General features: G+C 41.7%; 22 protein-coding genes across 31 annotated transcripts; 11 read left to right on the forward strand and 11 right to left on the reverse strand.

Annotated features, from left to right (window-relative positions):
- Nucleotides 1-3754: 3754 nt before the first annotated feature.
- LOC146391208 (ubiquitin carboxyl-terminal hydrolase 47) lies at nt 3755-10820 on the reverse strand. Its single transcript, XM_084924038.1, has 11 exons — nt 10748-10820; nt 10076-10178; nt 9021-9133; nt 8852-8922; nt 8656-8781; nt 6394-6489; nt 6175-6303; nt 4936-5064; nt 4789-4826; nt 4098-4129; nt 3755-4011 (listed from the first exon to the last, which is right to left on the reverse strand). Exons 1-11 carry the CDS (start codon nt 10818-10820, stop codon nt 3755-3757), a joined length of 1167 nt encoding a protein of 388 aa, XP_084780164.1.
- A 2039-nt stretch (nt 10821-12859) lies between these two features.
- Nucleotides 12860-14422, forward strand: LOC146391209 (uncharacterized). Its single transcript, XM_084924044.1, has 4 exons — nt 12860-13016; nt 13114-13214; nt 13714-13866; nt 13952-14422. The coding sequence occupies exons 1-4, from the start codon at nt 12860-12862 to the stop codon at nt 14411-14413; spliced, it is 873 nt and encodes a 290-aa protein (XP_084780170.1). The 3' UTR covers nt 14414-14422.
- Nucleotides 14423-21155: 6733 nt separating this feature from the next.
- oxa1l (OXA1L mitochondrial inner membrane protein) lies at nt 21156-27332 on the forward strand. 3 transcript variants are annotated; one of them, XM_084924065.1, is made up of 11 exons: nt 21156-21282; nt 22458-22651; nt 23157-23252; nt 23344-23620; nt 23779-23922; nt 24019-24104; nt 24660-24824; nt 24925-25029; nt 25123-25285; nt 25415-25495; nt 27098-27332. In XM_084924065.1, exons 1-11 carry the CDS (start codon nt 21216-21218, stop codon nt 27217-27219), a joined length of 1500 nt encoding a protein of 499 aa, XP_084780191.1. In that variant the 5' UTR covers nt 21156-21215; the 3' UTR covers nt 27220-27332. The 3 variants fall into 3 exon arrangements, with proteins under 3 accessions (XP_084780191.1, XP_084780189.1, XP_084780190.1); XM_084924063.1 differs by having other exon boundaries at nt 22517-22651; XM_084924064.1 differs by having other exon boundaries at nt 22548-22651.
- A 43-nt stretch (nt 27333-27375) lies between these two features.
- On the reverse strand, nt 27376-38399 carry slc7a7 (solute carrier family 7 member 7). The gene is made up of 11 exons (XM_084924062.1): nt 35513-38399; nt 35036-35089; nt 33528-34152; nt 31026-31151; nt 30580-30724; nt 29324-29447; nt 29137-29240; nt 28946-29042; nt 28697-28846; nt 28052-28235; nt 27376-27946 (listed from the first exon to the last, which is right to left on the reverse strand). The coding sequence occupies exons 3-11, from the start codon at nt 34018-34020 to the stop codon at nt 27873-27875; spliced, it is 1497 nt and encodes a 498-aa protein (XP_084780188.1). The 5' UTR covers nt 34021-34152; nt 35036-35089; nt 35513-38399; the 3' UTR covers nt 27376-27872.
- A 97-nt stretch (nt 38400-38496) lies between these two features.
- Nucleotides 38497-45210, reverse strand: LOC146391212 (uncharacterized). Its single transcript, XM_084924060.1, has 3 exons — nt 44756-45210; nt 39793-43094; nt 38497-39701 (listed from the first exon to the last, which is right to left on the reverse strand). Exons 1-3 carry the CDS (start codon nt 44829-44831, stop codon nt 39489-39491), a joined length of 3591 nt encoding a protein of 1196 aa, XP_084780186.1. The 5' UTR covers nt 44832-45210; the 3' UTR covers nt 38497-39488.
- Nucleotides 45211-47379: 2169 nt separating this feature from the next.
- ccnb1ip1 (cyclin B1 interacting protein 1) lies at nt 47380-53092 on the forward strand. Its single transcript, XM_084924067.1, has 5 exons — nt 47380-47587; nt 48418-48716; nt 49146-49292; nt 49470-49656; nt 52715-53092. The coding sequence occupies exons 2-5, from the start codon at nt 48420-48422 to the stop codon at nt 52879-52881; spliced, it is 798 nt and encodes a 265-aa protein (XP_084780193.1). The 5' UTR covers nt 47380-47587; nt 48418-48419; the 3' UTR covers nt 52882-53092.
- A 243-nt stretch (nt 53093-53335) lies between these two features.
- ttc5 (tetratricopeptide repeat domain 5) lies at nt 53336-60393 on the reverse strand. The gene is made up of 9 exons (XM_084924066.1): nt 60148-60393; nt 58201-58333; nt 57903-58114; nt 56311-56461; nt 56127-56218; nt 55812-56015; nt 54930-55144; nt 54671-54815; nt 53336-54584 (listed from the first exon to the last, which is right to left on the reverse strand). The coding sequence occupies exons 1-9, from the start codon at nt 60208-60210 to the stop codon at nt 54465-54467; spliced, it is 1335 nt and encodes a 444-aa protein (XP_084780192.1). The 5' UTR covers nt 60211-60393; the 3' UTR covers nt 53336-54464.
- A 16-nt stretch (nt 60394-60409) lies between these two features.
- Nucleotides 60410-65937, forward strand: mettl3 (methyltransferase like 3). The gene is made up of 11 exons (XM_084924061.1): nt 60410-60856; nt 62045-62235; nt 62328-62792; nt 62905-63080; nt 63689-63902; nt 64017-64204; nt 64991-65029; nt 65112-65220; nt 65386-65451; nt 65534-65646; nt 65728-65937. Exons 1-11 carry the CDS (start codon nt 60754-60756, stop codon nt 65846-65848), a joined length of 1785 nt encoding a protein of 594 aa, XP_084780187.1. The 5' UTR covers nt 60410-60753; the 3' UTR covers nt 65849-65937.
- Nucleotides 65938-66670: 733 nt separating this feature from the next.
- LOC146391216 (uncharacterized protein C17orf114) lies at nt 66671-72944 on the reverse strand. Its single transcript, XM_084924068.1, has 3 exons — nt 72766-72944; nt 68035-68130; nt 66671-67947 (listed from the first exon to the last, which is right to left on the reverse strand). Exons 2-3 carry the CDS (start codon nt 68117-68119, stop codon nt 67775-67777), a joined length of 258 nt encoding a protein of 85 aa, XP_084780194.1. The 5' UTR covers nt 68120-68130; nt 72766-72944; the 3' UTR covers nt 66671-67774.
- A 9483-nt stretch (nt 72945-82427) lies between these two features.
- Nucleotides 82428-90640, reverse strand: tm4sf5 (transmembrane 4 L six family member 5). The gene is made up of 5 exons (XM_084924069.1): nt 90278-90640; nt 89161-89241; nt 87343-87485; nt 84889-85081; nt 82428-82909 (listed from the first exon to the last, which is right to left on the reverse strand). The coding sequence occupies exons 1-5, from the start codon at nt 90449-90451 to the stop codon at nt 82892-82894; spliced, it is 609 nt and encodes a 202-aa protein (XP_084780195.1). The 5' UTR covers nt 90452-90640; the 3' UTR covers nt 82428-82891.
- A 1862-nt stretch (nt 90641-92502) lies between these two features.
- LOC146391218 (cytidine deaminase) lies at nt 92503-95763 on the forward strand. Of its 2 annotated transcripts, none has more exons than XM_084924071.1 (5): nt 92503-92737; nt 92835-92951; nt 94106-94265; nt 94340-94397; nt 95382-95763. In XM_084924071.1, the coding sequence occupies exons 1-5, from the start codon at nt 92731-92733 to the stop codon at nt 95493-95495; spliced, it is 456 nt and encodes a 151-aa protein (XP_084780197.1). In that variant the 5' UTR covers nt 92503-92730; the 3' UTR covers nt 95496-95763. The 2 variants fall into 2 exon arrangements, with proteins under 2 accessions (XP_084780197.1, XP_084780198.1); XM_084924072.1 differs by having other exon boundaries at nt 92510-92737; nt 94154-94265; nt 95382-95666.
- On the forward strand, nt 95754-101303 carry fis1 (fission, mitochondrial 1). Its single transcript, XM_084924070.1, has 5 exons — nt 95754-95860; nt 96452-96584; nt 99182-99258; nt 100346-100451; nt 100538-101303. Exons 1-5 carry the CDS (start codon nt 95816-95818, stop codon nt 100639-100641), a joined length of 465 nt encoding a protein of 154 aa, XP_084780196.1. The 5' UTR covers nt 95754-95815; the 3' UTR covers nt 100642-101303.
- A 9762-nt stretch (nt 101304-111065) lies between these two features.
- Nucleotides 111066-114479, forward strand: cldn15a (claudin 15a). The gene is made up of 5 exons (XM_084918465.1): nt 111066-111399; nt 111646-111810; nt 112084-112165; nt 112243-112350; nt 113908-114479. Exons 1-5 carry the CDS (start codon nt 111183-111185, stop codon nt 113999-114001), a joined length of 666 nt encoding a protein of 221 aa, XP_084774591.1. The 5' UTR covers nt 111066-111182; the 3' UTR covers nt 114002-114479.
- Nucleotides 114480-116680: 2201 nt separating this feature from the next.
- On the forward strand, nt 116681-124133 carry dnajc3b (DnaJ (Hsp40) homolog, subfamily C, member 3b). Its single transcript, XM_084924078.1, has 12 exons — nt 116681-117163; nt 118416-118526; nt 118712-118836; nt 118943-119017; nt 119103-119246; nt 119419-119600; nt 119689-119808; nt 120872-120977; nt 121158-121278; nt 121517-121649; nt 121768-121916; nt 122582-124133. Exons 1-12 carry the CDS (start codon nt 117079-117081, stop codon nt 122725-122727), a joined length of 1497 nt encoding a protein of 498 aa, XP_084780204.1. The 5' UTR covers nt 116681-117078; the 3' UTR covers nt 122728-124133.
- A 61-nt stretch (nt 124134-124194) lies between these two features.
- On the reverse strand, nt 124195-127346 carry naa38 (N-alpha-acetyltransferase 38, NatC auxiliary subunit). The gene is made up of 3 exons (XM_084924079.1): nt 127232-127346; nt 125861-126035; nt 124195-124648 (listed from the first exon to the last, which is right to left on the reverse strand). Exons 1-3 carry the CDS (start codon nt 127268-127270, stop codon nt 124524-124526), a joined length of 339 nt encoding a protein of 112 aa, XP_084780205.1. The 5' UTR covers nt 127271-127346; the 3' UTR covers nt 124195-124523.
- Nucleotides 127347-132718: 5372 nt separating this feature from the next.
- On the forward strand, nt 132719-189068 carry chd3 (chromodomain helicase DNA binding protein 3). Of its 5 annotated transcripts, XM_084924076.1 has the most exons (41): nt 132719-132931; nt 133496-133682; nt 136209-136336; nt 136441-136629; nt 136727-136854; nt 138560-138798; nt 140259-140398; nt 140544-140673; nt 142651-142820; nt 144459-144728; nt 144841-145044; nt 146701-146924; nt 147004-147135; nt 147799-147898; nt 149140-149331; nt 149423-149623; nt 149712-149849; nt 150198-150319; nt 150997-151170; nt 152282-152423; nt 152630-152761; nt 152975-153092; nt 155650-155774; nt 155868-156099; nt 156450-156634; nt 157641-157818; nt 158078-158164; nt 158504-158589; nt 159017-159150; nt 160518-160662; nt 162931-163093; nt 163203-163372; nt 164818-165028; nt 165166-165282; nt 165373-165507; nt 166976-167084; nt 169260-169392; nt 172196-172391; nt 173213-173376; nt 173704-173830; nt 179012-185659. In XM_084924076.1, exons 2-41 carry the CDS (start codon nt 133520-133522, stop codon nt 179278-179280), a joined length of 6402 nt encoding a protein of 2133 aa, XP_084780202.1. In that variant the 5' UTR covers nt 132719-132931; nt 133496-133519; the 3' UTR covers nt 179281-185659. The 5 variants fall into 5 exon arrangements, with proteins under 5 accessions (XP_084780202.1, XP_084780203.1, XP_084780201.1 ...); XM_084924077.1 differs by lacking the exon at nt 132719-132931 and having other exon boundaries at nt 133148-133682; XM_084924075.1 differs by lacking the exons at nt 132719-132931; nt 179012-185659 and adding an exon at nt 186772-189068.
- Nucleotides 189069-194788: 5720 nt separating this feature from the next.
- On the reverse strand, nt 194789-207748 carry tnfsf12 (TNF superfamily member 12). The gene is made up of 6 exons (XM_084924080.1): nt 206676-207748; nt 205168-205249; nt 202937-202996; nt 202764-202787; nt 202543-202670; nt 194789-199008 (listed from the first exon to the last, which is right to left on the reverse strand). Exons 1-6 carry the CDS (start codon nt 206925-206927, stop codon nt 198733-198735), a joined length of 822 nt encoding a protein of 273 aa, XP_084780206.1. The 5' UTR covers nt 206928-207748; the 3' UTR covers nt 194789-198732.
- A 2324-nt stretch (nt 207749-210072) lies between these two features.
- On the reverse strand, nt 210073-220018 carry sat2a.1 (spermidine/spermine N1-acetyltransferase family member 2a, tandem duplicate 1). Its single transcript, XM_084924081.1, has 6 exons — nt 219627-220018; nt 219276-219327; nt 215907-215990; nt 214634-214735; nt 214502-214542; nt 210073-214329 (listed from the first exon to the last, which is right to left on the reverse strand). Exons 1-6 carry the CDS (start codon nt 219687-219689, stop codon nt 214162-214164), a joined length of 510 nt encoding a protein of 169 aa, XP_084780207.1. The 5' UTR covers nt 219690-220018; the 3' UTR covers nt 210073-214161.
- Nucleotides 220019-237141: 17123 nt separating this feature from the next.
- Nucleotides 237142-241741, forward strand: LOC146391226 (uncharacterized). Its single transcript, XM_084924084.1, has 3 exons — nt 237142-237386; nt 239002-239712; nt 239930-241741. Exons 1-3 carry the CDS (start codon nt 237371-237373, stop codon nt 240013-240015), a joined length of 813 nt encoding a protein of 270 aa, XP_084780210.1. The 5' UTR covers nt 237142-237370; the 3' UTR covers nt 240016-241741.
- LOC146391227 (uncharacterized) lies at nt 240649-245801 on the reverse strand. Of its 2 annotated transcripts, XM_084924082.1 has the most exons (8): nt 245557-245801; nt 245165-245236; nt 245015-245086; nt 243817-244010; nt 243491-243560; nt 243219-243384; nt 242756-242953; nt 240649-242583 (listed from the first exon to the last, which is right to left on the reverse strand). In XM_084924082.1, exons 1-8 carry the CDS (start codon nt 245569-245571, stop codon nt 242468-242470), a joined length of 903 nt encoding a protein of 300 aa, XP_084780208.1. In that variant the 5' UTR covers nt 245572-245801; the 3' UTR covers nt 240649-242467. The 2 variants fall into 2 exon arrangements, with proteins under 2 accessions (XP_084780208.1, XP_084780209.1); XM_084924083.1 differs by lacking the exon at nt 245165-245236.
- Nucleotides 245802-246336: 535 nt separating this feature from the next.
- Nucleotides 246337-257995, reverse strand: man2b2 (mannosidase, alpha, class 2B, member 2). Of its 2 annotated transcripts, none has more exons than XM_084924086.1 (19): nt 257769-257995; nt 257528-257674; nt 257287-257392; nt 256752-256924; nt 256545-256660; nt 256264-256441; nt 250368-250566; nt 250061-250251; nt 249739-249910; nt 249443-249579; nt 248599-248852; nt 248301-248492; nt 247913-248156; nt 247723-247833; nt 247443-247635; nt 247143-247289; nt 246942-247054; nt 246723-246840; nt 246337-246626 (listed from the first exon to the last, which is right to left on the reverse strand). In XM_084924086.1, the coding sequence occupies exons 1-19, from the start codon at nt 257901-257903 to the stop codon at nt 246526-246528; spliced, it is 3027 nt and encodes a 1008-aa protein (XP_084780212.1). In that variant the 5' UTR covers nt 257904-257995; the 3' UTR covers nt 246337-246525. The 2 variants fall into 2 exon arrangements, with proteins under 2 accessions (XP_084780212.1, XP_084780211.1); XM_084924085.1 differs by having other exon boundaries at nt 249443-249582.
- A 55-nt stretch (nt 257996-258050) lies between these two features.
- On the forward strand, nt 258051-260008 carry smim20 (small integral membrane protein 20). The gene is made up of 3 exons (XM_084924087.1): nt 258051-258241; nt 258776-258832; nt 259462-260008. Exons 1-3 carry the CDS (start codon nt 258133-258135, stop codon nt 259503-259505), a joined length of 210 nt encoding a protein of 69 aa, XP_084780213.1. The 5' UTR covers nt 258051-258132; the 3' UTR covers nt 259506-260008.
- The last annotated feature ends 20481 nt before the right edge of the window (nt 260009-280489 follow it).

A 280489-nucleotide genomic window follows, 5' to 3' on the forward strand; every position in this document is an offset into this window, starting at 1 on the left:
ATTTACTTCACTTTATACAAATATTCTATTGAATATGGGCTGCTGCTGACTTCCATCTTCTCCTCTGGAGCTCTGCTGTACTGCAATCAAACAATGAAGCACACTTTGACCAGAATAGGAAACTGATAAAGTACATAAGATAAAGTGTTTGATGCTGTTTAAGTATTGATAAGTATGGATACTAGTGTTAGTATCCACTGAGTGTGACAGTGTAAACAGTTTGTTGTGTTAAAATAAATCATGTGGTCTCTGTGTGAAAATGATAGTGAAACTAAATTAGAACTCAGGAACTTCCCTAAAATTCTTGAAGTGTGTTTTCATGTTTGTCTGACAGAGCCGTCAGCTGAACAACTATTTAGAGACAGCCCATCTCAGTGACTAATACACTCACCTTATCTGACTTTAACAGAACCCAAAGGAGCTCCTCAGCCTCACACACGATCCAGACAAACACAATGTGCAAGTACAGCGTGTCTGTTCGCTCACCCGCTGGTGAGTTGGGGATTATCAAATTAAATCACTCCAAAAAGCAGCAGAAGACCGTGAAAGACTTGAAGATGAAAGCAGCGCAACTGTTTCCCAAGAGAGGTAAGCCCAACAACTCAAAACATATCTGTGTTTAATCTGTGTCTCGTGTGATCATGTAGAAATCTGATAAAAAGTAAGACAAGCAAATGAGGCTCTGTTATAAGCCTACATTCAAATGTCCTCGTTTATTTTATTCATCTTTTAAATGACCTTAATGTGCTTAATTTTTATTGTTAAAAAATCTTTTGATTTAGTTTGGTTTACATTATGTTCAGTATCAGTTTCAGTTTGTTTTATTGTCATGTGAGGTATTTGTGTGGTGCAAGAATCAAGAAGCACAGTAATAAAACAGAACAACTTCAAACACACATTCAAGTGGACATCTCAGGTTGTGTTAATAGATGAGCACAGTCCCATGCACACATTTGTACGTGTTTACTGTTGTTGTATGTCAGTTAGCAGCACAAACTGTGAGAGCACACTTTTGTTCAGGTTTTGTTTTGTTTCCAGTTATTATTTTATTACAGTTGAATTAAATATTTTTCACACTTAGTTTAGTTTTAGTTGAGCAGTGGCCACAGTCATGTGCTGTCTGAGTGCAACTTAAAAATAACAATCATCAGTGGTGTTCAGGGACATGATATAATTATTTGTGACATGTTTAAATATTTAGTAAGGTTCCTCTCTCCTGTGTTGTGTGTGTAGGATATCTTATGGCTGAATTCCGGCTGATTGTCTCAGGAAAGCCGCTGGACGATGACTCTGCATCTCTGTCGGAGTATGGGATCAAACCCTCGTCTGTGGTGCAGATGGTGGCGAAGGTCCGCGGAGGCTGATCATCATTGATGCACTCAACTCCATCCAAAAGATTCACCTCAGGACTGAAATATGATACACCAAAGGACAAAATGCATCTTCTTTGCTGGGACTGAACTGTGTCATCTTTGGGTCTTCCTTTACATTTTAGAACTGTTATCAAACCTATTTAGAGTTCAGTACTAAATATCAGAGATTGTAAATGATGACTAATTAGTGTGTAAATAAGTGTTCCCAAGAAAGTTATATTGAAGTCATTTGTTTATTTTTCCAGCTATTTTTTTTTTTTAATCTTTTAGAGTAGTTTTCCTTGTTTCACAGTTCAAAACAATCTTACACTTGGCCTTAGATCAGCACTGTGCACGCCATTCTTTGTCTGAAACAATCTGTTATAGTTGGCTTCCAGTTGAACAGAGTTGCATCCTCTCCATTCACTTCAGTTAACTGTTTTTCTCAGCAATGTTGGATTCTGGGAATGCAAAGAGAAAACTGATTTACCTATGATGCAGGATAATGTTTGCAATGAAAAAACTCAGGAACAGCCACAAATACAAAATTATATTCTCTTGATACCATTTCATCCAACGTTGTTAAACTGGAGAAAGGCATGTGATTTTCCAGTTTAGTCAAATGATCCAAATCTATTGGGACTTTGTCCATCTATTATAAAATGAACATTACAATTAGTAAAGATATGTCTTTAGACATATATAGTAATTAACACAGGGTTAGAGAGCATATGTGAGATTTCTAGTAAACAGTGCATGTTTAGGATTTCTGATTTTAATGATTGTTGTCTATATCATGTATCACGTTGCATCTCAGCTGCTTTTAAAAGGGAGAGGGAAGGTGGGGGAGTAAAATCATATTAAAAACATGAATAGTTTCAGTTATTCGGTGGGAAAATGAAAAAGTTAAATGGGAAGCTATACTCAAATTGTTGTTCTGTTTGTTCCTTTTTACAACATTCACTAATCTACATGTTCACAGTGAATATGTGGATTAGTGTATGTTGTTAGTGTGGACTGAAAAGAAGCACTTAATGCAGCAGTGACTGTAGGTCAGGAGGACTTAGTGCACCACAGTGAGGCTGAAAACATGGTGTGGTGTGTTTCAGATCAGACGGTGATAAGGAATAACATTAAATGTGTACGATATAGATATTTTGTAGGTAGAATAATAGTACACATTCTACTATGGTAACACTTTAAAAAGCCGTTTTTGTATATTAGTCAGCAGCTATATAATTGCCTTACAAATTAAATCTGAGTAGTCCACATACACAACAAATTCCACACTGCAACATGGTATTAGAAAAGCTGACTGTCTCTAACTAGCAGCACCTTTCATTGCTCTAATTTACTCACCTGATATACAGAGTAAACATTTACAAAGTAAATATGAAGAAAAGCCACCTGGTGGCTAAAGGTGAAAATACAAGCCACCTTTCACGAAAATTTGATGTCAACTTTGAGAGAACATCTGACAGCAGCAGCTCTGGACCGCTTCAGTCTCTAAATGGTAAATGGCCTCTACCATGACACTCAGCTACATTTTGCTTTTGGACTGTTGGACGTTGGCTTGGATGGTGAGCTCTGAAAAATTAAGGCAGGGCACTGCAATTAATATTGCCTATAACAGGATTCAGAAACTGAAAGATAATGTGCAGAATATCAATTGAAAGGTTGTCAGTGAGGCCTGTTGGCTATGTCAACACACCACTCTTACAGCTGATGGTCTTTGTGGTTTCAACAGTAGGTAATAAACTTACTTTTACAGTTTCTATTATGCAATATTAAAGCCAGAAATATGTAAGTAATTCTAATATTTTTAAAAAGTATTGCTAAATATTAACAATGAGAGATTACATATCCATTCTAGTTACATTATTGGATCACTGCCTCCTTCTGGGTGAACTTTAAATTGTACGTCAAACAAATATCTGATATTGTTCTGTCACTATTACTCACTATGGAGTGGGACCCTTTATTTATTTGGAAAATTATTTTTTTTATAATTTTGGGGAAAACTTTAAGAATACAACAGTTTATATAATTATTTAATCATGTAATGAAATCTTGGCATTGCATGTCATGGCTGTTTTTGTGAGTCAGAATTGCAGTGACAATGTGAAAAATACAATTTTGATGCCTGAATTTCTTCCGTTGTGATTAAAATTCATCCACATCATCATCATCATCATCACCACAGCACCTTTTTTGAGCTCCACACTTCAAACAACTGATTTTACAATTATTTAAATGGCTTCTACAAAGTTGCATTCATAACATCGACCATAGTTATCTGTGAAATGCAATTATAACATTTTCATTGCTCCCTTGACAAAACTGGTTCTGTTACAAGCTGAAATTTTCAAAACCATAAACTCTGGTGACTTTCTTCCTCTCCATCAGTTTCTGCTTAGAGCTGTGAGTATCATTGCAAGTATTACAATTAAGGCCAAAAAACCAGTGATGACAGTTATCAAAAAAGTATTCCTCTTTATCTCTGAACTCTTGCCAGGTTGCAGGGCATCGTCGTGGATGTTCTCTTCTCCAGATTTCTTTATGTATTCATGCACTCTTCTTTTCTTTGGTTCATCCTTTTCCCCCACTCTTCTCCTGGTCCTCTGTTGTTCTTTCAATTCCTCTGGCTCTCTCTCCGAGGCTTCACAAAAGACACAGTAATTATTTGTCAGTGTTGAATGAACTTCTTAAACGATTTCTTGATGTTCAGTAGTTTTGTGATCTTACCTCTGTACATGACCAGATATGCAGTCCTGGAACTGTCGAACCATCATTTTGAAGTTCACACAGAGCAAGAAGGAAATTCAACAATGTTCAGTCATCCATCAGTCATACATGCTTATTAAAGACATTAAAGTGCCCCAACAAGTGGTAAAAATAACTGCCTGTCACGGCGGGGTACGTCGGTGTGTTTTGTAAACGGACCCAAATGCAGACACTGAAAGAGGAACAGTAGTCTTTAAACAAAGATGAGCCTTTATTAGGGCTGATGACGACAAGTGCAAACAACATGAACAGTGACGAGAACTAAACGAACGCCTAAACTGGAAAAAACTCAAACTTACTATGAAAACGGTGATAACTATGAATACTATGAATACAAAGACGAGACATGTAAGGTAAAAAGATGACCTAACAATGAACAAAGGAAGACAGAGGACTTAAATACACACAGGAGGTGATCAGGAGAAGTGGAAGTGCATAGGGAACCAGCTGAGACACGCAAGACTCTTTCAAAATAAACCAGGAAACGCTGAGAAAATAACAATAATCAAAGAATAAAACACACAAAACACTCGGTCGCAAAACCACTCGGGAAAAAAAATCTTTTTGTGAAAGTTTAGTAAATAAAGCTCACAAACAGCTCTAGATGTAAACTGTCTGCTGTGTCAGACTTGTTAAACAAAATTAAACTTACTTGTATGTCTTGGTTTTTGCAAACAGCTGTTCTTCAGCCTGCACACATCAACAAAAACAAGATTAACATTAAAATGAGCCCTGCAGTTGTAACACTTTCTGTAGGTTTTAAATATGACCCATATTTCAGTTCTATTTAATCAGTCACCTTTGTCACATTACAGTCATCACAGTCATACCAGGTGTGGTCCTCCCTGGACAGCACAGTGGCTGTGTAATGTCCACCTCTCAGACTGCCCATGTGATTCACTATCCCATACACTTTGTACTTTTTGCCCTACAACAGAGCACACAGTCAGACATAAGAACATATAAAATTACCACAAAAAGTAAGGAAATCTGTGTTTGACTGATTATTTCTTTGCCCTAACAATGCTTCTTGGTAATAAATCTCAGCTTTTGGTACCCCAGGTACCAGATTCTCAGCACCTGTGAGCATGGACTCTGCTGCAGTGGTCAGTTTGTGTCTGACAAACCTCCTGGTGGTCAGTGAGTGTCCCAAGAAGATGACACCAAGAGAAGACCATTTCCTCATACTGTCAGCTCATAGATGGTCTTCTAGAGATTTGCAGTCATATTTGGTGGAGGCAGTGTAATGGTGTGGGGGCGTCATCTTCCTCAGTGGAAAAACTTGCGGAGGCAATCTCAATGAAATATCGAGATGAGATTCTGACACCAGTAGTAATCCCACATCACCACAGTCTGGAGCTGAACTCTTTCCTCCAAGATGACATGCTCGCTCCCACAGAGTGGGGTTTATCAGAGACTGCCTCCAAAGTTTGGGAGTGGAGAGGATGGGATGGCCTTCCGCAGTCCTGACCTCAACCCCACTCAATCCCACACTTGTGGGATCAGCTTGGTCCTGCTTTTCCTGTCAGAATGACCAACATGACCACACTGGCTGACTTGTGACACTTGCAGTTTTAGAATGGGATACTAATCCCACAGTAGTGACCAAGCTGGTGTCCAGCATGAGGAGGAGGTCTCAGGCTGTTGTGGCTGTGTATGGTTCTTCCATATGCTACTAAGGCTTGCTTGTTAAATTAATAAAAACTTCAATTGCCAGTATTTCTTATTTCTTCAGCCTTCCTTCACCCAAACTAATAAACAACACCAAGCAAGAGTCATTAGCAGAGTAAACTGTTTGGCATTGACAGAGAAGATCTGGCAGGTTTTTCATGGGTGTAACTGCTGCTCAACCTACAAATGCATTTCCTTACAAATGTGGGAGCATTTAAAGGAGAAATAAACAGGCTTTCCAACAGATATAAGATTAATTGCCAGTTACAACAAAGAAACAATTGACCAAACACAAATTTCCTTAGTTTTGTTCTAAGTTTATAGAAACAAAAACATAAGAGCAGGTTTCAGAGTGAATTCTCCTTACGTTTGTTGTCATTTCAGATGGCACAGCGACACAGCAGTCGGACTTGAAATCTGACATGGTGTAGTAGTCAAAGTCAAATCTCTTCAGGAGTAGAATCAAGATGTGAGGAAACTTCACCATCTCACATTTCTAAAAACCACAAGAGAGATGATTACACACAGCAGAGTTTGACTAACAGACTCTGCTTTAAAATAAAAATAAAAAAACTAAGAAACTCACAGTGGTTGCTTCTGTTTTCTTCTCACATTCTCCACAGTACACCATGTTGTCTCCACTGTATGACTTGGTTTGGAAAATCTTTTCAAATCCTCCTTCCTGCACAAACACACATGTTGCAATTTTTTTTTAAAAAAAGAAGGGGGGGGCAGAAATCAAGCTCTTAAAGAAAGAGTTGGCTACAGAAACCAACTAGTAAAACACTTTTACATACACAACTGAAAAGCTTTCATGCACACTAGTAAAGCGTGCTCATTGTAACCCCCATACTCAGGCCTGAAATGGTCCTGGGAGTCTGAGGAGTCTAAGCAAGTCACGCTGCTGGAGTTAATGGTCCCACAGGAGGACTGAGTGGAGGAAGCCCAGGAAAGAAAGTGGACAAAATACTTTGTAGCCAATTTTTGGAGGCAAAGGTTGAAAGCACCCAGTGAACCCATGGAGGTGGCGTGTTGGGGGCTTTGCAAGTCAGTATATACACTGAGTAGTCCTAGTGCTCTTGGGGATCTGTAGACTGTGAAGGAGGAAAGCTGTCAAGTGAATGATTCCCAATAGCTCTGGTTGAAGAAAGGTGTTATGCAGTAGAGCATGCTACCTGGATGCAAGTCAGGGCCTGATCCCCATGGCTGGGTCACCGAGGAGGTGTCTGATATTAAGACCTGAAACACCATATGAGAGCATGAGGGTGGTAATGGATGTTTATATCTGTGTGTGCCTGTATGTCTGTGTCTATATGTCAGGTTGGGTATCAGACGCCACCTCTCTGGAGACATCTGAGGCCCTCCAAGGTATGGAGGCCTATCTCCCCCCACCACTTCCCCTGCCAGTGGCAGACGCCCTCAGACATCGGTGTGTTGGTGGTTCTTTGTGTCCGGGGATGGGCGCCCAGGTACACACCAGCTCACTCCTTGGTGGCTGCTTATCGGGGCCTGAAGCCTGGGGCTCGCTCGGGCCACTTCGGGGGTGGGGTGCCCTCGGCCTCTCGGCCTGGGGCTCGGTCGCTCTGGCGCAGCTGGCTGCCGGCGGAGCTCACGGGCACGTCACTGCAACCCCCCCCCGGCTTCTGCTCCGCGGCTGCTGAGTGACCCCTCATCTGGGACTCTCCTCAGCTCTTTCTGGGATAGTGGCGCAGCTGCCCCTCTGTTGGTCTTCCTTGGTCTCTTGTGTTCTGGGGGCCTCTGGATGTCTGGAGTCTTGATCTCCTCCATACCTGCTTCATGCCCTGGTGGGCGGGGCTCTGGCTCCCCACACCCTCTAGCAGATCATTACTTGAAGGAACCTTTTACAAAAACAAGCGCGTCCATGCTCACAGGTGTACACACGGGTGCTCACACACACAAACTACACCCTTTTTGGCTCCTACCTCAAAGCACACTGTGTGCTGTCGATCTTACGTTCTTAAGGGCGACCGTGGCTCAGGGGATTGGGAAGCGTATCTGTAACCGGAAGGTCGCCGATTCGATCCCCGGGCTCTCTGTCCTGGTGTTGGCCAGAGGGGCCGATGGCGCGATATGGCAGCCTCGCTTCTGTCAGTCTGCCTCAGGGCAGCTGTGGCTACAACCGTAGCTTGCCTCCACCAGTGTGTGAATGAATAGTGGCATTGTAAAGCGCTTTGGGTGCCTTGAAAAGCGCTATATAAAGCCAATCCATTATTATTACGTGCTGCACAATAATGTTTAGTATTTACTGTTATATTCCCATGTTGTTTATTGTATTGCTCTCCTTTTCTTCTGCTTGTTTTCTTTTTTCTTTCTCAACAGGTGATCCAGGTGATTGATATATGTATTTTTTTTGTCTGCTTATTTAGTTGGTTTTTGTTTTTTTGCCCTTTATCCCCGTCCCTCTTCTCCACTGTTTTTTTCCCCCTTTTCCTTTCTCCCTTTTCTTTTCCTCATTCAAGTCTGTCCCATATCTAGCAAGTGAAAATAAAAAATAAATAAAATAAACAATAAAAGGTGAATCAAATAGACCATTGCGGCAAGGCTGGGATGGTCAATTTGGTAAAGTAAATCCGTTGGGCATCTTTCCTCGCCTTTAGACAATAATTCTGATGGCAAAAGAACCAAACGGGACAGGCAAAAAAAGAAAAAAAAAAAAAAAGACCTGAAACACCTGATGAGCCCGGGAACATCACTGATGATGTATCCAGATTACACCACAGTGTATGTTAGAATAAACATCTTTTCTGTACCAATGACAGAATTATCTCTTCATTAACTCAAAAACAGCATGACCAGGGGTGCAGTCTGAGCCCTGGCTGCTGCTTACCATGCTGTATGTTTCATCAGGGTTGTCTCTCAGTGACAGTGGAAGAGTCCAGAAAGGATTTGTCTCTTCATTGATGACGTGGCATTTTGTGCATTTTGTTGTGTACGTCAGCTGACCCTCAAAAAGCTTTAACACAGAAATATCAGTTAGAAAACATTCTGGTTTCTCAATGTTATTTGGATGGTAAGATTCTCACCTCAGAGACACGGTGGCTGACCTTACATAAAATCAGATCTAGGCAGTCAGCAGCATCACACTGCTGAGAAACTGAAAATTACATGTAAATGTTATTCATCACAGCCACTATGTGACCTTTTCTTTGAGTTTACCTTTGATGTTTATGTTTTACCAACTGGTCATCTCACCATTATGGATCTCCAAAGTTTTTGTTATCTTTTCTGTTCCACATGTTCCTTTCTTCAGACGTTCAAAGATGTTTCTCAGCTCTTGGTCTATTTTCTGTGATTCTGGATCCAACCTTCAGGAAAACAGATATTTCTTACTTAATATTGACTTTTTATGGTCCATTCACCATGTTGTTATTATTTTATCTAATTTCAAATACAGGCTTGTGACCAAGAACAACGTTATTCAGTCATTTGATTTCTTTCCTTTCTGACAAAATAATTCTAAATGAAACACTTTGACTGATTTGACACCCTATTAATAACTCAAGGGGCTTCCTAAAGTTACATTTTTCTTTAAAGATATTAGGGGGCAAAATGCATATCCTAAAAAAAGAAAAAAAATCCTGCCTCTATTAAACCAAGAGTTGCATTCATGGGGACTGAAGACTACAAGTTTGAAGACAAAAGAAATCTAACTCTGTAAGACCTCTAGAGTCAACTCCTTATTTGTGACTGGGGTCAGAAGATAGGTTTATATTAGCTGATAGAAGCACAACACACCAGACTGTCATAAAGAACTATCAGAACAAAAGTTTTCTTTCAGTATAGCAGCTGGTTGAGAGTAATATGATTCCTAAAAATAATTCTCAAACCAAAGAATATTTATTCTGTGTGACATTTTCTAAATATGAAGAAAGCTTAACATGACCAAAAATCTTGTAATAACATATCTGAGCTTATAAAACTCAGGGCCTGATGAATCAAAATAATTCTCAGTGGCATAAACGCTTCAATTTTGTTCAGTTCAATTCGATTGTTGCTATGTGAGCAAGCACTTGGCGACAGTGGGAAATAAAATAATAAATAAAGGAGGATTGAGGATCACCTGATCCAGTCCTAACTACAAGCTATGACATAAAAGAAAGTTTTAAGCCTAATCTTAAAAGAAGAGATTGTGTCTGTCCCCTGAATCCAAACTGGAAGCTGGTTCCACAGAAGAGGGGTATATTTGTTTGTTTATTTGTTTCTAATTAGCATCAGATGTGAAATGTAAGCAATCTAAAATCTCCCACCTGTCATGAATCTCAGGTGTCATGAAGAAAACTTGCATTATGCTGTTGAGATAACATGTGGCTCCTTGATTTTTCAGGCCATGAAATTTCTTCTGCTGGATTACTTTGGGGAAAAAAGAAAGAAAAAATAGCATTTTTTTAATAAATGACTGTAGAAAAGATTACAAAAAATTTAAAGACCTCAGCCACAAAAATGATGCATATTTAAAGCATATATAAGGAATTAATTTGACAGTTTTTGACAGACCAATAGGTTTGTTGTATCTATTTATGAAAACTCTTATGTGACGTGAGATTGTGTGGGAAAATTCCAGTAGATCGGCAGTTTCTGAAATATTTCAAAGCATCAGCGATTCAAAGTCACTTAAACTATTTTTCTTCCTGGTTTTGATGTTCATCGTGGACGTCAGCAGGTCATCTTGACCATGTCTACATGCAGTGGATTGGTGCCATGTGACTGGCTATTAGATCCCTTATAGAATAGTTAAACAGGTGTGCCTAATAAAGTGGTCTCTGAATGTATACTGTAGCCTGGGCCTTATGGGGACATGGTTTAAAGATGTTTCTTTTCTGTGACAGTTACAGCTTTATAAATCCTGTGTATGCGGTGCTTTAGTTTTATTTAGTTATTTTTTGTACAGCAAGTGTTCAGTATAAAAGACTTTAACTCACCTGCATCCTCTCTTAGTTTTTTCGTCTCTTCTGTGTTCACTTCTTCCAGGTTCCGTTTCCTGGAGCTGATCATCTTGAATCTCTCCTTGAGGATAAATTGTTTTGCTTTTTTTTAAATCTGAGTTTATTTGTTAAAAATATCCAGCTCTTTGTTGCACCATCTCATATTCCACATTTTCACCCAGGAATAGTTTCGACTTTGAACCATCGGCTCACCTTCTTTTCTTGTTTTAAAAATAGATCCGCCGATGTCGCTGTTTGCTGCAAGTTCAGATTGAACTTTCTATTTAAGAACAGGTTCTATACAATGATTGTTTTATATTTTAATGAGAAGAAAGTCGAGATTCTATACTGCGCGCGCCATGGGATTGTTGCGCACGCAGGCACAGGGGAGCAGCCTACTCATTCGTGTCAGCTTGAAATCCGCCCAGAGGGCACATGATGCACTGGAGAGTCTCAATGCAAAAGTCCAAGTGGTCATAAAATATAGGCAGACACTGTTTGATACACCTTAGCGTAATTTTTAAAACTGGAAGAGACTTTTTATAACATTGTGATTTTGAATGCAGCTCGTCAGTGTTTACATTTCCAGCTTTCCATCAAATGGACTGAGTTCCTCCTCCTTTTTATGTTTAGATGAGACGAAATTTTTCGAGTTTACAACTGTTATTATTATTATTATTATTATTATTATTATTACAGAATGAGTATAGATTGCGTATCCCGTTTTTGTATTTTCATCATAACAACAACATACGGAGCTCTTTACGAGCTTCGTTGTCGCGGTCTCATGAGGAAATTTAATTCACTTGGACCCGATCTGACACCCATGAAAGGTTGTTTTTTTCCGACATGGGGAGGAGGGCAGAGTGGTGACCTTCGTGTGTCCACACACGCAAGTGAAAGAAGACATCCTTTGCATATGGGCAGACGCGAATGGATTAGTGTTATTTAGAGTGTTATTTAAAAAAAGAGAGAGAAAGAAAAGGAAAACAACAGGCTGAGGTAAATCTATGTGATTGGAGTGGAGCCTCTTTGACTGTTTGTTCACGAAAATTTGGTGATAAAATGTAACGTCAAACAACAAACACCCATGGATTTGTTTTCTCTGTTAAATTAAAATGATCCCTATTTGTTGTGTTGTAGAGAGAGTCTCTGACTGGATCACTACGCGTCATACCGCGACCACATGACCAAGAAAACAACGTCACGGGTTCGACCTGCGGGCAGCTGCGACTTCTGTTCTTCTTTGAAAAATAAGAAAAGGTCACCGTCCGGATCTCTATTTGGCAAGTCTTCATGTTTAAACTTTAGTCATCAGGTACACGTGAATGTTTTTGTTTGATGTGCTTTGTTCTAACAGATGATGGAAAGACGATTATTGCGGTTGTGTCTTGTGGTAGACAAGAATTTCCTTGCGAGTAGGATTTGACAATTTTGGGAATTCTGACATCGTTGGATTTTGGCAGTTCCTCTCTTACCTCCGTTTTCATGTTTTGCATTAAATAATGGGAGTGTTGGGTACTATTGGCCATTTAGTTGTTTCGTCTGAAACAAAGTTCAGGGTTTTCGCTTTTAAGATCCGTCTGCGCATCGGGATAACTTTCATTTGGGAGCTATTTCCAAAGCAAGTCAAGAGGTCGAAAGATGACGAAGATTATTCCGCGTCAAAGTGAGTAACATAGATTACTTTGATCTAATCGGAATTTGAGCAGCGATATATTGTCGAAACTCTTAGAATCCACGCGTCAGGCTTGACTTTTTCCACGCTCTCTTATGGCAGTATTATCAATAAACTCTAATGCTATAGACTCTAATGCGTGCGCACCAAGACACACATAGTTGTGCATGAGCTCCTTTTGTCTTTCCTGTGTAATGTCTACATGTACGCGTAATGTTAGACAAAGCACCCAGCATAAAGGAAAAGTGTAGTGAGAGAATAAAACATGGAATAAATACATGTTAATCATATGCATGTAGAATATCTGGTATAGTAACAGCCCCTGATGGAGTGAAGTCCAAAAATAAAAGTGGATGAAATGAGAGAAAAACTTTTTAGCGAGATCTCTGTTTGTTTTGTTGTAGATGATCTGAAGGCGGCGCTGAGTCAGGATGGGTTCAAAACTGTCTAAAAAGAAAAAGATTTCTCATCAGAGGAGCAGAACTCCCTCTCAAGACTCCAGAAGCAGTTTGACATATGAGGAGGAGAAGTGCTACAACCCATCCGACTCTACACTTACATTTGTGGATGGAGATGATGAGTTTGACTGTAAGTCTTCAGACTATGAATTCTACCTTTACTGGGCTACAGATAATGTTGAGTAGAGTGTATAACAGTAATAAGATTTTTCATGTGTCACTCATAGTCTTGTATGAGGACTTCAAGTCTCCGAGAGCGCTGATGTCTTGCGGCCATGCTGTCACTCCCATGTCTCTCGCCAACTGGTGTCTTAGCTTATTGAATCAGGTAGGATATTACATGTTCATCTACTCACAAACCCCAAATAAATTAACAGTGATTTTTGAACTGAGTGTATATTACTATGCACTCAGTTGCATAACTACTGAGTTGAAGTCACACAAAAAGGCACCAATTCAACATTTACAGACTATAAGGCAGAACTGACAACTCTCATGATGTCAAGAACGTTTGTATGTTGTTTTACCAGATAGAGCAGAAACGCACTGTATAAGTTTTATAGGAGTTTAAGTAATGGGTCATCAGTGCAGGAATTCATTAATGGGGTTTTTCTTAGTCTGGTAGTTCTCAAGCTTTCTTTCTGGATTGCTACTTCAGAATCCAAAAATAAATAAATAAAGCATTCACATTAGTCTTGTAGGAATGGAATCTAATAGGCATGAGACTGGACTGTGGCTCAGTTAATATACTATTGTGAGCAGTTGCTATTTGTTCCTCAAGTTTTCCTTTCACTGATTAATATATATTTTTGTATATTCTGTTTCAGGGCGAGAGCAGGTTTGTGTGCGGCCAAACTGAATGTCATGCTGAGTGGTCCTTTGAGGAGGTTTGTAAAATGGCTCTTCTAACCCTGGAAGAAATCGAGTACTTTGAAAAGAAAATGTTCAGCAACTCTAAGGATGTTTTTGATGTTAAATCAGTAAGTTTATTTACATAGTCTGCATTTCTGCGCCATATTTGTCCAAATGTTGAGCATTAAATAAATAATCGTTTTTTATTAACAGTGTCCTGGCTGCAAGTCTTCAGTGCTGAGAACTGACTTCAGTAATCTGTGTACTGAATGTACAGTGTGCACAGCTGATCTAAATCGGACCTTTACGTTCTGTTGGCAGTGTTTGAGGGAATGGAAAGGTCCGTCCCCACGTTCAAACCGATGTGAAAATCATGGCTGCATCAATAAGTCCTTAGAAATTCTGAGAAAATGTCCAGATATCACCTTTAAGGATGTGGAGGGCATCACTGGCTGTCCCTCTATCCGTGCCTGTCCCACATGTGGCTTCCTAGTGGAACATAACACAACTGGGTGTAAAAACATCTTCTGTACACGTTGTAAGGTGCAGTTCTGCTTTGTTTGCCTCAAAATGAAAGAGGAATGTTTGGAGACGAGTGAATATTACAAACCTTGTTCCAGTGGTGTAGCCCCTAGACAGACTTCTATACCAGTGTGTCAGTGGGATGATTACTAGATTGTTACAGAAATGTTGTTATTATGTGATTCACATAGAAAAACTATCAGCTCAGTAAGTTGGTAAAGCCTGATTTAAAATTTACCACTAAGCTACAGTTACCACAATCTAATGCAGTGACTTTCTGTGTCTCAAATACAGCAATAAGTCAGATTAAGACCAGTTATCATCAAGTTAATATATTAGCATTCTAAAATTAAGTGTTTTACTTCTATTATTTGAAAGAATTTCTTCATTTTCTAATACAGAATTCACTTTCTAATATTTAATGAAAAAAAATTCTACACCAGAAATCTGAAGAATGTAGCTGTGCACCAGACTTTTATAGACTTTTAAAATAACTTTTTGGATAATTTCTCACTTTTTAAATTTTCCTTGTACCCTAGGAATCCCCTTTTCTCCTCACCATGTCAAACAAGATTGTTAACTGCAGTAAACTTTAACAATAATAAATAAATCGTGCGTCTTTTTAAAAGAAAAAATTTGTCCTAAAACATGTGGATGAAAATTCATTTTATGCACATTTTGATTGCTCTTTGACAGCTGGTTTTCTACCAGTCTGCATCAGAGCAAAAATTCCTTTTGGCATTAAATTTATTGTTGGGATTTACTCAACCTAATGTAGTCTTTGTAAATAAGTTAAACATGCTGCATTATGTAACACATTGTCAAGCCAATGAGTTAATTTTATTTGCTATCAGAATGTAAAACAAAAGGACTAAGAAAAAGGGCTTTTTTTTTTCTTTTCTCTTTTTTTGACTAAATAATGTCAATGCACTTTATTGTAACAAGTCCCCCTTTTTTTTTTCTTCAATAAAAATATAATTTAAAAAAAAAAAAAAGAAAAGGGATTTACTCAAGAGGTGTCAGTTTTGTGACTAAAAGGTGTAGACGTAGGTGTTTTGCTGACCGTATTGTGTAAGTATTTGTGAGAGTATCCTTTTCATGCCACAAAATTTTGCACTTCCAACTGCTTTTGTTTAGGAAAATATACTGTTTCAGAGTGCAGAATTTGGCAAGATGAGAGTATTTAAATTAGGCATATAAATGTGGTTTTCTAAAGTTTGTTGTGGCACATAATGCACTGCAAATAAACGTTAATGGCCCTTACTACAGCAACTGAAAGCGGCTGCAGTAAGGGTCTGGCAGAGCATCTCAAGAGTGGATTTGGTGATGTCCATAGTTTCTAGACTTCAGCAAGTCATTGACAGCAAGCATTAAAAACACTGCTTATATGTATAATTATGTTAGTTTGTCCAATTGAGTGCCTGAAAGGAGGGACTATGTATAAATATATAATGTAATGTGTTAACAGCTAACACAATACTTTTGTTAAACCCTTTGAATTAAAGATGAAAGTCTGCACTTCAGTCACATCTCGATTCATGGATTGATTTAAAATCCACTGTGGTGGTTTAAACAGGCGAAACAAATACTTAGCCTTAACCATACATCATCCTGTTTGAGACACAATATATCTTGTCAGTATCACAATATTATAAGCAGTGATGGGAGTTAAAAGTAGCGGCGTTACTAACGGCGTTACTTTTTTCAGTAACGAGTAATCTAACTAATTACTATTCCTATCGTTACAACGCCGTTACAGTTACTATTTTTCAACAAACAGACGGTTGAAGCTGTGTTCAGCTTACCGCATCTTATATCAGTTGCACGGAAGTTGAATACGTAAGTAATCTGGACGCTACAGCTTTAAGCAGCTGTGCGCGCTCCCGCGGATGGTAATCACGATCACTGTCTAGCACAACACCTGGAGCTCAGGGGGCAAAACAATCGCATGAGTGCTGCTGTTTGACTGAGGAAGAATAAAGTAGTCGTGGTAAGCCGATCACATGACCACTTAAAGACAAAGCAACAAGGTGATATATACCAGTTTTTAAATTGTGTTGATAGGCCACGTAAAACCAGAGTCATGATAAACAATATATACGCGGCGTTTTTTCCTCAATAGTTTCGTCCCGTTTACTGTCTAAGGACAGCGCAGCAAGCACTCTCTGCTTATGAGAGAAAAAAACAAACAAACAAACAAACAAAAAAAAACAGGGGAAGTTAGTAGTGACGGCGAGAGAGTGAGAGAGCAGAAAAAGACAGAGAGCGAGTTTTGAGATGTGAGAGATTTGTGACGTTTAGCGTGTTTGGAGCATGTAGTTAGTGTTGTCTTGTGTAGTTAGTGTGTAGTGTTGTGAATAGTTTTGTGTTGTGTGTCAGAACAATGAGGCGACTGCTGTCTCCAGGTAGAAAAAGGAGTGATACACCTGCTGCTGTCAGACCTGCAGGTATCAGGCTGTGATGTTCTCCTTTATAGTGGACAGAAATTATTTTTTTTGGAGTGGCACAAATAACTTGTGTGGCATCTTATTGAATGCAGAACAGCTGATTGTTCTGTAAATAGTTTGAAATGGTTATTTAAAAAAAGGGTAAAAGGTAAATGGATGTAAATAACTTATATATTAAATAAATAACTAAAATTGACCATTTATATTTGCATTTAAAGTTATGAAATATGATTCAATAAACATGTTTGTGGTTGTTACAGTAAAAAATATAACTTTTTCTACTCTGATTTTATGGTTTTTGTCTGATGTTAGATCAATTGTGTTAACACAGGATGTCAAAATGAAAACATAACTGTAAATTCAGACACGTGAGGTTGTGCTGAAAAGGATGAAACCAAACAAGGCAAAGTAAATAGTTTTTAAAGGTAAAATGTGGAGGGAAAATCAAAAGTAGTTAAAAATGGTCAATTATACCCTGGACCCCAGAGGGTTCAACGTTTTTTTTTTATAGTAACGCAATTGTTACTTTTCAAGTAATTAATTACTTTTAGAATATTGTAACTCAGTTACTTTTTTGAAGAAGTAACTAGTAACTATAATTAATTACTTTTTCAAAGTAACTTGCCCAACACTGATTATAAGTATTGCCTCAATAGAAATAGAGCTGTCTTTCAGATCACATTCTTATCTTGGCTCAGGCATTGGTTTCTGCCTCTTATGTTTTGAAGTCACCCAGTAACTGTCTGCTTTTAGCAGCGATCTGTTTCTGTAAATATTGTAACATCCAGATTCCTCTGTTGTAATCTGGAGTTTAAAGAAACAAGATAGCACAAACAAACATGGAAGAGTTTTATAAAAATGATCTCTCTAGCAAAAGTCCAGCTAAACATCTGATTTCTTAAAGTGTCTCAAAAATAAGATATGAAACACATTATGCAGTGTGCTGCAAACATGATGTATTTTATTATATGAAAAATAAAGACCAAAAAAGGGACAGCAGTAAGTACATAACAATAATATGATCATGTGAGTGCATATGAGATCATAATTATGTTGATCAAATTATGGATTTGATCAACTGGTCCCTGAATGCAATTGATACCCCTTCTCAACGAGAAGTCTGGGCTCGGGTGAGCCTGACTGCTGAAGATATCTACCTATTCGGAACCATGATAACAGGGTTCTTGCTGATCGGAGCTGGCTTGGCCCTGGCTTATCGAAGAATTAAGGAAGCAGAACCGGCTGTTTCAAACCCCCACAAGGCTGCCCGCTGGGATTGAAATGATGGGACGAGGCGTGAGTTTCTCAAAATGGGCTCATTGAGTGCAACACGGAGAAGATCTTGGAGAACGCACGGCTGCCGTGAATACTCAGAACAAGACCTCTGAGTGAAAAACTGGATTACATCTGGAGGGGCTAGCTCGAACAACACCTTTGAGCGCAAATTCAATCACATCTTGGGGAAGTGCACTGCGGTCGTGAGTTCTCAGAACCTGCTCTTTGAGCAAAAAGAATGACAACATCACGGAACGTAAGTTTGGATAACATCATAGAAAGCTCGAGGCTCTCCAATGGGAGATTGAGAGACCAGTGTTGGACTGTTAGAACAGCTTTGAAATTCATATGAGTTGTTTGCACTAAAGTAAAAACCATCATCACTTCATGCGGAGACCCCTTCGGCGCCAGCTGCGGCCTCAAGGCTGGAGCTGAACAAAACACCCTGATAACGACTCTGTTTAGACTGTTGCCCCCATTCCATGCAAGGCCACCTGGGTTGGCTGGAAGACTGTTTACTTAGCCTGGCGGGGCGGAGGACAGTCTCAGCTGAACTCTGGACACACACACACACACATACACTGATATGCACACACTGTTCCCCCACTCCCTTTCCAAACGCCTTCGATGCTTGTGCCCTACCGGGGAAGATGGCAGTCGACTGGACCAGCGCAGACATGCTGCAGGACCGGATGCGCTGGTGCAGTCGACTGGACCAGCGCAGACATGCTGCAGGACCGGATGCGCTGTCTACACCGGCTCTCTCTTACCCTTTACCCGCCCCTGTTGCTTGTCTTGTGTTTCTATGGTGTATTGATAGTCATGTGCTTTTTGTGCTGAGGTGTTTTTTCTGTTATCAAACTGTTCTCCCACTAGGAGCTCAGTCTGAGTGGAGTTTTTTTTCTCCTCCTCTTACCTCATGTTATGTATTTTCGTTGTTTTTTTCCTATCAGCCTACCTTTCTGACATGTCTCCCCAATGTGATGTTTGTGTAAAGTTGGTCAGAGGGTTCCTTTGTAAGTGCGCATGCGCCATTAGCGTGCTGCCTGCTGTAACCCTAATTTCCTTCGGGATTAATAAAGTATTCTGATTCTGATAAACAAGCCAAACTTCTTCATTCATTTTCTAATTTTAATGTCATGAAATTAACATTTTACATGCTAACTGAGGCCTTTAGAGACGTAGCTCTTGGAAGTTTAAATGGACCTCAAATTTTTGGATATGCCGTTCCCAGACTGATGGGCAGAAACAATTGCTTTTTTTAAGATCACAGCTCATGTCTTTCCTCCTACACCGTAAAAAAGAAAATCCTAAAAAAACAGTAATATTCTGGCACCTGGGGCGCCAAAATAATACCAGAAAATAACTTTCTCATGAAAATACGGTTATTTTCAGTAATGACAATACAGTTTGTTGCCATAATTTTACATGGGATTCTGCCTTTTTCAAGTGCTTTTAAACATTAAATTAGGAACAATTTAACGTGATTAAACAATGAAATTACCTATAAACAAGGTCAATGAATGCAGCAATATGAATAATAATATTTAAATGTACAGAAATATACAGTTAACAGTTGGTTTAAATAATAATGGATTGCATTCATATAGCGCTTTTTGAGACCCTCAAAGCGCTTTACAATTCCACTTATAATTCCCCTCTGGCCATCACCAGTAGGTGGTAGGTGAAGTGTCTTGCCCAAGGACACAACGACCGAGAGTGTCCGAGCTGGGGCTCGAACCGGCAACCTTCAAGGCGAACTGCCAACGCTTGAGCCACGATCGCCCTAAATAACAATAATAATTATTATTATTTGATGTAAAAAAAAAAGTTTATAAGAATCATTTTATATATTTTTCCATAGCATTACATTTGAATTTAACAGTTCAATCTTTCAAATAACAGACAAATATTTGTGAAATTGTGATGCATTTGTGAATGTATTTTAACAATCTAAATATGCATATGTACAGACAAATACCTTTAAAAAACAAGAAAATGATGTTTTATTACATTTACAGTGATTTTACGTTTATTTACATTTGAAATGTAAAATCACAGTCTATTTATGTGAATTTAATGATGTTCTAGAAGAACAGTACAAAACTGTAAAATACACCGTAAAATACTTTTATAATACAATTTTTTTTACAGCGTAGGCATTGCATTAACACATGCCTGAAAACTCCAGACCAGCAAACTGACAGAGCTTTTGCTTTTATAGAAGTGTTCACACTTACTGACATTAACATTAACATTAAATATCATTTTCAGAGACACAGAGACACAGTTTTCCAAGGAATATTTTGTGGGATGTTTATTTTGTTTTGTTTTGGTTTTATTTAAAGTGTTTAAAGTGTTGATGATTAACTGTACATTAAAACGGAGTCACTGTGCCACCTGGTATTAACTTAAAAATGAAAGTTATTTACATATAAAGTTTGAGGATTTTAATTGTTTGTTTTGGTTTTTGGTTATTGTCACTTGTTTCATTTGTTCATCATTGTTTCATTATATTTATTACCTTACATTTTATGTCGTGTTTTTTACGATGAAAGAGCAACTTTCTGCTTTATGGGAATAACACTAAGTGATTTTCATTCGTGTTTCAGTTTCCTTGATATGAAAATCCTTCATCTTCACGTTTCTTCATCTAGATTGTTCAGTATGGTTTAAACAAGAAATAGAGGTGTAAAAGACGAGACAGACAATTTCTTGCATGAAAGTCTCCATTACATTTTTAATGTAATATTTAAACTGGGTAAAGGAACCACAGAAAGCACACAGACCATTTCAAATGTTACACAACCTTTAGTAATAACGTGACCATCAGTAACACAAAGTGAAAACATGTCTCACCCATTGCTGTAACACTCCAGACTGTGATTATATGTGACTTAGGCTTGTTTATTGATTGTTTTTTGTATCTTTGAGTCTCAGTTTTTAAAAGGTTAAAAGGTCATCTTTCCAAATAATCCTGGATCCTGGACTCCAAAGTGGACCAAACCAAAACCACTTGGTAAATTTGCTATGATTTTCAGGCAGTGACTTTTTTTAAATGTAATTATGCAAATAAACAAACTTCCTTGGTAGAAATAACCAACATCGTGTTTTTACATATGTGCGCAACTTGTTGAAATTGAAATTGACTAATTGCGCTTTCCGTAGCAGGTTGTCTGTCACGTCAACATGGCTGCCGTCAGGAGCGGTTTCACTCCGGTCTGCTTAACAAGATGTTTCCTAAGACAGACAGGCAAACCAAGCCGAGGCGGCCATTCTCTCTCAGACATCTGGAGCCACGTAGGTCTTCTTCACAGTTTCACGTTCGGCACTTTGTCTGTGCTTCCGAAGCAAAGATACAAATAGCTTTTTCTCCACGGCTAACTAGCTCGCCGGCTAGCATCATGCCTCCTGTGTGACTTTGACAGTAACAGGCTCTCCAGCAAAGACAGGAATCTCTGCTGTTCAGGGTAACTGTAAAACCAGCAGGGTTTAAACCAGAAAGCGCGGACAGGTCAGCTAAAAACACTGAAATACGGAATTAGTAGGAGTTTGTTTGATGTTATTGAAAATCCGTAATGCTACATCAGTGTGACTGCACAGTCTGTCAGAGGCTGCCAGTTTATAAAGAACCATTACAGCTTTTCTCTCCGATGTATAATAATGAGAGTTTTTATGAAAATAGATTAACCTCATTCAAACCGTGCCAAAGTTTAATAACCCATGTCCTGCAGGAATCACCTGAAAACCTCTAGAGGTCAGTATAGGTTTAACTTTAACTACATGTTCTGTTTTCCCGAACGTCAATGTATCTATTAAGGATGTATTATAGTAATTGTTAAACAAATGCAAAGATTGACGATCACATTTAAAAATAATCACATTGCATTAGTTTATGTGGCCAAAGAGTTATATAAGTCACATTGTTTAATTCAAGCAGCACTTTACTGCAGTAAAGTCTTGATGCATGCCCAATCATACAGGTAAGTAAATCCCAAAAGGTTGACTCTGTTCATCTGTACGCAGCGTTTTCAATGCAAGTCACCCTCACAAAACAGTAAAACAGTAACATCTTATATTGTTTTCTGTTACTGAACTGGTTCAGAAGCAGGAGACTAAACTGAAAATATCTTTTTAAAAAATTCCGTAATTACTGTTCACCAAGTAAAAACAAACGTACAACGTTATGGTGTAGCACCTCTGTGACTTAGGCTAACTTGTCCTACATCCAGAAACTGCAGAAAGTGTTTCATGGTCAAATTACACAATTAGTGAGGGAAATCAGTCACTATTAAAGAATTACATTTTGATTGCTGCAACACAAGGAATGCTATCCTATGATCCTATGATGAAAAGGTTGTAGCTTAGTAAATTATTCTAAGGATTCAGTTTGAAATATAATCATTAATTATACAAGCTTTATTTTTTACTTTCCTGTTGCTTCTTGTCTTTATTTAAAAAAAAAAAAAAAAAATGTTATTCTGCAGTTAGTGTATTAGACCGACAGGTCTTTGTCCTCCTTTTGTCCACACAGCGGTTAATCCAGAGGTCACATCTCCACACAGTGTTTGAGTGCCGCAGCCCTGCCACCAGGGCTCTGCTGGGCCGCAGACACCATGACAAGTTCCTCTGGGTGAACGCTGTGGCCGTCAGACACAACAGCTCACAGGTGGGTCGCCACACAGGTTATGTAGTCACTACAGTTAGATCTATGCCATTCTTTAACCTTTTTCACACATTAAAGTTAATCTGACTTATACTGTTTTTTGAGCCTCTTCACTTACTGGTGTAAACTGATAGTAGTCACGGTATTATTTAAATGTTGGTTTAAAAAAAGTGTCTGTGAGTTTTTACTGGAGTGCAGTGGCCAGCCTGAAGACCTGGAAAGGTTTGTGTTTGTCGTGTGTCAAACTAAAGTGTGTCAAATGTTTTAGCCTCTTCATGTAACAGGATTGGGAGTGGCCTGTAGGATTTAAATCCTCTATCACAGCCACAGGTGGACTGTAGAGTGAAATGAGTCGCGTAGGATCCAGTAACACATTACAAGTTGATGTAATTTTAACAACTGGATCCAGTTTATAGAAACACTGAAATTAAACAAATTGAACTCCTGTGAGGTTACACTATTACATTTCTACTTAACTGATGTGTAGAGTTTATCTTGACATTCACAGATCCCGCCTGATGGTGGATCCATTGCAGTTCCAGTAACAGAAACTTTAAACAGTCCTCCAGTCCTGGACTCCGTCACACAGCCTGTCACTGAGCAGGTGAGTCTGCATCCAAAGTAAATCTTCCGCATCCCTCAGCTACGTGATCACTTCAATCATTTGGTGCTTTTGTCATTTTTAATAATTTTAGATCCTAGGTGGGACGGTTTCCAGTGTGTTACCAGCAGCAGAGAGCTCTGTTCTTCCTCTCGTGTCTGCTGACCCTGCTCCTGTTTTAACACAGCCGGTCTCTGAGCAGGTCGCTGATGTGGCACCGACTGCAGTGGAGGTCCTGCAGGCCGTTGCTGGAGAGCCTCGTTTAGCAGAGCTTGGACTAGCTGGTCACACACCAGTGGGGCTGGTCCAGAATATGTTAGAGTTCATTCACATGGATCTGGGTTTGCCCTGGTGGGGAGCCATTGTTGTGGGTAAGCATGCTTTAACACTTCTTATCTGTCAGTATCAGTGCGTCACTTTAGGCCACCCAAGCACAGGCTGGGTTTATATTTTCCTCAAGTTTTCTTTAAGAAGCGCCTTGTTTTTAATTTCCTGTGTCTATTCTCATGCTCTGCTTTCCTTCCTGCAGCGACCGTGTTGGCTCGCTTGGCTGTGTTTCCCGTCATAGTGAAGGGCCAGCGAGAGGCGGCGAAGCTGAACAACGTGCTGCCCGAGATGACCAAACTGACCAACAGGATGAATGAGGCCAAGCAGAGCGGAAACAAGTTTGAATGTAAATGTTCTCTCCTCTTTCTTCATGGCCTTATTATCACACTTCAGATGTTCAGCTGATCCTGAGCTGCTGCTGCTGTCTCTGGTTCTGTCACAGTTTCCAAAGCGTACTCTGACCTGAATCTGTTCCAGAAGAAACATGACGTGAATCCTCTTCGTGGCTTCCTGATCCCTTTGGTGCAGGTCAGTTATTCTCAGCTTTCTGTGTTATTGGCATGAATGTTTCAGGCAGACTAATTAAACAAATTTTACACTTCAGCTTAGTACTTGCTTATGTGGAGCTCACAGCTATTATAGTGTAAGCAAAGGTGGAATTTAGATTTTTAGGTGCATTTATGATTAACAAGAAGTTATTTTTAGTTCATCTTGACTGTAACACAAAAACTAAAAATGCAGTTTGTAAGTAAGATTTTGGTGTCTGGCTTTTTGCCATGGCGGGTTTTGTTGAAAGTGTTTTATTTAGACATCACAAACACAGCCATATGTCAAATATGTGACCCTTCAAAATAAAGGCGTGTGTTTGGTGCAGGGGAGCAGCTTCATGGATTCATCATCATAAAACAGAGAAACTATTCATGGCTGTTAAATTAGTGATGAATGTATGTGTACCTTTGCAGATATGCTAGTTATTATCATCGACTTTGCTTTTTTGTTTCAACGTGTTTGTGATTGTTTTTGCTGGAGCTTTGTTTTTCCCATTTTTCTCTCTGGCCTCACTCATCTGCCCACAACCCTCAGACACCTGTCTTCATCTCCTTCTTCATCGCCCTGAGAAAGATGGCCTATCTGCCAGTGCCCAGCATGCAGACAGGAGGCATGCTGTGGTTTGCAGACCTGACGGCATCAGATCCTTTTTATATTCTGCCTTTGGCCGTCACTGGAACGATGTTTTTCATCCTGGAGGTGAACTCAGATCTCTTATTTCCCAAAAGAAACACGGCAACAAAAAGAGAGTGATGGTAAAAAATTACTGACCCACTTCATCATCATCTTTTTTCCTCAGCTGGGTGCAGAGTCTGGGATTGACAACCCCAACCTGCGAGCCATGAAGACGGTGTTCAGGATCATGCCTTTAGTCATCTTCCCTCTCACCATCAACTTCCCCACGGTCAGTGAATCATTCGCTCACATCTGTTATTGTTCTCATAAAAAACATCGCTGAAACATCTCTTTATTTTTTTTTTCTTTGTACAAACTTCAGGCAGTCTTTACCTACTGGCTGACCTCAAACTGCTTCTCCCTGTGTCAAGTGGCTCTGCTCAGACACCCCTTAATCAGAAAAAAGTTGAAGATCCCTGAAAGGATCAAGCACCCGGCCTCCGCTCTGCCACAGAGTGACGGATTGATCGAAAGCATGAAAAAGGGTTGGTGTTATGAGCATAAATCTGTCGATAAATAGAGTAGGACTATAAATCTAGTTGTAGTTTGTAGCACTTTGTTTCCACTCTGATTGTTTCCGTGTTTGTCTGTGTTGGAACTGGTTTGGTCTGCAGGTTGGAAGAACGCTCAGCTGGCCCACCAGCTGGAAGAGCGTGAGCGAAGAATAAAAAATCATCTGGACCTCGCTGCCAAAGGTCAGTCCCAGTCTTCAGCTCATCCACAGAGACCTTTTGGCCCCTGTCAGGGGTTTTTTCCTCCTTGCAGAAAAATGACTCACTTTATTTAGAGGGAGGGAGAAAAAAAAAACTTTATTTGAAATGGTTGCTCATTTATATAAACTCTGACCCAAGTACATTTTGTCATCTTGCCCTCCACCTTACAGACTGACACCAGACACAGTCAATTTAGCGGAGTAGAATTCACTCGCTTTTATTTTGAAGGTTTATTCACTGCTGACCCGCTTCCTGATCCTACCTGTCAGTCAGCTACCCTGTCAGGCGGTCGGCCTGTCTGCTGTAGTCCCTGTTCTGTTATGGAGCAGGTGGAGAACGGATTCATGTGCTGAAAAGCTGCAGGGTTAGAGCTGATTGTTGTGTGTATTTGTTCCTAAGTAGGCCTCATTGTAGTTGTGGAAGAACATGTGTTATTATTTAAAAGCTGTTTAAAAAAAGAAAAAAATGGCTTTGACCATTGATGCACACACAGCCAAGAGCATGTGCCCTTAACCTACCGAACAATGTGACATATACAATTGATTTCTGTGGGAATTATCCGGGCAGTTATTCAGTGGCTACTTCAGTACTACCTGCTTTATAAGGAATTTACTGCATTTTAAAAGCTTAAAAGAAAGATTTAAGATCCTTAAAAACGACAGGTTTTAATAAAGGATTGGGAAGTATAAAAAATAACTTAGTAGTGTTAAATAAATTAGCGTTTGAAGAGATAAATACAGATTCTTGAGTGTGAAACCTGATCAGAGTACTCTGATCCAGTGAGCAACTTACTGCTGGATGGTTGTAAATTTAGCAGGAAAGTGATATTTCAAGTAATATATTAATAAATACTAATATGGACATTTTTTAATTCAAAAGATCAAAGGTTAGCTTGTTGTGAAAAAGAGGGTTTTTGGCAAACATTTTCTGATTTCTAGATGTTTGGAGCTTATATTTCACAGCAGACATTTCACATATTTGCACCTCGTCTCATTTCTCTGTGCATCCTCAGTTCCTTTCCTCATCTCCTCTCCTTACATCTTACTTCCTTTCATCAGAGATATGATTGGAGGAGGCGATGAAGAGACATGAAGAAGGCAACAATGTAGTGCTTTATTTAATGTGGGGGGAGTGTCCAGGTGAACTTAAGTGTTCGTGACAACTTAAATGTCAGGAGTCACAATGACAGCAGTGCACGGGAACTATTTTTATTCACCACACACAGGTGTGAAGGGCAGAGGTTGATTAGGCAGTTGATCATCATTGTAGCATCCTGTCTCCTGCACACACCAAGATTAAAAACACTCTAAGGACAGGATACACCTGTGTGTCCGTGTTTATGGCTGTTCCAGCAAACCACCTCTATCTTCCAGATATATTTTAGGAATTGAAACATTCCTCAAGATGGCTACTGAGATTAATTTCTAGGTCACAGGTAGGGGGAGACTCCACACGTGTTTGTCTTTACACCTCCTAAACACTCGGTGGAGCTGTTTGATTTGTTGCTGTTCTGCTGCCGGACTTTTATCACTTGATGCCACCGTGGTTTATCTAAGAGTAGTCTCATTTCATTTCTCCCTGCAGGTCCACTGAGACAGACTTTTACCCACAATCCTCTAGAGCAGAAACCTCCCATTGCAGCAGCATCAGCTAAAGACAAGTCTGCTGGAAGCAAGGCGAGACCATGGAAGGACACTATTGGATAAATCCAACCAGCTGTCAGCGTGGCAGTAATGATGAATTGTGTACATATTTATGGATAGAAGAGTTAGGGGCATGAATATGTGTTCTAATAAAAATGTAAACTGCCTCAACACAACCTTATTGTATATCTGCTTATTTCAACAAAACAAACGACTGTCTTCGTGTTGTCAACGAGTAATTTTATTATAAATACATGTTTGCAGCTCAACTTTTTCAAACTGTTTCACACTTGTTTAAAAATAGCCCTTCAGTAGTCTCTGACATTATAAAACTTCATGAATGTTCATCCACCTGAGTGAGCGTGGAGGGTTAGGTGGACCGATTTTTACAACAACCGGCCACCTTCAAGTAAAATCAAAAAAGGTTTTGCATTTAGATCATTTCAAACAAACTACTTGTGTTGACATAATTAAATACAGTCCGAAGTCACGCTTGGCTTCAGGGAAGTGCCGCCTATGAGCAGCATCATTAACACATTCTTTAACATCATCACAGGGTGGTGGCTGACGGATCTGAGAACTGGATCCCGCTTTAAGCCCAAATGTTTGGTCCACTGAGGTCTTGCGACAGCGGCGGCTGGCAAAGATTCAGGCTGAGCTGAGAGTCTGTTGTTTGTGCGTCACCAGCCGCCAGCAGGGCGTTAAAACGAGCGTCTCTACTCGAGTTTGTCGATGTCCATCTCGGTCAGGACAGAGAAGCACACTTTCTGAATCCCCACGCCACATTTAGCTAAAAGAGACAGGAAGGAGGTTAGAACGCAGGATTTAGGTAAAGCATTTACACTTTGATGATCAGAATAATGCAGAAAAACATCTGGATTCTTCCAAATCTTACCGATGAACCTTCGCAGCCACAGCGGCCTTTTGTGAGCCGGGGTGTAGCAGCAGAGGAAGTAGACGGGCACTCCCGACAGGGCGATGCCGATGCCGATCAGGGAGTTGATGGTGTCACTGTACAGAGGCACCACCACCAGGAAGATGGTGAGGATGCAGAAAACAATGGGGTAGAACAAACTGAGCTGTGGAAGGAAAAGCGAGAGAGAGCCGGGTGAGACGATGGGATGAATTACTGCCTCAAAAATTCTTTTCGCCAACGTGATTAAGTGAAACATGCTGGATTTTAAAGCCTTTTCCAGTTTATCGACTGCTGTACTCAATACGGGGTCATCAATTACAAAATGCACATGTTGTTTTTAATAGGACTTAAACCAAGCGATAAAGGTCGTAGACCCATCAGGAAAGAGTTTACGGAGGTCATAAATTGAGAGAGAGGAACCACAGGTTTTTCATAGACTTCATTATAATCAGCCCAACCAATGGAGTCGCCCCCTGCTGGCCAGTAGAAAGAATGCAGGTTGAAGAATTAGAACCTGAGATGCTTTTCTAACCTTCACTTTTCTATCTCAGCAGCACCATCAGTCTACTATTGTCTGTTTACAGGTAACACTGCACATACATCTGAAACATTTAATTTAAATACCTTTAAAGGCCTCTTTCTGTCCGGCTGCTTCCATCGCAGATATAGTTGCCCCAGGATGGACAAACCAACGAAGAACCAGTAGCTGAAGCTGTAGTAGTTGATCAGCCTGAAGACATCTTCTACACAGAGGTATATGAGAGCCATGACGCCCTGCAGGAAAGTACGGGAATTATGGTGAGTAAGGGTGAGGGCAAAAAAACCATGGCACTAAATTAAAACAATTAGACAACAAAGAAAAAAACAACTGACGTTGAAGAGCAGGGCGGGGATGGGAGTGTAGCGGTTAACGTGGATCATGCACAGGAAGTCGGGCAGGTGGCCTTCCCTGGAGCCCACGAAGAACAGCCTTTCGAGACACAAAATAAAGCGATGATGAGGATTGGTTTATTTTGACTGGTTTTAATGACATCGCAAAGTAGCCTAAAGAACGATAGAGATACCTGGAGGCAGCCAGGATGGAGGCATTGAGTCCTCCAAAGCAGGACAGAGCCACAGCCAGAGGAATGGTCCAGTTCATCACACCAAACACCTGATCTGCAAATGTCTGCAGAAGGAAAACTCTTCAACAAAAGCTACACCTCGTACATGTCAAGCCTACATCATTCAGTGTGGATCGGAGGAACTTACCACAGCCACAGCATCACTGTCTAAGATTGCAGGAATTGGGAGGATAGTGTAGTAGGCCACGTTGGTGAGAATATAGATCACAGTCACGATGGGCATGGAAATAGCAATGGCCAGAGGCAGGTTTCTGTAGTTCAGAGAGAGAAACAGCAGAGGGCAGCAAAAGAGATCAGAGAGATTCTTATAGAGAGAAAAGATCCAGAGTTTTGTCTGAAGTCTCTGAGTCAAGAGGATATTAAGTGATAAGGAGCGGGTGTTTGTCACTTATTCTGTCTGTGAACTCTGAGAAAGGCTTTTGATCTAATCACATGTGTGGCCTTGCGTTTGGCTGTGTGAATCAAAGAATAAGCCTGAAACACACACATGAGAATACTTCAGAGCCTCTCCTCCCATTTTCCCTCCCTTTGCTTTTCATCTCTGTGTTTTGTTTGGTACTCAGACAAGAGGAAGCCGTAGCAGTCCAAGCTACCTCTACTTTTTGTCATGCACTGATCATTTCAGTTTTATAGCCTTAACTCTGAACTTTATCCAGATGCTTCAGGAAAAGTAGACTGCTCATAGACTGCTTGTTGTATGTTTAAAGACGTAATTGTGAATATAATAGCTGCAAATGTAAAATTAAGTGTAAGCTAGTCTGCTATTCTGGCCATTCTAAAGGGGGAACACAGTTTATAAAATGAAGATTTTTTTTTTGGATAAGACTTAAACTAGCCATTAAAAGAATTAACTCGTGAGTTAAATATTTATAATAAGGTAACAGAGCAGCGAAGCCAAAAGTGTAGTTTTCTCTTCTTTGCAAAAACACATGAGTCGCCCCCTGCTGGTCATTAGAGGCTATATCTTTGGGACAAAGTGACACAAATCACTTTGGGGTTCTGTCAAAAAGGCCATTGGGTGTAAAGAGAAAAACCTGTCACATTTGAACCTGTTTGTTAATGTCTCAAGTCTAAAAAGCCCATTACCATCACTGAAAATGTTTTTTATCATCCGTGAGTCAAAAATTCATGTTACGTATATATAATATTTTCAACTTATTCAGAAATTTGAGTCCAAAGTCCAACTTTTGAGATAATAACTTCAAATTTTGACTTATGCATGACAAAAAAAAAATTTTCATTGGCAGAAATGAGCTTCCATACTCCGCTGTCTAGGAATGGAATTATACATTTGAAACCAAAGTAATTTAATTCCCATATGATGGGATGATTTAATGCTCATAGTGGCAAATGGTTCATGTGACATCATGCGTATTAACTCACCTCTCTGGGTTCTTGATCTCCTCTGTGACAAAGTTGAGGGTGTCCCATCCAGAGTAGGAGAACAGAGCCGAATACAGAGCCAGAGCGATGGCTCCTGGATCTCGAGATGAGCCATCAAATAGCCCCTCGAAGTTCTGGGTGTGACCTAGAAGGAAGTGACAGCATGGCACTGCGTGAGCATCATGTAGTTAACCTAATTACACTCCTACCCTCCACATAACAATCTTATCTGATTGTTCTTTAACAGTTTTATATTAGTTATAACAGCAGACAAGGTTTTTATGGATTTAGTGAAGGAGGACATGCAGAGTGTTGATGTGACAGAGGAGGATGACAGAGACAGGGTAAAATAGAGGCACTGTATATGCCGGGGCTCAAGACGAAAGAAGGAAAAGAAAAACGAGAAAAAGAAAAAGTGTGTGTGAGTTGCTGATGTGTTTGAGCACCTTGTCCGATCTTCACCAGGCCAGTGATGATGACAGCGATGAGAGCAATAACTTTGGCGTAGGTGAAGAAGTCCTGGACTCGGGTGCCCCACTTGACATAAGCGCAGTTGACAAAGGTCAGCAAACCTGAAGGCGAGGGAGCGAAACACATGAACACACACGTATCATTCAAACACAGACTCGCACAGCAACAGACATTTGCTCTTTAAACTGTGTGTGTTTGTGTCCGTGCCAGCGTGTTTCCATGTGAGAGAGCGGCTGATTTAAGGAAGCACTGCTGCTGACTCAAGCAGACCGGATAGTTGTTTGTCAGACAAGGAAACAGCTGAGTGCAGCACATAACACACGCATACTGAAATACACACATGTACGGTCATGGAAGTGAGACCAAGTTTAAAAGCGTGAAAGAAGTAATAATTAAACAAGCACCGATCTGTTCTGATGGGCTTGTATGTTTCGGCCTGAGGTTGGAGATTTGTCACGATTGGCACTTATTGACCTACAGCCTCTGGTCCTGATAAGTAAAGTGGTCTCTGCTGCATTCTTCCTTATTGTCCTCCTTCACCTTGATCAGCATTAATGGTGTTGGAAAACATGTTTTTCTGCTCCTCTCTGTCACTTATCTCTCTCTCACGCACGCTCTCTGACTCTGGCACCTTATCGGTAAGGGACCGCCTAGTTCACGGGACATCGTAAAAGTTACTATCTCCACTGATAGCGCGCAATACTCAGTTTTGCGAAAGCGAATCTTTTTATTAATGAATGTAAATGAATTGCTGTAGTTCAGTTTAGCGTGTTTACTCGCCACGCTAAACTAGATGTGCAGACAAGAGACCAAAACAGGAATGCATCATCTTCCACCACACTGACAGCTAGAGGATAATAACAGGATGCCTGTTCAAACACAGCAGAGCACAATGCCTCAGATGGAGGTGATCAAGGATGAGTGATGGAGGAGGAGGCTGTGCCACCCAGAGGTGGAGGTGCGAAGTTAGAGGTTTGAGATCAGGTGTGAGAGACAGGCAGACCAGTGATACAGAGATGCTGAAGACTGCTTAGCTGTTAGCAGACGATGACCTTGAGTACAGGTTGGGCGGACTTTACACCTGAGTTCACGTGCTTCTGATAACCGCCCCTCACAAACAAAATGTTTGAACAGTATGTGGATGTGGACTGAGCTGAGTGTATCTGAAATGACCATATTAAAGATGTCTCCTATCACTTTGACATCACAGAGAGACAAGAATAGATAAAAACTGCACACACAATGGCCTCATCACTCAAAATTTGGACGTTTTATAGAAGCATGGCCCGCGCATATTAATAAAGTTATACAGTTACACGACATCTGAGATAATCAGTCAAAGTTCTTCCACTGCAAAACACTTTGACCCAACCAGACTTAAATACTCAGTCAAACTCAAATCATTCTATAGTAAATTATTACACAGGATGTAAACTGTCACTTATTATAATCTGAATATTTTTATCTGTCATGTTAAGGTACTGAAGTCACAACTATCTATCTTATTCTGCTAATCAGTTCAAGGTCACGATGGCTCCTACCTCGGCTGCCATGGAGTACTTGTGTTTTATCATAATTTTTATAAAACAGAACTTACATGTTGTCTTTACTTTTTACTTTTCGGCCTTGTGCAGAGATCAGACCAGTTTCGGCACTGTCATGTCTAAAACCTTTCTTTTCTAGTCTTGAGTGAAATAGGATGAAGGTGAATATGAAACAGAGGGACTTCATTACAGCAGCTACATTTACATTTACTACACTGCCTTCACTTAAAAGGAAGCGGTGCTGTTTAAGCTCTTCACTCATGTGCTGGCTGAGCTATCAGAGGAGAGGCTTGTCAGGTCAGAGTGTCCCTGCAGTGAGGATTTTACCTCATAGCCACCAGCCTCTCTGTTGTCCTCTGCTTACTGGTGCGTGGCACAAAAGTGTGTGTGTGTGTGTGTGCACGTATTCAAGCGTGTGTGTGTTGCGCGCCCGCCTTTTAGGTGGGTCGACGGATTTAAAGAGGACTTATATTTATTATCAGGGCTTATCTGGGAGATATTAACAAGTTCTCTCTGCACCTTTGACTCAGTGTGCAGTTGCGTAGTCTTTATCTCGTGGTAGATTTGATCTACATTTACAGGAAAAAAAAGAAAAAGGAAAAGCTGTGATTCATGTCCTTGTGTGATGAGCCCACACCAGGTTTTCCAAAGCCACTGCTCTGAGATTGAGTAAAAAGTGGCTTTTCCTCCCACTTAATCTACCAAATGGATGATTTTAGGGTGGATCGGTTCCTCTTTAATCAGATGTTAGTGAGTGTTTCTGCTGTAGACCTGCTGACTCTAACCGACTGCCACCATTTTTCACTTCTCTACTCTCTGCAGCTCACGTGATCTGTCATAGATGTGAAACCACGGCTGTAACACAGACGGCATTATTGACACTGGATATCACTCACGCACTGACTCATCTTCAGTCTCCAGATGTGTACTTACATATGCAAGCAGCAGCCAGCAGCCTGTTGGCCAGGTACGGGGCTATGCAGGTGGGGAAGATGGGCTGCACCATGTAGTTGGAGAACGTGATGGCAATAACGGCCTGGCTGGTGGGCTCGATGATCAGCAGCGAAGTCCACAAGCGGATGAAGGCCATGAAACCCCCGAAGGCCTCCAGGATGTAGGCATAGGAGGCCCCGGACTTGGTGATGGTGGTCCCCAGCTCGGCGTAGCACAGGGCGCCAAACACAGAGAAGATCCCGCCGATGGTCCACACCACCAGGGAGAGACCATAAGAAGCGCTGTGGATGAGGACGCCCTTGGGCGAGACGAAGATCCCCGAGCCGATCATGTTCCCCACGATCAAGCATACTCCGTTCACGAGGGAGATCTCCTTCTTGAGCTTCATGGACTCCTGCGAGTCATCTGACTTCTCTGACGGGGGGCCGCCGTTGGACGGCTCTTCTGTCGGGATGAGGCTGTGAGAAGCCATTGTTCGAGTTTGGTGGTTTTAATTTATTTTAAAAAGGAAAACAGTCACAAAATAAGAGGGTTTGTTTGGCCTTGCTGTGTGATGAAGATTGGAAAATTCCTCCTCGAGCTATCTTCGTTTATCTCCCGCCATCTGTGAAGGCAACACACAGGGGTCATATCAGCGATGTTGTCACAACTCAGACACACAGCAAATACTCGCGTTGTCCCAATCCGGTCACACAAAAACACACTTGCATGCCAGAGGCACTAATGTCAGAACAAACATGCAGAAAACACAACGCACAACGAGTGTGGACACGGTTGGATTCGAGAGCGGGATTTTGGGATTGGAGGGCCATTAGGCCGCACACCAAATGGCCTTTTAAGGTTGAGTGTATTTACAGAGAGACGGGGAGGGGAGCAAACACGTTGTGTGCCTCAGACACCGGCTTCTCGCTGGTAACCACAAGCAGAGAAAGAATCACTGACTAAGACTCACACTTAGACTCCCAGATCCACCTACGCCGGCATATGCAGAGTTTCAGTGTCAGCACAGCGGCCACAGGTCACATGTTTTCCAAAGTTCATTATCGTCAGCATGTGTGCAATTTGATGATGATGCAGACACATTAGGCAGCAGGTTCAATAATCTAGCTTTACACAATGAGCTGCACAAAGACACGAGGCAAATTCTCACTTCTCTTTAAATATCATGAACTGTCAGTGTTGTTTTGAATGACAGTGTTTTCACTACATTAAGGCCAATTTAAAGTGTAGTTATTTACAGTATTTACACTTTGATCATTCAGGCTTCTGGCTTTTTCATAAAGTCAGCGCATATAAATAAGTATACGTCAGCTGCAAGATATGGGTCCAAAGATCGTAAACTGGATACAGCTCGTAAGTAATAAGGAACTCAGATACAGGAGAGACTCGAGCATGTGAAGCCTGATATGAACACACACAGACACAGACTCACAGAAGCATGAAGCTTTTGTAAAGAGAATGTAAGAGCGGCTGTGAAGTTCAGATACCTCGTGGCAACAGCAGCAGTAGGAGCAGCAGCACGTGTCTTGATGAAGGAGTCACTGCAAAGAAGGAGGACAGCAGATTGGACGTGAAGCATGCCGGAGACGCTCAGAGGCGAAGCTCTTGCAGACAGAAAGTACAAAGTTCAAAAGCTGCTGATAAGTAGGCTTATTTTTGAGCTACTTAAGGTCACATCCTGGATACAGAAAGTCCTGTTGTTTACGCAACTGGACACAAGTAACAGTTCAGCTCTTTTTGATTAATGAAGCAGCAATAATAAAAAGTATCATTATGTTTTCAAGGCAGCTGTGGAAACATCTGAAACACATCAGAGGGTTTCTAATTAGTCATTTCTTCCATGTAAAAGATCTCAGATCACTCACTCGTAAAAGCAGCCAGGCATGATAAAACAACTCTACTGAATTAACACTTCTACTTAAATCATTATGAAACACAAGCAGCTGTTTGGGGGACACACTCACCCTCTCCAGAGGCTCCTCGGCTCCTCTCTGCTCCTCTTGGGGTCCTCTAAATCACTGCAGCACAGTCTGATCGCAAATACTGTATTATTTCAAAATCCACTCTCTGTTCTGTTATTTCATTGTCCTGCCTCCCTGTCACAGTCGTAAATAAACCACTTCATGCGCCTTCCTCTTCTCTCTCTGCTTTGCTGCTGCTCTGTTTCCTCTCGTTCTGCTTTGCTCTGACCCTACACGGCTGATGCGTTTGAGGTGTTGTGCACTTCTGGTTCCCAACGACGCTTTTAATCGACCGAGGAAACGAGTTAAAGGCGAGAGTGGGAGGGCTTTAGTTCACCCCAGCATTGTTTTCCTATGAGTGAAACCTACGGGTGTGTGATTCAATTATCTCGCCCATCACACAGGTGTTATCTGCAGCTTACCTGCTCTTCTCTGATCAGTGTGACAGTGGAAATAAAAGGAGGACTGACGGTTTTTCCACGATTACTGTTATGCAAATGCATCTGGAGACAGTTTGATGATATAATGCTGTTAGAAATGTTCACTTTAAGGCTCACCCGAACAATGGTCGTAATTATCCACACATGTAAGACTAGCCTGCGTTTTCTCCTTCACTTTAAGTACATCCCATTACAGTGTTGTGATGTTGTTTATAACACAGGCAATATCGTAATAAAACAGTTATACTGGTTTATAAAACTGAGGGAAATAGCGTAACTTAGCTGATGCTCTGCGTGTCTGTGTGAGGCTTAAATGTACATTTAATTAAGAGTCGCGTCAGTGTTGCTGATAGCAACAAGTAATTCATACGTTTCTGTGTTTCTGCTGTTTGATGGATGACCAAACACAAGCTATTGCGCTCTCTTGTGGATATGAAATAAACTGAATGGTGATAAATTATCAGTTTCTATTGATCTCGATTTGATTCTGACTGAAATGAAGATAACATCAAGCGCACGTGAACCTTCAATAATGCAGATATTATTGAAAAGTAGAAAAACCAGTAGGTCATTTTTATCTTTCTTTCTTTCTTTGTTGTTTGCTTTGTTTGCTTACTCGTGATTCTCCCCAAAGTGTGCGTTGGGTCCACCTGGTGGGCTGTGAAGGTACTACAGGTAGGCTGCTACAGGTCAGTTACAAGAAATAAAGTCTCTAAAGTAAAAGGGTTTGCAGTGAATATAAAAACAAATGTATAAAGTAAAAACAACATAAATTTTGTGTTTTTATTTTCATAATGCATTTTTGTTTTTTTCCATTTTGTCTTTTGTCTGACCCATTTTCTGATCTCTGTTATGTCTAATTAACAGGCAAACACTTAACCTGGAGATGTAAGAGCCAGGTCACTGCAGACAAACTGTTAATTAAGAATCAGCCTCAACAATCAAATCACCAGATGCTCAAAATGAACTCACAGAAGATCCAAATACTTCATCTTTGTTCCTGTGTGTCGGTCACAGTTATGATGTAAAACTGTGCGGCTCTGTTTGTGAGGAAATGTCTGATGTGGCCATCAGCGAATACTTACAGAGCGTAACGAGAACATTTTGAGCAAAAAAGAGACAAAACAAACAAAACTCCTGTCCCACTAATACAACCTGGGGAACAAAAAAATGATTTAAAAAGTTAAAAATACGTGACTCATATTGCACATTTTTACAGCTATTATTGTCCCGATTCAAAAATCAAATCACTAATTAATCATCAGCCTTTGTTTTGTTTTTTTTTGTTTTTTTAAGGATTTATTCAAGGATGTTTTGCTTGAATGGCAGCTTTAATTAATCAGATCAAATTAACTACTGGCGACTGTGAAGTAATCAGTTTCTTTGTCTTTTAAAACGATGCTAATTCCTCATTGCTCCAAGGCTAAACAGGTTTAAACGCTGACCTTTGACCCCTTGAGAAACTTTTGTCCTTTTTCCCTGGAGATGATTGATGCCCACAGAGGGTTGATTAAAGCTCACTGATGAGTGTGATGAGGCGTGATTAAAGCCTGTAAACACATCCAGCATCACACCTGTTGGATTTTATATTCACTTCTATCTAAATGGCTTCTTTTCTGTCTCTCGCTCCCGCTCTCTCTCTTTTTGTCTTTTTTTTTTTTTTTTTGATTGAGACACGTCCGCTGTCACTCATGAACGCATGTGGACAAACTTCTCACACATGGCTCCTTTCTCTCCCTTTGTCCCGCTCCCTGCCCTGGGCATTCTTTTCATTGGTTACCAGTTGTCATGGTTTCAGGGAGCCCCTGCAGGCTAAAAAAAAAAAAAAAAACTAGAGGGATTAAAGGCAGCCATTTTGGGGACAGCTGGACCAGGTTGGTCCCTGTTGCCCCCTGTCCCGCTCCCAGTCACTGTGCGAGGGGGGACGAGGGCCGGCATTGTGTGAGGATTAGAGCTTCCTGTGTGTCAGCTCATTACACGGGGGAGTGTAGGGGTGACGGGTGGAGCAAAAAGAGTGAGGGAGCGAAATGAAAGAGAAAATTTAAAAGAAAAAAGGAGTGAGTATGAAAGAGAGTATGACACAGAGAAGGGGAGCGAAAGGCAGGAGAGGGGGGGTATAGGGAGGGAGGTGGCAGCCTCTACAGCTGCACCCTCAATCACACTCATACAGGCTCCGATTATCCTTTTCACACACACACACACACACACACACATGAACAGCGCAGGGGAACTGAAACATATTAAAAGACACCGAGAGCAAAAAAAGAAAAAGAAAAGAAAAAGCAGAATCTGGAGACAGCTAGCCCAGAGTCTCAGACAAAGGACCCCACCTTCCTCCTCCTCCTCCTCCAATCCAGACACACAGAGAAACTGGAACAAACAAGAGAAAACTGACCAACAGTGTGCACACAGAATAAGAGTCATGCAAGCAGAATACTTAAACAGATAGATGACTTCACAGAGACACGGGATTAAACCCAACCCAGACAAAAAATGCCCCCCCTCCTCCCACAAAACGAAACCCACCAGACGAGCAACAAACAGGTCTCCTCTTCACATTGCCTTTTGTTTTATTTATCTTTTATACATTTCATGGGAACATATTTTTGTCTTTGCTACAAAAAAAAGAAAAAAGGGTTTACAAAGGGGGGAGCAAAGCATACAAAAAGCTAAACTGAGCTAAAGCAGGAATGCAGTGAGTGCAGACAGTTGGTGCAGGAGCAGGACACCCTCAAGTGCTCTGAGAGAGAAGGGAGGATGAAGGAGGAGGCGGGAGGGCGGTTATAACGGACGGGGTTCATACTTGTTGCGGGTTTCACAATGCAGATAACAGCAACCATCAATACAGCAACACAAACAGGGCCCTGTGAGGGCCGGGGGAGCTTACAGTTTTAAGTACGGGACTCACACAGTCACCGGCAGCATTACGACCAAACAGCATCACGGATTCAATATTTTCAGCAGGTTTTTCGGCAGCACAAGGCAAAGTGCAGCTCACAGTGTAGCTCGGCACATGCATTCAGCAGCATCACATTAAAAAAAAAAAAAAGGAACAAAGTAGGAAACAATAAGAAGTCTTAAAATGTAACCGCAGCTGTATTTACAAACTCTGGCCATTCCTAATCTGGCCTGTTTTGGTATTGAGTTCATTTTGTAAAATTCTGGACACTCTTCTTTTAAAAAAAAAAACAAACAAAAAAAACACACAAATCAGCTATCATAGAGTCTGTGCTGAACAAGCACCACGATAACAGAAAAAAGAACAAATAATTCAGCTCATGGTAATGCTGTGAAGTGTGTAAATAAGGCCTCACCGTGGTCTCCAAAATAGAAAAATACATAGCTAAAACACTACATTCACAAAATCACTGGAATCATACTACAGTATAAACTACAGCAGACCTATCTGCCTAACAAAAAGGTAAATATGAATTAGAATTATTATTACGCTAGGAAACAAATCTCGTTCTATTAAGTAAAAGAAAAATACATTCCCTTGTCAGGACCCTTAAAAACTGACATTCAACAGCACTAACTTTCTACGCGGTGGTGTCCATAGCCTCGTCTGCCGCGTCACAGCCGACGCTGTTCGGCAGAGGATCTGTGCTGTCGCCTTTCTCGGGGGATCTAACCAATCCCTGCTTTTCATCCTGCTGTGCGGCGTTTTTACGATCCTCCGCAAAGTCATTGTCATTGGTTTGAGCCTTGGAGGGGGTACTGGTCAGCACGCCGGGGTGGGTCTTCATATGACCCTGTTGACAGGACACAAGGATATTTATTTACAGATACAAAATCTCAAATTAAAAACTTTTACATCACACTATCTATTATCTCTTCTCTCACCTTAAGTCCGCTCCGGCTAGCGTAAGCCTTTCCACAGTGGGAGCAGCTGTAGGGTTTCTCTGGGCGATGAGGCTGTGTGTGTGGTGTTGGTGCTGGTGTTGGTGCTGATGCTGCTGGGACCGAGGGCTCAGCATCCGCTGAAGGCTTTTCTGGAGTGTCCTTCTCCAGCTCTGTGTCCAACCCAGACAAAGAATCTCTGAGTGTTTCACTTTTCCCTTTACTGTGGGCAGCATCTCGTTCCTGTGACTCATGTCGTGCACTGCCACAGGCCTCATCTGCTTCTGGGATAGCTGTGGGGCTGACGGGAGGGGGGAGTGAAGGTACGGGATTTGCAGTGGGGTCACTATCAGGAGTTATTGTGGGTTTATCTGTCGAGGACTCTTCATCATGATTCACGCCTCTGTGTGGCAGATCATTTTCTGCACCAGGCTTTGAAATGCAGAGAGAAAGGGGGACGTCATCACCCTCTGAATCTCCATTTGCCAAAGCTGGGGGTGCTTTGAACGGGCTGCCCAGGTCAGTGTGGGTCTCCTCCTCAGAGGACATGGAGCCATTCACCAGGCTACCGTCAGCTGGGATGCTGTCCTCTGGCCCTGCTGAAGTGAGGTTATGGGTCAGAGGTGGGCTAACACTGGGCGTGGAGCGCTCTGATTCCTCTGTCTTCACAGATGTGGTGTCATTAGCTGCAGATTGCTTAAAAGTGGACCCTGAGCTTAGAGCATCAATTTGAGACTTGGTGCCTGTTGTTAAGGCCAAAGGAAGGAGCTGTGTTTTAGATTGGGAGCTAATGGAGTCATTCTCACCATCATCAAAGACGCCACTGTCCATTTCTGCAGCATCTTCGGGGGGAACATCTTCATCGGGCGGTATCTGTCCTCCGAGGTGCAAGCGGATGTGGTGCTGAAGAACCAGGGCATTGGTGAACTTGCGTGGGCACAGCGGGCAGGAGTTCAGGGCACGGCTATTGGGCGGCCTCGCACGGTGAGTGGCCAGGTGGGCCCTAAGGCTGCCCTTTGTTGAGAAGGAACGACCACAAAGCTTACAAGGGAACGGGCGCTCTCCCAAATGTGTGGCCTGGTGCAAGCGAAGAGCTCTGGGGCAGCTAAGAACACGCAAACACACACCACACTGATTAGCAGCCTGGACGGCGGGGAGAGATGGGGTAGTTCTAGTAGCGCCCGAACCCTGGCTTGTCTCTGATCCTGCAGCATTAGCACTAGGACTCAGTCCAAGAGCAGCCAACATTTCCCTGCGGTAGGCACTGGAGGTGGTGGTCAGGTCGTGGCCATGGGTGTCTCCGTTGGCTTCAGTAGTGGTGTGTGAGGAGGTGGAGGGTGAAGAGGCAGAAGAAGAGGAGGAGACACCTGTGTGAGGCTGCTTTTCAAGCTTCTGTACCAGCCGCTGCAACTTGGATGTATCAGAGGTAGAGGTAGTGGGAGAGGATGAGGAGGGGGAGGAGGCAGATGGTTTGGGGAAAGGTGGGAAAGGGAAGGGTAGCTGATGAGGCGAAGTGAGGTGGGAGGTGGATGGGTGTCCCGGTGGTCGGAGAAGCGCGAGGTGGTGAGGGGAGGTACCTCCAGGGAAGAGAATCTTAGGCAGGTGAGCCAGCTGGGAGTACGGCGAGGCTGAATGGAGGCTCGAGTGAGGAGGAGTGTTTTCGTCAAAGCGCTGCTGCTTTGCTCCTTTAAACTGGCTGCCCACAGAGGACGAAGATGACGAAGAGGAAGACGGGAGCACACTGCTGGATGCGCTTGCAGCAGCTGCCGCTGAAGCTCTGTTCAGCTGTAGCAGCGAATGGGCTGTGGACAGCAGAGCCATGTCCACAGAGGGGGGCAGAGGTAGGGAGGAAGGCGAGGCCCGAGCCGAGCCACTGGACAGGAATCCTAAAGCCATGCTCTCTGTGATGCCGGGAACGCTTCCTTTCACCGCGTTAAATGTTTCATCATCATCAGCTCGCCGTTTGCGCCTCCTCTGGATGCTCCCTGTGGCCGATCCGCCCTGCGTTTGCTCTGACAGCGCTGGGGGCAGCAGGGAGAGCGACAGCTCTGGGTTCTGCTCTCTGTGTCGCAGGAAATGAGCTTTAAGGTTCCCCCTGGTTGTGAAACGGCTCAGGCAGACTGGACACTGGTAGGGCCTTTCCCCTGTGTGGGACCTCAGGTGGATCTGCAGGGACGAGTCGCTGCTCAGCACCTTCCCACAAAAGCGGCAGATGTGCTGAGGGCGTCCTGATGAGGAGGCAGAGGTAAGAGAGGAGCTGGACTGGAGGTCCTGGGGATGGCTGGTGGGAGGAAGTGAAGGAGTTGAGAAGCTGACGCCATTACTGTGAGCGAATGAAGAGGTGTTAGACGATTTTTCATGGAGGTAGCGCGGTGGCAGGCCCAGCGACAGGGACAAGGGGTGTAGGGAGGCAACAGAGGAGCTAATAGTGGATGAAAGCGATGAGGAAGAAGAAGATGATAATGAGGACGAGGTAGAGGAAGATGCAGCTCTGCTGCCGTTGTTGTGTGAAGCGCCTGACTTGGAGACAGCCGGTTGGGGGAAGAGAGCTGATGGAAGGCCAGTCAAAAGTGACGAGGCTGTGGTGACTGGAGTGGCAGTGGAAGGATGCGTTGGGGATGAAGATGCTGCTCCGTTAGGTTTCAGGTTGCTTTCCGTTCCACTGGCTTGTGCATTGTTGTCCTGGCCAAAGACAGCTCCTCCAAGCCTCAGAACGTGCCTGCAGATCTCTTCTGTTATCTGCATCTGGTGGATTTGGCGCTGTTGTAAAACCCTCAGCTCCTCTAAGAGCACCGCCAGTGTGGGAGGGACCTGGCTCTGTCCCTGCTCCCCTGGTGAGCTGGTGGCCTGCTGTTGACCTGGACTTGAGCTTTCACGGTGAGGTGGCACACATTGAGAAGAGGAGGAGGAAGAGGAGGTGGAGGTAGTGGTGGTGGCTGAACTTCCAGTCTGCGGGGAGGTCATGGTGGAGTGAGAGTTCCCTTGGCTGTGGGAACCAGAGGTCTGACCCAGGGGGGGAGGTGAGTGAGTCTGGGAAGACAGCGACGGGTGAGGGAAGTCCGGGGAGAGGGAGGAGTGGGTGTTGGGAAGAGATGTTGTGAAGGGGGCGATGTGGCTGGGCCAGTGGGGAGGAGGTGAGCTCTCGCTGGGTAAGGAGGGCGCGTGGAGCCCTCCAGGGGATGGGCGAGGGGCCAGAGGCGGCTGGCAGTCTTGAAGAGATGTGGGGGATGAGGAGGAGGAGGATCCTGATGAGGTCACTTCTGAGCCGAGAGATGTGGATGGTGACTTTAAGCCCAGATGGTCATCTGAGGATTTAGAAGAAAAAGAAGAATGATGAGGGTTTTTTTTTTTTAAACCTGCATGTTTATTTGACAAAGCTCCGATATCAACCCAAATATACAGCTTTGTGAATTTATCTGAACTCTGTTTGTTCCTTTGCCTCCAGTTATTGTTTATGAATTTAGTTTTAAAAAATTCTGTGTGCATACCAAAAGATACAGTTACAACATCAAAAGAAATTCCTGCTGGAAAGTGGCCTTGAACATGCAAATAAACAAGAAACTCAACCGTCCACGAGTCTTTGTGATATCTTGTCTCAATCTGTGCTCTCCGGAGTAAAACTCCTCAAACATCTTGTGCACACACATACAAAAAAAAAGCTCACAGACCACCTTGCTGCTATAGCAACACATTTTAGAGGACAATGGGCATCACCAAGACAACCCATAGCCCCTCTTAACCCACTCCCTACAGCGGTTACGTCTTTCATCTCCCTATTCACCCTCCCCCGCCTTACGTCACAGTGGAGGTCAAGGGTCAGGCCAAGCTAAGGGTTCTGGGCACTGTCCACACACTCTGATTGGTCAACTAATCTGACCTCTGGCGCTCAGGGGTCAAATTCTTTCAGAAATCTTGAGCACAGAGTGAGAAAGAGTAAAAAAGAAAAAGAAATGAGGGGGAGGGTAACAACAATGGAGAGACAAACTAACTACTCCCTCCTGGAGAGACAGTGATGGAATGAAAGACTGTACCTCAAGCGAAACTCCTTCCCTACAAACCTGCAAGCAGATAAGCCTCAAACTAAAACTTCCACTATTAATTGTGAGAGTTTGCCCCAGGGGAGCTGGTGCATGCATCAGAAGCTATATCCCACTAATAATGTGACAAAAACCTCCATATTCTCTGAAATGTTTTCAATCCCCCCGCCTGTGTTAGGAGTATACAGTCAATAGGGCTAAAGGGTGAGAAAGAAGGAGCAAAGAAAGGGGAGGGGGCTGTATTAAGAAAGGTGGAAAAATGAGGGGGAGAGGGGCACATAAGGAAGAAAGGCATGGATGAAGAGCAAAAGAAGATCAGAATAGAAAGGGTGGAAGATTAATCTTTACCCCCCAAAAAAACCACTGCCCCCCGCCCCCACCCTATTGCACCTTATTGTGAAGAAGTAAGAGAGTGCTCCATACTAATCAAAGCCCTCCAGCAGTCAGCGCTGAGCAGCCTGTTGGTCTCCAAGAGGATGAACAGCACAGGAAAATGGCCACAGATGTATGTTAGTTAATCCTACCCACAAGAGCAAGTTTATTGGCCCCGTCCAAAATGCCCCAGGTCTCATTTATAAGTGGGGTCTATTGCACTAAACTAGTAAGCAGAATTGTGAGGTGGGACTTTTTTTTCAGTCAGTTAAATCAGGTGCATTTGTCGGAATGCAAATGAAAACATGAACTTGCAAAAGTTCGAGAAAAGAAATCAAAGAAAACCCGCTCATGACTTAAATGCTAACTTTTGCGTTGGTAAATGAATTTAAAGATTTAAGTTCTTATAGTGAATTTCACAAGCAGCCAGTAGCCTGTGAGCAATGTTGTTTATAACAATCTTATGCCGCTTTGATTTAACAAAAAGAAAGAAAGAAAGAAACATCAAACATCCAAAAATAAAAAGCGCACGAACACTCGTAAACATGTTTTCTCACCGTGCGACTGCAGCCTCGGGCCCCCTGGATCCGCGTTAACGAGATGCTGGGGTCTCTTCTGTTTCCGGCGTGACATGATTCACGGCGAGTCAGACGGAGAGGGGGGCATCCGTCGGTTCAATGGCAGTTTTTTTTTCTTGCGCACTTGGACGAGCTTCCGAGAGCATCCAAATTTAAGATGTGCTGCAAGTCCTTGGCTTTAAAAAAGAAAGAAGAAGAAGAAGAAGAAGAAGAAGAAAGGGGGAGTTTTGAAAGAGCGGGTCTTTCATGGAACAAAGTTCCAAAAAGAAAAAGTGATGTTTGGAAATCCGCCGGGCTGCACCGTGTCACATGAAGCTTGCCGTGTGTGTGGCTGTTTTCTAAAGTCTCTTCTACCCCCCCAAAAAACTTGTCCAATTTGCGCCCCTCCTCTCCCACTGCTGCCCCACTGCATGCACATACAGGGAGCGCACACACAGTCACACATACACACTATATACACACACGCACACAGAACCACTCCTTGTTCTATGATATTTGCATTTGAATGGCGTGCAACACACAGCCTCCCCGGTTCTCCTTTTCTCTCTATCTCGCCCCCCCTCAGCTTTATTTTTCTTAACACTCTCACGCTGCAGCCATAAACTTTCAATAAAAAACCGACAATGGCGTCAAAGCCCGTTGGATGTCTAAAAAACAAATTAAAACGGGCGTAAGATGTGGCCTTTTTGTTCGAGATAAATGTTTCAATCATTATAGCAAAAGAGTGAGTGCGAGAGAGAGAGAGAGAGAGAGAGAGAGAAACGATGATGGCTCTGATTAAGATGCAGTAACACGCACAGTAAAACTAATCCAACAGGTAACTTAGCAATCAGGTGCCATGCCTCGATCCTCCCGTGCGCTCTGCACCTATACTTTGATCCTAGTCATAATAATGAAGTCAAGCTGGCAGGTGGTTTCCGTCAGCGTGAGTCAAAAATCTGCCTTCCCAGCACTAAGCTGAGAAGTGTAGATAGGCGAGATGTAGCCTTTGATTTCCTCGGGGCCAATTATCAACAACAGTGCAGCGAGCGGCTAATGTTTGCAAGTGGGGCCACACATCCATTCCACATGCATGCATGTAATTCGTGTGTGTTATCACCGAGCGCATAATACCCACCCCCAGCACCACCACCACCCAAAAAAAGCATCTTACACTGGAGCTCTATTTAAAAGGCAGAGAATAGATGGGAATCTTTGACAATGGCGTGCTGGACACAGTTGAGTGAGCATCTCCCCTCTCTCACTATGAACCCCCGGACCCGCTGCTGCACAACACAATGCCCCTCTTTCACCCCCTGCCTTTACTCCTGTACCACGTGGAGAAATGGATAAAAGCAGGAGAGGGGGAGAAAAAAAAAGTGGTGGCGGAGGAGGAAGGGGGCCATATTTAAGTAGGTGTCTCACATAAAGCATATAGACTGTCCGCTCAGAGGCTGTGTAGGGAAAATGGGCAGTATTTGATTTTGAGGAAATGCCTGCCATTCAGAGTTTAACAGTTTAAGCTCACAATGATGGACTTTAGTCAAGCTTTTTCACGTCACTTTGAAATACGGCACTATTTCGAAAAGAAAGAAAAAGAAAGAAAAGTTAGGACACTATAACATGTAAAACCATTATTATTATTATTATTATTATTATTATTATTATTATTATTATTATTATTATGCTGAAACAAGCATGGTCCTTCCTGAAATCCAGGATAGCAACAGATGGCACATAATATATCATCTCTGGCGTTAATGGTTCCCTCACTGATATCCAGATCACATTATCATTATCATTGTTGTTGTTGTTTTATTTATGTCCCTTTTGTAAGGAAGCCTGGAAGCATAAATACTTGTGCCAGTAAAAGCAGCTACAAAAAAAACAAGAATTCAAAAAGGCAACATTTACGTTTTTGCCAATATATGCGCTATGTGGCTTCATAATGTTAGACAGTGAAGTACAGTAACTGAAATATTATATTTATTTCCATTACTGCTTTATTACATAGAGACACCTGCAAGACGGTATAATACATGATATGTATTATGTGTGTGGAATCTTATGCCTGACAGGTGTGCTCACCTGTCTCAGAAAGAAGAGTTTTTGTACAGTTTTACAGAGAATGGCAGGAATGAGGTAGGAATTCTTTGAAGTGTTCTTTACGGCAGGCGGATTGAGCAAGTCTGAGAGAGAATGAGTTTTGCTAGCTCAGTACTGTGGAGTGGAGTAGGTGAGATGGGTTTGCCACTATGGAGAGCAGTTTATTCGGTGACCACCTGTTGCCAACGATGGTTCCTGCCTTCTGAATCAGTTTGTATATCCTGCTGCCATCTCTGGGATTGATGCTGCCTTCCAAGCACACAACAGCAAAGTAGATGGCACTTCCAACATTCTTGCTGCACACAATCTGAATCCGGAAAGTAGAGTGAGGTCATCCTCTTCTTCTGCAAATTCAGAATTGAACTTACTGGAGCTTAGTGTGGTAGCTACCAGTGGTCACGTAGGCCTAATTTTTATTATTATTTTTGTTTTTTTCCACACCACAGTTTGTAGGGCTTCACTGGATTTATGTTATAATAATAATAATAATAATAATAATAATAATAATAATAATAATAATAATAATAATAATAATAAAATATAACACGAATCCTGCTTGAGATTTACATTAAAAGTTTGGCCCTAACTTTGTGAGTTATTCTAAAGTTCTTAAGTTGTAGTGTAAAGGTTTTGCCATCGTGATTGGTAGAGCTTGAGCTGTATCAGCCAATCAGATTTCAGCAGTGATGTCACTTGCGGGGTCATCTTCAGAGTAAAGAATTAACGGTAGGTTTTGGTCTTTGAAATTAGCCATTTTTACCAGTGTTTTAGGGTTGTGTTAAGGTCCGTGTGTATAATGTCGAAAGTATATATTTTTTAATAGTCTGCTAAAGGGAAAAAAGGGTTGAAATGACACTTTAACGAGCTTGTTATTAGCAAGTGCAGAGCGCCTCAGGCTTTCACTAGCTAACCTTCTAGTGCTAGCATCTAATGTCGATAATGCTGCTCAATTTTGGGTAGCAGAGCTTTTACAAAATACAACAAAACTGTATTTTAACAGTTTTATTTTTTCATAAATATATATTATAAGCCACTACAAATTAAATAAAAAAGGGTTTCAGTGTTTACAAATAATAACCTTTGCTTTATTCCATTGTAAAAAGTACATTTATCCAACGTGGGATCTATAGAGTTATTTTAGCCCCCATACAGTTACTGTAGCTTAGCTTTTGATGAACATTTTGTAGGTACATGAAAAATGTACCTACAAAAAACTTGATAAAAACTATTTGTGGGAATATGTGAACATAAAACTTTAAACATGTAATAAATAAGCTCCTATAAATTACCAAAATGTTGTAGGTTAAGGCCAGCTGCAGCTGTATTAATAAAAACTATTGTCCACCTTGTTTTTAATACAAAGGTTTCAGATTAAAGTAAAATGTAGACCTCTAAAATAATGTCTGATTGTGATTAAAATTGTTCAAACAAAGACCAAATTACTCCTGCATCGCATTGGGCCTTGTGTTATGGAAATTTGATTGTTAGTCTTTGGACATCATGTTTTTGCTTTGTAGTTTTTTTCTCTGAATGACTTTTTACTGTCCTTTACAAAGGCATGTCCATCTGCGATGACACCCTCCTGTGTAATTTCCCAAAGTGTCGCGCTAAGCTGAGCGCCTTCGCTTGGGTCACAGCGTGCTCACATGTTTTCTGCGATCAGCACGGATCTGAGAAGTTCAGCCGTTCTCCAGTCATCTGCCCTGCATGCTCGTCTGCACTGTCTGGAAAGCTGGACATTGTGAGGATGGAGCTGTCGCCCTCTGAGGAGTATAAAGCGATGGTGCTGACAGGTCTGCGACCAGACATAGTGCTGGACATCAGTTCCCGTGCTCTGGCCTTCTGGAGCTATCAGGTCAAGTATCTCCATGTGAACAATCAATACAAAAGCAGACAAATGTGAGAGAAGCTCCCACATCATCCCAGAAAAATCTAATTTTTTATTAGTAAAGAAGCATTAGCATATGTAATGATGCCATGCCCATCTGATCAAAACAAGTTACAGAATGTAAGTGGTCTCTTTTTATCTACATTTGAAACCAGGATAATTTTCTAGCTGTGATCCCTCCCCTTTTTCTAATATAATTATTTTTTTAACTCATGCTAAATGCTAAATTTGAGATTCTGTTTATTTAAAGAATTAAAATTATGAAAAAGGTGAGTTGGTAAACAATCAGCTGATTCTGAGGTGCTCAGCTGGCCGTGTACTTCCTCGTATATAAACCCTGATGGTCCGTTTATGTCAGTCAGATCTTGTGTAGCGTGTAAGTCTTGGTGTGTGCAGGTGCATCAAGAGCGTATCTATCAAGAGTACAGTCTGTCACGGGCCGAATCACAGCTGAAGCAGATGGAGAAGATGCTGACTCAGCAGAACCAGAGTAGAGAACTGGAGCTTACCGCCTTGAAAGGAGAAATCGCCTCCCTGAAGAAAGTAAATGACACAACTCTCATCACCACACAAGACATTAATACACTAAACTTGTAACCTGGTGTAAAATAGCTTCAAAGGCTAAGATGTAAAATTACAGGGAGCACGTGGTCGTCTTAACTGTGAATCTTGAAGACATACATAGAGTAAAAATAGATTTCTCTGTATCCTGATGGCCAGATGATGGACGAGTACAAGAGGAATTACAGCGAGGTGTCTGAGAAGCTGATGCAGAGAAACCGGCAGTACCAGAAACTACAGGGGCTGTACGACTCTCTGAGGATGCGTAGCATGGTGGTGGGTGCTGGAGAAAGACATACAGAGCAACAAATGGGACATCAAGACTACAACGCTGATAATAATGCCGGTAATGTCAGCACATTGTTGTTCATTTGTAGTTTTTAAAGGTGCATTGTTGGACAGAGATGAGGGCTTGGCAACTAGTTTATGACAATGGACAAAGGCATGACTAGTTATTTTCACTTTTAAAGGTCAAACTAGGGGTGGGCGATATAAATTTGGCCAACGATAGAGATTTTGACTATACCGCTCTATCGCGATAGCGCATGTTGATGACATCATCAAGCTGCGCCTCTTTTGGTTTAAAGCATGGCAGCGGCTACAACCATTATCATCTACAAATTATGCTGGGCGACAGTCATAGCAAAGAGATGAAGCACTTTTGAAATATGGGGAAAGCCAAAAACTGCGCTTCCTCCACTTCCGTAACATTGATACATTAATGTTGAATTCTCTCGCAGCTGTTTTATTCCCATGTTTTTGCAGTATATTAATAACTAACCTTGTATTGTGAATGAATAATCTCAGTTTTGATGCATCCTCAATCATCCAGGAAAGTAAATCTCCAAAAGTTGAATCTGTTCATCTGGACGTAGCGTTTTTTTTTTTTTGTGGGAGAAACGTTTTCTCCCACAAAAAAAAAAAATCTCAGTTGTTCTCCTGACTGAAGTTTGGCCCGTGTACAGCATCCTGCTATGCGATTGCATTTGTTCCTAACCACCAGAATCCCTCACGTTAACTTTTATCGAGTGGAAAAAAAGTTGGCGTTCATCCTCCAGCTTCACTGTGCTAATGTTATGCTTACATAGTTGTGTCGCTAACAATCACGTAGCACAACATTATATACCAGGTAGTCCAACTTCAGTAACCCTGCAAACGCCACTGCTGTTTAGTTTTCTGTCTTTATGTTGGAAGTGGTAGCAGAGCTGTACGTTTTAATTAGTTTCAAAAATCTCTCAGTCAGAACATGGTATGTCATGTTTAGGTGGAAACTAGCGAGCTAACTTCCTGTTAACTTGTAACTCCGTTAAATTTAATAAATTCTGTTTCCATGGATGTTAAACTTAATTGTTACACCCGGTAAAGCAGCAACGCTGATGATTTTATTAAAGATGAAAGAATTTAGACCGTTTTTAACTCTCAGTGTTCGTTTGACTTTGGGACCTGAAGCGGACGGAGTTTTGGACCCAGATTACTCCGTGAAGCTCCTCACTACGGCAGCCGTAATGCTCTGACAATCCATCAAGCAGCCCGGCTTACCAAAGTGGTACTAAAACATTTTTTAACAGATTTCTGCACGCCAAAATCGGTTCAGGGTCAGTAAGCACAACCAGAATTCATACATAAGGCACACTTTCGATTTTTAAGAAAATTAAAGGATTTTAAGTGTGCATTATAGTGTGGAAAATACGTTAAACAGAAGAAAAGAATATATCGCGATATATATCGTTACCGCACGTGCTTCAAATTATACCGCGATATGGATTTTAGGCCATATCGCCCAGCCCTAGGTCAAACCATAATATTGTTTTCAAATATGAACAGCAGCATTTATGCTTAATCACAAATGACAGAATTTTAGCCCCCCTATCACTATTTACCAAGTACAGGGAATTTTTAACACAGCTTTTCCAACCATGCTAGTTTTATTAAGTCTCGCACACGTGTCCTGAGCTGTCCCAGCCCATTCTTCTTTGGTACATCTCAAAAACCTCTCCAGATTTGCTGGTCTTCTGGCATGAACCTTGGTCTTATGCTTTGCGCAGGCAAATCAGTGACGTTCACTTTGGTTATCTGGGGGTCGTTCTTGACCAGGAACAAACTATGTTTTGGGTCGTTGTCGTGTTGTAAGACAAATCGACGATACAGTTTTCTTTCAAAATCATCACGTGTCCTTTCTTCATGATTCCTACCACATTGATGAGATTCCCAGTTCCAGACGTACTAAAGCATGCATAAAGCATAATGCTTCCTAAACCGTGTTTCATTGTGTAGACCGTGTTCTTTGGGTTATACGCCTCTCCCTGCTTTCTCCAAACATAAGCAGCATCTCTGTGGCCAAAGAAAGTGCCTCCAGTCTCCATAATTATTCTCCAGGTTGTCCTCACTTCATTCTGTCTTAAAACTGTCTCTTCTGCAAAAATTTAGTTTTTCTTGCTCTGCAACCTTGCAGTTCATTCCTGTGCAGGCACTAAACTAAACTAACAAATTAAATTTGCAGACTTAGCAAAGTCATTCCCTTGTGTCTTCAGAGTTGTTCTGAGGTCTTTAGCCACATCTCGTACCAGTTTTCTTTCCAGAGACTTATATTAAACATTTTGTTTCCTATCTCTGCCAGGCTTGCTCTGTGTGGCTCTCTTTGAATTTCTTGATGTGTTTCTCACTCTGGTTCGGAAACACTGCAGTAGCTTTGTGTATCCATCTCCAAACTCTTGCTGAAGTGTTAAACTGTGTGTAAATTGGAAGATAACCCCCAGTTTTAACTTGATTTTACAGACTTTGACCATAACAAGTTAAAACACATCATTGCACAGTAGTGGTCTGTGCAATGGCTCAATAAAAAGGTCAGTTTTTCACGAGGCTAATAATATATGATACAATAAATAACTTCTGTTAATAATAATGATATAATAATATATATAATATATGCTTTTTAAAAGTGTTACCTAACAACATTTACTAATGATGCCTAAATGTTAAAGGCATTATTAGTAAATGTTGTTAGGTAAGAAGCAGTAAGTTTTTGTTGTTGGCTGAGTACACAAACAATGTGAAGATGTCATTATGGCCTCTATTACCTGCACTTAACTACAGCAATGTTTGGCAGAAAAACTACTAAAATCCATAGTAAAATATCACTTATGTTCAGAAAACAAAGATAAATAAGGACTCTGCTTTCATAAAATCAGCTTTCACATTGTGCTCACGTTGATAATGAAAAGAGGAAGGAATCAGGGTAAAAGAATAATGCTTAATGGCAACGAAGGAAGACAGGGCTTTTATCAAAAAGACTTTGTCATCAGGAAAGAACAGCAGGAGTAATGAGCTGAATGTCTATGTAAGGGATTTTTTTAGTGAGAATAACAATGAAAGACATCCATCAACCTCCTGTGTGTGTCACTCAGGGGTGGCTCGGCATGCGACTCCTCAGAGGAGCCCTCCGTTCCTGTCCCTCGGCCCTGAAGGGGACAGTCGATTCTTGTCCGCCCTGGAGGCTGATGGAGGAAAGACCTTCTTCCAGTTCAGCTCCCCTGGCAGGGATAAATGCCGGCCCTTCATCAGGAAGCACTGAGAGCAGCAGTCTGCAGTTATCCATGTTACTCTCCTCTGTTCTGCTGTACTCACTTTAGCAGGAGACGTTTGCTCTTATTTTGTGCACCGTTTATTTCCTGTTCAAACCATAAATATGTATTTAACAGTATTAACAAATATGGGATTTCATTTTATATTTTGTTACATGTTATTCCTAAGTAAATAATAAAAATCTCAAGCATATTTTCACAGAGTTATGTCTTACACCTAACACTTATCTGTCTCTTAACAAAAAGCTTTCAGGTGCAATCACTTTTTCCTCATTTCTGTATTTAAATATAGGATTATAAAGTAATGAAGAGTTGTCTAAAAAGGCCAAGTGGATTACTGTAAAGCTTTAAAAGAAAAAGTACAAATGGATCATTTCACACTTCTGTGTCATCAGATTCACATAATGAATATTGATGATTTGCAACGATCATTAAGAAACAATATAGGTGGTCATTCGGAGGATTTATTAGAGAAAGAGGCACAACACCACTGGAAAGTTTCAAAGTTCATCAGTTTCATAACATCAGAGATGAGGGAGAAGAAAAACTTTAGGGGAAGAGAGATTTTTAAAACTTTATTTTGGAACAAAGATTTTATGGGATTTTTCAGGTTTATTCATCAGATTCTGCTCTGTTTTCCACTACATGCAGCATGAGCATTTAATTGTATCTATTAATTTACATAATGCTACAAAAGATTTGCTTCTGGAAACACTATGCAGTGCTGTGGAAATTTAATAGCAATAATCTGAAGTAATCATTTCCTGTATGACCTTATCAGCCTTTCCTGTTGCCTTCTTTATAGCCATGCTTCAGTTCATTGAGGTCTGGACTTTGACTGGGTCACTGCATAATCGTGTAGTCCTGTAGAAAACCTTCATTTTCACATCACTGTATGTATCCTGTTATACAAAGCAGGAAACCTTAAACCTGAGCTGTGATCAGTTCTTTATTGGGATCCAAGATGTGATGTGAATGAGTTTTTCACTGCAAAACCAAAGCAGTACAAGCCAGGCCATAAAAACTGGTTTGTGGAGACATGAGTTACAGTGGATAGACAGCATGCTGAAAGTTGATCATCAGGCCATGTCACAACTTTAAATCATAATGACAGCTGAATTTAATTCAGTTGCATCAGTTTGTGGGTGCATCAGGTTCGCCAAGGGCTTTGTTACATTACTGCTTTAAAAAAAAAAAAAAAACCAAAACAGGAAGTACTTCTTATGGGACAACTCAAAAGGTCTTTTTTTTGAGAACTTTAGTTTTAACATACAAGAAAAAAAAAAAAAATACACTTAAAAAATGATACATATTTTTTTTTCCTCTCTCTCCTTTTTTTTTTTTTTTTTTTTTTTTTTAAACTGAGGTCACAACTGTCACGTCACAGGTTCTTTCCTTCACAAATAACCCACGTTCGGCCCCACACCCACAGAGTATAAAAAAGGTTTATAAATACAAAGAAATGTAACACGGTGACCTATTTACAGAACTGCATAAAACTGCTACAAATGCTTCAAAATCCAGCAAAAAGAGAGAAAACGAGAAAGCTTGGTCCTTGGGCTTTCAGTCTGCTTCACTCGCTCTGAGGCTTGTAGCTGACGGAGGCAGCGATCTGACTTTTAACATTTTGCTTCTTGCCGTTGACGATGAGCAGCAGAGGAGAGTCCACTCGTATACTTCTAAAATCAAGTGACTGGTAGAGAGGACAAGAGAAGGTCACATACTCAGTCAGACGTTATTGCGTTGATTGTAAACAGCATTCATTAATGCAACACTTACCTTATCTTTATGGGTTATACTGTGTCGTTTAACTTGAGGTTCAGGAATGACTACAGAATCTCCTATTAGGACGCCCCAGCTATCTGCTGTGTTGTAAACCATCACTACTATACAAGTCTCCTCACTGTCCACCATGCCAAACGTACTGGAGGAAAGATAAAAAAGAAGATTGCAAGATTTTACATTACTTCACTTTTACAGCCAGAATCAAGCTGCACGTGCATTAAAGGACCATTACTGTTAAATAAGATTCTCTTACAAGGCCATGCGACCCTCAGAGGCCAGGCTGAACACCACCTTCCCCAGAGCGGCCACCCCAGCATTGTGGCCATGTGTCAGGGAGGAAAGTGTCCGGGGTTCCAGGCTGCCCACACGGCCTGCCGGGGAGCGAAACTGAGGAGACGAGCAGGGGCCCAAAGCAGACGTGTTGAGGTTCGACAGCATCGTCCGTAACCGGCGGGCTTTCACCTTCCCCTGAACACACAAGGCAGACTGAAGCTTAAGGGAAAAACTAGAGTCAAATATGCTCTTTGCTGCCATCATGTGGTAAAAAAACAAAACAAAACTGACTTGTATGTCACTCTGATAAGCATTTATAACAGTGGAAGAAAACAGGCTCAAAGGTCATGTGCTACTCATACACATAACTACGACTAACAATAAAGACAACATGTGTAATAAAAAGATGATGACATTAAAGAAATTATGTGATCTTAAAATACTTGAATTACGTTTAACCGCTTCAGTTAACTCTACTTTTCTTTTTTTAAATCCATACTTGACTCAATGACATGATTTCTGTAGCCATTATTTTGTGTCAGGAGTCAAGAGCTACATCATTTAGATTACCCGTTTCAGTGAGACACATTATAAAGAGTTTTACTCTAGACAGAAATCACTTTGCTGCCACTGATTACATGTCAATCATTAACATTTTGGAGTATTACTGGGTATTTTACAGCATCAGCATGTCAGAGCTTACTTAGTCATTGATAATATTAAATCTGATGGTGGCTGATAAACCACCTTGGAGACTCTTAGCACGACCAAATCACAGCATGATTTTCACCGACTTCTTTTCTGTACGTTTTTGTAACAGGACATAAACAGTATGCCGGTACTTTTGTAAAGAGTCTCCTACCTTGTTCTGTAGGAGTTCGGTCACTTTCTCCAAATATTCCAGCAGCTGCTTCTCTCTCTCTGGTGGCTCCTTCCAGCCGGGGTCGAGCTCGGCTGCTCGACTGTAGCCGGCGAGCGCAGACCCGTACATCTCCTCGTACTGGAACAGCGTGGATCTGTTGAAATGCAGCTCCGGGTAACAAGAGGCAGCTCGATCCACCGTCTCCTACACAGGAGGAAAACGGGAATAAAATACAGATGCGCATGTTGATTATTTATTCATTTTATTATTTATCGGTATTCCCTCTGGTGTGTATCCGTTTAAGTCTGTACTCACAGATTGCGTGTAGGCACTTAGAGCTTGTTGAGATAGCTGTGGATTCTGTCCACAAGTGAAAAACAGCGACACGTAGGCATTTCCCAGGATATCTGTAAAAACAAAGGCAGAACGACATGAATTAATGTCCCAACAGTCTTTAGCATCTCTAACAAAGAGCACCGTCTGTCTTCACTCTACTCACACCAGGACGTCCCATCCTTCACGTCCAGCTGCACGGCCTGCCGGGCCATGTCCACGCTTTCCAGCACCTGCTTGCTGTGAGCGTCGTTGTCAGCCGCGGGCAGCTGCCTCAGCACCATGGACAAGTTACGAAGAGACACTTTGTTCTTGCTCTACAGAGGTGGAAAACAAAACATACTAACATGAATGAATCCTAACAGAAAGGATAGGAGATGTTATCTGGATTAATGCACAGAAACAGCTTTTAAATTCACCAGATATTGTTGCAGAACACTTCAGTGGAAGTACTGACAGGGATTGGAAAAGCAGGCATATTTCTCCCACATTGGCTGTTTGTTATATCCAGAACTGAATTAAAAATCCTGCTCCTCACAAACAAAGTCTTGAATAATCAGGCTCTCATCTTAAAGACCTCATAGTACCGCATCGCCCCGTTAGAGCTCTTTGCTCACAGACTGCTGGCTTACTTGTTGTTTATTAGCTTATAGTTAAGCATAGCTGAATCAGGTGACCCTGAACAATCCCTTAGTTATGCTGAAATAAGCTTAGGCTTAAACTTCCCATGATTCACTAAGCATTTCTTCTTCAATCCCTGCTTTTCACTCACAATGTGCTTATACACCACTATTGTATCAATCAGTTTTCATTATTAATCTCTGGCTCTCTTCCACTGTGTCACTTTTATCCAGTTTCCCTCCCCTCATCCCCCACAGGTCACAGCAGATGGCTGCTCCTGCCTGAGTCTGGACCTGCCAGGGGTTTCTTCCTGTTAAAAGGGAGTTTTTTCTTCCCACTGTCGCCAAGTGCTTGCTCAAAGGGGGAGCATCTGACTGGGAGTTTTCTCTGTATTATTGCGGGGTCTTTAATTTATATAGTGCCTTGAGTGATTTGGCGCTATATAAATAAAACTGAACTTAATCAAGGTGACAGTTTGGCATTTTAAAAATGTGGTAGTTTTGTTTTTGACAATATGGCTACATGTTTTTAGCAAACAGCATTGTGTTTTTATACAGTATTAAACAGAACACAAAAGTGAAGTTATTGAATATTTTCTTTGCTTACTAAAGTATATAAAAGGTCTTTTTTTGTATTACTGATTCTTGTGGTGTGAATGGACGAGTCTGAATAACTTTCCAGCTTTACTAAAGTCAACAACTACCCGTCACACACGTCCAAAGAGCTGAACAGATTGTTCAAATAACTAACTATGGTTGCGGTTAATGCTTCAGACCAACAACTATGGAGATAATGAGCTAATATAATATAATAATCTAACAGATCTCTGCCTGAGCAGAGATCAGCTGAACACAAACCAATTTGAAGTGGATTTTGTGTTTCCTGGTTTGGGTTCAATGATTAGAAATGTGGAGATTGTTTCACCAGTAACTGGAAACTTGGGTCATATCACATACACTGAAAATGTATTAATATGTGTATAACAATTATTCATAATAAAGTTTGAATTACAAGAGTCCCGGGATAAATTGTGGGGAAAAAAATGAAGTAACCTGGTAAAAGCAGGAGTGTTTGCAGGTATGCAATGTGAGAAGACAATAAACCAAAGAGGACAAACCTTCCTTTCTCCATCATTACCTGCTGTAAGGCACCAGTGAAGCAGTTTTTGGCACCGATCAGGTCTCCTTTTTTCCAGTACTGCTCCCCTAACGTGTTCCAGCCCTCCACCAGGCCAGGCTGCAGCTTCACCGCACGGGACAGACACTCCTCTGCTGCAGCACTGAAGTCTGGAGCCACGTTCAGACATCGTCCCTTTTGCAGCAAGAACTCGGCTTTGTGTTTAAAGGCGTCTGTTGGAAGTTGTAAACGGAGCAGTTGTGAATGAAAGCCTGCAAATTAACTCCCTTTTTTTTTTTGAATTTAAAGAGACCCTTACCTTCTTTTTCCTCCAGCTTCTTCAGCGTCCGTGCCATCTCTTCTGCTACGTCGCTGTGTTTCCGTCCTGCATCCTCCACACTGCGAGTCTCAAAATAACAATCTCTGAACTTATACAGCTCATCCACCAGCTCCTGTCGGGAGAGAAGACATGAAACAGACATAAAAATAGATCAAAAACACATTTCTCTTAACCACATCTGCCTGTAGTACAACACTGAGACACAACAACAAATACTGCTGAGGAGTGAAACTACCTGAGTAACTAATAATTTAACTAGTACTAACAGTTTACACTACACTTGGGAATGCTCTGTGCAAAAGTCTGTAGCCACTGCAGATTTATTTACACCATGTTAGAAAACAGGTGTACAGAGATTTATTAAAATTAATAAACATACACGGAAATACAGTATACAAAGGCAAAAAAATAAAAATAAAAAAAGGAGTCTTTGGGAATAGTTCTTCTGGCTTCTTTAATGACATTCAAAGCTCTTCTTTGGATGCTGGCTGCCTTTTGTTCTGTTCTCTGTGAAGATGATCCTAAACCCCTGAAGAAAGAAAATGGAGCCACTGCCCATCAGACTTTTTCCACATGGATCAAAATATGACGGTATTATCTGTGTTCAGAATTTCACTAATTTTGATAAGATCTTCAACATCACTGGCTCTCATCAGTACATACTAACAAAGATTTGGACCAAAAAAAAAACAAAAACAAAAACCCACTGTCATATGTAAAATTTGGGTTCATCACTCCATCAGACCTGTTGCCACTGATTTTCAGGCCAATTGTTGCCTAAGTGGGCATACCGCATTTTTCCTATTTCTTAAGGACATGACTTTCAGTTACTGTTCCATCTACTGTAGATATTTTTTAAGCCTGTCACTTCTTGTCTTGTCCACCACTTGTTCAGTTTCCTTATTTTTCTTAAGGACACACTGCACACCATGCATGAGATATAGCATAGTTTTACGCTAATATCTCTTTGGGAATCGCCCATTTGTGCAAAAATACCGTTTTCTGTCTGTCAAGCTGTCATCTTTCGCATTTTCCATAGATACGACTAAAGAAGTTGGAAGAAATTACGCATTTTTGTGACAAGCTGCTGGTAAAAAAAGTCCCTAAAGATACAATTAAAATGTGTTTTTTTGCCAACATGTTTGTTATGTGTAGACATGACAGCATTTTCAGGCTTGGATGATTCACATTTCACTTTGGAGTCACTTAAACAAACAAACAAAAGCATTCCTATGAAAAATGGTCAGGTATAAGATCTGGACTGAAAAGGGGTGAAAAAGGAGCCAATGTCAAAAGAAACACTTTGAAAGACCTCCATAAAACCTGGAAAACTATTGCTCAAAACCACTGAAAATATTAGTACAAGACTTTTGTGCGGTATTGTGTTACTGCATGTTCACTGTTAGTTTTTTCTCGTTTTCTAAGTTAACCATACTTCACTCCTAAGTGAACGTCTGCTACACAGTACTCCCAGAGTGAAATATTGGTATTGAAAGAGTTCGTTTTTGTAACATTATAAGGCATGAAGCATCGAAGGGCCTGCAGAGAACAAATCAGTACTGCTGCACTCCTCATCCTTGGTGCACTAAACCCGAGGCACCCTGACAATGTGGTGACTCAGCAAGAAGCGCACAGATCAAAGCAAAGCGCGAATATCAGCCCGTTATCTGGTGGTTTAAAGCTGCGGTGTGAAACATCTGTGGCCAACCTAGCTACAGAAGGGTAAGTGTGGCACTCCTGCACCTGACATACCAGCAAACCTTAAAGCTAGTACGAAGAAAATCTGTTCTTCGGCGTGACAGCTGCAGCCAGCTGTTGTTTCTGGAGACTCCAAGGAAGCAACACATGACACCGTCCTCACGGGAAGCTAGCCGGGAGACAGTCGGAGCATTTGAATAAATGTGTGATTCCGCTGAGAAGAGTTACCTTCATAATCTGCAGCTCGTCTTTGTTTTCCACAGCCTCACCACTCTTCTCCTCTTCCGCCATCTTTGCGTTAGAGCATGGAGCAGCAGCAAAATCTGACAGCAAGCTGGAACAAAATGCGCCAAGTTACTTAATAACTATTAGATATTAGTCTATACGGTATGTCTGCTGCCACAGAAATGTAATTTCTTTAAGGAAGCATCGCGAGTGCAGTCTGTTTCAGCACAGAGGAAACGGGCTTTTAATTTCGGCGACGCCGGAAATTGAAGTAGTCCGTACTGAAAACGAATCCGCCTGGAAAATTAACAGATGAAGTTTAACGTGATGACTGATTTAGTTACCAACATACTACCTTCGTAGACTGAGATATATATGTGTTATATTTTACATCATATACCCTCAATCCTAAAACCACGACAAATCACTACGAAAGCGGAACGTTTAATCCCAATCAACCCGTGTGCTACCCGACACACGTTTTCATGTTGCACCTTACCCGCTTCCCTCCAAGGGTGGACTGGATTCAACTTTTGTTTAGTTTCCCGGACACTCGGTGCTCGGTGAGGCCAGTATTGGTGTTTTTCCTGCAGCTGAGTCCAGCTCGTCATGTCGGACACATGGAGCAACATCCAGGCGCACAAGAAGCAGCTGGACTCTCTGCGGGAGAGGCTGCAGCGACGGCGGAAAGACCCGGCTCAGCTGTCCGCCGGTAGGTTCAGGCTGGGCAGTGCCCAGCTAACGCTGGTATTGATACCAAAGGGGTAGTTCCTCCCATATATTTAACTTTACGTATCTTAACTCAGGTCTGCAGCGCTTTGCAGCCATCTAGACTGTGTAAGCTGCCGTGTTATGGCGATATCGTTTTCCTCTGGTGCTCTAAGCGCCAAATTACAATTAGAAAAGCTTACTAGAAACAAGGAAAGAAGGGGGGGAGGGAACATCCACTAACCTTTCTGTGAGTGGTTTAATTAAAGAACGTAATATAATTATTACTATGTCTGAACTACACCTTTCAACCATATCACTGGTGTCACTGACGGTGTGGCAAGATGTAAATAAACATCAGTGGGTCCCCTCTCAGCTGAGATCAAAGTTAGTTCACTGCACACACGCCACCCTCTCCATCCTGCCTGCACTCTCTTCTTCAAGTCTCTTGTCTTGCTTTGATGGTGTATTAAGTTAATTGGGGATTTTAAATCGGATTCGAAGCGCTTAACGTGTATAGGATAAAATGATTGTGTTTAGATGTGATTGAAGTGCTCGGTAAATCTTGAAAAGCACAGAAATGCGCTCCAGTCCATTCATTTAGTAGCTGATTTAATTGAGCGAATTTGCCTTCGCTGGCAAAAGGGGAACTGAGTTTTATCAAATGAAGGTGGGGTTTTACTCGGTTGTTGTTGGAAACTAACAAAATACTGTGTTCATTCTTGCTAAATGTGATGCAACAAAGACATTACTATCTATATTATTGATCAGTCAGGTATTCTGTTACAGATAACCAGTAAATTTAGCTCAGAGTATCCAGCAGTTGTAGTAATTTGCTATAAAGCTGCCTAAGCTCATTTGCTTTGATGCCATGCTGGGGATGTAGCAGTGTATATCAACAGTACAAGCGCTGGAAAGGAAGAGGACATTTACCGATGGCAGTAATTGATATGAGCTGAAAAACTTTAAAGCAGTTCTGCTGTTTCACTATGAAGATTTCCCTAATTCCTCAAAACAAAAAGGAGCAACAAACAACAACAAAGGATGATTCTTGTACCATTAAATTAAACAACTATTTTTATAATTACTTAACCTTTTTATCTGAAAGTTCAGAAACGTTTCAGGAATTTAAAATTGGAAATATTGACAATTTTCTCTGAACTTGGTGCTTCATCCTTTGTTGTCCCCTCAGATGGTGGTGGCAGCACAGACGGCACCGCAGTCAGGAGTGACAGCCCTGCCCCAGCAGCTCCGTCCACCTCGCAGGAGGAAACAGAAAAACCACCAGACCCTGAACTGGAGAAGAGGCTGCTGGGATATCTGTCTGATCTGAGTCTCACACTGCCAACAGACTCCCTTTCCATCACAAATGAACTCAACAGTGTGAGTTTTTGTCTCCGGTGCTCGTGTTATCCTTGAACTCAGTGATGTGGGTTTATTTTTGACATCTCTGTTTTGTTTGCTTCTCGTCACAGTCAGAAACAGCCGTCAGTCACGGCTGCATCCAGAGCCTGCTGCTTAAATTCTCTGCTCAGGAGCTCATCGAGGTCCGAGAGCCCACCTCGGCTCCTTCTTCTTCTACAACTTCCTCCTCCACGTCAACCCCCACGGTGGTCGTAGCTGTGGACCACACAAAACTTTGGGCTATGATTGGATCTGTAGCTGGAGCCCAGAGAACTGGAGTCAAGAGAAAAGCAGAAGACCAAATGCACAGCAAAAGGGCTGCAGGCTTCTCGCCCTCGCTTCAGAGCTCTGCTTCTCCTCCTCACTCGTCAACCACATCGCTGACGCCGGCCTCCTCCTCAGAGCCGGGGCCTTCGGCGTCAGGGAGCGGGACGGAGAAGAAGGGCAGGAGCAGTAAAAGCCAGTCGTCTCATTTGGACATGGAGATCGAAAGCCTCCTGAACCAACAGTCCACCAAGGAGCAGCAGAGCAAGAAGGTAACAGAGGGTTTTTGTTGTTGTTGTTGCTGTTTTTGTTTCTTTTGTAACTGATTAAAAATCGGCGTTTCATTACTGCTGCAGCTATCATGTGACTCTCTTTCGTATCCAGTTAAGCCGAGAGATTCTGGAGCTGCTGAACGCCAGCACAGCCAAGGAGCAGTCCATCGTGGAAAAGTTCAGATCCCGCGGCCGAGCTCAGGTCCAAGAGTTCTGCGATCATGGGACCAAAGAAGAATGTGTTCGCGCTGGAGACACGCCTCAGCCATGCACCAAGTTACACTTTCGGTCTGTATTTGCTTCACAAGGGCTGACACAGTTACAGACAGCCCCGCAGATTAAACTGCTACCAACAAAAACATGAAATCAAACACAGCAGGCATGATAATAAACTAACAAGACTAAAAGTTTATTTCCATGACAGTCCTAGATCGTCCAAATCATGAGAATACAGGCTGCTGTGCTACAGCTAGAAAAGAGCGTATCATAAATATGGGAAATTCTAGCTGACCTGCTAAGTACATTTACCCATTAATTGCTTTGTTTTTCAAGTATAGCAAACATCCATAAGTGTTTGAGTAATACTCTCTTTGGCCTCCAGGTGGCACTGTGATTATGCTAAATACTCTGTTTGATATAAATATGAGACACACCATGTTTTGAGTGTCCTGCTCATACATGTGTCTAATGTGCTGCACCAGAAGTTTTTATTTTGCATCATTTTAAGTTTTCTAATGCATAAAGTTTGGAAAACTGTCCTACATAAAAAGGGATTCTCTGCCCACTTTTATTATGTTCATGTGAGCATTTAACAGCTTAAACCTTGCATTAACCACAGACTCCGAAATGCAATTTTTTTTAACCTTGTGATGTTAACTTTATGTTTTGTCATGCAGTCGCATCATCAACAAGCACACAGACGAGAGCCTCGGCGACTGCTCCTTCCTCAACACCTGTTTCCACATGGACACCTGTAAGTACGTCCACTATGAGATCGACAGCCCCCCGGAGACCGAGGGGAACCTGCTGGGGCCCCAGGCGGGGACCACAGAGCTTGGTCTCCACGCAGGGGACGCCGACAGCAATGTGGGCAAACTCTTCCCTTCACAGGTGAGGAGGAGGATGGGGATGATTTAAAAGAAGCCTATGAGATTGGATGCATTCATGTGTCATAATGTCTTTTAAAATCGTAAAATAGTGTGATTTATGTGCTTTGGTACTCAGTGGATCTGCTGTGATATCCGCTACCTGGACGTGTCCATCCTGGGTAAGTTCGCCGTAGTGATGGCTGACCCTCCCTGGGACATCCACATGGAGCTGCCCTACGGTACTCTGACCGATGACGAGATGAGAAAACTGAACATCCCCATCCTGCAGGATGACGGCTTCCTCTTCCTCTGGGTCACTGGCAGGTAACTAAAAAAGTCCAGAAATCTGTCTCAGTTAGCAGGACAGCTGACCACTTTATGTCAACATTTAACTCATAGCTGAATGTTTTATTTGATCTACAAATTAATGCCCCTCAGCCTGTTTAAGTTAAACTTCTAGAGAATAATGGCTGCTTTTTTTCCTAGGAAACGCTTTCTCTTAAGATGAGACTTCACTTAGTTTACTACAATTTAATATAAATGTTTTAAAGTCAAGATTAGATAAATAGATCGATAGATAGATGGATAGATAGATAGATAGAAGCTTGGGCAACAGACAGTCATTGACAGAATGAAAGACTGGGTAAAGAAATGGGGCATGTCGTCATTCAGCAAGGCTCTAAAGAAGTAGACTTTTAGCTGGGAACAAGGTGTTTAAGTGAGCAGTGCACATATGCCCAACATTAACATGTGGCGGTGATGGGGAAAACCTGGTGGCTTAGTTTGCATTGGCTTAGCAAATAAATCTATCGAACAGGGAACTTGCACAATGCTTCTCTGTTCTCGTTAATTTGACATCGACCGCACGGTGCCAGATCTCTACAGTTTTACATTCACTCGTCATAAATGATGAGAAGCCCGGTCAGTGTTTGCGTACAGCTCTTCACTCAGCTTCAGCACGACAGGAAGCTGGCACTACTTTGTGCTGCTATTCAGGTTAATTATTTACCCAAAGAAGGTAACTACATGTCTGACAACTGATATTTCCCCCAATCCTAAACATTATTCTTAGAAATGGTATTCAGACTCAACGTTCTCTTCCTGTTTCAGGGCTATGGAGCTGGGCAGAGAGTGTCTCAGCCTTTGGGGGTAAGTTTTGCCTTTCTGTCACCATCGTGTCATATTTTCTCCCTTATTTTTTAATCATTTAGCCTTTATCCTCCTCTCTCAGTTATGAGCGTGTGGATGAAATCATTTGGGTGAAAACCAACCAGCTCCAGAGAATCATCCGCACCGGCAGGACGGGTCATTGGCTGAACCACGGGAAGGAGCACTGCCTGGTAGGTTTGAACCAATCTCAGTGTTATACTGTGCGGACGGTCCCGTTGGGGTTCGGGCTCGAGGAATTTAACCTTCAGCAACTTTTTGCTTTTGTCGTTCTTAACCGTCCAATAGCTGAAATAGCTGAATCTGTGTTGTCTCATTCTAAACGTGTTTGTCTTCAGGTTGGTGTAAAAGGAAACCCGCAGGGGTTCAACAGGGGTTTGGACTGTGATGTCATCGTGGCAGAGGTAAACAGCTGTAAATCCTCTGTTATACGTGGTGTCATTACCCATAATTCCTTCAGCATGAGTCATGTCTGTGCGCTCTCAGGTCCGCTCCACGAGTCACAAGCCAGACGAGATCTACGGCATGATAGAGAGACTCTCACCCGGCACCAGGAAGATTGAGCTCTTTGGTCGACCCCACAATGTCCAGCCTAACTGGTAACATACCATCATGCTTTAATTTAGAGACCAGCGAGCTGCTCTACACACCTCACAATGTCTGTGTCATTTCCTGTCCAGGATAACTCTCGGGAACCAGCTGGACGGCATTCATCTGTTGGATCCCGAGGTCGTGGCTCGGTTTAAGAAACGTTATCCAGACGGCGTCATCTCCAAACCCAAAAACATCCAGTCATCATAACTGCTCACGTGTCTGAAGAAGTTTGTTTTCAAACTGTTTTATTTTTTTTATACCTGTAAACATTTTTTTAATAAATATTGTCCACTAGATGCCCCGTCTCCATCTTGCCTGTGCACTTTTCATGGTTTCTCTGCACATTATCCATAATGATCGCATTGCCGGGCCTCCACACGATACCATATTATTGCTATTTTTAATATTTTGCGATAAAACATGCAACTTATCACATTTTTTCAACAACAAATTGTGTCCTCAAAGCTAAAAGTTTGTCATCTGTTTTATCCAGTAAGATAAAGTTACCTCACTTTATTTTTTTTCCTGCAAAATGAGACTGTCAAGCAGACCGTCACTAAAACTAGAGCGAGCACGTCTGATATCAGTCGGAGTTGGAAGTTATTTGCAATTTGTTTCTGATAACACACCAATTAACTGCGATAAATCATCAAAAATCACATCTGCTGCTGTCTACACAAACAGAAATTCACATTTAACTATTAGATTTGCACTCAGTAAACTTCCTGTTCCATAGTAATATAACCAGAAAACAAACAGCAGGCAGCCAGTCGAGTTGGGCTCATGTGCCTGAGCTTATTCTGAGTTAGGAAGCAGCTTTGTTAAGGTCAGTGTCCAGTGTTGAACCGCGAGTTTGCTTAGGTGATGTTTTTTGCAGATGGTGGTGCACGAGAGGAGCCCTCTTGTTTGTAGCATTTCTGGAGTATTTGAATTTAGTTTTTAGAAAATGCCAATATTTGGTATCCTTGTGTCTTTGAGACACATTGTCAAGCAATATATCCCCCAGCCCAAAAAAACACACCGGAGACATTTTGATACAACTTATTTTATATTTGCTTAGTTTAGAATGAAGATATTTTTGACATACTCTGGATTTGAACAAGTGATCATTAGTCTTTTTTTTTGATCAGCATTTAACAGTGTCAGCTTTTCAATTTGGGCAAATACAGAAAGGTTTTCTTACAAAAAGAAAAAAGAAAACGTGCATTTTAAAAACACAGCCAGAGCGTCTTTTTTTCTAATTAAAAATATTGATCAGAATCAAGCAAGACTAAGAAAATACCTATCAGAAATAAGCTGCTGTGTAGCTCGGCTTATTTCATACGGTTGCCCTGTGGTGCACAACACAACTGGATTTCAGCAAGCCTTTCTGAAGTATCAGGGCCACCGTAGATCTCACAGATCACTATTAACTATTAACAACACTGCTGTTAAACAGACTCAGACCTGGTCAGCAGATGTTACACACAGTCCCACCTCATGTTTTTACAGTTAATGTCTTTTATAAAACAGCAAACCATTTTCTGTTTTATTATCTCACTTTAAGCTAGCAGGGTTCTGTGTCACAGAGCAGGATTAGAAAGTTAATTCACGATGATGACTTAATGATGAGGTTTAGATAGTCACACACTTCATCACACTGAATGCTATCTTCCTCCTCTTGCTTTGTGAAACAGCCTTTATTAACTCCAGCCATGATCTAATCAGCAAATTGATCTTTTTCTACAAAGGTAGTCAAAAAAAAAGACATATAAAAGAAACACAGTAAAAAAAACCCCGTCCAAACAGAAGACAAAGTAATGCACTTATTGGTAGTGAACGCTGTAAACAACTCTCTACATTGTCCTCGCCCTCATCAGTATGCCCGATTGGGCAGCGGATCTACTCGTCTGACTTCTGAGCGCCGTCTCATCCCAGTCCTTTTTCCTCTGTCCTTTGAATCTGACGAATCATTAGCAGTTGTGTGCGAGCAGCGAGGAACAAGCAGTTAAAAGACAAACTGGTTCTGCAACTCTACCGCCATTCCCATTTAAAGGTGGCATCAAAATGTGTTTGCTCTACTATCGGGCTCCAAGCATAAACCGGCGATGGAAAACTGAGTCCATTCAAGTCCTATGAAGCCCTGGGTCTTCCTCAGTAGGTGGCATCCACTGCATTGATGTTGCTGTCCAGCTGGTGTCTGAAAGAAAGCCGGGCCTTGGTGGAGAAATAGATCTGGGAACCCCGATTGATGCTTCCTGTTCCTTCGCTGTCACTGCCCCAGGATGTCGTAGAGGACAGACGTGGCTTCATCTCCTCCACAGGCACTGTATGGGTGGCAGATAGAGAGTCAAGCGGTTTGTTCTGCATTTGATTTTCTCATATAGTTGGAATATACAGTAGGTGGTGCTCACCTGGAGGGGGCGGGCACTGCCTGCTCTTGCAGCGCTCTTTGCAGCGTCTGTAGAAGGGAAAGCACTGTAACATCTTCACACCCATGACAGAGATGCCTGAGGAGAGAAAGAAGTGAAGAAAGACATAAATATAAGTGAGCTGATTGGAAAGTACGCAAGTCTTCCACGAGCTTTCTCTCAAATATGAAGTAAGCCGAGTTAAACCATCGTGACAACACTTCTTCCACAGCTCGCACTTAAGCCGCCTCATCACAGCCACAGCAGCTCTGCTGACAGTTCATCGTCTCCTCACCAGGTCACCGTTTAATGGAATTATGATGCTGCGCTTCACCAGCGCGACCGCTTAATGTAAGCTGACAGTATCACCGAATGGCATGGCGGCCCGGCAACCAACCACTCAGTCACTATTTACCACTACATCACCACCACCCTCCACGCCGTCTAATCCTGGAACAGGACGTCAGTGCACTACAGCAGCCAGGGCGAATGATAAGCTCTCTTTTGACAAGCAAACACATTTTACACAGAGGTCGTCTGATGTAGGCACGTCACAGCTGACAGCCTCATATCTCATATCAGCAAAAACTTCTGTTTCTCAAATTTGCCTCTAAATCTGTTGTTTTAACTGATACTGAAGAGCAAAAATCAAACTTTTTTTTAAAAAAAAAAAACAGCTGCTCAACCTCGACCTATCTGCAGAGCTCCACCCAGACATGTCTGTCAAATTCATGATTTCCCTGCGGACTGTCCGCCTATCTGCAGCGGGGAGATAAAGGGTCACATGCCGCCACAGAGCTGTAGCTGCTTAGAAAGAAAAAAGGTATTTATTTTAGGCTAATCAGGTTAAGAAATAGGTCAGGTGAAATAGAGCAGAGGGAGCTGATGGACGTTGACAGTTTCTATTGTAGCTGCGCAGAGAAGTGCAAGCGCTCATTCCTCACATGCCAGTCTAATAAATGTTCACATTTAACTGTTACCAGACAAAGTGGAAACTGAGGAGATATTTACTGCACTTTCAGATAAAATACATAAAGGAATAATACCATCTAACCACTTAGCAAGATTTCCTATCAGTAATGATTACAGTAATTCTTTTGAGGTACAATTGAAGGGCAACAGTGAAGTATGGAATGAATAACTGGCATCTGCACTGGTGGATGTTTTACTTCCCTTTGGGGTCTTTACAAATTGACAGAAGCAGAAGAAGGGAAAATTGATGTTTAAGGGTTGCACAAATGCAAATATTTGCACACAAAAAAAACCCACAAAGTGAAGCAAAAAGGATGCAAGATGTGACACAAAGCAGGCACGATTTTCTCCAGGTGTGATGTCTTTGTAGGATCGATGATGGATGGACAGGGAGCTTCAGACTTCAGTGTCCAGAGACCTGCAGTATAATTGTTTTGTCATGGTTGGCTAAAGATGAAAAGCTGAATTTATCAATATTATTTTTTAAATGCTGAGCTTTTTTTTTTTTTTTACATTAAATATAGTTATATATGATATCCCTTATATGATGTACACCTTTTTAAACAGTCATGCAGGGCTTAAAGTGTACATTGACATCCTCATTATGACATGCGTGCCCAACCCCAGCAGTAGTCCACCATTCGTTTAAAGGGATACAGTAATAATCAGCTCCTTATTTGCATTTGGGGGTGTTTTTTTTTTATTGGAATTAAACCTTCAGCCAGTTAGTCACAATATTTATGATCAGAGCAGGTTTGATCCTAATCCTCCCACCTCTGTCTGAAGTAAACCTCGTCACTCTGATGGGGAAACCCCTTTTAGTTTGATAATTCACTGAGCCTCACTGTTTATTCATCCCAGAGGCACGTTTAGATATCTGATCGCAAACTGTAAACTGTGATTGCAACATAAAGAAAGGCAATCCTGGGTAAATATACAACCCCCGCAAAACCCCCGCCCCGACAACTATTTACTGCTGACTGGTGCTGCCTGACTCAGTGAGGCAGATGTGACAGCTCGCACATACGCACGGTCTCAGAGCTGCTACACCCCGTCACAGACAAGCCAATGGGGGAGGTATGTGTCCACTAAGTGTGAAACTCTGACACTAATTTCACAGCCCTGTTTCTTGACAAATTCTCACAGTACGAGCGTTTTTTTCCTCCTCTATTTCCAAGCATCCGATACTCCTCCCATCTGCATTTCAGTCAGGTGTGGCTCTGAAACCTTATGCCATCTACACGCACAGCGACTCCATTATGTTTAGGTCAATTTAGAGGTTCTGGGAATTCACAGTATAGCACGGGAACAGGGACAGTACAGAGTTTGAACCAGTTTCATACACACACACACACACACAAACGCGCACACAATATGAAGGGCTGGTCAGTAGTGAGGAATTTTGGGCACAGATCTTGGTTGGCTGTGGGGGTCTGGCAGCACACAGTAGGCCTGGGAGCATGAAAAAGAAAAACAACCTCAGATGGCACACACAGACACACACACATAGAAGGGAGGGGGCAAGAGAGAAAGGAATTAAGGCAAAGGACAAAACAAAGAAGGCTGAGGATGGAATGAGAAAGAGCAGAAAAGGAAGACGATTAAGAAAAACATCATCATAAGTGATTTAAAAAAAAGGCTTACAGTCACAAAAGGAGGATAGGAGTGATGAGGAAAAGTGGGAAAAGGGTTTGTGACTGTTAGGATCCCATGCCTCTTTGTCACAGCGGAGAGTTCAGCCTGCAGGCAGCTTACGTGGTTAACATGCTGCTCCTGAATAAAGCAGTTTTACTTGTTCAATTAGCGCCGCTTTGCTGGTGAAGCTGAAGGTTGCGCAATCCCTCCGAGAAACATTAGCGAGCGGCTTCTGGCTCACGATCTATGCCAGTATTGTGTCACATCATTTAAAGCACATGTCTGTGCATGTGCGTGTGAGTGTGTGTCGTTGACGAAACCTAACAGAATAATTATGAAACTTAAGCTGAATTAAATCTGATCCCTTCATATATTTTGTACCCTCCACAAATGCCACCGATCCTCTCTGTCTGCACTCTTCAAAGCACATATTCATGCAGGAACATGATAACGATCTTCCCACACTTCCACTCAGCTGGGACTGGGACTGACCTTTTCCAGTCAGTCCCGGGAGTTTTATTTAAAAAAAATAAAAATAAAAGTTAAAAAGGCCAGTCTGCCTGCCACAAAGCTCCATACAGACTTTCCAGACTGGATGACGCACACACTCTGTGCATGTCTACCTGCAGATGACTCTGTGTGCATTAGTAGCAGCATGCAGTCAGCTTTTATTCATATTCATCAGAGATGGAAGATAAAACAGCTTTTAGAACATCTTCCCTTAAATATTTAAAGAAGAGACAGATCAGGCAGTGATAGACCCGCTCATTTTAAACCTCTACTTCTCTCTGTATTCACGAGACAAGTTGTTTTTAACTCCACAGTTATCTGTCAGCTATTCAGTTGCTCATAAATCACACAAAGGAATGTAAAGATGCTCAAATTAATCTCATCCAGATGGATTTGAGCATGGGTGTTACCACTACAAAATATCAATTTGTGAAATTTCTTCCATATTAGATATTCCACAATTAAAAACGTATGTTGTGTTTTTGCAAAGTGGAAGCATTTTAGAGCCACAGCAACTCAGCCAGGGAGTGTCAAACCACGTAAAGTTACAAAGTGAGGTCAACGAACTTCCAAAACTTCCTCTGGCATTAACATCAGCACTAAACTATCAGCTGGGAGCTTCATGGGTTTCTATGCCCGAGCGGCTCCTGTTGAAAAGTGCAGTGGGCCTAGTACTCAATCTAAATGTCATATTTGAACTAATTCTTAAACACTGCCAAAATATATTTTTCATAAAATTAACTTACATGATTACACCAAATAGATGGAAAATCTCATGTCACATCAACATGCTAGCCAGCAAATAACTCAACATGTTTTATTTCAGTGTCTAGATGAGACGCCGATGCTACACCTTTATGAAACAAGTCCTCTTTTTGATGTAACATTTATGTAACTGTTGAACTATATTTCAAATAAGAGTTTCCGCTTTCCCATGCCTGAACTTGTTATTTAAAGAAGTTCCCTAACCGGATTGTTAAATCTCCTTGTGCCTATGCTACAGGTAGAGTGTGTGAGGTGGAGTCCTGTGCGCGCGTACAGGTGGAAGTTTGAATGAAATGCTCGGACTACGCCAGACGGGCTAATCTGAGCTTTCATCTGGAGCACTGTGCGCATCACTCGTGTCTCTGTCTCCTTGAACAACTTTAAGCTGTGCGAAAGGGGCGGTGGCGTTTCCTCCTTGTCTAGGCTATTGAAATGTGTTAAAGTTGGTAGCATGAGGTTAAACATGCTTATAAATCGCATTATTGGACCATAAATCTTGCTGCTAATTAACGCAGAAGAAAGATAAGAAGAATAATCGGTGACTTATTCTCGCGTAAATAATCGAGTGTGACAGGCTGTTGTCAGTAATAGTGTCTTCCATGCGTTGCCAGACAGTGTCATAATCAGGCACCCTCCCACAAACACACACCTCCTCTTCTCACACTTAAGCTGTTTGATAAGAGAAGATCACATACGAGGTTATCTATTTATTCGAACAATAAATCATGACCTACGTGAAGCTTTAACAGAACATTTAAAAAAAACCCGAGATGCACTCAAGCAAGTTTTTACAATACAACTTGATACAACCTTTCAGTCATGGTTGAATTGAGGGTTAGTTTGGTTACTTACCCGATGAAATACTGGATACTGCTGATTTTCTTCTCGCTGTCTACCCGTCTATTCACTCTTTATCTGCGTCCCCTCATTAAAATGTGCTTCACTCTGTGTCCTTGCTGCGCTGCCTCGTCCTGCACGTCCTGAGATCCGCGTCCTTATTGGCACCGTGGAGAGGTTTCAGTGGCGCGCAGTCGCCGCACTTTAAATAGCTAATCCCCGGAGCATGTTGAATGGACACGCCTGCTTTCTCTCACCCGCCCTCCTTTCTTGTGCGTTGTCCTGTACACTCTCCCTCCCGGCTAACCCCTCCTTAATGCACGTACTGTAGGCTTGTGCAGTGCTTCCTGCGTATTTCGCTTTGTTGTGCCTCCATCTGCACGTGTTGATGTGGATAAAGCATAAATAGCCGCTTGTGTAGGAAAAACGAAATAACAGGTGCAAAATGACAAGTGAGTTAAGATGATTTTGACTCTCTCAAACTATGATCATGATGTGATCCTTGATATCGTTTGACATCAGGGAGTCAGGTTTTTCTATTTATTCTATACTGATCCATAGAGAGAGCATCACCCCTTGTACAGTTTTTGCTGTTTAATGTTCTTTTCTTTATTTAATATTAATAATAATATATAATAATTAATAATATTTCCTTTAATATTAGGTCTATGTAAACAAGGCATGTACCTGAGATTTATGGTTCTCCGATTGGGGCTGGGGATCCTAAAAGTCCTGGACTGTTAGTTGACTTCTGTGCATATTTACATTGCCAACAAATGACATTGATCGCTTGCACCAGCGTTATCTTTGAAAAACTGAAATTTCCAACAGATAGTGAGAAATCACTTATGTTGGGGTCCTTATGTAAGGGGTACCTGGCTCCAGAAGGCTTAAAATCATTGCAAACCATAAAAAAAAATTGATTCACCTTAAGTCACACTTAGTTTCCTACTCAAGATGAAACTGATAATTTATGCCAAAACAAAACATCAGCTTCAGCTTCAGAACACATCTTGCTATTGGCTCATTTTTCACACGCCTACAGTCGGTTTTTCTTTCTGTACCTTCTACAATCTATAATCTAATGGCAGGAATCACGTCTCTTTGTTCATGCCCCCAAAACATTCACAATATATATTGTTAAGGTCTTCCCGAGAGTCTGCACAGTAATAAAGACCGTGTATTTTGCCCTTTAGATACAGGTAAATAGTGATTTCAGGGAATAAAAGCTTGGCCAGATGTTTATACCTCGTCACCAGTCCAAATGAGTCACGTGGAGTCAGTTGCAGCCAGCTCAGATTTTGTTGCACACATTTAAAGTCTGTGCCAGCACAAGCAGCTAAAAATGATTTTTATATAACTTTGCAAACAGTTTTGTTGTCACTCCTGAACAAGAATGACCAGCTGTATATCAGGTAGGAACAAATGGACAACGCAAATCTCGCTACATGCTTTTTTTCCTGGCTTCTATTTAAGGCTTATCAAAGGCAGTGCTCTGGCTGCAGTGATTTGATCTGGTGGAAATTTACCCAGATGAGTTCTTAGAGTGAGTCTGAGCCCGCTGCCCAGAAATCACCCAGGAAGTAGTTAGTGAAACAAGAGGCATGCTTTCTAAAACTGTGAATGAGGAATTACACATAATTCAAACTTGTTCAGTACAATGCCTTAATAGTTCATTAGAGGACTATAAATTGCATTGTTTTTTACTGGAAATCACACAGTTATTTTGAAGAGCATTTCTATTTTCATATAAACCTTTAGGGTTTATAAAACCAGTCACCTTAGTGGGACTTCAACCTTATCATCTGCTACATTGAGCTCAAAGCACCAGAGGTTTCTAATGGTTAAGTGGGTGACGTTTGCTGAGTGATTCTGAGTATCTGAGTGTTTTCAACACTTTCCAGTTGTCTTACTTTTATTTTAGAGCACCGTTTGTCAAAACAGCTCTTAAAGACAAAAACCTGGAATGGATTGGAGACTTAAATGAGCCAAATCTGTATTTTGGGCTGACAGTGAAGCTGCTCTTTAACAGTCTGTCTCCATGAGTTAAAGTCCGCGTTGTGGTCTTAATGGCAGCTGCACACTCACACTTACAGATTTACACCTGTGGATGTGGGTGAAGGACAGACGTGCCTCAGTGGGACATTCTCTCTAATTTTAAATCTGCTCTGTGAATGATTAACAGCAGGTCAGCAGAGCAGAACTATCATGTTAAATCAGACATGCTTAAACAGATGTATCAGCCAGGCAAGTATTTGCTCTGATTTCCTGTTCTTAGTGGCGTTAATGACATTTTAATAGCTTAAAAACTCCATTTTCTTTTTTTGTTCAGCAGATTCTAAACTTGCACCGAAGTGATCCCTCTGCAATGTCACCTCTGTGCGGTCACACACTCTTTCCTATCCTTGTAAGGTGACAAGTGTCCCTGCCAGTCTGCTGGTGGCCTGAATATGATTACGAGGCAACAGTGTGTCGCTTCCTGTGAGTCCACGAGCAGCTTCAGATGTCAGGAGCTAAACCACACCCACTGTCCCACTGGCCTCAAGTACATTTATGATATCAGGCACTGTCAGCTGGGAGGGGGGGGGTACCTGAGGAGGAAGACGATGCACTGTCGTACTATTGACACAACCAGTGGCTGAAAGGAGGACGTGAATGGAAAGGGCGACGACAGAAGTGTGCGTAAAAGCCTTCTAATCAGCAAAGGGGAAAGTCCTCACGCTGCAGAGATGCATTCTGTTGTGCAGGCGACTATGGAAAACAGCACTTCAGCTCTCTTGATGCGCAACCTTTTTCCTGGGCTAAATGGGTCATTTCAAGTGTTACTGTATACAACAGGATGTTGATTTTGTAAATGGTGATCTCCTTAGAGTCAAAAAGAAGGATAAATAAGATTAATAAGACTGAGAACCTTCACAGACAGATAAATAAGATTATGCCTCACCATATGACTGACAAGAAGCTTATTCACAGAAAGAAGTCTCTTTGGTCAACCTAATTTTGCACCCCTAGTGTCTGTAAAGCTGTTGTTACTGGAAAACAATGAGTTTCATCCAGTATTTCCTCTAGTTGAGTGAAAATATAAGAAAAACATTCATGCTTGCTTGAATTATACAGTTATGTCCTGGTTTTTTTTATCCTTTTTTTTTGCCCCAGAGTGTAAAGTCGTGCGAAGACCAAAGTTTTCACATGAATCAGCGCAGTTTGGTGAAAAACTAAGTCCAACCTGCTTCCAAAGGAATCAAGACGGTACTTGTGAGCTAGGTATTGCTATTTATCATCAGGAAGTTTGACTATTTCCATAAAAGCTAAAGTTTGGACAGTTTTCTTGTTTGAAGCATTTTGCGTTAATGCAATAGCGCAAAAGTCCCAGCAATTATATCCCAAGGTCAAAGCATGCAGTCCTCTGAGAAACTGCAAAAGAACTCTACAGCCCTCAGTTAACATGTTACATGTTTGTGACAGTGCAATTAGAAAAGTACTGAACAATGATGGTTTGTTTGGATACACCGTCAGAAGAAGGCGTCTTCTCTCTATGTCCGTGAAGCTTTTCAGTCATCCAGGTCATCGTAGTCTAAGGAGCTTGGAAAGAAAGGCGTCTGAAAAATCACCAGACTGCTGCAGCAATGTCCTTTGGACAGATGGGACCAAAGTGGAGATGTTGGAGCATAATGCACAGCACCGTGTTTGGTAAAATCCAAACAGAGGATACCAACTGTGAAGCATGGTGCTGGAGGGCTGAGCATTTAGATTTGATTTTCAGCCACAGGGCTCGGGTAGTTTGCAGTCATTGAATCGACACTAGAGTCAAACGTGAGGTCGACAGCTAAGCCTTGACCTAAATTGGCTCATGCAACAGGTGAATGATCACAAGGACAACAGAACAGAATCACTGAAAAGAATCGAGGTCCTGCAAGGCCTCAGTCAAAGTCCAGACTCAAATGCTGCGGTGGGACCTTAAGAGAGCTGTGCGTGTATAAATGCTTGATAAGCTCAGTGAACTGAAGCAATGCTGCAAAGAAAAGTGGGCCATTTTCTGTGATAAAGTGACACAGAAAATGATTATTGCAAGTTATGGGTGCTAAAGGTGGTTCAAGGGAAACTACTGAGTCGTAGGGTGCACTTAGTTTTTTACAGAACTGCATAGAGTTTTTCACATAATTGTGCATGACTGGATAAGTATTTAATTTAAAAGGCTTAGAGAGCGTTGTCTTGTTTTAAAGGTACAGTTCAAAGTATAAAATGGAAAAAGGAAAAACTTTAAAATACAAGCAGATATTTTTTTAATTTCATGATTATAATAGAAGGATCAATATCTATGCCATTAGTCACTGCAATCTATGGACAAGCGCTGCAAAATTACCTATAAATGTACTTATACGTCAGTTACTCTTGGCCCTCGTGCAGAAATGCCTCACTTCAGGTTGTGTTGTTGATTTGTATTACCCTACTTCTCCTTCTATTATGCTGTTAGAGGAGGTCATGGAGCAGAGAGTGGAGGTTTAATAGAGTTGTTGGAGGAGGAGCACAGGCTGTGTGTGTCAGTGTGTGTATAATGACATTAGCATCTAGGATAATGTCTTTCTGCAGACAAATCCAGGGCAGATAAGATGTGCAAAGCCACTGTGTTTGTTTTCATCACTGATTGTTGTGAGAATTTTGAACACTAACTAAAATGCTGTCATCGCAGGTTTAAACCAGTCTAGTCTTCTCTTCCCTCCCCTTACCCCTCACCCCCTCTTGTTGTCCCCTCCCTCAGACTCACACACACCCACAGTTTAATTTTCTAGTATTTTGGTGTGCGTGTCTGTGGAACCGGTGCTGACTGGCTGAGGTCGCTCGCGGCTGGTTCCTGCCCACCACCCTCCTCCTATACGTCTGTCCTCTCTGTGGTCTGTACATTGAGTTATTTATCTCCTGCTGTTGTTTTACGTAAACAAGACGTACACATGTTTCACATAGTGAGCTCATTCACGTCGTAAAGGAGGCGTATCCTGCACAGCATGCAAATGAGTAGATAATTCTCCTGCAGGGCAAAGAGCACCATGCTGTCTTCTGCAGCCTCTTAAAGAGCGTGCACTTTGATATTAAATAGGTTTAAAAGGTCTGAAAGCTGATGATTCCCTGTTCAATATGATTACAAAAGCAAAGGAAGACAGAAAAAAAAGCTGTGATTAAAAAAATGGGGGCTATTTGGGAAATTGCAGAACAGATAGGGAGGTTCCTCCCAGGGCTGTATGTTCTAGATAAGGGAATTGTTTTATTCCCAGTTTGCTATAAAAACAAAACACATTAAAAGTCAGCTAACATTTACTCCACCAAGCATGCTCCTGGAACTTTCCTTTTTCCTTTTCAACTGGTTTGTTTTGATTTTGTACTTTAGCCCATAAGAACCTACGCCCTTTTACACATTGAGAAAAGTTCCTGTTAAAGTTTCAACATTGACTCTCCCATAGTTTTCCTGACAGTAAAAATGGGTTTGGGCTCTCATGGGTTAGATTCAACACAGATCACAGTTGTTACGTCGTGATCCACGCTCAGTCGTCCAGGCAGTGACACGCCGGAAGCATTTGTGCAGTCTGGAAGGCTGACAAAACTTTTCTCCCACTGAAAACAAAACGTCCAGTTGAACAGAACCAACTTTATGGGATCGCAACTGTTAATTAATTCTGTAGAGTATTTATAATAGATGTGATGAGAGCATACTAAACTGCATCAAATGGGATGAACGGCAACTGAAATGATTTGATGGGTTTTCCAGGCTGATTATTTATCAGCCGACACATTTCATTAACTAAATGAATTGCAGACACTTCATCGAACGGGTCAGTGATGATTTAACACCGTCCCAGCAGTGATGAAGAAATCCAGCAATCAGTGTTCTCACAGCATGCGATAGCATTAAAAAATCTCACTATCTGTTCTGTCTCAAGCCACATGTTACTTATATTTCGTTAGGAAAATGAGAAATAGGTGCAATGATTTATTGAAACAAGAGCAAACAGACGTGGAAACACAGTAAATAAGGAAAAACTGAGTTTGTACAATTATAATGAGTTTAAAAGTCAGAGATGACCTTTATTCTCCAACACAGTCTGAACTCAGAGCCGAACATTCGTGTCATTTTTTCATGTAATCTTCAGGAATAGTTCTCCAGGCTTCTTTAAAGACATTCAAATGTTCCTGATTTTTAACTTGCAGTTGCTGTGCATCTGCTGCAGAGCATTTTGAGGCCTACCTCTTCCTTCCTTTTTAGGGTTACAGCGAACACCATGCAGAGATATTCAGTATTATATTCAGCTAGTAACTCTCTGAGAATCACCTCGTTGGTGAAAGAAATCCTACTTTATGTTATCTTTGGTATTTTTCATTGTGTTGTGTGTAGACACGTGAGTTAAGTGCTTTTTGAATGCCCGAGTGACTCAAAAGTTAATGTTAAGTGGTTTAAATAAACAAACAAACATTCCTCTGGTCTGGTTCAAGGACTGGACTGAAAATGAGTGAAAAAGTAGCCAAAGGAAATCTGTGACAGTCCTTCAGAAACCTGGAGACGTATTGCTCAAGAGCACGTTAAGAATTACAAGAAAGTCTGGCTCCTGGGAAGAAAATATAAAGAAATGAGGGGGCGACTCCACACTTTTGAACCTCACTGTATATTTTCATACAGCACTGAAAGTGTTAATATCACAGCTCCTCCATGCAGAGTGGAGCACAGACTGTCAGGTTTGCCTTGAAGCAATGGTGCAAACAGGCAAAGTGACACTGTGTCTTGTTGCTAATGCACATTATCACATCTCATAATAACACACTTCCCACTAACACGGGTGTCAGCATCTGCAGACACTTTGAAACTAACATGACTCAGACAAAAAGTCTTCGTGTCTGGATACCTGACGGGTGAGTTTTTATTGTGATTGTTCTTGACAAAGTGAGTTTGTTCTGATTAATAAACAGTCCAAATTTGGATTTTAAGATCTGTTGATTTTGGAGATGCTGAGAGAGCCGCTGAATGTGCCTCACTGTCTGCTTTGTGGCTCTGCGTCTGCTATTAGTGGTTGTCATAATGACCGGGTGGTGGACAGCGCTGAGTTATCAGGTACGTGCGTCTGAGCTGAAATTTGTGTTTGGCCAGTGACTGCAGGATGAGTGCTACTTTCAGATTAGGTGCGTGGGTGTGTTGAAGAGCTCTCCACCAAGAAACAAACGGGAGAAGCAGGAGAGAAGAGTACACAGCTGCACAAACAGCAGGTTAATTCAATGTTTCTGGGAACAGCCAGATCTGCTTCGATGTCCCGTTTCCCTCCTGGCTCAAGCTGAGGCGAAAAAAACAAAAGAATTTTATGCTCAAATGACCAGCCTGCCTCTTTTCCCCTCAGAGATGTGTGCACGTACACCATTAAATGGATCTTTCTTTGCTTCTCTGGATTCTTTCACTGGGGCTCCGATTTGCATGAAAACTGGCAGAGAGCAGGGGCCCCTTCCTCTCTTCTCCCCTTCCCTTCATTCTTTTATCCCAAAATCGGTCACACTTTGTGTGCTGACATTATGCAAGAGAGCAGCACAGCACCGGACACTCAGTCGGCTAAGATTTGGCTCAAAGCGTTGGCCAGATCAACGTAACTCCTCCTCCGTGTCCTGGGGGTTTGTGAAGACAAAAACACGTTGAGAATAATTTTGTGCTTGAGTTTTGCAACAAAGGAGCAGAGTCATGATTCAATATGTGGCACACATGGACCTAAATCTCCCCAGAGATGGAACTAAGAAAAGAGACATCATTACTGAGGAAATCAGGCCACTGAAGCAGTTTAAATTCATTTATCTCTGCTGCCACAGGGGCTCAGCCTACCTTACAGATACAGCTTTGGGTTATTTGGCATGTCCTAAGAGAGCGTGTCTATATTTACCTGGGTGCAGTCTCCCAACAAGCTTTTACCTTGAAAGTTAGGTAACAATTACCACGAAGCTGCTCCAGGCAGCAAAAGATTACGAGCTTAACCTGCACCTACACTAACAGGCGCTCCTTCTGCAGATTGTGTACATCTGCAGTGTTCCCAGTGTCCACAGGGGGCGTTCTGACCTTTGGCCTTGTGTCTAATCAAAATAATCTCGTTACAGCTGGCTCTCTCACTACACAGAAACAGGATGAGTAATTTACAGAGTTGCTAACTCTGATGTGTTCAAGTTCTTCTGGATAATCAGAGTTAACTGGTGACACAGTGCAGAGACTTCTGTTACAGCTCTGTGTGTGTGTTTACTGCGTAGTCACATTGTGAGGGCATGACTGAGTTTTTGGAGATAAGAAAGAAGTCTGTAACAAATAGTAGGGTTTAATACTGGGGTAAAATTGGCTGCAGGTTAAGGCCGGGATGTCAGATTCATTTTTCATTATTGGCCACATGCAGCCAAGTTTGATCTTAAGCAGGTCAGACCAGTGACAACCCTCTGTCAGCGTGAAGATTGCTACTTTGGGCTTAAGCTGTAAGAAATAAATGTGTAAAAGTCATGTTAGCTCAGAACTCTGACTGTCCTGAAATAAGACAACAGGAAATGTTTGTTAGTTAAAAGCATTTCCTCTTTTTGCTTTTTTATGGGGAACCCTGTAAAAATCATAAATATCTATGCGAGAAACTTTCTTCTAAATGTTTATCTGTTAATTTTATTTTGGTGAGGTATGAATGGCCATCGGGGGAAGGTAGAAGTGCTGTAAAACCTGTGAAAATACAGTTAAAATTTATCCTTTGTTCACATTTTCCAAAGTTATCCTTTGGACCAGACTTAAGTCTTTGGCAGCTGATTCTTATGTTTGACAGAGTCACAGTTCAGCCCTGTAAAGTGAGGGAGATGCCACTGTGTGGGAAGGATGCCACATAACTAATACTCTCCAGTTTTATAAAATAACTACCCTCTGAATTTGACTCTGGAGGGAAAAAACATATGCACCTTTAACACATTTAAGTAGTTGTTTTTTGGGGGGGTAGGGGTTAGATGCACATTTTAAAGGCCAAAGAGATTAAAGAAAACATCTGGCACAAATAGCTCATAGTAACAAAAATGCAGAGGATACAGTAGAGACAGGCAAAGGCAACAGCTGCTGTGGTGTTGGACATGCAGGTACAGCAACACTTCCACTGACACTTGTATAAAAAACAAACACACGGTCATGGACACAGAGCTGGAGTCAGATGATGAGTAACAGGTTACAGTGGATCTGTGATCTATATGTGATGCTGCTGTGGATGCCCATTTCACACACAGTGAGGTTGATCCACCTTTTATTCTTCATTTGGATCCGCATGATGTTGCAGATGATGGATGTTACTGATACGGTCATCTCAGGCACAGAATTCACAACCAGCACGTCCAAGGTAACATCTTTATATTACCGTGCTTGCGTCCTGAAATATGTGTTAATGCTGCTGTGAGAGCTGTATCTGCTGTAGCAATGCTCCACACACAGTGTGTCTAAAGGCTTGTGTATGTTCTGTGTAATAGCTCATAATTTGGGTGTGGGTTAAATTATAGCAGGGAACCATTATTACAGTTCAGATTGGCAACAGCCACCAGATTGGTGATAAATGTGGTACCATAGGCTCGTGCACAAGTTGTTGTTAGACGAAATGTCTGAAAGTCTTTGTAATAGTGATGGCGTGGTTTAAAAGTACTCAACCATGGGGTCTGACACCTTTCTGAAACAATCTCTTACTGATAATGAGGCTTAGTAAAGCAGCACTCCTCTAGATGAAGTGTTGAGCGCTGCTGCGTAACGAAGAGCAAATCCAGCATAATTTAAAAATATGCTGCCTTTATTTTTTAAAGCTTTGATCACATTTTCACATTTACCTGGTATACAGTGTAAGCCCACATCAAACAGTTATTTACTATTTATTCATATCCGTCCTGCGTTGATTCCTCAGCACAGGAATTACTCCTTATTTCATAAATTATTTCAGTTAAAGGAATTAAGTTGGGAGATACAAACAAGAAGATTGCAATTCACAAAATAATGGAGTTCGGTTCTGACACATTCTGGAAAGAGGAAACAAAAGCGAGTCGATGAGCTTCTTCACAGAAGTGGCACCAATGGAGAAAAGCGCGGGGGCCCTTTTGGAGGCCGGTCACAGCAGGATTGTCTTCTTCGCCCTTACAGTCCGCTTTCATCCTGCAGCAGGACAAACGTCACATGTTCAGTTGACATATCGGACAGGACGCCGGCTCTCAAATGACTAACAGGGGTGTTAATAAACTGGAGAACCGTGTTAATATGTAGACATCTGATGATACAGTTCACATGTGAATGTGGACGTTCTGGACAAGTTTCCACCGAAGCACATTGCTGCATACTTTGGATATAATGTCTAAAGATAAGTAGAAGGACGCAGGTCATCAGTAGATGTTTAACTATACGCTAAATGTGAGCTTAATCTTTAGCCTGTGGATTTGTCTTGTCGTTCGTACAGTTCATGTTGGTGTTTATGAATTTTGACTTTACGTATTTTCTGTCAAGCTGCTGGTTTACTTATTGCACCTTCATGGAAAGAAATCTGTCACTGCTTTTACATCATGTATTTTTTTAAGTAATTCTTTTAGCTGCTGCATCAAGAGGAAGGTATTGGAAAATGTTATCTGAAATATCTGAGACATGGGAATGTTTTTATGACCTTAAAGGTTTTTGTTTAAACTAACCCTTTATTGTTGAGTTTGGTGTTTTAGCTTTAGATTTCTTTGTGCAAGTTTGGATTTTTATGTTACATGCACTCATTGCACTTTTGGAAAAATGTGCTTATTTGTGAATTTGCACTACAAACACAAACAAGCAGAGGTTTCAGATTGCATAACGACTAAAGACAAACAAGAGTTAAATTAGCTCGGCTCTGCACAAAAGTATGAAGATCCTGTTCACAGCAACTTAAACCTACAAATGGCACATTATGTCTCATATCAATCAATCAATCATTCAATTTGTACATCAGCCATAAACTGCTCTGTAAAAAGATACATTGAAAAGGTTACCAGATAGTTAGACGACCATTTTTGCACTCGAGTTTTGCATTTTGTCTGTTTTTGAAATCATTTGTAATTACATTTGGATGTGAGGATGGTTTAGGTTAGTGAAATAATGCAACGTGCACTACTGTGAAATTAATTTGCCTACTGAACACAGCCCTGAAACAAAGTGTATAATGTGCTCACTCCTTGAAGTATCTTTTAGAACTAAACAAGCGAGAGGCGGGTGTGACTGAGAACCAGAGGGCCTGTGGTGCCTGCTGTTCCCACATGGTAGGAGCTTGAGCACCTATTTTCTGAAGCAGCGGTGCCAAACCCAGCTTACAGTGAAGAAAAAATTCTGTAATCTCATTGTTCAGACTGTCTTGTAATTATAAACCAGAAAGCTTTTGTTAATTTACAATTTTGTTTTCTTTCCTGAATATCTGACGCTCATGCTCTGGATCACAACCTGCTTTATCAGCTATTTTACCCTACACAGGAACATAATTTATAAAAAATAAATTATTAATTGAAAAAAATAAAACAAGCATAAAAAAGGTAAATTTTCTTTATAATATGATTTCTTTGTGCAACCAGAGGAGTCGCCCCCTGCTGGTTATTAGAGGTATTAAGGGTTAGGGCACATATACACTGGCTCTACTTTTCCTAGAGCTTTTATACAGTCTGCAGTCTAAATTAGTTTATAATACAAAGCATAGATTTTTTTTTTAGACCTTGTTTCCCAAAATGCTTAAAAATTCCTTTAAATTAGTGCTGTTTCCGTCCCCACTGGGAGCCCTTTTCCTATCAACACAGGATCCAAACTACAAAACTTGTTTTTGTAATCACTGACAGGCTGGATGGAAGTCATGACCCACAATCCAACAGCTCTAAAGAAATTCAGTCTGGAAGTACAAAATGGCCAACGGCCATAAATGGAGTTGCTGAGAAGAGCTGATTCAGTTCCAGCAACCAAACAAGCTACAGCACATTAGTGAGTCGTCACTACGACTCTCATGTTTGAATAAACTGTTTACAATTTTCCTGCCTCGAACGTCTGACCTCTGAGACTCACAAATACACTCAAGTGATTAGAAGGAATTCCTCTACCCTCGCCCAGCTCAGGCAGAGGTTTAGGATTCGTTCACTTACGTCTTTGCTGTCCCGACAGTCTCCGCAGATGCATCCCAAACAGCCGTTGATCGCCTGGAGGCCGCAGAGCACAATTTGCAGCAAGCCCATGGCCAGCAGGATGGAGAACAGAACGATGTTCCACAGCACTATGTTTTTAGGGTGCACACATGTAGTCCACATATCCTGGTTTACAAGGTAGCTCCCATTGCCCCTGTGAAGGAGCAATGAGCAGTGGAGCATAAGCAGTGACCAGAGCTCGTAATAACAGCATTAATGAAAATATGGATGGGGACGGGGAAGTGAAGAAAAAGCGGTGATGGTGGAAGAGAAGGAGAAAAAAGTGTGAGGTGGAGAAAGAAAGCGAGTTGTAAAACTTTTCAACCTTACTTATTTACATAAATATTAAAGGAATACTTCTGAGAAATAATATATATTTTCTTTCTTGCTGATATGCTCTCACATCCCCTTAAATCAACACAAAGTCTGGAAACAGGTTAATCCAGTCCAGACAAGAAAAAACAAGTCTGTGCCGCAGCTCAAAATCTCACGAAGATCTTGTTTGTTTGAAAAATCAAAGATTAGATATGATATAATTTGATATTTTAGAACATTATTTCATTATTGCTACAATCGTGTAAAAAAAAATATTTCACAGGGCCTAATAGGACCTGGCTGGATCAACAAATGTAAGCTGCCCAGGTCCAGTGACTGCAAAAGAAGCCAAAACCATCACCCCACCACCGCCGTGCCGACAGCTGGTATGAGGTGTTTCTGTTTATACGCTGTGTTTGGTTTTTACCAAATGCAGCACTGTGCATTATGTCCAGACATCACAAATTTGGTCTCATCTGTCTGAAGGACATTGTTCCAGAAGTCTTGTGGCTCATTCAGATGCAGCTTTGCAACCCTAAGTAGTGCTGGGATGCTCTTTTTACGGGAAGAGGCTTTGAGCTTGGGTTTTTCACAGGACTGCATTTTATTACAGGCTCAACGGCGAGGGTTACCAAGAACAGCAGTAAACAGCTGTTCAGTAAACTGAAAAATGAATCACAATGTCCAACTTGCACAGTCTGAACATGCAAAAGTAAGGTTATGTCCCTGATTTATATTAGTTAAAGTTTTTCATTGATCAACATCCTGCAGTATCTTTTCTTGAAATTCCCTTTCACATTAAACACTATCGCTGCAGGACAGTGCTTGATCAGCGTTTACTCTGCAGGCAGTAAATATTTATATGTGACATCTTCAAACTTTATTTAAAGGCTGTTGAAGGTTAAAGCTTTCCTTTCCTCTAAACGGCATCACAGAAGTACAGAGTACATTACAAAACAACGAAGTAAACCAAAATACACTGATACGTAAATGAATCATTTCCCTTTTTGCAATCTAGAATTCTGAAAAATTTGTTTCCTCAATTTGATATCTTATCGCAGCCTATTCATAGTGACACAGACAAACACAAAGGCATCTTTCCCAGCCTCCTTCCTCGCAGCAGATATAGAGCACGTCTTATGATCTGAGAGAATCACTTCTTGTTTTTCATATCATCCTTTCAGCACCGTTAGAAATATTAAATAGCAAAATAGTTTGGGCTAAAAATCGACAGTTGACAGAACAGAAACGAGAAAGAGGAACTTAAAGTTTTCTGGAGGAAGGACAAGCCCAGGTCACATGTTAATAACCCAACATGTATTGTGTAATCAGACTTGTTTTTCTTGGTTTGCCCTTTAAACTGCTGTCATAACAGACAAGCCTGAATATTAACAACAAGCTCATATTTATTAACAGTTGTCCCAATTGCATGATGGGCCTTTATCTTGTAAAATGACTCGGCGGTGACAATCACTTTGGGTGGATGCTTATGTAACCCTTTTAATTCCATCTGAGTATCGATGAATATTGCAAATGTTTAAAAAGGTCAAGAAACACGTGATGGAACATACTGGCTCGCTGTGCCACCTACTGGACTTTAAGAGTATTGCAGGATAGGGGTGAAAGGGGAAGGTGACGTAGAGAAGGTGGCACTGATAAAAAGACAGGAAGCTGAGCTGTACATTGGAGGGATAGTGGATATACTGCACAAAGGAAGATGAAGATGCAGTCATCAGGCAGGAGGAAAAGAGGAAGACCTCGGAGGAGGTTCATGGATGTTGTATAGGAGGACATGTTAGAGGGTTGGTGTGACATAGGGGGATGTTATGGATAGGGTGATACTCTGTGCCAAACTCTAACAAAACCAGCCAAAGGAAGAAAAATAATACAGTAATGATTATATATTTTGGTGCTTCTCAAAGAAAGCTAAAGCAGTTAAATATAACTTAAGAGAAAAGAAGAATAACTGAAAAAGGAAATGTATATATTTTATCTGCCTCAAGGGTATCAGTCAAGACTATAATTACCGGCTCAATCTGCTGTTTCAGTGCTTATCAAAAAGTACATTTAAAAATATAATGATGAAGGTGGGACACTCACGTGCCCGTGTCTTTAAAGGGGTACTCCCATTTGCCACTTTCCACCTGGCACTTGGGTCCAACAGCCAACCCTGCTGAGGCGACACTGGTGCAGTAAATCCCTCCAAGAACACCGACGGCGGAGGATATGACCGAGCTGAACATCTAAAAGAAAGATGAGAACATTCAGGTGTTTTTTCACTCATGCAAGAGATTATGAATTATTGTAACTGTACAAGTATGTTTGTTCTTTAGAGAGATTTTTTTAGGTGATCTCTTTGCTGTCATTCATCATTTCTTTCTTTATTTTTTCTTCTTTCTTTTTTTCATTTTTCTGGGACAAGTTCATGTTAATTTTACTCAAACTTAATGTGGAAAACAAATGGAAGGAGCCATGAATCACTGTAGGAGACACAGAAGTTATGTGAAGCATACAATATACATATATATATATATATATATATATATAAAACCTAAATATTTACTGTTAAGGGTTTTGGTTTCCATATTGGGGTTTTTTTTTTTATAAAAGTCCATGAACAGGGCTTGGAAAAGAGAGAACTTCTATTTCAAAGAGAAAAGTGATTTCCTTTTTTGTTTTTTAACTTTTTTTTTCTGAAAACTTGCAAAAATATAAATAATCAGGCCCTAAAACTAAAACATTATCAACTCAAGCATTATGGAGCTTTCTTTTAATAATAAATAAGCAGGTCAACTTAGAGTAAAGCTAAACACAAAAGTTTACTTTATCCCCTGTAGAAAAATTATTAGGTTACTAATTAACTGATATCATATTTTATGGCTTTTATCCAATATGTAAAATATAAACAGTGCTTAAAAATGTATTAAACTGCCAACCAGTGTAAGGTTTAGGCTGCAGTTGCCCTAAATTAACAGTGTTGGTAATAACATTAAAAAAAGTTTCTGTTATAGTGCCTGTAACGGTTAATCCACCAGTACAAAGAAGCTCTTTAATCAAAACAACATTTTTAATGCTAAAATATAAGTAATTTTGTTATCCAGGAATTTTAAACAGCCAGTTTTGATTACTTGCTAATATAAAAATCTAATGCGTATTAATAAATAAAAATATCATTTGTAGCTTTAATCAAATTTTTTGCATTAAAAATCAATATTTGTGTTTTCTTGTTTTTATGACAGGTGATCTGATGAATTTACCAACCCCTTTATGTACTGTTGTTGATATCACTGCAAGGTTATCTACCCAAAATAAAAAGGAATGGCAAAATGCACGTCTGTGATGTGTTACTGGACAGCGATCACATGGACAGTTCATGCACACAGTGGCTTTCTGCCTATGCTTACTCAAAGTTAGCCATTTATGGTCTCAGTGCATATAATTAACCCAGAGGATCGTACTGCCTCCAAAGTTAGCAGCCTTTCAATGCAAACATAATTTTTTTTTATTTCCCTTTTTCTTTCTAGGTGTCAATGACCTAAGATGCTAAAAGTCGAAGCAGTGCATATTTTAAATTGCTGTCTGGTTATTCAGACTTAATGGCTCCTCACTTCTGTAATTAGCGACGTAGTTCCTAATAATCAAAGAGAAGTGAGGATCTGGAATTCAGATAAAGAGCTGTACTTCTGCAAAACATCTTCAGCAAAACTTTAAATACTTATTGTTTGAAGTACTAATGATTGTCTTTGTCAGGCGCACCTCAAACAGAGCATGTGGGCACATTAATGATCATGCACTAAAGTTTGTCCTTTGGACTTTTATATACCTTTTATTACACATCATTATCAGTGCAGTCCCCCACACACAACAGTATTGTGTAACATTGGAAATGCAATAAATCTTTCAAATGATTTCACTCACCCGGCAGCGGTTGCCACAGCAACCTTGTCCACAGCAACCCTTGCCCCCGGCCCTGATAGCTGAACAGCTCGGACACAGCATCTGACAGGTGCAGAGACGAAACATTACATCTGCTATCAAAAAACTGTTTTTGTTGTTGATGAATTCTCTCAAAAAACTTTTTTTTTCTATTTCTTTGGGTCCACCCACAGGTTACATACTTATTTGTGTGTGCGCATGTGCACAATTGTGTGTGTGTGTGTGTGTGTGTGTTTATGTTCGCTTATCTATCAAACCAAATATTTGTAAATCCTGCATCAAGGTTTACCCAGCAGGCAGCGACATCCCAAAGTTAGACGAAAGGGATCAAACTTCCTGGTCTGAACTGAAATGTTATACTGAAGTACAAAAGATTAAATATTTATGAATTATTTATTGATAGTGATAGCTCACACAATGTCAAGATAGTCCCCTTTTAATAAGGGAAGTGTAATACAATTTAACTACTTTAGCTTCTTTAATAGCATTAAGGAAACTAAAGTAATGAAAGCTGGCAAATTAATGTAAACGCTACAACATTTCTGTCTCAATTATAGCAGCATAAATACTTTAGTAATGCATTTAAGTGAATTTATTTATTTTTATTATTAAAGATCTTTTATATGAGTGGTGTGATTTGGTTACATTCATTATTTATTTTCAGAATGACTTACATTTACATTCTTCTTCAATGTTTTGGTATCTAAAGCATGTTCTATGTACACATAAGCTGAGCTAGAATTAAAAATGTTTACTCAGTGAGTCATAACACATCTTTAAAATAATCCTTAACCATTGTTAAAGGTGCTGCTTTTACTGGTTTTACATATGACAAGTCAAATAATAACATCACGCTGAACCCCAAACCACTAATAGGCTGATAGAGACAAAGAGCCGTGTACTATTAATAAAAATGCTCTAACAAAACTCTTTGCTAATCTAAAAAGGATCATGCAGTAGTAATTCTCAATAAAACTCAATAAACGTAAGCAGTTTAACTTTACTAGTTTACACTACGAAACGTAATGGCTGAAAAACCCAATAAAAATGAGCAATAAAACATTTCACCAGACTCTCTGCGTGGAACTGGTTTACTCACAATCAGGCCTCCTCCGAGGAGCCCCCCCATGAGCCAGACCTCGGTGGAGATCTCGCTGGTCTTCAGTTGCTTCCCGTCGGGGAAGAAGAGCAGCAGGTTGGAGATGATGCAGATGAAGGCTGAAGGCAGCAGGACCAGGCCCACCAGGCGGGCACACTTTCCTGTACAACACATGGCTTAAGCTTCTTTTTTCTTTCACTTGGCTGCTCTGTGGATCTGACTCCCCTCTCAAGAGGAAGTCGGTGAAAAGTGCAGGAAACCAAAAAGAGGAGGTGAACGAGAGAGAAAGAGAGAGCGAAAGAGAGCGAGAGAGAGGAGATCACCTGTGGTGGCTCACGTCACGAAACTCAAATACAAGCAGTGACCGTTACAGCGGGGAACAGAGAGGGAACAAAGGCCAGATGTTGGCGTGGGTGCTACCGATTTCTGATGTCAGAGCTGGGCGTCTCCTCACACATCTTAGATAAAGATGAAAAGTCTTGAGGTAGAGACTTATATTTGTAATGTAAAGTTAACCAGAGAAAAAAGTGAACCACTGATAGACTACATGGAAGGGGGGGGGGGGGGGGGGGGGCTGTGTATGTGTGTGTAATTGTGAGTGTAATTGTGTTTGTTTAGAGAGCTTTATCATTCTCTTAAATGGCCTTTGATACCTGCTGAAGATCTGAGGTCATTACTGCATACATATCAGTCCACCCATGATTGAAGGGTGTGCTGTTAACGATTTTTTTCCATGCACCTGAAACAGTACTAAATGTCCAGGTCCCTTGGGCTCAGAGTCTGGACAGCATATAAAAAAAGAGAGAAGACAAAAATGTGTACTAGAAATGACTGCGTGGACTCACAACTATGAAAGTATCAGCACTCAGGTCAAACTCCATCACCTGTGATGGTACCTAGGGGGTTCTCGGGGAAGGATGATGCCAATGCACATTTTGCAATTATTACACCAGCCGGGTTCTAAAAAGGCCTGAATCCATCTCAGACCTGCCACCCACCGAAAATATTTGGTGAATTTCAAAATGCAGCATGTATGACAGAGGAACCCAAGAAAGCACTGAATCACCTCTACACACTGTGCTGCATGACGACGATTCACCACACTGATAAACATGTCACTATAAAAAGACTATTTGCCCTCATAAACATGAGCAATAATTCTGAATAAAATGCAGCTGACAAATACAAATCAAAGTTTGATTTATTTTTGAAATAATTAATCATTAATGAAAACTGCTCATTGTAAATTCACTGTGTACCAATGACGTAAATTTCCATTGCATTTAAATCTTTCCATTGTACTTAAATAACAAAATTACAGGGACTTTTTTTTTTTTTGCATGTAATCAAATTACTTAACGTGGGCATAAATATTTGTGAGTTCATGCCACTTTACAGGAAACGTGTCTCGTTCAAAATGAGCAAATATTTTTTCACTAAAAGCAATCTATTCAATTTCAGTTCAGTTTTATTTATATTCCTGTTAAAAATCCCTTTTAACAGAAAGAAACCTCCAGCAGCATTCAGGGTCACCTAATCCAGCAGTAACTATAAGCTGTATCAAAAAAGAAAGTAGAAAGAGTGTCTGTCTCCTAAATCCAAACTGGAAGCTTTAATATTTAGATATTAATCTAGAGCAGAAGAACTTGTTTTGGAATTAAAAAATAATAAAACAAATTATACCACATCTCTTTAGAAAACACTGGACTGCATAGCAAATGTAATTCGCACAGGAGCAACGTGTATAAGAGACCCACGGAAGCAGAATTTGTATTTTTAGCAAGTGGCTGTGTTCTTTTTAATGAACAAACGTGTGAGCCAGTGCAGCGGTGTGGTTCACTGAACAGCTCTGCACTACAATGAAAGCCTCTGGCACGGAGAGCTCTGAATACAGAGATGCTTGTTCAAATCATTGTGATGGTTTAACCCACTCATGGCATTTAGGAAAGTTCTTGATGACTTTATTTCTAAGTATGTAGGAAACACAGATGAACAATACAGGAAACAACAAATCCTTGCCTCTTCTTCCATCTGTTCAGTTTGGATGCCTTACATATGTCCGAGCACTAAAACTAGTAAACATGCCCCGCTCTGCCTTACACCACAGCAGCTTTATTCACACTTTCTGGTGATGTACAACCTCCGAGTGTTTTACTTTGTCTGATTAACAATTTAAGTGATTCTCATCCCACTTTTCTCGCGAGAAAGTTGCCAAAAGTCAGGTCCTGTGCAGTCCTGAAATAACGGTCCCAGTCTGGTCGATGACGCTGCACCCCTGCCAGCCAATAACGTGAACGGTAAACAGCTGTCACAAAGCCTCCTAGTTTCGCGACCCCCTGGCAGCCGTCGGCAGACCTGAATTAAAAGCCACTTGCATTACCATAGTTTATTTCTTTGTCACGGGACAGCGTAGTTGGATAAGGTGACATAATCCAGAAGCGTCTTCAGCTACAATGACAGGCAAGTGCACCCCTCTCACCCCTCACGGAGTCTCAGCAGCCTCGGGGGTCATTTGTTTAATCACAGCTCACACAGGTTTGTTGCCTGTCATGCGCAGATCAAGTAAAGGAGCTCGTTTCAAAGTGCCTGCAGGCTCGGGACAAGGCTTACTGTCCATACAGCCGCTTCCCTGTCGGTGCGGCCGTGTTGACAGCAGATGGCGCCATAATCACAGGTAATAACAGAGAGGAGTGTGTTTTGCAAATTCATAAAGTGCGGGTGTCATAGATACCGTAATATTAAGTAATGGATGAAAGTGCAATTAAGCAAGCAGGCTACTGTCCTTAAGTGCAATTAACGGTGGCTTCATTTCGGGTGCTTTTTATGTGCTTATTAGTTTATCTCCAGATTAAATGTTGTGATAAAACTACAGCACAACAGCAACAGCAGTTATAGTACTCGTATGCTTCTCGTGTACTAATGCACTGTTTTTTGTAATCAAGCAACAAAAACCAGATACAATATTTATTCATTTCTAAGATCCTGTGCTTTTCTTAATTATCACATGTATATAAGCATTTTTCTTATATGCTCACATGTATACATTTTAGGTTTTGATATTTAGATTTGTTTACTTAGGCTGATTCGATTGCAAGTCAGTGCGCTGAATTTTATTTCTAGTGTGCACTCAATGGTCTATGTTCTTAACGACAGTAAATGAACCCAAGTACTCTTCCACCGATACTACTCACTATATAACATTATTCAATTTTCACTTTTATTTGACTGTTCTTCTAATATGTGAATTTGTGTTTATCTATAACCTCATACTCACAATTAATATACATGTTTGTGTATATTGCACTGTAGTAAATGTTATCGTTTGTTTGTTGCGCAGGATTTTGTAGCTCCTCATAATGCCGATGTGCTCATGTGCTGCTGCAGTGAAACTTTCATTTCGTGGAATAAACCTATAAACTTTATTTTATCCAATCCGCTTTGATCTCATCTGGCACTGAGCTTAACTTAGCCGTGAATTTCCCCAATGAGAGACAATAAAGGATATTGCTATTCTATTCTATTCTATTCTATTCTACTCTATTGTCTGTAACTTGGTTCAGTAGTAAAAACGGCATGCAGAAGTTATAATACAATAATGTGATCTCTATAGAAAGTAAATAAAACTGACAGAGGCAATTTCCTATCGTAATTCTTTTTATATATTTTAATAGTTTCGGCAGACTTTATTTATAAAACAATTTACGAATCACAGATTTTGACATACCAAGAGAAGGCAGTAAAGCAGTCAGACCCAAATGTACACCTCACAAAGTACGATTGCTTTTCAAAAGCCGGAGATATCAACTATGATTTTACGATGCCTCCCAGTAGAGCACTGTAAAAGAGCCCAGGGTCTAAGTATTGTTAGGATTCCAGGCTGCAATGTGGAGAATGCATCTTATGGACTGACGGTGTGTGCCGAGCGGACTGCCATCCAGAGAGCTGTGGTGGAGGGCCACAGACAGTTCAGCGCCATCGCCGTGACATGGTAAGACACTCAGTCTCAACAAAGCACGTTGCAACATATTCCCGAGCGCTCATCCTCTCCTCTCCTCTATGCAGTGACATCAAAGACCGCTTTGTTGGACCATGCGGAGCGTGCCGACAGGTCCTCATGGAGGTGAGGAGGTGTCTCTAAGGATTTTTTTTCCCATCTAGGAAAGTAACCCAGGAATCCAGGAACCCATATTCATCCTTCCCTGTAAAACACATCTACAGTGGGAAGTAGCTGTGTGTCCTCCAGCAGGAGAAGCTGCATTTTACAGGCTTGTTAAACTAGAACAGTAAAGTGTTATAGCTTTGCTACAGTGAAGGGCACTTTGTATCAGCAAAAAAAAGCATATTTTCGCCTCCTAAAATCTTGTCATAAACATTTAAGATTAGATAAGATTTATTATGTGTCCTTTCAGAAATTAAAATTGTACCTTTGGGGAACTGGAGGCATCACACTTACAGATATCAAAGACAGTAACAACAAGAAAGTGCTGCAGTAAAACTGATGAAGATCAAATATGTACGAATATGTGCGAGTGACACCCATATCATACCACATCATATCATGTGTCACCTGGATTTGTTCAGGAGAGTTATACTGCAAGGTATAAAAGACCTCTGGACACGCGACATTCATAAACGTGGCACCCTGTAGCTCCAGCCCGATGTTAGTAAGGTGCATTCACCATGATACATCACTGAGCATGTCTCGCCCCTTTCCCACCACTTGTGATTCTCAATGTTGGGTTATACTTTGTTGTTGCTGACTTGCGATCTTCCTGCTGATGTTTACAGCATCAGAAGGGATGTTTTCTGTAATCCAATAGACCATTTTAATCAAAATTAAAAACACAAACCACTCTAAACCTCATGCTTTACATACATGTAGCTTTTAGAAATATAATCCATGAACTTTATTTTGTTAAAGATGACCCATTATTGTTAGACTCGCCATTTAATCCAGTCCAATGATATTTTATTCCAGTTGAGTCTTGCCTGGGCTTTGAAATACTTTATGTTAGGAATAAATTATAATTTTGGAAATGACCCATTTTAAGCCTTGCTTGCTGATATTTTTATATCTTTTTTGCTCTCTCTCTGTGTTTCACAGTTTGGATCAGACTGGACTGTATACTTGACCAAGCCAGACGGCTCTTACAAAGAAACCAGCCTCAGTGAACTGTTGCCTTTAGCCTTTTCCCCATCACATCTAGCTAAGAACTGATGAAACCTCAGCGAGATCCTTCTTTGGCTGATCTTACAGTGACATAGCAAAATTAAATAATTAAATAAATAATAAATAAAAATAAAATAGCCTGTAGACTTCTATCATCTTTGAAGTTATTTTACGATAAATAAATGTAATTGTGATGCCAAGCTACCCATAAACAATAAAGCTTATTGTTTAAACAATAAAGCTTATTGTTTAAACGTCTGATGTTTTTTTGTTACGCAAGCGAGGCGTTACCAGAGAAATCTCACGATGACGTTTATGTGTGTGTCATGTGACCACGCTGGGCGTGTCTTAAATTAGTTTCCGGAAACATGGAGGCTGTACTGAGTGATGTGGTGGCTCCTGAAGACCTTCTAGTAAGTTTTCACGTTATTAAACTTCTTCCTTGGGATTAAAACACACATTTAGCATATGAGCGACTTTTCCTGTCGCCCCACGGCGTCTGTCAGTCGATAAACGTTGGTACTCGGGAGAAATGTGACATGTCGACACGCACTTAGTCGCGTCACGTAGCTAGCTCGTGCTAATCATCATGTTTATGAGTGAACATCCGGACACTGTGTTATCGTAGTTTCGACTAATAAAACAGTTTATGGCTAATGTAGTTTGGCAGTGATGTTAGACTTTACTTTGTGAACTAACCTGCTCAATAGCTGAACATTTTAATTGCTCCTCGTGGATACACAACAAACAATACTGAGGAAGGGTCAGGGCATCTGCTAACATAAACACAATCGAAGTGACTTTTTCTGTAAATGAATGAATAATAATAAAATATGAAACCAGGTATAAATTTTAGGTATAAATCTGGGACTCTCCACCATTTGACCTTAGAACTGAAGAAGCTTCTCGAATGAGAGGTGAAACGTCTTCAAGTAACTTAAAGAAGTCCAGACGCTTTTCTTTGCAAGCTCCTTTGACTATTTTGCCTATTTTTATAATTCCAGAAATTTGAGAAGAAATATAACAGCGAGCTGGCGAAGGGTGCTGTCTCCAAAGAAACAAAGTTTGAGTATGCTTGGTGTTTGATCAGGAGTAAATACTCACAGGATATCAAGAAGGGGATTGTACTTTTGGAGGGTAAGTCCACCCACTGCACCTTATGTATTTATAATGTTATTACTTTTCTGTTGGCTAACAGGATTGTTGCAAGTGCCCCTTGCGGTGTACTGAAAATCCAGATAGCTTAAGTCATCAAAGTAGCTTCCTTTTTACCTCGTTAAATCACCATCGCGACTGATGCTGAACACATAACCTGGGCCCTGTACTACAAAGCGAGTTCAACATAGCTAGGATTTCTTTCAGCTATCAGGATTCACTTACCCTAACTTTTGGGAATCAGGATAAACAGTTACAGGAAGCTGGTTATCAACTCGTAAAATTAACCAGAGCTTTCCCTTGCACCACAAAATAATGTAACTGTAGTAACTAAAATTATAGAAATGTCCTTGGATTGTAGACTTGGTATAGGTTTCCTGATGACTCTTTTCCGTTGACCCAGTGCTGGTGCTGTACTTATTCAGTTTGGACTTTTTTGAGAACCAGCCCACAGTTCAACATGAGCATGTATATTGCTGCAGTAGTTAAGTCCAGCTTCTTTCATTTAAGAAAACTGGCAAAGGGGACACCTGTCCTTTCATCTGGAGACTGTATTAGCTACTTTTATTATGTCTCAGCTTGATTATTGTAATGCCCTTAATGTTAGAGTTACCCATTCTTCCCCGTCGACTCGATGTTGGTGCAGAATGCTGCTGTGCTGTGCTGTGGGCACATTACACCTATTCTGCCTGCCTATGCACTCTAGAGCCCAAGTTCTTGTATTTGTTTTTAAATCCTTAAATGGTCTAGGCCTGTCTTTATTCCCACCCTCCTGTCCGAGCTCTCTGGTCATCTGACTTGTTGTTCCTATGTGGATAAATTGCCTTTTCACATTAGACAGTCAGCTACGTGTCCATTTCAAAAACCCATGTTAAAGCACATTTATATTCTCTGACTTTCTACCCAGCATGAGACATACATCTTGCTTGTTTTTGTTTTTATTTTATTGCAGTTTTTATTGGTACTGTCTTCACTTCATTTTAATTTCATTTTTATGTACAGCACTTGGTGTCTTCTACGACTGTTTTTAAAGTGCTTTATGAATAAAGTTGGTACGCTATGGACTGTTTCAAACTAATAGTTTAATCTTTTGTTTGGTTTTTGTCGTTATTTTTGTTTTTCCGTAGTTATTTAACTACATTGTTAATGAACATCGGTATACAAAAAGTGTAAGATGGAAACTGTGATCCCAGGCAGGTCACTTCAAAACTTTACAGTAAACAAAGACTTGATAAGTTAAAAGTGGGAACAGAGCTGGTTTAGTTTCAGCCATTGTTTAAGATGAGCCTTAAATGTGTGAGAAGTAGAGCGCTCCGTTATTCCCACTGATAGACTCGTCCTTTAATTGGTTAGTATTTTGAGTAGTGACAGCACAGTTTGTCCAAATTTAGTGAACCTATAAATTACTTCACAGTCCCCTCTAGTGGTGGCACTAGTGCTAAACCCACAGTCTGTGCTTGCACTAATAAATAAAGGAGGTTGGCATGTCCATGTAAAGTCTTATACATAAAACAGTCAATTTTTAACATTATTAAAACTCAGGGATTTGTCATTCAACACAGCAAAAATATTCCAATCTTCAAATGGGAATAACTTTTTTTAATCAAGAATTTTTGTGGAGGTTTTTTTCCTTTTTTTGTAAATAATGAGTCTATAGATTTAAGTGTTGTTTCAGCTGTTAACAATCAGGTATTGAAACAACAAGCAATACAAATAAAAGAATTGTACAGTCTAAGCTGCGATGACCATCAGAGCCTAAGTTGCTGCTGGATTGCCCCTGAGGGGGTCCTGGTGCCCGGAACTGGATGAGCGTGAGTGTGTGTGCGTACAGGTCTGTGTGTCTCCATGTTGGGTGAGTGTGTGAGTATTTTCATATGTGTCTTTGAGGGTGGGAATGCATGTTTGTGTCGGGTCTTAGACTCCACCTCTCTCAGAACATCTCCCCCACCATACTCCCTGCCAGTGGCTGGTGCCCCCGCCTGCTGGTGCACTGATGGTTCTCGGTGCTCGGGTGTGTACTGGCTCACTCTCGGCTGTTGCCTCTTAACATATTATGCATTATTAGCACTGTATGCTGCTCAGTAACATTCAATATGTATTATTTACTGTTACTGATGCTCATGTTGGTTGTTGCTGTGGTTTCCTACTGTCTTTTTGTTTGATTTTTCTCTTTTTTTTTCTCCTTTTTTTTTTTGGTTGTTGTTGTTTTTTTCCTCTTTTCTTATAAAAAAAATAATAATAATGATAATGATGAGTGTCTTCAGTGAGTCATTGCGGCAGCTCCTCCTGCGGTCGCTGAGGTCAGCGTCTTCAACTTTGGAACCAGCAATTTTGTGGTCTTTTTCTTTCTGTATAAATGGGTGGAACTGGTTTTGGATTAGGCACTGGCACTGCGTCACTGGAAAAGCTCAGCACAGCCTGCTCCATTACCTGCACAGTGATTATTCTTGTAACTTGTGACTTTGTGGCTTCCGTGTGTTTTCAGCTTTCCTGGTTTGAAATGTGTGTTTGTTTGTTTGTTTGTTTGTTTGTTTGTTTGTTTGTTTGTTTGTTTGTTTGTTTGTTTGTTTTTCTCATAGAACTGGTTCAGAAAGCATCAAAGGACGACTCCCGGGACTTTTTGTTCTACCTTGCAGTGGCCAACTACAGACTCAAAGTGAGTGGCACTTGTTTCTTCTTCTCAGTTCAGGTTTATGGGAAACAAAATGAAGAAACAGACCTGAAGAAATCTCTGCTTTTGTATCACGCTCCTTTTGAGCTTCAGATAAGAGAGAGGGCAAAGGTCAAATCTGACAGACAGAGCAAAATATTTCTCTCTCTGCCTTTACCTCTTACTTCCTGCTCCTCCCTAAAAGCATGTCATCTTACTCATTGGTTCGCATTTACAGAGGGTTTTTCTAATTGGTCTAATCCTAAAGTACTTCTGAGGCATGGTTACATACACTACTAGGAAAATGTTTCCTTAACACCCAGTTCTCTGTAAAATAAATGTCCTCACTTGTATTTCAGTACCATAATGTGCTCCTCTCTGACCTCCCACTCACCGTACTTGGAAGATAACTAATCAGACCTTCAAAGTCTGCAGGTCACAATGACCTCGGTCTCTTCTGTGTTACCTTTTGCACAATGAGCGTACATGAACGCCTTTTACCTGACGATCTTCAACACATGATGGGTTTCTTTCATGCTTTCCTGCGTGAATAAAAATGTCCTTTTTAATGATGCCAGAGAGACATGCCATTTAATGAATCTGTGGAAAAGTTTTGCCACTGAAGCTGGCGGTTACCCTGCCCGCATTCCCAACGAGCCAATCAGCAGCTGAAGCGGTAAACAAACGAACCAATCACAGGCATGCAGTGAGAGCTTCGTGACCGTTTGAACTCTGTGGTGGAAGACATAAAAAGACGCAGATAAGCACACTTATTGGTATCCTTGGTTTGCCGTGTCCATTACATGAATCAGCATTTGTTTCGAGTGCTCTGGAGGGATGACGTCGATCATGCCGGCACATTCAATCGAGGAGCGTTGTGTAACCTGGATGCGGATAGCAGGCGGAGAAAAAAAAACGTTTTTAGACCCTTTATTACGAAGCAAAGTCCCACTGACCACAGCAATTGCTGCCATGGCTCTATCTCCCCATTAATTTAGATAGCCGCTTGGAGGTGTTACAGGGGTGGCTGTCGAGTGATGAGAGCTGCTTTTGGAAGGACTTCCATAAACTAGACTTTCTCTTCTCCCTCCAGGAATATGAAAAAGCTCTCAAGTATATCCGCATTCTCCTAAAGAACGAGCCGGGGAACAAGCAGGCTCTGGAGATGGAGAAGCTCATCGACAAGGCTTTAAAGAAAGGTAAGAAAGAGGCACTAAATGGTTTCATAATAAAAGTGCTTGTGTTTTGAAAACTACATCCTGACCTTTTACCTCTTGACATCTAGATGGCCTTGTCGGCATGGCGATCGTCGGGGGAATCGGCCTTGGCGTGGCCGGTTTAGCGGGCCTCATCGGCTTGGCCGTGTCAAAAGGAGCTGCCAAATCCTAACTTGGGTGTGAGAGGGAACATGGATGTTTTGCTGGACTCACACACTGACCAGCCTGCATAAAAATAAAGCTTTTGTACTAAAAGCTTGGAAGACGTAGAATTCTGATCTGAGGGTGAATATAAACTGCGTTATTTAAAAGATTTGAATATTGCCAGCTGTAACGGGTGAAAATCGTCGTACATACATTTGTTGACACACTAATAACCTGTCACTTCCTCATTTGTCGTTTAAACAAACTAGAATAGGAGATGTGTCGTTTAACCCTTATATAATTTTTATACTGTGCACTTCAGCCCAAATATTTACAGCTTGTAAAAAGAAAATTTGTCCAGATGCATGATTTTGCTTCAGTTGTTGTTCGTTGCATTGATTTTTGAAGCGTTACAGAAAGTGTTACTGATGAAGCGGAAAGTGAAGCCTGTAATCCTGTAATGAGGGAAGAGAATCATTTGTTTGGTGGTGACGTCTCGGCCTCTGCTGAGGAGGCAGTGAGCAGATGTTTGCATTTACTCTGGACACGCAGTTTCTTAAACTTAAAGGGATGCAGCTCTTATAATGGAAATTAAACAGTTTTATGTTGTGTAAAAAGCATTTCCTAACATTAATATTACCGTAATGGGTTGTTTTCCATCTCTATTAATAAAATAATTTTCAAATGAGAGATTTGTGTTGTATGCTTTTGATATCTCAGAGTAACACACACACACACACACACACACACACCACACACACTACTGTGGAGTAAAAGCTATACTTTAAATTCTTTTGCAGCACAAGTAGCACAAATAAGCATTTGATTACATGGAGTCCTCATTATAATAAGAAGATATTAAAACATTGAGCAATGTATTTATATGGATAAATACATTGTAATGAAATGAAATGAAAAGTCAAAATCTGAATTTTACATAGTTAGCATAATTAGCCTATGTTGTTTGGGATATGTATTCACAAGTCACATTTTAATTGTACGTTGAAGCCTTTTATTCACCTGACATCAACAAACAGCACACAATCACCAGTTATCTAACACCTATGTCTGTGGGAAGAAGCTGGATTGCCCTCGCAGAGAAATCCACGCAGAAAGGATCTAAATGGAATTTAGACCAAGAACCTCAAGCAGTGACTGCACTGCTGTGCTTTAAAAAAGAAAATAATAGTAATTGAATCAAATAATTAAATGAATCTACAACAGACTCAAAATTGTTTAAAATCCTTTTATAAAATTAAACGTAACTTTAAAAACATGTTATATACTTTTGAAGCTATTTTCATATTTACTTTTGAACCTGTTTAATGATACTAAAATATGCATGTATATTCTTTTTATTCGTTTGCTATTTGATAATGAACCGATAATCTGACATATGCGATATTGCGCAGTGGTGTTCCCATTACTGCCACGCATAACACACATCAGATCAACAAACACGGTGAACACAGCAGCTGTGAGCGCGGTGTCAAAGCTGTAGGTCCCGTCGAGTCACCGGCTCGCTCCCCTGACGATTCCCGGTCCACCTGACTGGTTTGTTAAAGAGCGGGAGCGCGCGCACGCAAGCTTCCTCACACACCAAATGAACTTGAACGCATTTAGCTCCCGAACTCCTTATTACCACAAGGCATGTTTATGTTCACACGTCCCTCAGTATTAACGCCTGAAGTCCACAACAGGCTCCGTATCAGATTTTCCTTCCTGCTTCACCTTTGCGCACTTTGGCACATCAGTCAACAGAATCTATGTAAAGCTCGATGTTCTTCTGCACCCAAGCTGCTCACGGGGTTATATAAAGGACCTGTTTGTGCTCCATCAAAACTGTCAGGGCTTTATTGAGATGAGAGCAAGATGTCATTCTATTTTATAGATTTATGGGACTGGTGTTGCATAGGTGTCAAAAAAATTCCATTTCCAAGTGCTCTTTTGTTTAAGAGATTTTCAGTAGGCTGCAGCATTTAAGTCACAGCACCGTTTTAAATCAACCAAACTCTGATTTTCATTAAAATGAAAATAAACATTGCTGTGAAATTTTAGCTTCACATATTAAATACTTTTCCAGCTGATTTTTTCTTTTTTAAATTACCGAATCAATCAACCGATAATATATTGAAAATATGAAAGAAGACCGGCACTCCTGCAAAGTCCCATATTCAAGAACGCATTAATTAAAAAAAACCAAAAAAAAAAAAACCTTCAAAGTTGCAAAAAACAACTTGTGACAATTTTTAAATGATAAACACTTGAATTACTCAATATTGTATAATTAGACATGCAGAATACTTTTTAACATTACATTTTTAGTCACAAAAATTAAGAAAACTTTTATTCACCTTTCTTATTTTCTGCTCTGCTCTTTGCAAAAAACATGTGATGGTCCATAGTTTGAATGTACAGTAGGCTACATAATAATTGCTGTTCAATTTAGCGTCGTATATGTATTAGAATTAAAGGCGTGTTTTTTGTTTTTATGACATACAATGTTTATATCGTTTTTCTTGCACATTAAAATCAGAGGCAGTAATTGAAAATGCTTATTTCAAAAGATAAACTATTAAAGATGAAAGCCTGAAATGTTGAATTTTCTCACCATCAAAATAAAACGGGGTCTTTAATGTGGGACTCGTGCATCAACAATGTCTGCATATTGGCTTATTAAAATATGTAGTCCTGCATATTTGAGCACACAGTTTCTGAATAGTAAACAGTTCACTGCACTATGATGCTAAAACAAAAGATAGAATGCTTTTAAACATCGATTTATTAGTCACAAAAATGAAGAAAATGCTATTTTCATTTCATTTTCATGAAGGATCGAGCGAATAGTACAAAATTCTGGAGTTTCTACGGTACGCCTGTAAGTACAACCTATAATGAAGAGCACCTCCCTTTCTTCAAGGCCCCACCCACGTTCCTGTCATTGTTTCACTGATTTCATAAAAAGTGGGTCCTTGTAACTGATGCAGATACTGTTTTGTTTAGGTCCAGCATCACTCCAACACAAGACAGCTTATAATCTAGACATGGTTTGGGATGAAGAAGAACTGAATGGCTTTAAAACACACGGTGTAAGAGTTTCTACAAGGAAACAGGAGCCAGGATTCTGTAACACTGTAGCATTTTTCCTACCATATCCATAAAGATCAATCGATAAATCAAAGTCCGATATGAAACCCCATTCTTATCAATGTCATTTATTAACTGTTAGATTTACAATGAGGGATTTGGTGCACACAATGTGACAGCTTGTATTGTGATTGTCATCTCTGAGAGTTTAACCCTCGCACGAGTTCGCTCACTCTCGATCATCCTCATATCTTGACCCTCGGAGAGATTCAAACAGCCAACATCTTTTTACAACGGGGAGGTTTATGGAGGCTATGGTTTATGTGCCGCGTTATCAGCGCAGTGGGTTGTTACTTATTAACCCGGGTGAAAGGACCGAAACTCGGATCGGCCCGAGAAAACAATCATTTAGGTAAACAATTAGATAAAACCATATCTGAAGAAACAAATATCCAAACAGAGGAGCAGAAAATAGACATAATGTCTAACTGACCCCCGAGCTGTCTCCAGCTTCTTCCCACGCGAGGTTTAAACACACTTAAATATCAATGATTCATCAGAGCTGGTGTAATTCAGCTCAGCTTCAGTGCGTCTGAGGGCCAACGTCCGTCAAGTATCCAGCGGGTTTAACACAGATACTAATGTGTAATCACCGCGAAGGAGCACAGTGTAGAGGCTCGCTTACCCCCCGCTGTGCAGGTGTAACTACACTGTAAATTAAGGTTGTTGTATAATCCAGTTAAACAGCAGCTGATTGCGGGCAGACACAAGGAAAAGCGGTACATTTTACTTTTTGTCTCTCTTTTATTGTGCTGTTCACATGTCATATTCATCATAATGTGAACGTGAGTCTGTCTTTGTATGTGGGGCTGTGTCGTGAAACAGAGGCCAGAGGCATCTGCGGGAACAAAGGCTGTTTGTGTCGCAACCGATCACAGAGCGCTCACAAAACTTTACAGGAGCGAAGCAGAAGTCAAAATGAAGGTCGAGTTCGAAGATTGTGAAGGGTGTCGGAATTATGGAAAAACTCTTAACCCTTGTCCTTTGCATTGCATTTTTAATTTCTTTAACTGATGATGTGTTGTTGCCGTTTCTTTTTAATCTGGCATTAACATAAATGACACCATGTGGGTGCTGCACAATCACAAGACAAGTTTCTTCTACTGTTTTTTTTTTTTAAAGCACAAGAGTGTTTTTTAAACTTTTTTCTAAAATTAAAACAACAATAGCACAGGAAATGGACAAACAGCACAGAAAAGAGGACGAGCTTAAACAAACAGGATAGAAAGGGGGTCACGTGGTTAACTATAGTCTCACCATCATCATGATGTATATATAGTACCATGAAAAAGTGTTTTCTGAAAAGTAGTAGTAGAAAGATTTCTTATTTTTAGTGTATCTGTCCCAATTACATAATGTGTAAATACAAAATATAGTTTTTAAAGGATTATTTCTTCTATGGGGGGGGGGGGGGGGGGTATCCAAGCCTACAACAGAACAAGAACAAAATAAATGAATAAATAAATAAATGTGCAGTTCCATAAATATAAAGTACTAATAAAGAAAGGGAGAGGCTTATTGGTAAACTTTGAAAAGACAGACAACAGAGATGACCTCTGTTTGTAGTCAGCAGCCAACTGTACACACCTGGAATCTGGTGACACAGCCATGCTGCACAGCTCTTGAGACAACACCAGTGCATTCAGACCAAGTTCACGAGGCCGTTATTTAAGTGAATAATGAATATGAACAATTAACTGTTATTATTATAACTCATAGCATCACTTAATTGCAAAGCGAAATTATGGCTTCAGTGTTAAATGTATGTATTAATAGTATTATAAGAAGGAGAAGAAGACATTATATAATAATACAGAAAAAGGCTATGGTCAAATATCTTAATACACACACACACACACACACACACACACATATATATATATCTATATAGATAGATATAGATATATAGATATATATAGATAGATATAGATATATATATATATATATAGATATATATATATATATAGATATACATCTCCCATCTGTGTTACCCAACCTTCATTTCCTTATAAGCCTTGTGGATTTTGCACCATCTGCAATGCGGCTTTTGATCATTTTTCATTATACTTGGATACAAATTATTTAAAATGAAAGATGCCAAATCTGTAACTTTCTGGAAAGTGGAAAATTATAGTTGCTCTTTGAAGTTTCGACCTGTTGCTCATCAGGACAATGTTAATGTTTACCCAAGCATACCAACATTTGCAAATTGGCACTAGACTCTAGTAATAAAATCAAGATTTATGTGTGGAAATTTCACCTTGTAAGTCTGTTTGTGCGTATCTCTGTGTGTCATAATGGCAAAAGTGGTTCTGAAGACACCTATTGTGGCAGAAAATGAACACAGCAGTGAAACTGAATACTTTGGCACGTGTTTTCTGTCCATGGAGCAGCACTGCAATAGTATAAGATGCGGTCATGACATTTCACAAGTTTTGCTGACACTTTCACAGATGGGTACAGTCTGTACTTGTGGGATTCCTCAACAAGATGAGTTCAGGTTTTAAAGATATTATGGTGGCACCAAATCCAAATTTATTCTTTGTGTACCAATAAATCCACACTGTCTGGACCTATGTGACAGACTTATACCTGCCATTCCCTGTGGGTATTTTGCGCTGGTAAAAAGCTGTGAATATTGCTCTCCAGTTTTAGCCATTTCCTCTTAGCATTGATATGCATGTTTCGATATGACACTTAAAGGTTGTATAATACGTTAAACCATTTAAAGCAACTGATTGGTTTCATTATGGCTTTATGGGCGTGGTCAAAAATTTGACTGTGGCCTGGCAACGTGAGCAACAGTCCAACAACTATTGTTTTATTTTGATACAAATGTTACTAAATCCTGATTGGTGTAGGAGATGTGAGGTCACCTTTTTTGTTTAGTTTTTTTTATTTAAAGTCCACCCCCCCTTCACACACACACACACACACACACACACACACACACAAATAATCGTGAATCTTTTAACAATTAGATTCAATGATTATTTACAGACATACTGACGTTTTAAATAAACAAGTGGACACAAAAAACTTACTAAGCACTTACCTGCTCGATCTCATCTCTCTAGTTGTGTCCACTCATCACATGCTCATCTCGCCTGCCTTTAATGACCTGTTCTTGGAAAGCACATGAAAAACCTATAAACTTCGTTCCAGGAATTAGTTTATAAATGTCATATAAAGTTTCTTTTAAAAGGCAGAGCCTGGGTGAAAGTTTCAATACAATAGCACAAAGTTATATGTAGCCAAGTGGGCCAAGAAATTGGGTTTAACAAAAAAGCTTTGCAAACACCTCACTCGTAAACTGAGACACTTAGGGCCGGACTGATTTCTCAGTTGTAGGTGAATGTCGCAGAACGTGGCTAAAGTGTTTAGACGTAACTGTGGTTTGGATTTCTGTCTTTCTTGATAAAATGTTGGTTAGAGCTGTAAAAGGAAATAATAATGGCAGATATTTAGTTTGAAACACTTACATTGGTGTATGTAGTATGCATGTACTAACAGTATTTATCCTATTGTACATGATATTCTTAATAGTCAGATGGGATGTAAACCTTCAAGTATCTAAAAGGGTTCTTTTTAAATTATCACAATTAAGCTATAATTAATATTAGATTTTTTGGTTTGCTGTGCTTTTTATATATTTTGAGTTCACATGGCTGTCATTGTGAAAGAGATTGGATCAGTTAAATAAAGGTAAAATAAATAATACTAACTGTGGATATCCTGAAGTGCAATATTTGTATTACTACACTGTTTTAATATAACCATATATTTTTTCTATTCTGAGGTACAATATCTTTTTTATATGGACCATTAATAATGTGCCAAATTTACTTTTGTACATAACTAAATCTGAGACATTAATTAAATCACAGGGAAAGAAATATGTGTAAAACGTCCTGAAAATGTAAAATGTAATGCTTTAAAAAATGAACTAGTTAAAAGAAGCCATCAGGTAATCATTAAAAACATCAGCACAAATATCTGGGTGCCCCTTTCCCAAGAATGTTTTTGTTTCCTGGAAAGTTTGTTGGAGCATTAAATTACTCGGAGTGTTCTGGCTAATCATGCACTCCTATCACTGTGGAGAGATTCAAAAAGCCGTTTGTGATGGAGAAGCATTTGGACAATATCCTCCTCTTCTCAACAGTCAATTGGGCGGGGGTGGGGGGGCTTATTGGCACATTTATAAAAAATAAGGGTTGACATCAAATACAGAAAAAAATAAGATGAAAAATAAACAAAACAAAAGTGAAGTGTCAAAAGCTTGTTTATATTTAAACGCTAGGGAGTAAAGACGTGTCTTCGAGCTGGTTTTAAAGATGTCGAGTGCTGGTGAGGTCCTAATTCGAAGAGGTAGATTGGTAAAGCTTAGGTGCAGCCTCGCCTTCAGTCTGCTTGTATGAACAAACACAAGCATCTGAGGACTACGCCAAGATAAAAGTTCAGAAAGGTTATAGGGTGCTAATCCATTTAGTGGCTATGTGTTACCTAGACATTACTCTCACCCGTCCTTTCAAAGAGATCTTTAGCTCTCTTGGGCCTAGTGCATTTTAAATACCTGTCTTCTGACTGGGACTGTTCCAGCTGATTTTGTACATGCCATAGTGCAGCCATTTCTCAAAAAACAAAAATTACAAATCTCTATCAAATAGTTCGTTCAAATTTTAGACCAATCTCTAAACTCCCTTTTTGGTCTACGGTGGTGGAGAAAATTGTCCTTCAGCTCCAGACTTTTCTGGAAATAAATGGCATCACTGAAAGATTTCAGTCAGGTTTCAAAATAACATCACAGCACAGAAACTGTACTTTTAAACATTTTTGATGATCTTTTATTAATTGCAGACTCAGGTGATCCTGCCATTTTAGTGCTTTTAGACCTGAGTGTTTGATAGAGTGGATCATGGTGTCCTAGTCTTTATGGAGAGCTGTGAGCACTAAAGGAACTCCTCTTGAATTGTTTTTACGTCATGTTCAGGGGCATCCCTCAAGGATCTATCCTTGGCCCGGTACTCTTTTCACTTTCATGTTATGGTGATGATTTAAAAATTTACTTTATCTTAAAAAGAATACTATATATATATATATATATATATATATATATATATATATATATATATATATATATTGTAAAAGGCCTTGCTGGACTGTATTGCAGCCAAAAAACCATGATCAGTGATAGACCTTTCCAACATGAATGGACAAAAAAACAGAGGTGGTACTATTCGAACCTCCTAACACACATTGCTCTTTTAAGGGGGACCTTTTTCATTTGGAAAATTGCAAAACACCGTTTGCAAAAAAGAAAAACTAAACAAAACAGGGGTGACCTTTTTGTCTGCTAGTTTTATATTTAATAACTAAATTCTGTTGTTAAATTGCCTCTTCCAGCTGAGGGCCCTTGCAAAGATTACAAATATTCCCTCATCTGCTGACTTAATTAAGTAATTCATGCTTTAATTTGATCCAGGCTTCAATATTGGAATCGCAGCAGCCTCATCACCAAAAACAACCCAGAACATTTTTCACAAATAGCTGGAGACTCTGGAAAGTGTGTCATGGGTAAATCATTAAAGTGTAAATGGTGTTCAATAAAACAGTGACAGTTTCTTCATAAGACTGTTGGAGCTAAGTTGTTCCAACGTAATGCATCATTATGACGACCTTACATTTGGCAGTACTGTTACTAAAACCAGTAATCAAATTCCTGCTTAATGGTTTCATTAAAAAAAGAAAAAATATATACATTTTATGGCAGTTGAGCAACACTTGTTGTTACCTTAGGAACAAGTTGGAAAAGTGGGCTGAAATATTTCAGGTCTGATGGAAATTTGTTTCATGAAAACAGAAAAATGTTAAGTTAAAGTGTTGACTTTTGCTAGTAGCACTTTTAGCTAAGTGCGCGCAATGACCACAATGACGACGCTAGTATGCTAATATTTATCAGGCAGCCATGTTAACCATGTTCTTCACATTTGCAAAGAACATGAATTACAGTTGCAGTTGTGGTGACTAACAAAACACAATCAATTTGAAACAGTAATGACAATAAGAAGTCATTTTCAAAAGGAGCCTTTGAACATTTGTAGTTTTTTTTTTATCAGCACAAAATGTTTCATGGTCTCCCAGTTCACTCAGTAATGTTGCCAAACTATGTTACTTACCTTCAGTATTTACATGCCATTTGAGCAGTTTAATAACCTATCTGATGAAACATAAAGAGCATAACCCTTTTTGATTATATCACTGAAAATGTGCTCATTATATTTAATCAGTTTATTTAAGCATGTTGTGAGTTTTTAGTTATTAGTTTCTTTGTCATTGCGTAAAATAAATGCTAAACGTTTGAATTTTTGTTACAATTAACAACCTTTGTCTTTTTCATTTCCACAAGTTGAACTTTCCCTTCCAAACACTCGGCTCACCAGCAGCTTGAGTCTGGCTTATTGTTGGTGAACTGGGGCTATTTTTGGAGGCTGACCTTTAAACAAACACATTCGCTGGTTTATAAATCTCCTCACCTCTACCGACTTGACGGCTTGGTGTGAAATGCAGGTTAAGATTTATCTTCAAATTATCAGTGAGGTAAACTCAGAGTGCCCTGGATTTGTCAACGCTGACCTAAAAGCTATCAGGAGGATTATTAATGGCATGAAACAAAGTGAGAAACTACGGGATGAACTGGGCAGCGTTAGACCTTGGTCTCTGGTTGGTGTTTGTGACATTAAATTGAACCTGTTAAATATTGATGTTTCCCAAGCACAGGGTGTGACAAAGAAATTGTTAACTTGAGTCTTCTGGCCTTGAGATATGCAATCCGAAACAATAAAACCTATGCGGTGGAGCATAATTTAGAGAAATATATTCGTATATGTTTCGATATGAGTTTTGAAGTGTTATAGTGAATAGTGATTACAAAAAACTAGTTTGTTTTTTTTTAAGCAACGATATCCTTTAAAAGTTATTAAATGACAAATAGTGTGATCATTTATTATGAGAGATTGGGAGAATTTTATATGTTTGAGTATTTTTCATAAACATAACCAGAAATGCATACAGAGTCACGGCGTCATTAAGAGTAGCAGATGACCATTGGACCCTGAAAGTGAGCCGATAAACACCTGTTCAGTTTCAGGGGTGTAAAATGCAACAACAAAAAAAAAAGGATAGAGTACATGTGTGTGCGTGTGAGAGAGAGAGAGTGTGTAGGGGGAGGAGAGACTGCAAGTGAGTCATATAACTGATTATACTTATCTGTTGAACTGGACACATCTCTCAGTGGCGGAGCGGACGCACATCACACACACACATTGACCCAAATCCGATGTTTTTATCTTCATAAAAAAATAACTTTTATTAAATTCAAAAACTTCAGTCTGTCGTCACTGACAGTTGGGCCGAGGAGAAGTCATGGATCCAGTCGTGGAAGTGGTGGCTGTGATTTTGGGGTTCATCGGATGGATAATGGTGGGGGTTGCGCTTCCAAACCGTTACTGGAGGACCTCCACTGTTGACGGAAATGTCATCACCACCTCTACAATCTATGAAAACCTGTGGATGTCCTGCGCGACAGATTCAACCGGGGTCAGTAACTGCAGGGACTTCCCTTCGATGCTCGCTTTGAATGGTATGCTGACAAAAAAATTGACTTCTTAATAATATCATGAGGTTCGGGAAAGTTGGATTCCATCAAATGTTTATGTTACTTTGTCTGGAGGAGGGTTTCTGTCATAAGAAATGTATTAAAAGGATAATGTGAAGAGCTTAGATGTCCTATCTTTTGTTGTACTGTGGGTACACATTAAAACATCAATCCATCTTTGAAAAATCTGATAGAATTATGTGGTTTTGTGTATCTATGCACTGTTTCCAGGTTACATCCAAGCATCTCGTGCCTTGATGATTGCCTCGATAGTGTTTGGCACATTTGGACTGCTGGGCTCGCTGATTGGGATACAGTGCTCTAAAGCGGGAGGAGAAAACTATGTTCTCAAAGGGAGGATCGCAGGCACTGCTGGAGTACTTTTTATGCTTCAAGGTAACAAAAACATAGAAAACACAGTCTGTTCTTCCTGGATATTCAGATAACAATATTGACCTCCTATTACACTACCCCTTAAAGAAGATAAAGAAACCTCCCCAGCATGCTGATGAATCATGATAATGCCATACCGCCCTTTTAGATCAGTCCTACCTATTTTTGTTCTTGTTTACTTCAATACTTTGGATCAGAGTTAAACTCTGACCCGTCACTGTTTTATTGCTCACTAAAGACTCCCTGTTGTTGTTGTCTGTTTTTTTCTATCAAAAGGTTTGTGCACTATGGTTGCAGTGTCCTGGTATGCTTTCAATATCACTCAGAATTTCTTTGATCCCTACTACCCTGGCACAAAGTAAGTTGCTGTTAGTGGTGTGAGATAAACAGGCCTAAAGTGCAGTGCCGGCAGCCCATAATTTTGCTGTGTCACAGGTATGAGATAGGAGAAGGGCTTTACATCGGCTGGTGCTCTGCTGTGCTCGCCATCGCTGGAGGAGCCGTTCTCACCTGCTCCTGCAAATTGGGCACAGAGGAAAAATAGTGAGTTTGATCTCTTTTTGATGTACAGAGCTGGAGGTAATTCTCAGAGTCTACAGGTGCAATCTGGCCCGGCCATGAAAAATGTTCTGGTTTAATTAAAGAAAACACGAATGTGCTGAATGTTCTGTTATTAATGTGATACAAAGGGAGACGGATCCCGTGGCTCTCTAGCAACTCACTGTGGCAACATGAACTTATCTCAAAGTGTCGATAGTTCCCACCCATCCAGGTGTCTTTGTCTCGACTGTGCTAAGTGGCAGGTTTAAGGGGCTTATAGTACCGTAATTCCCGGACTACAGAGCGCACCTGATTAAAAGCCGCATGCTCTACTTTTAGAAAGAAAATCAATTTTTACTTGTACAGGCCGCACCGGATTTTAAGCCGTATGCGTTTCCCTCGTAATATGAGATATTTACACAGAAATATTACACGTGAGGATTTTTAACGTTTAATTTAATCCGTAAGGTAACATAAACATGGTAACATAAACGTTATGGTAACATACAAAAATACATACTGCAAATGCTTTTTTTTCTCGAACAGTGCCTGTAACACAGCTACCTTAAAGTATACGCACGTATCGCTAACACACAAATTACGTTGCTTATGGGGTTTTTTTACGGAACAGTGCACAAACAACATTACATCGTCTCTTAACAACCGGTAAAAAATATATACCGTATATATACTGCTTATCAATTTTATTGGTCTACTGTTACCAGGCAAAATGTTTTCGGCCGCATGAAAAAAAAATGCATTAGCCGCACGTCAGTATAAGCCGCAGTGTTCACAGTGTGGGGAAAAAGTAGCGGCTTATAACCCGAAAACTACGGTAGGTTTATAGTTTATTTGGTAATTACCTGTCTCAATGGTAAACATAGGCAAAAGAACAAATAAAAATTGGATGAAAATGTTTTGACCAACCTTCATTATAGGGACATCATAAAACACAGCATAGAAAAGATTTTAAATTTGTCTGTGGAGAGATCTCTGTTTGGAGATGGAAGCTCCTGAGCAGGTCTCAGACTGCTCAAAGTGAATAACGGAGACGTAGCAGTCAAAGATTTGAAAAAGAATTAAAATCTTTGGCAGAAACAGAAACAAAAACCCACACACGTCTTTATTAAAACCTTATTTTATTAGAAAGTCGGTAAAATTGTAAACTTTTTAAATCAGATTAGTGATTTATATTTCTATCCAGGTAAGCATTAGAATTAAAGTAGATCTAAACTGTGCTTTAAAAAGAAACAATGCAAACACGTTACCAAGATGGCTGCCTAGTGGCAAGTGCTCATGTCCCTGATTAGAAAATTGGCTCCCCCCAGTGGTCAAAAAAAGTAGTAACTAGATTATTCACAAAAATTTACTCACTTTCCACTGACCATAGCCTTCTTATATTCACTTCTGATAGGTGCACTGCCACTACAAGGATAACTTATTCTAACACTATTCTAAAGCTTTTAATTTCCTTGCTGAGACTCTGAGTATATGATGTGCAGCATGCTTGGGGTGATTTGTATTTCCACCATCTGATCCTGACGTTTTCTTTCTCTGCAGCCCTCTACCTCATGCAAGGGGAACTGTGTATTCTGGACCAGCACCAACCAGAAGCCTGGCCGCCAGTACTTATGGGAGAAATGCTTACGTCTGAGCAGGATTTGGAAACTGAGCTTTGTGGACTTATTCATCCCTTCACTTTTGGCTGGTCTAACTAACACATTGTGGCATTTCATCACTGTGGAAACACTTGCAGTGCATCAGATGTTCACTGTTGGGAGTATTTCAGCATCGCTGTATATGTTATATACAAATAACCGCAGTTTTAAAATGCATGTTCTGTAGAAATAACATGGATAAATTGATTGCAAAAAGCTTGACAAAACATCAGCGTCACTGCACAAACTCACTGTGCGCTCTCAATGATTAATATTTATATTTCTCTGATATTGTCACTTATTTTCCAATGAATTCAATCACATTTGTAAGGGGAAGGTCAAAAGTGTGATGATTGTTTGGATATGTCGTTTTGTACAGTTTTGTAGGCGACACCTGCAAGAGGCGCTGGAGGGCAGGTTGTCTTTGTTTTGATTGTATTTTGCCTGTTTGTTTGTTTTTGGGTTTTTGTTGTTGTTTAGGGTTTTTTTTTTTTTTCGGGGGGGGGGGGGGGGGGGGGGGTAAGCAAATGTACAAATTTAAATGTTTTACATTGAACATTCCAGTTTTACTTACCACAGACAAAAACAGTGGTGGCTGTATTCTTCCTTTTTTTAATAAAAAATAAAATTACAATTAAAAAAACATCAGCCAGGTGCATGATTACAGGTCATCAGGACATGATTTGGGTAAAATACTGTGGGAAATCATCAACAACCTGTTCAGTGTCTGTGTTCAGAGTAAAGACTAATTGCAAATGTTATATTTTCATCAAATTACACATTTTTACTATTTAAATTTGGTGCTAAAAGCAGCAAATTCAAATATCTTTATGTGTCAAGTAAAGACTGTATTTTGTACAACTTATTTATGATGTGTCATTAAAGTGGCGGGAAGCAGCACCGTAAACAGTGCGTGACAGCAGCTCACATGATTATTAAATAAAGAAGATAGGGAAGAGTCACTGGGTGGTCACCTTATCCCGTGGTAAATGTATGCAGGTGGAAGCGGTCTCAACCAGGATGACAGTGACTCCATTTAGAGGACACATCAACCACCGAATGATTGAAAATCATGTGACTTGTGTGCCTTTGATAGCACCAGGTCTCAGCTCAGCAACTTCTTGTTCAGCTTGTTAACAAAACACAAGAGGAGAACACATCTTATGTGAGTTGGTGTGTGTGTGTCCACCGGGTCAAGGTGAACTCAAGCTGTTTTGGTGAAACATGGCTGCCCAGCTTCTTATTAAGACTGTTAAAATGCTCGATAGTGCAATTATCTGCTGAAGCTTAACCTCGGCGTCAGAATGGGGAAGAAATTTGATTTAAGTGACTTTGAGTGCCAGACGGGCTGAAAAATGCTGATCTACTGCGACGGATCACAATCCTTTGTAGGGTTTACAGTGAAACAGTCTGAAAAAGAGAAAATATCCAGATGCGAGAAAATGTCTTGCTGATGTCAAAGGTCAGATTAGAATGTCCAGACTGTTTTCAGATGATAGGAAGGCAACAGTTACTCAAATAACCACTCGTTACAACCAAGTCTCTGAATGCCCAATATATCGAGCATTGAAGCAGATGGGCTGCAGCAGCAGAGGACCTCAATGGGTGACACTCATGTCAGCTAACATGATGTTGAGGCTACGCATGGACAACAAAACTTCACAACAGATGATTGTACTGATGAGTCTCAATTTGCTTCAACTTCTACAATGGTAGGGGTACACAAGAGTACACAAGATGAAAGCATTGATCCATCCTGCTTTGTATCAGTGGTTTTCCTGCTGCTGGTGATGTAATGGTGTGTGATATTTTCTTGGCATGCTTTAGGTCATTTAGACACCTGAGCTTCATTTGTATGGCACAGGCTACCTGATTATTGTTGCTGACAACAATAGCGTGTCATGTCACACAGCTCAAATCATCTCATGTTAAACATGACAATGAGTTCACTTTACTGAAATGGCCTCCACAGTCGCCCCATCTCAAACTAATAGAGCACCTTTGGGATGGAACAGAAGATTCACATCATGTCATGTCAGTATGAAGCAAAATCTCTTAGGAATGCTTCCTGCGCCTTGTTCAATCTGTACTATGATGAATTAAGGTCGATCTTACTCTTAAAAGGCAAAAAGATGTCCGACCTTGTACCACACGGTATAACTATGAAGTGAGTGAGCCAGTGAGTGTAAATCACTTCAAAAATGAAGATTCAGGATTATTTTAAATTAAGTTATTAAATGACAAAACTTTATAGACCTGCAGAGAACTAAAAGAAAGGATGATTTATCATGATCGATTATTATTATTATTATTATTATTATTATTATTATTGTTGTTGTTGTTGTTGTTGTTGTTATTGTTATTGTTATCATTATTATTATTATTATTATTAGGACAGGATGATTACGGTTTTCGCATTCTTCGCCTTTCGCATTCTTTGAGGTAAAAACACAGACTGGGCCTGTTCAGCTGGTTGTTTTACATTGCATAACACGTCGTCATGTGTTACCACTGTTAATTACATACCCCGTGGTGACGTTTGGCCGCAGTGTGCAGGCTGCCGGGCCCATGCAGGGACATGGTGGGAGCGTCACTGTTAAAATAGCTTGTCCAATGAGAGCAGCCCACGTTTCTGGACGAACGCGGATGTGCACCTCGCAGACCAACCACGGAAAAGTAGAGCAGATAGGGCGGGGACGGCTCTGGCAGAGGGGCAAGGTTTCGTTTACAAAGTGTAAGGACGGTCAGCTGTTCGGCTTCAGCAACAGACTAGTCGTTTTAACTTTAAAACGAGTCTAGAAAATAATAAATTCAGGCGGGGTAGTGAATTTAAGCTGCTAGTTCTTTTGTGAGGGGAGGAACCTTTCAGCGACACGACTCATTTCCACACGGAATACTGTCCGATTGGGACCGTAAATACACCGTCGTAGCTGTTCTGTAGAGAGGGGAGACCCATGAGTGTGTAATAAATAACAGGCAGATTTCAATGAAACAGACAGGCGCTTTCAGTCGAAGCGGACGCAGAGCTGTGAAGTTGGCTGGTTCCGGTGTTGAAGCGTGAATCCGGGAAGAGATGGAGCCGTGTCGGCGGGCCGGACTCAGCGGGGTCCTGTGCTCCCTGTCACTGCTGTGTGTCATCCTGGACATCCAGCTGGACGGTAAGACCCACTTCACGTTAAAAGAAAACAAAAAACAGCCTGCTTACTCACTTGTATGTCGTCTTTAGCTGCTAAAAATTCCTCAAGCCGGCTTATTACTGACCCCGAAACTGCTCTTAAAATACTAATACAAAAAAGTAATTACTATATCGTTGCTCTGATTTAAATATACCAGCAATTAATCTGTAAAAGTTAAACATGAAGGCTTTAAAAGATGTTTCCAAGGGCAGCATCCTTACAACCAGGGGTGTAGTGAAGACTTACAGTCCCAGCACCACCTGCTTTTACCCGTGTCAGGCCTCTGCTCTTAGTAATATTGATAGTTCAGTTACATTTATGTGTGTCAAATCATTATTTTAAAAGCACTGATTGTATAAGGTTTCGTCTTTCAGTAATACTCCCCTTTCACTTTTCATTACATCGGTTTTCTTTAGTTTCACCCCTCCCTCATTCCCCGCCAGCGCTAAAATACTTTGAGCTCTACACTTAACTGCGTACTTTACTACTAAAGTTGAGGTTTAATACACAGTAATTGTACTGTATTTAAGTATTTATGTACCTTCTGCTTCTATTCCGCTATATTTTGGATGCAGATGGAGATTTTAAGACTTTAGTCGCTTATTCATTTGCAGATTAACTGCATTATTATAGATCAATGCCTATAAGCAATGTAGAAGGATGTAAAACAGTCCTCAACTGCAATGATCCACTAATATAATGTGTATGATTCTGAAAAGTGCCATTCTGTGTAATGAGTACTTTCACTTTAGGTAGTTAAAATATATTTTGATAATATGACTTGTGCAATATTTAGCATAAAAGTGCATAAGAGGTGAATAAGAGAGAGGAAGTGGAGTGGGTGAAGATGAGTGAAAAAGGAAAGCGGTTCAAGTGAAAGAGATGGTTTAGACGATAGTAGGGAGACCTGCTGAGATGATCGCTCTGGTATAAAGACAGGAGACTGAGGTGAAGATGTTAAGAGTTTCATGGGAGGATGGAAATGAGTACATCAGAGGGAAAGGTCAGGCTGAGAAGTTCGGAGACAAGTTAGGTTGTTGGTCGGGTGCCGCAGCTCGATTGTCAGTTTTGAATCTTTTTCTGAGCTTGTGCAGCCTCTGTCATCAGAAGAGAGGTGCAAGTGTGAACAAAAGACAAACACACGAAGAAAACTGGGCTACACTGTGGTTTCCTTCTATAAAGTTGTCCCTCTTCAGGGTTTCCAGCGAGGCTCAAACCCAGTTTTATGTTACAGGCGTCTTTGGGGCAACTCAGGCTGAGATTGAGCACCACTTGGAGATGGGCCGCAAACTTTTGGCAGCTGGTCAGCTGGCCGAAGCCCTGTCCCACTACCACTCTGCTGTGGGTAAGGTTACACACACACAGACACGTTCTTGCCACTGGCTGACATTTTCAGTCTACAGTCAGTGCTTGTCTGTACAGTCGAGAAAGGTGTGTTATTGTGCGGTAAAAGAGTTTAGAGGTTCAAAGCTTGTGTTTGTTGCTTTTGTTAAAATAAAAATGAATAAATTGTGATGATGCATTTTCCAGAGGGTGACTCTAAGAATTACCTGACCTTCTACAAGCGAGCTGCAGTGTTTCTGGCCATGGGAAAGTCCAAATCTGCCCTGCCAGATCTGACCAAGGCTATCCAACTCAAGCCCGATTTCTTGGCTGTAGGTCACTCGCTAGCCTTTCTTAATGTCTTCTATCATATTCCATTTCTTCTGCCCTCTTCCGAGTCTTCGTCATCCTATCTTTTCATCTGTTTGTATTTTTCAGGCCCGCTTGCAGAGAGGGAACATCCTGTTGAAGCAGGGCAGCACGCAGGAGGCACGGGAGGACTTTGAGGCAGTGGTAGGTTTTATAACGTGCTGCTTTTGTAGTCCTAAATCACTCTCCCACGTATGTTTGCCACAATAATATGTACCTGCTGTTCCAGCTGCAGCGGTCCTCAGACAACGAGGAAGCTCAGAACCAGCTGATGAAGGCGAACGAGCTGGAGGAGCTGCAGGAGGAGGCCCAGGCCGCGTACCACCAAGGGGACTACAGCACAACGATCACTGTGCTGGAGAGAGTTATAGAAGTAGGGGTCTTGTTGGTTAATTTTATTCTTCATTTACAATCTTACCAATACCAACTGCTTCAAAGTGTGATTTCAAATCTGATTTTAATGCCTCAGCATTTTAGTTATTAAAGGAATCACTTTGATCTTTGAGCTGATTGCTCATTTATAAAAAGTTTCCGTCTTCCTCTAGATCTCTCCTTGGGATCCGGAGTCTCGGGAGCTCCGCGCAGAGTGCTACATCCGGATGGGAGATCCACAGAAAGCCATCCAGGATCTCACGCCGACGACGCGGCTTCGCAACGACAACCGCGCCGCCTTTCTGAAGCTCAGCAAGCTGCACTACAGCCTCGGCGACCACCACGAGTCACTCAAGTGAGCGTCGTTCCTGGAATAAACAAATAGGTCTGGCTTGCTCAGCCACGCAAATGAAGTCTCACTTTTTCCATCTATTCACACGCAGCAACGTCAGAGAGTGTCTGAAACTCGACCAGGACGACAAGGAGTGCTTCAGCCACTACAAGCAGGTGAAGAAGCTCAGCAAGCAGCTGGACTCGGCAGAAGAGCTGATTGAGGAGGGCAGGTGGGTATTTCTGTTGTGCTGAGGCACTTCGCTTCCACCTGCATGCAAATGAGAGTTTCAGAGGGCAGCTATAGTCCCAGCCTCTGAAAGTGTAACATATACAAATGAGGGCATAATTATTAGCACAGCTATGAAAATTTTCCCTTTGCTTTTAACAGGGCAAGGGATTTTCAACACAGCATTTTCTTTAGAAAGCATAAATTATACATATTTGCACACAGTAACAGAATAATTTCATAAAAGAAGAAAAAATACCAGAGTCAGTATTATTAGCCCCCTAAAAAACCACAAACCACTGCTGTGCAATGATTTGCTGTAACTTGTAATGCTCAGCTTGTAAGTTAAAGTTAAAACTGAGAGTTATCGTCCAACTTACACACAGCAAAAAACTTCAGCAAGAGTTTGAGCTGTCAATGAGAAGACAGCTGGTCAAAGACAAAAGAAGACAGTTTAGACTTGAGAAAAAGAATGGCTGATGCTCACGTTGCAGGTGATATACAAACATATCACAGCGTTTTCCAAGTGTTAAAAACTGGAGCGAGAAGCATCATTGCAAAATTCAAAGAGAGCCACACAGTGCAGAAGAAGCCTGGAAGAGGTAGGAAGAGAAAGAAAACTAAGAAGACCCCAGAACAACATGACAACGACCTAAAACTCAGGGTTAAGAACAAGCTCCAGAAGACCAAAGTGAATGTCCCTGACTGGCCTGGGCAAAAGCCCTGACTTAAAAAATCTAGAAGAAACAGTTGCAGACTGTTAACCAGCAAAGAGAACCGAGTATTAGCAGCAGGGGGGCTAATAATGTTGATGCAGGTAGTTTTTATGACATATTTGTGTTTCTGTGCTCAAAGTAAAATAATGTAAGCATCCAAAATAAAACAAGCATGTTTGGAAATGCTGTGTTTGAAAGTCCTGGCTCTCTTTAACGGCACTTATTTTATTTTCATAGGTGGGATAATAATTAACTCATCTGTACTTTTGCAGCTTGTAAACTGTGAACTGCTTCAGTGCCACAGCATGTTAAGTGCTTTGACCTTTAACTGTGTTTCTCTCTCTCCATTAGGCATCAAGAAGCCATAGAAAAGTATGAATCAGTAATGCAGACGGAGCCTAATGTCCCGTACTACACCAACCTGGCCAAAGAGAGGATCTGCTTCTGTCTTGTGAAGGTGGGAGAGTGACGGCAGCTTTTCTCACTAAGCGATGCTCATTTTTCTCCTCTCACATCCCCCAGAAGATGTGGAACCTCTAAATAAATCGTCATTCCCTTGCAAACACACTGTCCTAGTTCTCAATAGAGTTCAGTCTTAGTTTGTAATCATTCACCTTTTGCTTCATATCATTTCCAGATTAAATCAGCGACCGAGGCGATAGACGTGTGTTCGGAGGCCCACCAGAGAGACCCCCGCAACGCCAACGTCCTCAGAGACAGAGCAGAGGCCTATATCCTCAACCAGGACTACGAGAAAGGTGACACAGTCTTCTCAATGAATGCAACTCAACTCATCCCATGCTTATGTCCTGTCATGATGTCATGAGCCTATCGTAACCATAGACACAGCTTCCATCTCAGAACTGCACCCGCAGTATCAGAAGATTTTTATTGATAATTGATGATTAAAGTAAAACAATATTACATAATTAGCCTCAGATATGTGGTACAAATAATATTTAGGAGTAATCTGTAAATCCCTTGTGTGTCGTGCAGCTGTGGAGGACTACCTGGAGGCGAGAGAGTTTGACGGCGACAGCAACGATATCAAAGAGGGGCTGGACCGAGCCCAGAGGCTGCTCAAGCAGTCTCGTAAGAGGGACTACTATAAAATCCTCGGTGTCAGCAGGTAACCAGTCCAGCCAGCTTCAACATAAACACTACACATTTACTTTATTTTTCTGATGCCAAAGTCAACGCCCGTCAATTTTATAAGAGGGCCCGCTAACGCTCAGAAACTTCCTCAGGAGTGCCAACAAGCAGGAGATCACCAAGGCGTACAGGAAGCTGGCACAGCAGTGGCACCCCGACAACTTCCAGTCTGAGGCCGAGAAGAAAGAAGCAGAAAAGAAGTTTATTGACATCGCATCGGCCAAAGAGGTCCTTACTGATCCAGGTCAGCAGCCAGCCTTGTTATTTAGTCTTTACAGCCACATTTCCACACCACCAATATCTGATTTTAAAGAATTTCCAGGATTTTAGACGTACTTTACTCATCCCAGAGGGAAAGTCACAAATTCCAACAGTCTCCATAAACATCCATCTATTCATTTTCTTCCACTTATAATAGACTTGAAAAGTCTCCGAAAACTCCAATAGCAATGCATGGTGAGCAGCATATATTACAGTCCAGAACACAAGCATTAAAATCAGTTGGGCTAATTTAGAAAGTTTGGCTTTCTCAGAAATGAAGTGCGGTGAAGTTAAGCTGAGCTATGAGAACATTCATGTGAAAGAAACGAGCGGCTTCGTTCTTCTTTTCACAAAAAATGTTGCTCAGCAGACGTTAAAACTGCAGCTCTGCAGTCAAAGAACAAACATTTACTGTCAGGTTTTGTCTGATGAATAGACTGATGTCATTTTGGTATTGTGACAGTAGGGGGCAGCACAGTGGTCCAGTGGTTAGCACCTAAGTTCAAGTTCACCATCATCACAGGTCCTGTAAAAAAGTGAATAGAATTGTAAAAGCAGAAGAAAATGGATGTTTGTCAAACCAAGTCCAAACTAGTTGATTTTTACTAAAATGTTAACGATCCTGTTCTCTAATACTTTTTTTTCTAGAAATGAGACAGAAGTTTGATGCGGGCGAGGATCCGCTGGACCCAGAAAGCCAGCAAGGAGGAGGCGGAGGTCAACAGGGCTGGCCTTTTCACTTCAACCCCTTTGAATCTGGCGGCAGCTTCCACTTCAAGTTCCAGTACAACTAGAGAGCAGGACTTGACGAACACACGGGTGGGGAGGGGGGGGTAGTGTCGTTTTAGGTGGATTGGATACTTTGGAAAAAACCTTCGGGGGATTTTGGAGGACGAGTCTTCCTCAAAAGCTCTGCGTCAGCCTGGACGCAGGTTTTCGCAAACTTTTTTTTTGTTATTTTGGACTTTTTACCACAAAATCAAAGGACCTACCTGTGGTTACTCATAAATTACGTTGTGCTTGAAGAAAATGAAGTCTACAGACGAGCTCCGTAGGAAATGTGTGACGACTGGAAGCAGTGTCCGCTCTTATTCTTTCTTTGTGCCATTCTTTGAAGCGCTACTCGGCGCCTCCTTTTTAGTTTTAGTGCCGTGACTCTTTGCTTGAAAATCTGTACGTCTGTCCGTTTGCTTGCAGTATTCTTTAAAGGTCTACTGATTTCAGTCTCTATTTTTTACCATGTCGAGACGTCTCTACACTAGAGAAGCAGGATTTTTATATTTATCATTAGACCTGTGGCTGTTGAGCTATATTTATGGTGAAACTCGAGCACCGCTACAGGAAACCTGTAGGTGTAAGAATTTCAATATCCTATGGATCTGAAGTCAGTGTAGGTGCTCTGTGATGTATACGTGTATATTTTTAAATTTAAATCAGCTCCTCCTGATAGCTAATTGGAATAATTCTGTGTGAATTTTGGTTTGGAGATGTTCATTTATATCCAGGGGCAGACATTATGGATGTAAGTGCACGAAATAAGTGAAAAAAGAGTTTAGAAAAACAGCTGCAAATGACTGCATTGACATTTAGAGTATTTCTGTTCCTTCCCTCCTCCTTTCAAGGAAACGTTTCGAAAGCTTGCACTTTTACTTTGTTCGAAAAGGCCACTTCACTCCTCCTGCACTCCTGAAATGTTACTGTAGGCCTTTGAAAAGCCTTCCACACACTCCCGTGTGTCTTCAGTGGCTATCCGAGAACCTCATTTATAAATAGGTCTCACTGAAGCGTGTCTGAGCTGCTGCTTTATTTTTCCAGAGGTACACCATATCTACTTCACGAGCAGCATGTTTGGATAATATTTATCCAATGGGTCGCACTGACACACATACGAACTTCATACAGTTTATAAATGAGGTTCTTGCAGCCACACGGGCCACACAGGTGAACCAAGATGATGTTTTTAAAGACTTTATTTTTTAGCACAAATTAAGTTATTTTGTCTTTAATAACTTGAGGACACACTGACTGTAACCAGCTTCTACTGCTTGATTGTGTGAACAAAATGTGACAGGCTCTCTTTGTATTTAACTCTGAGTGGGACGGTTTTGTTTCTGGGTTTCTTTTGTTGGAGGCTTTTTTTTTTCCTGTTGCCAAACTGAGTCAGCTGACAAGCTCAAGTGTATTAAAATATTGAAACAAACGCATTTTTGCTCATTTTGTTTTGCTGTGTTTTAAAGCGAGGCAAGGACGGCAACACAAAGTCTCAAATAGGGTGATTTATTTTAAAACGCACTGTAATAAAGACGGGCACTGCAGACACTGAGACACATACAAGTAAGCTCTCGTTTACTCACACCTCATGCACGCCCACACCATTTCTGCACTCGCTGCATTGTGCAGCAGTTGACGCAAACGCACTCTTTCATCAGTCGCCGAGGGACTGACTGAATCCACGACATCGACACAGAAGGTCTGCGTCCAAAGAGTCTGAGAGACTGACGTCGTCCGTTCTCCTGGGATCGACCACGGCCTTGAGTCTGGCTCGGCAGGACTCAGTCACATGAATGCTGTCCAAACAGACGGAGCTCCGTCAGTGGTTAGCTCCGAATCCCTGTGTGTCGTCCAGGCTGTCTGCCTCCACCTCGATGGACACCACGTGGTGGCCGGGAATCATGGCCAGGCCCAGGACTCTGGGTTCGCTCTGGGAGAATGTGTCTGAAAAGAAAACGAGACAACAGGTCAGACTACACTTACTGTGTGATACCTTATTAAGCACACCTGCACGTTAATGTAAATACCAAGTCGGCCAATCACATGGCAGCAAATCGGTGCATTTAGACATGTAGTTATGTAAACGTCAGAATGAGGAAGAAAGGTGATTTAAGGGGCTCTACTAGTCTGAATATTTCTGAAATTTTCCCACACGACCATCTGTGTGGTTCACAGAGAAATTTCTGAAAAAGTGAAAATATCCAAGCTGATAGGAAGGCAACAATAACTCATTACAAGCAACGTAGGCAGAAGAGCATCTTTGAATGAACAGCACATACAGAAAGAACAGCAGGGCTTTGCCCAATAACAACAAAAGAAACGTTAAAGCAAGATGTTGTCTGGTCTGATGAGTCTCAATTTATACTGTGACATTCAGACGTTTGTTTAAAGAGCTACCCTGCCATGTATCACTGGCTACCAACATAGCATAGTCTAAATACCTGCAGCCTAACTGGGGTATTTGACTATGCCGACCCCTTTATAACCCCAGTCTAACCATCATGCCATGAAGCTCAGATCATCTCAAACTGGTTTCTTGAACATGAGAATGAACTCATTGTACTCGTATGGCCTCCACAGTAACCAGATCTCATCCAACAGAGCAGCCCTGGGATTTGGTGGAATGTTTCCAGCACCTAACATCATCTTCTCTTCCACTACAGTTTGTTTCTTAGCAAAACCAATAATCTAGGAACTAAACTACAGATTAATATATGTAAATGTGAAATGATTTTTAACTGTAACATCAAAACATGATAAAAGTTGCTCCATTTCCATGAGTTTCAAAACAACAGGTCACAGCAAATAAACCACAAAACAGTACAAACAACACAACTTTTACCCATTTCCCTGTGTGTTTTTTTGCCAAGTGAATGACAAAAGCATCGTGTATGTGTTTCCCACAGCTGCTGGTTCTGATCAGTATTATTTTTAGCTTTATTGATAACCTTTAAGATGGTTTGGCATTGAGTAAAGTCACAGTTTGATAGCACACCTGCGTGTTTAAATATTTCCATGGAAAGACACTTCAAAGATGCTTTGATAATACAACACCATAAAAAGTGCGAGGTGTGAAAAAGAACAGAACAGCGTTTTTATACGGAGTCAAAGGCATCAGTGGATGCTGTGCTCAGGTCGCCTCAAGCCTCTACGTACCTGTGGATTTAAGGAATTCCTGAGCTGAGCCGAGGATGACGTTGCAGTCCCGGTCAGTACAGAGGAAAAGGCCCACTAGAGTCCGTCCGTCTGTCATGCGGATCCTCATGTTCTTGTTCAGGAGCCCCTCCAGCTTCTGCCGTGCCTGAGATGATGAGGACACTTCAGACTGCTCCTGGGTGAGGACAATAAGGGAAAGTGAGCAAAATAAAACCTAAGCTGAGGGTTAAATTATTATTTAACAGACTAATTGGCACATTATTAATCCATTATTATATTATTTGAAAGAAGCCCTGTTTAGACACATGTAATGACCGCTGTGAAATTTTAGTTTCATATATCAAACACTTCTTAGTATACATTTTTCTCCAAAATTGTCCATTGACCCACTTTCAAAATGTTTTTTGACCCCAAATTTTAAAAGCCGACAGTGTTTGAATGCAAATATCTCAAAAACTATTAAAGAAAAATGTGTGAAATTTGCACTGGTCTTTCGTACCCTAAAAGGGAATCGGGATCTTTTTTGGGACACATAAACCAAAAAAAGTATTAGCTAGATAAAATGTGAGAAAATAAATTCCATGCACTCCTGTTAAATCTCATATCTCTTAATACATACTGATATTTTTTTCCTGGTACAACTTGTCATGTTTGCTAAACACAGAATAAAAGTTGAATGAAAATGACATTTTCTTAATTTCTGTGACCAAGAATTTCATGTTTAAAAGCTTTCTACTTGTTTTATGTTACAGTACTGTGAAATGAATCCATATACCATTTGGAAACTGTCACTACTGCATTTTTGCAATGTGATTTTTTTTACTGTCCCAAATTCCAGTTCCTGATTCAAGAAAGAAAGGCCTGTGGAAATGTAAGGCTTTTATCTTTAATAGTTTTGAGCTATAAAAAGGCCTGAAAGTAGGTGGATGGGACTTAAAACTTATATATTGAAAAAAAAAAAAATGATATATGAAGCTAACATTTTAAATCACTATATATATATATATATATATATATACACACACACACAAACTCTGGACTAGAAAATGTTTAGGTAAATCTGAGACGGTCGAGGAAAAAATAATGATTTGAGACAGAATGACCAAACTTTGCATTTTGGTGAGGAGAACTCAACACATAGTGAATCTCTAGTCTGTCGTTCATATAAACAGTTAAATAAACGCAGGTTACCAGGTCAGATGTACAAGCTAATTTGTTAGCCACCGACTAACGAATTGGCTACAACTGAAGCAATGACAATGTTGAAATACTTTTCAGTTTAACTATTTTTTTTTTAATCTCAGTTTTGACATGTTAAACAGCACCAACAACCCCGAGACAAACTGAAAAATTAAAACGAGAAACACATACGTGAGTCGAAGGGCCGTTTTCCTCAATCATTGTGGCCATAACCTGCCCCTCTTCTTCTCCTCCGGCATTTACTTACGGAGCAATTTCATCGACGGACCAGCGAAACCGGAAACGATCCAGTTTTTTTTTCTTCTTAAAGGGGAGGTCCGTTAGGATGCTGCTAGAATTTTTTTTTTTTAAAGTTTACATTATTTAAATCAGCGGTCCCCAACCCCCGGGCCTCGGACCGGTACCGGTCCGTGAGTCGTTTGGTACCGGGCCGCGAGAGTTGAGGCTAAGGTGTGAAATGTATGGTTTTCAAGGTTTTTATCAGTTTTCAGCGTTATTTTGTTATCGTTTTTATCGTTAACTCGGTTTTCCTTGGTCTTTTCACGTGTGTTATGAATAAATCTTCTTTTTTTCGTTTTTTTAGTTTTATTTTGTTGTATTTATCCGCGACACCTTAAAGGCCGGTCCGTGAAAATATTGTCGGGCATAAACCGGTCCGTGGCGCAAAAAAGGTTGGGGACCGCTGATTTAAATGATACATATTAATAATAATAAGTTAACATTTAAGTCTGTAAATTTATTAATTTTAAGAGGAACTACCAGCTGGCACTGATCAAAGACTTCATTAGCCTCGTTTTAGCACTGTTTGCTAAAGCCTTTTAAAAACTCATATACCCATACTTTTCAAAAACGAAAACTATTACGTGTTCAGAGTTTTATTGTCGGGTAAGTCTGGAGAAATTGGAGTGTGGCATTTTAAAGCTCGCCTGTATGTCCCCACCGTCGCCACAGGTTGCCGCTACAGGATCATTTCCCTTCATTTCCTGACACATCGCTTTAAAAACACTGATAAAATCGCCGAGATTTCTATCTGATTTGTACGCGTTGCTTAACCCACGAGCTTCACTGAAAAGATGACTTGTATAACTTACCATGTGTTACTTATAAAACTCCTTTCCGAAGTACCACATTTAAAAACCTGGGGGAAAACTGCTAAAGTCATTACAGTGGTTGTGATTGTCGCAAAAATATCATTTTCACTGCACTATTATGGCAACACAATAACAATAAAGTCGCAATATCTGCAGAACAAATAAAAGCAGTTAAGTTAATTTGACTCAAAATAAAAGTAAAGAGAGAAGCTGTCAGCATAACTACAAATGAAATGAACCGTTACACACACTGTAGAGGAACCAATAAGCAAAAGATCCACCGTGTCAAACATCTCCTAACAGAACCATGAAACCCAATTACTTACAGGAAAAAGAGGACAGAGAAGCTGCGTGAGAGAAGAAGAAACACTATGATAGTAAACCTCTTTTTCTCAAGTGCCAAAAATCTAAATCTAAATGACTGCATAGATTAAATGTTACACACTCGGTAAGACAGATGATGTCAAACTGGAATGTTGGCATGTGAATATAAATATCTGGTTTGCACTTTTCTCTCAAAGTAGAGTTTGGAGGAGGGGCTAATAGTTTCTTTTCTATTTAGTTCCTACGTTTTCCTGCGTTTTTTTTATTATTGCTGTGAAATATTTTAAAAGACTTTAAAAAGAATTTAGAGTCAAGATTTATGTGAGTCATTCCCGAGAAAGGAAAGATCAGGTTAAGACACGATATGATAAGATCAGACAAACACTGTTCAGCAAACTACCCGGAACAGATGTAATTCCTGATGTTAAAAAAAAGCATGATTTTGTTGAAGATATATTCTTGTGCAGCAGCATTTCATCATATATTCACTGTATATCGACACATCTCTATGTGAATGAAATGAATGAGAGTGAAAATAGAGCCTCAGCTAGGTGGTGTGCATAGTTTTTTTTTTTTAATCTGAACTAAAGTCATAATCCACAGATCTTCTTGGGTGGTTTTGTAGTGGCAGTGAGTGCTGGCCTTGCTGCTGACTGTGCTGATGGTATCTTGAATCCTTAGAAGAGGGATGACTGGCATCATAGTCGTAACTAAAGGTTTGTATCCTCTTTATCCTTCAAAACTCCACGCGTAGCATGCAAAAGAAGGCTATTTTGTGTTTTTGACCCATCTGCAGAGAAGTGTAGGAGCACCCACATTAAAAAGCTTTTAATATGTGAGGTTAAAGCCATTATCAATGGCATCTCTAACCCTAGTGCTGTGTTTTGGAGAGAACCACATCCTATCCTCACAACCATCCATCTAGCTCCTTCTGCTTATCAGATTCAGCGTTGTAGTTGGAGCCCGTCCCAGCTTCTTGGGACACTTAAAATGGCACATTTTAATAGTTTAGGTTAGAACGATAATCACAGATGATGACCTATGCCTCATGAGTTAAAAGTAAACCTGTGAGGATTTACTTTCTTTTACTGTCCAAAGAAGCCTTAACCCTAAACCTCGATGTGTCACACTTTATCTGGTGGATGTGGATGTTGCTGATTATGTCCTTTACAGTCTTGATATAGTTGGATAGCTCGGGAGTTTTTCATCACCCTCTCCCTCTTATGTCTCTGATAAAACTTTCCCAGAAATCATCATCTCTCAATGTAGACGGCCACAACTGGAGCCCATTAACTGGCACAATTAAACCCCAAAAAGCACTGTGTCCCACCTTTACTTTTTTACACTTTATTACAAGTGTTTCACTGGTCAGGGAATATGCTGAGCCAAAACTCAACTGATCAGCACTTCTTCTGCTGCTAATTCAATCCCACACGAGCGCCTGCTGGATTGGCCCCCGCTGCACGCCTCTTATTTAAGCATTATCTGCTCCCCGGGTCGCCTCAGTTCAGACAGCTCAGCTCTGAATGGAGCTCAGGAGCCGGTGTCTTCCTCTGTGTGTCACACTGCATAAAATCTGGGTTAGCTGGAGCGCAGCACCCAGGGGAGGCTTTTCTCTCTCATCCTCGACATGTCTCCCTGCCAAACGGACACGGGGAGTGTTGGTAGTGGTGGGCGGGTGGGCGGGGAGGGGGAAGGCGGGTAGTCACAGCAGAGTAGCGCAGTATGTCAGGGCCTACGGCACATGAGAGCCCTGGCTGCTTTCACCCTTTTTTTTCTTTTGCAATAGCATAGTGAGAAACATGCACGGTTATGAGTACAGATACCTCACTCACACACTCACACACATAGGTAGTGTGGGTTAGGGTATGTAAACTACACACACACAAAGCTTCCACATCACCAGCCTCTCAATCTGGCAACCGCAGACACCTCAGTGGCCAGAGGCTTAGTGGGTGGGTGGATGGGGGTCTCCAGTCACACACACACACACACTGTGATACACTTTCCCTGCACTGACACACACAGACATGTCTCCTCTGCCCATGTTGTCTTGCGTTGCGCCGTCTCTCTCTTGGCAGATGTGGCCTTTGGATCAGACACTAATTAAATTCCTCTCCTCTCATTTGTGGGCGCGGGGCAAGCTGAGCAGAAGCAGCTCGAGCACCTGTTGCAGCAGCAGCAGAGAGAGGAGGAGGAGGAGGAGTGTGCTCAGCAGGCAAGGCGTAACTGAAATGCTTGTTTACACGATACACAGTTATTGGTGTGGGAGCCACAGCTGACAGAGTGACAGATAGCATAGAGATGGAGCGCTGAACTTGGAGACGCGGAGGCTTTACGAGATGTCACAACGGCTAGGCTGCCTGAGTTGTCGGCCGTGTGGTCGGGATGTCTTTCAGCTTCTGACACTTTTATAATTCCACATTTTCCCCTCCTGCGTTCACTTACAGATCTGTTGGGACAACAGGAGGGTTAGAGAAGGTTGTATCATGGTGAGGTTCAGGGAGATTTAGGCGTGCTTGCACTGCAACATTTCAGTTATCTGCATTTAAAACTTCCTTAGGTTGTTCAACAGTGGATGACACAGCTCTGCGTGTAAAAATAGAGTAGTAATACCTAGGGGCATCTACTACTTTACTTACTGTATATAATTTTATAGACATAACTTTCTTTAATTTTAGCTGAAGTGGATTTAAAACTTTTAAAAACATACTTTTCTTCCTTTTTTTAAGAGATAGCAAGGTGCTATTTGAATATCTGTGTGTGTCAATGTGTGTACATGTGGCTTATGGTGTAAACCACAATGTGTGGTCAGTAAGACTGGAAAGGTGGTTCGCTGAGTTAACAGTGAGCCTGGATTCACAATGCTTGCATTTCTTTATTTGCATGTGCTCAGCATGCAAACTGAATGGAGTGTAAAAGACCTTTTGACTTTGGTGTGGCCTGACCCCCCAAGGCCTCCTCAGGTAGCTCAAACTTCAGGTAATACTGGGCGGGTGGCCCTTTAACTGTGGGCTGGTTGAGCAGGTGACCCGTATGCCAAAGGCTGCTGCAGCTGCACAGTCTGAGTCTTCCCCCTGGCCATTTCCTCCACTCTTGCCCTGCCTTATCTCTACACTATCCTTTCAAAATAAAGGCTGAAAATACAAAAAGTAAATGTTACTACATATAAAACCCTTCCACGGTGTGTCTTTGGTCCTGTCTTCCTCCCCTCACCCCCAAGTGGTCGCAGCAGATGGCTGCCCCTCCCTGAGCCTGGTTATGCAAGAGGTTTCTTCCTGTTAAAAGGGAGTTTTTCCTTCCCACTCTCACCAAGTGCTTACTCATGGGGGTAGTGTGATTGTTGATGTTTTTTCTGTATTATTGTAGGGCCTTTACCTCATATAAAGATAAAGACCCTTTACCTTTATATGAGTCTACTGTTGTTGTGATTTAGCACTTTATAAATAAAATTTCACACTCTTCCCTCTAACTCTGAACAAATGTTCAGACACTCTAGGGCCGACTACAGTTTGCTGAAGCGAATTAAACAGTAAAGACACGAGCAGCTTATTGGAACACAGGTGCTGAGATATTAAAGGGACCAAGGGTCTACTGCTACTAGATATTGGCTCACTGGGAAACAAGAGATTCCAAGAAATGTGTAATTTGTTCATTATTTATTCAATATCTCTTTCAAATGAAATAGGAATCATGTATTTTAAAACATAATGTGCCTTTTAAAAATATATTATGTAAATTCTTTTTTTAAACCATATATTTGAATCTTTAGTGAAGTCACAGTTTCCTGCCTGACCCTGATTTTCTATGTGAGGCTTGAATGCGAAAAAAAAAAAAGCAAATCAAAATTCCTTTTGTCAAAACAAAAGTGCCCCCGGGCAGCCACCGAGGGCTGGCCGGGGTCTAGGCATTCCCATGGCCTTACTGCCATCCAGTTGTCACAACTCGGCGCTAACGAGAGCGCGACTTTACAGCGAGAGCTCGGAAAATCTCTCGTGGCCGTTTTAAACGCCGGTGCGAGAGACGGCGTGCGCACTTGGAGCCGTTTCTCGCGGTGCTTTCTAGAGGTGGAAACGCGGTTTTGCATACCCCGACCTGTTTCCATCCCCACCACAAGTAGTTAATTTTTTAAGCAACACAATCTGATGTAAGTCTGGGCATGGCTGCGGCAGATTTTCCCAACCCCCCTCTCTCACTCACTCTCTCTCTCTCTCAATCCCTCCCCAGCACTCATACACACGCACACGCTCACACACACACACTTATATATACAAGCGCGTGCCCAACCCTACTGCTGCTGCTCCAAAATAATTTCTTTTCTTTTTTTTTTTTTTAAGCACAACGGTGGGGGCTCCGGAGAATATAAGGTGGCCATATTTGATAGATTTGTGTCGGGGTCTGCAATGCAGAAAGCGAGAGTTGTTGCGTGTGATCTGGCAAGTGACAGTGACACCAGGCAAGTCTGTCGGATTCGTGACTGATCCGGACTTGAGGGGCTGTGAGGGTGGGGGGGATAGAGAAAGAGAGAGCGAGAGAGAGGGAAAAAAGAGAGGAGGGGAGGTGGGGGGGGGGGGTCAGAGAGAAAAGAAACAAACAAGTAACAATGTAACTTACATGCAGTCACACACCCCTTTGTTTTTTTTTTTTTGCTCCTTGTAACAATGTGTACGTTTTTGAGGAGGGAGGGGGCGCGCGGAGGGAGAAAGAGAGAAGGAGAGAGAGAGAGAAAGGAGGAGGGGGTGCGTTCTGAAATAATATAGTCAGCCATTTTTTATGTAAGGGGATTTTTTTTTCTTATTGGGGGGGTTGTTAAAAAATAAATATAAGAGGGCGGCCATCTTTGTTGCTCTGCCTTGGTGTAAAATATTCCAAAACGCCCCCCACTTTTTCCTGAGCCGATTTGAATATTAAATAAATATCATATAATCGGACAAGAACGCGCTTTTTCTCCCCCTTTCTTCTTCTTCTCCTTCTTCTTTCTCCCCCTTCTTTTTTTTTTTTTTTTTTTTTTAAATACAAGGACGGATCCAATGACAGGGATATAATGTCCTCTCCTCTCCGGTCCTGTGAGGAAGACGAGGGCATGGTGGTTAATTCCGAGGGAGGAGATTTTGATGAAGAAGACGACGACGGGGACCTGGACGAGAACGCAAGCGACATAAACTCGCCGGCGGCGCCTCGGGAAACTGCAACACCAGCCGCGCCAGGTACAGTAAAAAACGGGAAACTGGCGGACAGGTCGGGAGCGCGCACACGAAATAAGAAATACACACACTCACGCGCGCTTTTTTGCTGCTTTTCTTAGAGGCACAAATATAAGATAGAAAAGCGCGTAATGGAAGTGTCCGAAACCCGCAGATCTTCTTTCTTTTAATCCCCCCCCCCCATCCTCCAACACATCCCATCCAGGTCCACATCGGTACAGTAGAAAGCAGCGAGATCACGAGTGCGCGCAGACAACAACAACAACAAAAAAGAAAGAAAGAAAGCCTCCTTTAACACTTTTTCCTTCCTCTTAAAAAAAGACAGCCGCACTCAGGCTGCTGTCCTGTTATGGCAGCTATACGTTGCTGTAGGTGCCATATTTGCAGCTGCGAGAGCGCGCTGTGCAAACACAAGTCCAGTTTGCAACAAAAACGCCACAAACTCACACACACAACCTACTGATGTGTTTCTGCTGTGTTTTGCACTTTGTCCTCACTCCACTTCCTCTTTGCGTCTAGCATCCCCAGCAAAAGTTTAAACTGAACTTGGCACCGCTGTTGTGGCTTTGCCTCCCCCCCTCACTTCGTCGCAATCTCACTTCACAGCCGTGAAAAGTTGTTGAAAAGAAAAAAAAATAGTCCCTTGCTTTTTTTTATTGGTGGGGTTCTTGGACGTGCAGGACTTGCAAATTGTTTTTAAAAAGCAGAGGTCTGCGGGGGTAATGAGGTCGCCCTGAAGGACTGGCACACACGCTAGCATGGACTCTCCTCTTGGCCGGAGGCTATGTATAAATCTGATAGCAGTCTGGGGAGACGATGCAGTCACAGAGCCGGGCGAGTGTGTGAAATCGCGGCGAGAGGCACAAACTGCCTGGTTGTCACTGTGATAGGTCAGGACAGGACAGCACTGCCCCGCGTGCTGCTCGTTTTCTTGCAAAAGGTGCCTATACTGCATTCAGCTCCGGAGGACCTGCTCGCTCGTTACCCGTATTAAACGTCTATTATCGGGCATGTTTGGCGCCTCGGAGCTGGGTGTTAGTGTGTCTGTGTCTCATTCTGATTCTTAACCGCCCCCTTTCGCAGCAGCAGCAGCAGCAAATATCGATCGCGTCAGGCGATGATTGACTAAATGACATTCTGGAAGTTTCTGTAGCAGTGAACTTGCACGGGGGGGCAGTGAAAGTGAAGGGTGCAGAGAGTGGAGGCTGGTTAACCACACTGCAACAGTGGAGATCAGATGCACGGCTGAAAGCTGCCGTCGTGGGCTGTACTATGAGCTCTGGTTTGGATGTGACTGAAGCACAGAGTTAAAAGTCAGCTCGGAGCTCCGAGTGTCAGGACGGCAGCCTGCACAAATCATCCCACTGCGCTCTTTTTTGTACTTAATTAGCTCGAGGGCTCCGTGGACCTGCTGTCACGCAGTGCGAGACAGATAAATTAGTGTCGAGGCCTCCCGGCGGGACGACCTTAACCCCATCGCGACCTTGTTTCCAGCAGCGGTCACAGCGGTGGTCAGGGGGCCTGAGCGGGAGAGAAGTCGTTCCAGTTCATCGCTCCGGCGGCCTCTGAATCACCGAGCCCCGCGTGCGTGCCGCTGCCGCCCCCGGCGTGCGTTCGGCGGCTGAACGCTGCACGCAGACGCGGGAAGTGGGGTTGGCTGGTGGACGGGGTGGGAGTGAGGAGGAGGTGAGGGGATGGCTGTTGCTGCTGCTGTTGCTGGTGGTGGTGGGGGGAGCGCGCACCAACAAAGGCAGGCAGACAATAAAAACCGACAAATCGCAGCCTGTGAAACGGGACGAGCGGCTGGCGGAGACCGCAGCCCATATTTTGGTTATGCTTCAACGCTTTGCTGCTTTCTCCGTGAAGCCCGGGCTGCTATCTGCCCTCGTCTTCCTGTGTTTCTCTTGTCATTTCCAAGCCAGGTCGGCCTGCAGGTTAAATTGCTTTCTCCCCCCGTGGCTGCGATGATTCCCACGTAAAATCGGGAATAACTGGCCTGACATTTTCAGGTCTTATGCCACATAATGCCAGCTGGTTTCAGTTGCTGCACAGTGGCTCAGACCCCTGTGAGCTGTCTGAGGTTTTCAGACTATTTCTTCCCTGAAATAAAAGTTTTATAAATTTAAATCCTCCCTCAACTCATCAGGATGTATCCATTGATTATCAGCAACAACCCCACCACCACCACTTCCTCCCCCAGGGCTCTTTTTTTTCTTTTTAACAAGGGTAATGATCACCCTTTGCATTGCCATAAACCAATTACATCCCCAGGCTGCAGCAACCGGCTGTCAAATCTACTTAGAGCGCTCTGACAAACTATCTAATTTAGCATGTGTCACAATTCAGACAAGGTCAGAGGTCAGCGATGCCACTGTGTGGCTATCGTGCAGCTTTTGTCATGTGTAATTATGTTCAGCTGGGATTAGCGGGCTTGTTGGGGAGCGTTTTGAGAAGATTAATGTTCAGCTGATTCTGATAGCTGTCTTTTCTTCCACGCTTTCTTAACCCTCTCTCTTTCTTCCTCCTCAGAGGAAGAGGCAGAGCTATCAGACAGAGAGGTCCCGTTGAGGAAGAAAGGCCGGCCGAAGAAGAAGAAGGACACAAAAAAGAAAGACAAGGAAGGGAAACCTGTCAAAGCAAAAAAACGCAAGAAGATCGTGAGTTTCCTCGGCCTGTGGATTTTGGAAGTTTGACGTCCACATTACAGCGTCTTAACTGCTCTTCTTCCTTTTTTGTTTTTCATCTCTCGCTGCATGCACAGGACAGTGATGTAGAGAGAGACTCGGATAGAGAAAGAGACTACGGCGAGAACTCGGACAGCATTGCCAGCGACTATGGATCTGGTGAGAAAAAGAAAAAGAAGAAACATAAAGAAAGGAAAGAGAAGAAAACCAAGAAAAAGAAAAAAGACGATGGGGATCGAGACAGCAGTCAGGAGGAAACAACGAAGGTAAAGACGTTTTCGCTTGACTCCCAAAAACCCCAACAGTGATCAACGGTGACGAGTCCACCCTTGTTCACGGTCTCATGCTCTGCTTTCTTCTCAGCAACCGTTAGAACAGAAGACCTCGGCCCAGCTGGCGAGGGAGTGGGGCCTGGAGGATGTCGATCACATCTTCACAGAGGAGGACTACAGGGAGCTCACCAACTACAAAGCCTTCAGCCAGTTCATGAGGTACGGCCTGCTCTCTGTTCTCACGTGGGTGGGTGACATCAAGACAGCTAAACCTTCCCCAATAGGCTCCACAGATTAGGTTTACTGGATGGTTAAATAGGTTCAGACCACTCACTTCTGATGAGCTGTCGTCAGGTGGAAAAAAAGGTGCTCGACATTCGAATTTCTCTCGCTTTTCAGGGTAAAAGACGAGTAAGAGTGCTGACGTCCTGTGGGAACGTTTGTCTGGAAATGTCGTGTCATTACGCCTGTATTCAAAAGACATTAGCTCCCCACACTCGCTGTGACTTTGCACTGCAGGGGTGCAGTTTGGAAATCTTTTGATTCTAACTTCTGTTTGAGTTGCAGAGTGGAGTCAGATCCCCGTTAGCCGATCTGATGGGAGTGGAAGTGCTGCTGCTAACTATGTGGATGTTGACAATGTGCTTATGGCTTGTTGTCAAAGGAGCTTGCAAAGAAAAGCGTCTGGACTTCTTTAAGTTGCTTGAAGACGTTTCACCTCTCATCCGAGAAGCTTCTTCAAGCAACTTAAAGAAGTCCAGACGCTTTTCTTTGCAAGCTCCTTTGACTACGATGACCTGGATGACTGAGAACCTTCACAGACTTGTTGTTTTTATTCTTTACTCCCCCACAGTGTCTACATCTGCTGGTAAGCTTACTGTAACTGCTCAGCTCATGTGACGAGGCTGGTTAGGAGAGTGAGGATTCCTCGGCTTGGCTGGCTAACTTTTACAGAGTTCAGGTGCTTGAGGGTCTTGATCCCGAGCAGCTGTGGTGATACGGGTGCCCACCTGGTCTGTTGTGGTGATGACAGAGCTGAGCCTCTAGGCAAAGTTCTTACCTGGCGTCTAGCTGACAGACAGAAAGTAGCTATCTGTGAAATATTTCTAAACTCGAGGAGAAGCTTGTTCATCTTGGAGATGCTCTGAGTTAAGGTGCCTCATGGCTTTCGTGGTGAGGTGTATTTTGGGCTTGGTGACCTCAGGCCTGATCCAAGATGTCTTGAAGACATTGTATGTTATGACTGAAATGCTTCATTATGGTCCCTAATCTGTAGGCGGTGGCTAGAGACAGAGAGAGGGGAGATCTAGTCAACTCTGTTTGACTTTTGCCCCCTGGGACAAGGACCCAAATAAGCAGTAGAACGGATGGTTAGATACAGTAGAAACATCAATAAACGTCCATATATGGTTGATTCTACAACACAAGTGCAAATGAAATGGTTTCAATGAAAGGAATTGAACCTATTAATACCAAACGAACCTTGATAATAATAATAATAATGATGATGTCAAAACGATTTGATACTTTTTGGTGACACTGCTTCCTCCTTAATGAAGAAGAGCTCCTGTTAAGTGTCTGTTAGCACAAACGCCAGTAGCCTGGGTTGACTACTATTACTTTTTTCTGTCCCCCTGTGGCAGCTGTGTCTTTATCATCCCAGCTTTGTATAAATGAGACAGCAGCCCCCGTGTTACATGTAACACTGTGTCAGCAGCAGCCTGAGCCTCGGTCTCTGGGGCTGACTCATACCTGCTTTGACTCTGATAAGTAATGTGTAATGCCCAGCGCCTGTTCAGCCAAATTGTCTGCAGCTGGTAGGAAAGCTAATTGACATATGAACCTGGTGATTGGCTCTCTTGATGGAGGTGAAAGTTTATTAATTTTGGTTATGTGGTTTCACTCTCACAACGCTCTCTCTTAGGCCGATGATCGCCAAGAAGAACCCTAAGATCCCCATGTCAAAGATGATGACCATCCTGGGGGTCAAGTGGAGGGAGTTTAGCTCTAACAACCCCTTCAAGGGCAACGCTGCAGCTGTGGCGGCGGCGGCTGCTGCCGCTGCCATCGCTGTTGCCGAGCAGGTCTCTGCAGCGACCGCCTCACCTGAACCGCCACCTCAGCCTCCACCTGTTAGAAAAGCCAAGACAAAAGAGGGCAAAGGTCTGTCGTCTTCCCATTCCTGTACTAGGACCAGGGCAATGAGATGTTTTAGAGGCACATGATGAACACAGCAGATGTTGACCGATGTTAGGTTTACAGAACTGCGCAAAAATGTTGAGCCACCCCTCATTTCTTTAGATTTTGTTTCCAAGGAGCCAGACTTTTGTGTAAATGTTTTTAAGTGGTCTAGAGCAATAGTTGTCCAGACTTTCTGAAAGTATTTCAAAATCTTTCTTTGGAAACTCATTTTTACTTCAATCCTAGTTCCTGATCACTTTCAGAGAAATGGTTTTATTTGTTTGTTTAAACTACTTAACACTGAGCTGTGGATCATCAAGCTTAAAAAAGGCACCTAACTGGAGTGACACCCAACCAGTGTCGTGTCTACACATAACAGACAAAGAACCAATTTTAAATTTTATCTTTAGGCACTTTTTTTTTTACAAGCATCTTGTCACAAAAAAAATATTTGTCCCCATATCTTTATTTGATTCTACAATAAAGATCACACAGTTGCGCAGACATAAAATAGTATTTTTTTCACCAATGAGGAGATTGACAAAGAGGTATTAGCTGAAAACTTTGCATATCTCAGCATGGTGTGGAGTCTGTCTTCCATTTGCCCATGAAACTGTACAAATGGATGCCAGAAGGAGAGGTGTCAGGCCAAAATCTACAGCACATGGACAGTATCTGAAAGTCGTGTCCTTAAGAAACAGGTAAAACAGTCTGGCAAAGACCTGACACAAAGATCTGAGTGACAAATGGTGTCAGTGTCAGCTGTCTGTCAAGAAGCCATTTTTAAGGAAGGGAAGCAGGGAGAAAAGACTGGGGTATGTCAAATTACAGAAGAATTATGAGCATAGATGATCCATTAGATTACGCAATACCTGCAAAGCATCTGATTGGCAGCAGCTTCATTTTTCAGCATGACAATGATCCAAAAAAACGCTGCCAATGCTGTAAAAACATACCTGGATAGAAAAACACACAGTGGAACTCTATCAGTCATGGATTGGCCTCCTCTGAGCTCGGACCTCAACATTATTGAAGCAGTGTGGGATCATTTTGACAGAGAACAGAACAAAAGGCAGAAACATCCAAAGAAGTGCTTTGAATGTCCTTCAAGAAGCCTGGAGCACTATTCCTGAAGACTGCTTAAAGAAATTACAGGAAAGCTGACTAAGAGAGTTTAAGAATAAAGGTGGTCAAACCAAATATTGACTTTCAAACTGAATAGAAATATATTTCTATGTATGTTTGCACGTTTCAACTAACTGCTGCACCTGTTTCCCCTTTTCCTAGCAAAATCTAAGGGTATGAGGGGTGGCTCGAGACTTTTGCACATGTGCTGTACATGCTAATGGAGAGCAGTAAACTAATGCTAACATCTCATTTACCTCTATCCCTTTTCTGATACAGCTCACTGATACAGCTTCTTTGTTATGCTGTCTGTCCAGGTCCGGGTTACAAGAAGCGCAGTAAAAGTCCTCGAGTTCCAGACAAGAAAAAGGCTTCAGCCGTAGCCAAAGCTAAAAAGATGGCACCCATCCGTATTAAATTATCACCTATCAGTGCCAAGAGGAAGAAGAGCTGCTCGGTGAGTGTGAAGTTTAGAGTATTCGTGAAACACTGAATCGGTGGGAGTTAAAAACAGCGTCGCTCCCTGTTGTTTTCCTCTGTTTCTTGTTACCTGTCTCTCCTCCCTTCACTCACTGCCCCCGTGCTTTCTCGCGCTCTGCTAGAGCGAGGATATGGATGAGGACGAGTCTGAGCAGGAGGACTCCAGCGTTCACAGCTCCTCGGTTCGCTCTGACAGCTCTGGCCGAGTGAAGAAGAACAAGCGCGGACGGCCTGCCAAGAAGAAGAAGAAAAGTAAGCGCGGCCTGCTTGTTATACGTACAGCACATAATTATAAATGATGTACAGCCTCTCTGTCCACATCCATCTTACAGCTCCACTGTTAAGTTTACTTTGGCTTATTGGAATCCAAAGGAATAATGCAGCTCAACTCTTCTGATTCAGACAATAATCTTCTCTCTTTGCTGATAAAAGTGTATTTAAAAGGATGAACCTGAGCTGGGAAACATTATTAACAGCAGTGGAGCGATCACTGAACTGTGTGAGGGATGAGATAGGCAGAGGATGAAGGTGCTTCCAGCTGCAGATGAATAGAGTTACAGTCTGTATACTCTTGGAGTATATTTTTAGCAGCTATTTAACAAAACATTCATATTACTGGAGCTTGGTTAAAATGGAGACAGCGTGCAAATACTGCACAAAGTGAATAATTCGACTTTTTATAGTCTCCTATTTATAACACAAAACTGGAGATGCATAAACATAAAACATAAAAAAAATCAAAAATCAAATGTTGATTTTCAGTAGTCTGGAGTGCATGGACATCCCCAAACAATAGCTTCCTCCTTCCACCTGCTTAATGCAGCTGTCTTTAGTTACTTGTTAATGTGTCTCTCTGTCTTCAGTTGCGTGTTCAGGATGAGAAATGCGTGCTCGATCGGGTTGCGATCAGGTGATTGGCTCTGCCACTTGTTAACCTTCAATAAGCTCTGTTCACTTCAGAATTAATGTGGCTGCTTCTGTTTTCTGTCCCATCATCAATAAACAATAGTGCCCAGTGTCACTGGAAGCTGCGGGTAACCATTCGTCACACTGCCTTTACCGCGTTTTACAGATTATGTTGATTATGAGCAGAAGGAGCAGCCTTCACAATTCTTTCTTCTGTTATTCTGGGGCAGATTAGTGTGTCCAAAAATGCTGTTCCTGAGCTGCTCCAAAGGGTTTTTTAGACATAATTTGGTCAAATCTAACCTGAGCCATTGCATATTCTGGGATAGCTTATGTTTTATTGTTTGTTTGTTTTTCATTAAATCTGTTCTCAAGTTAAGATATGCTTACTTCCTGATATGTTTTCTCAGTTGGATGTTGTGAACAGACATTTCTTTACCATAGAAAGGATCCTATGATCATCCACAACTGTTGTCTTTCCTGGACGTCCAGGTCTCCTTATGTTGCTTAGGCAACCATCTATTGTATTTATCAGTTTACAGTATTATTACCTCCCATTTAGTAGTTTCTTAAATTGCCAAAATTGATATAAGTTTAACTCTAATCTTGAAGTTGAACTTGTTTCACTTGCGCTGATCACATGCTGTGAGTTCACATCAACAGCTTACAAATGCAACTATTGGAATAAAGAAAGACCTTTTACATTTTTAATTAGTGAAGAAATAACATAAAATATAACACATGCCTTTTTCATAGACAGGTGTGTTTTGTGTGTGTGTGAATTACACTGAGGCCATGGAAAGCAGGCACTGTGTATAAAAATGACTTCAGTTTCTCAGTGATGAATGCACTATTTTGTTCAACTCCCCAAATGCAAACTGAGACTCTGCACTTAATCCAAACTCATTACACGCGCATCCATAGGCTAAATCTGACTGTTGTCACGTCTGATAGCGTGATTTCATTTTGCCAAGAAGGTCAAAACTTGATCATTTGCAAACCTTCTGTATTACAAGCATGCAGATGTGCTGCAAATCCGAGCAGCTTCAAGTGTTTCACTTGCGTTTTTCAGTTTTTCTTTTAGTTCTGAAAAAGTTCAAACATGCAGCACGTACCTAAAACTTCACCCCGTGTTCTTGAAAACGTCACGTACATCTCTCACATTTGACTGCACTTGTTTTAAGTTACACATGAAACTGCATGGTTATAGTTGGAAGTGAAAAATGAGCAGTTCAGTTATTTGGGGTGAAAAACACAGAAATGGTTTATGACCTTTTGTCAGTGCTTGTCAACTCGCCCTGTGCTTACTATCTCCCTTCCCAGGTGAAGAGGAAGGGGATGGCTACGAGACCGATCACCAGGACTACTGTGAGGTGTGTCAGCAGGGCGGGGAGATCATCCTGTGCGACACCTGTCCTCGAGCGTACCACCTCGTCTGCCTTGAGCCTGAGCTGGACAAGGCCCCCGAGGGCAAGTGGAGCTGTCCCCATTGTGTAAGTACAACTGCGCAGGAGCGCATCTGCTCCAGTTTTTTATTTTCCCGTCTCCTTTGCATCGTTTTTATTCCACAACTTATCTCCGAGCTGTGTGGCTACCCGAGCAGCAAAAACACCTGTTATTGTTAGTTAAAGCTTGTTTTCTTTTGCTTGGAGGATCAGATGAGTAGAAACCCTTTAAGCTTATCAGAAATCTGAGCAGGGAAGCGGCTACGTGCAGACATCCTGCCTCAACAAAAAACTGTCGCCAAATGTGGGTGTAATCTATTCAGCAATGGCACAAATATTGCTCAGTGCTAATTTCTAGATGCTGTGAAGTCTTGGTATCAGATCTCTGAGATTAGTCAGTTAAGGTGCTGTGAAACTGCTCACTGAATTGCTGCATTAAATCCACTGTGTAGAATTTTATGTGATTAGCTTTTTAGTTTCTTTATGAGTCACGTGTTTTTATCTGCAGGGACGACCTGGTATTGATATCGAAAGTGTGAACAAAGTGAGCGATACTTGCGCTTAAATGTCATTTAGCTTACTGACTGGAGGAGCGGTGAAAAAGAGGGAAAGGGCATGCACTGGTGACAAACAGGAAGCTGAAAAGAAGCTTTTCAACCTGCTGTTTATTCAGCGTTATTCAGGTTTATCTGAGTCAAGTATCCCTGAATAGCAAGAAGTGGTAGACTGGCATTGAATTTGAAGGAGAGCTGTATCAAAGCAGTATAACTGTCACACTCAAGGTGTTTGTTGATGTGCTAGTGAGATACTTACACTTTGAAAGGGTTGGGGATTTTTTCTGGTCCTTTTTTTTTGGAAAGTTTCGACTCCGAGTAGGTGCTATAGCACAGTCAAAATTTCCACTTCATTAATCGTGAACATTTCAACAATCAAATCAAATGCCATGTTGTAAATATGTATGCATTATTCAAAAAGCAATGATTTGTAATGCCGTGTCACCATTCTGCAGTTTGAAAGTCACTGGTTCTTGCAAATAAACGATTTCATATTCTCATTTTATTCTGCACAGCAAGGCGAAAAGCTCCTTGCTTTCCTCTGGAGTGTTAGCTCCCTATATGTCACCAGGCTACATTTACAAATCGGCAAATGCCAGTTTTAATATCGTACAGTAGTTGCCAAAACTGTGTTTTATATAAGATTGGGTCTGTAGTGACTGAGATAGCAGACATTTACTTTAACTGTCAGTGTTGCACAGGGATAGTAGACCCCAAATATGGGTTACATACTGCAGCTGTTACATAAATCAGGTATTTCTTTTTTTAACCTTTATTCACCCAGAATAGGCTCACTTGGAGCAGTGATCTATTTTTCACAAACTCCATCCTTCACAGTCACGGAGGCCTACTTAAAACAGCACCTGAGCAGCTCCAGCAAAGGTCCTTCTCCCTCTTATCTTATGTCTCACAATCACATTCCCACTTAAGGCTAAAAGAGTCAATGGGAGCCAGGACTCTCAGTGCAATGAACAGCTGGCAACATTAGCAGCTTAATTTCTTTCTGTGAGTCATTAATATGTAACCACAAAATTCTCAATAAGCATCTTGTGGTTGTTAAAAGCTCCTTTTACTTCATGTGTTCAGGATGTTCCTCAGTTTAACAGTTTTGTTTTCTCTCGCTTTCTTTCAGGAAAAAGAGGGAATCCAGTGGGAAGCAAAAGACGAAGACTTTGAGGATTTTGAGGAGGACAGCGAAGACAGAGTGATATCAGAGGTCGGCGTGAGGGTCGCCACTGGGGCGGAGGAGGAAGATGACGACCACATGGAGTTCTGTCGGGTGTGTAAAGACGGAGGTGAGCTGTTGTGCTGCGACACCTGTACGTCTTCCTACCACATCCACTGTCTGAACCCGCCGTTGCCGGAGATTCCCAACGGAGAGTGGCTGTGTCCACGATGCACGGTCAGTTGATGCTCTTGTCACAGTGTTTTTTTAAATCTGTACCTCACAGATTTCCATCTTCTCGCTTAAATAAACTGCCAGATGTGGTTTTAAGAATGCATTTTTGCTCCAGTGTCCGCCAATCAAGGGACGTGTCCAGAAGATCCTCCACTGGCGATGGGGTGAGCCTCCACCTCCCATTCCTGTTCCACCTGCTCCCGACGCTCCACCCGACGCCCCACCACCTCCACCAATGAAAGGCAGGGCAGAGAGGGAGTTCTTTGTAAAGCTGACCGGACAGTCCTACTGGCACTGCACCTGGATCACTGAGCTGCAGGTGAGTCTGAAAGTCACAACCACAAATAATGGCAAGTCTGTTTTCTAGGGATTCCCCCTCCTCGGTCCAAATATTTCTTCTTCTTCTTTTTTTTTAGCCACACACATGTGTCAGAGTAATGGACCAGACAGCACACATCTGTCTTTTTAATCAAGCTCCTGCAGCCTAGTTTACATCCCTTTGACAACATGCCGTAGCAAAAATGTTAATAAAGTAATTAAATTAAATTCACAGTATTGCTCCCTATCAAATAACTGATATTTCTTATATGCACACTGGGCATCAGGTATACCAGTACAAAAATTTCTAAAAAGTCAACACATGGCAGCAACTCTATGCCTTTAGACACGCAGACACGATCGAAACCTGCTGAAGACGACACCAGGCGTCACTCCTGTCAGCTAAGCACATAAAACTGAGGCCTCGGTTTACACAGACTCACCAAAACTGAACAGCAGAATGTTGAAAAAACGTTGCGTGGTCTGATGAGGTCTTGATTTCTGCTGTGACATTCAGATGTTAGAGTCAGAATTTTTTCAGCTGGCAAATCTGCAGCAGCTGTGTGATGCTGTCAGCAAAGTCTCTGAGGAATGTTTCCAGCACCTTGTGGAATCTGTGCCGTGAAGAATTAAAGTAGTTCTGAAGGCTAAACTGGGTCCAGCCCAGCAAGGTGTAACCAATGAAGTAGCCGTCTCAGGTAGTCAGCCTGGTTTGTTGTTGTTAAAAGACATATTTAAACTTACAGAGTTAGAGTTTTACTTGTTACAAGTTCTTCAGAGGTTAAAATGCAGTTGTGTTTTGACTCTAGCCTGGCTCATTAGCTAATAACCAAAAAATAACTTTTGCTTGCCCACCCTGGAGGAGAAGTATGAAAGAGAAAGCCCACACCAGACTCTATTAAACGGCCCTTTTAGGACCTTTTTTCCTTTTAGGCTGACCAACAAAATCCATGTTTGGATTGCTGTTACACTGAAACTATGTATATCATGTGTAACTGTTGCTTAATCATCTCTGTGGCTGCAGCCGCTTCTCGCACACTCTTCCCTCAACAAGGGACCTACTTCGCACACAGGCGTCTTAAAGGGGACAGAATGGGCGCTATCAGGCGAACCACGAGTGCAGCGCATGCGATTATCTGCATAAGCAAATGCTCGACCCCAAGAATCTTAAACTGATCCTTGGAAGCTTTATTCACAGGGCGGTCCTACTGTTTACACATATTTTTTTAGCGACTGTTATTACAGCCAGAGATGGTATTTGTAAATGAACGTACATCACCATCACTAAAGATTATTATTCCTTTACATTTCCATTCTACTTTAAAAACTGCACTCAGCATGTCATTTGCAGTGTTTACTCAGCATTTTTGTATTCACCAGATTTATGAAACAAAACAGCAAAAACTGCTTTCTACATTTTTTAGGTTGTTCTCCTGTGTCGAGTCTCTAATGCTTCAGATTTAAAAGATCTAACAATGGAAATCAAGCCGTGGTTGAAATATAAACAACTGCTCTCCATATTTAGAATACAGTTTATGACGAGGGTCACATTTTTCCAAGGCTAAACAATGAAAAAAATGGTTTTGGAAACCACAAATCTAGGACGTCCTCACCTGAAAAATGATCATCTGACCAACTAATGTCTTTGTCTCATCAGCTGGAGATCTTCCACTCGGTCATGTATAGAAACTACCAGAGGAAGACGGACATGGACGAGCCTCCCAGCTTGGACTACGGCTCGGGGGGAGAGGATGAGAACGGAGTAGGAAAGAGCGAGAAGAGGAGGGCCAAAGACCCCCAGTATGCCATCATGGAGGACAAATACTACAGATATGGCATCAAGCCCGAGTGGATGATGATTCACCGGATCATCAATCACAGGTAAAGAGCCGTGCACACAAGCACGCAGAGGTCAGGTTTGTGAAGGATCACTAACTGTGATCATGTGTCTCCCTGCTAGTGTGGATAAGAAGGGGATATACCACTACCTGGTCAAGTGGCGAGACCTCGCCTACGACCAGTGTACATGGGAGAGAGACGACATGGATATCCCCGACTTTGCAATTTACAAGGCCAGCTACTGGAAACACAGGTATTTGTTTTTAATGCGGTATTTCTCATTTATTAACCTCCTAAAACCTGCCGTCCACATATGTGGACATCACGTTTTGGGTTGTCCAGACCACAGTACTAGATTTTGCTATACAAGGACCTGATATGCACTTACGAGGACATTACACTGCCACCTGAAATGTTTCGTGTTTCATGCTCTGAAATCTTTTACTTTTTTGACTTTGTCACAGGCATACGTCTTCCTGCAACCATATTGCTCAAAGGGGCACAACTGCTGTTTCTCATTTTGTTTTTGTACTCAGGAAAAATGCTGCTGTGTTCAGACACCAAATAAAGAGTTTTGCACATCAATTGTGACTTTATAATGTTCTATCGAAATTTAAAGCAAATGTCCTCATATGTGGATATAACTTTTCTCAGAAACTACATCAGGATCATTCGCTGTTTTTACATTCATCAGGTCTCAATCAGCCCAAATAGCAAAGAGAAATTAAAATTTCATGCAATGAAAAAGTTCGGGTCTTAGGAGGTTAAAGCAAGTCCGCAGGTGTTTTTCAGCCGCTTCACAGAAACCTGCCCTACGTATACGTGCAGTCTCATCTCCCTTTGATGAATCGGATCCCTGCTAGAGTGAACAGCTTAGTGTCAGCGACGTGGCAATAATTCTGCTGCTGTTTAACAGGGACGCCATAATGAAGGAGGACCCAGACAAACCCAGGAAGATAAGGAACAAGAACTCAGATGAGGGTGAAGATGAGTCTCCAGGCTCACCACTCACTGATGTGAGTAAACTGTAGCTTTGCCCTCAGTATTGTAAAGTCTGCAGCTGCTGTCTGCTGTTAGTCAGTCACTCTTTTGTTATAAAGTTATTAAATGTTTCTTATAAGAACTATCACATCCTGCAATTCAGATTTACATTTTTTATATGCTATACTGTAAGGATTCCTTTACAATGTGTTCCCTTTATTTTCGTGTTAAATTGTACACATTTAAGGATCTTTATTGTATAAAAGCACACTACTGGTGAACTGACTTTGATTATTTTTACTAATAGTTTTACTAAAGCTGTCCGATGCACCATGGGAGAATAACCACACTTTCCAATATTTCTCATTTTGCATATCTAAGCCTCTCTCTTGGTAATATTGCTCAAAACTATCTTTGAAAATGTAGATTATTGAACAGTTTCTGATTCATAATCTCATAATTCATAAATCCTCATCCAACAAACCCCTGGGTTCTTGGGGAAAGGTCCCCTGCTCACCATGACTGCGGGTACAACCTGGCCCAGTCAGTCAGGGAAATTTACTTTAAGACTGCCATCTTTAGCCTTTTGTGATAAAGTTGTAAACCTAGTGGGATTTTTACCCTTCAACTGCAAAAGGCTGATAGTGTATTGTCATCAACCTGCTGGGTGGCCAGGGTGGAGAGGTTTGTAAATCTGACAACTCAGTAGGTTATATAGGAGTTTAAAATCTGTACCATAAGTGCATCTGCTAAAAATCTCGGACGAGTTCAAATCCCAGTGATTGCCTGGGATTTTTCAAATTTATACCGCAGTCACAGGAAACACTACGAGGAGGCTGAGTGGTAGCATTGGCGACCGCCAGTATTTTTTTTTATCATGTACAAATCTGTGTGCATTAAACCACAATAAGTCAAAATACAAACAAACAGACACAATTTGACCTGTCAGTCAAAATCTTTACAGAAAATAAACAAAGACTGATGAATGAAATTAGGTTTTTCTTGGTAATCCAGATGTTTTCAGGAAATGTAAAGGAATTTCCATCCATCCATTCGCTTCCGCTTATCCTTTATCAGGGTCACGGGGGAGCTGGAGCCTATCCCAGCTGTCTTAGGGCGAGAGGCGGGGTACACGCTGGACAGGTCGCCAGTCTGTTGCAGGGCTAACACACAGACAGAGACAACCATTCACTCCCACATTCACACCTATGGCAATTTAGAGTTTCCAGTTAACCCACTCGTATCTCCTCACCGTTTTCTCATTTGTTCCCTTCAGCCTACAATAAAATACGAGGAGCAGCCAGACTTTGTCACGTCAACGGGCGGCACGCTACATCTGTACCAACTGGAGGGCCTGAACTGGCTTCGGTTTTCCTGGGCTCAGGGCACTGACACCATCCTGGCGGACGAGATGGGGCTGGGAAAGACCATCCAAACCATCGTCTTCCTCTATTCACTTTTCAAAGAGGTGCTGACCTTATCTCTGCTTTTTTTTCTTTAACGTTGTTTAAAGTCTCGCTGTGTAACACGGTACTGATTTCCCTCTCTGCTCGCTTCAGGGTCACACTAAGGGTCCATTTCTAGTCAGCGCTCCACTCTCCACCATCATCAACTGGGAGAGGGAGTTTGAGATGTGGGCCCCCAATTTCTACGTGGTGACGTACACGGGAGACAAGGACAGCCGAGCCATCATCAGAGAGAACGAGTTCTCCTTTGATGACACGGCCGTCAAGGGAGGAAAGAAGGCCTTCAAACTGAGGGTAAGGAGGGATCGTTAGCAGTAGCGGGAAAACACGATATCGACAGTGGCGTCCACTCATCCTTCCTCCCTTGTTTGTCCTCCTGCAGCGAGAAGCTCCTATTAAATTCCACGTGCTGCTGACCTCCTACGAGCTGGTGACCATCGACCAAACGGCGCTGAAGTCTATTGACTGGGCCTGTCTGGTGGTGGATGAAGCTCACCGCCTTAAGAACAACCAGTCCAAGGTACAGCAGCTACTGCATATGAGTCCACATTAACGCACTTCACCTCTCTCTGGTGGCCAAACTATGCAATGGCAACACTTTAGTCCCACAGTACTTAACTACTTTCATAGGTCGTTTAATGTACTTTATCATGAGAGTAATAGATTAAGTATTAGCTGTACTTCTTCAGGAAGTTGGGGTCCATGTCATAATGACTTAATTACAACTAATTATAAGATCTATGCAATATAAGATATTTACTTACAGTATAAAACACCTTAAGGCGACTATTGTTGTGAGTTTGCACTATAGAAATAAATAATCCACTGAGAGTTAAATAACGCTGAGCTTCCTTATTTGTGTTTCCAGTTCTTCAGGCGTCTGAACGACTACAAGATCGACTACAAGCTTCTGCTCACAGGAACTCCGTTACAGAACAACCTGGAGGAGCTGTTTCACCTGCTCAACTTCCTCACACCTAACCGCTTCAAGTAGGACTTCTTTCTTTGTAAAGCACACACCTTCACACTACATGAACACCTAATTTTAAAAGGGGGTCCTACAAGAGTAGCTTTGCATGATTCGTCATTAATTAAAAAACAATTAATCTATTCTAGCTTTTGGTGCAGCCCATTCACTTCATCCCCTGTTAGAAAAAGCTGTTTTACCTACTCTCTGTTAAGTGTGTCATATTTAATACATGAGTTTTTATGTGTTTTTGAGACGTCTACATCATCAATGTAGAAGTATAATACAAATAAATCTCATGTATGCAAATTAATATTTAACTATTTTCTAGCAATTATTTCATGGTTCAAAGAGTTGAGGCCTCACTCTTGAAAGGCCACTTTCTTCTGATTGGCTGCCCCTCGTCTGGCTCCCTCAAACAAAAGCTTGTAAGCGTTGCGTCCATAGAAGCAAATGAAGCTGATATCTGTTCATCACAAAAGTAGAAAAGATAGTAACTGAGTGTTTAGAGTAGTGTAAAGCCTAATGCTTAGGTTTACAGGGGTTACTATTATGTACATGTATCTCATTACCTGTAAACAGTAATGTGCCCTTTAAACAAAAATGTGCCCAGTACTTGTAGCTCTAGTAATTCATCTGTTCTTATTTCTAGTTGCAGTAGAATTGTCTATGATAGATTTTCTTCTATCTCTCTTTGCAGTAACCTCGAGGGCTTCCTAGAAGAGTTCGCTGACATTTCCAAGGAGGACCAGATCAAGAAGCTCCATGACCTGCTGGGGCCTCACATGTTGCGCAGGCTGAAGGCCGACGTCTTCAAGAACATGCCCACCAAGACCGAGCTGATTGTCAGAGTGGAGCTGAGCCCTATGCAGAAGTATGACACTGACAAATGTAGATACATGATGAGCAGAAATCTACGTTTGTAGCACTTAGACGAGCATCTTCTGTAGCCTAAAACCAAGGTCAGATTCAACTGAAAGGGTGTGTTTGTGTGTACAAGTGCGACAGTTAGTCTATACATCCTCTGTTGTTTGTAAGTGTTTGTTGGAGGGGAGAAAAAGGTTTTAAAAAGACTTCATCTTGATCTACACATTATATAAACATTGTAGAAACAAGAGGAGCCAGGCATTAATCTGGAGTTGGTACCCCTCTGCACTCTCCTGGGAAGCTTTTGTACATGTTGGAGCCTGTCTGTGGGATTGTTGTCTGTTAATGCAGAAAAGCATTTGGGAGGTCAGACACTGATGTCAGATCAGACGGGCTGACTCTTTCTAGTTCATCCCAAAGGTGTTCGGTAGAGTTGAGGTCAGGAGTCTGTGCAGGTCGGTCAAGCTCTTCCACACCAAATGGACTTTCTTTATGTCGGCAGAGAAAAGGGCTCCTGCCAAGCTGTTCCCACAAAGCTGGAAATACAGAATTATCAACAAATACTTACTGAAGAGTTTGTAAACTCTTAGATTTTTCCCATGATTTCCTTTCTTTTGGTTTCTTTTCTTGGAGACCAAAATGTGTCACTACAAACCACATGAGAACATTCAGTCCTCTTATTGGCCGGATGTGTTCAGAGCAGAAGCAACATTGTTCTGGACGAGTGAATAACATGGAGCAGTTATTCCTAACATTTGTATTCAATATACCTGACTGCTACAAGATCGGCTACAGATTGGATCACGTTTTCACCATAAACCAGTTGCTCGAGTTTCGCTCATCCAATGGTCTTGTTGTAGTTATTTCGGTCCTCACCCAGGTGCGATTACTTTGTTCACATCTGCACAAATGAACCACATTAAAGCGAAAAATGAACCAGCTGTGCATCTTAAAACTGAACAGCTGGCTCCTGGAATTCATCCACCAGTGTCAGTGGGACTCAGTGAAATGCCAGAATTCAAAGATTTAATAGATCCATCTAATGTTGTTGACGTCGTATTGACACACTCCTAATCATTTCCCGATTTTGTGTTTTTCTTGGATTTTCTTAAATGCAGGAAATACTACAAGCTAATTCTGACCAAAAACTTTGAAGCTCTAAACTCAAAAGGCGGAGGAAATCAGGTCTCGCTGCTCAACATCATGATGGACCTAAAGAAGTGCTGCAATCATCCCTACCTCTTCCCCGTTGCCTCAATGGTGAGAAGAAACAAAAGGACACTTTTGTCTTTGGGGATTCTTGATCCACAGAAAGAGTAGATTTAATGCTGCTTAAGTGATTTGTCCTTGGTTTCCTGTATTATTTCAGCACTTACTCCAAGATTTGCTTTAAATGAATAGCAAATTGCTTAACAGGGACACCCTGTGGTGTCCTGTGTCATACTGTATCTTCTTTGTGTTTGTAGGAATCCCCGAAAACACCCAGCGGTGCTTATGAAGGGTCAGCCCTCACTAAGGCCTCTGGGAAACTGACCCTGTTGCAGAAGATGCTGAGGAAGCTGAAAGAGCAGGGACACCGAGTGCTGGTCTTCTCACAGGTACGTCTTCACACAGACACAAACGAGCGCGCATTCGCACACGCAAACACCAGATGGGTATCTCCCTGCGCAGATGTTAAATTGGTCTCGTGACATCTCCAGAAGGCTCAGCGGCAGGCTGTGATTCCAGCTGTGCGGCTGCACGGGTAATCAAGTATTCATGAAAACACATGTCAGTGTCTCTCTCTACCTCTCTGTCTCCTCCGTTTTCAGATGACTAAAATGCTCGACTTACTTGAAGATTTTCTGGATTATGAAGGTTACAAGTACGAGCGAATTGATGGAGGCATCACGGGAGCGCTGAGGCAAGAAGCCATCGACCGCTTTAACGGTGAGACACAGGATCAAGTGCGGTAAGCTGACCGTGAGCTCAGCTAAGGATGAGTAGGTGTCACGCTGTCTTGCAGTACTCTAGAAAGACTCATTAAATTGACAGAAATAACAAAAATGCTGTGACAGACTAACCGAGAAAGTTTGCTGATTAAAATATAATTTTTACATTTTTAAAACGATACGAGACAGTGCCGTTATACCAATAGGCTGTATGTACAAGACTGACACAGCCAGTAGTCAGTGAAGTCATGTGTTTCTGCCACATTTATTTTAGCTTGTTGAAATCAACTGCAACAAGCATGCCTGTGGAAGCTGGGACCACTGCACTCTTAAAGGGAGTGTGCCCTGGGTAGCTTCTCCTTCAGCACTAATGGGGCCATAATGTTTTTACAGAACCTTTTTACAGTGCAGGCAATATACTGCATTTTAAAATGATGCAATTTACACATTATTAATAAAACTACTGTTAAGTCAAATTTAATTTAAATGTGATGTACAAAGCGTGTCATTAAAGTGCTTATTTATTTATTCGTCGTCAGGATTCAGATGGTTCCTCGCGTGATTAATTCTCTACATTTAGGTCGAGGGTCATATGATGATGATGTTGCTTTGATTGCACAATAACAAGAAGAAATATGGAAAACACTTTCAAAAACCTTCTGTTGGTAACGCTCAACTCCTCATTTGACTTTTGGGATTCAATGTTTAAGAAAATGAAGAATCTGAGGGCAAGATTTAGCATGATGATCATAGAAATGATACCTCCCAAATGCGTTAAAGCAAAAGCAACAAGTCTGTTTTGAAAATGTAAGGAGTAAAAAGTACATACATTTTTTTTTTAATGTAGGGAGTAAAAGTAAAAAGTAGTCCGAAAAAAAAAAGTCAAGTAAAGTATAGACAACTGAAAATTGCACTTAAGTACATTAAGGAAGTATTTGTACTTCGTTACCTACCACTTCTACAAAGCACGCAGCTGTGGAAAAGTGCTTGTGTCAACGGGTGTGAATGAGTGAATGAAGTATGTTGTATAAAGCAGTCAAATATAGTAGAAAAGCACCATTTCCACACACACACACACACACAAAGTGAAACCCATGATGTCAAAGCCTTTTTTGTTGAGATATTTTATTTTATTTTTTGTGGTGGTGGGGGGTGACCTTTATTGGATAGTGGAGAGTGGATGGGAAGAAGGGGGAAATTAAGCAACAAAGTGCCTGGGGTTAGACTAGAAGCCTTGTGACACCCAATGAGCAAAATTGGCACCTTGTTTTCTTCATGTTTTTCTCTCTCGAAACACAGTGACAATTTCAATCACAGAGAGGCAACAGAAGAAGAATCTGTATGATTAAAAAAATATATATATATTTATAGAAATTGCTGGGGACCGTGTGGGTTCGGAGGTAGAGACAGCCATGCTTGGGATAAATCTGACAGCTCAGGAGGGGTGCAGGACTTAAATTATTGCATCTATCCCACCAGATAAACATGAATCGTATGTGTAACAGCTGATCTGAGTGATTTGTAGAAGACAACATTGTTTTACTGTCAGAACCTGATCCATGTATGCAGTAATGAACGGTGGTTAGCACTGTCGCCTCACAGTACAAGGTCCTGAGTTCAATTCCACCATCATGCCGGGGTCTTTCTGTGTGGAGTTTGCATGTTCTCCCCATGTTTGCGTGGGTTCTCTCCGCTTCCCACAGTCCAAAGGCATGCAGGTAGTCATGATAGGTTAATTGGTAACGCTAAATTGCCCACAGGTGTGAAGGCAGGTGCAAATGTTTTTTATGAATGCCTCGCGACGCTGCCGGGATTCATCAAAGTCACTGTTACGTGCTGTAAGATCGTCCTGCGTCAGTGATTCATTTATGGCAGCTGTAGCTCAGGTGGAAGGTTGGTGGATCGATCTCAGCCCCGGTGCATCGGAGTGTGTGCAAAGGTCACAAAGCATTTAAGCGTAGATAAAATCGCTGTATTGGAGGAATGAGCTTTCTGCACTCTGTAAATGCTCAGACTTTTTCAAACGCATCCCTCACTGTAAAAAGAAGCAACTTGTAGCCTGTAAAACAAGATGTATCCTGTATTTGTTATGCATACAATTTGGAAAATGGGGATTTTCACCTTTCTTCCCTGTAGTCCAGCTAAGTTAGTTGAGTTCTGCTCTGTTTGATTATTATATTGGTGTTATTGAACAGTAGAACTATGTGGGGCTCAGCTCTAAACATTCAGGCTGAAGAGCTACAGGACAGAGCGAAAGTTTTGGCCCTGTGCTCACAGCTTTGAGCGCATCCACCCGCGCCAATTATGAGCTCATTCTGACAGCATCACCCCTTCTGCTTCCAAACACATGAACACTTCCAGCTACAACTATCACAGCCACATAAGGTTCAAAATAGAGCCCCTTTTTAAGGTGATAATATCAGTGCAGTCTTTGATAAATTGCCTACTGCAGACTTTAGTAAAGCATGTTTGCGTGATTCTTTTACACACTGTCCTACAAGTGTTCCTGTTTATTTCCCTCTCACACATACGCTCTCCGCCCTCTCTGTTTCCAGCTCCGGGTGCTTGCCAGTTTTGCTTCTTGCTCTCCACCAGAGCCGGAGGTTTAGGCATCAACCTGGCCACAGCGGACACTGTCATCATCTTCGACTCGGACTGGAATCCTCATAATGACATCCAGGTGCCGTTCGGTTGGCTTTTCGTGTAAGCGAAGTGATCTCTACTTCATAAAACTTTGCCTCTTTAAAGAATTACCTCATCGCTTCCTTCGCAGGCCTTCAGTCGAGCTCACCGCATCGGACAGGCCAACAAGGTCATGATTTATCGTTTCGTGACGCGAGCCAGCGTGGAGGAGCGTATCACCCAGGTGGCCAAGAGGAAGATGATGCTGACCCACCTAGTGGTGCGCCCGGGTTTGGGATCCAAGGCAGGCTCCATGACCAAGCAGGAGCTGGACGACATCCTCAAGTTTGGGACGGAGGAGCTCTTCAAGGACGAGGGGGAAGGTGACGGGAGTTACTGTTGAATCTAAGAATAACACGTCCACGAGCTGAGCTGGATCTGTTAGTCAAATAAAACTAGGATTGTCTGTTAAATGTAATCAAGTAGAGTTTGGGCTTGGATTGGGATAGATTCTAATAGGGCATGTTTTGGTAGGCTTATTCTGCTGAATTCAATTATTTTGTCAAATACACTCAGTTTAATGCCTTTCATTCTGACAGGTTTCGCCACAGGGCATTCCTGGCATGTTCTGGTGTTATTGATTAAAATAATCGACAAGAGCATTTTTACTTGTTAAAATGTGTTGGAAGAACCATAGAAACAATTGCTCGCTTTTTAACTCCACATTTGGCAGGCATGAAGAACAGTTCAGGGGATAAAGTTGAGGACGAGGGCAACGTCATTCACTATGACAGCACCGCCATCGAGAGGCTGCTGGACCGAAGCCAAGACGACACAGACGACTCGGATGTCCAGAACATGAACGAGTACCTCAGCTCCTTCAAAGTGGCCCAGTACATGGTGCGAGAAGAAGATAAGGTGAGGACTTACTTGAATACCCATGTATTGTATCTTTGCTTGCAAAAATGTGCAACTTTTCCAAAGGTCTGGAGTGGAGACTTATTACATCGTTTTCTCCTCACGTGGATGAAAAATAGAGATGAAGTGTAGCATTTCTTTGCACATACATGTTCAAAAATTATTCAAGTCCTGGTCTCCACATAATTTGCCACTAGAGAGAGCATGAAAATAAAACTGCACTGAAAAAAACAAATCATTTTCATTCCAGAGAACATGTTGAGCAACCCAGATTCAGATTCAACAAGGTGCTGGAAACATTCCTCAGTGATTTTGGTCCATTTTTACATGACAGTATCTCACAGTTGCAGATGTGTCAGCTTCACATCCTGAGCTTTGGTGACTGTTGAGTGAAATCAGTGTCATGTTTGTGACATGGTGTGCTATCCTGCTGGAAGCGGCCATCAGAAGGTGGTACCCTGTGGTCGTAAATAGGTGGATGTGGTTGAGTAATACTCATAATAATACTGGTTCTGGTGTGTAAGGAATGCTTAGTTGGTAACCAATGATGCTTTTGTGTTGTTTATGCCAAATTCTGATCCTACCCCCTGAATGTCACAGGAGAAATAGAAACTCATGAGCCCAGGAAACATTTTTCCAGTCTCATTTTGTCCTGTTGACGAGCCCCACTGACTTGTTGCCTCACTAGAGTCATGTGGTGTGGTCTTCTGCTGCTGTAGCCCATTTGGTTCAAGGTTTAACATGTTGTGCATTCAGAGATGCTCTTCTGCAAATCCCAGTTTTAACGTGTGCTTATCTGAGTTGCCTTCGGTTTGCCAAGTCTACTAAACTTGGAGACATCAGATCTGTCCACAGGTTAGCTTGAGATCAGCTTATGTGAGCAAACCACCATTCCTGTTTTTTCTAACAAACTTAAGTTTATTGTTGTTTCTTAGAGATTATATTTTAACTCTTAAGTCCCACAGTCTTCAGTTTTTTCCATGTGTTCTCATCTTTAATGCTGCAGATCGAGGAGATTGAGCGGGAGATAATCAAACAGGAGGAGAACGTGGACCCAGATTATTGGGAGAAGCTTTTGCGGCATCACTACGAACAGCAACAAGAGGATCTGGCAAGCAAACTTGGTAAAGGAAAGAGGAACCGCAAGCCTGTCAACTACAATGATGCTGCACAGGAAGACCAAGGTAGGGGGCGAGTCTCGTGTAAGATGAAGAAACTCCACATAACAGAATGATGGCTTAGGAGTAGGAAGCCCTGGATGTGAACATGGGTCCTCGTTCACGTGGACCTAAGAATGGATGTAAGATTTATTATGTTAATCTGGGGATCGAAGTAGAAAAATAATGAGGTCTCAGATTATGTGTGTGTGCTTTTTGAGTTATGACTTGCACAGTGGAAGTGAATGGGCCTGGCCTATTGACAGACCACCGTGTGCTGTTTCAGAGTGGCATGCTGACATTTCAGATAACCAGTCCGAGTACTCGGTGGGTTCTGAGGAGGAGGACGAGGACTTTGATGATCGGCCAGAAGGTAAGGAAAAAAATCGGAGACATCAGATCGAGCAGGGCTGCTTGTGAAAGTCGAAATATCTATTTTGTAGGACACGCTCTCAGGCCTGCGTTGAATTACAGCTTGAATTTGATTTAGTTGTTACAGTTCCCTGGCAGAGCAGAACAAGTTGGCTTGCCAAAAATTCAAACCAAAATGCTTCAGGCTTATCAGAAGTTTTTAACTCTTGGTTGACACGAATAACTGCCGGGTTGCAAAATGTAAAAATAAATAAAGAACGTGTTTTATTGAGCGCATCTGTCTTTTTTGTAGCAAATATTCTTACGTGCGTCATTTTTGTTGCCTAATTTTTTTGCACAGGACGACGGCAATCACGTCGGCAGTTGAGGAATGACAAAGATAAACCTCTGCCTCCTCTTCTGGCCAGGGTGGGAGGCAACCTTGAGGTTTGTACAGCTCTGGAACTAGTCTTACTCATTTGTTTTATTTTAAATTGTGATATTTCTGAAATCTGTCAGGCTTTTTTAAAGCAAACTAGGATTCACGGTTATTTTTTCAGCGATCTTTAAAAACTGAATTATCCTTTATTGGAGATGGCGGCAAAGCAATTACTTCTTCAACAGCTCTGAACCTTCTAAGCTCATTCATCATCCTGATTATGGCGGACGTGATAATGATCTCCTGCACTGTTAAAGATTGGACTTAGAGTTTATTTTAGCATTATCAAAGAGTCAGACTTAAACAGAGAAGGCCCTGGGAGGTTTTAAAAACACAAAAGTGTCTGCAAGATTATGAAAAAGTTTTTCATTCTGGCATTTTCAATCAAGCTCTAGGATAATAGTAGTTCACATATATAAACTGCTCTTTCAATAGGTTCTGGGCTTTAACACACGCCAGCGCAAAGCTTTCCTGAATGCTGTAATGCGCTGGGGGATGCCATCTCAGGATGCTTTCTCTTCTCAGTGGCTTGTAAGAGACCTCAAAGGCAAGACTGAGAAAGAATTCAAGTAAGTAACAGACAGTTTATTACACAGAGGACCAAAACCAACAAAATTAAAATTATTACACATAATTTTGTAGATTCACAAGGAATTAAATGCACGAAATGCACATCTTAAAACACTCTGCAGTGCAAAGAACAATCATATCAGAAACTGACTTTTACTTTTCGCGCTCGCTATCCAGTGACAGAGATGTCACGGCTCAGTGGGTGATAATCTAATTCATTCTGTTCCAACATTGCATTATGCCATTAAACAGTCTGTTTCATTATGAAACTGCCAGTAATAAAAGAGCAATGAACTGGATTCGAAGCTTCGGGCGACTCACAAAAAAATCTTAAAAATATTCTTACTTTGTGTACAATTTTGTCTAAATTCTGATTGTTAACATCAGAATTCCCACTAAAAAGTTGTGTAGCTTTTTCTTTGAACCTGATAATGGCAATTATGCACCAGGGTTAGGGGTTAGGGGGCGACTATAACATCCTGCAGTTATAAAGGGTGTTTTTAAAGAGATTATGCATATATAATTTGTTGGCTTTGCAGCAGATGGTGAAACAGCTGTGATGAGCTGATAAAGAGAACCAGACATAAACCTGAATGAAAGGATCAGCCCTACCCTTACCATCATTCACAAGTTAGATCCTGGCATGATGCTTGTAATAAATCCACAGCAGACCCGACCACACGTTCATGCTTTGCAGCATACTTTATTAACAGACACTATTTCCACGGTTGCCGTGCGCACTCGGCTGCAGCTCGCCCCCTGCCAGCTGCAAACATAACCAACAACAACACACAATCAGAACCCAGTGCTATTTACGCAGGGCGGCGTGATGAGCTTCCGCCACAATGCTATAAAATGTGTTGCATATTGAGGAGTCATTGTCACTATATTATCTGATTTTCCAAAGATCTCAGTAACTGAATAGAAATGCCTCCTTGTTCATAGACAGATTTGCAGATGATGCTCTGGAGTAAAGCACAAAAAGTTATCAAAACTAAATGTTTTCGTAGTCTCGTTTGTAAGAATCTACTGTAGCGGAATTTGTTGTATCATTGCTTTTTTTAGATGTCACATGAGGCTAAGAACATTGTGTTTATTAATGTCATTTATAAATACCTAAGGAGACAGTATGCTTCCAAACACTGTGGTTATACACATTGCACGCTGCATAAAGGAATTAAACACAAAAGTGAACAGTGCTGTGAAAATAACTAAGAGAAAATACAAAATGTTATTAAGATATAATATTCAAATATGCTTCTATTTTTTATTATGGTGGTCTTGGTCCTCCTCACTATCAAGGTCAAGCTTTTAAACTTCCTCCAAGTCCAGTGTATTCATCTATCTCTGCCTTCTTCTTTCCCAGAGCTTACGTGTCTCTCTTCATGCGCCACTTGTGCGAGCCCGTCGCTGATGGAGCCGAGACGTTCGCCGATGGCGTCCCAAGAGAAGGACTGTGTCGACAGCCAGTTCTCACGCGTATTGGCGTCATGTCGCTCCTCAAGAAGAAGGTTAGACGAAACCTGTTGCCTTTCCTAGATGCAGACAGATGAGGTGAATGATGCAAGTTATGACAGCTCTCATCCTCAAGCGTATTCTCTGGGGGAATCACTTTAATAACAAGATGTGTGGTTTAATATTCCAGGAAACGCAATTTGGTATGGAAAAAAATACGACTGGTGTGTCTGTTTGGAGTACAATCAAACAAACTCATGCTCTTTTAATAACACAAACCTAAAGATCAGGCGGTAACCATCTGTCAGCCACCGGTCACAAGGGGATAATGTGTATTCCCCAACTGGTTGGCAAGTGTTTGCTGGAGATTCATTTGTCATGACATTCACTGCTAAGCCCTAGTCACACAGGTTAGTAACCCCCTCATAACCACCAGCCACTTCTGTAAAATGGGCAAACTGTGACTGTGATGGCAAACAGGTATACAGTGCTGCAAAGCAGACTTTACATCCTGCAGATTTCCACACAACAGCAGGATAGTCGACATTTGGTGCAGCTGCACCCTCTTATTCTGTTTCACCCTGCAAAATTTTAAATTTGTCAGCAGTAAGATGAGTTTTGGACAGTCAATACTTGAATTTCTGACAAGGGTGTAGAATTTAGTAGAGAAAAAAGGGGCTTATTATAATATGCAATAACTACTGAACTGTTACTGGAAATAATTTTGATCAAAAATTAAAAATCAGTTTGAAGTAAAGGGAGCAGTTTTCTTTTTTCCTAATCTGAGTATCACCACACTATTTCTAAAAGGATTGGCTTTGCTATTTCTGACTAACTACATGTGCATGTAGGCTCAGATGCCATCTTTATCCTATAAAAAAGTCAAACTGTGTCTCTTGCTGATTCATTAGGTGACAGTTTATATTATGTGTCAGTAGAGAACAGTTCGATAATAAATGGAAGCAGGAGAAACCCAGACGTTATGTTTGTTGCTCCCTGCTGGCTCTGTGTCAGAGTCTTTCCTTTGAGTTAAATAAATGCTTGGAACATCGAACAGCAGCAGAAACAAAAAGTACTTCTTAAAACTGCATTAGTAGCTTTTATAGCTCAGATAAAGGTTCAGAGTTCAAGATGTTTATTGTCGCTCTGATTGTGTAAATAGGGTCTTGTGAAATGTGAAAAACATTAAGTGTGCTAACTAAGACTCCAGTGTGTTTTGTACCAGTGCAAGTAAAGATTTATATGAACAACACTACTACTACAACACTACAGCACTACAGAGATGGCATGCACTTTTGCAGTATGCATTGCTCATTTGTTGAGTGTATCTGTTATTTATTTAGAAAGTTTTACGGTTATAGGGGGAAAAATGTGTTCATTAGTCTGCTGGTGTGTGATATGTGGATCTTGTACCTCTCATTGGGCATTAGAGAGATCAGACTGTTGTGTGCATAAGTGCTTCCTAGATCTCTTCCCTACTTACTGGTCTATATTGGGGCCAGAACATCATCTAGTATTTTTCCATTTACAAAATTTTAGTGTTGTTTATCCAAGTTTCTTTCTGTCTCTGCAGCTTGCACTTGACCATGCTTGTCAGATTTATGTGTTTCTCTATCCAAAATATGAAAACCATGATAATCAGGGGTAAATAAACACCTTAGCAAAGAGTTTGCCCTTGCAATTCTTGCCATAACAGAAAATGTCCAGTTTACTCAAGCATATAATGAACTCAGCTCTCATACAGCTGTGGAGAATTAACAGTAATATTGTGAATATCTTGTGCAAAAATATCTTGTGCAGTTAAATCCAAAGTGGGAACGCTGGACTGTGCAGGTAACTGCTGAAAACTACTGCACGGAGAGTAAATTACTGAATGTAAATACGCTGAAAGACTAACGTAGAATAATTGCAACTACAAATCGTATTTAAAAAAGTTTGGATAAATATAATCATGATAAAGCACATCCAGAATTTTTTGTTTATAGGTGTTTTTGAAGTAGCAGGTCTTAAACAAAAGAAGAAATAGACCTCTTTCATGTGAAACGATCAATCATTACATCTTTAAATACCCTTTGATTTCTTTGCTGCTTCCACTTTCTCAGTTTATCTTAGTTTATCGAAACATCTTCTTTCCAGTTTTCAGTCCAACTTGTTTAAACGTGTACACATCCTGATCTGCTATCTGTGCCAGAGGGATTGTGTGATATACTGCCAGGCAAACAGGGCATGTGGGTGGTGTGTTTAAAGGAGGTGGTATTAGGTAAAGTGCGTGGGTGCCAAGTTTTTTATTTTTTTTTACTGAGTGTTTCATGTTTTGTGTTCAGATCCAGGAGTTTGAGCACATCAACGGTCGGTGGAGTCTTCCAGAGCTCAAGTCTGAGGTTAGCATAGACAAATCCTCCTCCAGGGCCTCTTCTCCTGCGGTGAAAACCGCCACGCCCACCCCAGATGCCAGCTATAACAACACACCGTGCACCTCAAAGCCAGGTAACCCAAAAACATCCAATAACAGCGGCCAGCAGAGGGTGCTCCACGTAAATAAAAGCATTGTTGATGTGTAATGTGCAAATGATTTTATGTGTATGAACAAATGCAGCGACCCCTGCTCCGGCAGAGAAGATGGAAAAGAACGGGAAGGAGGGAGAAAAGGAGGAGGACAAGGAGGACGTTGAGGCCCTTGTGGAAAAAGAGAAACTGAAGGAGAAGGACAGGGAGAAGGACGAAAGGAAAGAGGTGGATGGCAACAAAACTGCAGACCCTACAGAGGTGGGACGTGGTCCTCAAAATGCAAATCAAAACCTGCCTGCAGTACAGTGTCTTCTCAATTATTCCATTAATCTTAATATTTATGCATATTTCTGTTTTGTCAGTAAAACCTCTGACTTATTTCACAAATCTCTTATTTGTTGCACATATCCTCCTTTCACTGAAAATTAAAAATTATATTTTACATGCAGGCATTGCATTTTTAAAATTATCTATGCAATCAGTTTCACAGTATCAGCAGTTTCATGCAGTATGGTACTCAGTTAAAAGACAGAAAAACACAAAAAAAATATTCCACCACTCAAATTTTAAGACTATTAAGGCCATAGTGGCAAATGAACAGGTGGTCTGGTTATTACCTTATTATTTCTCTGATGTAGCATGTTTCCACAACAAATTGTGCAATTTTTTGTATAAATTTATTAAGCTAATTAGAAGATTTATTGTGGCCATCGAAGAGATTTCTCCCTTTGTGACCGTAGACTGTATATAAAAGATGGATATAGGACTGAAAAGCCAGTTATGGTGCATCTTAACCTGCGTTCTGTTTAACAGCCAGCAGAGGGCGACTCTTCTGGTTGCAAATGTGGGGCTTTCTCACGGGACGTTCTGCAAATATGCTCGACAGTTGTTGGCCATATGGGATTTGACAACTTCTGGTTGCTAGGGAAACGTATTCCCTGACTGGTTGGGAGTGGTTCCCGGTGACTGCTTTGGTTGCTAGCAGATCGCCATGGTTGCTTGTAGGGACTTTTTCCTTCCAACTGTTAGCAAGTGAGTTGTTTGATTGTTGTGGCTGTCTCTCTGTTAATATAGTGTCCTTCCTTACCTTACAAAATAAAGCAACTTGATGCAACTGTTGTTCTGATTTAGTGACAAATAAATAAAACTGAATTGAATTGAACTCAACCTGTCGAGTTTGTGTCACGCTCAGTTTCTTAGAGCAGTTTACCAGTGTTTGCAGACAAGTCCATCAGTTCCATTGACAGTTTTTACCACCGTGTTTGGGGAAAGCACGTTTCTCCTTAATGACTGGTAGTTGCCAACATGTCTCTAGGCCTGTGTGACTGGGGTCTTGTTTACTTGACTGTTACGATGTCCTGGGCCACCTGGCCGAGACTGGCGACCTGTAATCTGTCCATAGTGTGACCCGCTTCTCGCCTTATGGCAGCTAGAATAGGCCGAACCATGACACTGAATTGGATAAGTGGGAGAAAATGGCTAGAAGGATGATCCGCATTAGAGTGAAAAAGATAATAAAGCAGGGTGTGTTTTAGGATTGTCCTGCCTTGTGATTGAGAAGTTGCACCACTCAGATTCACTCTCGTGACTTTGGTGACATCATACTGGCTGTCTTTATATACAGTCTTTGCTTCTGGCGTGAAGATTTTGGCACATGACTGCAAACAAGATTATGTGATATTGCGTTGTTTTATTCTCCGCAGCTTTCCTACTCCACAAAAGAAACATCACAACATGTGTCTTCCGTTCAAAAAACTGAAAGCAAAGACGACAGCAACACGAAAGAGGACGAGAAGAAAGACACGACCGATAATCCAGCTGCCTCTACAGAGGAGAAGAAAGTACAGGAGGAGACTAAAGACGAGACTAAACACACATCTAAGCAGGATTCAGAAGTTAAAGAGGAGAAATCAGGTGAACACAAAAAAAGAGAAAAGGAAACTTGATAAGCCCAAACATTATAAGACTTTTTGTTGTATTGCGAGTTCAAGTCTGACATGCACGAACACATAAAACAGGTTTATGTGATTCAGGTCCTTTTGTTTTTGCAGAAGGAGAAAGGGTTGGGGAGGAGAAAGAGAAAGAAAAAGAAAAGCGGGAGGGAACACCTACCACAACGGAAACAACAGATGCCAAGGATAAGATCGAAGTGTCTGATGTGAAGAAAGGTGCGTGTCTATTCAGTTCCTGGTGGTTAGACGTGTAACGGTATGCTGCAATAACAAACTAATTAACATTTTTACTGCTGTCGTTGATAGCAGAGGAGGTCAAAGGTGAAAAGGATGCTGGAAAAGAAGTCAAAGCAACGAAGGAGGAGGCGCCGAAGGGTAACGGGAAGCCCCCGACTGAGCGACCTCGCTTCATGTTCAACATCGCAGACGGTGGCTTCACTGGTTAGTTACAGCAGATCTGGAATACAGATCCTGATTCAACCCTTATTTCTTTATTTTTTTTTTTTGCCTCCAGGGAGCCGGAGTTTCTTTAATTTTTTTAAAGTGGTGTTGCGCTATAGTTTTCTGAGCTTTCTGAAGGTGTTTCAAAGTTTATCTTTGGACATTGGCTGCTTTTTCACTCATTTTTAAAACAGTTCTCCTACCTTGCCATTTTCAGAGGAATGTTTTTTTTTGTTTGACACTTAAGCTCCTTGACACTGACATATAAGTCATTAGCACAGAGCACAAAAAGGCCTCTAAATCAAGTGATGAACCAATTTTGTGATTCAGAAAACGTAGCACAGAGCCAATTTTAAAGTATGTCTTTGCACACTTTGTCACAAAAACACAGTTTGTTCCCATTTCTTTAGTTGAATCTATAAACATAGTTTGATAGATATAAAAAAAGTTTTTTTAGCACCAATTAGGTTCTTTCCCAGAGCGTCTTTAAGAAATAGGAAAAAGTCCAGCAGAGACCTGACACAGGACCTCAGAGATACATCTGGCCCTTCAGTTGACTTGGCTCTATTGTTCACTGAAACTTTATCAGAAATGGTCTCAGTGGAACGGTGGAAAGAGAAACAGCGAGAAAGAGCAGGGACATGCCAAATTACGCAAGAACTGGACTGAAAAATCAGTGAAACAGGTCTGATGGAGTGAAATGTATAATTTTTGAGCTTTGAATGTCCTTCAAGAAGCCGTACAAACTCTCGTTTTTGCTTTATACGCCGTATTTCATGTAGATTTGCACGTTTTAACAAACTGCTGCAGGTATTTCCCATTTTCCTAGCAAAATCTAAAGAAATGAGGGGGGGTCAAGGCTGTTTCACACTACTGTGTATGATGTCATGCATCAACATTTCCTTCATTAGCAGCTTTATTCTCCTGTGTAAATTTTTTTTTTTTTTTTGGAAGTGTTTCAGTGGTAATCAGAAGAAACAATCAAGGAAACATGTGTGAACAAGTGTTCTGCTAAATTTCATAGGAATTTCCATAAAGCTTGTTCAAGCGTCATGCTTCCACTCATATTTGTATGATACTTCTTTTATGAACTTCCCCAAAACTAGAACAAGATATTTAAAAAACATTGTCAGATAACAAGACTTCTCTACATCTGTTGCATTTTGTCCTACGACTCTCAGTTCACTTTCTCTGTCTGAATACTGGCTTTGTGTTTGAAACACCCCCCTGCTAATCAAGTGAAAAAGGTATGAGGGTGAAAATATCCAGTTTGTCCAAAAAAGTTGCCAAGCAGTCCAAACAACATTCAATGAACGAGCAAAACATTCCCCTTGTGTTCCAGAGCTTCAGTACAAAAGCAGCACTGAGCCAGAATTATCTCCTCCTTGATCGCGCACCCAGAAAAGCTCTGGGCGCGCCGTGTAAACCCGCCTCGTGTTCTTTACCTTGTGCTCGCTTCTCTCCGCAGAGCTGCACACTCTCTGGCAGAACGAGGAGCGGGCCGCCATCTCTTCGGGGAAGATGAACGAGATCTGGCACCGCCGGCACGACTTCTGGCTGCTGGCGGGAATCGTGATGTATCCTTGGTGGCAGTTGCCCGGGCGATGACCCTGGCGCGTTTATTTTTCTATCGGCCGGCAGAAGCCCAGCGTAATAAGTCAACATTCCGGCCAGACCTCAGTAAACAGCAAACTGTGTGTCTGCTGGACACTGATGTGGAGGGTCATTTAGTTCATGTTGTTCTCTCTATTATGGTCATTAAGGCTGTGGAGTATTCACATTAAACTCAGGTTTCATTATTCTACAAGCTGATGCTAAGGCCTGTATAGACTGAAATAGAAGTCTGCCTGAAGTCTGCTTAGAGGTGAAATTAAAATTAAAAACACACTTAGAAGAATAGCTCCATTTTGGAAGGAAACTAGCCTTTGTTTTCATTCTGTGTGAGAGTAAGATTAGAAGATGCTACTTATCTTTGTGCAATGCCATTGTTTTGTGGACTTCTATTTTAAAGCCCGAGTATGGCATTTGGGCTGTTGCCATGTTGGTTTTGGAGCCAGAAGTGGCCGTACTTGAGCAAGAGGCTCTCGTGCAAAGTCATCAAATGAGGCTTGCTTGCTTCCAAGTAAGCTGCATCCCAATGGTGGGGTTGCATCACATGGACAGATACCAGCCGATGCGTGACGTCTATAGGAATTTAAAGGAATTGACTCACTTTTGGAGTCAGTCCTAAGTGAGATCTTAAGTTTTTAGCACTTCTGCTTTTGCTTCTTTTTTAAGCATCAAGTTTTGCTGCTTGCAGTAAAGGTCAAAAGTGGTCAATTTTTTTCTGTTTGGTTCTGAAGATATTAAGAAAATAATTTACTATTTCTTCTTCGTTAACTTTAAACTAACTAAAGTAGAGAAAGGTGGATTTTTTTTAATAACTCTAGACAGAGCAAGACTTGCTTTTTCTTTGTTTCTGGCCTTCATGCTTTAAAGCTAAACCGATCAGCTGCAGCCATTAAACATCATTATCTGATTTGGGCTTTAAAGGCAATTACATTAAGCTTCCAAAATGGCAAAGTTAGTGCTTAGCAGGTACTTATATACCACTATGCTTATCTAATTAAGCACCTTGTTTAACATTCACAGTCCAATGGAGGCATCAGGGGAAACTTGGGATTCTGCATCATCTGCAAGGATGCTTTGACATGCGAAACACCAACTTTAAAGTTCGCATAGAGCCCACTCTACCTCCTGAGCCATAGCCACCGAAAAACATGGTTAGAGATGCAATGAAGGCAATCCCTTAACTGCATGTGTGTTGCAGGCTACAGGGGCCACCTTTCCTCCTTTTCATACAACTCAGTATTAGGTTAGCATAGGATAGCTATAAGAAAGCAGCACAAATGATCCTATAACCTCTGAAGAAACTACAGATGTTTGCAATTACGTTTTTTCTAGTTTTTATTTTAAGCCAGGGATGTCAAACTCATTTTACACTGAGGGCCACACACAGACTACTTTGATCTTTACCACGCTGGACCAACAAACTCCACTTTCTGTCATTGTAAAGACATTTAACAAAACATTTATTCCCTGAGATGTCTTGATATAAGAAAAAGAAGTGCAATCTCAACAGTACATCTGAGTTTTTCTACATGATAAATGTGTACATTCACATTTAAAGTTCTGGTAGCTCATCACCCAGACTGTCCTGTAATTATAAAAGAGTTTTTGTTAACTCACAGAAAATGTTTTTTTGTTTTTTTATGCTGTGGAAACAATGAAGATTGTGAAAGAACAGGAGCTTTATTGTCATTGAATTGACTATATTACTTATTTAAACTGGTGTAGCATCAATGTTTGAATGCTGCAAAATCTATGAGAATACAATTAAAATGATTAAATAATTAAAATAGATAAATACAAAGATTAATGCCCTCCTTCACATTTTCCAAAGCTGTCCCATGGGCTGGATAGGAGTCTTTGCCGGGCCTATTTTGGCCCACAGACCTTATGTTTGACACCCCTGTTTTAAGCTACATTAGTGCACTCATGGTGATGACATGGTAGTGGTATTTATGTGCAGATTTAACTCCTGCTATGAACGTATCTTTTTAAAATCATGTTATTAATACTTCTCCCCAATGCACCAAATGTCTAAAAGTGCTCCTTGTTGAGCTTCAGGGTGATGTTGTGTGCTTAGTTAGATACTTTCTATGGTCTTATTCACAAAGTGTTGTTAACATGACCCTTGACCTCAGCGCCAGTCACGGCTACGCTCGGTGGCAGGACATCCAGAATGATCCCCAGTTCGCCATCATCAACGAGCCTTTCAAGACGCAGGCGAATAAAGGCAACTTCCTGGAAATGAAGAACAAGTTCCTGGCTCGGCGCTTCAAGGTAAGATGGGTCACGAAAACCTTCACTTCTTGCGTTCAACATTAGACTCGCACATTTTATAAATGTCAGTTTCCTCCAAGCTCTCAAAGGTCTCACATGTTGAATACAAATTCATACCACGTATGCGGGAACGTGGTGTGCTGTGAACACGACAGCGGATGGTTTCAGTCGCTATAAAAAGCCTTGCGGTCCAGTGTCTTCGATCACTTGACTCGGTTGATGGTCGGATGACAGATGCCCCTAGACCCACATATTAGCTGAATGGTATTGCTGACCGCTGCATTTCTGGAAGAGCTCTCATCCTGTTTTTGAGCGGCGCACATGTTTCAGATCCTGCACTCAACATCCTCATTTACTGCATCGCATCGCTTTTTCCGCCTCGTCGTTTCTCATTTATTTTCTCGCTAAATTATTGTAGGCATTCATGGGGGGTAAACCTGCCATCGAGAATGCACAGGGCAGCAGAAAATAAAACGATTTCTCATCACACTGTCTTAGTTGTAATTGGTTGTGTAACACGACAGCTTTTGCAACGCGTTTACTATAAATAACTCCCTTTTCCAGGACCCACACACAGATACCCATACTCACACATAAAGTACATTTACTCACGAAGCTGGATTAATCATGAGAGGCCTTTATTATTAGTATGCCAACTAAGACATTGTTAAAAAGACATAAGAAATTTGTAAGAAAATTGAGAAGATTTGTAGGTTTCAGTATAAATGGAGCAAAGGTCATCTGTTTTGTCAGTTTTCTTATTGGCTATGTGTGACGCTGGTTTATTAATTCACTGTTTTTAATTAACCACTGTCTGAATTATTAATTACGCTGCATTATTAAGAATGTAATAAGGACTTTGTGTCACATCTTATTATTAGCAGTATTTTTTCAATCAGGTGTGTGGTTATATACTTACTGTCAAATTACCTCAGTAAGTATAATGTGCTGATTCATTCAGTGTTTTGAATGCATAAAAGATGTGATATAAAATCTTTGTTTTCTCATCATTATCAGTCTTGATAGACTTTTCTTGTTTGATCTGGACACACTTTGTGTGATTATAGATAACTTTTGTTTAAGGATATTTATATCATACCTTTAAAAAACATGGTCTTTTAAATTACAAATAAATGTTTTTTTATGTATTTTTTATGTTTAGAGACATATTTTTTGCCCAGGTGTTGAGTGTTGATGGCACATTGTTAATCGCAGCATTTCCACCATTAGGACAGGATGCAGTGTGTTCACCCTTTGCAAATGATTGAGCTCCTGATTAAGTTTTCCATTAATAAATTGGTTGATTGGTTTAAAAATGTGAAAAAAGTCCCTCTCAATTACCCATGTGGGACCTTCCTTAGAGCCCGACTGATACAGTTTTTAAGGTCGATATTGGTACCGATATTTGGTGAGTTAAAAGTCTGATGTTGCAATATATATCGGCTGATTTTTTTTCCTTTTAGAGTTGAAAAATATAAACAGATTTCCCAAATATTTGTTATGTATAGTTACTTATTTACTGATTTACACTCACTGCCAGTTTCTGTTTGGCTCAGTTGCTCATTGATTGCAGCTTAACAGATACATGGGCCAGTAGTGAAGCTGCAAAGTGCTCTCTAAAGGAAAAGCTATGCAACACCAACACTCGTAGTCTTTGTATCATCTAGCTCAAAGCTCAAAGAGTTGGGTGTTCATCTTGTAATCGGAAGGTTGCCGGTTCGAGCCCCGGCTCAGACAGTCTTGGTCGTTGTGTCCTTGGGCAAGACACTTCACCTACCGCCTACTGGTGATGGCCAGAGGGGCCAATGGCGCTATATGGCAGCCTCGCTTCTGTCAGTCTGCCCCAGGGCAGCTGTGGCTACAACTGTAGCTGCCTCCACCAGTGTGTGAATGTGAGAGTGAATGAATAGTGGAATTGTAAAGCGCTTTGAGGGGTCCCGAAAAGCGCTATATAAATGCAATCCATTATCTATTCTCTCCTTTTTAAATGTGCATTTCTCTGCCATTATAAATGCCTTTTATAATGGCAGATAATATCAGCCTGCTGATAAACTGGTCCAGCTCCGATCTCGACAGTGCCAGTTTGACCCAACAACAGTCCAACCCTCAAAATTACTTACATTAAATTAAGATTGTGATTTATAAATAAATAATGGAAGCAAATCTTTACTTTTTTTATATACACAAACAAAAACTTAAACAAGCAGTTTTTCCTCAGGTACTAGATCTGTTTCAGCCGTACTTTTACGGCCTGTTGTGTTGATTTTATAACCAAACTTTAGATTTTAAAAACTTTTTATATGATTTTGTAAATTATTTAAAGCTCCATTTAAGATAAACATACGATAAATGTAATAAAATGCACATATGGAACAAGAGTATAGAAGTTACTAACTGTATACAGTAACGGTATCTAAATTGTAGCTGTGGTACATTATTAATATCCAGACTGGGAGTGGAACTATTGTGTAAGTTACGCAACAAGAGAGCCCTGGAGGCATTGCAGACCAACTGAAGTGGCAAATTTTAGCGCTCTGTAATGTTTTTGTAACTTGATATCTGTGTTGAAGTGCACTTCATCACAGCGCTGTTATTTTGGAGCCTAGAGTGTGCAGGAAGGCCCAGAATACAGTGCAAACCACAATCAGTACAACTCTTAAATCACTTTTTTTTTAAATTACATGTTTTTTTTTAATCATACTAAAGCACATATACATGTTGTGGTTTCAGTGACCTCGGATTCATAAACAGTCCTTTCTCTGCTCTTTCTCCATTGACCTCCTCCTGATCCATCATCCTCCAGCTGTTGGAGCAGGCGCTGGTGATAGAGGAGCAGTTGCGGCGGGCAGCTTACCTAAACATGACCCAGGACCCCAGCCACCCGGCCATGGCGCTCAATGCACGCTTTGCAGAGGTGGAGTGCCTGGCGGAGTCACACCAGCACCTCAGCAAGGAGTCCCTGGCGGGAAACAAGCCAGCCAACGCTGTCCTGCACAAAGGTCAGGAGCGATCGGATGAAAGGCACCGAGAGTTGCGAGGAAATTGTTTCGTGTTGTTCAGCGAACAAAATCTAACACAAACGTTTGTGTCGGGGAAGCAGATCTGCACAGAGGCACGCAGACGGATTCAGAGAAAGCAGGGAAGATTGTCAGGCAGATAATCAGAGGGGGATAAAAGATCGGCGTATCTCGCAGCAGCTGTTGTGCAATCTTTTCCTGCTGAGTTGACCGTATCGCTCTGCCTGGAGCTGACTTCAAAAAAAACGGCAGGCAGATAAACTTACACAACGATAAGTGATCGCTCCAAACATTTCCTCGCTGGCTCCTTAGCAAGCCCGTCCATGTTTATATCGCACTGTCGACAGAATAACACGCTCAGCACACTGCTGGTCTTGTTCTCGTCTCGTACGTCTTAACAGACCCGAACGCAATACTTTTTTTTATCAGCAGCGCTGCGGGCGGTGATTAATTACTTGTTAGGGTGCGATGACAGAGAGGGCAGATACTGGAGGATGGGAACTGTAATCTCTTACAAAAACAGCATCAACAATGTGCTATTTAAACATTTATTCTCAGCATTTGAGGAAAGAAAAGCAAGAGCTTGTTGAAGTAAAGCTGCTTAAGCAGACTATTTATAGTCTTGACCTTCATAGCACAGGAGCAGCCTCGGGTGTGAAACACCTGAACTGCCACCTTCCAAAAAAAGCACATTTCTTCATATTAATTGAAGATTTTGAGCAAACTAAATAACAATGAGAAGCTGAAGCACCTGGTCGGTGGCTCTTCTTATTGTGGTCTTCTTATTGTTGTTGTCATTGCAGTGTTGAACCAGTTGGAGGAGCTGCTGAGCGACATGAAGGCCGACGTGACTCGGCTACCGGCCACGCTGTCCAGAGTCCCACCCATCGCCGCCCGCCTGCAGATGTCAGAGAGGAGCATCCTCAGCCGACTGGCCAGCAAGGGCACAGAGACGCACACACCCCCGGTCAGCACATCAGGCTGCCTCTAAATACAGCACACACACACACACACACACACGCACAAACGCTGACAGGTTGAAACCTGCTCGAGCTTTGCCAGCCCTCAGTGGAAAAATAATAGATGGAAGACATCCAATGAAAACATAGAGCCCATTATCCTCACCCACCTGCACTTTTTAACTCCCCAGCTGCTTACTCGGCACTTTTTATTTTGGTCACCTTGCACGACTCAAAAGGGGGTTCATTTTATTTTTTGATTTTCTTAAAATCACCACGTGCAGAATTTCTAAAGAAAACCTTTTTTTTGTCTTTCCCACGGTCTCTCTCCACAGCCCATACCTCCAGGACCCTACGCAACCCCTCAGAACTACGGAGCCCCCTTCACACCCGCGCCCCCGAGCGCCCTACACATGGGAGGGGCCAATTACAGTCAGATGCCACCCGGATCATTCATATCAGGTCAGTGTTTGAGGCGCCGCTGACACTGTAGCAGCTGTAAAGCACCAAAGTGTGTACTTAATATGACAGTAAGAAAGAAAAAAAAAAGCTTTGTCAGCAGAAAATGCAGTTTGTGGACGTATGAGAGACAAACAGGTAATAATCGAACATCTCGAGGCATTAGGGCTTCAGTAATTATAGCACAGAAGAAGAAGCTTGTTTGATCTGTCTGACACTTGGCAAGCTGATGACTTTTACTCAGATTTATGCTTCTCTGCGGAGGTGTTGTTGCTGTGTCAGTGCAGCTCTGCCTCTGGCTCAGGAACTGATTCTTATCACAGCACGTGATTTAAGGATGTTTTAAGGACAAAGCAGCGCCGCAGCGTCAGTTTAAGGGTTCTTTAGAGTCATTTTGTGCATTAAATCTGTATCTGAAGTGGCCGTAGTCATGTTTGTTTTTGTTTTTCGTTAACGTGCTGATAATGGACAGCGGTGGAGATGGTTTTGCTGGCTCAGGCGCAACATTCAGTTTGTCTTAGTAATTTCCCATCGATTTTTCCACATAAAAATTCAGTCTGCTCATCGGGAGGAGCTCTCATCAACCTGTGGGAAGCCGTGGTGCTGTTTTAAAATTTTTTATTTCTGGGTCTGGATCCAGTCTGAGAAAATTACTCTGGTGATGTCAAAGGGATCATTGTGGTCGGGGTTGTGCAAATTCACACTTCGCACAGGTTTAAAATGAGCTCAGAGTTTTTGGTCGCAGGTAACTCATTGCTGTTGAGCTTCTCTGAGTTTATCATTTTCAGTCAAATCTCTTCCTGCCGCTCCGAGCTGCTCCAAGTCATTGTCTGAATGAATGACTGCAAATGCTGCTTTACAATCACAGACAGTTATCTTTTAAAAGCCAAGAAAAACAACCACCGTGCAGTTTTTTCCACGTCTCATAAAGCAGAACTCAAAACAAATCTGTTAACCAGTGTCATTTGTAAACAGATCTGTTCGCTCTGGTGGCTCCTTTTGTTTTTTTTACCTTACTTACTCATAATTTTCTTGTTATCAGCAGTCGCACGCTGATATTTCTCAAGACTCCACCTTGGTTTCAAATTCTAAATTCTGTTCACGATGTGGCCAAAGTTCTGATTTTGTTTTCAGGCTCGGAGCAGGCACCGTTTGCAAAATCTACAGATTCGTAAAAACGTGCCAACGAGCTGTATTGAGCGCACACACTTTACGGCGTCTAGTTACTCAGTCATGCCAAACATTCACTGAAAACTTTAGTGCGCTTTTATACACCAGCTGCTCTCGGCCTGAGGAGAGGTGATTTAATGCCAGGTTCAGACTACATGATATCGCTGCGATCGTGGGCCGATCCAGACGATGTGGGCCGTCTGTTCGCCTACGGACTAAAACCGGGGCTCCATGCCTGACAGCCTCCTGTAGTGTCTCACTAGCATGTTAAAAATGTGTTGGTGTCATCCACGACGCTTCCCTTCGGTTCAGATTGCTTTTTCCCAGCTGTCGAGATATTTTTTTCTACCGCTGAGCTCTGTACAGCTGTAATCATGACAATGCAAAAGAGGAATTATGTTGCCGGTGTGGTCAGAACTCAATATTATAATGACTGCTTCAGCTGCCATTTTCTGTTCCTTTTCCTTTCCTTGCTATCCTGGAAATTACAAGCTAGCACCTCTTTACACACATGTTTTGATGGATGACAAGCGTGACTCAGCGGGTGCAGTCTGTCATGTCTGTCAGTCATAAAGTGGCAAGATTTTATGCCTCTGTGTAATCTGACACAGCGATCAGCGTGACAGACAACTATCTTTTAGTCTCAGCTCGCTTCAAAATAGAAAGCAAAGAGAAAGTGCTTTCAAGAGTTCTTGAAAGCTATAGTAATTAACCAGGCATGAAGGGTATAATGAAAAGATGGTACTGTGTTGCATTATGGGAAATGCTTCACCCATGCTACTGATTACTAGTGGGTAAATCTCAGAATCTGCTGCAACAGTTTTTAGCATTCTTATTTTTGCTAAACTGCATCACTAACTGGGTTTAGGCCTTACGCTACAGTCACACTGAGGCAAACAGTGGTTGGAGAATGAATGGTTGTAATTGCTTTCAGTCTTGTTGCCTTTCAAATAGCTGCTTCAAAGATGGGGACCTGGGCTTTTGCTACTTGCAGTCAGTTGCTATCCTCAGAGAAACTTTAGTGAGTCAGGCAGCAATAAAACAGAAAGAAAACCAAATCAGTTTGCATTGGTTTGTGATTAAATTGGATTAAGTTGACAGTTACATTCAACCTGTTTGTGATAATATGATCATTAACGGTGGAAACAGTGAACATTGCAAATCTGTTGCAGTCTGCATACTCAGAAATTCACATTAACTACTGACATCCAAAGAAAAATTCAGACATTTCTCCACAGATAGTGACATAGTTACTGCAGAACAGCAGTTTAACTGTAAAATATCACAGGTGCTCAGAAAGGCTTTCTTTTATATAGGAATATAAGTACTATGCAGATGCGTTGAGTCAAGTCCCCTATTGCAAAGAGATGCATTGCACACGAGTTGCACTTATCAGTGCAGACTGACTCAGGTTGATGTCTTGCTGGCAAACCTCCAATCTGTTTGAGTCAGACTGCAATTGTTTGGAGACAGGTTGCCTCCAACCAGGCATCCTGTGCAATCGCCTTGCAATTGAAAGTTGTTGCCCTGAGGTTAGTCTGTTGGTAGTTACTTCTACTTCTAACGAGTTTCCAGATGTGAAAAAAAAAATTAAATCCAATCACCGGGCAACCGCTGACTTTTCCTAGGCTCAAGGAGGTTGCTGTCATATTTTTTTCTCTAGCGTGACTGAGCCATTCATTTTCACTGTTTAATGTCCTCCTTGTTTTTATACCATCTGCTCTGGCAAAAGAAGCCTGTGAGAAAACAGAAGCAGACAAATCCCACCGGTCACACTTTTTATAGTTTCATATTTGAAAGGGTGCGCGCCAACTCCAGCCTCCGAGACACCCCGACGGAGAAGCCCAGATCTGGCCGCAGAGATCAGAACTTGATTACTTGGCAACGTGCGCCGTTGATGGACAAAACCGGTCCAAAGTGCTGCTCCTATTTTTAAAGATGTCATTTGAGGAATTCCAGCTATATATGGTTATGTTGTTGTGGAAAAAGATTAGGCAAAAGAAAATGGAAAAATATTGCAGAAATGAGCGTGCCTGGGGAATCGGGTATTTCAGGATGTCTTTGCATTACGCGTAGATTTCGGATCATTGCTCGAGTCTTGGGTTTCATTTTAATGCCGTGTCGTGTGACTGAAAGAGCTACCTGATGGCTTCTAAAGCAGCGCCCTTTTAGGCACTCTGAACAGTCACTTTATCTCCCGCCCCAACCCTAAGCAGGTTTAGTTGTGAAACCTTAAAAATCCAGAAAGGAGTCCGTATCGGAAAAAAACATCTGCAGCAGAGCTTTCTGATGTGGCTGCCAGATAGACACCTGAAATAGACATTACCCAAATCAAACACGAGCGTGCTGCGCTGCTATATCAAGGCGTTCTCATCTCTTAACATGTCCGGCCTCGAAACCTCAATACTCAGCTCAGCACTTATGGGATCTAATGACACATTGTGCAACGATAAAGCACAGCCGGAGCGCTATCAAACCTGCCCCAAGGAGCCTGTTTATTTTCTCTTGTTGGGTCCTGCTGTGGCTCTTATTACTTATTGAGTTAAGGGCTTAAGAATTAAAAAAGCAGAGAAAAAGAAAAATCGATTTTATTTTGACTTCTTGTCCGGCTCTCCTCGTCTGCAGTATGTCAGGGCTCGCTGGCAGTTTTTCCAGCATGTATTTTCTCGTAATTAGTTTGGTAACAGCATGTGCTCTCCAGACGCGCTCTCTGCTCTGCATGTGCATTCGTGTTTGGAGATGTTTAGATAGTGGCGATGTGGCAGAGATAACTGGTAAAACCTGATATTCCCCAATAGCTTTAGCTCTAAAAACCGCAATAGCCAGCTTTCTCTCTCTCTCTCTCTCCAAGTGCTTCTCCTGTCCCTCTCGCTCGGTGTATCTTGATTTTTTTTTTTTTTGTAATTGCAGACTGAGACATCTGTCAAAAGCATTGCTTTTTCGAGAGCCAGGGCCTATCTCTGAAAATGTCATTATGCTCAGGCTGTCTGGGTTCGGGCCGTGCCAAGAAAACATTCGGACTTTCTACCAAGGTATTTTGAGAGGAACCAAAGCCGCACGAGTTTGGTTGTTTAAACCTCGTGTTGTGACTTGTGAACTGGCAGAGGGCTGGGCCGAGCACCGGCTGCTTCAGAAATAGTCACACGCGTGCTGTGTTGCTTCGTGGGGTTTTTTTTTTTGCTCACCGGGGGCCTTTTCGTGGCGAGACTGCAGCTGAAGCTGAGCGTGGGCCTGGGGGCTGCAGTCTCGAGCACCGCAGCGGGGCACAAGCATGCAGCAAATGAGACCACATTTACGGTCTTGATTGGGGTTGCGCTGCGTCGTGACCTTTTTAGATTGAGCCCGAAAGGGGGAGGGGGGGGGGAGGGAAAAAAGTGAGCTGGAGGAATGGACGGAGTTAAAATAACAATTCTCTGATTCTGCAACCCCCCCTCCATTAACAGCGCACTTCCCCAAGAGAAGCTCCCACATTTGAGTACACAAAACATGTCCAAAAATACTCGGGCTGTGGCGCTTTAAGTGCACATCTACTACTTTAGCTGCACTCTGTGAACCGCGCAACAAAACGTAACAATGCTCTGATGAAGGATTGTTTGGTGCTGTCTCACACGTGGCAGTCTGTCAGCATTTGCACAATAACTCAAGTTGCATTCTGGAGAGCCTGTTTCTGCCATCAGGACGCTACACATCTGTGCTAGAAGGAGTCCCACACATTAGACCAGACTTCATCCTTTAGAGGCGTAAACATTAAACAGATGGAGTGGAGCACGCGTGTCTGCAAGTACCCATCCTGCTAAAGTGTCCTTGAGCAGGACACTGAACCTCAGCTCCCCCTACCCCTCCACCACTCCAGCTTCGGTAGCTCTCCCCTGACCTCCGACCTCCCCCCCCCCCCACAGAGAGGAGGGAGGCAAACTAAAAGAGCAAATCCCTTCAGGGACCAGTTAAGTGTCACATTATCCTTCTCCCCTCTCCAAGCCTCCACTACAGTCTGCCGCTTGTCTGCCCCCACAGAAGCCGCCGCCGCTGCTGGGGCCACCGGGGGAGCCGCTGGTGGAGCCACCGGAGGGCCAACCGCTGCCAGCGTTTGCCAGAAGACCAAGGAGCATGATGTGGTGCAGCGGCAGCGTGTGGTGGACCTTTGGAAGGACGGAAAGTCAGAGGGGGCCATCGGGCAGGAGCTGAGGATGCCTAAATCCACAGTGCACAGCATCATCGTCAAGTACCGCCTCAGCAACACAGTGGAGAACCTGCCGCGCAACGGGCGACCAAAGAAACCCTGAGGGGCAAAAGCGGGGAGGTGAACACTAAAACAATAAAAACAGGGCGACGTTTGGATGGAAAAACAATCGTGGAATGTAACAAAAATGAGACGAGAAGCCGAATGCATGAGAGCATTTCCAAAAAGGATCCAAGGATAGAGCACTTTGACACAGCTGGAATGTGAGGGATATAAAGGGAGAAGAAAAGCTCGCTGGATGGATTGAATAAGGATGGGAGGCAGAAAGGAAAAAAAACAAAACAAGCGGACATGAAATGTGAAAAGAAAAGTAGCGGCGGCACTTTGATCCACTAAAGAAAACAAGCAATCAACTGCATAAGGAGTGAGTCCAAAATAAAAAGGGAGAGGTGAAAATCTGGCCTTGAGATCAAGCACTAATGATGCCCGGGGGGTGGTGGGGGCAGAGACAAAAAGAGAGAGTACTTATCTGGAACAAACGAACCTTACTTTGAAGGCCTTGGCTAAAAAGAATGGGGGTGGGATTGGGACAGCTGCTTAATGCAATCACAGGATTTCAAAAACTCTAAATTAGACGCCGAATAAAAAGAAAAAACAATGCAACAAAAGAGGATCTTTTTTTCGTTTAATTCCTCCTTATACAAACTTCTTTAGCTCTTCTATTTCTCCCTCTGAGACAAAAAAAAGATTTCCCTCCGGATCAATTTTTCATCCGCCGGCTGACTGAACAAGGCTGTCCCCTCGATCTGACCCCGTACTCCCTCATTCCTCCGCAGTCTTCAACTCCTCCGTCTCTCTTTCTCAGTCGAACACGCTCAGATATGCATATATATTACACGCTCTGGAACTCGCACACAACCTGTAAAACCTGCAAACAAGTGAATTTATCTGCTGAGTATAGGCAGATGAAACCCAAACTCAAAATAGAGCGAGGGAGATAAAGTGGACCGAGATTATCTTGCAAAGAAAAAACAACAAAAACGAGGGGCGAAAGTTTAAAAAAAGAAGAAGAAAAAAGTTTTCTAAGTATAAAACACGACTTCCCATGGACTCTCTTGCCCTCTCTCGCATTCCTGAGTCCAAACAAGAAGCATAGATGTAAAAACTGAGACGATGCCTTTGTCCAGCGGTTGGCAGCTCTAACCCAAACTGATGGACAGCAAAGACATGTACTGTATTAGAAAGCATACTTACTGTTGCACCCGTTTTCTTTGGGGGGGAGTGGGGGGGTCACTTGAAGGGGAATATCACTTTAATGAAGTACTTACATTTCCTGTTTTTAAGCCTAATCACTGAAAAATACAAAAGATCATAATTTATGAGCGGCTCTTCCCAAAAGATGAAGACTGTAATCTGTCATCGAAGAAAAAAGGGAGACTCTCTTTGAAGCCGTTTTTTTCTTTTTTTGTTCTTTGAGTTTCCTCGCTGTGACAGCGTGATGGATTCCACGCTGGAAAATGTCCCCTGAACCCCGAGAAAATAAAACATTCTGGACCGTGTCATCGTTTTTCCAGCTTGGTGTGCGCACTGTGTGGCGTCCTAGAGATGAACCATTCTGCCTCATATCTAAAGGGAAAAAGCAATGAATTTGGATTGCTTTCAGTTAAAACTGAGTGATATTTCCCTTTGAGTTTAAAGGACTTAATGACCGGAGAAGTGTGGTAGCAGTGTGGCCTGCAATGAGAATGTCGTGCATGTCTGTAGGTTAAGAAATGAGTGTGAATGTGTGTGATTTGTGCCAACTGTTTGACATGCCTGTTTGATGTCAGTACGACTTTGGATACCTTACTAGAAATATTAAAGTATTTTGTTCAAATATGTTTTTCTGCTCTTAGAAAATAAGCTAAACATCTTAGATCAGTCAGTATATACCTTAAAGTCTGTTATCCTGATTGCAATTCAGTCTAAAATGAGCAAAACTATGACTTGAAGCTCTCGTTGGTATTTTCTATCTAAAGAAAAGATGGCATTAATATGTTGTACGTGTGAAGTGCACACATATCGTCCGGCTCAGCAGTCGGGAGTATTTTAGCACCTTTCGGTTTAGCTCTGTTTTGGTTCAGTGACTGCTCTCGAGACTGTTTCCAGCTGCAGGCAGCTGTTTTCAGAGAAAATAAATACAATATATGCATCCTGCCCATCCCCGGGAGCAGCGAGTGATCGTGGTGGAGGACCAAAACAGAGCTAAAATGACAGAATGGTGCACTTACAGTGTCTTCACCACTGAGGGACATTTTCCATAATTTCACAACTTTGTAGCTCAAGACTTCATGTTTACAGGAGTGGATGCATTTTAAAGCTAATAAAACAGCTAAGCTATCGTTAGTCATGAACTGATTTTTATGAGACTGCATTTTAGGAAACATGTTCCTCCGGGTGCCTGACCGATATATAGGATCAACACCGATACTAATGTCTGTGATGTAAAAATCCGATATATCGGCTGATTTTTTTTTTTTTTCAGACACACGAAACATGAACAGGTTTCACTCGCACTAGTTATTCATTTACGCTCTGCCCGAAGTCTGCTCAGATCCACTGGTTGTTGTTTGTAGCGTTCTGAAAACCTATCCGGTCGTTAAGTCTGCCGTCACTAGCCGTGTCTGGGCCTAAACTCCGCTGCAGGTCCATATATCAAACGATCACTGTGGCATTACTGAGAGTTGAAAAACTGTCTAAAGTCTTTCATCTTTAATAAAATGATCAGCGTTCTGCTCTACCAGGTGTAACAATTGAGTTTAACATCCAGGCATCCATGAAAACGGAATTTATGACATTTAACGGAGTTAGAAGTTAGCAGGAAGTTAGCTCGCTAGCTTCTATCTAAATACAATATAGCATGTCCTGACTGCAGGGTTTTGGAAACAAATTAAAACGTACAGCTCTGTTATCACTTCCAACATAAATGAAGACAGAAAACTAAACAGCAGTGACGTTTGTAGGGTTACTGAAGTTTGGCTAGCTGGTATATAATGATGTGCTATGTGACCGCTAGCGACACAGCTATGTTAGCATAATATAAACAAGCTAACTTTTTTTCCACTCGATAAAAGTTAACGTGAGTGTTCTCGGTGGTCAGGAACAAATGTAATCGCATGGTAGGATGCTGTAAAAGGACCAAACTTCAGCCAGGAGAACAACTGAGATAATCCATCCACAATACGAGGTTAGTCATTCATATACTGCTGCATGGGCTGGGCTGTAGTTACAGCCTAAGGTTTTAAAAACTGAGCTTAAATAAATGATTAGCGGTAATAAAAGCCGAGGGAGGTCAACAGTGATCACTGACTGTTTTAGGAGCTTTTTGAGATTAAATAGAAGAAAATACATAATATTAAACATGTTAACAACACAAAAGCCACATTAAACGCAGACTACTTTAGGCCCGGAAGTAGAATTCGTCACGTCATCACTTAACGACCGGATTGCCAAAAGGGATGTTGCAGAAGGCCCTCTGGTGGGAAAACTATGCAACGTCAGTGATGGCTAATGATGGTTCTTCCATTTCTTTTTTAAAATTTATCAGCCGTTATAAATGCCGATATCGTTCGATTGTCAATTAGCTAATATCAGCTGATGATATCTTAACACAGATTGCGCCCGTGAGCAGCTGAAGCCTGCTCACATGTGGTTAATCATTAAAATCTGGACAAGCAAACTACAAATGAAGGCCAGAAAGCTTCCAGTATCAAATATCTTCTACCTTGGAAAGAATCTACATCTTAACACAAATATGTGTTTGGAGACATTAGGCTGCTGTCTGTATTAACAGTCAGATAACATGGCAGTCACATTCATTTGAATGGACTGATTCTTATATAGCACTTTTCTGCTCTACTTGTATTCACACAACCTCTTTTTTTGTACATCTAAGCGCTTTGTAGCCGACATATTTACACTCTGATGAATACATCAGGAGCAACTTGAGGTTCAGTATTTTGCCCGAGGAATCGAACCAACAGCTTTCCCATTAGTAGATGACCTGCTCTACCTCCTTGTCACAGCCACCTCAGGTTTAGAAATTATTTGTGAGGCTTCAGGTATTAGTAAGACTGGGAATAGAAAAAGATTCAGGGTCACAAAGGGTACGCAAAGAATAATTTACCAATATGTTTTTTGGGGGATAATCTTTATTTCCTGACAGTTTTCTGGAGTGGGGATGTCCTTTCTCTAGCCTATAAATAAAACCACTCACAGTTTCAGAGCTCGATTTTACGATTTGTACCTCCAGCTGAAGCATATTCTTCGTTCTCAGTTGATTGTGAACCTCCTGCTACATGCGCGTCTTTCTTTTCCTCTCTTTCTCTCTCTCAGTTGGGCTCTATAGATTTCTAAAAAAAAAACAAGCCTGCGTTTTTGTGTTTTGTTTTGTTTTTCTTCTTTTTTTACTTCCTGAAAAGTTGACAGTTTAGAGACACAGGGTTGTTCTTGGTGAGAGGTTTTTGCATTGATGCACTCACGCAAAGCTTTTCAGCGAGGGGAAAAAATGTTGCTTTTCTTGCCAACCTGGCAGCATTCACTTCTATCAAAGAGTAGGCAGGACCTACAAGGGAGAGACACAGACTGACATGTTGGCCAGGAATCATTTTTACTGCCTTTTAGATTTCAGATGCTCCATCCAGCTCAGTCCAGAGTTTCAGGCTGAGGAGAAGATAGCTTTTCTCCTGGGCCGGGTGGAAGTTTAGGAATCCTTGCTCTCATACTTTCACTCTAATCAGTGGCAGCTTAATTTGAAATTAAGCTATCTAACAATGCCTGCTACTATTGTACAGCTACACGTTGTGTGCATGCTCATGCACACAACGCTGGGGGGACTGGGAAGGGGAGGAGCTTGAGTAGATAGAGGTGAAGTATTGCAGAGTTACTTTGGCAGCAGAAAGACATGTACACTGTTGCAGACATCGCAGAGGGAATCTTTATCTGGTATAGTACAAGTGCTTCATTGAATTTCTCCTCCTGTTTTATCTCCACTCCTTCTTTACCTTGAATGCCTTTTTTGGGCCCTGCTGAAAAGGAGCTGTGGGTTTGTGAGGGTTCAGAGTCAGGGTCCTTAATCTTTAGAACTGAGTCCCATTTTTCAGCAGGTGAAACCTGAAATGTTGTTGTTGGGTAGACCTTTTTTCAAATTAAAGATTCAGATGTCGAGCATTTAATTACCTTTAATGGTTATATATAATGACTTTCCTTTGGCTTTTTTGGCAGCATTATCTCACGGTGATTATTTTCACACTTATAAAATCGGACATAAATTCCACCAGTGCGACCAGGCGCAGCGTTCAGCATTTACCAGCAAAGCTCAAAATCAAAAACAGCAACAACAACAAAAAGGACTTTGGGACATCCACGTGTTTTGGGTTTATGTGACTAATGAATAGTGAAGATTTCCCTGCTTTTTTGCCATGGGAGTGCTTTTAATGTGAAAGAGCGCCAGCAGGAAGCGAAGAGTAAAGAGCCAGCAGTGAGGCTGTTCTCACCGAGATAAAATCAGAAACAACAAGCATTGGTCCATTCCTGTGAGTCCCTGGTGTCCAAACATGGCGCAACTCTGCCACGAGGTGCACTCATCAAGTACCGATTTCTAAAAAACACAATAACCAGAGTTGTTGTTCTGATTTGATGACTCCTTCATTAAAGATTATGAATTGAAGATTTTTAAGGCGTACTGTGATTTGCACACATTAAAGAGAGAGTGTTTTCTCATTATTTTAACAGTCTTCTGTCTTCTGCAGCTTTTCTTTTTTTATGCAGCTCCTCATTTCTCCTGCTCTTTCACCCAGTCTTTACCTCGATTTGTTTTGGTTCTTATCAGATTTTGCTTGCCCCACACACTAACTCTCTACTGGCTCATTCTCTTGATCTCCTCTGTTGGCCTCCACTGGCAAAATGCCATACGTTTCCCCATAAGTGGTCCCCCCCTCTGGTTTCAGACAGACGCACACGGCTTCAACACCCCTCCACCCCCACCAAACGTCTTCACTTCAATACACTTCGTATGACATCTTTGATCTGCACAGGGGTGTTATGACACTTCTTTCCCTGTGGCGCGAGTCAGACCTCTTTTGGTCCATTCTTGGCCTTGTTTCGAAAGGAGCGCTAAACTCCCCGTTGTACTCCCTGAGCAGATTCATGATGGCGCACAAATGTGGGAAGCACAGATCCTTTTGCTGGCCAGCTGTGCAAAGAACTTAATTTTTATGCGTGTGTGTGTGTGTGTGTGTGTGCATCTGTGTCCTTGTGTGACCGTGTGCGTGCTTGTGGATAAAGTGTGTGTTTACTCATTGCTGGCCTCACTCTGTCCAGGTTAATGGTTATGCATTCTGAGGTTTGGTCAATATTGTAAACAAACTTGATACTGGATATGTAATATGATATATTGATGTACTGTATTATGCAAGTTTTCTCATTAAAAGTATTAAAAATCACACTTGGGTGGGACTTATTCACCAAAAAATAGAATGAAAATTGCTGTTTGTAAGATTTTGAATTGCACCATATTGCAAAATATTGACTTATACACACTCACCACACATCATTAGGTACAGCTTACCTAATGGGTTGGACCCCCTTTAGCCTTCAGAGCTGCTTTAATTCTTTGTGGCACAGTTTCAACACGGTGCTGGAAACATCCATCAGAGATTTTGGTCCAGATTTTGGTCCAGATTTTGGTGTTTAAATGATGCTCAGTTGGTACTACGGGACCGATCTGGACCGCTGATTCAAGGCTGATTCAATGTTGCAGCAGAAATTGAGACTCAGTTTCCTGTTCTTAGTAGAGAGGAGTTGCATTAGATTTGTCCTTCTCTGTACCTTCGTTGTATCAAGTGGTCATTTGAGTTAGGTTGCCTTCCGATCAGCTCAAAGCAGTCTGGTCATTCTCCTCTGAACTCTGACATCAACAAGATATTTTCAACCAGAGAACTATAGAAAGCACCTACCTGGGGGTTTTCTCTGTATTATTGCAGGGTCTTTAGCTTACCTTAAAAAGCCTTGTATGAGTTATAAAAACCTAAACCGACTTCACAGTTGGCATAAAGAGGGAAGCATCCATAGAGAGCAAAACTGTGGATTGCATTGCACTGTGCCAGTCCCAAAACATCCTTTATAATGGTGTTGAGTTTGTCCGTAGAAAGTCCAGGAACTGCAGTTTTTGGCACTTTGGTGTCGGCGTTGCACGCTTCGTTTATAATGTGGAAGTTTCTCCCTTGGCTCGGAGGCACCCACCACAACTCCCCTCTTAATGATTTGGAAGAGCAGTGCCCTCTTACTGTTTTTGTGTCGAAAAGACATATCGTTCTCTTTCTCCAACAGCCCCGCATCCAGACTGCACTTTTAACCCAAATCAAAGTGATTTATTGAAGGTAAAACCTGTCGACACTTTCAATAACACAAGAATCTGCTTTTCTTTTTCTGCTTCGAGTTAGGAACGAGCACAAGGCTTCAAGTCAGATGTATCCGTCACAGAAAAGACTTTTCATGCCGAATTGCTTAAACTGAACTCGTGTCTCTTTCTCCCCCCACCGTCACCATCCGGCAGTGCTGAACGGGCCTCCCATGTCTGTAAAGAAGGAGCGGGAAGCAGAGCTGCTAGTCAACCGGCGGGAGCAGCGCAGCGGAGAGGTCATCTGTATCGACGACTAAACCACACAGACACGCATACACGCTCATACTCACACACTGAAACCCGTCTGCTGCAAAGACACCTTTGATTTCTCTCCTAGAAAGTTCTGGCGGTGAAACCAGCGTCGCTGAGCTCCACATCACAAAGTAATTGACTGACTGAGGGTGAACTTGTTGACCCGCTAGTGATTGTAGTTCCTTTCTTTGACACATACGCACGCATACACGCAGAAGTCCTCGAAAATGTTACTCTGCTGGCTGGTACTCCCTAAAAAGCTCAAGTCACACACAGACACACACATGCAGAGGACATTAGCACTCACGCACATGTGCACTTACTGTCCACGGACACACACCGACAGTACACGCAGTCCAACTTGTCTCAAAAAACTTCCTGTGACCTTTTCTTGTCTGCCTCAAACCATTATACTCCTCATAAACGGCCTCCTCGCAGCGGCCTCCTCCTCCTCCTCCTTTAGGGATGCTTCTAACCTCACACAAATGCAAGCATAAACACACACACGCGCACGCAAACACAACGCTAAACCCACCTCAATCCTAGAAACCTTTTTAGATTTCTCAAGTAGACCATGTAACCTTCTTCTTCCTCCTCCTCCTCCCCTTCTGCTCCTATAACCCACGACAGGAAGCTGCATGTGAAACTAAACTCATTTCTGCCATTGCACTCCATCTGCCCCCCCACCCCCCTCCTGAAGCATGCTCTAATCACAATAATGCTGTCTCGTGAGAAAGGAAGAAAAATATATATATACGTCAAGCTGTGCCTACAGTCGTTTTAATACTATTTCTAACTCTCAGAGAAAGGCTGAATCTCCGATGTCTCAGTCCAAGCAGCTCCAAGCACAGCTCCGGCTTCTTCTTCTTTCATTTTTTGTTTTGTTTTTTTTTAACCTTCACTTTGTTTCGATGGTACATGTTCCGATAAAACACACGCAGAAAGGTATGATGCATATATTCAGGACTCGTCTGACCACAAAGTATTTCCCGACACGCCATCCCGCTTCCCCTCGTTCCTGGTTTATGTACAGAGCTTTGAGGTATTTGGGGGGTTTGTTCCAGAAAAAGGTTTTTCAGAAACCTCCTATGAATGTTTATAACCTTTCATAAGCAAGTCAGTGTTATTAAATCCTATCGACCACCCTCAGCACTCCTCCCTCCTTTCCTTCCCTCCCCGTGCCCCCTTCCCCCCTTCAATCAACCCTTTTTTTTCTGTATTTTTTTCATTTCCAAGTTTCTTTTTTCTTTCTACAAAATCCTGTGATATACAGTAATTTACATATTTAAACAGCTCATTCGTGTTCTCTTGTGTTTTCACTCTCGCGATTATGAGTATTGTCGTTGTCGATGTTGCTGTTGTTCTCGCCGTTGCTATTTGAGAAAGAGCTTCTACCAAAAGACATTTTTTGTAACAAGAAACTATGAAAAACAACACAGTATGTGCGACACACGGTGCACCTCTTCGCCATGTTTGTCCGATGATTACGAAAGACTGTAAACGAAGAAGTTGAGCTAACTTCAGAAGTAGATATATTACATGAAAACTTTTTTTTTTCCTCCCCCCTCGCTTCCATTTTAGATTTGGGGCTTGCAAATGACGTACGTGTATAGAAAACGGGACATGTGTAACCCTAAATGCTTCTATGAGCAAAATGAAAATGCATACTCTCTAACTCTAGGAAAAATACAGTCATGCTGAAAAATTCCACTTAATATACCGCATCATTTAATAAAAAGCCTTAATAAAGAAATGTAAAGTCATTAAAATGAATTAAGAACCTGATGTCAACCTGTTAATCCTACAACATCCTGTCTTTTACGTTAAAAAGCCAAAAAAACAAACAAAAAAAAATCATGGTAGCCAGGAGTTCATTTATCCCATACATTTAACTCTTCCCAGGAAGTAGTCAGAGTCCATTTTACAAATGTTTTGCAACCCCTGAACTAAAATGTTACATCAAATCAAGCACTTAGTTCATTTTTTCTGGTTTTACTTTGTCCTCTTTCCAAAACTTTGTGTTGATTTCTGGGTATTTTGTGTCACTGTGTATGTAGTTGGTGCCGATTAAATGATGAATGGCAGTGAAAACATTTCAATGATGACGCATCTCCTCGTTTTTTTTTTTTTCTTTCTTTCCTTTTTTGTTTTGTTTGTAATAAAACTGAATGAAATGATTAAAAAATTCTCTCTGTGGACTTCATTGAGTAAAAAGCGCTTTGAAGCAACTGTTGTTGTGATTTGGCTCGATATGAATAAAACTGAATTGAATTGAAAGGATGATTAAACACAACATGTGCATTTAGAGTTCTGTGAAAAACGAAGGAACTAAGCCAGTACATAGCAGCCAGGTGTTGATAATTAAATGCACTTGAATAGTTGTGATATAAAAGCTGAAGTTTTGACAGTTTACTGGTCTGAAACATTCAGCTGCGTCAAAAAAATCAATCAATAAATGCCACGGTCTTACAAGAGTGACCATCCCAGTAAGTTCACCTTAATCTCAGACGGTGCAGTGCTCGGGGAAACTGTAAAAACAACTCAGGAGCTCCATCTCAGACTCTACAGGCCTCAGTTAGCATGTGAAATGTTAAGATTCAAGACAACACAATTAGGAAAAGACTGAACAGTTATGGCTTGTTTGAAGGACTTTCAGGAGCCTCTTCAAAAAAAGAACATATAAGCAGAGCTTATGTTTGTGAAGTACGACAGAGTATTAGCTCCATGTTAACTAAAACAAATGAGAAAAAAGCCAAAATGTGGAGATTACAGTTGTCGTTTCAAGCCAAACAACTACCATGGCTCCTATACCCTCTACAACAGCAGTCCCCCAACCTTTTTTGCACCACAGACCGGTTTATGTCCGACAATATTTTCACGAACCGACCTTTAAGGTGTCGCGGATAAATACAACAAAATAAAACCTGTACCGGTACTAAAAAAAAAAAGATACGGGAAAAGACTCAGGGAAACCCAGTTAAAGATAAAAATGATTAAAAAATAACACTAAAAACCGATAAAAACCATGAATTTCACACCTGAGCTTTAACTCTCGCGGCCCAGTGCCAAACGACTCACGGACCAGTACCAGTGCGTGGCTTAGGGGTTAGGGCCCGCTCTACAAAATGCTTTGTTTAGATAAATTAGTGAAACAAATGATCGTCTGTCGTATCGTGTCTTGTGATTCATCATCCTCTTTATTGCACAAGGGTGTAACCATCAGCATCCTTGCATCTGTACACTGCCGGATATTTCACTTTGTACAAATCCGGCCAACTCTTTCAAGTTTGGGGAGGGGGGAGGTCGTTCTGACCAGATGCAGCTTTCTGCACCATGTTTTCAACCTGTTTTCAACCTATGACCACAATGTCTCAATGTCTCTTTCTTGAAATTTTCATTTTATTCTGAAAACTATCTTTTTTGGGGTGGGGGGGGGGGGCCTAATACTCTTTTCGTAATAAAGTTACATCTGAAGTTACATCTGGAACAATGTTAACAATGAACAGACAAGACCAAAGTGCAGATGTTTGGCTTAATGCACAGTGCTTGGAGAAAATCAAACACAACATAGCAGCACAAACTAACTGTCAGCACGGTGATAGAGAGGTGACAGTCCCTGGGCACCTTGCAATCACCGAGTCAATCATGAACTCCTCTGGAGACCAAAGTATATGTGAGGACATGTAAGCCTATCTGACTGACAGCTAAAACTTGGCAGAAACTGGTTGTGCAACAGCACATCAACAAATCTACAACAGAATGTGAAGGTGTTGCAATTGTCCTGTCCCATCTTGTGTTTCAGATCAGTGAATTTTGGTCCTCTTAATACAATTCAGCATCTCCAGTGGTCCTCTGCTCTCATGGGCGAACTCAGACTATTGTTGTCTCATAATTGTACTCTTTGTTCTGCCCTGTGTCATCAGTGAGCTTTGAGTACTATTATGTGGACCAGTACCAGTTTCCGCAATGCTACTTTTGACTGGAGTGGCTTCCATCTCACAGAAATTATTTCAAAAAGCAAAAAAAAACTTTTGCTGTCTGCAGTCTAAGATGATGAAGTTGGCTTCTTTCTGCTAGACTACAAACTCCATGCCACTCCAACAGGGACCTAGCTTGATAGTGCAGTAAGCCATTTATCTACAGTATTCAGCCTCACGGAGCTGTAAACCTTCAGTCTTTTCACACAGCAAGCAAAACTATCTTAGTCAAAATAATTGGCTTTATTACATTGGTATGTTTTAGAGAAAGAGAGATACTAACATATGAAATAGCATCACAATATTTTTGTTGATGCAGTATTTTGAATGGAATCAGTAAAAAAAAATCACTGAGTCTTATTTTTTCATCGAGTAGAAAAAATAAAAGAGGAGTCAGTATCTAAATGTGCAAACATTAGCTATATTAAGTTTCATGTGGAAGGCAGTGAAGTGAGCAAGTTGCATTTTAAAGCTCTTAAATGTACACGTGGTTGTTATTTCTTCTCAGTTTTTAAATACCACAGTCATGATCACTTAATTTGTGTGAATACCACCTAACACCCAATCATCTTAGTCGCTCTGCTCTGATGGTGGATGCTGCAAGAGTTGGGAAGCTCTGAGGACGCCGCGCTGATTCAGTGTCTCCCCTTCGCAGGCCCCTCTGCCTCCCACACGCACACATGCACAGCAACCTTGAGGAGCAAATGACTGGTGATTCACAATGACTAAAAGGTGAAGAGTCACCCTGCTCTGCTATTCAGAACAGACTGCTGCCGCTCACAGATGAGCGTTTACTGTTATAGGAGCTTTGTACTCCCTAATAGGAGAGTCTGGAGATGATTTCAGCTCCCATGAGGTACACACTGGGAAGCCCTCTGCAGATAGCTCTACATCTCAGGTGAATACTCTTCTGTACTGTTCGTGTATTTTTACATTTATATCTTGGGCTTGTAGATGTTTTTGTTTTTAACGCTCATCAGTGTGGTCAATCGAGTCAGAACCCATCTTTTTACATTTGATGTCGATGTACTGATGTCTAACGACATTAGTTTTCTTCTGTACATTACTTTGTAATCAGTCTCTTGAAAGCCCAAAATGTATTAATGTATTTATTAATTGCCCAAATAATTTAATATCTGCTTTCCTGCTATTAACAATTGGTTATTTGTTTCCATTAATTTAAATATGACATATGCAACAAAAGTGAAAGTATGCCACAATACAATATCACATCTACACAATAATAATAAACAATAAAATGAGACATACTGGTGAAATACAAACTTCTAATAAAAATTAATCCTGAGCTGAACTACTCACAGGTAATGCCAGCAACAAGCTCACTTACTTTATATGACAAGGTGTCCATAAGCAAAAAGACTGACATATTTTACTATTTATTGGTGAGGTGCAACAAACTGTAAAACTGCTGGTCCCATCAAGCAGACAAGGAGTAACATAAGAATTTTTGAAAACTTGTTTCAGAGCCGAGCCAGAAGGTTAAAAATTTACTGGTCAATTTACATTTACCGTTATGAGCTTTGAGTAAGTGACCAAAGAGACAAAGTCATGGATACGCAACCATCCTATATTCTTTTTCAGCCATCTGGGGTAGATCCACAATATATATCATCTTGAGTGTCTTCGGACCCCCACCCAGGAGGAACTACAAAAACACTGCTGAGGAAAAGGATGACTGGAATTCTGTGCCTAGCTTGTTGCCACTGTGACTCAACTTCAGATAAACAAAAGAAGATGGCTGGATGGACAGAAGTATGGATGGGCTCTTGCTCTAGGACGTTTGCGAGTGCAGCCAGTACTTTGTCATGGCACCATTTGTATCTGCCTTGGTTAAGAGCAGACATGTACACTAATAAGATATGTGCCAGGGTTCCCGTAGAACTTGCACATTAGGTCATCTCTCGTGCCCCTGCTGTGCAGATTTGGATGGCTCCAACCTCCATAAGTCAACCCAAGTGTCAAAGAGCCCAAATGCAGACTCAGAAAAGGACAATGGGATCAACCTTAACTGGACTTTATTTACTAAACACAAGTGAAAACAGTACACACAGGAATTGTGGGTGGCGCGTGGAACTCGAACGAGGGTCAGGAATCGTGTACGGCATGGAACTTGAACAAGGGTCTTTTGCTAGCAAGTGGAGGGTGCCTAGGAAAAAGCAATACTGGGCGGGTGAGTGTCCAGACAGATGAGAGTGAGTCCAGAATCCAACCTGAATGGTCCAGTAAAGGGGAATCCAGTGGCAGGAGGGCAGGCAAGTAAGGAAAGGTGAGCCTGTGATTATGAACCAGCGGTTAGCGTTTCCAGAGATGACCAGTGTCCAGGTGAATGAAAAGAAGTGCGAATGAGAAGTATGGTGAATCCAAGAAGCTACTAGAAACACAAGGAGAACAGGATAAGTTAGCATGAACAAGAGAAATCACAAGATGCAAAGGAGGCCTAATAGTAACGTAGATCATGAGACGAACTGGTGAAGCAAAGTTGAATGCGCTGGTCTTAAATACTGTTGGCTGATTATCCCTGATCACAGACAGATGAGCATGACAGGCGTGTGGATGAGGGCTCCGCCCAGAGGTGGAACTCAGTGGAAACGTGGAAAAAACACAGCCACTCTCCTGGACCATGAGACCAAGTCACCTTCCTCTTGGGGTTGATTGACCCACGTTGCCCCTGAGCCCTGGGAGGTAAGCTTGACTGCTCTTAACTTCCTCTGGTACTCCTCCATATTTCTCATTTCTGCCTGGATCATGGTTTTCCTCTTTGTTAAGTTAAACTTTTCCAGATTTTTGGAAGCATATGATGCCCAGACTTTGTCATCCTGCACAGGGTGCTCGAATAAAGTTGGATTTTAAAGATTCCTTTCTCTTGGACCAGTGATTTAGAGTCCTTCCACTCTTGTCCTGATGTAGTTTTTAACCTACTTCTCTGACCTTGTTGTCTCTTGAATCTCTGAAGATGAAGGCAACCCTGCATTTGCCACTTTGAACTCTGCAATGAGAGATGACAGAGTAGTTGTAGTTGCCCAGATGTAGAGCCCGACTGGAGTAAAACTTGGAGCCAGCTTCTTAGGTGCTCAATGATCTTTCGTTCCATTCCTTCCACTGCTGTAAGCTGGACTTTATACACTATCAGAAACCACATCGACCTTGGAAGCAAGCGTTGTTGATACAGCCATGTCTGAAACTTCCCCAGGAGCCCAGATTTATCAGTAGTCTTCAACCACCCCTATGCTTTCTCTTCAGTATTGTGGATGCTGCTGCTGTCCTTTAGTCATCGTAGTCTGTGTTGCCACCTCATCAAGCTTGGTTAGGACCAATTTTTCCTGCACATGGGAAGATGTTGTGATTATAAGGTCATCCACGAAGTCCTTTATCGCTGGTTATCAGATGCTTCAGTTCTTCGCCGAGTCTCTGGTTACATTTTTCATGAGGTTCATACCAGGATGATAGGCTGGGGGAGACTGCACAACCAGTGACAATCGTTTTCTCGTGGTGCTGCCACTGGGTGATGTAGTTTGTGGTCTTGAAGCGGAGCTTGATCCCTCGCAGGTAGCTACAGATCATTCCCTTGATGCAGTCTGGGACGTGGTAATATTTTATGGCTATTCTGACGAGATTGTGAGGAATGTCTACAAAGTCCAGCCAGACTACTGTCAGGTTGCTTTTCTTTGACCTGGCTTTGTGTGTCATCTGGCCTAGGACTCCTCTGTGTTCCAGGCATCCCGTGAAGCATGGAATGCCTCTCTTTTGGATCAAGGTGTTCACATATCCATTTTCCATCATGTATGGAGTCATTCTCCTTTCCAATATTCAAGGTTGAGCAGGATAATGGTTCTAAATTGGCTTATGCTTTGTTAGCTGTTTTATGCTTCCCATTAACCTATTTTTGAGTCTCTTTCTTAAAAGAAATTGAGCTTTTCAAAAACAGTAAGGAAGGTTTATTTCAAAGTGTGAACAAAGTGTGTGGAAACTTAACAATGTTTAGGCAATGCATACATCATCATTTTACAGACAACATCTTCACAACATTACAGAATTTTCCGAGATGGCGATAAACTTTGACATTTAGAGAAAAAGGAATTGGGGCAGGGAAGTGTTCATGTGTGTGTGTTGTGTGTGTGTTTGTGGTGGCGGGGGTGGGATGAGGCATGTTTTTCCTCAAAGACTTTAAGCTATGTGGTTCAGGTTCAGATTCAGGAAGTGAAAATTTAGAGGGTTGTTGGTGTGTGTGTGTGTGTGTGTGTGTGTGTGTGTGTGTGTGTGGGTGTGTGTGTGTAGTCTGATTGGTGCTGACAGGGAAGTATGAGGTGCACAGGGATGTGGAGGGGGGGATGACTGAGACATAAAGAGGAAAGAGGAAAATGATGAGGAAATCAAACAGGATATATCGTCTGCACCGCAGAATCGGACGTTTTTTTCCATTTGAAAACATAAATGTTTGGTTCCAATTAAAAACGCTGCGATCGCTGCAGTAAAGTGCTGAGGAGAAACCAATGTGGTCCATCCACAAAAACTACTTATAAACAAGAGTGGGAGTGCAGAAACCCACGGCTAGAAATACACACTGTTTGCATTGTAGCAAGGAATATTACGGAAACCAGCAGCGTATGAGAGAATGGAAGGAGTTATATTTCCAGAAGGATATAAAAGTAAAACAAACCCAATACTAAAAGCTTTTAGATATTAAACTGAACTCTTAAATGCAACTTTCAGTATGACACCATTCACCTCTCTTTTGCAGTCAGACACCAAATAACCAGAACTCTCTTTTTTTTCTTTTTTTCCGAGGTTAACCTGGAACGACTCCCTTGAAAATTGATGTTGGATCTTTTCCATGTTTCTGCAGAGTTCTGCTTTTGGTGTCACACAACTGATTTAATATCTGGCTTTTATAAATTCACTGTAATAAAAATGAAGCCACAAAAGGGTAAAAGGGCAGACTACAGCAATGACTCTCAGTCGTTTTTGTCAGACCCATGCATACCCACAGTGCCCAGATGAGCTCTGGTAACCCTTTCACTGGTTGCCTTTGTTATAAATAATTTTATACAATAAAGGGTCCGTTTTTAGGGCCAGTTTGTTAAATTCTGACCCTGATACTACAATATTAACGCATACTGTGTGTGATGAAGTCATTTATCCATTGCATAAATTGATAAATGACATTAATTTCCTTTTCTTAATTTATACTTAATTTTAGCTATTTAACACTCACAATATAGCCCATTGGTATTTACCCTCTACTGTTAATCCATAACTTTCAGTTCACTATTTCTTACTTTTAGGTATCTGTTTTAACCATTTACTAACTGGTTAAAATACAAAAATGATAAATGTGAAGTAACATATCTGGTTGCTTTTGTTCACATTTTTGCTGTCGTGGGTCCTTTAGCTTAGCCCTTAGCAGCAGCCTCATCGCTGCTCTTTCATGTTTTAACTTTGTCCCGATGCTTCTTTCCTTTTGATATAAACTTTCATTGGCTCTTCATTTCAGTACCAGCTAACTTTTTGAACCTATTAGCATTTAACTTATGTATTAGATTAGTTAGGGCTTGCATGTTGGTGCAAAGGTTACCACTGTTACCTTACAACAAGAAGCGTCTGGGTTTGAATCTGCCAGGAGGCTGACGTGTCTGATATCCCTGTGTTAGTGTTCTCACTGCATTATCATAATGATGTCAGTCCAGTATCAAAATTGCAACTGACCAAGCACGTTGTTGTGATCGCATGACTTTAAAATATGGAGAAAAAAGTAAAACCATACCTTTGTTAAAATAAACCTCTCTTCTAGAACAAAAGGTCAGCATTTCAAGTGTTTTCTTTGTTCATTTATAAAATATAACAAACATATTATCAGGTTAGTTTTGCTGTTAGCCAAATTTAGTTTATTTATCTTGGTTTGCTAACTTAGCTAACTTTTTGGCTAATGCTAACTGAATGCTAACTAACTCAGACAACGTCACTGGTCGGGTGCAATGCTGATCCTGGGCCAGCGTTATTATGATGATGTAGGAACAACACTGACATGAGGATATCAGACTGTGCATGGGGCTTTTCTGTGTAGAGAGAGGTGTCCAATGCGTGCATCTCCTCTCACAGCGCTACTACAATGCCAAACTTGGTAAGAAAATGGCTTTCTGTTACCTCTCTGAAACTGCAGAGTTATATCCTGGTGTACAAGAATCTCTGGTTGGGCGTCACTGGTCTGCAATCAGCAGTGCTAATGTTGCACACTGTTTACCGCATTGAGAGGGCTGATTAGCAGAAGGGTTTAATAATCTATTTTATAACTTGGAGATGACTTTGTGAAGCTCCATGTGTTCAGGTGCAGGGTAGCATCTTCAATAAAAGTAGAAAATGTTTTACTAACATGAGCAGGTTCATTTGAGAGGTGTGAATATCCATGACAGAGGATTTCTCAGGCATGAAAGTATTTGGATCTCCTTCTAAGAGGTTTCAGTCAGATTTAAAGGAAATCACTAAGTGTAATAAGATTATCTGTTGATAATTTGGGTTTTAGTCACGCAAATACAGTTTCTTTGTTAGTTTTTTCGGGGCCACTTATCTCACCCCTCGCCCTATGGCAACTGGGATTGGCTCCAGCACCGATGTGACCCTGAATTGGATTAATGAAAGCTTTTCAAATGGTCACAAAGAACAGAAAATGCATAGATTTCTGCCAAATAAGATAACACAGAGTTTGCTGTACGTGAACTGATCGTGCCTACATGCGCAGTCGACCATTAAAGACCCATCATCAGCCACAACAATGACTGCAAAACAAAAACATCCAGCCGAGGCTGACAGGAAACGGCTGTTTTTATATGAATTCGCTCAGGGGTGCATGAAAGCGTGTACCAATTTCATGGCAGTGCATTTCATTTTTGTGATGTTCTTTCTGTTAGTTCTTTGTGAATAACTTACATAAGCGTCTATACTTTGCCAACGTGATGGGAAAAAAAAGGAAAATGTATTAACTTCATTTATAATACAGCTTTATCTGTATTTTGGCTGAATAATTAACAGTTTTATCAGGTTATTTCTCGAAAAATGATCATCAATCAGGTGAAGAAGAGGGAGTAAGGACAAGCTATATTTAAAGCTCTATGCTTCGCTCGGTATAACTTGCACAACAAAGTATACAAACAATCATTTTAACCTTACAAAAGATAACAAATTCACATCCATGGTATTTAAAACACCGCCCAAACCATCTCCTTGATAAAATGTAAAATGTGTGTAAAATATATCCAAAGTATTTAAAGAAAATGCTTGCATTGATATTATAAAATCAGTATAAACAGAAAAAAATTGATTTGTAAGATTTCATACACACTGACGCTACATTGTATAAAATATATGACAACTCGTGTAGGCCGCTTGCAGATGTGCTCTCAGCTGTGGAAGTGGAAGGTGCATGCACAGCTTTACTCATAGTCTTATAAAGAGTTTAAGCACAATTTATAGCGTAATACACAGGCTAAGATGAACATCCAAGGAGTTTTCTTCTGCTTCTTCTTTTTTATATGAAGCCCTTTATCTACAGAACAGCTCCCATCACATCTGTTCCCTCGGCAGACATTCACTGCGGGCCTTGGTTTTATTCCAAAAATCTTCGTTCCAAAACAGCTCTGCAGTCCAGAGGAAAAAAAAATCCACAACAGCTTCCCCAAATGTCAGGGTTTGTCTTTCAAATTAACGTCTTTGGGAAGAAGCCGTAGCATTAAGCGATGCCTCGACCGCTCATGACAGCTTCACCATTTATAAAACAATCTTGTCCGCACAAAAACAAGTTAGTTCTCTGATGAGTCTGTTTACTCGTTAAAACAAACAAACAAAAACAAACAAAAAGTTTCCACAGTGCGCTTCAGTTAACTTTAAAGATGCTAAAGACGTGAGGCGAGGCGGAGGGATTGCCTACGCTGTGGAGTCTGAAGGACAGGCCCGTAATGGCCTGCAGCTCCGTGCCTTTGTCCAGTCGCAGGAGGCCGGACACCTGGCAGGGCTTCAGGAAGTGGAAAGGGTGCGGCCCGGCAGAGGGGGTTGTCCCGTAGCCTTCCATGCATTGCAGCTTCTGAGCCCTCAAGCCAAGGGTCACCACGTCCAGCTTCACGTACTGAGACTGCTGCTCGTTGAACAACACCTGAATGGACAGAGAAGATGATCTCTCATGAACAGGTCAGCAGAGGGAGAACTTGTTTCTGGAGTATTCATGTGAAACCCAAGCACACTGTCTCGGGATTTCATGACTTTTTCTTTCTCTCTTTTTTTTCCTTTTGCTTAGATTTACTCCAGACTTCTGTCAGCCTGACAAGGAGGAAGGCCTGGATACTTGAGGTTACCCAAAACCTGATACCCAGCTCTCCAAAAACATGATTCATACATCTACACTATGACTGCTCGAGCTAAATAAAGCTTGCTTCTAGCTTTGCATGCAGACTTTTTTAAATTCACCATACTATCCAACCATCCATGCATTTTCTTCCACCTATCCAATTCAGAGTCACAGGGGGGCTGGAGCCTAATTCACCAGACTAAAAGTAAGAAATGTATTTTTATAGGTGTGATGCTTTAACCTGGATCTCTGTTTTATTTAAGATGTTTTCAGCTGGATTCATCTTTCTCAGAATCGTCAGTGTTTGAACTTTGTCTTAACCATCCCATGAACCCGTTTCAGTTTACTTTAAATTATTACCCAACCATAGTCTGAAATTGTTTTTTGAAATTAAGTTGGCAGGATAAAAATATAGAATTTTGTGAAATAATATAAAGATACCTAATCAACTCGTGCGATTTAAAGCTGCATTTATACCTTTGGGACAAAACATTTTCATTTTGACTCTGTTTTGGTCTTTTCCATAGACTGTATATAAAAGATGGATGTGCCCATCGCAAACACAAAGTATGACACAGTATGTGGTTTCAGAAGAAGTCAGGTTAAAGGGAAGTCATATAATGAATTACTTCATTATATGACTTTGTAAAAAAAAAAAAAGTTAAAAAAAGATGAATTTATGTCATCAGTCACCAGCAGATGACAAAGACTTTGATTTTTTTGATTTGTTTCCTGTAAGAGTGTACTCCTCTTACTGCAAATGTGGGTTTCTTAATCATTTTGTCATAAAAGGAATTCAACAGAGCTGCCCGTTCCAGGAAATAATTCACTTTCAGTGAAAACCGAATTCCCTAAAAATACATTACACAATGTCGACTTTGTTTGCTGCATTACATACTGGTTAATGTGTAACTGTAAACAGTACAAAGCCTCAGGGTTTAAAGAGTGAAGCCAATGTAGAAGTAACTTAGCCTGTGTTCTTTTTAACCCTTTAAGACCTGCCATAGAACCAAGTCCGCCAGAGCTTATATTATATTTTTACAAGTTGTAGAGCCATTTTTGGGAGCATTTCAAGTTGCTATACATCAATACAACCATTACAGCCTAAATTTTAATAATATGCATGCATTAAGTGCATAGTAATTACATAAATTGCAAAAAAGTGCAATAAACTACAAAAAAATTTAAAATCGTTTTTGTTTTTTAACATATATTTCTAGTTAGAGAAATTTAAGGGGCTTATCCCTCAAAACTGTAAATACAAAAAAGTTGCACAAAATAGTTTCCCACCACAGGAAATTTATTTTGAGTGTCTTCATAGTTTTATTTTTGAAATACACCAATTTCTATACACTGCAGGAAAAACGAAAATAAATATTATAGTGCAAATTTGCAAAAAAGCAGCATATGCATCAAAATAAACTATTTCCAGCAGTGCAATATTAGTCCTAAGCATCCTAGAAACGACACAGAAAGTCATAAAGTCAAACATAACTTTTAAAAACACCAGTATAAGCTCATGAGGCCTTGATGGTAAAAAACTACATTTCCGCGAAAATGACGTCACTTCCGGTTTCGGGCAGGTCATGGAGGACATGCGATAGTTCACGCTGATGGACGTAGGAAGTGTTATGAACAGCTGATCGGATCGGCAAATCCTGTTTCTGGAATATTATGTTTTTGTTGCTGCAAGTGCTTTTTATGCAGTTTTTGCAAAGCTATATGTGGAAGGAAACTGTGACCTAGGACAAGCTGATGGCATAAGATGTAAGTACAACTCCTCCGGTTTCATATGCAAAAAAAATTATTGCGCTAGCTTACGTGGTTGCAGTGCTACCGGGATTTAAAAATAGTTACGCAAAACGGAGCTTGCCCGCTCTGACCAGTTTTAAAGGGTTAATAGTCACCAGGGGGCGATACAGGTACAAAAATAATTCCAATCCTATATACATTTAAGGGAAAATGTCTCTTTCTTGACCTCTTTAAACACTTTCCTGTTGAGTTTATGGACTCAGTCACTCATTTGAATTAAAAACTTAAGTAAACATTTGTCATACCAAGTTCCAGAAAGGAGGATTAGCCAAGGTGTGCTTGCTGACTAACAACTTGTGAGCTATAATTCATTAGCCAGTGATTTTTGTTTTGTAACATCACTGCAAATATATTGTTTTACAGTAGCATTATGAATTTTAAAACCTTAAGCAGAGGACATTAATACTGTGCAACCAAATTTTCTTTGAAGGGTTTATATTAAAAGTGAACAGCTAGCTAGCTTAGTTAGCAAGGTTTGCTAACTAAGCTAGCTAGTGCAAGCGGATCGGCTCCAGTCCAATTATGTTCTTCAGCAACCAGTGCAAATTTTGATTTAATTTTAGTCATAAGTCTAAAGTCATAGTCAGTTTTAATCTAATAAATCTCATAAAATTATAATAAATATTAAATCTAAAGGTGATTCAGTTGATTAAAATATGAAGCGTAAAAGTGTGGCGTAGTTTGGTGTCCTACTTTTATTGACATCAAATGTGAAATGTGTCCATATGTCTGCTCTTGTCTTTGTCCAAAGCACTAACATTTTGTCACATTTTAATAAGAAACACGGAGATTTCTGAGTTCTGTTTCCAAAAAAAAGCTGTCCCATTGCCCGAGGGCTGATCGATTGTTAGCATCTAACCACTGGATCGCTGCCAAACACGTTCTGCCTTTCTACAACTTAATTATTTGTCTTTGGATCTCATCTCTCCAGAATATTTTCGTCTCGTTCCTATTCGCAGACGTAAGCGTCAGTAAAATTATTTCTCTCGATGAAAAAGGTCGTTGAGAGAAATTACTTAACAATGAAATTAACACTGGTGGAAAATTGAACTTTTTAAAAAAAAAAAAAAAAAAAAAGATGTGGGCATCTTTTATTTACAGTCCACCAGAACCTGAGGGAAATATCTGGATCTTTACTTCATCTTTTCTTGCATATCACTGTGTACATCAGCTAGCTGCCAACTGGGAACCATTTTGATTTTGTACAGTTTATCACACACAAACAGGCAGAACTAACCTGGTGTTTTTTTCTTTTGTGTAAAGAGAAAACATGCTAACTCCACTCAGAGGCGCTCTGTCTGGGTTCAAAGCACACCACTGAGCTGCCTTTAATACTGCCCACATTCATTTGAGACATTATTAATGGAAAAGTTGTGACTGGTTCAGCTTTAAGGTAGAGGTGCGGCTGCCAGACAGTCCCAGACTAATGCTGGGTTAGCTTAGATAAGCCCAGACTCCTTGTTTAATAGCCACACCTTGTATGCAGAGTTTGCAGCTCAAAATAAACTATCGCTCCCAGCAGAAACTCACCTGGCAAAACAGGAAGTAGACGCCTGCTTTCTCCACGGTGAAGGTGCCCTGCTCCTTGTTGTATCTCACCGCTTTACTCATATTCAGCGTCCTCTCTTCCCAGCCCTTGATCACCCCACCTTCTCCCACTGTTAGACACACGCACACACATCCCAGGTCATTCATCTCAGAGACAAAAGATCCAAAGATCAACCTCTGTCCTTCACTTTTACGACTCTTACCTTGCTGAGAGGAGACTTTGGTTACTGACGGAAAGCAAAAGCGATGTTGAAAGAAAAGGAAAAGGGAAAGTCAATTAAGATTTTATGAGTGCAATCGTATAGGGGTATATGATTGAAAACACTTCAGCAGATGCTACACGAGACAGCTACGAGAGATCTGCCAAGCCACTTACTCTCAAAATGAGACGCCGCTTTCCTTCCATTTCCACTCCTCCCTGCTTTCGACGTCCTCTCTGTGAAAGGGAGGCAGGAAAGGAGACTGAATGCACATAAAAATGACGTCTGTGGGGTTTTTTTTTTAACAATTTATTTGGACAAAGCAATCATCCCCATCTCTATCTGTCTAATAACATGAAGCGTTAATTTGGTGCCATTCAGATCCAGACCTGGCTGGCTCTAACAGGGTTAGCAGATGGGTAAAGGATTTCCTTTCACGTGCTTCAATAATATTTCCTCAAACTATTATTTTCGGTCAGAAGCGCGTGCCTCCTCACCACCACACGCACACACACGTTTAGCAGCTAATCTTGGAGCCAGTTGGTCGCAGTCATGTAGAAAATACTGAATACAGAGATTGGATGGAAGGAAGGAGGTTGGAGAGATCTGATTGGAAGGAAGGGTAAAAAAAAATGAGAAAACCAAGAAAACCCCCAAGATGGACAGGGGGAAAGTGACTGATAAAGCAGAAAAGGACAGGCATTAAAAGGCAAAGCTGAAGAACTAAAAGGCTAAGCAAGAAAAATGAAGTGCAGGAACAGGAGAGTCAAAGAGGGTCTTTGGCTGCAGCGTGACAGAGTGAAGCAACAGCCAGCTCCATCCAAGAACAGGCTCAGATAGCTGCAATAAATAAAGCACAGCACTGATGACCGCCTGCTCTTATTCCCCACTAAAAGTTTTTTTTAGGGTTTTTTTGCCTTACAATCCAGCCGATTTCAAACACTGATACAACTCTGTGTATGAACTGTGAATTACACGCTTTATGTTTCAGGATGAGACGGGCCAAACGCCCCCCACCGTCATCATTCGGGAATATTGAGCCCCTGTGAAAATAACTCACATGTGGGTGACCCTGTGGACTTTGGATTTGCTATGGCCGAGCGTAAAGCCCTCAGGCTGGCCAGATTTTCTCGACTTAAGCTGTCGGTCTTTTCAGAGGAGAACATAACAGCAGTGTCCTGCTGAAAGGCAAGACTGGAAAAAGCTGTTTGCTCTTCTTATTCCCTTGTTTTTCTTCTTTTTTTCCATTGACAGCCATGAGTTTCTGACAGTTTAATGAGATATTAGTTACTAAAACCAATAAGCTAGCACTTAGAGGATATCAATGCAGATACACTGGTGAAATCTAGACACTAATCCCCTTTAAAAAGCCGTCGTGTGGGTTCACTCTCGGGCAAAACGTGGACAATCAAGCAGTCCCGTGATGGTGACGCAAGCAGAGGCTATAAATACAGCAATGATAGGTCATCAAATATCACCGCTTTCACAACAAATCATAGCTGTGTCAGTCGTGTGTTCTGGCGGTGGGGAAAAAAATCAATTTCATTGCCCGAAAGCGTGCAACAAGGCCCCCAGCGCCCGCGCCAGCTGCTTTTTTTCTGGGACTCGAGGCCGCTCTGGTCAGACCTGTAATTTCTGAAACAGTCTTCCAGCTGCCTACTTTTTCCTGTGTCAACTTTTAGCAGCGGGTAGTGCCTGCGGCCCGCGAGACCTGACCAAAGTGGCATGTGGGGCCAAGACTGGCCAGCGCTCTGCGTTAAATGTTCTTCCTAAAAAAACAACAGTTGGTAAGGAGACTGTGTCTGTGGCAATTTGGAGAGCTGAAAGGACAGGACGTCTTATACATGCCGGTGGTGCTGCAGTGCAAGAAAAATGTCAGGCTTTGGCAGGCTTTGGAGACGCAGTACCATCTAGATTTGGGCGGATTGGGCCAAATATCGATAGTATCGATACGAATGCTGGTATTGGCGCGATAGGATCGATGTTTGGTTTTAATGTCCTACTAAGTTCAGTGTGTAGCCAACTGAATTGTGTTAAATTATTTTATTGGAAAAGGAAAAATATCAAACATCTACTGTGAAAAATGGCCTAACGTCTGTTTTATTTACAGACTTCAGCACATTTAAACAACAGAAGCTCATGTGCTTTAGAGATGGACACATTTAGACTCCAGGTCTACAAAAAAAGCACTTTCAAAATACATAAAAAGATGAAAGGTGTGTTTTCTCTTAGTAACTACTCATCACTAACCATTAAAATGTGTTAGGAATTAGCAAATTGATGATTCATCTCATAAATCTGCTACATAAGCTGCCTTTAGAGGTTGAAAGTATTGCTGAAACACTGGCCATGAATTTACTTGGTATGGGATCGATACCAAATTAGCAGTATATCACAGCACTAGTACCATCTCTCTTCACTCGATGCCCCACCAGCAGCTCTCTCTTCTCCAGGATCAGCTGAACAATGGCCTTCCTCTGTGTGTTGACCTGTTGAAACACACAGAAAAAAAACCAAGCTATTAACAAACGGCCAGTTATTTTTCTCATAACTTTTTTTTTCTGGCACAGAACCCACTCACGGCCACAGACAGCCTTTATTTCCTGCCAGCCACATAAGCAGCAGACTGGTCTCTGGCAGTATCCTGCCCCCTTTGCTGCCATTCTAGCTGTAAATCTACCACTTCCTCAGCGACGGGTTGCGACACCTAATGCATGTTTTCAGCACTTCGAATTCTTCACATGTCATTTTTTTCCGCAAGAAAGAAATTGATTTTGTCAAGCCAGACAGGATTTAAACCCTCAACTGGAAGGTGGCTGGGGGGGAGACTCCACTGGGTGACCGAAGGAGGCCTAAATCGAGTAAGAGGAGAAGCTGCTCCAGAGGGGGGGGGGGGGGGGGAGAAGTATGTTTAAATTTACTGCTACTGTGGAAAAGCAGGCCGAGAGAGCTGCAGTGCACCCTCCAGACGTTCACTCACTGGCTCTCATCAGAAGTTGGCTAACGGTCAAATGGACAGAACAGGGGCCCCCTTGGGGAGGGCTCCAGCAACACTCCACGTGTCCAATTTTGGGGGGTATTTGTGTTATGTGCAGGTTTCTTGGCCCCCCTTCTCTTTCTCCTGATATAAAATCCATTGCAATCTGGTTTTGTGAAATACACTGAACTCAAAAAAAGAAAAAAAAAAAAACAAGAAGAATTTCCATTCTGGCTCCTTTTGGAAATTTATTTGTCTTGTGATGCAATCTCGTGTCGGATATTTGCTGCAAGTGCAAAACAGAAAAAGAAGGAGAGTGGAAAAAAGTTTAGGAAAGCTGCACTTTGCAGGAGATTTAGAAGCGTTTGCTTGTGCGGGCTGAAAATGATTTACACTTGCCACGCTTTATCGTGCAGCCCGTTTCACGCCTCGAGTCCCCGGCAGACTCGAGGCAGTGGGGTGAGCGGGCATACGCCAAATAGCTGAGGCTTTCCAGTAAAATTAGATTTAAAAAAATGGAGCACAACTGGCACCAGAGTAATTAATCATGACCCCCCACCCGGGGAGAATGGGGGTGGAGGTGGTTAACAGGGGGAGGCGGACACAAAAATAAGCAACAACTCGGCACAATTTGACTGCGCTTATTGGCGAGTAATAAAAGTGCCAAGCAGAGAAATGGTGCGAGAGAATAAGTAGTCTACGTGCGAGGGGCGAGAGAAAAGGGGGAGGGTGAAGTGTGGATTTGTCCATATGCCCCCAGCCAAGATTCCCGTAACCGCAGCCACAAAAGAAGTTACATAAGAAACACTTGATGGTCTTTCAAAAAAAAAAAAAAAAAAAAAGTTGCAGGAGAGTAAATATTATTGTTGGTGCAAAAACGGAGAGGGGCTGTCTGCACGCTCGAATTATTAAGATCTTTTCTAAAGTATGACACAAACCTGCTCGAGTCGGTCCTGCAGGATCTTGAAGGACTGAGACAGGTCCCGCGTCTGTCGCAAAGTCCACGCCGTAAACAGCGCGCTGCATGCGGCCAGAGACAGAGCCACCAGGGCCAGAGAAGCCCAGACGACCCGCAGCCTGCGCACTCGTCTCCTCTGCAGAATCCGATGCATATTGGTGCAGACTGCGCTGCTAATCACCGCCGCAGACCATCCGAAATCCCCCGCTTCAACTCCATTCCAGCAGAGCATGAAGTCCCTCCAAATGCATTTCAGTCCAAATGTCCAGTCTGGCAATAAGAGGACAGGCTGTGACCGCTCTGTAAGATCTGCTCTTTAACTTTTAGCTTTATCTGGCAGATGAGTTTGAAAGCAAAGCAGCAAAAACATCTGATCAAATCACGGCCACCATCCTCCGTGTGTGCAGGCCGTCTCCAAATACAAGAAAACTGTGCAACTGGCGCACATCAACTGTTGCATCCTTCTCCTTGTGATTCGTTGACTCAGCTCTCTTGTCTTCCCTTTAAACGGCGTGCTGGGGGGTCAGTCTATTAGACAGACAGACCGAGCACACATGAATGTACACACACGCGCTGAGAGAGACGCACACACACGCAGCCACACACTCTCTGCTGGAGGCGAACTTTGCGTGCGCCCTGAATTTTTGATACCAGCTGGCAGCCGCCGTGAAAATCGACGAGGGGAGCGCACGGAAAGCTTTACGCGAGGCTTCCGCTGCTTGTCAAATCACTCTCATCAACTCCAAATATGTGCCATTCATGTCCGCGACAGTGCCGTGTGTAACCACACGGTGGCTGTATAGACTCACGATCTGCACACTGCACGTTTGGTTTCCACTGTGCCATCAACAGGTGAGCCAGAGAGCAAAGTTTTCATTCATAATTGAATTTATAAAAAGAAAAGAAAAAAAGATAAACCGTTCCAGGGAACAAAAGGACAGTGGGTTCAAACAGGAGTGCCAGCTCCTTCTATACAAAGCACAGAGGTTCTTATCTTCAGAGAATTTCACGTGGTGACACTGTGTCCTGACCACTAGATCTCTGCAACTCCTAAAATATTTTCTGGAGAGCGCGTTGAATCCTTTTAAACAAGCACGCTGCTGAAGCCACATTTACAAAATGACGCTGTTCATTAAAATAGCAGGGGTATGAGGCGCTTTTCAGAGCTCTAGTGCCTTTTTACGAGGCCCCACACAGCAGGCACCATATCAAACAGTAAATTAAAATCAAACTTGAATTTAAAAGTAGCCCGAGGAGTCATGCTGATGCTTTTCTTAAAGAAGAACAAACCTTTCATTGCTCACATACTGTCTTCTTCTTCTTTCCAGCCTTTGTTGGACAGCACTGCTGGCACCTCACCTGCCGATCTGAACGTCTAACGCATGCACACATATGTGAGAATGAGCATCCTTGTGCACATTTGTGTGAAAATGAAGGGTTAGGGTTAAAATAACTTCCTGCCCAAAAAGATTAGAATAAATCTACAGTTTTCCAGTGAACATATAGGTGAACACAGAGACTTTTGGAATAACATGCTCTGGGCAGCCCAATGAAAGACAGAGCTGTTTGGCCACAGGAGCAGTAGACTTGTTTGGACCCAATGTGGCTTTTCAGGAGAAGAACCATCTGTAAAGCATAGCGGTGGAAATGTTTTCATTTGGGGTTTCTTGCTTCAAACTTTGGTGAGTTTGCAGACATTGATTCAAGTCATCATATCCGAGTGAATGATGATCAGGAGCACGCAGCAAATCCGCAAAGGCCCACTTGCAGGAATGGAAGAAAACCCTTAAATGTTCTGCACGGAAGGACGGTCTAACATTTCAGCAAGCAGATGCCAAGCGCTGTGGACGATTATGCAAATGTTACATCTATTGATAAATATATTTTTTTTGTTTGTATCCTAGTATATCACGTTTATTTGCAGGCACTGTATCGAAGAAGATGAAATGTTGAATATGATTCAAAAACATGGAACGTCTCTATTTCACAAGTGTATGTATCAGAGTCATGTGATGAACTGTCCAGAGTGTACCCCGCCTTTCACCTTATGACAGCTACTGTGGATGGGATGCGTGGGAGAGTCACGAACCCGGGACTGAGAAATACCCCTGCTTAGCACTACTCATGGTTAAAACTCCACAGAAATGTGACTCGTCCTCACATGGCGAATAGAACGATGTGAGCTGCAGCGCCTTGAGGCAGTTGAATTGAATAACTACCAGTGGACTTTTCTGTTTTAGCTTTTCATGGCTTATTAGCAGCAGGTACTTGTACTTTGATCTGTGCATGTCCTGTTAAATATAGCAGAGGTCTGTATATTTATGTGGAGGCTAAAGTATTCAAAACTGTGTAAAAAGTCAAAGACAGAGTTTGGTCACTTGCAGCGATCTTGAAAGTCAACATTTGTTACAACATCTTTATTCTTCAACACAGTCTGAACTCTGTTCTCTGTCAAGATGATCCCACACTGCTTCTATGATGTTGACGTCTGGCTCTGGGGAGGCCAATCCATGGCTGATAGTGCCCCACTGTGTGTTTTATTGCATTGGCAGTATGTTTGGGTCATGCTCAGATGCTTTCCAGTATTGCATGGTGGATAAAAATCTAAATGTACCTCATAACTGTATCTTTTTCATGAGCTGTTTTTTAAGGCCACACTGCACGCCATGCAGAGATGTGCTAGGTTTTTGGCTAATGGCTCTTTGGGAATTGGCATGTTATTTTGTGTCTGTCAAACTTTGTTATCCTTGATATTTTTCATAGATTCAGCTAAAGAAATGGGAACAAATTATGTGTTTTTGTGCCTAAAAGTACAATTTAAAATTGGTTCTTTGCTAAGTTGTTGCTAAGTTTTGTGTTGACACAGCAGTGGTTCATCCCTTCAGTCCCTGAGGTAAAGGGCCTTTTTTTAGTCTTGACTGATTTATATGTTTGTCTTGTGGCTTAACAAACAAACCAAACATTTCTCTGATGATGACCAAATACAAGGACTGGACTGAAAATGAGTGAAAAAGCAGCCAGTGTCCAAAGAAGAACTTTGAAAGAGCTTCAGAAAGCCTGGAGAACTATTCCTCAAGAGCACTTCAAAGAATGTCTGCAAAGCCTGGCTGCTCGGAAGTAAAACACAAAGAAATGAGGACTAAATCAAGACTTTTGCACAGTATGTATTGAGCATAGTTGGAGAAAAAATGATGCCAAACTAGGATTTTTAAAAATGGGTGATGTCAGTACGCCCCCTATTGGCTAAATTTAGCTGCATTAAAGTTTTAGGTCTGGATAGCACAACTCATCTACTTTGTAGTAATATTAAATCTATACGTCCGATGTTAATAAAAGAAAGACAGACTAAAGAAGAAATGCGCAGCTACACATTCATGTCACCTTGAATTCTGACAAATTTTATTACTCTAATCAATGAACCAACAAACAGGTGGACAGTTTATGGTTTTCAAGACAGTCACAACATGAAACCACCAACTCTCGTACATGTTGAGTGTTTTACTCATTGTTTGTTTTTACACACAGCAAATGACCCAAAATTCAAGCATCTACCTTTTGTGGCAATTTCATGGCTTCGAATATCAGATGAAAAACTTATGGATCCATTTTTGGTGATTTTCTTTTCAGTGTTTTGACTTCAGCTGAGGAATTTACTGCTCCTCTGTGAGCCGAGGGAATTTATGCACCTCATGAAGCTCTTTTTTAAAAACTCAGCGGATGAAGTCGAAAATGCCCCAAAAAGCCTTAATTCACAAGGTTTCCACACAACTTTTATTTTCGGTAATTTCACAGACGACATCGGAAACATGAGGACATTAAAGACACCGACCTCACCGGGAACACTGAATATGAGCTCTTATGGTACACTGGATAACACGGCCGCACAGCCGTGGAAATGAGAATGCGTCACGGTTGCCTCCTCTGCTATTACACAGTGTTGTAATCACACACACATTCAACACACTAAAAACTGAGGAAACATCTTAAAAAAATATTAAACTGGTGAGCTGCTGCTCTCTGTTTTGTGCACAAAGCGTCTCTTCTGAGATTTACTGCAGTCGTGACTGACAGGAACACGGGCTGAACTTTGATTTTGAAGAGCTTTGGGAAATCCATGTTGGGAAAACAGTTTGAGACTGAATAATTTATAGCACTTGGTCTGAAATTCTGATGGGAAGCTGCAGATAAGACATAATGATCCCCTCGTGTTCCCTTGGACTCGGCGTGGATTTTTGTGGAAATGCACTTTGTAGCAGCACAAAGATTTCTTTGCAAAACTGAGCTAGGCTGCAGATTTTGCACATTAGACATGCAATATTTCGATGTCCCAAAGATGGATAGCTAACTAACTAAATAAAATAAAATACCATGCATTCCAGAGTGAATTACTTTGTAAATGCAAATTGCAAAAAGTAACAAAGAATGGTCAGCGGTTTCTACTTGTTTAGAAAGAAAGAAAACAAACCAAATATAACCCCCAGCTCAGCCTGTTTTCATTAAAGTGCTGGAAAGAAGCCCTCTCTGAGAAAAAAAAATTGAGACTGAATATAAAACAGAAGTGCAGACCAGAATTACGCCGCTTTCATTTTAGCGAGACAGGTTCAAAGACGTACACTGAGCCCGGTCCAAGATTTTCTCTTAGTTTTCAAATACGACCAGATGGATTGTTTTTGTTTGACTCAAGGCTTCGTCCAGGTCTTTGAAACCAGTCCCGCACGTCTGGCTGCAAAGATGGAGGTTTTAGTCTGAGTCCAGCTGATTCCTTTAGCGCACACTCTCATCACAAGACCTCAATACACTTAAACAGCTAGAAAAAAGAAGAAAACAGTGCAAATACCAGCTTCACAACAGCTTCGCAGCGCTCCTCATCTGGAAGACGAGAGGCAGAGGCGACTGACTCTTTGGTTGCTGTCGTTAGAGTACATTTAAAGGGATAAGATACAAAAAACCTTTAAAACAGTCGCACACTGAACATATGTCTTAGTGTTGCAATGCATAAGATTTTTGAGGATCTTTGTGCAAAAAAATCCCAACAAAATTCAGATCATATCTTATATCTTAGGTCACAAGTTGTCTAAAATGTCACTACATACACATGTATCACACCCTGTTGTCTAAATGTTTCATCATTTATCACACAATTCTTAACACGTCACACGAGGAAAACACAAAACAGCTTCAGTGTCTCTGTATTGTACTTTTTAAATGTATTGCACGCATTTCTTCCCCATTCCAACACTTGACACTGCATATTCTTTTCAACATAAAAGTAAATGACCATTGGCTAAATCCCTGCCCGGCATAGTGATTGTCCAGTTTCTCCACAGTGCAGAGACAGAGTTGTTCCAGTGCTCGTCAACAGGTACCGGAGAAGACCAGAGAGCCTCACGTTTCACAAGTTTATAGCGAAATTCAGGCATCGTGTCATTATTCTATAGGCACTAACTGTGCAAAACATCATGTGAAATATGTGTAATATTGGTGTAAATCAGACAATTAATTTTATGTTATTCATATACGGTGGGGGAACTAAATATTTGATCCCCTGCTGAATTGTAAGTTTGCTCCCTTCCAAAGAAATTAATAGTCTCTTTAATGGTATTTTCATTTTAATGGAGAGAGACAAAATATCACCCAAAAATCCAGCAGATTAAATATTTATAAATGTATTTGCATGTCACTGAGTGAAATAAGCGGTAAGATGTTTCTTGTAGTTGGTCACCAGGTTTGCCCACATCTCAGGAGAGATTTTGGCCCACTCCTTTTCACGGAAACTCTCTAAATGCTTTTCTTATCTGCTGCTTGAAGATTGTCTAGGCCAGTGTTTCCCAACCACTGTGCCGCGGCACAAAGGTATGCGTGCCGTGGAAAATTATCTGGTTCCACTTGATTAGTACTCTAAGTGATCAGCCTGAGTAACAGGCAGAACAATTACATTCTCTTCCACTAGAGGGCAGTACAACTACCTGCTCTAATTAAATGGGTTGCCAACTGCCAGTAAAACAGAAGACGAAGAAGAAATTACATAATAGTCATGCTGTGAGACCACGCAGGGCGCAATAGCAATAGATAAATATCTGAAAATAAAAAGTAGTCAGTTTGATCTGGGTCCTGGAGAAGATTCCGACCCAGATGAAGGCCCTTGCAGTGGTCAAAAGAAAAAAAGAGGTATACTGGGGACAAACAAGCCAATTCCACTATACCTGGTGCGCAGGGGAAAATGATCAATATGCTCTTTGTGACATTTTTGTTTGGTAGCGTTCTGTGTGCTTTTTCTAATGTGAAATATGTGCTGTGGCTCCAAAAGGTTGGGAAACACTGGTCGAGGTCACTAATTTTTATCTTGGTGGGTTTTTGGGGTTTTTTGCTGGAAGACCCATCCATAACTCATTTCAGTGTTCTGACTCAGGGAACAAAGTTCTTGTCCAAGATTTCACGGCCCCTCAGTACAGTGAAGTGGTCCTGTACCTTTAGCTGTAGCATGTTTCCACCTCCGTGCTTGACTGTGGGGGTGGTGGTGTTTGGGTCATACTCAGCATTTCTCTTCCTCCAAACATGGCAGGTTGAGTTGATTTTCTTTCTCCCAAGCTTTCACTGAATCATTCAGCTGACAAACTTAAATCAGGCCTTCTTGAAAAGAAGAAGTTTACAAGTGTTGCAAGATTTCAGTCCATTAGAGAGTAGTGTGTTAGCAATGGTGTTTTTGGTGACTGTGGTCCCAACTGGCTTCAGATCTTTAATAGTGCACTGGTCTACCACCTGTCTCATGATTATCCTCAGCTTATGAGGCAAGACCTTCCATGGAGATCTAGGCTGAGACTGACTGATGGTTCTTTTATACTGTATGTCTTCTATTTGTGATGGTCCTGTAGCCCATCCCATTCCTGTGCAAGCTTACAATCTTGTTCCTGACATCCTTTGACAGATCTTTGTTCTTGTCCATGGTGGTGGAGAGACTGAAATGTGGAATCATTAATTCATTGGTTGACTGTAATCCGTGTGCCACATAGTCACACAGCCAATCTGTGGGAGCCAGAATTCTGGCTGGGTTGTAGGGGATCAAATACTTATTTCAGTCAATGGAAATATGCAACTCAGTTTAGAACTCTTATGTGATATGTATTCCGTCTCTCTCCATTAAAATGACAGGTATTTTAAAAGTTATATCTCTTAAATATTATACTGTGGTAGGGGTGTGTTTCTACCAACTTTAAGTGATCCGTAAAGTAAAGGCTAGTTACCAACACGTAGGTGACATTTGCTGCATAAAAATGGTGAAAAAAGTTATAGTTAATATTGCTAAATGGCTTTAAAGTTAGAATGTTAAGGAAGGCAGGGATTAGCAAACAGTCAATAAAAATCAGCTTGTCAAGTTTTGGAAAGAGGCCACTGAGTGGTGCTCCATCCCTGCAGTGTGTGGGCTGACCTCATGGCTGCAAAGGTCACGAAAGGTCATGAGGGTTGGGTTAAGGTTGAGCCAGGTGCTCCAGCGCCTCCCCCTCGCAGCGCATGCAGTGGTAGCCCATGGTAGCAGTGATATCGAAGCTGCCCTGGCTGAGGTAAAAGTCCATCGATGGTTTGTTCCAGTCCAGGACGGTGAAGTTGAGCTGGTGGCAACCAGCAGCCAGAGCCAGCTACAGGAGGGCAAAAACAAGAAGGAAGACAGGAATGACTGCTGTAGATGTAGCATGGAAGCTGTTTCTGTATGCTGCCTCTGAGACACTGTTCAGCAAATTTTCCTGCAAATATTGAAAACAGGAAAATGCTCAAGGTTTATCTTCTCCATTATTCACATGTTTCACTCACCTGTGCCACCTTGCTCATTAGTGCTTTACCAACACCTTTCCCTGAAAGACAGATCATGTGCATTACTTGAGATTTCCTGCAAATATAAGGACACAGTGATGATGAGACATCTTCTCAGAGGCTGTACTGTACCTCTGAACTCAGGCATCACATACAGGTCCTCCATATAAATGGCTCTGCCTGACCAGGAACTGTAGGAATAGAAGTAAAGTGCATAGCCGATCTTTGTGTGCCCTGAAAGAAGAAAACAGTTTGAGCATGTAAAAATAACCGTTACTTAGAAGAAGCAAAATTCAGTATTCATGAAATTTGTGTATTTGTTTTGGTGCTCCTTCCCACTGAGTGAATGACTCTGAACATTTAGCACAATAATTATTAACAACATAATGCTTTACATTACACTGTAAACACATAAATATGTATAATTTCCCTCACATCAGTGAAAAAAGTGATATGAGTTGTGGTGCTGCTCACAGTTAATTTGCAACAACCTATATAAATGAAACCTCACATTTCCCAGTGGTGAGGCTGGTAAGATCATTTTAACCACTATTACTTCTCTTTTTTGTTTTTGGTTCCTTGGAGGCAGCAGAACATCTGGAGTCATGTTTCTAGTGACTTGATGAATCTGATGATTCTGAGTCCAAAACTGTTTGGCTGCTAACTTCTCTGCTGATTGGCTCTGGACAGTTCATGGATTTATTGAGTTTTTTCAGCAGCTCAAAGCAGCACTGATGAGAGCGGAGCACAACTTTAATGAGACCCAAGACATAAGTAGCTACTTCTCAGTATAGCCTCTGATAGTTGAAGCCTTCAGATAGTGGACAGCGGTGACTGTGTGGAAAAAGGCCCGTGTCATGGAAGGAAAAAGCACAGCTGGGCAGCAGAGCGTATATTAATGGTCTAATTACTGCATTCTTAGGAAAAGCACTTCAACTTTGTTATGTAAGAAGTGTTTAAGGAGGGAGGGTACATGTGCTGTGTGCTGCTACATTAGGTAACATAAGTACTAAATATGCAGGATGATGTAAATGGACGCTACATGGCAATTAATGTTTGTGTTAAGTGTAGCTACCGTTTTCCAGTTAGTGCGACACAAGTAATTATGCAAAAATATATAAAACGTTAAATTTGTTTAGCTTTTTGTATCTTATAGTGCTGAAGTCTTGCTATTGAGTCTACAGTTAGCTTAGTTTTTGACCTTTTGGCTTTACTTGATATACCTCTACAGTTTACTCCTGAGTTTTCCTTTTTGTTTCTCCTGCTCGCTCTCTCCGTTGGTAAGTTTCTGTTACTGTTAGAGGTTCGTCACCCATCAGTTTTAAGTTTGTGTCAGTAACCGGGTTACAGCTGTTAGACAGTAGATCGCAACAGTGTGTGAGAAAACTGGGCGTAACATGATCACCTTCTTTGGTTTTGTGCTGTTCTGGCACCTCAGCGATGATCCCATGAAAGAACGGGTTCTTGGAAAAGCCATCCTGCTCCAGGTCTGAAAAGAAATTATAGATACTGTTACACGGTGTTTTCACAAGGGGAAATTCAGTTTACATTTAACAGTTTGAGGCTTTTTATCAAAATGTAATCTTAGCTAAGAGAGAGCTTTAAAACCAGTTCTTGACCTTTTGTTGGAAAATACAGTGCAATGGTTTTTCCTCAAAGGTCCATAATTCCTAATTTTAGAATGAAGCTTCCTGGGAAAACCTGTTACCTGGTGGTAGAAACAAATGGCTCACAGACAAATACTTTATTATAGTGTGATAAAATCTACTGGGCTTACATAAATATAACTGAACACCAAACTATACTTGATACAGAAACTTTATTTTTTGGTTAGAAGAGTTTTTCATCTGGACGATAAAGTCCACATTACATACTCTGTGTATTTATTCTCATTGCACTTCCTTTGGTAGTTTTTACATCCACAACTGAGTTCCCCTAAAGCAGCTGAAATCTGCATTAATCAAAATGTCTTTTTTATTGGCTTTTTTGTTGCACTGTTGACTTTACGGCTACAAAAGAAGATTGTTTACTATTTTTTAAATAAATAATAACATTGATTTTTTTCCAACATTTACACTGTGCAATATGTCCAACTAACTTTTATAAGGTCAATTTGAACCTCTATTTGAAGAGAGCGAGAAATGAGAGTCAAAGTTTGTAACCAATCAGAGAGAGTTGAGAGATTTGATTAACCAATCAATTAACCAAAAAAGCAGGAATGGTTTGACAGCTGGAGACCACTAATATTTTTCCCTCCTTATGTTTTCTGACTATTTTTTCACTAGTTTTTCATTTGGCTAGGGTCAGTGTCACTACAGGTAGCATGAGGCGATACCTGGTCCCTACAAAGGTGGCACAAGTAGTCCCAACTCCTCCAGGATGGCACATCAATATATGCCATTGCCAGAAGGTTTACTGTGTCTCCCAACACAGTCTCAAGAGCATGGACTCCAAGAGACAGGCAGGTACTCTAGCAGAGCTAAAGACGGCCATAGAAGGCCCTTAACCCATCAGTAGGACCAGGAACTGCTCCTTTGTGCAAAGTGGAACAGGATGCCAGAGCAGCACAATGACCTCTAGCAGGTAATCGATGTGAATGTTTCTCACCAAACAATCAGAAACAGACTTCACAAGGAAGGCTTGAGGGTTCAATGGCCTCTATTTGGCATTTGCCATAGAATACCAGTATTGGCAGGGCCACCACTCGCACCTTGTGCTTTTCCCAGATGAGAGCAGGTTCACCCTGAGCACATGTGACAGATGTGAAAGAGTCTGCTGAAGCTGAGGAGAATGTTATTCTGCCTGTAACATTGTTCAGTGTGACTGGTTTGGTTTGGTTGTGATCGGTGCTCATCTCGGGGGCTATAGCCAAGGGGGGACACATAGACCTCTACAGGCTCGGCAGCTGACAACTTATGTGTTTAATTCAGGAGCACTTCTCTGACTAAAGATAGCTAACTGACAACAACTAACTGCAAACGAGAGGAAAGTTGAACCGGAGGAATGAACAGAAGTAATTCTAAAAGACAGAAGACATTTTCCTGCATTCTCAAATTATGTCATATGTTGCTGTGTAGCTGGCAAGATTAGGACTCAATAATGCAGGACTCAGAAGTGACACTGAACTCAAAATTTAGGTTTATTGCTGGATTCACAGGGATCAAAAATACAAAAGAACTTAAACTAAGCAGATACTAGGATGCTAGTTTACTAACTAGGAAACTACACAGAAAACACTGAACGTATGGGACATACAGCAAGAGGGAATGAGTGACGAGGTGACAAAGGGCAGAGTGATGGAGTGGAGACACCTGTGGAACACAGCTGAACAGAATCCATCTAAAGAACCAAAGGAAGTGAAACTGAACAGGATGAGAGATTGACAAAATAAGACAGGAAACATAAACACAGAGACAGAAACCCAGACTCAAGGCATAATAACTTGCCGCAGGAAAAGCAAACAAACAGAGACATAACCGACTAAGGAGACAAGACTCATTTGAGGCAACTAACAGGGACTAGACAACCGCAGAGACGGAGCACAAACATAGTGTAGACAGACATGGAGACATGACTAGAGAACAGACAGGGACCACAAATGATGATAACTCAATAATGCAAAGCCCAGAAGACAACTAAAATATAAACAAACTACAAAGGATATAATAAAATACTCAAGGAAGACTACTAATAGTAATATACAAAAGGAGACAGACTAAATACAGACACAAAAACCTTTAGAGGAACACAAAGCCCTGAGCCCATGGCCCGGGGACTCTGACACATTAATATGATGGATGCTTTGTTTATGGTGTTTAAACTTGTTTGTGATGCTCTGTGATATATTCACTATTGCTTTGTGATAACCTTATTGATGTTGGTTTTAAATGAAAAGAAGCTTCAATATATTTAGTTTAAAATACCCCGTGGCTCTCGCTTCTCAGTAAGTCTCTTTCTCTCTTCTACAATCTCAGACTGTGGTCCAACTTATATTTTGGTGTTCTGCAAATATTAAATGAGCAATGTTGGTAAATGGACTGGTTCTTACTTCTACTCTAACTGAACACTCAAAGCACTTTTATACAACTTGCCTCTTTCACCCATTCATACAAGCACTGCTTTTCTATCCTTTTTTATGTAAGTGCTTTATGCAACATTCACACCATTCATACTCTGAATGCATCAGAGAGCAACTGATTGGCATGCAGACTGGAGCAGGTGGGGATTGAACCAGCAACCTTACGATCAGTAGGTGACCTACTCTGCTTCCTAAGCCACAGTCACCCCATTTTTGAATAAAAAGTTCTTTTGATTTTTTGTGTTGTAAAGTTCCCAAAGACTGAGTCTTGAAGTTCCCCTTTTCAGGCATTTATAAATCCTTTATAAAGTATAGATGGTCCTCACAATAGATGTGGTGACACAAAATACTGAACTAATGACAACTGCCTGAATTAAACATGAATTAAAATCTGACATCAGTAGTTATAAAAGCTCCATTAACACACTCACAAATCTGTATGTGTATAAAGCTGTTTTTAAAAACTTTAATTCATTTACCCAGACTTTCTAAATGATACCAAAACAAATAACATGGTTTTACTCGATGTAATAATTTATTTGTGATTAAAGATATTATATATGTGCCTATAAAGCAAGACTAAACATTTATATCCAAGTTTATAAATTACACTATAATAACCACACACTCTTAATCATTATTAAGCATTACGGATAAAATCAAGGCAGAAACTTGAGACATCGCTACATACATTACCTTTCTGGGTCACTTTCACATGCTCTGCCAGTTTCTCATACTCTGCCAGTTCCTGGACATAAACAAAAATAGCATCAGCTGCCATCATTTATTAGGACATCCCAGACATCAGTGTTGCTCAGCTGGCAGTAAACATGTCATTTACAGGCAGTTTATTAGCCTCTTTGCACTGAAACTAACGAGCAGGACGAGCACAGTTCATCCGATAATATCTCACTAATCTAATAATAACAGCAACACCGTGTTTATGAAAAGCCCTGCTGACGTAAGCCACTACAGGCTACTTAATAATGTCTTCCGAGTCATACACACAGCTGGACCGCACGCGCGCACATGCACGTGTCCGCTCACCGTGATCATCCGCGCGATGTCCTTGCAGTCGTCCAGGTTGGCCGCGCGGATGGAGAAGTCCATGTCGAGTGGATGTGATGCGGTGATGCTCACAGTGCTGCTCCGGCCTGTCGGAGCACGGATGACGAGCACTTGGAGAAGTACCCAGCTCTTCGTCTAGCCTGGACCAGCACGCCACAGCCTCTCCACGGAGGATGGAAACTGAATAAAGAGCGCCCTCCTCCAGGTAGGAGGTGACAGGGGGGTGAGTCAGCTCCTCTTGCGGACTGGAAAGTGCACCCGAGGATTAGAGGACGTCCATTAACAGGCTTTAGCTGCAGTCGTTTGGGAGATTGCTTCCGGATGCTTTCAAGAGCAGCATCCTTTTCGCTTTATTGGTGTTCCTCTGCCTCCTGCAGGGGCCAGAGCGATCCTCTAGGGGGCCCCAGCGTAAAAAGCATACACCGGTTCCCCTTGAAGTGTTTTCCCGTATTTAAACTGTTGTAAATGACTTTTCGGGCCTGTAATCTGTGAAACGTGTCAGTCATATCAAATCATTTTGAGCCTCAAACAACACAATAGCTCCAGTCATGTTTATTTATTCAGCTAAAAAATCTTATCAATATTAAAAGTGCCTTTTTATAAAGAGATCTTCCAAGAAGGCAGGTAAATACAGATGGTTTAAGTGGCCAAAAAGCACTGGGTTGATTATAATGTAGGAACAATATTTATTTTTATTTTTTATTGAACCTTATTTTGTACAGGTAGTTCCTTTGAGACTCAATGTCTCATTTACTGTGCTTTGACTGTTCTTCCTGTCCTACGCAAGGCCACCTGGGTTGGCTGGAAGACTGTTTACTTAGCTCGGCAGGGCAAAGGACACTGTCTCAGCTGAACTCTGGACACACACACACACACACACACACACACACACACACACACATACAGACACATATATACACATGCAAATATACACTCATCCCACCCTCCAAACGCCTTCGACGCTTATTCCCCTCCGATGCTGACGGTGGATCAAGGAGACCAGCGCATACGCTGCAGGACCGGATGCACTGTCTACACTGGCTGTCTCTCACCCTTTACCCATCCCTGTTGCTTGTCATGTGTTTCTTTGGTGTATTAAGAGTTTTTTCATGTGCTATGTGCAGAGGTGTTTTTTTCTGTTCTCAGACTGATCTCCCTGTTGGAGCTCAGTCTGGGGGGAGTTATTTTTTTCTCCTTATCTTTCCTCGTGTTGTGCATTTCCCATTGTTATACCTCTCTGACCTGTCTTCCCCATGTGATGTTTTTGTGTAATGCATGTATGGTCTGAGGGTAAGATGGCGCCGCCATTGCGTGCAATTGGTCGGCAGCCTTAACATGAAATTTCCCACTCGTGGGACTAATAAAGGTATCTTATCTCTTACTATAACGCAGAGCCATAAAGATACTTGCAAAACAGGTCATTATTTTATATATATCCTATTATCTAAACCCTGTTCACTACAATCTATTTACTAATATAAGCAAAGATATTACACATGAAAAACACACAGAAACAACAGATATCACTTTTTTGGCTCAACACCTTCCGTCTCCTTTCAGCTTTACATTTATTAGCTCTACAAATGCACAGCAGCCTCACTCAATCACTTGCATTTTCCTCCCTCTTTGTTGGATTAAACCTGCTACCCCTGCAGGATTTGCTATTAATTTCAGTTAATGTAGGAGGATGCTTGATCCATCAAAGACTTGCATACTGTACAGCAGTTTAAAGGTCCATATTTTTGCACAAGTTCACCACAAATCAAAGCTGAAAATATAGATTTAAAAAAGGTAATTGCTGCAAAGTAAACATTGACCCTGGGGGATCTCGGAGAGTTTTGGGCTCCAGGACAATTACCTGTTTTCCTTGGCTGCTAACCCAGCCTTGCCTCTACAACAAATCAAGGCAAAAACTTTCAACTTATCAAAGTTTACATGTTCAGGGTCATTAGTACCAACAGGATAATTTTAGCTCCATCTCGAACAACGGAAATATCAGCAAGTAAATTTTTTTCTGTTTAGCCTCTAGGGGGCAAAACGAGGCTTTGGAGTTTGGCTTGTAGCTCCATCTCTGTGGGTGCTGCTCTTCTCAGTGCAGTCACAGTGACTCCTCTAGTTTCACAGAATCAAACTAAAGTACACTAAATTCATCCACAGACGCATTAAAGAAGCAGGCAGCGAGTCTGCGTGGTTCAACACCCACTGCTGATACATAACAGCGGCCTCTGCGTGGGTGACAGCGTGTGCATGGAGGGTTCGTTTTATTTTTTTAAATCATAGTCTACAAAACTTATGAGATTTTTATTTTTTTAAAAGTCAGCTAAAAAAAATTCACAGAAGCGGGCAGACGGGGTTAAATTAGGCTCAGATGTGATGATGCAGAGTGCGGACATGTAATCAAACTGTGAACTACAGCTCCAGAAATAATGATGATCTCATGACTTTATGCTGGTTCTCACAGGACGAAGGTTGAGAAACAGAATAAAGTTCCCTACAAAAAAGAGAGAGAGCAGAGTTAGAGGAACTGAAAACGCCTTCGACATCTCAGTGGGAGCGTTATGAAAGTCTGAGTAGATTAAGGATCGTCATGCTGCAATTAAGACAATAATCGGTTTAAGAGTTGCTTCCTGAAAAGTACAAAGTACAAAGAGAGGCGAGTCTTCAGCTGTCAGGCTCCTCTCCTGTGTTACCGGCTCTCAGGTTGAATTGAGCTTACACCTTCTGTAGTTTAAGATTTGGCTTTAAACTTTTATTTTGATAACAGCTAGGGCTTTGCATTTTTATGCCTCTGCTGCATGTTATTAACGTTTGTCTATTCTCTCCTGTGTGTGCTTCATGGTCTCTCTATGCTGCTTCCCCCCCTCTTCCCTTTCCCTTCAATCACCAATCAGATGGCTGCCCCCCTCCCTGAGCACGGCCCTGCTGGAGGTTTCTTCCTGTTAAATGTTCTTCCTTCCCACTTTCACCAAGTGCATTCTCACAGGGGACCATTTCATTGTTATGTTCTTTCTCTGCTATTGTACTGCGTTTATTTCTCTACACGAAGTGAATTTTTTTGTTAAACGCTGACAGAATTGAATCAGAGCTCCCAGGGGAAAGCTGTGAAATGCATTTCCCCCCGATTCAAGCATCCCCTTTCATCAAACTCACAATGGCATTCGCTCATAAAAACAGAAGTGGTTCAGGGAAAATACCACATGGGTTAGATCACTCTCTGACACCAGCTGCTAAACGATGAGTTTCAACAGCCATGTCAGCAAATGCATACCCACAGCCAGTGGGCAAAGTCTGCTGAAGCCCCTCTGAGTGACATTTTACTGGAATTTAACAGCCTTATTATTCACAGTGATACAAACACTGAGTATGTGCATTTATTATACTTCAGAGCTGTAATTAATTGCAGTTTCAGGGTAGTTGTACTTGACAGTTGAGTATTGAGCACTGGATTGCTGTTTTCTACTGCTCTATGGCAGCTCAAAGGAAGATGAATTTTTATATTTCACAGCGTTAGTTTAGTAGTGGATTTAGACATTTTGTCACAGTAAAATAGGTGGCAACAAGTATTTGTGTATACTGTTGCTGCTATTCTTATAAGTATTGGAGTCTATCTTCCATTAATCATATGTTTTCCATGGGAGCTTGTTGCGTTCCTGTGGAAAACATATGATTGTGTAATGATGGTTGATGTCAGGAGAGGCTTTTAACTCACCCACAAGCAAACAATACCTAATTATTCCGTTTGATTTACACTCCACAACATGCCGTGAGGCTCTTATTTTAAAGCTGTGGTCACGTCAAGTTTCTCCTGCTCACAAATCAGCAAAGCCTTTTATTTTTTTCATGTTCATTCATAAGGTGTCACTTAAACCAGAAGCCAAAACGGATGAAATAGCGTAAGAATGTATTAACGGCTCTTTTACTTTGCATCTGACATTTACCGAAATAAAACACAAGCACAGGTGGGCGGTGGCTTTTCTCTCAGCCGGTTGCGACACAGGGAAAAAGCTGCCAGTCCTGTTTTAACTTCATACTGGGTGGGCAGCCTCCTGCAGGCCTGTAAAGTCACCCACTTCCACATTTTGAAACGCCCAAAGCTCTGAAGCAACCAAACCTCTCCCCTCCTGAGAGTCCGCACGCTTGCTTGTTGCTTGTGAAAATCCCACCCATTATCTGCTCTAATAAAATTACGGTTGCTATATATTAAAGCAAGGGAGAGGAGAGAAGCCAGCATGTGACCTCAAACCAACAACCTTCATATCATTGATCTGCCTCCCCAACCTTTGACCTACTGGACCCAGACAGTCACCAGTTAGTTCTGCAGCCCCATCCTGATACAGCGGGCTAAAACCACCTGTCATAAAGATACCCAATTACAGTAGTGTCACACTTATCCTTGATAACAGTTGCCTAATTAATTGTCAATCATCATTTGTGCATGCCTCTGTAATGAGTGACAAAACAACAGCTAAAACATTCCTTTTAAGCTTATCTTCCCTGCGTTTCACACAGACTACACAAAAACTACAGCTGGCTTAGTCATGTGTGAAATCTGGTTTGAGCTAATAATTAATGAATGATTCAGCGGTCATCTCAGCGAGGGCTGCTGTATAATCTCAGATTAAGGCTTTCTGAGCCTATATGTTAACTCTTTGCATGCATTACAGTATAAATAAAAGCGACTGTGGTTTGCTTGAGGGCTAAAAATACATTTTGTTAGCGATTTGTCACAGTACACGGCTCTATGCGGAGTAGTGGGTGGGGAGGAAATGAGCAGAGAAAGGGGGATTTTGTTGGGCTGGCTTCAAATTTGTTCTCCTGGAAAAAAAAAAGGCAGCCTATGTGTCTATTAATAGCCGCAGCAAGACTGTGTGGCTCTTTAAGGCTGACTAACGGCTCCTTTCATACGACGCAGGGAGAAAAGCGGAGCGCTGCCAGCGTTTTCATCAGCGGCCTCTCTGGAGCTGCTGATGACGTGCTTCAGACGCCACTGACCGTTTTTACAGACGCACTTGAGGACTCACAGGTAGTCAGAAGCAATAACACTGCATTAGTCAGTGCAGTGTGAGTGGGAAAGAGGCCGCTGATTGGGCTCTACGCCGCTGACAAATGCTACAAAAACCCTGAAAAAAGCATTGGTGGTGCGCAACAACACAACTCTCATGTCATACTTATTTAGCTGTAAGTTACTAGTGGTGTAGAGAAAGTAATTATACAAAAGCAGTATGCAATGTCTTTACTTCACAGCATTTTTTTAGCTTGGTCCCTGCAGCTTTGGCCAGGAGCTGCTTATCTTAGGAGAGATTTGTATACTTTCAGGCTCTGCCTAAAGGCAACAATATTTATCTATTACAACATCTAAAGCTCATTTAAATTACATGTTTTCTTGCTAGTCAGGCCAATATCCTTTTATAGGCAAGTCTTGAAACTTGGCCAATTTGGATTAGATTTAGGCAGTCATATGAAACTATAATGTTTAATTTCAGAGGTCACTGGACACAAACGCATAGAGGTTTCAGTCAACTTATCAAGGCATGATTTGAACATGATTGTTTAACTGGTTCCTTTTTCGCTCTTGGATTGGCTCTTTGGGGACAGAAGCAGTACAACTGCCATCTTTAGCTTTGGAGATTTCTTTCTTATGAGGTTTCTTCGAGTGTCACGTCTCATAACGTGTATTTATACCATCTCTGGTCAAGCTAGCTGTTCACCTTATCGTCATTTGTTATGCTAAGCTAAGCTAACTGGCTAGAGAGATGAACACATTCTTCTTCTCAAATAGTTCATGAAAAAAGCAAAAAAAACCAAACAATTTTTCCTAAAATGTCAATCTATATCTTTGAAAATATTATAGTTGAACATGAGTTAATTCTTGAAGTGTCTTCATAAGGCTTTGGATACACACACCCACAGGCCTAGAGACCGGTTAACGACTACTGGTTATAAGAGAAACACATGTATTCTGCAATTAGTCGCTACAGTTTTCTGGCTGTCACCAAGAGAAATTGATCAGAAAGAGCATACCACCAAAAATCTTCTTGTAAATGTTTTGGCTGCTAGCAGACTGCCACCGTCGACCTGACTAGCCTGCAAAAAACTCTCCATTTGCTCACTGAGCTGTAGTGAAACTTGAAAAAGTCTTTAGTCTTTATTTACGGTTCATATCGCACTTTTCACAGTGTCAGTACTGCTTACTGAATAGTTTGTGAACATTTGGACACCAATCGGTGTATTTCATGTAAGCTACATGTGGCTGTGCCAATCTGCTAGCGACCAAAGCAGATTGGTAGACCTCCTTGCAACTAATTTCATGGAGGCAACAGCAAACAGTTGTGAAATATACACTTTTTCCTAGTGACCAGCGTTTAGTCGGGGCTCCCTGACCACCTGTAGGCCTGTTGACTGAGGCTTTAGCAATGTATATCACACAAACGCTTGCTAACTGCAAGGAGGATGCTAGATGGTTGCTGTCTGGTCTCTAGGCCTGAGTGACATCTCTTAAACTCCACTGGTGGCATGAACACCATTTTTCCAAAAAAAATCCCCTCATTAGGTTTACATAACAGTGACTCACAGCTTGTCCTGCTCATTAAAACATTTAACTCTTTGTCGTCCTTGAAGAGGCTGCTCACATCGAAATGACGTTTGTCATCATGAGACAAGGATGATCACTCAGACCAACTGTATGTGGTAACGTGCTTCCCTGTAAGGAGATAAGTGAAAACGATCTGCTAAAAGTACCACCCCACCCCACAGCATAACACAGTCACAAGATACCCTCGCTGCAGGAGTCAGGCTATTTTTTTAATTTGTAGCTGTCAGTGCAGACATTTGAAACATTTTCCATTTTCACTTCACCTCCTTCAAGCTCAAATAAAGTCAAGCAAATCTAAAAATGATGTCATACAATAACTATAACAAAGGTCAATCCAAAAAAAATGAACAAAAAGAGGAACATTTTTGGTTATGACCAGTGAATGACCAATTAAAAAACAAAACAAAAAAACAGCGGCTGCACAGAATTTCATAACTGATCTGCTGATGGATCATCAAAGGGATGTAATGCACCAAAACACAATGAGCACTCACTGAAAGCTCCTTCCTCTTCAACGAAATCCAAGCTACAATAAGGGTTTTGATCTCTTTTGACCTCATTTTAAACAAGTGATGCTGAGGTACAATTTCATATGGGAACAATGTAATTATTATAGTTATAGTGCATCCAGCATCCGTCTGGCCACTCTACCATACAGGCTTGATTGTTCGAGTGCTGCAGACATGGTTGTCCTACTGGAAGGTTCTCCTCTCTCCACAGAGCAACGCTGGCGCTCTGTCAGAGTGACCATCGGGTTCTTAATCACCTCTCTGACTCAGGCCCTTCTACCTCGATGCTCAGATTGGCTGAGTGGTGCTTCCAAACATCTTCCACTGAGGCCACGGTGCTAATTGGCCACCTTCAGTGCTGCAGAAACGTTTCTCTACCCTTCCTGTCTTGGAGATCCACAGACAATCCCTTGGACTTCATGGCTTGGTTTGTGCTCTAGCATTCACTGTCAGCTATGAGACCTTGTATAGACAGATGTTTGTCTTTTTAAATCATTTCCAAACATTAGAATTTATTACAGGTGGACTCTAATAAAGATGTAGAAATATCTGACTGATGATGAGGGGAAACAGGAAGCCCCTGAGCTGACTTTTGAGTGCCATGGCAAAGGCTGTGAATACGTATGTACATGTTATATCTTGTTTTATACTTTTAATAAATTTACAATATTATGCCAACTTTTATCACATTATGGGGTATTGTGTGTAAAATTCTGAGGTGAAAAATAAATTTAATCCACTGTTGAATAAGTCTGTAACAAGTGAATACTATACTATACTTTCCTGATGCGCTGTATGTACTTCTCCAAGGTGATTACTGTGGAAAAGTATCACCTTTTATGGCAAATACACCTTTTGAGAAAGTTAAAAACTTTCATTCTTTGTAACTGGTAAAATTGTACCATTTTTAATAAGGACATGATGCAAAGTGATGGTGTTAACTGTCACTCACTGTCATCCAGCAGTCGCAAGCACTAGAAGAACCCAAGGTCTTCTGTTTAGAATAATGAATAGAAGACGTCTTACATAACACTGACATTATTCACACCTCTGAATAAAAAGAGAATTGATGGCATTTTTATGCCAACTTCAGAAGGTCAATATGGAAAAAGCTTTACAGTCAAGTCCTGTTTGCGTCATTACGCAACCGTTTTAAGAGGAAGGGAAACATTAAAAATGGTTTCTAATGGGACATTAAATATGTTGTAAGTTGTTTAAAGATGTCATGAACTCAGACAGTATCCTGTTCAGGATGTAACAACACCTTTCAGTGATAGTAGCCAGGACAGGCTACAGCTACAAATCTAGAAGCAGGTGGGTTTTGACAGAAACTATTCTTGGCTTTGAGGTAAGCGACTGAAGCAATGAGGGTGCAGGATACAGGAGGGTTATTGACATATGACATGGTAGTACTTTCCTAGGGTTGCCTAGGCAACTGGAACTTGCATATCCGCTAGTGTCCAACCATCAGCTTTAAAGATAAACGCAACAAATGAATCGTTCGCTGTGTAGATGTGGCTTTAAGGGCAAAAGTATGTTAAGGCAGTGTGTAATAATCCCATCTTCATTCTCACCAGATTCATCCCTGTCTTACTGATATTTTGAGAAATCAGACCGTGACTCGTGAGGTTCAATTATTTTATGGCACTGCTTCTGCATTTTGGTTTAGCTTTGGTTAAATTCTGTCACGTTTTGTTCCTCTGACTTTATATTGACCTAATTTCAGGATCAGATGATTTTTTTTTTTAAATAAAACCTTATAACTGAAGGAGGTTGTACTTTCTTTTTTCCATGACTGTATATGTATAAGGCTTTAAGCCTCAGTTGTGATAAACACGGTAACGTTCGCAAAAACGTCATCAGTCTGATGGTCTAGAATTCAAAATGGTTATCACAAAGATAGCTGGACGTGTTTTTCTATAAATGTGCTCACATTTTGCTTCCTGTTTCCGGTGACCAATGACTTCATTGCTCACTCATGTGGTTTGGATGGGTGGATCTTGAGAAAAGGGCAAAGAGTTCTTCCTGCACAAGATCAAGCCCAATCACACACACACACAGGCCTTATGAACTAAACATCATGATTGCCTGTCAATACTAGCTGTTTCCCCCATCCTCCCCCATGCATCTTCATATCTGGGGCTTCAGATCTGGAATTGATCTTTTAATCCAGCTCTAAGGAAGGAAATGAAGCTCGTTCAAAAATGTTTACTTTAACAGTTCAAACGTGGGTCTTAACCATGTGACTGGATTACGTTTCAAACAGTAAGACAAACAATAGCTTGATGAAATCAAATTGTCCCAGTACACTGGAATTCAGTTACACTCCACTCACAAATAACGGTAGCCGGTACAGGAAGCCACCTCCTCTTCCTGTTTAGTCTAAATTCTGATTGGTCCCTGAGTTTAAGAGCATTTCCATAACAAAGCAGTCAACACCATATTCATCAAGTTCTAAAAAAGAGAAAAATAAGCAACGGACGCGGCTGAAATAAAGACAAAACAAAAGAGGAACCAGAGATTAAACCTGCCTCCTTCAGCTTCCATAAACTCCATTTTTGGACGTTTTGTGTGTGTGTTTTCAAAATAAGTGCCCTCAATAATAAGCTCATGAGAAGGAAAGCAAAGCCCAGTTCAGGGAAAGTACTGTGATAAAATCTATTCAAGTGGCTCAGTGTCTTTTGTGGTGCTTATCATGAATAGGTCACTGAGAAGTGTCTAAGACTCAAGTTTTATTTTTTCCGGGATGTTACATAATTGGCTAATCTCTCTTTTTGGTATAAAGTTTCATGGTGGACCAAAATGCACAAGAAAGTCTTGAAAACACACCTCATGATATGAGGAATTCCCCCAGACAAACCCATCTTCCTGTCTGACCTAGGGGAGTTAGGCTTAATCTGCACGAATTTTTTCAGACTGAGCAGGGAAGAAAAAGGAAATGACATCATCAGCAGACTGATGTAACCCTCATGTAAAAGATTACTAGGTGAGTAAAAAGCAGACATGGTGTCATTCCTTCTGCTCCACACGGGCCCATTAAAATGCCTTATTAGGACATCTGTGTCGGAGCGGTCAGCTGGCAGATGTTGGTTTTTGTTGTCACTTGTTTTTTTTCAGTCAGCCTATCTTTCCTAACATCCCTCACACAGCCCTGAGTCATGTGATTCCTGTGAAGGTCAGGCCACTTGGCTACTTTCTCGCCATGGGACTCTCGCCTAGTGGGATGTTCGGTAGAAGATTAAACAATAGCCCTGCAGGTTCATTTTCAGGAAATGATAAATAGACAACTAGCTTTCCTGTAAATCAGAGAAAGAAAGGGATTTATTATTCTGGCGTGCCTCCATGCCAGTGTCCAGGTAAAGATGCAATTATAGCTCCGGGTTTCACATGGTAAGCTCCTGGCAAACCCTAAATCTGTGCTGTTAGTCTGGGATAAATTACAGCTTTCAGTCCCAACACAAACAACTAAGTGTTATTTATAGACCTGCGTCTCATATGTCTAGTCCAGTGATAACTCTTCTTTAAACCTCCCAGCTTCCCTTTCTGATCCCAGGTCTGTCAAGAGGTACATTTCCTGTCACCCTTTCATTCTTAATTAATAGTCAAAACCGAGGTCTACAGAGTTTACAGTCAACAGCAGCATACGTAAAAATGTATTGCTAATGCAAACATGCAAACTGGCCCTGCTGTCAAAATGTTAAGCAGTCTCTCATGTTTGCACACAAAGGTAAACCTGATAAAACTTGGAAACAACAAACTCTCTGAATTTGTTTGTTGTTGCTAATTTATGCAGCTTTTACAGTGCACTAAAAATGCCCACGAATAAAAATATAGCACGCCACAGCATTTAAACCACTTGCCTGAAATAGTGTAAGCCCCCAGCCTCTTTTTTTTTAAAGGCTTGATGCTTTTTAAGGCGTTTACACAGGACTTCTGGGTCTAACATTTAAAATTAGCATGTCGTGTTAGCATTTGTCTCAAAGCACTACTGTGTTTTAGGTGAGAGTGTAGTTCTACATATAGGCACAGTTCTCACAATGAAAGAGTTAACATACTGATATTTAGCAATAATGTTTACCGTTTCTAACTATCTTAGTTATGTTTGTTAGCATGCTAACATTTGCTAAATAGCACAAGTGCTACATCACCGAGTAGCATGTAGTAGAATAAGATGATTTTGGAGCTTGGGTTTAATAACGAAACAGCTAGATTTAATGGTTTTGAAGCATCTGCACGTCTTTATTATCAACGACTATGTGAGATATATGACTTGGTTATTGGATAAACAGGCTGCAGTAAGTTAATACATTTCAATCTGGCTTTTATAGAGCTCACTCCAATGAAACAGCTCTTCTTATGGTCTCCAATCAGCTCTGTTGATATTAGACTGGACCCCAGCGTTTGATCATTAAACTGTGCTCAATTGACTGACGTACTGGGTGTATCAGCGTCAGCTCTTGAGTGGTTCTAATCATATCTGTCTCACACTTTTTTCCTGTAGCTACTCCTAAGTTCTCTTCCACTTCCCTCGTCTACGGTGTGCCACAAGCTTCTGTTTTGGGGCCTCTACTCTCTCTGTTACATCTGCTCCTTCTTCAGCATATTTGGAGTGCTTTTAGAGACATTTTTTATCACTGCTGTGCAGATGACATTCGATTGTATATCTTTTTTAAGTCCCAAGATGTGCTTTGACTCTATTAAAAGTTATGTGGCTGATAACTATCTCCTGCTTAATAAAGAGAAAACAGAAGTCAATGTTTGTGATCCCAAATGAATTATGCCTTAATCTTGTTCTCCTTGCTATGTTTGCTAAATCTTCTTTAAGGAATTTGGGGTAAACACTATTGCTTGAGCTCTATTGTATCTTGCTCTGAAATGGAAAAACTGTTATTTGTGCCGTTATTTTGCCATTCTTCATATTGTAATTTATTGCTCACCTGTCTTAACAATGTCTGCAGGTTATTCAGTACTTGGATATTATAAAAGTCCTTTTAGAAACAAGTTTTGCCACATTGCTAGCCATCTTGGTAATGTCTTTATGTTATTTGTGCAGCTCTTTTTAATTCTTATTTAAATTTCATTGGTTAGTAGGACATGGAACAACTTGTAGAGACTGACCAGTCAAATATGATCCATACTTTGCTAGCGCTGTCCCAAAATAAGATTTTAAGAAGACTTTTCCTCCTGGCTGTTATAATGCCATGTGAGTCTTTAGAAATTTCTCTGATATTATGCTACATAAAAACTATATTTTATTGCATTGTGGTATTAACCTAGCAAATACCCTGCTATTTTCACAGACTACAAACAGTAAACATCAGCTCCATAAACATCCTGCATTTCCATTAAAGCTTGCATGAGGCATATCTTAACTACAAACACACTGACTTACATAAGCTAAGTAACATCCTGAGGAAATTACCTCTCCCTTAAAACCTACAGTATGGGTGTTAGCTTCAGGCCACAAAAAAAGAAAGAACTAAACAAAGAAAAGGGATTTGTGTGAGATTAAATAGATTTTCAACTGGCTATACAACAAATATACAGTATTTTAGCCTCCTCAGACTATACATTTGTGATGTTTCAATCCTTGTCATATGCTGAAACACCTCATTTCTTCTCTTCCTTCTTCTTAAACCATTTCCTTTAGTTTTGGTTAAATAACAGTAAAACCTGACTGTGAAGCCAGACTGTAAAACAAAGCCCCACCAGTAACTTCTTTTGAAAAACAGAGTCACTTCCTTCGGAAACCAGAGGCCTGTTTCACTTGTCCGGGAAGGTGTGACCTGAAGCAGATAAAGGATTTGTACCTCTTGATTAAATCACTCTGAGTGAAAGAGCACCTCTCGTCACTTAATTGTGTCAAACCCATAAAAGTATGTAAATAACTGTTGGACTAATTGCTTCACTTTTATTGCGCCACAGAAATTCTGTGTTATTTATATTTTTCATGAGTAAAGTTAGGCCATGTTACTGATACTAATTACCTTTTCAAATATGTGATCACTGTAGTTTTGTAATAAAAAATGTATTTAATATTTGTATTTAATTTATGGTTTTGTTTTTGTTGTTGTTATTGCATTGGGACGTTGTGACCTACATAGGTTTTAGGTTTGTATCTTTTACGTTATATTAATCTTTTATGGTTTAATTTTATACCAACCAGGACTTCTGACTCAGGCTCTTTTCGTAATTTTGCTTTCAGTAGCAAAACATAAGGGGACAATTGGTCGTACTGTTTATGTATTAGCCTATCAAAGCATATGTCTGAGCTAACAGTACATTTACACAGAATATATCAATTACCATTTCTATTTCCTTTCCTTAAACTCCTTCCTATAACAATGTAAAAGAATGGTGTGTGTGATGGTGTGCATGAAGAAATCTGAAATAATCACAGTCTTATCAGTGTCTACAAATTGCTGATCATGTCTTAATGTGCCAGTATTAATGTCTAGACATGCTTGTTGCAGTCAGTTCTCACCAAATGAGATGATATGTTTTATTGTTATTGGCTCCATGTACAGAAAGTACAAGATAATTGAAATTCAGCTTCTCTCTCACCTTAATATAAAAAGAAGACTTAAGAAAAGATAAATGATGTTTAAGGGAATATATAAAAATCAAACCTATGTACAATAGTGGCAGTAGTGCAAGTGCAGTAGCAGACATGTGCATGGACAGTAGTGGAAACGACCAACAGCAGCAGGAATGGCAGTGATGCAAATGGTTGCAGTAAAGTGCCAAAGACAGTCGGCAGCGTTAAGATTTGAATGTGTTGATTCCTTATTGAGTCTATTATGTAGAAGTATGCTTGCTATAACCCTCCACTTCACAGGCACATCATTTAGAGCAGCTATTCTAACATCAAGGAATACAAGTTGTTGTTTTTCTCCGTGCCATGACCCAGCCCATTCTCAAAACAACTCAAGAATGACAAAGTTATGTAAGGCGTCTCTGATGCAATTACAAAACATCACTGTGCCTTACTTGATCGCACTCGTCAAACGGGACACTTGTCATACCATACATGGACAAAAAAATCTACCCCTATCATGTTGTCTATTGTAGCAGATGTTTCGCAACACAACAGATTGACCCATAAATCTATAGTTACCATTCCTGTTTTCATAACTCCACGCCTCAACCAACTTCCCCTTACAGGTGAACTCGTTTATCACTGAACACAGTTTACCAATGCGTGTGCCGCTCGAGTAAGAAAGCGGGCAGAAAAAGGCACTGCTGTCACACTGACATGATGCTCACATTTGGATAAAATGGATTTCGGAGGTTTTTTGGAAGCATATGATGCGATTCCTGGTCAAGGACTTAGCAACAAGTTGCAAACGACAAATGTGATACAAAGTAACAGATACAAGATACAATATATTTCCTTAAATGTAAGTATAATGTAAATGCAGAAGCTCTAAGTTAAATGTATTAATGCCATTGACATTTTGTCTTATATAGACTTTTGAAACAACCAAATAAATAAATAAACAAATCATTTGGCAGGCTAATTAAAATTCTCTGCAACCATATTTTGAATTACTCCCCCAGTAAAAAGATGTCAGTGGTACCTTCTGTGCTCTACGCTTGTTTTCATGTTCTGAGTCTACTATTGATCGCTTTAGTGAAGTATTTTTAAGAAGACTTAGAGTCTACCACCATAACAATGGCTCTGTGGGCCTTCATATGAGTATTAGCATGTCAAACATCAGCATTAAAGGTGTCCACCGGGAGCTTCTTGTAATGGGTTTTCATGCCTGAGCAGTTCTTGTATTTGTAATTTGCAGGTGGCCCAGTGATTTTGTGCATATCCTCCGCATGAACTTGAAGGTATTAAATAAAATCTGTCCTCAGTAAATTTCATTGAAATCTATTCAGCAGCTTTATGGAATTCTTAAAGAGAGTTAGAGTATCAAAACTTGGAACACTGAGTCACTGAGCATCCTTTTTCATATCTCTGGGTCACGTCAGCACGTTATTCTGTTTCTTGTATCTGGAGGGTTTCAGCCTTGACGACAGACTAAAAGGTAGGTTACTTCAGGCCAATGTGATGCTCGGCATCTGACAAGGATCGTTTTAAGGTAAAAGTTCACAGCATTCTTTTTAGCGTTCTTTTTATAGTGCTTGCTGCGATAGAGGCTGGAAGAACCACTATCGCTTCAATGGGACTCACAGATAGCAAACTGGAATGCAGCCTTCATTGTTGAGCGCTGCAGATAGGCATCAATAAATGGCATTTGATTTAGAGCACTTGGAAAAAGGAGAACTGGCCATAACACAGCTCTACCATGAATGGATTCAGGTTTACAGTGTAATTTTACTTCCTTAAAAGTTTTCTGTTTACTGAGTTTCCAACTACAGAGATGGTCCATCTATCGTTTTTATGAGGCTGCATGACAACCAGGACAGAGGTTACAAAAAATCCTGTAAATAAGAGGGCAACTCTCATAACAATTTGTTCCCAGTGACCACAGAAACCTGTTCTTTGGAACAAAGCCTGATTTCGAGTTTCAGGTTCACTGGAACTGGAACGGCCTTCAGGTCTGGGTCACTCATTATCCATTTCTATAGTTTCTTTCCCCCCTTCTCTGCAACTTGTCTGTCTTGTCTTATTGGAAGTGCAAATTCCTGAATCCTGTCTTGGCTCAGCTGTGAAGAGTGCTGACTTTGACCATTCGAGCAGCTGTTTTGTTAGTGAAGTGTTGCAGTATCTTGGACTGCCCGTTCTCCTGAGGATGCCTTTGTTTGCCAACAATTACTTATAATTACCCCTTCAAAGACTCACTAATTGGTTTCAGTCACAAGCAGGAGTCGGGGGATTTGAAATAAGAGGCGCCAACTGGTTTTTGAAGAACTGGGTGTGCCTGTATCCACCATAGCCCCTGGTAATCATGTGGCTAATTGTAAAATCTAAAGAATAATTTGTCTTTGACTGCTGGGGATTGTCATGCTTTGTGTGGTGCCCCCTCCTCTCAACTGGAGGACCAAAGATGCAGTCTCTCCAATGCAACATGGTGCAACATGCCTTTACATGCTCAAGGACTGCAGCTGCACCCCTTCCTACGGGACGTCTTGGATGGATGCTGAGTCTGTTCTTGCCTCCCGGTGTAACATACGTAGGTGGGTGGGTGCATGTCTGAGATGATCCATTATGTCACCAGAGCCCTAAGAATAGTTTCTGTGTGTCCCGCTAAGGTACTGAGGCAAGTGTGACGTCCAGAACTTAGCTGTTGTTGGGCCAAACCCAGCAGAAACAGAGGCCCTACTGTTTCACAGCGTCAGGCACACCCAGCCGCACACACACGCACACATGTACGGACACATGGAACCATTTAAAGTTTTCCTCTGCCACTGTTCGAAATGCCCCCAGAATAAACACCCAGAGCAGATCTGAACCAGCGAGGCCAACGATCCTCATTAGAGAGAGGCTGTGACGCAATGCGATGGTAACGAAAGTTAGTGGGTTTCAGATGTTTGCTCAGTGTGGTATTGCACATGTGGTTAAATAAAGAAATGTGAAACTGCTGGAGGAGCACGGTGACATGAAATATCACAACTTTTTTAGTTTCACCTACTTTTGGAGTGAGGAAATGACAAGAAATATAGCAAGTCTTAATCTTCTTCTTCTCCTTGGATCATCTAGCTCCATATCAACCTCTGTCACACCAGCCGTCTGCGTGTCCTCATTCACTTCCTCTAGATTCCAGCAAATGAAAAAAAGCAAGACTGACAAAAATAAAATAAAAATTAAAAACTTGCTAGAACAAGCTGTGTGAAATACCTATTTCAAACTGAATATCTATGGATGTTTGACCTTTACTTGGACAAAATGAGCTCTCTAAAAGTGAGAACCTGGACCAAAAAAGGGAAATTTAGATCATCATATCATTAATTTCCACATTTCGTGACTAAATGTGCAGGATTATATTTGCATGATAACTAACTGGGTCAGTGGATCAGGTTGCCTGGTTAAATAATGCTGGTTTTGAGTACTCTGTGAACTGTAGAGCTTTTTTTTTTTTTTTTTTTTTTTTATTGTTGTCACGCATATTCTAAATACTGTGAAAATATTATTATTTCTGGGGAAGTGTGTGTAAAAATGACAATACTTCCCGTTGTGAGAAAAATATAAAAGAAAATCCAGGGTACTTGACCGCCCTGATACTACAGTGAAAATGTAAATAAGTCATAAATTAAGACAACAGTTCCAGTAAGTGAAAGCGGGTCTATTGTTGCCCGCCCGTCTTGCCTGTAAATCCCTCTCTCTTATAAATCATCGCTACTGCCCTGTGGCCCCCACCACAGCACCCCCGCTCTAATGCTCGGACGCAAACGCTCGTTCGCGTGTGACGTGCTCGCGCCTGCGCTGTTTAAAAACGGCCGTCCCACGGGCACTCGCCTCATCCAACGTTTCAGAGAGCAGAGAAGAGAGGTGCGAGTCAGTCAGCCAGCCAGCCAGTTCTCTAACCGCACAGAGTTCACACAGAGAGAAGCTTCGGAGTTGCTTTGCGGTTACAGACAGCCGCACAGTTGTGTGCAGGATTGCGGAGTTCCACCTGCCCGAGATCACGGGACGCTACGGTTCACCTGAGCGGCACCAAAACGTCGTTTGCATGAAACTGAAGCCAGGTAAGTTTCACGTCCTAACAAGTAATTTAGTTGTCGTGTAGCGCTCTAAACGATGTATAGAAAACAACAACAGTTTGATAGATGTTGAAACTCTGCTGGGAATATCTGCTGAGCAAATATGGGTTTTCTCAGCAAGTTTTAAGCCCAAGTTTGGAGACACGTCGGGTCTAGCCGAACCCCGCAGCAAAATCAGCGCTTTTAGAGTTATCTCGTTTTTTCTAATAATATTCACTTCGCAGGCTAACTTTGAGTTATTTTCAATCATCTTTTAGATTTTGGTTGTTAATTCGGCTTGGATGTATTGAGCGAAGAACTGAAGCAACTGCTTTCTGACAGTCTTTTCTTCGTATTTTCTACAAACGCAAGCATCACAAAGCCTACGTGCCCCTTATTTTGAATGGAGGGTTATTCCGGGCATCTATGAACGTGTTCTGCGTGAAATAAACAGGCTCACATGCTCTGGGTAAATGTAAACAAAATGTTCTGTCCACTTCCAGAGACTGTAGATATTTGCATGAGCTAGTTTTATATTTGCGTGCACGAGAAAACGACAGTGTATTCTGTGGCACATGAAGTGTTACCTGGATGGAAATTTGGGATTACATTTCTCTGATTGTGCGTCAGAGACTTCGGTTAAATGCAAAACTGCTTGTCCTGCCTGTGAGTGTCTCGTGTGTGTGTGTGTGTGTGTGTGTGTGTGTGTGTGTGGACCCACACAATTAACTGTACCTGTCCATGTGTGCGCTGGTCATATGTAACTGTACCAAAACCTGCAGGTTTGGGCTCTACCTTGGCTGTGCTGTAGGCTGAACCTGCAGCTCTTTCATGAGATGACACACTTTTCATAAGCATGTCATTGTGTTGCGGGAAAAATGCTTAGGTGGGGGGGATGCAAAGCTGTTTCCTGCGCAGGGGTTTGAGCAACAATGGCCACCACCTTAGAACAGTCGGCGGTTCTCTGTGCGAGTCACTTCTGAGGAGGGAGCTAGGATATTGAAAGAATGGCCAAGAAAAGGGAGAGGAAAAAATATAAGGAGCAACACAATGGAGAGCAGGCAGCTCTGTCGGTATGTAGGATAGAAGAGACAATGGGTGGCCAGATGTGGTTGCATAAGACTTTTTTATTTTTTATTTCTCTGCAAGATCACAAAAGCCTTTAAGTCCTCCAGAAGTGGTGAAATTAAGTTTGCAATGCAGAGTTCGTTTTGAACATGGCCCTAGTGTTTGCCTATGTCACTTTAGCTTTTTTACAGTAATCTTCCATTTGTTATGGCACGTTTCCCGTTCCATCATTGTGTTTGTTTCTTAAGAGTACAGTGACAGCAAAGCCCAAGGCAAACCTGTCTGTAAATATTTAATGGGTGCTGTCTGTCTGTAGGGACTGAATACTTCACTGACTGTGCAACTTCTGTAAACCTGTTTGGTGACTTTGTCTCTTTCCTGTTTGCGAGTTGTGATGACTTGTCTTTTTTTGCATCATAAGTGTAACCTTGTTTTTGTTACTTAATTTATTAGAAAGTACATAGCCTCTCATTTTGCCTGATTTATCAACTGCTCGGCTTATCGGTCGTCTCTGGATCTGCTAACGTCACCGTCTTCATCTGCCTCATTTCAGATAAAAGCAGTGGATGCAGCCACGCTCCATTTAAAGGAGGGTGGAAGATTGGGAGACGCGCTGACGAGAACCCGGTTACGACTAAAAGTTCCAAGCCCAGCCTGAAACGCATCATGTCCCTCAGCACCTTCCACCTCATGCAGACCCTGAAGAACTCGCCCGCCGAGCTGCGGCGCAGATTCCGCCGCGACCGGACGGAGTCCTTGTCCCACGGCGACCCTCTGTTCAAAGTGCACTACCTGGGGACGGAGAAGATCTTTTCTCTGGACCGGGAGCAAGCAGAGGAGGCCATTTCTCACTTGCTGGAGGGTATCGCGAACGGGAAGAAGCTCAGGAAGGACCACGCCCTTGTCGTGCGGCCCAGATACGTCGAGGTCAAAGAGCTGAGCACGGGTCGGCAGCTCACGAAGACCTACCTGCAGGACATTGCGTACTGCGCCGCCGACACCAACCGGCCCAACGTCTTCTTGTACATCTGCAAGCACCGGGGGCAGCAGCTGCAGTGTCGGGTGTTCTGGTGCAGCCGTGCGGAGCGAGCGCGGGACATGACCGCCTGTCTGGGACTCTCCTTCCAGCGGGCGATGAGCGACTGGCAGCAGACCGGCGTGGCCACGATGCCGTCGGGAGAGGTGAAAGGAAAACTTGCAGAGGACTCGTCCAATTCTCAAGTCAAAGCAAAGAGCTCCACGCTGCCAGCCGGTCTGGGAAAAGGTGAGAATTCAGCACTGCCACATAAAAGTTGAACCAGGAAGACTTTAAACTCAAGCTAGCCTTATTTGGTGCCAACTTACCCAAACAATCACACAATGTGCTTCTCTCAGATAATGACAACTTAGGCCTGTCTAGAGGCTGGCTTTCACTGTTAATAATTCAGCTGCAGTAGCCAAGCCAACATCCCTGACTCTCTCCTTTTCCTTTTCCTTCACAGTTCGCTGGAAGAAGAGAGGCTCTGTATCCCGCAGCCCCATGAGAACAATCACCAGGAGAGGATCGTCCTCCGACAGCTTGAACTGAAACCTGTTCTGTTTTGAATTTTTTTGTTTCAAGTCTGTCAGATGTGGGACCACTTTATTGACAACCTCGTTGAAGGGAAGAGACTGATTGAAAAATACAATGAAGACCACAGTGGATGTTAATGAGACACGAGAAAGGTCCATATTTGGATATAAGGACTGGTCATGGGTGGATGCTGCCGTAATCAGTGAGGACTTGGAGATAGAAGATTTTTTCTTTTTGACTCTGCAGAGTTGCCTTTGGACTTTTGCAAGAGTCCAACAGGGCACAAGATACTGAACTGCGACTGGCGGCAAGGCTGTGTGAGGACTAGACTTGGGACATACCCAAACTGTCTGTCATGGGTTTTTAATTTTGTTTTTGGGCTTGTTTGAAGTTCTCTGTTTGATGCTGAAGCCACCAAAGACTTTGATCTGCTGGAAAGAGACAGTTAAACCAACCAAGTACCTGCTCCTGGCTAAACAGTCCACCGGCAAAACTGGAAAAGCACCACGAGAACCTGGAAGTCTTTTTTTTCTTTTTCAAGATTTATTTATTTTTAAGTGACACATGTGACAAAGTCATGAAGTAGTGTTATTTTCTTTTTCAGCCTGTTCCTGTTCCATTAATGAGCGTCTGGGTTTTTTTTTGGGGGGGGGGGGGTTCCTACTTTTGTAGTTGGATGAACAAATTTAAGATGACAAAGACAATGCGGGCATGTCATACCAAAGTAAAGTTTTGTTTGTTTGTTTTTTCCTTTCCCCACCAAGTCTGTGATATGCATAATTAGTCTGAGCACATTCTAGTCCTTTTTAAGATGATCTCACTCAGGAAATTGAAGTTTTATTGATATGAGGTCAGTTTTCAGTGTAATGCATGCCGGAGGGAAAATGGACATTATCAGAATAGAGGTGTTAATAATAATAATAATTTAAAAAAAAGTCTCTGCTTAACCTGCAAAACAAAAAAAGGTCCTAATTGTCTTTAGCAATAAATAATTTGCATTTATGTGAGGGGCGGGGAAGCCTCAGCAGTGACTTGCTGGTTTGTTTGTGTCCCACACTGGGAACACTGTGTTCCTGTGTGAAGCCTGCGTGAGGAATGCCGGGCCATGCACCTGCATTCCAAATGGGGGGGGGGGGGGGGGAACTTGAGATGAAGGGTGGCGGCGCCTTTCTTTCCTAGAAAAAAACCCAAATTCTTCTTGTCCATCCGTGACTTTGCATATTGAGCAGCCTTGTCGGTAAACAGCACGGCGTGCTTTTTTTAAATTGCTCCTTCACATCAATAAAAGCCATAAAAGGTGCCGGAGTCCATCTAGAGTGACCGTTCTGGTCACACACGTGTGCCGTGTTGCATAACTTGTGCCATGATGGTAATTTTTTTTTATCTCTAGGTTTACAAACATGAGAGACAGGAGGATTGTTGATGAAGCCAGAGGTTACTGTTAACTCCATTTTCTGTTTTCTGACCAAAACTAAGCTAAAAATGTCTTTTCTTTTTAAACAGGGAAGGTGGTTTTTTTGTTTGTTTTTTGTTTTTTCCTGACTGATGTGCAACCAGGTTGTTATCGGTTAATTTTAACATGATGTACCTGACTTTTTAATTACAAACGGCACAAGCCTCATCTCAGAAAAGGCGTCGATGTGCCCGCTTTTGAGATGTATTTAACAAGTGTTCTGTTTTTATGTTGTCGTACGTATTTAAATATGTATTTTATGGAATATTAAAAGTTTTTTATAAAGCATTTGTTTGCCTGTGCATTTTGTACTCGTACTACTCTGACCCTTGATTAATCATTCTGTTTCCAGGCTTCCAGTTTTAAAATGCTATATTTGGTCTGAAGAAAACCGATTTAAGTATGTGGGAGTGGGTGTAGAGGAAGAGATTGACGGTTTTAGGGGTTACGGGGCAGCACGTTCAGAGGTCCTGGGATTTATTTAGAATTTTAGTCATGTGACTCATTTCCCAGGGTTATTTCTCTAGTTCTTTCACATTGGTTGCAGGTGTCAGACTTTAACAAAGGTGATTCATCTCCATCTGCATGGGTTACTGCAGCGTGTGAGAATTTCATGCCTCACTTTGGGGGGAAAAGTGAAGAAGTCCATATATTTTGGACTTAATTTTCCTAATGATACGGAGCTCCCCGATAGCGTGCTTCTGCTTCCTTCCTATTTTGTACCATGGCATGATTTACAGTTCAAAATAATCCTTATTTCTCTCATACTAGGCTTCGTGCAGCCCCTCAGCTCATCCTCTGCACCAACAAGATACTTTAGCCCCTCCCCCTTTAAGCCATCTTTCTCTTGATTGGCTGCCCCTTGCAAACAGAAGGACCAAGCACATAGAGCACTCTGATTTCTGAGCTTTTGGCTCACAAGGATTACTAGTTTTTGTTGTTGTTGTTTTTTTGGTTCCTACATTAATAAAAGGCCAGCTTGATGTAGCTCACAGTGTATGCAAACAATCAGAATCACTCTTCTGCAGAAGAGCCGTGCACCACGGCGCTGCCGGAGCTCTCTCTAAGTCGCTGCAACTCAAGCAGGGAGTGTACATGAAGACGCCTGAGAGGCTTCACCTCTTCCACCACTGAAAGGAAGAAAAAACAAAACATCATCACGGACACTCAGCAATGCTCTTAAATGATTATGTATCCAAGCTAAGTATGTTAGCAGAAAGGCTTCAGGTTTCATGTCTTTAAAATATAGCTAAACAGCACCACCTGCTGGTATAGTAAACCAAGAGTGATAAAGGTTCGCACCTTTATCATAATGCAACTCGTCCCGGTTGCCGTAAACCACATACATCTCCAGGAAGTTAAGGAGAGCTCCCGTGACAAGAAAGCGTTCGGCGAGAGGAAGACTTTTGATGTAACGCATGTCCAGGGCAAACGGGTTGGACGGAGAGGGAACGGTGCAGAGACACACCAGCTCACTGACAACGTCCCACACACGAATTGCTGACGAAGGACAAAAGAAAGAAAAGTTTGATGTTTTTATTGTGAGATGTCATGCACTGCACATAAACATATATGCATTAACCAAAGCACTAGGAGCCTTTTTCCACGGCCCTAATCCACCGTAAATACTGATCTCCGCGAGGCTCAAGCTGCAGCACAGACACATCTGCATCTGATTTAGCTCATGGAAAATGGTGTAATTATTGAATCAGTGCACTGAAACAATAACTTTCTCCTGTTAGGATTCCACACATTGTTTCCATACCTCGCGTCTGCCAGTCTGCAATGGACTTGAGTTTCATGGGCGTGTCTCTGACCATCGAATCTGTGCCACCGATGTTGACTAGGCGCTCGTGATTGGAGCGTATCCACGCGTAGGGGCGTCCGTATTTGATGTAGCCGGCCAATAGAAACAGAGTGCAGTTCACCTCCTGTTAGAGGGGGACAAAGTGTGGGCTGCAAGGCTGAGTGAGCAATTTAAATAACAGAAGAACGCTTATACTGGCTTCTGCACTTCGCCTCCTTGCAGGTACTTACTGGTACTGCTATCTCCCTTTCACTGGGAGATGCTGGGAGAAGATGCTCCTCGATGCAGGCCTCCCTGTGACTGCAGAAAGAGCTCCAATGATTTATCAGTTTCATGCAAACTTGGAGAGCCAGTAGGAAGTTTCTACTCATACTTCCACATCTAAATCCTCTTACATGTATCATTTTTTTACCCAGTTAGGAGGAGATTACTTTCCACGATGCACAATAAAAAATACTGCAATTCTTAAAATGCCTCAAACAACCCAAGCTGCCCTCTGAACCCAAGCACATACGTGTTACTATCCACACCCACACACAAACTTGCAGTCAATCACCTGGCAGTCTGTGGCTGTGTCTTAGTATGTGACCGGGAGCCTCGTGGGCCCGGAGGCTCCCCGGGCAGGGGGGAGCTGCTACGGCTGGTCAGACTGGGAGAGCTGCTGCTGGGAGAGACATCACTGCTGTTACAGCTGCTGGTGGAGGAGTAGGAGGAGGCTCTGGACACCATAAAGCCTGGGGAACGCCAACCCTGCGAACAAAAATAAAGGGAAGGGGAGAGAAAGCTGCTGTAGAAGTCATAGATGTGCCCTAGATAAGACAGTGAGACTGGGGAGGTGTGTGAATGTTTCACTTGGACTGTACTGCCAAAAGTATTCACTCACCCATCCAAACCATTGAATTTTGTAAAAAATCGAGCACCTAGGCATGCAGATTGCTTCTACAAACATCTGTGAAAGAATGGCTCACTCTCAGATCAGTGAATTCCAGCTTGGTACTGTGATAGGATGTCACCTGTGCAACCAGGCCAGTTGTGATATTTCCACACTACTAAATATTCCACAGTCAAGTGTTAGAGGTATTATAACAAAGTGGAAGTGGAAGAGCGGGTTCAACGAATGACCTCCGCACATAGTCACCAACTTTCTGCAGAGTTAAGACGTGTTCTGTGGAGTGGCGATTCACGCTTCTCCGTCTGGCAATCTGATGGAAGAGTCTGGGGTTGGTGATTGCCAGGAGATGGTACTCGATGGTGTCTGACTGCACTGTGCCAAATTTAAAGTTTGGTGGAGGGGACAATTTCATGCTTCCAACTTTGTGGGAACAGTTTGAGGATGGCCCCTTCCTGTCCCAACATGACTGCACACCAGTGCATGAAGCAAGGTCCATAAAGACATGGATGAGAGAGTTTGGTGTGGAAGAACTTGACTGGCCTGCACAGAATCCTGACCTTAACCCGACTGAATACCGTTGGGGTTAATCAGAGCGGAGACTGTGAGCCAGGCAGTGTCTGACCTCATAAATGTTCATCAGGAAGAACGGTCAAAAATTCCCATAAACACTCCTGAACCTTGTGGAAAGCCTTCCCAGAAGAGTTGAAGGTGTTATAGCTGCAAAGGGTGGATTGACATCATTTTAAATGCTAGTGCTTAAGAATGGGATGACACTCAAGCTCATATGTGTCTGAAGACTGATGAGCAAATACTTTTTGGCATATAGTGTGTGTAATCACCCAGTTTCTCTACAGAAACTCACCAGATCCTCATTAACAACTGTCAGCAGCAACTCCTCTTTCCCCCTGAGCCATGGCTGGAAGTATTTAAAACCCTGCAATGGAAACAATGTGATTTTGTGATTTTGCGAGAGATGAGCAGAGCGTGCACGCGCATGCTGGTGTGGCCAAACCTGCAGGGATCCGAGCAAAGCAAGGTCACCGAGGAAGTGCTGCAGTTTCCTCTTCTGCTCCCTCTCTCGTTTCTGTTCACACATGCACACAGACAGCACAGCGATCTGAACATAACGATAAAAATGACGGCACCACTCCAGCGGGCATCAGCACCCTCTCCCTGCCTGGTATCATAGCAACACTTGCAACGCCTCCTCCTCATCCTGCAGGAGCACCCTGCACCCCCATCAATAACAGTGACAATAAACCCTCCGTTTGTGAAATGAGTCAAAGCACGGACACATGCTGAGAACAAAGAGTGGCATGCTGATATAAAAATGAATCGGGCTGCTCTAAAATCGCACCGATTCACAAACCCCTCACAGCTCATCATGAGGTAAACGATACTCACACCGGAGCTGCTCATCTTAGGCCAAACTGCGGACGTCGTCGTCTCCCTCACAGGCGCGCACGCTGTGTTTCTATAAGCTGCTGCATGTCAGCATTGAGCCGTGTATTCTGCTGCTTAACGCCACTTCGTTTCTGGATGAACGCTTACAGATTTGCACAAAGAGCCTCGGCTTTCAGCGGGTGTTGCCTTTCTTGGTCTGTCAGTAGCATCAAGTTGGGGGGAAATGGGGGAACTGAAGCCCCTAGCGGCCGTATCAGCGTACTGCAAGTACGCTATAACTTTATAGAACTGATGCTTGAAACACAAAAATAAATAAATATGAAGAAAATGTTTTTAACTTAACTTAGTGGTCAGTTCATTAGGTACACCCTTTTGACTGCTTGTTAATATATAAGTATCTAATTAGCCAATCACATGGCAGCGACAGAATGGGTTTAGACATGCAGTTATGGTCATGGTGAGCTGCTGAAGTTCAAACTGAGAATCTAAAGGGGATTTAAGTGACTCTAAACATGCCACGGTTGTTGGTCAGAGCTGCTGATCTGGAGAGGTCTGAAAAGCACTGGACATTTTCTCTGAAAGGAAATATTTTGATGCCAGAAGTCAGAGGAAAACGCACAACAGCACTACACATGGGCTGTAGGACTTAATGTGTGTGCCTATAATGAATGAATGAATTAGAGTATATGATGGGCCTGGGAAGCGAATAAGCTGAATTGGTGATTAGCAGCTGACACAAGTGCACCATCAGGTGACTTTATGTAAGAGTGAAGTCAGACATTTGAACCAAAACATTCATTTTATTCTGATTCAACAGGCACAGCAAATTCACATCTGATCAACAAATTAACACATGTGCAAAAAGAGCATTAGTGAACAGTGCAGCAAAGGATAAAGAGGCTTTATATTGTGCTGCTGTGATTTATCTAAAGCTTGGTGATCTTCACAGAAGACAAAGGAAAGCTCAGCCTAAAAGTTTCTGGAGACAAAGTGAACAAAGAAGGTCCTGATCTCTTTGGGGGAGATGGTTACAGTGAAATTGTCATCCTGTGTCCGCTGCTGTTTGTTGTCTGAAGGAGAGAGAAAACAAAAATGGGTGAAGGGATTATTTTTGTTTTGTTTCTTATAAAAACTGAATCAGTTCAGATATATTCTGTGTTTCTCACCATTTTCCAAGTTATCTGCAGTTTTCCACTTCCACCTCTGCAGACTGGCGATATCCCAGGTCCCTGTCAGAGAACGCTCCTCCACACCCTTCACTTCGCCCATGCCTTGCAGAGCTTCCTGTTCACCGTTGTAAAAAAAAACCAAAATAAACAAGAGTCAAAAAAATGAAAAGCTCAACTTTTTTAATTTGTCAGTATTTGTTTTCTTTTTATCTGCACCTTTAAGTTTATGGTGACTGGCTTCGAAAGCTCGGGGTCCTCTCCATCTTCGAAGAGATGCATAATTCTCAACAGGATCCGATCGTAGTCTGGCTGCGAGTGCAAATCTTTACCTGTATGTAGGCCACACAGAAATTAAATCAAACAGTGGAAATCTGCAAAACAGTAATAAAAACTAGCCCACAGTTTCTCACAGCTGACCTGACTGTATGTGGCTGAGGTGAACACTGTGATTGGAGCAGTAGTTCCACCCGGGGATGCTGAGGCTGAGCAGGTGGAGGTTGGGCGGCAGAACAACCGAACGCAACGGAGAACCACGCTTGGGCTCCTTCACCTGCCAGGGCTTCTCTGAGTGTACAAGAGTTTGAGAAGTGGTGTGAAAGGTTGAAATTAAGCTGCTTGTATGGACATTTTACTGACGTGACAATGAAAACCACAGATGAGGATGATGACTCGCAGGGTTGTACTAGTGGCCCACCACTACATGTGGTAAGCACTTACGAGGCTGGTCTATGGGCATGACGACAGGTCTGTGCTGCAGCTGCACTGCCTCCCTTTGGTACAGCTTCGAGGTGGCACTCACGGAGCCCAGCATCAACCACAGCGTGGGCCTCACAACAGAGCTGTCATTTAGAGTCAGGTTGTACCCGAGGTTCCACTGCAAGTTGTTCCAAAGCCGCCGATGGAGCATGACCTGGAGCAGAAGACGAGATGTTAGGTTGCCTTCTGGGTGAAGGGGCTGCCCGGCCAGCTTGTTTGCACGTCTTTTTGTTTTCTATACCTCCAGTTGTCCGTCAGTTTGGCTCGACACACCGTGAGCTCTGTCGCTGACGAGCACCAGCCTGCTGAGGTCATCCTCAATGTAAGCCGTGCGCACCATAGGGAAGTAGTTCTGCAAAACGTGTCGTATATAGATTATTCGACATGTTGCACTAAAATGTCTCAAGAAAGGCATTCCTGAAAACACCTACTCGTGCTAAAGTGTTGTTTGTGAATTTCCTGTATGTCCTCTTCATCATCTGATAGCCATTGTCGTCCGAGTACAGAGTCCTGTTGTTCTTCACTGAGGTGCTGGTCCTGAGTACGACCTCTGTGTTGAGGCTGAGTGGGCCCAGAGAGTAGGTCTGCTCCAGCCTGTGACACGGCAGCTTGGTCCCAAAGCATTCTGGGACACGAGTGGTAATGGAGTAGGCGTAGTCTTTATCGCTCTCCTCTCTAGAACACGGAAGATTTCAAAATGTGAGCATGATCATAACAACTAGTGGTACTTTTAGCAGTAAGAGAAGAGCAAGATAACTCCCATAACAAAAAATATAACCTACGGAAATAGATGATAAACTACTCGTCACTGTTGCTCACCTGTAGAAGTACTGCCTGATCTCAGTGACAATCTTCCCTGGGATTATCTCCATTTCCACAGCCTTGTAGGCCCGCACAGCTGAACCATTAGCGCTGAAGATGTAGTTATCAGAAATTGGCCCTGCTTTTACGTCTCCATTGGCATCATATTCCCAGAAATCCTGTGTGATCATTACTCTCCTTTTCTCCTCACTGCCGTGGATGAAAAGAGTTGCAGAAACGCGTGAAAACAACTTCTGTTCATTGAAGTATGACAGCTGAACAAGAGTTATGGACTGATGGAGGCTTAAACTCTTACAGATAGGTGATGCTGTGCAGTAGATTGGTATCCTGGTCGAACAAGAGTTCGTAACATTCGCTGAGAACAGGAAGTAGTCGCCTCCCTGCTTTCGCCCGGTCCTTCGCGCTGCGTCTCTCGAACGAAACGGCCTTAGCTTCATAAGCCTTGGAATTCTCGGAGAATTTAATTAAGTATTTCCTGTATTGAAGGCCTCCAAGTTCCACTACGATGAAAAGGTCGTAGGTCGCATTGGAGTGTGCTGACCCCTGGATCTGAAAGAGAGAGGGGAAGAGTTGAGATTAAAACATACAAATGCAGATAAAACTGCTCATTTAGGAAAAATTAATCACTTGACTCTTTGACTCTTAGTTGGTCTGATATAATTAAAGAGGACTTGATGGCTGATGCTGCCAGCTTTAGCTATGCAGATGCTTCTATAGGTACTGATACACTCTGCTTTAGCATTGTTTACTATCAACATACGGTACTGTGCAGAAGTGTTGAGTGACTCCTCAAAGAGATATTAGCAGAAAACTTGGCATATCTCAACCTGATATCTCAGTACATCCTTAAAGAATGTGAGGAAACTGAATAAATGCAGGACAAAGGCCTTAAAAGCTTTCAGCAAGATGAATAGTATCTGGAAATTACATCCTTAAGAAATATGCAAAAACCCCAGTAAAGACCTTTTAGAGCACCCGAGAGATGCATCAGGACCAGTAGGTACTCCATCTATTATAAAAGTGATGATACCCCCCATCATATACTGCATTTTCATGCATGTTTGCACATTTCTGTAAATCTCTGCACATATTTCCCATTCACCTATCAACATATAAAGAAACCATTAAAACAACAGTACCTGCGCAGGGACGGGCTGTCCATCATCATCAAACACGGCAGCGCTCGGCTGCGTCACGGTTACATTGACGATTGTGGTGATGTTCCACGCCAAAGGGTTATAAATGATGACATGCTGCTCCAAAGCCTGATCAACATCTGCTACAGAGCAAATCGATGAGCAGTTTACTTCCTTTTTGACTTTTACATGCGAAGACATGCACTGGCTAAAGTGCTCTGTTTAGCTCAGTTAATTACTATAAAAACTTTTTTTTTTTTTAAAGTGGAAGCACTGCAGAAATATCAGATTATTGAAACCTTTTGTAGGGTAGCGCTCGCCAAGGGTGCTGGGACTCATGAGGTTGTGGGGCAACAGAAAGAGAGCAGCTAGGAGCTCCTCTGCTCCCATCATGGCCTGCAGGAGATGCTGCAGGTACATGTCAGCCACTTTGGGAGACTCCGTGCCAGTGATGCCATCATGATGCTGCACCTGGAATACCAAACCACTCCAAACTGAATGTTCGAACCTAATTACAGAGAAGTATTTAGCATGATGATTGCTTTGCCTTCTAATCCGTATATATTTATTGGACCTTCAATGTTATGCAGTATTTGTTATTTCACTATTTTTCAGGAGTACCTCGGAAACAGCCCAGCGCAGCGCTCTGAGTTTGTCCAGGGCCCAGTCCTTGGCCACAGGTCCATCTGGGAAGCTGATTCGGTAGCGGGTGAAGAGGGTCTCTGCTGCGTACAGCTTGGAGCTAGCCTGTCGCGCCACGCCTTTCAGGACGTTTCTGGAGGCGTAAAACCCCGTCCACGCCTGGTAGGGCTCTAAAAAGTGCGACACATTTCCAATTTACATGAAGTTTGTACGAGACAGCGTGTCGTGTTTTCAAATACACAGTACTCTATGTGAAGAGCACCTCTTCACTGTTAGGATATCTTACCAGTTGAATATGGCAGGAAGTCTTCACTCCCACGCACCTCCCAGGTTAGATTTGATTGGTAGATGGCCTGGAAGTATTCACTCAGAGTGGCGTACTGGACTGTTACCCCAAACTCTTTGCTGTTCTGGTTGATGTACTTCATCAGAGGGTCCATGTTGTTAAACTGTACTGATGAGTTGTAGAACTGCTTGTCACAGCCCTAAAACGTGACGATCGCACATGTGAGTAGGCTGTTTCACAAAACTAACTCCTACATTTTGTCCCGAACCTTAGATACGTTTACTATAGACTGTATATAAAAGATGGACACTTCCACAGTAGAGTCCTACTTTGAAACTTCGTTTTGAAGTTTCCCATTTTTTCTTTGTAACAGATCATTATTTGGAAAAGAGAATGAAGTGGTAAGTCATCAGCTAACAATATCTAGCTTGATTAGGGTCATAGTCTCTCTGAAGTCAAAGGAGCTTGCAAAGAAAAGCGTCTGGACTTCTTTAAGTTTACTTGAAGACGTTTCACCTCTCATCCGAGAAGCTTCTTCAGTTCTAAGGTCAAATGGTGGAGAGTCCCAGATATAAACCTAGTGGGAGTATCCCCCCACAGAGGGACAAAAGGACCCCCTGATGATCTTCTAATCGCCTGAGCCAAGGTGTGAAACTGGGTGTGGGTCCCAGTCAGCCAGAGTTTCGGGTGTGTTCATTGTGAAACCTGGCCCCACCTTATCATGCGAATTCCTGAGGTCAGATGGCCCAGGATGTGAGTGGGCGTTAAGGCGTCTGGGAAGGGATCTCAAAACTGGATTATAGATGGCAGAGAGTTGGTGTCGTAAACCCCCGCCTCTGTTCAAAGATGGTCGCTCACAGTGGACATAGATGGCTTCTTTCACTCCTCTTTCAAACCATCTGTCCTCTCTGTCCAAAATGTGAACATTGGCATCCTCGAAAGAGTGTCCTTTATCCTTAAGATGCAGATGGACTGCTGAGTCTTGTCCTGTGGAGGTGGCTCTTCTGTGTTGTGCCATGCGCTTGTGAAGTGGCTGTTTGGTCTCTCCAATGTAGAGGTCTGGGCATTCCTCGCTGCACTGTACAGCATACACCACATTGTTAAGTCTGTGTTTTGGCGTTTTGTCTTTCGGGTGAACCAGTTTTTGTCTGAGCGTGTTGCTGGGTCTGAAATGCACCGGGATGTCATGCTTGGAGAAAACTCTCCTAAGTTTTTCTGATACACCGGCTACATAGGGGATGACAATGTTGTTGCGTCTGTCCTTCTTATCCTCCCTCGTTGGTGTCTGGTCTTCTTTTCTGTGCCTCTTTGCTGACTTTAAGAACGCCCATTTAGGATAGCCGCACGTTTTGAGTGCTTCCTTTACATGTGTGTGTTCCTTCTTTTTTCCTTCAGGCTTAGAGGGAACATGTTCTGCCCGGTGGTGTAGGGTCCTAATTACTCCAAGTTTGTGTTCCAAAGGGTGATGGGAGTCAAAGAGGAGGTACTGGTCCGTGTGTGTGGGCTTCCGGTAAACTTCGATGTTGAGTTTGCCGTTCTCTTCAATGTGCACAGCGCAGTCCAGGAAAGGCAAACAGTTGTCCTTTGTGTCTTCCCTGGTGAACTTGATGTTTTTATCCACAGCGTTAATGTGCGCAGTGAAGGATTCCACTTCTTGTGTCTTGATTTTGACCCAGGTGTCGTCCACATATCTGTACCAGTGGCTGGGTACTCTTCCTTTGAAAGAGCCAAGAGCCTTCCTTTCCACTTCCTCCATGTAAAGGTTGGCTACAATAGGTGACACGGGGGAGCCCATGGCACAGCCATGTTTTTGTCTGTAAAAGCCTTCGTTGTATTTGAAATATGTAGTGGTGAGGCAGAGGTCTAACAGTGTGCAAATCTGATCGGGTGTGAAGTTGGTCCTGTCCTCCAAAGAGCTGTCTTCTTGTAGTCGTTTTCTGACAGTCTCCACGGCCTCCGTGGTGGGTATGCAAGTGAAGAGAGAGACTACATCAAAGGACACCATGGTTTCATCTGGATCCAGGGTAAGTTTCTGGACCTTGTCGGTGAAGTCGGTGGAGTTCTTGATGTGGTGTGGGGTGTTCCCCACAAGAGGAGCAAGGATGGTAGCAAGGTGTTTAGCAATGTTATAAGTGGCTGAGTTTATGCTACTGACTATGGGTCTGAGTGGGACAGCTTCCTTGTGGATTTTAGGAAGTCCGTAGATGCAGGGTATGGCATCCCCTGGGTAAAGGCGGTGATATGTAAGGCGGTCAATAATTTTGTCCTTTTCAAAGTCTTGAAGGCAAACTATAACTTTCTTTTTGTAGCTGCTTGTGGGGTCTCGCTTTAAGGCTTCGTAGGTATTGTTGTCACTGAGGAGAGTAGTGATCTTTGTATGGTAATCTGTAGTGTTTAGGACCACGGTGCATCTTCCCTTATCAGCTGGTAAAACAGTGATGTTGTGGTCTTTGCTCAGGGAAGCGACGGCCTTCTTTTCCTGTATTGTGAGGTTGGATGGAGGGACTTTGGCACTGGAGAGCGTGGCTGAGACTTTCATCCTGATTTGCTCTGCTTCTGTCTGTGATAATTTATTAATCCGTATGGCAGATTCTGTGGCTGTGATGAGGTCCACTATGGGCAACTGTTGTGGAGAAATGGCAAAATTGAGTCCTTTGGCTAATACTCTCTTTTCAGGTTCAGTGAGAATCCTGTCTGAAAAGTTCTTAACCCATTTCTCCTGACTGACTTCAGGTGTGTTTTCTTCTCTGGGTTGTGTAGGTTCAGGATGAGGAGTGTGTGTTTTTGAAAGCAAGGTGTGAAATTTCCTGCGTTGTCTTTCTTTTCCTTTAGAGTGTTGGGCCCGCTGAGCCTTGTCCACAAACTTGTAAACCTCTTCTAAGATTGGAGAGGGTAGAAGGATTTCCAGTTCCTGCAGGGTCTGGCTGATCTTGATCTGGAGGGCATCTATGGTGAAAGAGCCTGCGCCTTGGATCCACTGTCAGGGGATACAGAGCAGACTTGATTCTACAGAGAGCACAAAATCACCTTTTAAGTGAAAGGATAAGACAGGTCCATTTCACCATAGATGCCCTCCAGATCAAGATCAGCCAGACCCTGCAGGAACTGGAAATCCTTCTACCCTCTCCAATCTTAGAAGAGGTTTACAAGTTTGTGGACAAGGCTCAGCGGGCCCAACACTCTAAAGGAAAAGAAAGACAACGCAGGAAATTTCACACCTTGCTTTCAAAAACACACACTCCTCATCCTGAACCTACACAACCCAGAGAAGAAAACACACCTGAAGTCAGTCAGGAGAAATGGGTTAAGAACTTTTCAGACAGGATTCTCACTGAACCTGAAAAGAGAGTATTAGCCAAAGGACTCAATTTTGCCATTTCTCCACAACAGTTGCCCATAGTGGACCTCATCACAGCCACAGAATCTGCCATACGGATTAATAAATTATCACAGACAGAAGCAGAGCAAATCAGGATGAAAGTCTCAGCCACGCTCTCCAGTGCCAAAGTCCCTCCATCCAACCTCACAATACAGGAAAAGAAGGCCGTCGCTTCCCTGAGCAAAGACCACAACATCACTGTTTTACCAGCTGATAAGGGAAGATGCACCGTGGTCCTAAACACTACAGATTACCATACAAAGATCACTACACTCCTCAGTGACAACAATACCTACGAAGCCTTAAAGCGAGACCCCACAAGCAGCTACAAAAAGAAAGTTATAGTTTGCCTTCAAGACTTTGAAAAGGACAAAATTATTGACCGCCTTACATATCACCGCCTTTACCCAGGGGATGCCATACCCTGCATCTACGGACTTCCTAAAATCCACAAGGAAGCTGTCCCACTCAGACCCATAGTCAGTAGCATAAACTCAGCCACTTATAACATTGCTAAACACCTTGCTACCATCCTTGCTCCTCTTGTGGGGAACACCCCACACCACATCAAGAACTCCACCGACTTCACCGACAAGGTCCAGAAACTTACCCTGGATCCAGATGAAACCATGGTGTCCTTTGATGTAGTCTCTCTCTTCACTTGCATACCCACCACGGAGGCCGTGGAGACTGTCAGAAAACGACTACAAGAAGACAGCTCCTTGGAGGACAGGACCAACTTCACACCCGATCAGATTTGCACACTGTTAGACCTCTGCCTCACCACTACATATTTCAAATACAACGAAGGCTTTTACAGACAAAAACATGGCTGTGCCATGGGCTCCCCCGTGTCACCTATTGTAGCCAACCTTTACATGGAGGAAGTGGAAAGGAAGGCTCTTGGCTCTTTCAAAGGAAGAGTACCCAGCCACTGGTACAGATATGTGGACGACACCTGGGTCAAAATCAAGACACAAGAAGTGGAATCCTTCACTGCGCACATTAACGCTGTGGATAAAAACATCAAGTTCACCAGGGAAGACACAAAGGACAACTGTTTGCCTTTCCTGGACTGCGCTGTGCACATTGAAGAGAACGGCAAACTCAACATCGAAGTTTACCGGAAGCCCACACACACGGACCAGTACCTCCTCTTTGACTCCCATCACCCTTTGGAACACAAACTTGGAGTAATTAGGACCCTACACCACCGGGCAGAACATGTTCCCTCTAAGCCTGAAGGAAAAAAGAAGGAACACACACATGTAAAGGAAGCACTCAAAACGTGCGGCTATCCTAAATGGGCGTTCTTAAAGTCAGCAAAGAGGCACAGAAAAGAAGACCAGACACCAACGAGGGAGGATAAGAAGGACAGACGCAACAACATTGTCATCCCCTATGTAGCCGGTGTATCAGAAAAACTTAGGAGAGTTTTCTCCAAGCATGACATCCCGGTGCATTTCAGACCCAGCAACACGCTCAGACAAAAACTGGTTCACCCGAAAGACAAAACGCCAAAACACAGACTTAACAATGTGGTGTATGCTGTACAGTGCAGCGAGGAATGCCCAGACCTCTACATTGGAGAGACCAAACAGCCACTTCACAAGCGCATGGCACAACACAGAAGAGCCACCTCCACAGGACAAGACTCAGCAGTCCATCTGCATCTTAAGGATAAAGGACACTCTTTCGAGGATGCCAATGTTCACATTTTGGACAGAGAGGACAGATGGTTTGAAAGAGGAGTGAAAGAAGCCATCTATGTCCACTGTGAGCGACCATCTTTGAACAGAGGCGGGGGTTTACGACACCAACTCTCTGCCATCTATAATCCAGTTTTGAGATCCCTTCCCAGACGCCTTAACGCCCACTCACATCCTGGGCCATCTGACCTCAGGAATTCGCATGATAAGGTGGGGCCAGGTTTCACAATGAACACACCCGAAACTCTGGCTGACTGGGACCCACACCCAGTTTCACACCTTGGCTCAGGCGATTAGAAGATCATCAGGGGGTCCTTTTGTCCCTCTGTGGGGGGATACTCCCACTAGGTTTATATCTGGGACTCTCCACCATTTGACCTTAGAACTGAAGAAGCTTCTCGGATGAGAGGTGAAACGTCTTCAAGTAAACTTAAAGAAGTCCAGACGCTTTTCTTTGCAAGCTCCTTTGACTACGATGACCTGGATGACTGAGAACCTTCACAGACACAGTCTCTCTGAACAAATAAAAGATTGCTTCTTTTATGGTTTATTGGTACCAAGCAACATTATTTGTCAGATAACATCTTTAAAAACAACAAAAGAAGTTCTTTAGTTTTGTATTGCAAGCTTTAAATATGCTTCTAACCCAAAGTTTAACATTTCTACAAAGAGGTTCTCACTTTTTGGAGCTCGCCTTTTTTGGCGGCTTTTGGGGAACTGCATTTTTCATCCCTTAAGGTTGTTACTTGGATTTGATACAAGATGGATGGATCGACGGGTGGATGATTTACAGTTCTTTTTCACTTACCCATGGCCAAAGCACATGATTAGTTCTAAACCATGCTGCTCTCTGCTTGATGTTCTCCACCATAGTCTTGGCGTAAGCATGGACTGTCTCCTTGGCCACAGGTAGGCTCATGTTGGGGTAAAGTCCATCTTTAGGTGGGTCCGGAAACAAGGCAACTCCATTCCAATAGAAACCAGACCTGAGACACAAGAGGAAGAACAAGAATAGTTATTAAAGATATACCGTATTAATGACGACCACAAATGTAACATAAAGCAGCAGAGAAGCTAAAAATGAAGCACCGGTTGGAGAATGGCAGGTAGGATGGAGTGCAATAGCTGAACTGGTCCATGGTGTGAGTGAAGATCTCTTGCTGTGATTTCAAAGAGGGAGAGCCTCGCCATACAAACTGCAGTTTCTGTGTTAGAAAACATAAAACTAGATCAGCTATGAATATTTGGAGCACAGATTGAGACGACCATGTGACTGTTGTTTTTATGCTGCGCTACCTTGTTTTTCTGCATGGTATCCTTAAGGTCATAGTCAATGCGAGAGATGAGATGCGCATTGAATCCAGCCAGGGCAAACAGTACAGGGGTGGTGGCAGAGGCTCCGAAAGGATCCACATGCCATGAGAACTGAGGACGTACCCCAAACGTCTCATACAGGAAGCCGTGACCCTCTGAAACAGCAGGGAGGTTCTCAGTTACTGTGGATTTTTCCTTCTCGCTGTCACCAAGCGCTTACTTATATGCTGTCACTTGATCATTGGGGTTTTCTCACTATTACTCTAGGGTCGTTACCTTACAAAATAAGGCACCTTGAGGTGACTGTTGTTGTGACTGTGGTGTTATATAAATAAATAAAACTAAACTGTACACACCCCTGTTAAAATCTCAGGTTTTTGTGATGGTTTATTGTGGTCTTATTTTTGTTTTAACAACAAAAACCTGATATTTTAACAGGAATTGTTCACATTTTTAGAACCACTGTAAGTTATTGCTGCAGCTGTGGACTGAAGGAGCAGGAAGTGTGTGGCGTTACCCATCATCTGCAAGATGTCATCGTCCAGGTCAGTTACAGCCTCATCGTGCATCACTTGACCTCCGATGATGAACTCAAGACGACCTTCTTTGATAAGCTGTCGTACCTGGAGAGAAAGAGAGATGAGTTTGCACAAAAACCACAGCAGGGTTAATCTAAGAGAAAACAGCTGGGATGTTTAATTTCTGGGGCGTTATCGTGTGCCCTCCATAGTCACGTAGCCGTGAATATATATCCTCACCTGTTTCTTTTGTGTGACCGAGGCCACGGTGTCCCACCAGAGACGGAAAAACTCCTGCTCCACAGCGATGAACCTGCGCTCTTTAACCTTTGACAACTCCTCAGTCACACTGCTGTACACATTAGCTGCATAGGCGTGCATACTCTCCTGCACTCACATTTATAAACACATTTACCCAGATTAAAGCCCAATCTGCGCGTTATATGCATCTCAACTTTTTAGCCGGGTTAAAGACACCTACCTGGATAGTGTACACCCAGCCAACATCCATGTGACTGTGAGGGATCACAAACGTCTGAATCGGCTCTTCTTGCCCTGCCACTCCATGCGAGAACCAGCAGCAAACAGCAAACACGACAGCCGCTACAAATCCCATCTTTGAATCCCATACGACAGAAGACGGCTTAGATAACTTGGCTGACTTCCTTATTATTGTTGTGCTGCGGCATGTGACTGTGACGACGGAAGCCCAGACAGACCAAACCGCCGACTTGGCGTGTCGCCTTTTTTTTAAAGGCACCAGTGACCTTTTCACCGGAAGCAGTCAAGGTAAACAGTGCGCACATTTGGAGGTGAGAGTGATATTTTTCTACCCAGCAGAGAAAATGTCTAAAAACACGAGAATAATGTTGGTATTTGGAGGGTTTGTGACGGCCGTTGCTGCTGCGTTTTACCCCATATTTTTTTACCCCCTCACACACAAAGACGAGTACAGTAAGTTGTCTTTCTTTGCTTTCATTTAGTTACACAATTAGTTTAAAAAGCCTGGCCTAATGTCGTTTACAATTCTCCTTAGTTACGGCTGAGCTAAATGTCATTTTACTCCACAAATGATAAGCAGTCCGTGTAGGTTTGTTTAGTTTAGCTAGCATAAAGAGTGCCATTGAGGTAACTCATTTAATCTAACACATACATTCAGTTAGAGCGCCTGTTAAGAGTCAAAGGTGATTATGAACATTATTTGACTTGAATAAATCCAGCTACTACATTAATACTGCTACATTTCTTCCCTGTTTTAAAGGAAGTTATGCCAGCTAAGACAAATATAGTCATTATCAGGTACATGGAGAGCTGTCGTCCTGACATACATGGGACACAAAGACAGTAAAGACTGGTAATAACCAGCTGTAGTGTTTAAAAAACAAAGGAAATTGTTTATATCAGTGACTTTAGCTGCAAGTTGTTGTTGTTTTGGCTTTTTTTAAAAACAGATTTACCCAAATTGCTCTGTTATTCTGTCCTTGCTAGGAGAAGTCCAAAAAGTCAACCGGGCAGGGATCAACCAGGCAGATGTGCAGCCTGCGGGTAAGTGTGCTTAGTAGATTTGATCTGTTATCAGCTTGTTTGTACAGCTTGCATACTGTACATACAAATTCATGAATTACAACATATATCTTAAGAGTAAAGGGGATCGCTATTGTTATATTTTCTCTCAAGTACAGTACTGTGCAAAGGTCTTAAAACACTCCTCATTTCTTTATATTTTGCAACGAAAATGGGAAACGGCTTCAGTAAGTTATTGTGCAAACATACATGGAATTACAGTATATAAAGGCAAAAACAGAGTTTGTACAATCCTAATGAGTTTGAAAGTCACTATTTGGTATGACCACCTTTATCCTTCATCACAGCCTGAACACTCTTACGCAATTCAATTTTATTTATATAGCACTAAATCACAACAGCAGTTGCCTCAAGTTAGCTTTCTTGTCGTTTCTTTAAGTAGTCTTCAAGAATAGTTCTCCAGGCTTCTTGAAGGACATTTAAAGCTCTTCTTTGGATGTTTCTGCCTTTTGTTCTGTTGTCTGTTAAGATGATCTCACACTGCTTCAACGATGTTGAGGTCCAGCATCTGGAGAGGCCAATCCTTGACTGATAGACTGATTATTATTAATGAGAGCTCTCTGTCTCTGTGTCTCTTTTTTTGTCTGAAGGTATGAAGATATGGTCTGATCCATTCAAGGCTGCAAGCAAATGATGACCACAGTGACCCCTTCACTGAGACGCTGCTGCAGACTCTGAGTACAGAGTGTCTTTTTGATATGTGCTTGGTGTGTGTGTGTGTGTGTGTGTGTGTGTGTGTGTGTGTGTGTGTGTGTGTGTGAGAGTGAATGACTGTTGAGTGATAAGTTACCTGTTAAATAAACTATAATCGACTACTTAAGAACCCAAACGTGGATATCTTTTTATTATATTGTGTTTAGATGGAGGACGGCTAGCTACACAGCACAGATACAAAACAATGGCTGTTTTGTTTTTACCCTAAATTCAACCTAGAGCCACCTGCTTGTCTCCTGTTGCCCACATGAGGGCGCACCACTCCTGTGTGTTCCCGCTAAAGGCAGTGGACTGTGTAATGTCTTGTTTGTGCATCTGAGATATTTTGGAAAAACCATTGTATTTCCAAAAAAGCTTTGCTCTGGTATGCAGCCTGTAGGAAATTATAATAAAATGCAGTGGTTTGTTTACCCATCTCATTCACAGGAATCCCTTTTGACATTTTATTTTTGATTTAGTTGATGTGAGAGTCATTAAATCGGTTCAGCAGATGAGGAACAATGTCCAGAAATGTGCGGTATCATCTTCCAAAATGGAAACAGTAGAGACAGAGTTATTCCAGGACACATCGCTGTATTATCATTTCCCTGTCACGCAGGCGGGGTTTAACTGTTGCTGTTTAAATGACATGTGACCGGCTATGTTTTGCCCATAGGCTGAAAGGACGGGGCACGGCTCCGCCATCGTCTTGTTCAAATCCTCCTCCATGTGATCCAGACTGGCTTTACGAGTCCACGGGTGCTGTAAAAGCAGAGAATTCCAAAACTGCCATTTTTTTCCCCCTCCTGTACTTTTGTGGTTTCCTGACATTGACCAGCATCCCCCTTTCAGAGTTTGGTCCATCAAAGTCCTTCTGGAAGAAAGATAGATTAAGAAAGAACTAAAGCATGTGTTTATGGTCCTTCAGAGATGAGGCATATTTAAAGTTGCCCTTAAATCTTTCACAGTCCTCGATGTAGCCTGTACTTTCGAGCTTTTAGGGCCATTTGCGAGGCCCGCTGCCAGCAAAACTGACAGCGCAGGCCAGCAACGGCCACTCTCCTTCACAACCCCCAAATCAACAAGCCCCATTGTTTATGAGAGGTTGTTATTGTTGGGCTGCATTCAGAAACAAGAGAAAACTCAAGAGCCCGGCTGTGCAGAGGCGTCCAAAGTAAAGAGAGCGAAAGGAGTGAGGGGGTGGTTAAGGAAAAACGAAAAGCAGAAATTCCTCTCATTCCCCACTGGTGTTTTCCAGATTCCTCAAGCGACAGCTCCTCGGCTGTGCGAGTGAAGTAAGCAGGCAGAGGGGGAAATTGAAGCAAACGGCGAGAGGAAGAGAACCACATTCTTGAGGGGACGCGTCACCTACACGCAGAATAGAAAGACACTCGATCTCTGTTTCTCGCCTGGCAGTGTGTAACAGGTTGTGCAGCATGTACCAGGCTTTTATGGCTGCTTGTTGTGGAGTCCTCTTTATGCTGCCCTTATCCCATGATAGACACCCTTCTCTATAAAACGTTCAGCAGGGTCACAGCGCACTATAAACCAACATGAACTCAACAATGTCGCCTCTGCAGTGCTTTTACTATCCCGCTATTAACCCATCACACAAATCTCTCTCAGCTATTGAGGGGGTTTAGGAAAGTGGTGGCACGCCGTCGGCCGCTCTGAGCACTTTGTTAAGCCCGAGTTTGAGAGCGGCCGATAATTGGCCAAGGTTTCTAACTAATTGCCATGGGAACAAGGGTCAACAGACAGGTCAAGGGGTTGCAGCGGCAGCAGCAGTGTTCGGGAAAGGGTGGAGAAGTATGTAAAATACGAGCAGCGAACACCTCGAACTATATCGAGTGTGGAAAACCGGAGCAAGAACATCAGAAAGCTCTCAGAGCGTTGCGATGGGACATATGACGACACAACTGTGGTATTTGTTTCTCTTTCAGGAAGTGTGACATTTTGGGAAGATGACTCCTGTTAAATGTTTCGCAGTTTATGCAGTACACGAGTAAACAAAGACGCTTACAACTCAGTCGAACCTCCTTGCAACTAGGAAAAATCGGTGGTTGCACAGTGATTGCTTGAATTTGTTCAGATTCGGCAAATTGCAAATAGCTGCAGCACCCAACTGACTGCCCAAAGGTTGAGCATGCAATAGCCTCAGCCTCTGGATGACCATTTTTGGAAGAGGTTAACTGGTGGGAGGCAACCTGTCTCCAAACAATTGGAGTCCAAGTTGGACTGACTGTTATCACTCTCAGACAGACTGGTAAATGATTGCCAGTAATTGCTTTTTAATTCATAAATACAGATTGCCAACACATTGCGATCAGTCTGAGTTTATCTGCAACTTGACTTGATTGGTTAGCAACTTAGCTAACTTTCCATATGTAGGTAATGGTAGTGTACACTGCATACAGATCAGTTGAGCATACGGTTGCCAACCGTCCCTTAAAAAACGGAATCGTCCCGTATTTAGAAACAAAAGTACACGTCCCGTATTGAGCTAATAAGGGACGCACTTTGTCCCGTAATACAGTGAGAATCAAAAGTAGTCTATAAATGTTTATGGAATTAACGCTTTGTTTGAAAACATAATTCCCAGCCCCTCTCCTGCTTTGTGACCAATGAGCTGACAGCACACTTATGACAATTCGAGTATGACAATTCAGATTACCGCTCATCTCATTGTTCGAGGAAAGGTCGCTTACGGAGAAAATACCGGAAGACAACAGATGACCACAACAACAAGCATGGCCAACAGGGAAACAAACGCTGACACTGCGGTGCAAGTCTTAACCAATTTTTTGTCCACCAGGCCACGGCAGAAGCAGATATGGTATGTAAACACTGTTTTTTTTAAACACTCTGGTTAAGGTTAATATGGGCATGTGCAGTGAATATCAGCGCTATGTGGCCAGAAGTGTGATAATCAGTGTTGGTCAAGTTACTTGAAAAAAGTAATCAGTAACTAATTACTGATTACTTCCCCAAAAAAGTAATCCCGTTACTTTACTGATTACTTATTTTCGAAAGTAATTAATTACTTACTTAGTTACTTTTTAAAAACACGATTTACAACCTGAGTAGGTGATAAAGCGATAGATCTGTCAACCCAATTCTACTTTTTCTGCATAATCCATCATACAAAATGTAATCAAATGGAAAAGTCTCTTTTTTTAAACTTGTTTTATCCGTTTTAATCTTTTAACTTTATGCATCAAGCAAAAATTAAATTATATGCACCATTCTCTGACTTGAAGAAATTAGTTTAACATTTAAACCTATTTTCTGCACATTCCAGCACATAAAATAAAATATTTTTTGTGTTTACACTCAGTCTTTCAAATAGATGCAAGTAAAACACAGCAGAAAGTAAATAAAATCAAAGACTGGCAGTCCTGTTGCTCTATTTTCACCTGTAAAGCAGGAGTTGGGTAGGCGGAGGTGTGCTCTGGTGCCGGTGTGGCGCAGCGGTCAGTGGAAGAATCCGCGAGTTTCTCTGAATTTCCCATTACGTCGTTGCGCACTCGGAGCTTGTTTAGGGTTTTTTTCGGTGTAAAAAGAAGTTTTCTTCCCACGACAACGGACGCTAATGTTTTTGTCACTTTTTATGGAATCAAACTCAAAGTAAGGTCAGTACTTCCACGCTTTAAACGCTGCACGCTCATACTCTCTCCCGCACTCGATATATGATCCATTGTTGATCTGCACACAGCTGTTGTCACAAGGTCGCACTCGCCTACGTCACTGTCATGAGACATTCTCGCAAAAAAATCACGGTTTTAGTAACGCAGTAACGCAGCGTTCCTACGGGAAAGTAAGGGTAATCTAATTACCGTTTTTGCAATAGTAATCCCTTACTTTACTCGTTACTTGAAAAAAGTAATCAGATTATCTCTGGTGATAATATAATTTATTTTGTGTAATAAACAACTGCAAGGATAGATGATTACAACAAATAGATCACTAATACATAAAAGTAATACATAGATTAATAATATCAGAATCAGAATCAGAAAGGGTTTTATTGCCAAATGTTGAGCAGGTTTACAACATTAGGAAATTGCTGCGGTGCTTAGTGCAAACATACTGTCATAAATAACGCTTAAATAGACATGAGAAAAAAAAAAATAAAATAAAAAATAAGAATAAGAATTAAAAGTGCTAAGTAGATAGATATATACATGATATATACATGAGTGCAGGTGGTGATCAGTGCCAAACATGGAATGATGCAGTGAACACAGCGTAGGGTCATGTGTTAGTGGTGGGAACAGTCATACGGTTATTGTTCATGTGTCCAACAGCAGAGGGGAAGAAACTGTTCTTATGGCGAGAGGTTCTGGTGCGAATGGACCGGAGCCTCCTGCCTGAGGGGAGCAGGTCAAACAGACTGTGTCCAGGATGAGAAGGGTCAGCTGAGATCCGAGCTGCACGCCCCAGTGTCCTGGAGGTGTACAGGTCCTGCAGAGATGGGAGTCTGCAGCCAATCACCTTCTCAGCAGAGCGCACAACACGCTGCAGTCTCTGTTTGTCCCTGATAGTGGCTCCAGCGTACCACACGGTGATGGAGGAGGTGAGGATGGACTCGATGATTGCAGTGTAGAATTGCATCATCGTCCGTGTTGGCAAGTTGAATTTCTTCAGCTGCCTCAGGAAGTACATCCTCTGCTGGGCTTTCTTAATGACGGAGGTGATGGTGGGCTCCCACTTCAGGTCCTGGGTGATGGTGGTACCCAGGAAGCGGAATGAGTCCACAGAGGTGATGGGGGTGTCAGTCAGGATGATGGGGGGGAGTGGGGCTGTGTGCTTCCTGAAGTCCACAATAATCTCCACTGTCTTCTGGGCATTCAGCACCAGGTTGTTGTGGCTGCACCAGGACACCAGACGTTCAACCTCCCTCCTGTAGGCAGACTCATCCCCGTCCGAGATGAGTCCAATAACGGTGGTGTCATCTGCAAACTTGATTAGCTTGACAGACTGGTGGGTGGAGATGATGATGATGATGAGTTATGATGCGTAATCATGGGAACAAGTGGGTTTACAAACAGGAGCAGCTGATTAGCATTAGAAAAGCTGAAATAATACCTCAACTGAAGCCAGTTGTACTAAATGCACTATATGTACACTGTTACAAGAATATTTTTCGTTCTATTGTTTTCTATTAATTTATATAATTTTAAGTTAAGCAGGACAGAGTTCTTGTAAAGAAAGATTTACTTATATTCTCAAAAGTTAAGCATGACAGGCTTCTGTTTAAGAAAGAGACCTGTTTTACTGTGTTAATGTTGTCATTTTGAGCTAAAAATAAATGGCTAAATGATCATTTGTTTCCCATATGGTCATATCACAAAGAATATGCATCTGCTTAAATAAAATTCAAGTCAAATGGTTAAAAAATAATTTCACACACAAAAAAAAAGAGCTACAAAATTCACCACACTGGGAAGGGTGAACTGGGTTGCCCGGCCCTGGCCACGAGGTGTCCCTTATTTATTTTTCAGGGAGTTGGCAACCCTAGTTGAGCAGTTACAAAATTTCACCAAAGATGATGCCAAATGTGAAAGGACAAGAATCTCCTTGTCAGATTATCACTTAAAAATAAATGTATCACACACTGGTACAAAAATACCCCCACAGTTAGCTTTGTTGCACAAAATAAACAGCATCTACATTTCACATCTCGTATTTGCCGCTAAGCCTCGTAAAACAATGTACCCGAGTGCTGTCCGCATTCTTGGGTCAGCAGGCGCACGGCTGTGGAAACAGATAGTAAGTCTGAAGCAACGTCTAGGAGAAAAGACGCAGGCCCGGCCCACAGCAGGCCGGCAGAGCAAACTGTCCCATGGACACCAAGACCTGTGAGCTAGTGTTACGTTTATTGCATGCAGGAGTGTTTATGTATGTGTGTGCATGCATCTTTCAAGAAAGAAAGCGAAGAAGTTCAGCTAAGAGGAACCCAGAATCCCCCTGAGACTAAACTGTGGTTGTGGAACTTACTGGAACTCCAAACATCTTGTGTGTGCTTTTGTATTATGTTCTTTTTTGCCTCAAGCAGGACCACAAATCGATAATTATGGTTTGTTTTAGGTTGCATCCCCTTTGCCCAGTCGTGAAGGCATTGCAGTTCATTGCTGCGGTGTGTCAGTTCTTAGTTAAAAGGAGACGGTGGGGTTGTGCGCAGAGAGCCAATGGTAAAATAGAGATGATGCAAAGATGCATTGTCTTTGCATCATGTGTGCTTCTTGTTTCCTGCTGCAATCTTACAGGAACTGGTTATAAACAGACTGCATGGCCGTTTGGCCACCCAGCAGTGCATGTGTGAAAACATGTTCTGTGGTTTTTGCCACTTGCAGTCTGTTATTAGCCGAACTCATTACAAACATTCATGTAGTAATTAGTAACAGTTACATTTTGTGGCATGGTAATTTTCACATTATTCAGAGTAGTCATTAGCACAATTCATGCTTTCAACTTAAATGCACTTCAGTCATCCTGAGCTTTTTTTTTTTTAACATAATGACGAGTTTTAGCCATGTTTAAAAACAGTGTGCGCCTCCAACCTGACCCCTCCTTAGAAAGACACCATTTCTAACTTCAATATATTTAATGAACCCATGCGCAATTTAATCTTTGTATCAGTGACAGGCCTGAAAAGTACATAAAGGTTGGTGGAAATCTGGTGCTTTTGATTTGTCTTATTGTTTCCAGCAGTTTTTGAGGCCTCGTAAAGTACATGAGTGCTGAGGCATGACATTTTCAGAGCTCACAGTTTCTCAGCTCTGCTACAAACTGCAACCAAATCAATTTTACATCCACTTTAACTGTCACAGTCCAAAGCAAAAAATCTTGTTTTTGTTTTCAGAACTTTTTTTTGTTTTTCTGTAATCAGCAAGAAGGTCCTGGGTTTGAATCCACTATCTTCACGTGTAATTTCTATGTGGAGTTTGCATATTTTCCCTGTGTTTGTGTGGGTTTTCTCCGGGTACTCCAGCTTCCTCTCACAGTACACTTAGTAGGGTTAGGTTAATTTGTGATTTTAAATTGCCGATAGGTGTGAATGTGTTGTGTGTTAGTCCTGCAACAGACTGGTGACCTCTCCAGGGTGTACCCCACTTCTCAGCTCATTGTATAAGTGGAAGAAACTGGCTCGATGGATGGATGGACCAGCTTTGAACATCAGTATCATTGGATGAATAACAGTTTCAATGGCAAAACTGCACTAATTCAATATCTGGGATGATCTCTTATCCAATAATTCACCAGTGACAACTTCAAAAAGCATTTTGGAGCAAAGCTTCGAGGGTACATTTCACCATGTGGGGATAGCTAACTTGTCTAAACAACGCTCCCTAGAGTATGAATCTGCATAAACCTGTGATCCATCCACCCATTTATTTTCTTAACTGTTTATGAGATTTAGGGTTCACAAAGAATTTGCAAACATAAACTGACATTACTGTGAATTATATTCATGCCACTTTTATACCACATGTTACATTAAACAAGCTCATGAAGATGGTAATATGGTGGTAATAAAGGCTGCTTTACTGCTGTAATTTAATGTAACACGGTCAGCAACGATACTCAAGGAGGCCATGTTGTTTAAATGCTCAGTTGGCACAAAGAGGTCTAAAGTGTGCCAAGAAAATATCCCCCACACCATCGCACTACCAGCAGCCTGAACTGTTGATACAAGGCAGCATGGATCCAAGTTTTCATGTTGTTTATCCCAAAGTCTGACTCTACCATCTGAATGTTGCGGCAGAAATCGAGACTCATCAGACCAGGCGACGTTTTTCCAATCTTCTATTGTCCGGTGTTGGTGATCCTGTTTGAACTGTAGCTTTAGTTTCCTGTTCTGAGCTGACAGGACTCGCACTCAGTGTGGTCCTCTGCTGCTGTAGCTCATCTGCTTCAAGGTTCAATGTGCTGTGCGTTCAGAGATGCTCTTCTGCATACCTTGATTGCAATGAGTGGTTATTTTGTTACTGTTGCCTTCCTATTCCTAGTCTGTCCATCCTCCTTTGATCAGCATTTTAACTGCCACGCACTGGATATTTCTCTTTTTCAGACCATTCTGTGTAAACATGTACATGTGGGAAAATCCCTGCAGATCAGCAGTTTCTGAAATACTTACACTAACAACCATGCTACGTTTAAATTCACTTAAATTATGCTTCTTCCTCATTCTGATGTTCAGTTTGAACTTCAGCAGGTTTTCTTGACCGTGTCTCCCTGCCTGCCCTGAGTTTCTGCCATGTGATTGGCTGATTAGATAGTTGCATAAACAAGCAGTTGAACAGATGTCCTTAATAAAGTGACTGTGAATGTACATTTTTGTTTTATTGGCTAATATCCCTTGTTGCAAGTGTATGCAAGTCCAGTCGTATACAATTAGCTGATGTTTTGCTTGTTCTTGGATGTGTAAAACTGTAAAAATGACAAAACACGAAAGCCTGCAAAGATTGCCAACTTACTGTGGGTCTCCGGGGGTTAAAGAAACACCAGTTGAACTTCATAATCCTCATAGTTTAACTCATTTGGGTCTTCTTTCTTCATGGCTCTTCAGACAGGCAGTGAATGTGATTAAGCAACACCTCTGAAATGAGGTAAGTAGGAAATTCTCAAATGCGGCTCGAAGAGTGCCAAAAGCCCGCCGCTTTGGCTCCTGTTAACATATGGATCAGTGGAGGAAATGTTTAAGCAATTAATTATACGTTTAAGGTTGGAAAAAATACGCAAATTTCTTTTATAACATCTTTTTTTTCAGAGGAGAGGAAAATCTTTGTTATGGACAGACCTCGTCATCGCAGGCCATCTTTTCCTCTTTTGTAGCCCCATGTTCCGTCTGTTGATGTGGAAGCAAAACGCTGAAAACCACAATCACATTTAAATCAGTCAAGCTGTCTGATTAACAGAAAACCGCACACACGCACACACCGCTTGAAACGTTACTGTCACCCATCCTAAACACACACCATTACGGCATCGCAGTCTGAGCCCGCGTGAGGCTCGGCCGTCATTCAAGGCATATAGCAGGTTTCCGTCTTCGAGTCCCAAATATGATCTTCAGTATTTCTTATGCAGTAAAGCAGCGGGGCCACTGTTGACTTAGGCAAGGTTACTGACAAAGAGGGTCAGAGCTGTGAGCAATCATGCTGTTCTTCCAAGCCTCTCGGAAAGGTTTGGAAAAGAGAAAAGAGGGAGGGTGATTTATAAGGAACCTCAATATTTGACACACTCATTTGTGAAAATAAGTCTGCAGCCTATCAAAGCCATCGCTTACATTAAAAAACCCATGGAAAGCTCTTTTGAAACTACTTTTGTTGTTTTTTTTTAACTGGGCAGGCCGGTTTTCATTCATATTTCCTGGCACGGCACTTTACTCCCTCTCCATCTGAGGGACTATATCAAAATAAACAGCTTAACCCCGAGACGGCATTTAAAAATTATATTGTGAACAATACAGAAGGTATGCCGTTTCCCAGAGCCCGCTTAACAGCATGTAATGCATAAAGCTCGATTAAAAATGTGTAATATTATGATCTAATATAACACACTGAGTCTTTAGTTGGAGATGCCGTGCAACGGGACCGAGTGATTCATAGTGCTGAAAATATTCACAATACCCTCTTATTTTTTCTTAATATTCAGCTACAGGAACTGGGTCTTATTATTAGTGGTTTACACACAATGTTAATTAATTCAAGGAGTCAAACTTCTATGCATACGAGTCACTGTATTAAAGTGAATTAAATCGTTTTAATGGATATTAAATAACCGCAGGGGTGTGCGGTGAGTCATATTTGGAGTGTATTTTCATTTTAGTGTAAATGGCGTGTGGGTGAGCAGACAAGATCCTGCCCCTGTGCTCCCCGTGGGTTTTTATTAGGGCCTTGTGGATGACAACAGAATATATGACTTGGCTTCGTATGGGAATTCTGGGAAAGTCATGGAATTTTGGACGCCTTGACGGAACACAGGCACTCCGGTCTTGGCCCATTCCCCTGTGGAGATGGAGGAAAGAGGAGGAATCCTTCTGCAGTGTGCGTTTGCGTCCTTGTGCGCATATACGGTGGCCCTTAAGGAGACCCTTATGGAGCTGACCCAGAATAATGACAGGTTTACAGCACAGCACCAAGCAGCAGGCCCACATGTGGCTGATATCAAACAAAGAGCAGGAACGCTCTGACGCAACCAAGTCGATCATCCCGATGATGATTAGAAAGGCCGGTGATCTGTATTACTGCCCAGGTACAGGATCTACTGTGTCTGTTTAATGCATTTATCTTCCTTTAGTCACAAAAATCTACAAGCCTCGTAAAAAGACAATCTTCCATCTCTAAGGATTCACACAGTCTCTTAAATTTTGGAACAACCATGATTTAGATTTTTAACTACTTCAATTTTCCAAGTCAAGTCACATTTTATTTATATGATGCATTTTAAGTGGTTTACAGGGACACTCATTTGTAAAGCCAGGTCACCAAGAACCCAATTACAAATATGGGACTCACATAAAGAGACAACATAATACAAATAACATTTGAAAAGATATAAAAATAAAAGCACAACTAAAGTCTAATAATGATTAGAAAACAGTCAAACCACGAGGGACCTCAGGCTTAACTCTTTACCTCTTGAAAGCCTACTAGGAATAACTCTTGAATCTCTGTTCTGACATGAGTGGTTTCTGTCATATTTCAGTCCTGCTGTCAGAACAAAGTCAATGTGTTTGCATCACTAGTTAATGAGAGTGGTCTCTGCCTATGCAGATACACTTGGAAACACCTAGAAAATAGTCTTATGCTTGTCAATCAACATCTTTATTGATAGATACTGAGGTGTCAAAACTGTGTAAGCCACAGAGGAGATCGCTGAAGGCCCTTAGAGCTGTTTTAAAGTCGTCAATCCACAGAGTGCGTGTCCTAATTTGTGCCTAGTTGTCATTCTGGCACGCCATGAAATAAGTTTCTAAATGTCACTGTTGCACATTCTGCCATGTGGTGACACGGAAACTTCTGTAGCACCTCCTTTTGTATCTTTCACTTCACAACTAAAAATAAAGTGTGACTTTAAGTTTCACATCTGTGCTTGTAGGGCTTTAGACCTGAAAGTTCATTTGAGAAATCAAACTGAAGTCACATAACTAAGGACATTTCAGCTGAGTGCTGTGAAAGTCCTTCTGTTGTCCTTAAAGCCCAAAGGCCGGAGACTATGTCTTGCATTAATATGTGTTTTCCAGGAACTCTATGCCTTAAGAACCAGCATAGTTTTTTGTCAGGTTTAGAGAGTTATTTGTTACATATTGATCCCAGTATGATTCTGTGTTATTGGTGAGATATCGTGCGTTATAATCATGATGGGCAGAATCTGTGGGCTGCATCTGCGTATACTCTTCGGCTGTCCCGTCGTAGCCCCTCCCGGAGCCACTGATGTCATCGGTTTCCAGCAAATTTGCGGCGTGTGCTGGCGGTTTGGCATCGGCGTCTTCAGCGGAAAGGCATTTAACAGCTTTCAGGTTCTGCAGCGCTACAGCTTTTCTAGAAAAGAGGAAGATGAGACTCATCTCGGACCCCTCTTTAATTGCGGTGCCTTAATGTGAACGTATCTGTCGGGACTTGAAAGCCTTGAGACTCGACTTGAGTGTTGCCGTTGCAAGAGCTGCAGCTTGAATGATTTTGTCATCGGGGATTCGCAATGTAAAAGCAGAAAGATTATTGTTGGGCTTGACACTCGTCTCAAACTCTTCATGAGTAACTTTAGCTTCAGCTCGTCCCAAATCGTTTTTAAATTGAATATGACTTGTTCTTGGCCGCAACCACCTATGACTTGATGCGGTTCATACGAATTTGAGACTGCAAAGAAGTGATTCATAACATAGATATGACTTGAGGCTTGTCTTGGACTTCGATTTTAGTTTTGTGAAGTCAGTCTTCTACTTAAGACTGACTTCACAAAACTAGACACCTCACTTGGACTTATCTCAGATGAGTCCAGACAGTACTTGAAGGCTTTTTTTAAATAAAGAGTTCTCTTAGGATGTGCTATTAGAGGAGACCTTCAGAGAGACTCTGCATGTTATGTTTTCCCAATAATCAAGCCACCAAGGACAGGTTCATAAATTTTAATTCAAGCCTGTGGAAATCCTATTATTGGATCCTTTCAAATCACTTTAAAGCCTTGGAAAGGCTTCACTTTCCACAACTGCCGAAGAACTTCATTATTTCCTTCATTTGTTCGCCTGTACGTGCAACGGAGGGTCAAAAATAAACCATGGTCATGTCATGTGCATAACCCTAAACCCAACCACAAGATTAAATAGCACCCATATGTCCTGATGTCAGTAGGAAATTTGCAAAAACGATTGAATTGCATGTGTAAACCTCATCCTCATATTCTGTCCAAAGGGTATACTTCTGCTATTTAATGCCATCCACAGAAGAAAGCCACCCTGACATGAAAGCAGAATCATATCCCACCTGAGCTACAAATGATCTCTCCCTTTGGGCTATGAGCTTACTTTGTGGTCTCCCATTTCCCTGCTCCCTGTTCTCTTCATCCATCCATGCCTCCGTCTGAGCTCCATTCAGAGAGAGAAGCAAACCACATGTTTCAGGGAGGAATCCTCAACGGGCAGCATCCCAGGCCAAAGTACCTCCAGTTCTCCTGCCCCCTGGCATCACTTAGTTCTACCCTGTCATTAAGGACAAGGCTGGATGATTTGTGTTGGAACGCAACCCTTTATTAGAGCAGGATGGGTGCAGAGAGGGGGAACAGAGGAATGATGTCACCTCAGGTCGGGGCTGGAAGTGGGTCGAGACCTGCGGCGGCAGGATCGGTGTTGTCTTTGGGCTCCATTGCAGGAAAAGATGCCGCATTTGTCTGCGTGGATGGAGATGGAATGATGTGGAATATGGAGAACAAGACTGTGTAATTTGATATGTGTGTATTTGATCTGTATCTGAGTGAATGTGTGTCTTTTTCTGTATTGCGGGCACACAAGTGTGTGCATGTTGTGTGTGTGCGTGTGTGTTTTTGCTACTCTGTGTGTGCAAAAGCATGCGGTTGGAAAAGTATAGGCTGTTTTATGTTGCGTTCGTTCTTTGTTTCAGTGTTTCTTTAGTGGGCGGATGGTTGAATGAATCATTTGGACAGAGGCTGAGGTATCAGAAAGTGTGGTTTGGCTCTGGGGGAGAAAGGGGGAGACAAGAGAGAAGGAAAACCAACTTGTACTTGTGGCTTCTGGAGTCCTAATGTGCACTACTGCACAGTGATGTGTGTCTGCCTCCCGCTACCTACTGCATGTCGTGTGGAACGTATCACACAAACCACAGACAGCAAAGACTGAAACTAATTATGCAAAGCATTTCTGTGCAAGTATAATGGTTAACAGTGTTGGCCAATGTTAACTTTATATGAAACTTGTTACGTTAGAGGCGATAGTGCGTTACTGGGAGAAGTACCTCAGTAGAGTACTTTTTTAATTAACAAAAATGAACGTCTCCTATCCAGTTAGCCATCATATGTTAGTTACAGTTAAGGTGAAAAGTTTACACCCACCCATCGTGGGTGGTAATTTGGGGCTTTTAAAGATTTTTTGAATTGTTCTTTTTCCAGGGTGGAATGATTGTATGACATACATCTTTAATGACTTTAAAAAACAAGAATTGAGTGCACAAATTTGAATATATTCTGGATTTTCTCTAATCCACACAGGCTCAAGGATATACATACACCCCCACTAATATTTGTTCCACTTTCGGTAGTCATCGACAAGCTTCTGGAATAATTCTGGCTGGATGTTTGACCGCTCTTCTTGGCAGAATTGGTAGAGTTCATTTTAATTGGTTGGTTTTCTGGCACAGATCAAGATTATAAGCGTAATCCACAATTTCTTTAATAGGTTTTAGGTTGGGGCTTTGGCAAGACCATTCCAGAGGTTTAATGGCCCATTTCTAAAGAACTGCAGATTCAGACCGCAAGCAAGACTCCTTGCCTTCAAAGTAAAAGCTCCACTTTTTGAAATGTGTTGGTTGCAGCAGTAAGGCAAAACTTTTACTTTGACCTCGAATGTTGTACATTTCTGGTTTGCATGACACGTTTTGCTTTCCCCCCCCCAAGTTTGACTATTGCATAGAGATCAAATGCAGAGTGTTTGAAGACAAGTCGGCGCCTTCCATGTAAGCTATGGGTGGCCGCAACAATCTGCTAGCACCTTAAGCGATCACAAGAAGGTTTTTGGTACAGCACCCTCTTTGCCACCAATTTAATCAAGAGTCAGCCAGCGATCACTCACAACGGCTAAGGGAATACACATTTTTCCCATGTGACCAATGGTGCCATGATGGTTGCTAACCAGGCCTGTGCAGCTAAGGCCTTAATACAGGGTGGGCCATTTATATGGATACACCGTAATAAAATGGGAATGGTTGGTGATATTAAAGTCCTGTTTGTGGCACATTAGTATATCTGAGGGGGCAAACTCCTCAAGATGGGTGGTGACCATGGTGGCCATTTAGAAGTCGGCCATCTTGGATACAACTTTTGTTTTTTCAATAGGAAGAGGGCCATGTGACACATCAAACTTATTGGTAATGTCACAAGAAAAACAATGGTGTGCTTGGTTTCAACATAACTTTATTCTTTCATGAGTTATTTACAAGTTTCTGACCACTTATAAAATGTGTTCAATGTGCTGCCCATTGTGTTGGATTGTCAATGCAACCCTCTTCTCCCACTCTTCACACACTGATAGCAACACCGCAGGAGAAATGCCAGCACAGGCATCCAGTATCCATAGTTTAAGGTGCTGCACATCTCGTATCTTCACACCATAGACAATTGCCTTCAGATCCCACATCCTTGTGGGATGTGGAACCAAATAATGTATTTTTTGAGACTGAATCCATGATTATTTTAGAGTAAAGTCTGTGGGCCAAAAACAGTTTGAGTCATGCCCCATCCCCCAGGAAAGTGTTTCATTCAAGTGGAATTGCAACATCCATGGATGCAACAGCTCAATCAGCCTCTTTCTGTTTGGTCTGAATCCACGGGCACACTGAGTCTACTCGACATTTAAAAAATGTAAGGCCAATACCTTTCAGACTTATATCTGAAAGCCTTATGTTTATTTATACAATACCAACGGACTTGCACATAGCTAAAATTGGTCCATGACTAAGGTCTACTATTTATACATATAGCACTGTTATTTGTTGTTTTGATTTATCCGCCATTATAAATGCAGATAAATATGGAAGCGTAGTTCCACCACTGGAAAAATAAATCCAAATTTCAAGTTATTTTAAATATTTTTACTCAAAATTTCAAAATATTTCTAAGTAAGCTGAAATTCTCTGTATGTGTGTTTCCTAACTCTTCCTAGACACATTAATCAGTCTTGATGAAACTCAGTATATAAACTCCCTAGGGTACAATGATTATTAACATTTTTATAGCTTTTAGGCTCTATATTTATAAATTTAAAGTAGAAACAGATCTGAAAATGGATTTATCTACATTACGTATGCGAATGTTGTTGACATTATGTGCATTATAAGTGTACTTTGTTGACATGGCGCCTACCTTACATGTATATGTACATTGTGAACGTTACACCTGCGATACGTCTACATTACGTGCATGTTGTTAACATTACATGTATGTTACGTGTACATTGTTTGTAAATAAGTTTTGCTAAACACGTTAAGCCCCTGCAGGCTAGTTTTTCTGTGAAATAAATCAAATGACTATCCTCTTTTCCCCAGCAGCAGGGCTGGACTGGGACAAAAAATCGGCCCGGGCATTTTGACTAGAGACCGGCCCCCCAGGTATTATAGGAAAAGCCTTTGAATGAAAACAGACGCTGTTGTGACAGTGATGTACACTGTCTTGTTGGTATATGTATGATTTCTATACATTTTACGTCAGATAAAAACTTTGGGTGTAAGATTCAGATAATTATTTATTAAAAGCTAGACATTTTAAATGAGAATAAGAACGCATTTCTTTGTGCCCCCCTCTCCCTGTTAATGCCCTACCTGGCCCCCTGGCAAAACTTTGCTAGACCCGCCCCTGCACAGTTACCAGCTGTCAGCTACTTAGAAAAGGATCCTGGTGTTATTTGTCTCTCAGAAACAGTTCATAACTTCCCTTCAACTCATTCATGTCACCTAAAAGGTAAACCTGTTTCTCCATCACCTGTTCAGCTCTGATGATTCAGTAAGGACATCTCCTGGTTTCATCTTCATGTTTCCCTCTCACCACATATCCAAACCGATATCATGACCAGCAGCTTTTACAGCTGTGGCTCCAGCAAACATCAGCTGATACTAGAAATTAATATTAAATAAATTCTAACCTGTTTAGCGCGACATCCGCTGGTTTCTTCTTTCTGGCGCAAAGTGGGCGATAAACAAACAAGAGAGCCAATCAGCTGATCATTGATCAGTTTCATGATTGAAGTAGCAACAGGAGAGGGAGGGGGAGAGAATGAGCGAAGAAGAGGCAGCTGACAGCGTAAAGACAGAATAACTCCACCTTTGTGTCTTTTTCCATCCTAGCTGAAGTACAGGACAAACTGTTCCTTTTCAGCTCAACACGAAACGCGTAATATTTTCTCTGAATGCGGAATGATTCCGTCTTTTTACGGGACGGTTGGCAACTCTACTAACTAACCTTATGAATAAAATAAAGTTCACTATCAGTAACATCATAGCACCCACCCAGCTGTATAGAAACTCCGTCATGCTAGCTAGTACGCAGTACGAGTTATTGTAACTGACTGTAAAAAGTCAGCATAATGAAAATAAACTCCACCTAAACTTGGTTTATATCTGACACAGATAGACTGCAGGTCATAACTTCTTACCTGAAGTTCAGTTCACCGCCTCGGGTCTCTCCTCCTCCTGCCTCCCTTCTCCCTTATCTGGCCTCCACCACTTGCTAATGTTACTGAATCTGTGGAAGCTCCGCGATGCCACCACCAAACAACCGAGTTATTTTTACACACCGGCCAGCATCTGGCCAATCCACCACCTTTCATTGTTTATACCGTTACCCAAAAAAAAAAAAAATCATCGGCCCATAAAAACGAAAAATCACCATGCCCGATGGCCAGTCCAGCTATGCCCAGCAGTAGACTTATCTGTTCACCTTTGTTGTTGCTACAGTTGTCAGTTGCTTTTGCAGGGAAACCACGTCATTGCTGCATAAGGATGATGCATCTTTTGACTCTGAGCCATCTTTCAGAGCAAGCAATCAGATTAACCGTAAATGGAGCACAGACAATTTAACGTCAAGGCCAACTTGATGGCTCTTTTAATGGTCTAGAGATGAAACACATCCTTACTGTGAAGCTCACTTTCGTTGACCAGCTTTACCGGTACTCACAGCCAACTGTGGCTTTTGAACCAGGAACTTCACTTTTACACGAACATTTTTAAGCCGCTCCACTGAGCCAGTGGTTACATATGTACCCCTCTCGTATTAGCACATTCATTTCAAATGTAAACTGCTAAGGAAGTGGACTTGCTGTGCACTCTCAGTGTTATTTCACATATTTATTGCAACTTTTTATTATCTCTGCCTCCAATAATATTTAGATGGAAGGGGATTGATAGGAGCAGAGTTCCAATAACAGAGATTAAGTGCTCTGGGGGTGATTGTGCAGCGTTTTTGAGGAGAGAGGCGTCTGCCTAAGTAAACTCAGCCCAACACTGAGGAACTGCGCTCTGGAACGTGGTGGTGTAACCCGAGCACTGGTTTGGGAATAGCCCAAGGGAACTAGGCTCACTTTTCCAAAAGCCTCTATCTCCTGCGATATGTAGCGTGATTTGAGGAGAAGCAAGCAGTGTGTGTGTGTGTGCGTGCATGTGTAACAGGGGAGGTGGATGGAGGGCTTACGGAACGGCTAAGTCAGGAAAACAAGCCTCAGGAAACCTTATACTGCACTCTGGCACCGACACAGACGTTCTTTCTTTCTCTCTCTCTCTGTCTCACGCTTTCTTTCTGTCTCTCCGTCAGCCTGCCTGTCTTGCTGAACCTCTTCTCTGCCATTTTCTGCACTACAGGAAAGCAGGGTGAGAGCAACAGCAGAGAGACAACAAATATTTCACACTTGGTGCTGTTGAAACCTTTGTCACGTGTCAGCTTTTTCTTTTGCTCTTTACTTTTTCTTACATCGATATGGAGTCTTCGGGAAGAAGAAAAATAAAAGTACAATCAAAACATGAGATAATTCCCAACGTAGCATAAGGTAGAGATCATATGGACACGTGATGGATAAGCAGTCATCCTTCTTATGCTTTATTCAATTTTACTTGAAGAATAGTAGCAGTAGGTGTGCATAGTTGCTAAAAAAAAAAACCTGGCATATGGATGTCCAACAAGCCTTGTATTCATGTCTGACAGCAAAATTTACAAGGAAGTCGAGCATCAGTTCAATTCAACTGAATTTTATTTATATAGCACCAAATCGGAACAGTAGTCGCCTTAAGGTGGTTTAACTTGTAAGGTAAAGACCCTACAGCAATACAGGAAAACCCCAACAATCAGCTGACCACCTACGAGCAAGCGCATGGCGACAATGGGAAGAAAAAACTCCTTTCTAACAGGAAGAAACCGACTAACCTCACGTTGTGCATTTGTGTCTCCCCATCGGGGACCCTCACATTGTGTAACTGTTGGCATGATGACATTGTATATAATTTGGATTATTTCTTTATCTTGTCAAGATCCATGTCATGATTGTAAATTGTTTAAGCTGTACATTACTTTGTTTGTTTTTTGTAGTCAACGTTTTGGTGCTTTTATTTTGAAAGTCAAGTTCGCTTACAAGTTGCGCTAGTTTCCTCTTTGGGTAGAACGAAGAAAAACACCTGTAAGCGCGCAGAAAGGATGGTTTTTATTGAAAGACATGTTAAGTGGACTTTAACTACACACGGTTAAACGGTTAAAGGAAACCTCAGAAGGCTAATTCCCTTTTTGCAGCATGCAGCCAACGAGGTATTTATTTATTTATCGTGTTTGTTGTACAGTGTTTTTACTGCTGTGTCTTACGCTGAGTTTTATTTTGTTAATGCTGTATAGTTTTCACGGTGGCTTTGGAGAGAAGTCTTCAAATAAACCAGTGACAGAAAACCACTTGCGTCTGCCTGTGCTTCGAGGGAATTATACATTGACTTTTATCGAAAGGAAAAAGTTGACACTAATCTTCCATCTTCAGGTTGCTAATGTGTTTCTATTAACCTAAATATAGCTCTTTAGCTAGCAAACAGGTAACACGCTATATGCCAGCTGGCCTAACTTCAGTAATCCTTCAGATACTGCTGCTGTTTAGCTCTCTGTCTTCATTTATGTCCAAAGTCATAGCCGAGCTCAACGTTTTAGTTTTTTAGAAACTCCTCAGTCAGAATATGGTATATCGCCTTTCAAGAGAAACTAGCAAGCTAACTTCCTGCTAACTTCAAACTCGTAAATCCTCTTTTTCATGGATAACATGACGTTAAATTTTATCCTAACACCTGGGATAGCATCCACACCAAACATTTTAACTCCCAGTGATTTGGTTGAGTGTTAAAATAGGAGAAGAAGTTAAACGTGAAAATGACGTCAAACTTAAAAATAGTTTTTTAGGGCTTTTTGTCAGCGTAAACCAAAACAGGGCTAAAAGACATTAAAACCTGAAGCTAAGGAGTAGTACAGGCTTGATCGATTGATTAATTGGTGTTAAAAAAAATAATAACATTAAAAATTTTAAGAACCTGCATGTTTTTACAAAGTGTTTCCCTCTGGATCTAATAGGTTTGTTATTTCTGTGCTTATCTTTTCCCAGCCTTTTATCCTTCTCAAATTTCCTGCTTTATCTCTTCCTCTCGCCCTCTTGTCATCTCTCTATTGCGTCAATTAAAAAATACTTTGTATGTTATCAAACCACTAATGTAAACCACATTAGCTACCTCTCTTTCCCTCTTTGTCTCAGTCTGTTGTCCTCTCGGCCTCTCAAGCACACATGCACACTTCTCCCTCCTGCGCTCCTTTATCTTATCCCTTTTCCACTATGCTTAAAGCACTTGTCTGTGTCTGTCACCCCCCTTCCTCTTTCCACTGCTTTTCCATTCCTTTCTCTATCTTTTCTCTCTATTCCTCCCCTTTCTCTATCTCTGGACCCCTCACTCCACCTCCCACTACAACAAGCACACCAATGTATAACCCACCCACACCTCCCCTTTCCTTTCTTTCCATGTGTTTGCTGCCATCTTTTTTTCCTTACCCCAAACCTTCTCGACACATCATTCGCCCCGTCTTTCTGTTTCCCCCCGTCGTTATCAGCCTCTGTTTTTCCGTGTCTCTCTCCGTCTCCATCCTTATCAGCTTGTCCTCTCTCTGCTCTATACAGCTCTTCCCTCCGTTTCCCCCCTTTTTTATCCTTCCCTCTCCAGCTCTCTCACTGTTTTCCTCAGTGTGTCTGTGGGGGCAGCGAGTGGTCAGGCCTGCCCGCAGGCATCAACAGCACAGGGCCACAGCCTCGAGCGATGTGTGTGTGTGTGTCTGCGAGGATGATTGGCACTCTGCCCAGACCCACCTCCTGTGGTGAAACTCTTTTTCTTTGCAGTCTGGACTGCTGCCCAGATTGACCCTCACAAACTCACGCACACATACAGACATGCAAACACATTCACAGATAAGCTGAGTGGCACACAGATGTGGGCCCTTATTACACACTGTGACACACACACACACACACACACATTGAATGTAGAGCAAGAAGCTAAAGGTTTATAGTTTATTCACTAAGAAAACCTCAATCAAGATCGCACTGACATTTAATATTTTATACTAAAAACTATAGAATTGCACAAAAGTCTCGAGCTAGCTCACATTACTTTATATGCTAGGAAAATGCAACAAAAGGTGCAG

Source organism: Perissodus microlepis, chromosome 3 (genome assembly GCF_051167445.1).
Source record: "Perissodus microlepis isolate ML-2025 ecotype Zambia chromosome 3, ASM5116744v1, whole genome shotgun sequence".
Lineage (NCBI taxonomy): Eukaryota > Metazoa > Chordata > Actinopteri > Cichliformes > Cichlidae > Perissodus > Perissodus microlepis.

What these genes read in the sequence shown, in the direction of transcription:
- LOC146391208 (XM_084924038.1), bottom strand. Translation starts at nt 10,820, where the DNA reads ATGATCAGCTCCAGGAAACGGAACCTGGAAGAAGTGAACACAGAAGAG. An exon ending in ACACCTGAGATTCATGACAG is followed by an intron (nt 9,134 to 10,075) that starts GTGGGAGATTTT and finishes GTTTTCCTGAAG; the next exon opens with GTTGGATCCAGAATCACAGA. An exon ending in TCAGCCACCGTGTCTCTGAG is followed by an intron (nt 8,782 to 8,851) that starts GTGAGAATCTTA and finishes TCTGTGTTAAAG; the next exon opens with CTTTTTGAGGGTCAGCTGAC.
- LOC146391209 (XM_084924044.1), top strand. Translation starts at nt 12,860, where the DNA reads ATGGGTTCAAAACTGTCTAAAAAGAAAAAGATTTCTCATCAGAGGAGC. An exon ending in TGGAGATGATGAGTTTGACT is followed by an intron (nt 13,017 to 13,113) that starts GTAAGTCTTCAG and finishes TGTCACTCATAG; the next exon opens with TCTTGTATGAGGACTTCAAG. An exon ending in GTCTTAGCTTATTGAATCAG is followed by an intron (nt 13,215 to 13,713) that starts GTAGGATATTAC and finishes ATTCTGTTTCAG; the next exon opens with GGCGAGAGCAGGTTTGTGTG.
- oxa1l (XM_084924065.1), top strand. Translation starts at nt 21,216, where the DNA reads ATGTTTCCTAAGACAGACAGGCAAACCAAGCCGAGGCGGCCATTCTCT. An exon ending in TCAGACACAACAGCTCACAG is followed by an intron (nt 22,652 to 23,156) that starts GTGGGTCGCCAC and finishes TGACATTCACAG; the next exon opens with ATCCCGCCTGATGGTGGATC. An exon ending in CGATGTTTTTCATCCTGGAG is followed by an intron (nt 24,825 to 24,924) that starts GTGAACTCAGAT and finishes TTTTTTCCTCAG; the next exon opens with CTGGGTGCAGAGTCTGGGAT.
- slc7a7 (XM_084924062.1), bottom strand. Translation starts at nt 34,020, where the DNA reads ATGGCTTCTCACAGCCTCATCCCGACAGAAGAGCCGTCCAACGGCGGC. An exon ending in GCTGGCTGCTGCTTGCATAT is followed by an intron (nt 31,152 to 33,527) that starts GTAAGTACACAT and finishes CCTCGCCTTCAG; the next exon opens with GTTTGCTGACCTTTGTCAAC. An exon ending in TCCCCGCCCTGCTCTTCAAC is followed by an intron (nt 28,847 to 28,945) that starts GTCAGTTGTTTT and finishes ACTTTCCTGCAG; the next exon opens with GGCGTCATGGCTCTCATATA.
- LOC146391212 (XM_084924060.1), bottom strand. Translation starts at nt 44,831, where the DNA reads ATGTCACGCCGGAAACAGAAGAGACCCCAGCATCTCGTTAACGCGGAT. An exon ending in CCCGAGGCTGCAGTCGCACG is followed by an intron (nt 43,095 to 44,755) that starts GTGAGAAAACAT and finishes CTAAATCCTCAG; the next exon opens with ATGACCATCTGGGCTTAAAG. An exon ending in CTAGCCGGAGCGGACTTAAG is followed by an intron (nt 39,702 to 39,792) that starts GTGAGAGAAGAG and finishes TCCTGTCAACAG; the next exon opens with GGTCATATGAAGACCCACCC.
- ccnb1ip1 (XM_084924067.1), top strand. Translation starts at nt 48,420, where the DNA reads ATGTCCATCTGCGATGACACCCTCCTGTGTAATTTCCCAAAGTGTCGC. An exon ending in TGGCCTTCTGGAGCTATCAG is followed by an intron (nt 48,717 to 49,145) that starts GTCAAGTATCTC and finishes TGGTGTGTGCAG; the next exon opens with GTGCATCAAGAGCGTATCTA. An exon ending in CAACGCTGATAATAATGCCG is followed by an intron (nt 49,657 to 52,714) that starts GTAATGTCAGCA and finishes TGTGTCACTCAG; the next exon opens with GGGTGGCTCGGCATGCGACT.
- ttc5 (XM_084924066.1), bottom strand. Translation starts at nt 60,210, where the DNA reads ATGGCGGAAGAGGAGAAGAGTGGTGAGGCTGTGGAAAACAAAGACGAG. An exon ending in GAAGCTGGAGGAAAAAGAAG is followed by an intron (nt 58,115 to 58,200) that starts GTAAGGGTCTCT and finishes AACTTCCAACAG; the next exon opens with ACGCCTTTAAACACAAAGCC. An exon ending in TAAGTGCCTACACGCAATCT is followed by an intron (nt 56,016 to 56,126) that starts GTGAGTACAGAC and finishes CCTCCTGTGTAG; the next exon opens with GAGACGGTGGATCGAGCTGC.
- mettl3 (XM_084924061.1), top strand. Translation starts at nt 60,754, where the DNA reads ATGTCGGACACATGGAGCAACATCCAGGCGCACAAGAAGCAGCTGGAC. An exon ending in AGGAGCAGCAGAGCAAGAAG is followed by an intron (nt 62,793 to 62,904) that starts GTAACAGAGGGT and finishes TTTCGTATCCAG; the next exon opens with TTAAGCCGAGAGATTCTGGA. An exon ending in ACGGGAAGGAGCACTGCCTG is followed by an intron (nt 65,221 to 65,385) that starts GTAGGTTTGAAC and finishes GTTTGTCTTCAG; the next exon opens with GTTGGTGTAAAAGGAAACCC.
- LOC146391216 (XM_084924068.1), bottom strand. Translation starts at nt 68,119, where the DNA reads ATGGGTGTGAAGATGTTACAGTGCTTTCCCTTCTACAGACGCTGCAAA. An exon ending in GCAGTGCCCGCCCCCTCCAG is followed by an intron (nt 67,948 to 68,034) that starts GTGAGCACCACC and finishes CCACCCATACAG; the next exon opens with TGCCTGTGGAGGAGATGAAG.
- tm4sf5 (XM_084924069.1), bottom strand. Translation starts at nt 90,451, where the DNA reads ATGTGTTGTACAGGAAAGTGTGCCCGCCTGGTGGGCCTGGTCCTGCTG. An exon ending in TCCTCGGAGGAGGCCTGATT is followed by an intron (nt 89,242 to 90,277) that starts GTGAGTAAACCA and finishes TGCACCTGTCAG; the next exon opens with ATGCTGTGTCCGAGCTGTTC. An exon ending in CCCTTTAAAGACACGGGCAC is followed by an intron (nt 85,082 to 87,342) that starts GTGAGTGTCCCA and finishes GCTCCTTCACAG; the next exon opens with GGGCAATGGGAGCTACCTTG.
- LOC146391218 (XM_084924071.1), top strand. An exon ending in AGATGGCGCCATAATCACAG is followed by an intron (nt 92,952 to 94,105) that starts GTAATAACAGAG and finishes GATGCCTCCCAG; the next exon opens with TAGAGCACTGTAAAAGAGCC. An exon ending in GCCGACAGGTCCTCATGGAG is followed by an intron (nt 94,398 to 95,381) that starts GTGAGGAGGTGT and finishes TGTGTTTCACAG; the next exon opens with TTTGGATCAGACTGGACTGT.
- fis1 (XM_084924070.1), top strand. Translation starts at nt 95,816, where the DNA reads ATGGAGGCTGTACTGAGTGATGTGGTGGCTCCTGAAGACCTTCTA. An exon ending in TGGCTCCTGAAGACCTTCTA is followed by an intron (nt 95,861 to 96,451) that starts GTAAGTTTTCAC and finishes TTATAATTCCAG; the next exon opens with AAATTTGAGAAGAAATATAA. An exon ending in GGGGATTGTACTTTTGGAGG is followed by an intron (nt 96,585 to 99,181) that starts GTAAGTCCACCC and finishes TTTTTCTCATAG; the next exon opens with AACTGGTTCAGAAAGCATCA.
- cldn15a (XM_084918465.1), top strand. Translation starts at nt 111,183, where the DNA reads ATGGATCCAGTCGTGGAAGTGGTGGCTGTGATTTTGGGGTTCATCGGA. An exon ending in TTCGATGCTCGCTTTGAATG is followed by an intron (nt 111,400 to 111,645) that starts GTATGCTGACAA and finishes CACTGTTTCCAG; the next exon opens with GTTACATCCAAGCATCTCGT. An exon ending in AGTACTTTTTATGCTTCAAG is followed by an intron (nt 111,811 to 112,083) that starts GTAACAAAAACA and finishes TTCTATCAAAAG; the next exon opens with GTTTGTGCACTATGGTTGCA.
- dnajc3b (XM_084924078.1), top strand. Translation starts at nt 117,079, where the DNA reads ATGGAGCCGTGTCGGCGGGCCGGACTCAGCGGGGTCCTGTGCTCCCTG. An exon ending in TCAAGCCCGATTTCTTGGCT is followed by an intron (nt 118,837 to 118,942) that starts GTAGGTCACTCG and finishes TGTATTTTTCAG; the next exon opens with GCCCGCTTGCAGAGAGGGAA. An exon ending in GAGCTGATTGAGGAGGGCAG is followed by an intron (nt 119,809 to 120,871) that starts GTGGGTATTTCT and finishes TCTCTCCATTAG; the next exon opens with GCATCAAGAAGCCATAGAAA.
- naa38 (XM_084924079.1), bottom strand. Translation starts at nt 127,270, where the DNA reads ATGGCCACAATGATTGAGGAAAACGGCCCTTCGACTCAC. An exon ending in AAAACGGCCCTTCGACTCAC is followed by an intron (nt 126,036 to 127,231) that starts GTATGTGTTTCT and finishes GTCCTCACCCAG; the next exon opens with GAGCAGTCTGAAGTGTCCTC. An exon ending in GGAATTCCTTAAATCCACAG is followed by an intron (nt 124,649 to 125,860) that starts GTACGTAGAGGC and finishes TTTTCTTTTCAG; the next exon opens with ACACATTCTCCCAGAGCGAA.
- chd3 (XM_084924076.1), top strand. Translation starts at nt 133,520, where the DNA reads ATGTCCTCTCCTCTCCGGTCCTGTGAGGAAGACGAGGGCATGGTGGTT. An exon ending in TCTATTCACTTTTCAAAGAG is followed by an intron (nt 149,332 to 149,422) that starts GTGCTGACCTTA and finishes TGCTCGCTTCAG; the next exon opens with GGTCACACTAAGGGTCCATT. An exon ending in GGGTGGGAGGCAACCTTGAG is followed by an intron (nt 158,590 to 159,016) that starts GTTTGTACAGCT and finishes CTCTTTCAATAG; the next exon opens with GTTCTGGGCTTTAACACACG.
- tnfsf12 (XM_084924080.1), bottom strand. Translation starts at nt 206,927, where the DNA reads ATGCTCTGCTGGAATGGAGTTGAAGCGGGGGATTTCGGATGGTCTGCG. An exon ending in GCATCGAGTGAAGAGAGATG is followed by an intron (nt 202,997 to 205,167) that starts GTACTAGTGCTG and finishes TCCCTTTCACAG; the next exon opens with AGAGGACGTCGAAAGCAGGG. An exon ending in TCTACTTCCTGTTTTGCCAG is followed by an intron (nt 199,009 to 202,542) that starts GTGAGTTTCTGC and finishes CTGTCCATTCAG; the next exon opens with GTGTTGTTCAACGAGCAGCA.
- sat2a.1 (XM_084924081.1), bottom strand. Translation starts at nt 219,689, where the DNA reads ATGGACTTCTCCATCCGCGCGGCCAACCTGGACGACTGCAAGGACATC. An exon ending in TGTGAAAGTGACCCAGAAAG is followed by an intron (nt 215,991 to 219,275) that starts GTAATGTATGTA and finishes ATTTCTTTTCAG; the next exon opens with ACCTGGAGCAGGATGGCTTT. An exon ending in TAATGAGCAAGGTGGCACAG is followed by an intron (nt 214,330 to 214,501) that starts GTGAGTGAAACA and finishes GCCCTCCTGTAG; the next exon opens with CTGGCTCTGGCTGCTGGTTG.
- LOC146391226 (XM_084924084.1), top strand. An exon ending in GCCAGCCGGTCTGGGAAAAG is followed by an intron (nt 239,713 to 239,929) that starts GTGAGAATTCAG and finishes TTTCCTTCACAG; the next exon opens with TTCGCTGGAAGAAGAGAGGC.
- LOC146391227 (XM_084924082.1), bottom strand. An exon ending in TGCAGACTGGCAGACGCGAG is followed by an intron (nt 242,954 to 243,218) that starts GTATGGAAACAA and finishes GTCCTTCGTCAG; the next exon opens with CAATTCGTGTGTGGGACGTT. An exon ending in CGAGTTGCATTATGATAAAG is followed by an intron (nt 242,584 to 242,755) that starts GTGCGAACCTTT and finishes TCTTCCTTTCAG; the next exon opens with TGGTGGAAGAGGTGAAGCCT.
- man2b2 (XM_084924085.1), bottom strand. Translation starts at nt 257,903, where the DNA reads ATGGGATTTGTAGCGGCTGTCGTGTTTGCTGTTTGCTGCTGGTTCTCG. An exon ending in CTTCCTGCCATATTCAACTG is followed by an intron (nt 250,252 to 250,367) that starts GTAAGATATCCT and finishes CGCACTTTTTAG; the next exon opens with AGCCCTACCAGGCGTGGACG. An exon ending in CAAACAACACTTTAGCACGA is followed by an intron (nt 247,834 to 247,912) that starts GTAGGTGTTTTC and finishes CACGTTTTGCAG; the next exon opens with AACTACTTCCCTATGGTGCG.
- smim20 (XM_084924087.1), top strand. Translation starts at nt 258,133, where the DNA reads ATGTCTAAAAACACGAGAATAATGTTGGTATTTGGAGGGTTTGTGACG. An exon ending in CACACACAAAGACGAGTACA is followed by an intron (nt 258,242 to 258,775) that starts GTAAGTTGTCTT and finishes TGTCCTTGCTAG; the next exon opens with GAGAAGTCCAAAAAGTCAAC. An exon ending in GGCAGATGTGCAGCCTGCGG is followed by an intron (nt 258,833 to 259,461) that starts GTAAGTGTGCTT and finishes TTTTGTCTGAAG; the next exon opens with GTATGAAGATATGGTCTGAT.